General features: G+C 44.7%; 6 protein-coding genes and 1 long non-coding RNA gene across 24 annotated transcripts; 5 read left to right on the top strand and 2 right to left on the bottom strand.

Annotated features, from left to right (window-relative positions):
• The first annotated feature begins 56403 nt into the window (after positions 1–56403).
• LOC136565732 (transmembrane protein 45B-like) lies at positions 56404–66780 on the top strand. The gene is made up of 6 exons (XM_066564488.1): positions 56404–56593; positions 62750–62951; positions 63461–63673; positions 64689–64873; positions 65848–65993; positions 66663–66780. The coding sequence occupies exons 2-6, from the start codon at positions 62768–62770 to the stop codon at positions 66778–66780; spliced, it is 846 nt and encodes a 281-aa protein (XP_066420585.1). The 5' UTR covers positions 56404–56593; positions 62750–62767.
• A 7846-nt stretch (positions 66781–74626) lies between these two features.
• On the top strand, positions 74627–78252 carry LOC136565730 (transmembrane protein 45B-like). The gene is made up of 6 exons (XM_066564485.1): positions 74627–74736; positions 75485–75683; positions 75938–76150; positions 76782–76966; positions 77594–77739; positions 77994–78252. The coding sequence occupies exons 2-6, from the start codon at positions 75494–75496 to the stop codon at positions 78121–78123; spliced, it is 864 nt and encodes a 287-aa protein (XP_066420582.1). The 5' UTR covers positions 74627–74736; positions 75485–75493; the 3' UTR covers positions 78124–78252.
• Positions 78253–93522: 15270 nt separating this feature from the next.
• On the bottom strand, positions 93523–144094 carry APLP2 (amyloid beta precursor like protein 2). 7 transcript variants are annotated; one of them, XM_066564252.1, is made up of 18 exons: positions 143963–144094; positions 120674–120847; positions 119294–119423; positions 114428–114540; positions 112811–112980; positions 111724–111941; positions 109958–110125; positions 107915–108030; positions 107259–107333; positions 105937–106095; positions 105357–105485; positions 101493–101592; positions 100777–100947; positions 100164–100199; positions 97368–97450; positions 96453–96527; positions 95818–95973; positions 93523–95062 (listed from the first exon to the last, which is right to left on the bottom strand). In XM_066564252.1, exons 1-18 carry the CDS (start codon positions 144041–144043, stop codon positions 94961–94963), a joined length of 2256 nt encoding a protein of 751 aa, XP_066420349.1. In that variant the 5' UTR covers positions 144044–144094; the 3' UTR covers positions 93523–94960. The 7 variants fall into 7 exon arrangements, with proteins under 7 accessions (XP_066420349.1, XP_066420350.1, XP_066420354.1 ...); XM_066564253.1 differs by having other exon boundaries at positions 97371–97450; XM_066564257.1 differs by lacking the exon at positions 96453–96527.
• A 483-nt stretch (positions 144095–144577) lies between these two features.
• Positions 144578–161782, bottom strand: LOC136565593 (uncharacterized). Its single transcript, XR_010784888.1, has 4 exons — positions 161688–161782; positions 152014–152068; positions 146172–146301; positions 144578–144708 (listed from the first exon to the last, which is right to left on the bottom strand). It is a non-coding gene; the product is annotated as an uncharacterized lncRNA (long non-coding RNA).
• Positions 161783–161843: 61 nt separating this feature from the next.
• PRDM10 (PR/SET domain 10) lies at positions 161844–208154 on the top strand. 5 transcript variants are annotated; one of them, XM_066564248.1, is made up of 24 exons: positions 161930–161945; positions 167801–167880; positions 171215–171406; positions 173219–173386; positions 174955–175014; positions 177724–177843; positions 178804–179011; positions 179399–179640; positions 180662–180865; positions 182778–182850; positions 183458–183575; positions 184533–184662; positions 186821–187045; positions 192669–193016; positions 194773–194928; positions 195625–195804; positions 196683–196793; positions 197825–198025; positions 198579–198722; positions 199797–199967; positions 201780–201920; positions 202555–202723; positions 203318–203430; positions 204172–208154. In XM_066564248.1, exons 3-24 carry the CDS (start codon positions 171314–171316, stop codon positions 204406–204408), a joined length of 3612 nt encoding a protein of 1203 aa, XP_066420345.1. In that variant the 5' UTR covers positions 161930–161945; positions 167801–167880; positions 171215–171313; the 3' UTR covers positions 204409–208154. The 5 variants fall into 5 exon arrangements, with proteins under 5 accessions (XP_066420346.1, XP_066420345.1, XP_066420347.1 ...); XM_066564250.1 differs by lacking the exon at positions 161930–161945 and adding an exon at positions 163610–165745 and having other exon boundaries at positions 171215–171364; XM_066564247.1 differs by lacking the exon at positions 161930–161945 and adding an exon at positions 163610–165745.
• Positions 208155–208514: 360 nt separating this feature from the next.
• Positions 208515–226639, top strand: NFRKB (nuclear factor related to kappaB binding protein). Of its 4 annotated transcripts, XM_066564367.1 has the most exons (27): positions 208648–208825; positions 209025–209074; positions 209162–209302; positions 209704–209905; positions 209996–210123; positions 211211–211385; positions 211548–211649; positions 212194–212267; positions 212667–212751; positions 212982–213162; positions 213356–213464; positions 213898–214024; positions 215038–215103; positions 216079–216158; positions 216239–216279; positions 216704–216764; positions 217595–217769; positions 218085–218191; positions 218643–218766; positions 219150–219226; positions 219860–220080; positions 220584–220854; positions 221518–221736; positions 222168–222944; positions 223800–223906; positions 224647–224782; positions 225520–226639. In XM_066564367.1, exons 3-27 carry the CDS (start codon positions 209180–209182, stop codon positions 225643–225645), a joined length of 3894 nt encoding a protein of 1297 aa, XP_066420464.1. In that variant the 5' UTR covers positions 208648–208825; positions 209025–209074; positions 209162–209179; the 3' UTR covers positions 225646–226639. The 4 variants fall into 4 exon arrangements, with proteins under 4 accessions (XP_066420465.1, XP_066420464.1, XP_066420466.1 ...); XM_066564368.1 differs by lacking the exons at positions 208648–208825; positions 209025–209074 and adding an exon at positions 208515–208540; XM_066564369.1 differs by lacking the exon at positions 209025–209074 and having other exon boundaries at positions 216707–216764.
• Positions 226640–232086: 5447 nt separating this feature from the next.
• ST14 (ST14 transmembrane serine protease matriptase) lies at positions 232087–265734 on the top strand. 5 transcript variants are annotated; one of them, XM_066564492.1, is made up of 19 exons: positions 232087–232199; positions 242421–242580; positions 242803–242930; positions 243481–243551; positions 243966–244126; positions 244563–244598; positions 244873–245110; positions 245245–245384; positions 245779–245876; positions 246345–246454; positions 247791–247921; positions 248179–248283; positions 249302–249409; positions 249773–249886; positions 250070–250198; positions 250577–250763; positions 251410–251684; positions 251988–252124; positions 265381–265734. In XM_066564492.1, exons 1-19 carry the CDS (start codon positions 232194–232196, stop codon positions 265399–265401), a joined length of 2355 nt encoding a protein of 784 aa, XP_066420589.1. In that variant the 5' UTR covers positions 232087–232193; the 3' UTR covers positions 265402–265734. The 5 variants fall into 5 exon arrangements, with proteins under 5 accessions (XP_066420589.1, XP_066420588.1, XP_066420587.1 ...); XM_066564491.1 differs by lacking the exon at positions 265381–265734 and adding an exon at positions 264589–265002; XM_066564490.1 differs by lacking the exon at positions 265381–265734 and adding an exon at positions 252655–253900 and having other exon boundaries at positions 250073–250198.
• Positions 265735–279088: the final 13354 nt, after the last annotated feature.

Genomic DNA, 279088 nt, shown 5'->3' with positions numbered 1-279088 from the left:
CACACACAGTTCTCAAACGGTTTATCCAAGCAGTGTTGAGTGGGGAGAAAGGGATTCTTTTTCCCCCAGTTTCTTGCTCAGTGGTGTTTGGTAGTGTCTGATTCCAGCTCTGCATTAGCTCTGGGTAATCAGGTAAGATAAAATAGGTATTTGGTAAAGGATTTGTGCAGTTCATATCCATGGTTGAGTGTCTCAGCTTGGCAAGGCTTTTCCACGGCTGCCATGCATCCAACCCTTGCTGTTGTTTGTTCTCCATCCAGCCAGCACTGAAGATGTGCTTTAAAACTTGAAAACAGCTTTCAGAAAGGTAAAAATAAATAAGTCATATAAGCACAGTGGTGTTTGTGGGACATCCTGTCCTAGAACAGTGCTAATGTTAAAAAATGTGGGTTTCTTCTTTCCTTGAAGAAATGAATCTGTATAATCCTGCCTGGGGACTGACTTTTGAAATGGCTTAATAGAGAAATACTTTCCAGGTAATCCTCTTTGTGCTGCTCACTGTGTGTGTTTACAGTGTGTGAGACAGAGATTACACTTTCATGTGGTGAAACTCCAGCTTTAGCCAAGCCAGGGAGGGACATGCTCCACTCCCTGTGTGTCCAGTGCACAATAATCAGCTTGGAAAAGGCAGCCACTGGTGTAAGTGCATCGACAGGTTTGCACCTAAATCTAAGCCAAATTTACCAGAACTGGGCAACACTCATTTGCAAGGAGCTTAGAAAATACCTGGGGTTTGTTACCTTTTAGCTCCTTTTTTTCTGTGTCACAGTGAACTAGAAATGGGATGAAACATTTCCCTCTTGCCTGTTCTGTTGCAAACACAGGCTGTGAACTGCAAAGTGTTTCCTCTGCCATTAAATGCATCAAAATTTAGTTGTCTTTGAACATTTTTCTTTCACAGAGCCCAGACATGCTTGTGACAGCCCCAGTGAGAGGCAAAGGTGGTGAGGCAGGATTTTGCTGGAGCTATGATGCAATGTCTGAGTTGTTGCACATTCTTTATCTGTGGATGTCTTTTTATCCCTCTTCTTTCCAGAATTGTGCTGTAGTTCAACCGTATCTATTGGACTAGAAATAACATTTAATTTTAAAAGGCCTGTGGCCTGTTTATACAGGAATTAGATTACATGGTCTATGAAATCTGTAATCGGCCTCTATTGTTCTTGGATAGTGGCATCAGCACTCCTATCTCCACAGAAAATGTTTCCACAAGTCTCAAATGCCACAGTACTCAGGGAGAGTGAAGAGAGCAACTGAGTGGAAATCATTTGTCTAATAATGAGTTTCACCATCAAGTTGCAAAAAAACTCTGCAAGAGTTTCTACTCAGTTGATTTGTAAGCCTGAACAGCTGATTAAATTGAATTTTGCGTGGTTCTAGAAACAAAAAGCTGACTGTCAGGGAAGGCATCAAAGATATTTCAGCTTGTCTGAGTCAAAGTGAAATATTTTGTAATGAATCTGTTCTCTTCCAGGCCACACTGGACAGGGCTTGGAGCAACTTGGGATTGTGGAAGATGTTCCTTCTCATGGCAGGGGGTGAGACTGGATGAGGTCTAGGGCCCCTTCCAACCCAAACCATCCTGGGACTTTTTTAACTTAAAAAACCAACCCAATCAGAGATGTACTATAAACACAGAATTTGGAAACTGCAGTGTTTTCTTCAACCAAAAGGTTTTTTATAAAATGTATAATACATTTGCTGGGTTTTTGCAGTTGTTACCTACTGGATTTGTCCAATTTGAAGAATTCCGATAGATTTACATAACAGGGTGGGGAAATAAACGTAGAAACTGGAAAAAACATCACTTTCTTGCCCTGAGGTAGGAAACGGAGTGTGGGGTTTCTTTGCTGTTCCCTGAAACTGATAAATATGAGAATACAAAATTTATAAGAATTTTAATGATAAGTTTCGAAGTCCCAAGGAAATCAAAGTTGGCCATTTTCTAACAAAGTGTAAAGTAAGTTTTACATAATGGCATTTCCCACTTCCCAGATGAAAATAATTGTTTCTGACTCAGCCCCACTTTACAGTGGGAACAGTTCCAGTGATTTTTTAATTTTTTTCCCCCTCATTAATCCCATTCTAATAATTTATGAGTCAGTCTGGGTAAAAATGCAATTCTCTTGCTGTCTGGGCTAGTTTTTCATGAGTCCACAAGACACTGAAGATGTTTTTATTCCTCTTTTGGCTGAGTAGCAATCTTAACATCTTATTTTTCAACATGATTATTTAAGTCCAGAATTAGCTCTTGAAATGCTCGCTGCTGCTGCTCACACTGCATTACTTTCACTGATAATCCTTTGAGTGATCATGGAAAGCACATTCAGAATGTTTTGGATGGAGGGAGAGCAGCAGGGAAGAAATGGGGAAACCCATTTACAGCTCAACTGGAGTAAAATTACAAATTCTAGTAGACCTAAACATAGGGATCCCAGCTGCTGTTGGGAGGCAAGTGCTCCTTTTCCTCTTGCTTTAAGGTTTTTTCTACTTTGGGCTTATTTTTGGTCTTGTCACTGAAATGCCAAGAATTGAGTGACTCTTCCACTGACTTTGGGCTGAACTGGGTTGGGTTTGAAAGCTGGACTGGGATTTAACCCTTAAGAGGGGCTGTGGGCTGTTTGCCCACAGAGAGTTGTGTTTGCCTTCTGCAGAACCTGATTTTAGGCACCTGAGGAGAAACACAAGGAGCAGCTCCCTGGGGCAATCTGCTGAGTTTCATCCTCACCCCCAGTGACAGCCAAGGGCTGCCTGGGAGCCTTTGGGCCAGCTCTGGGGGTGATTTCATTCCTTTAAAAGCCTCTTGACTCTCAGGATCTGCTGCCCCTGGACTCCTGGTTGCTCATCCGAGAAATCTGACCTGAGACAAGAGCCCTTGGGATTGAGCCCTGATGATGTTCAGGGGTATTTGGCTTCCAGTCCTGACAGAAAGGAACAAGCCCCAATGCCAAAATCCCAACTCCCCTACAGGGATGGGAAGTGCTCATATCCGGAGTTCTGGCTGGGACCCACCTTTTATTGTACCCACTCCTGAGATAATATTGCAAAGCACTGAGCTCATCCTACTGGATGGTTTCCCCAGGTCCCAGCAAGGATAAATAAGGAAAGAAAAAAATCTTTATTCATTTAACTTCAGGCCAGGACAAAGAAATCTGGTGTTTGAGAGGGTTTTCAGTTTCCCCCCTCTCAATCATCTTTCCTCAGCAGCAAAGTGGAAAAGGCCAGTACACAAGAATGGACTGGAAAAAAGAGGAGAGAAGAAGTAGTTGAAAGAAAAAACAAAGGGAAAGAGCTTAACTGCATCAACCTACATGAAAAATAAAACTAGAAAGAAAAATAATCATGGTTAAAAAGTCAACCTCTATTTTTTGGACAGATGAAGCACTAGTTCTGTAGAGAGATATTTTTCTCTGGTTTAGCTCTATGTGTAAGGATGATTAATGTTTTTCATATTTCCTTTTATGCACTATAAATTAAAATATAGCTGGATAGAGAACAGTTCTTGGATTAGACTTCAGCTATGATACAGGATTTGGGCCCACATCTCAACAAGGCAGACGTTTGGTGTAGTCTGGATCATGTAGAATCTTAGATGTTGGGCATGAATATCCTGTAAGAACCTCACTCCTCTTTCTTCCCAAGGTCTGGTACTGCCAGGAAGGATTTATCAGGTTTTATTGTAAACTGAAGTGGTCTGGGGGCATCAATCTTTGGAGCACAGCAGCTTTCCATTATTATATTGTAGCTGCAATTTAAATTTCTTAAATTAGTGATATTTAGTTTAAATTACTGTCTAAAAACTGGCAAAAAACCCCTCAACTTGTCCCTTGTCTTGTGTCTAGGAATCCACAACTGGAAACAAGTTTACACCTTGAAGTTGTGGAGTTAAAGTCCATGAGGGTGATTTTCAATGCAGGTATTTGAACCCTGAAATCTAAATACATTTTTCCCTGGCAGAAATAGATTGTCTGGTTGTTGTTTTTGTTTAAACCAGACACCCTGTGGTTCCTAGGCTTTTCCCAGTAATACCAGTCCCTTCCTGTATTATAAACCTCCTTGAACAGAATGTCCCAGTGCAGTGGAATTGTAGTCACTGCTCAAAGGGAAGCCTCTGGATCTGCTGGGATCCGTGGGTAAAATGATCCTCTCCCAAAGGGAGAAGTGTAGGCAGCTGCCAATGGACAGGGAACTCCTCCAGGCTGTTCTGACAGGTCCCTTCACTGCTGGAAACACTGGAGTTCTTGTTTTGTCAAACTGAGGGTACTAGAAAGCGTTACTCACTAGGAGAAGTTCCTGAAATCATTGACAACCTGCCTTCCTGCATGCAGGTGGGAGTGGGGATTTTCCTTCCAGAGATTACTGAGGACAAAATTATCAAGGTAAAATTTCAGGAGCCAAAATTTCCTGGGGAAGAAGGTGACGAAGGCTGTCCAGCACTAACAAAAGCAGCGGAAGTGATGGTACCCCTTGGGCAAATGCTTCTAATATTTGCATAAACCAAAGGAACCAAACCCTTGTAGAGAAAACAACAGTGAAATATTTCAGGCCTTCTTTGCTTCCCACATGGACCATTAATGCCCTTCCCAAGCAGGAGCCAGCCTTGTCAGGTGGAGAAGATTCTGATTTCCTGGACACTGCAGACTTCACCCTTCTCACCACACCCAAAGACAGGTCTCGCTTAAGCTGAAGTAAAGTCTTCATTAGTTGTATCAGAGCTGCAATACCCAATTCTGATGCTGATCCTTGCAGACCATGATGAATTCAGGCAGGTTTGGTCGGGACAAAGAGTACAAGGGATCCTGAAGCCCTGGAAGGTGTCACAGAGGCTGTCTCAGAAAGGGGATTAAGTTAAAGCAGGTCTGACAACTGTCTGAAATCAGTCAGGCCCTGCTATTTCTGCTAGAAGGAGCTCACTGTGAGAAAGCTTTCAGCAGCATCCCTTCCTGTCCCAGCCTGGCTGTTCCAGCAGCGTCACCTTGTAATTACAGTTCTATAGTAGTGCTCTGACTTACTCTTATAAAAGTAATGGGAAAAAAGAGGAGTAAACTGCCATGAAAACAGCAGGGCTCCATCCTTGAGGCTGCTGGGTACAAACCATGCATATTTTTGTGGCTTTCAAAACTTTCTAGCAAGCCAACATGGAGGAAGGGGGGTTATTTGTAAAGCTAGGTCACATAGCTCCCTGAGTCGCTTTCCTGGTGCCTCTGGAAAAATTCACATTATCTTATAGGACTGGTAGCTCAGTGAGGGGCAAACAAGCTGGAAGTGGTGGATTAAAAGTGATAAATGCACAAGTAGATCACAGGCTGGGAGTTCTTGCTCACAGTGATTCTGCTGAGAGATGGTGGCATCAGATCAGTGTGGAGACACTTCTCCTCCATCATCCATCCCTGTCCTTGGCATGTCAGTATGTATAAAAGCCTTGGTGCTTTGGTGCTCAAGGTCCTGCCAGGAGGGATGGGAACTTCCAGCCTCTTATGGACCTTTGGATTGCCCATAATTCTGTCTCTCTTCCCAACCTTCCTACCCTGGACACTTCCTGATCAATGTTGCTCCCACAGGAGGTCCTTTGGGCTTTGGCAGCTGGGGAATTGCACCTCCTAGGACTCCCAGAGCTGTGGTCCACCGATGCTGCTGGGATTTTTAGCAGACACCCTAGTGTGCTCTCAAACCACAGGCTGCCACACCAGGGCTGTTTTCCACATCCAGAACAATTGTTTTCTTTTTCCTGCGCTGTGCCCATTCCTGGATTGGTGTTGGAGGATCGGAGGAATGTGCCTGCAGTCTCAGAGGATTGATCCCTGCCAAACAGGGGATGCAGAGCATCCTCTCTCTGCAAACCTGAAAATGAACAAAGCTCTAGAGTCTGGGCCACCTAAGGAGGGAGAGCAGCTTTCCGTGCTGGGATTTGCCCAAAGAAGCTGCTTCATGGTGAAAATTAACAGCAATTAATCCATAACGTCACCTGCTCCTCCACACGGAGATATTTCTATTATTTGGGTGGGGACCATGACTCAGAGAAACTATTTTCTCTCCTGTCCATTCTTTTCATTACTGGAAAGACAATGGCATTTTCCCCCCTGTGTTTCATTTTGTGTTATGTAGCATAATGATGCTGATAATAATCCCTGATAAAGGGATTAAAAGCCCAGACTGGGAGTTACCTGCCTTATTCTCCATGTGCCTCAGTGAATATTTACCCCTGAGGTAATAATTGGATCTGTTCCTGCAGTGAAAAGTCACCATCTTGCACAGTGAGATGAAGATGTCAGAGAGCAGAGGATGGCTTGGCATTTGCTCCAAGCTCTTGCCAGGAGAGAGGGAACAGCTCATTTCTGAAGCATCAGCCAGCCCTTTACCTGCTAAATCTGAGGTTCATTGTTCCCCTTCCCCAGGTCCTGCCCCTCTCCTTGTGCCATATCACCACCTTGGGATGAGCAAAAGTCCTGAACTTGATCCTCCCCTTGACAGGAACTGCCTGGAAGCTGTGGAACAGTCTCCCTGCACCCTTTCCCAAGGAATGCTCAGCTCCCTGGCGCCCAGCCCTGGCTGGATTAGGCCAAGTGTGCTGACCTTTGGGCACAGCACGGAGCCCATCTGCTCCGGCAGCAATCTGGAAGCCTGGGGCAGCAAAATGAGATTTTCATTATTTACTCAGCACCTGGGGTGCCTTATGTGGGACATGGGCCTGGTACAAGGGCCAAGATAAGGCTTTAAAGTCTGAATTGGAGACATTCTGGGAGAACCACTGATTTTGAAGCAGAAGATAATGCTCCCTCTGAAGGAACTGAGCTCCTTGGAGGGTGTCACACACTTCTCCTTGCAGCCATGGTCTCCCAAAACCAGGAATTACTGCACATCTAACCCCTGGCCTGCAAAGGCAGAATGCTTTTCTTTCTTTCAGAAACCCAAAGCTTTCTATATTTTAGCTCTTTTTCAAGATCTGCTCTTAGCAAAGAAACAGTTCTAGTTGGGCACAATAAATCTGGAGCATGTGAGCAGAGGATTATTGCCAAACCATTGATGCTCCCCAAGTGCTTCCCAGAGCCAGGTGTCCTCTTTGGAGGATTCTATTTTGATCAGCTTCATTTCCTGCCTGTTCTTCCTAACAGCTTACATTGATTAAACATGGTGTAGTTACAATAACAACAGAGCAGGAAATGGATGCTTGTGAAATAGAACACAAATATTCCCCTTTTACCTGTGCAGGTTCTGTGCAGGTAGCGCTGAGGGTGCCTTCTCAAGCTGGTATCATGGCAGGAAATAAAAGTCAGCATTAGCAGGATTGTTTGGGTTACAAGAACAGGTTGTTGCAATTCCTTGTTGTTCATACTTTCATAAATACTTCTGTCTCTGTTTAAAAACAAATGGAAGGGGTTTTAGTTTTCTACTCTTCTTGGAAAGCTGCTGCAGAGGCCAGTTCCTGTGGCAGCCCTCCATTAAATTTTCTGTCTAGGCCTCTGTGTGTCCCATTCCATGGCCTTTTATTTTTCCCTGGTATTGTCCACAAGCAGATCTCCCTCTCTACTGCTTTTCTCCTTGGGTATTTAAAGCTGAGGATCAGATCTCCATGCAATCTTCATCCTGTCAGGCTCTTGGAGGCTTGTCCTATGAGATAATCTCCTTCCCAGGATCACTCCCATATCCTTTTGCTGTTTCTGTTCCAGGCTGGATTTATCTTTCTTGAGCACAGGTGATGAAAACCATACACTCTGCTGTAGTGAAGGTCTTACAGCAGCACCTCCTCTACCCCAGATATCTCATCTGGCTCATTTTGGAGCTAAAATGGTGGGGTTTTTTAAGGTGGGCCACCTGATTTTGGTAGCCAGAGATCTCATTTAATCATTCAGTGATTACCACATGGTTTGCTTCTCCCATATCTCATTTCTCAATCTCCTGTTTCCATGCAGGTTGTACAATTCCTTTGGTAATGGCAATCTGACTCAGCTTTTTGTCATCAACCAACTTTGATGGCTCAACTCTGCTTTTACTGCCCAGAGTTTTAATTAAAGACTCATATAAAATTAATCTCAGTTGGAATCCTGAACAGCTATGTTAATAAACTTCCTTGAGCCCACTTGCCTCTCTCTCTCTCTTTTCCTTTTATCTCCAACCACCTCTGGACCCTCTCATAACAGCCCTGCTTTTGTTAGTGAAGATACTACTTCTCCTTGCAGAATTGGAGAATTCATACAAATTGCTGGTGGATGACATTTCCCTTGTCTAGAAAATCCATTACATTATTGAAAAGAAATTATCCACAGCAAAATCTTTTCACATTATCCTATTTCCCTGTATCTCTTCTGCTTTATTTTCCTAAGCTGTTAAAATCTATTTTATCAAATTTTCTTCCAAATTCTTAAATATAGGTGACAATTTTTCATGCTAAATTGATTTATTATAACCTTTGCTCTGGGGTTTCTGTGATAAATTATCTCATTTGTGACATGAGATTAATTTCTTACAGAATTGTCATTGTTCCAAATTTTCTGCCTGAATTTCCCTCCCTGAGTCCTGCTTTCAACAATTTGAGGATTTGCATTCATTTTTCCTATATGGAGTCACTCATTTCATAAATGCAAATCTTGCTTTCCATGAGTATGGAGATGTCCTTTGTCTTACCTAGGAGGTGCCAGTGGATGGGGCCACCTGCATGGAGAGATAGATCTGCACCATTCACAGCAAGTTTGTCTTACCAAATACAGAGTACCCAGACATCAGCCCAGCCCTGCTTCTTCTGAGAATTCAAAGGTCAGGCAAACAGGAGAGGGCAATGGGAGCAATGCTGCTCAATACCATTCCAAACAGTTTTAATGACAATGGCCTTTCATACATGCCAGTGGGGCTTTAATTTTTTTTTTTTCTTTTTAGCTCTCTGCCATTGTTAATTTTTTTCCCTCTCATCCGCTCTGTTTATTTTTGTTGCAGATTTATTAGGTACACGGTTAAGTGCCATTTAGCTTTGCAGAATTGTCATCGCCAGCACTTTATGAATGGGATCTTTCACTGACAAACTATTCAAACACTAAAAAGGGGGGAAATGTACTGCTCCAGGTCAATGAAGAAGCCAAGATCAACTGAAACTCAGCTGTGTTTCTCCTTGAATACAGGAATATGATGAAGGTGCTCAGAATTTTCTTTAATGTATTCTCATCCTTAATTTATCCTCACACGTCAAATGGACTGTCCCTCTGTTTTGCTGTGCTACTTTTCCTAAAATAATGCCTTTTTCATTCTGACAGCTTGCAAGAGCCCAGAGATCTAAAAATATAGCTAAACAGGCAGTCATACACCTGCTAATTTAGGCTATGGATAAGCTGTGACCAGTCATGCAGGCACTGACAACCAATTCCAGTCAGGGAAGTTTTTTCAATAAAAAGTGAGGAGAGTTCTGCAGATCAAATGCAATCTTGGATGTGGGAGCCTGGGAGTAGATCTCCCTTTATAATCCTGAAAAAAATTCTTGCTACATTTTAATATTTCTGATTCAGAGATGCCACAGGTGCAGAGTGCTGTGTTCTTTCTTCAGCCAGTAGATTCCCAAGAATTCCTCCCTGCCAGGGTGGGCAGGCCCTGGCACAGGGTGCCCAGAGCAGCTGTGGCTGCCCCTGGATCCCTGGCAGTGCCAAAGGCCAGGCTGGACAGGGCTCGAAGCCACCTGGGATAGTCCCTGCCCAGAGCAGGGGGGTGAAATGAGCTTTAATTCCTTTCCAAGACAAACCATTCTGGGATTCTGGGATTCTATATCAGAGCTGGACTTTTCCCTTGGTCACCTGTTCCACCCATGGAGCCTGGTATAAATTCTGTGTGTGAGTTACTAGTGGTTATCTGTGCCCTTCAGTCTCCTAGCCCAGGAAATCCTGCAGGAAGTTGTACTTGCTGCATTTTCTTCGTTCCTCCTGCAAAGGAATTGTATCCCTTTTTTTTTTTTTTAGCCTTGTAATGTATATAACCTTCAAACAATGGCGCAAGGTTGTTTGTTTGTTTATGTGATTTAATGTGTTTATCATGTCCTTCACATCCTAATCTTTTGGAGATGTCTGTAACTACTTGGAGTTTGAAATATATATTTATATGTGTGTATGTGTGACTATAGGTTTGCAGAGGGGCTGGCCAAGCTCCATGGGTGCACCCAGGGAGGACTGTGGGGTGTTGAGTGAGGGACCAAGGTGGCCTCAGGTCTCCCGACCCTCTGTATTCCACTGCTTTGTTCCCAAGTGAAATTTTCCTCTCCACCTGATCCCAGGATATTGCCAGGCTCACAGCTCGTTATACATAGGGGGATCAAGTTGTATTGTAAAGCTGACAAAAGTGACAATTTTATATATTTTTCTCTAGCAGTTCTACATTGCTGTGGAAGCTTTTTGACTAATCCACTCAGATTTGGAGTTAATCCTCCTGGACTTGGAATATTTGCATGTATGTATTTGAGAGATTTAAATGGACACCACTAACCCCTATGGGGTTTTGTTTCTTAACATACCTTAGAAACTCTATCTGTGGAGGAAGATGAGACACAAAGGCTTCTTTTTTTCTGGCAATCTGCTTTGATTTTATTCTCTTTACAGGGTGAAATCAAGAAAACAAGAACTCCATGCCTATGATTTTAATGATTTGACAACTTTAGTTAATGCAGAACTACTGTGTTAGGGGAAGTGCCCATTTTACAGATATGGAAACTAAAGGTACAAACAGACGAAACACAGTTCTCAAAATAACAAAGACAAAAATGGCAGGAGTGCAAACCCCAGGGGTCCTCTCTGGGAGCAGTAAGAGTATGGACATGAGTTCAGCTGCTCATAAGAAATGCATTTTAATTCCTTTGAGAGGCTTTGACTGGAGTTTCTCTTAAATTCTCCCATATTTATGTGCTGTTGGTGCACTGGGAAATATTTTAGCAGCCTTTATTTTTACCACCTGCAATTCAGCAAGTGCAGGATGGGAGCAAACTGAAGAATTCAGGTCTGGAGCTGGATCACGACACCCCACAGTAGAGTGGAGTTTGCTGTCAGGGGTGAGCTGGGGAAGGCACCCAAAGCTGAGTGTCAATAAGATCACCCAAGTGCTCCTGTGGGGCTGTTCTTCAGGGGTGGAGGGGTTCAGGTTGAAGCCACCAGCTCTTAATGGCTGAACCTGGATCCATCCCCAGGGAGGCCTTGATTGGCTTTGCTGTCCAGTATGGGTCTGAGCCACTTCAGACACCGCAGGTGCCACCACTGTGCTTGTGTAACTCACCTCCAGATCACCTTGTCAATCATGTTCTTGAGCCCAATGAGCCAATACCAGTGGATTTCACCAGGATTTAATGCCACAATTTCTTGATGGAAGTTGCTAATGATTTACACAATTTTGTTTCTCCTCCAGTTCTGGTTGGTAGTTGGTTCACTTTGTCAAAGTTTTGTTGTGTTTGTAGTATGCAAAAAATGAGCCTTTTCAGGACTGACAAATCAAAGGTGAGGAAATGCACTTTTTTCCCATTTTTATTTTTTTAAATTAGAGCAGATATTTTTATTATCATGTTGATAGTCTGTTGGGCAATGCTACACAACAGCAGCTTGAAACATTTCTTCCTTAGAATGGGCTTCATCCCACCTGACTTTGACCATCTTAAAGTTTGCTGTTAAGCCTGAGCTGACCATCTCCTTCCATCTGTGGCCAGTGTGAAAAATCAGACAATTTATGCTGTCTCCTGCAGAGGCGAGTCATTCTCTGGAAACGCCACTAACTGTACACAGAGAGATCCTTTCCCTAATCTCCTTCATGTTTCATGTTAACAGCTGAAGACACCAGACCTTGATTTGCATGGAAATTGATGATCACTGGGCATTTTTAGCAAAAGCAGATGTCTTAGAGGGTTTTTTAGCTGAAGACTAACACAAAATGGTCCAGGGGAAGGTGTCCCTGCCCATGACAGGGGATTCAATGAGAGGGTATTATGGTCCCTCCCAACCCAGACCATTCTGTGGAAATGGATAATATGGAGTAATATGGAGTAGTTTAGAAAAGTGGCTGTGTCCAGCCTGTGTCACACTGGCTGCCAAAGGGAATACGAGGAGCAGTTCAGACAGATGGAGAGCAATCTTTCCTCCTTCTCCTGACCTGCAGCAGCTGGCTTAACCCCGGGACATGACACTGTATCTGCCTTCCAAATGCTCCTTACTCCTGGCTGTGATGACCCTAGGTATCTTTATCCACAGAAATTACTTTGGTTCTTGGATTTCAGAAGCATCGTGTGGCAGGGAGTCCTGCAGCCTCATTAGGCTCTCAGTGCACCCTCCCTCCTCCCTCCTGTGCTGATCTTCTTCTTGCTCATCAAGGATGGGGACAAGGATGTGCCCTGGGCAACTCCTCATGTGCTTCCAGGTCACAATCCTGCCGTCCTTCCCTCACTTGATACTGTGTCCTTGTACTGCCAGTGGGTGAGAGCAGAATTGAACCCATCATCTCTGTAATTGCTAGGGTTTATAATTAATAAAAATAAATTTTTATCCAGTTTTTTTTTTCTTTTCAGGAGTTCTTAGTTATTAATAATACTTTATTGTATTGACATGTCACAGTAAAAATGTGTGATCTCACTGAGCAGGCTGTGAGTGGTGATGTTGTGCTCAGCCTTTGTTTTTCACTTGGGGAAAGAGCAGAGAAGTCGAGGTTACTTACTGAGGTAATAATCAGCTGCTGTTAGAGCCATTCCATTTGGAAATACTCCCCCATGCTCAGGCTCAGGGGGTGTGAAGGGAGGCAGCGTGAACATGATTGGGGCTGTACAAAACCTTTTATCACAGGGCTGGGCTGTGCCAAGTCCCCTCCAAGAAGGGCACTTGTTCTGTCAGGCAGTTTGTCAGCTCTTGGGCTCCAGTCAGAAAAAAAGAGCTGCAATTGCAGCCTCTGGAGAATTGTGACTGAGAACCTGAGAACTGGTTTTTTTTTCCTAATGAACATTATACTTTTTTTTTTTTTTTTTTTTTTGCATTAAAATCTAAAATGATATGTGTCTAATTTTTAAATCTACTGGATTTTCCCTAATGGAAAGGAGGGATAATAGAGACATCAGGGGAGATGTTTTAACAGCCTGGCTAATTGAGCATGGAGAATGTGTCTGGGGTATGTTTGAGTTTCCATTACTGGAAATATTGATATCCAGGGTAAACTTCTCTTCTTAAGAGACTTCCTTTAGTTAAAATTAATTCTGTACTTGTATTCTAAGGAAGATGAAAAGAGGGAATCACATTGGTTCCCCCTTATGGTGTTACATTGCCTCCCAGCCTGGCAGTGCTGGGATGAGAACAACTGTTTAGGAAAAGGATGGGATAACTCCCAGGAGCTGATGGATGGTCTCAGCTGGGTCTGTGCCCAGTCCCAAGCCCCTGGCTGCATGTGGTAGGGGATCCACAATTCCTTTTTCTGCAGAATAGCCTGGAATTCCTGCAATGAGAGAGGCTTAATCCTGTCTTGGCATTGCGTTGTTTCGGGCATGCCTCCCTGGCAATTTTGCTTTATACCTAGAGGCAGCAGGATTGCCAAAATCACGGGCAAGGAGCGTTTTGGGACTGTGACATGGTGCCACCATATGTGAATCTGCCAAGGATGAGGAATGGATGGCACAGAGCTCCTTTCATCTGCAGCCCCCAGCATGGCAAATCTCAATCAGGTTTTCAGGATCAACAGCAGGAGGAAAAGAGGTAATGGACAGATATCTGTAGGTAGGGCAGACTGGAATGATGGAAAATGCAGAGAAGGCAGCATTTATTATTATTGGGGTTTGTATCTACCATCCATCTATGCCCCATATTGAGGTTTCCAGAAAAAAAACAGATTAATTTGTCATTTCATTATCTTGCAACACCCAATTTCCAGCATTCCTAACACTCAAGGCCTCGAGTTTACAAGTGAAACACTGACAGATTTATGAAATTCATTAGCCTAGCTGATCAGAGAACAGTGCTAATAATGCCAAGGCTGAAGGTTCAATCCCAGTATGGGCTCTTTGCTTAAGAGTTGGATTTGATGATCCTTGTGGGCCCCCTTCCAACTCAGAATTTTCTGTGGTTCAAATTTCTTCAGGAACCAGGAATGCTTATCCAAGTCTAGGTCTGATAGGAAATGTTTATCTAGGGGTGGGGTTGTTGCTTTCTGCCTTGTTTGGGGTTTTGTAAATTAAGTTGGTAATCTTCATTCCATTGGGGCAGGAGAAGGGAACAGCCCCTCATTCTTTTCACCTGTTGTAGGAACTTGAAATTTTTGCTTAGCTAGAATTCTTGGGTTCGAGAGCAGCACAGCACAGGACTGTACAGGAACCAAGAGGTGTGGTCAAGCTGTATTTTCAGTTGACATAAAGCAGTGGGGAGACATTTATACTTTCTGAGCATCTGGCTCAGAAGAGATTACATGCCACCTTCTGTCCTCCCTGCAAGAGGCTCATGCCAAGGAACAAGGAATAGTCTTGACCTGGAGATGTTCCAAAGAAAGGTTAGGGTGACACACAGCAGCTCCTGAAGAGCCACTGAGGGTGGGAATTTGCAGCTTTTGATGCCACATCCATGGGAAGTTCTTTATCTTTCTGTTTTGGAGAGAGAGGGGGAGAAGAGAATGCTCCAGCAGTGGAGGCAGTGATGCCACAGGTTTCCCAGGCTGAGGGACAGGGCTGGAAATCATTGTGTGGAGAATGTAAACTACAAGAAAGTCTGGTGCTGGGGAACAATGGGACCTGTAATTGCAGATAAACACTGGGAAAACTCCATGAATCATGAGCCTGTGAATTGAATTGTTACAAATATTTTGAAGTGGAAAAAGAAGAGTCTTAACTGGTGAAGTGTGGCCTTGGCAGAAGAAGTTGTTCCCCTCTATTCTCTTTTGAGGCAGCCAAAGGATGAAAGAAAAACAGAAGAGAAGATAGAAACCACATATAAACATTAATTATTGCTCTCCAAACTTCTTCTTGGTCATGTTAAACCTTTAATCTCTGGGATTTAATAATACTGTGGCTTTTCATTCATCTCCAGATAATAAGTGTGTAAAGGGAGTGCCGGGAAAAGCCTTTGCATCCAACTCCTCCAGAGCGCCAGCCTTCATCCCACTGAAATGTTGGTTCCCCGGAGTCCCTCCACTTAAGCTCACCTTCCCTGTGCTTTAACCCCTTTCCTTTCCCTTTTGCAGCAGGTTAAGGGAGTGCCCACAGTCCATCACATCACCTCCATGGAAAGATACTAACTTTGGGGAATGTATGATATCCCCTTCATCCACACATCGAGAATCAGGGAATCATTAAGGTTGGAAAAGCTCACGGAGACCAACAATCCCGATACTGCTGACATCAGTGGTACTCCAGAGGTAGCACAGCTACCCGAGACAGGTGGCACAGGACCCCCAGACATGTCCCTGCCATGTGGGTGAAGCACTCTGTGGCTGCTGGCAGGGAGAGCTGGAATGGATTTCTTCTCCAACGATTACTGCTGCTCCTTGGCAAAGGGAAATGCTCCCTCACTTGAACCCTGGAGGTTAAGCCACATCATTCCTGAGTGTCATCCAGCACTTAAAGGTACTGTCAAGAAGATAACACAAGAATTTGTTAAGAAACTAATATTTCCCCTCATCCCCTGCTGTCCCTCAGGGCTTGTAGGCACCCAGGCTCAGGAAGTGGTAATGAGAGGGGAGGAATTAAATCACATTCCAGTTGCCCCAGAGCCAGCACTGGGGACGGGCTCCCACCTCTACCTGGGCTGTGTCTTCCATAGGGCAGAGGGGGAAGGCAAAAGCTCTGGGCACTTCTTCTGACTGTATCAAATTTTTTAACCCCAATTATTGTAATTGATGGGACCCCAAGAATCTCCAGTGTTTATTCCTTAACTCCATTTTGCAGATGAATGGCTGAGACTTGACCGCCCAGTGTTTCCCAAACTGACTCACTGTTGCAAGCAACAGATAATACCAAGATAATAACAGTTTTAAGAGATAGAAAATGGCACATTTCCACAGATATTTCTAAGAGCTGAGCATGCAAGAAGTGTTCATCCCAGCAACAAGAAGGAGAGAGCCCAGGGAGAACAGTTAGCCTGAAAGGGTCTCCTCTGTCAGAAGTTTTGCTCTTTTTTTCATGTGCAGAGCAAACCATACATTTTCTCCAGCAAATAATGATAGTTTGGAGTTAAGATTTATGGCATGGCTGTAAGTGTCTCGATGGTAGATACACAAGGCTCTTTAGCTATTGCCAAAGGTGGAAATTCATAAAGATGATGGAAGAGTTTTTCCCCAGACAGCACAAAAGGTCATTTGTTTTTTTACTGAAGATCTCGTCAAGCCAGTGATGCTGTCATTTTTTCTCTCCTCCCCTTTCCCTTGGCACATGTGGTGTACATGACTCTGCTTCTCTGGTTTTATGGGTTAACAACGGTACAGGAAAAGTACTTCTCATTTTTTTTCTCTCCCTCTCTATTTGTATTTCTCCCCTGACATCTCTCATTCAAGTTCAAAGTCTCCAGTCTAAGCATCTTTGTACCACCTTGCTCCCAGCTCCTTCCCTGGCTCCTTCCCTTCCAACTCCTTCACTTCACTCTGAAATTTTTAGGTGGTTTTTGCCCCATTGCTTGCTGAGTCCACAGGTTCTCCTCAAAAATAGACATAGTATTTCTGTTGGGAAAAAAATCCTGAAGTGGGTATTTCAGTGCAAGGTAACAACAGTATTAATAAAAGTAATATTAATACTAGTAGTAATGACAATAATGATAATAAAGCAACTTCACAGGAAATTGGATGTTTCGGCTGAATTTTTCCCACCATCTGGGGTCTCAGGTGGGGTCTTGAGAAGCAGTGCCACATCTTGCCTGTCCAGAACTCCCCACTCACAAGCCTGTCCCCAGATGCTTGGGAGCAGAGATGAACATGGGAATGAGCAATAAGCAGAGGTGACCCAGCCAAGCAAAATGAAGGAAGAAAAAACCCTGATAATAATTTTTGTTTTGGAAAAAACTATTTGAAAACACACACTGAAGAGCAAGAATGTGGGATGGAGCTGATGGGGGCTCCTGGGGGCAGACACGGCCTCAGGGCTACAGCAAGCTCCCTGCATGTCAGCAGGAATTTTTCTGCTTGTATTTTTCATCACTGAGGATGCACATTGGCTTCCCAAAAAAATGATCTCCTGAAAGATAGGCGGCCTTTAGGAAAGGGGCTTGTCTCAACCGGACCCTGCATCCACTTTCAGGAAAAGTGAGACTCACTGGAGCACAATCAAAAAATCAGAAGTTCCCCTCTTTCCAACCTTCTTCCACTCCAGCAGAAGAGAAGTAGAGGGATGGCACAGCCAACCCTGGATGCTGGTGATGCCCCTCTGCCAAAATCTGACCCACCAAATACCTCCAGCTGTGAAGTAATGTCCCCTCTCCTTTCACAGGGGCTCCTTGTGGCTTTCAGGCTCATTTAATCCATTAAATAATTGGAATTGCTTCATGAATAGGCAAGAGAGAGCAAATTAGGGTTTTTTTAACCTTTTACCACAGGCATTGGGTGTATATTGGCTTATCTGAGTAGAAACCACATCAGTTTGAGAGGGCTGGAAAGTGGGGCCATGTCAAGTGTGTACTCTGGCACAGAGCAGTTGGTGTTATCACTTCATCACCTGGGCAAGGCCAGCTGGGAATTACAAAAATACAATGGATGGATCCTTCTTGCACAGTTTCTTGGAAATTGCAGCCAGAATGTGCCATGGAAAATGGGAGAGGTGGAGAAGACATGCAGCCACCCAATAACAATCTCAGGTTGTTATTTCAGGTTCTGGTCCCAGTGCTTCAAGTCTCATGTTAGAATTATCTTTAAAGAAAAATGGAAGAATTATGCACTCAAAGAGGAGGGGAAAAAAAAAAAGATTGATGGGTAAAACTTCATTTTGCTTCAGATCCATGAGCAACTGATTTGACCTTCCATGAAGTATATTCCATAGAATTTTCTGTGCAGTGTCTGTGTCAGAAGGTGCCATGATGGCACTAACAGTACCAGGAGTGATGGACCACTGCAGATTTCTTGTCCTAGGGAACTCATGGTCTCAGTAGATAAAGCAGGAGGAGAGAAGGAAGCATTGAAAAATGTCTCCTGCAAAGCCATGCTCCAAAGGAAGGCTCCAAGACATGACCACTCCCAGTTTTGGTCAGGTGCCTGGAGCATGGGATCAGGAGGAGAGGACACAGCTCTTTGCTGTGTGGGTGGTCACCACATGGACAAGGAATAAGGTGAATACAGCATCAGCATGTCTTTCTTGATCGCAGCTCTCCTGCCAAGGAGAAAGGATGGGAAGAAGCTGTTGAAGGATCCTTCCTTTGCCTCACCACCTCCCTCTCTGGTGTGATGGACATTCATTTTCCTAACAAACTTTTGGGACAACCATGTCTTTCTGTCTCATTCCCCAAACCTGCACACCAAACCTCTGTTCTTCAGAGGCCATGTGAGAGCCAGGAAGAGCTTCCCTGAGGCATGGAAACCCTGAGTGGAGCACTAGCCCTGCCCACTCCCGGATGCTTTTTGATAACAATGTTTTAATAAAAGATCTGTCACTCAAATATTATCATTAAAGAAAAAAGGAATGAAAAGTAATTAGAACCCTGAGCCCAAAGGGATAATGTAAAAAAAACCCCAAACCTACCACCCAACCAACAACACAGGGATTGAGAGACCCTAAGCTTGAAGCTGAGCTTCAGAATCCCTCTGGGAATTATTTTCTAGTCAAAAATCCAGAGGGGTCCATGATTAATAGCCTGATCCTGCTCTACAACAGCAGCTGGTAGGAGGTTGATACAGGTGTTAAATCCTTTCTCTGTCCTCCACTATTGGATTTGAGCTGGGAATGAAGCTGTGGGAGGAGAGCCAGGAATGAGTAAACCATCCCAAGCTGGAGCTGATCATAGCCCAGAGCTCTTGTTCCCACTCGGCAATGGTCCCACAACATGACATGAGGCCTCTGCCAGCTCTGGGATTCTTTTTGCTGTATGTTAAGAATAGGTGTTCATCCAGAAATCTCTGACTCTAAGAGTCATGGGATCTCCTGAGACCCCTGTTTCCTGGGAGAAGTGAAGAAGCAAATAAATCAGAATATTTCTACCTCTTGCAGAAGGTGGGAAAATCTGGAAAAGGCGCCATCTGTGAATGAAGAACTTAGGAGAGAACCTTCATTGTGTTCAAGTTCTGGTTGCTTTAAAGCTGATCTCATTCTCTGTGGCAATGAGTCACAGGGGGTTGAATTTGTGTGGGTGGCAATTTAAAAATTTCCTCTGAGTAAGGAGAGCAGGGTTTGGCAAGTGGGCTCTTGGTGCTTTCTCTTCTCCTCCTACACCAGGACAGCATTGCTCCCAGAGGTGGTGGAGTGAATAATTTCTCCTTTTAATGGCACTTCTGCATCTTCATAGTCCATCCCCAGCCAATTATTGCTTAAAATCCATTTGGCAGAACCCTTCAAAAATGATTTTTTGCGAAGGGTTTTCAAGTAGGAGAGGGGTTTGCAGGCTGGGGGGCAGGAGGAGGGTTCTTTCTCATCTTCCATCTTGGCCAGGAGCATCTCCTCCATCCAGTGCATGCAGTTAATTCAATGGCAAGAGAAAGAAAATTCTGCTGGGGTAATTAATCAAAACTCAGAGCTCATGTGGACTCTGTATCTGTCCTTACTGCACCTCGGGCAGTTCCACTGTCAGTTCATACTGTGCCTCATCCTGCAAAATACAAACTTGGGTGGAGCTTCCCTTTTCACCCCTTTGATGGCTCATCTGGAATCCCAGAGGACTGGAAGTGAAATGCGTTGGCTTAAAGTGATGTTCCCCAGATCAGCAACTGGATCCTGGGAGGATCGCCTGGGGCGCTTTTCCACCAGGTGGGAAGAGGGATGTGCCTCTCTGCTATGCTGACCCCTGTGAAGGCAAGCACATGCCTGAGTCACTCACTTACCTTTATTTGTGTGATTTAATGCAATAAATCATGCTTGTCTTTCCCAGGCTCCCCCATGCAATCTGGACACTTTTCCATCCCATTTTAAAGCCTGGAGCTGAGCTTCCATCAGCCTGCACTGCCTAGGGACTCATTTTACCTGTTGATAGACATCTGCATTGGCAGCACTCACCCCTGGCAGGTGAAGGTTCCACCTTCTGCCTCACTGAAAGGTGCAAAAGGGAAAGGACTTGTCCTTTGAGAAAAAAAAAAATAGACTCTACTCAGCTTCTTGTAAAGTAATTTCCATTGACAAATAGAAACATTAAAGCAGGTCATTTATTCCTTGAAGAAATAAGTATATTGGGTAAAATGTCCACTCTTGGTAGGAAGGTGTTTATGGTTAAAATGTTTTGGCTTTATCCGTCCAGCCCATTCTCTGTGAAAGAGAATTCAAATTAATCACTTCCATAATCATCTTCACAAATGTTATTTATGGTTCTGTCTGGCCCAGCTTGGTAGAAAACCACCATTTTAGGTGCTGGCAAAACAGCCAACAACATGCCTGGGAATCCCCAAAAATCATGAAACTCCATCCTTCCAGGACACAGAAGTTGTTTGTTCTGGTTATCTATCAGATTAGCTATTCCGGAATAATTACTTTGGTAGGAACATTTGCATTCTAAAAGAAGTGTCTTTTTCTCCTTTATCTTAACACAACCTGAAAGACAATTTCTCCCATACCAGCATTGGGCAACTCCTCACCAAGGTAGTTACACACCATCATGCATAGTAATATTTCCTTCTGGGGCTGGATCTTACGCTCTAAGATTTCCAGGTCTTTGACAGTTCACAGCACCTTCAGTGACATTATTAAGTTTTGTTTACTCTCCTTCATAGAGAGAGGGAAAAATTGGTGCAGCAGCCCAGCGGTTTGCTACAAGAGGACCCAAAAGCATAGAATCATGGAATTATTTAGTTGGAAAAATCCCTGGGATCATCAAGCTCAACCATTCCTCAGCTCTGCTAATCCCACCACTAAATGATGTCCCCCAAATGCTGCATCCACGCAGCTCTAATTCACTCCAAGGATGGTGAGTCCACCACTGCCCTGGCAGCTGTACCAGGGCAGGACAGCCCTTCTGGGAAGTAAATGTTTCCTAATATGTTAGAATATGTTTCCTAATATGTTAGAACCAGAACCTCTCCTGGCACAACTTGAGGCCGTTTCCTCTTGTCCTAAACCATCATGTTTGGTTTGTGTGACAGCAGCACCAGTCCATCTGTTCCTGCAGATGTGTCCATGGCCTGTTTGGGTCTCAGGGTGGGGGGTGAGTGAAGAGCAATGATTTCCCCACCCCTCTGAGTTCCTCTGGGCTGTGCCAGGTGATGTCTCGCCCGGTGCCTCATGTAAATACAGGCACAGAACAGATGGAGGAGGTTGCCTGCTCTGACTGAGCACAGAGCTTTGTTGTGGTGCCTGTTGCTATAAACACACTGGTGATTTGCACAAGTATGTGACATTGTAAAAGTTCCTGAAAGATTTTATCTGATTGGTTTTGGCTCAAAGCCTTTTATTCACACAGAAATGCCAGGTAGAAAGACAACACGTGTGTATCCATGTGTATATTTTCAACTTCCTAAAGGCCATCAAACTGGAAAGCGATTAGGTCTGCTTTACTCAAGAGTTGAAGAGAAGGTAACCCAGGAAAAGTCTTTCCTCTTAAAAAAATACAAATTATAAATGTTGCTTCTCCCTGTATAGATTGTCTGAGAGATCTGTAACAATCTCTTGTACCTGTGAATTATTTTGACTTTAAAATATTAGTTCATAACAAATCTTGAGTTGTCAGAACTAAAGGATTGTACGAAATAGCTTCAAGGTTGCATAAACAGAGTACTGGGAAACAAGTGGGTAACACGTATTCATCTGGACATCAAAGATGTTTATTTTTTAAAGCAATTTTCCACCTGAATATTGGCCCTCTTTGTTTTGGGAAATGTTGATTTAATGGGTTTGAAATACTTCGTGTCATGAAAAGGAGGGTAAATGGCAGAGGAGGGAAGAGAGGAGCTGGGGCAGCAATTGCCAAAGGTGTGTTTAAGGAGGTTTTTAATGAGAAGGAGCTGGGGATAGGTGGGAGCTGGGAAGGACAAGGGATATAAATTAGGGTGTGCTTGGACTGGGGTGAAATAATTGGGAAAAATCAAGCAGAGAAGGTAAAGGTAAGGTGAGGAGCTGGAAAGGTCACCTAAAAGGAAAAACCAGGATATCTATGGGTCAAAAGAATGGAATATGAGAATAAATATGAGAGGGACAGGGAATGGGTTCTGGACTTTGTGCTGGAGGGGGGAATGGATCAGTTCAGTACTGTCCTTTGGAGACAGTGGGTGGAGGAGTGACAAGGAAGAGAAGATTCATCTGCAGTGGTGAGGGGAACCCATTCCCCTGTCCTGGCTGGATTTAGGACAGTACCTGTGTAAAAGAGAAGGATACAGGGTATCCCTGCAGCTGGATGTAGAAAGGACAGAGGTAGGAGGCTGGTTGTGTCTGACGAGCTCCCAGGGCTCCCAGGGAAGGAAAGTGGTGGGTGAAAATCAGAAGGAGCAAATTGCTATTTGCAGTGTGGGATGGAGGAGGCTACACTGGAAGGAGTAGTTGGAGTTTGGGGTGAGAGAGCTCTGCACTTAAAATTGCTGTGCTGGAAGGAGAGGACTGGACTGGAGGTGGAAATAGGAGCAAGAGAGAATGTAAGTGTGAGAACATAGAGCCTGTGATGGGGAAAGGGGGGAAAAGGGAAGGAGAGGGACAAAGAGGAGGACTGTGATGGGACAAAGCTGCTAAGCGGACACCTGGCAAAATTCTCCATCCTTCGAGGCCCTCTGCAGTAACCTTCTCTTCCTGGAATAGGAAATCTTAACTGCACCAGGGCATATGCCAGAGCAAGCTGCCCCTCTTCCCAAATGTGAATGTTAGCCTGCTAAAGTGACTGCCATTAAAAACAGGAGGTGCCTCTCACAGTGCCCCTTCTCAGCCAAGGCTCCAGCTGCTTTCGTTCTTCATTATTTTTTGGGACATTTTGTTCCTCAGCTGCAAATCTGCATTCATTAAATCAACATCAGCACAGCTTCCTAGATGCTTACAGGAGTTGTGTATTCACACTGACCCTAATTCAGCAAAACACTTAAGCACATGTCTGACTTTGAGCAACTGAACAGGGCCCTGTATAATTAAAGCTAAACATAACTTGGTGTCTTGATTATTGAGGGCCGACTCAACTAATTAGTTAAACCTTCCATGAAAAGTCACCAAGATCCTTAATGAAGCAATGCTCCATAAACAGCTGCTGTGGGACTCTGCCCAGGTCACATTATCTTGTTTGCAGTTTAGATGCCTGAAATATCTTTTTTTTTTCTTTCATGTGTCTGGAGTTTAGTGCTCATGAGTGCTCCCTCCTTTTCCAGCAAGGTACACTAAAGCCACCAAACATTAATTGATTTAAATCCACATGATACCTACCAGGTAGATGTGGTAAATCACAGCTGTCAGGTAATTAAACACAACCCATAAATCACATTGGAGCATGTGAACCAAGCATTCAGTGTCAATGCTTTTTAATTAATGTTGTAAAACAATATTTTGGGCTTAGATCGGGTGTACGGGGTGGGTAACATATCAAATTATGGCTAATGAAGCATGAGCAGTAGGAATGGCACTAGGAACCAGTAGCCTCTGTGATCCCAAATACCCTAGCTGCACCCCAACAAGTGGCCCTGCCTTGGCTGCCTTGGAAGGCGGAATGCAATGTTATTGCAGCGGGATTAAGACTGGGCATTAGACTCTCATTGCTCTTGTAATGCTGGATTAATTAAACAGAGAACAGAATTATCTGCCCCCAGATCCATCACCTGCTAAAACGCAGCAGCAGGTCATGAGAGATTAGTCTTGGGAGGGAGGGAGAGAGGAAGGAGGGAAGGAGGGACGGAAGGGGCGCTGGCTCTGCCCTTCCTCGCAGTGTCGATGTCTGTGTTGGTGGTGGGTTTCCTAGCCCTGGGAGTGGCAGGAGGGGCAGAATGGAAGAAAAAAGGTGATTTATAACATGTAAGGAAATGGGCAGATTTTGAAAGCAACATGAAGGAGTGGGGTGTTTGTGAGTGAGAGACTTCACGTGACCCCAGAAATCTGACCATGACTTGAACTCATCCCACAGCATGGGAAGCACATGACGGGGGGATTCTGCCCATTTGCTCTGGGGACACCCCTCCTGCAAAGCTGAATTCAGCTCTGCTGACCCCAAACAGGAGGGGGACGTGGAGCTGCTGGAGCAAGGATTGTCCAGCCTGGAGAAGAGAAAGCTCCAGGGAAAATTTAGAGAGCCGCTTCCAAGGCCTGAAGGGGATCCAAGAGGGATGAAGACAGTCTTTGGACAAGTGCCTGGAGGGACAGGACAAGGGGGAATGGTTTCACACTGACAGAGGACAGGGTTAGATGGGATATTTGGGAGAAATCCTTCCCTGTGAGGGTGGGCAGGCCCTGGCACAGGGTGCCCAGAGCAGCTGTGGCTGCCCCATCCCTGGCAGTGTCCAAGGCCAGGCTGGACAGAGCTTGGAGCAGCCTGGGACAGTGCAGGGTGTCCCTGACCATGGCAGGGGTGGGACTGGATGAGATTTAAGATCCCTTCCAGTACAAACTATTCCAGGATTTTGAGTGTGATACTGTGTTCAGAAGGCAAACTCTGGTGCTTTTGAAAATCCTGTGCTTATTTTCCTGACAGTGTCAGATGGGTCAGTGGCTTGGAGCAACTTTCCTGCAGAATGATGGGGTGACCAACCAGGTTCCGTGGCAGTGGAGATACTCCAGGGACCAGATGAGGGCCAGGGATGCCAAGGGTGAAAGTCAAATGTTGAGTGGCACATCCTAAATCCTGCAAACTCCTTTGTGATGTCCTGCCCAGGTTACAGTAAATCCCCTGCTGTGCAAAGGGACTTTGGGGTGGATTAATGAGTGGAAAACCTTTCCTTAGTGGGTGTTTGCTGGGGCAAACAGCCCATGACCTTTTATGGTCTAGACATCCCACTTGGTACAGGAATGCTGGGAATCTGGGATAATTGAATTATGTTGCATTTGAGAATTATTAAGCAATCAAGATAAAAAAAAATTGAAATGCCCTTTTAAAATAAAATGAATGTTCAATGTTAACAGGCCTGATTTTTCACCAAAAGCTTCCTTTTTCAAGCAGAAATCCTTATTGATAAGTCAGTGCTTTCTTGATAAAGCCCTTAGCTATAACTTTCTTAAAAGCCACTGATGTAGAAAAAACCTCAAATGTTGAAAAAGCATCACTCTGAGCTCTTCAAAATGCTTAGCTTTCATATAATGCTCTTCTTGTTTTCACCACAAAAGGAAAAAAAAAATCATCTCTAAGCCAGCTACTAGTTTCCTTCTGTCCACCTCCAAATTCTCCCATGCTTGAAAAACCTGTTCTCTTCCCACAGAGCATTTTAATTCCATCAGGCCCGCATTTCCCAAAATAATGAGCATTTCTAGGGGCTGTTAAACTGGTCTCCTATTAAAATTTACACCTAACTGATTTCCTCATCTCTTCTTTCCTCTTCTCACTCAGTCATTTAGTTATTAGAAGTGTCCAGATAGTCTTTATAACCCCTTACATACAAATTATCTGTAATTTATTAAGGATTAAGGTTTACCTAAACCCCACAACTTTAGTCACATATCCATTACATCACTCTGAATTTGTCTTAGAAATGCTTTTTGGCTTGCAGAGCTCCCCGTGGGAGGAAGCTTAAGATCAAACCAAATTTATCGTGTCCCAAATGCCTGGTGGGAAAGAACCAATGTCATCACTCAAGATTTCCTGCAGATCCCTGTGATTTAACTGGGCTTAAAGTCCACCACTAAAAATTCCCAGGAATTTGTTGTGCAAGTGAAATCCTGACCCGGTGATGTTTGTAGGTAAATTCCAGTTGGTGGCTCAGGAGTGGGTTTTGAGGCAATGCAGGTCCTTTGGAGTCAGGAGGGATGCAATGCTGTTCCAAATTAGAGTGGACTGTTTTGGAAGGGACATGTCCAGGAATCCTGGCTTTGGAACTCTCCTCTTCCCTCCTTCCTGCCCTGATCCTCACTCCTTTTCCTCTTCACTCTTTAAATAGCAGCTCTGGGTCGTTGGTTTTCACCCTCATTCCTCAGAGCTGCTCGACCAGTCCTCCCACCTGGGAGGCAAGTGGGAACAAAAAGGCTTTGTGTGTCTTCCAGAGGACTGTCAAAGTCCCATGGCACAAATATTATTTGCCTGAAAGGGAAAAGGACTCTAGAAAAAAAGGCAAATAAATATTTTCTCCTTCCTCTCTTACACTTTTTTTTGTTCCTTGATGTGTTTGTTGTACGAGCCTGGTGCTCACTTACTGCTTGTCTTACCAAGGGGTCTTGAAGCATTTCCCTCTTCCCATCACTTTTTTGTTTGCTTATTCTTTCAGTGTCCTTGGGTGGGGAAAAGGTGAACAATCCTCTGGCTTTTGAAATGCTTCTGCAGGCCAGGTGGGACAGATCTTGGAGTAACCTGGTGTAGTAGAAGGTGTCCCTGCCCATGGCAGGGGGTGGAACTGGATGGGCTTTAAGTCCCCTTTCAACCCAAACCACTCTCAGGGATGCTTGGAGAGGCTGGCAAAGAGTTTCAATGTTTGAAGAGCTTTTCTCTCAGGTTCACTGCTCACCTTGATTATGATGCTGCAGCTGGATGTTGTAATTAGGAGGTGTCGATTGAGACACATCCTAATATTGAGGAACAGACAATACAGGGTTTAGAGAAATAACTTTCAGGTTGTTTCCTGCATTTCCACTGGTCCTTGTGCTGTTTCATGTGCATTTTCTATTTTTTTTCCCATGAGCACGAAAAGAGTGGAAAACAATTGTGAGCAACAGCTGCTTTTTTCCTTTCATTCTCTCTCCTTCTTGCACATGTGAAGGCTGTCTGCTCCCTCTGTGCTCCTCCTCTGAAGAGGGATTTGCTTGTTTGGGTTTGTGTTGTCTTAGTGCTTGGCATAGAGAGTCTCTAAAGCTTTATGGGTTCCACAAGAAATACCATAACTCCTAGGGCTACTAATGCTCACATAGCTCCAAGAACTGGGGTATGAGGAGAACCCCTTTCTGCCACGAGCTGAGCAATGTTGTCACAAGTTATGGCAGCATCACTGCAGAAATGCAGATGATTCTGCAGCAGAAATATCATGCTGGAACCTTTACTGTCACTTGTGTTCTCCTCCATTTTTCTGCTCTTTCCTGTCTTTTTTTTTTTCTTGTTTGCTCCACATCCTCTGCCAGCAAACCAACAAAATAAATCAGACCTGGTGGCATTTCCTTTCTTCTCAAGAAGGGATGTTAAATCTCCTGCAAGCTGCCAGTTTGACTCAAAGGCAACAGGACTTGGGGCGTTGCATTTAAACTGCCAGAGGGCAGGGTTAGGTGGGATACAGGGGAGAAATTCTTCCCTGTGAGGGTGGGCAGGCCCTGGACTAGAGAAGCTGTGGCTGCCCTATCCCTGGAAGTGTCCAAGGCCAGGCTGGACAGGGCTTGGAGCAACCTGGGATAGTGGACGGTGTCCCTGCCCAGGGGAGGGGATGAAGCTGGATGGGCTTTAGTGTTTCTTCCAACCCAAACTATTCTGATTCTATGTACCCCTTAACTGAAGGAAATGCTCAACTACAGGTTGACACTAACCTCCTGTGCAAATCCTCAGGGTGTGTTCAATATTACAACAGACTTTTTTTTGTCCCATGAGACAAACGAGCAACTGGGGGCTGCTGGAGGTTGGGCACAACTCGTCCCCTGTGCCTGTCACAGCTCCTCTGTGCTTTCCAACTTCCATCTGCCACAGGGCTGGACTGAATACCTCACAGAACTTAATCATTCTTCCACAGTACGAAATAATTCACACCCCAGGGCTTCATTGTTCCTGTGCACCAGTTTCCCCATTGCCCTCCAGGGCTTCCTGTGGATTTTGTGGGCAACTGTTCATGGAAACTGAGGAGTGGGGACAGACAGGGCAGGAGGGAGTGACCTTCCCCCTCTCCCTTCCCACTTTCCAAGTCTATCTCTCTCCAGGCACACGTGTTGGGGCAGTTCACACTGATCTAGGTGAGGAGCTGGCAGAACAGAAGCTCAAATCTCAACTACCTTCCTCCTTGTCCGTTTGCACAGGATCCTTATCTCCCTCTGTGTAACTCTCTGTATTTAATTATACGTAGTAATAATACTTCACACACTAAGTGCATTATTAAGCAATTCCTAAGATAAGTAGCTTTCTGGATCCCAAATTGTGATTAGATATTGGCAATCAAGCTGTCTTCCACTCTTCCTCCTGGGGCTGGCCTGCCAAAGACAGGCTTGTTTGAGTAGGTGAGACGCAAGACCTGTGTGAGAAAGAGATAAGAGAGTGCTCATGGGTAAAACGCTTAGTTGGTCACACAGGGTTCCAGGAAACTTGTTCCACAAATCCATATCTGGATTTGGGGGTTGCGTTGCTGTTCCAGGCTGACCAGGTGCAGCTAAGTGTCTTCCACAAGTGACACATCTTACACATCCTAATCCTTCATTTGAGTTGAGGTGGCCATGCAGCTCTTGCAGCTCTTAGGTTTTGTGGTGTCCCATGCAACTGCTGCCATGGTGGAAGGATAGCAGAGACGTCTGGCAGCCAGCTTGTGGTGCTGGGTTTGTTGCAGCTTCACGCTCTAAACTGAGGATCAGTGGAAATTAGTTTCTTCCATTTCTTTGCATAGTTTTTGTTCCCTGGTCCTCTGACCATGTCAGTTGAGCTCCTATGCTCCCTCCCAGTATATAGAATCCTAGAACAATTTGGGTTGGAAGGAACCCTAAAGACCATCCTGTTCCAAGCCGCCTGCCATGGGCAGGGACTCCTTCCTCTAGAGCAGATTGTTCCAAGCCTCATCTTACCAGTGCTGGGAAGATGAACTGAAGGTTTTGCAACTTGGTAAAGGCTTTGGCAGCACAGAATACTTTAGTTTTTCCGGGGGAGGTTTGCCTTGCCTTCCTATTTTATCCTTCCCCAGTATAGCAGGGGAGGGATGAGGGCCAGCAGAGTGTGATCAGGCTGGCAGAGGAGTGCTCTGATACTCAGGGGTGTGACTAGGCTCCATGGTCAGCGTATATCTTCTGGCAGTCTTCCCTCTTTTGCCAACAACATTTCTTGTGCCATCTCGAGTTATCTCTGTGCAGTTCCCTTATTCAAGTGATCCCCTACCCTGCATGCAGGCATGGGATCTCTGTGCTGCAATGGCTAAGGGATTATGGAGACTGCTTCTAATTCTGTGAAAGAAAATGCTGCTTGTAAGCGTAATTGAGAGGGCGGCTTTAGAGTTGATGACTCTAAGCTCATGTTTTAGATGTATCGTGTTTCACCTCTTTCAAGGCATTTAAGAGCTTACCAGAAAAACAAATGTCATTGCTCAATCTGTGAAGTGTCTATAATGCAACTTGCTGTGTCAGTTCCTTCCCTCCAAGACACAGTGGAAACAGATTTATTTTGCTTTCCAGGCCCTCCAGGGGTCACAGCTGTCCCCACCTTCAGTGTTAATGCATATATGTGTGTATTTGTGTATGTGTGTAAGGTGCACGAATCCATGTACCTGCTAAGAGCACATTCATCCACTCCAGATTTCTGGTGAAAGAAGTATTTAGTCTTAGCTGTTTGTAGGAAATCTTAAGTCTTATTTTTGCTATATATGTGCCTCTGTGATTTGCACAAGGATAGATTGGCTCAGTGCAGCTGAACAGTCTATCGAGCAAGGTTTTCCCCTGATCTTGATATTCAGTCATGATTAGCTCAGTCCTGATACTTGCACTTGAACATGTGGGAGCAGCTTAAATAACCCCCAATGTCTAGAGCTTTCTGGCCTCTATTGAACCCTTGTCACATTTGACTGTAAAAAAAGGGTAGGAGATTCTGAAAGAGGGTGGGTCTAGTTAGATATTGGGAAGAAATTCTTCCCTGTGATGGGGGGAAGAAGCTCTGGCACAGAGAAGCTGTGCCTGTCCCATCCTTGGGGGTGTCCAAGACTAGGCTGGGCTTGGAGCAACCTGAGATGGTGGAAGGCGTCTCTGCCCATGACAGGGAGTGGGACTGGATGAGCTTTAAGATCTCTTCCAACCCACTCCAGGATTCTGTGTACTGAGGCTGTCCAAACTTTAGGGACCTATGTAAATCACTCACAGTGCCTGCAGCTTCAAGTATTAAACAGGGATTCAGGGACAAAAAAGCCAAAGCCCTAAAATTTGATGCTGAATTTGCTGCTTGAAGATGATTTACAGATTTGGAAGTGAAGATGTCTCTGGAAAAGATCAGCTATGTCCCTGGTAAGGCATTTCTTGCTATCTTGAGAATTAATTTTAAAGTGGGAGAGCCCTGGTCTGGCCATGTGTTTATCCCACAGTCAAGACCAGGTCCTGTCATGCACCTGAGCTCTGTGCACTCCATGCCCCAGCACCACCCTCTCTGCTCTGTGTCCTGGTGCAGCTTCTCATTACCTCCCTTAACGAAGGAGCAGTTTGCTGGCAAGCAGATCATGGGGTTTCACACCCCACTTCCCTTTGGGAGGATAATATTTGTGAAACAGCAGGGAAGGTGAGAAGACAGAGCTCAAAGAGCTGTGCTAATGTTCCCTGGAGTGCCAACAATAATACGCTTTCTGCCTTAATACCTTGCATTTTGCAAGTGCATTTTGTTGTGCCTCTCATAGCATTCTGCAAATGTTAATTAATTACAGTCTCATTACATTTCTGCTAGATCCATTTATTAATAGATGAAGAACTTTCCATCCCCAAGCACTCTGGAATCTTCCTGAAGGCAAACAGTAGACCTGGAGAGACAAGCTTTGCCATGAAAATGTTGGGAATAAACACAAAGCCGTTCTTGTGTGAGCAAGACTTGGGATTAGGAATTCAGTTGGGGTTTGATTCCTCCTTCTGCAAACCATGTCAATTGAATCCTGCCGTGGTGTAAATGGACATGCTTTTTTTGGGAGGATGATGATGGGTTGGGTACCATCCCCTGTCCAAAGTGCTGTGATGTGCTCTCCTAATGTGCTGTGGCACAAATTAAGAGATTCATTTAAACTGCAGCTGAGACAGCAACTTCCTGGACCACTGGTTCATGCCTGGCATGATAGTCTGTGTGAAAACATCCTTTTTCTCTCCATCTCTTGCTTTGCTCTTTGCACTGAAAGGTATTTGGGATAAGAAGAGGCCATTCTTGTGCTTGCACAATACAGCAAATTGTTTTGGGTTTGTTTCTCCATGGCACCATTTGCTGCTTTAATCTTCCAGCTTCGAGCAATGAAGGTGGGGAATACCAGTTGGAGAAATTTTGGTTGATGGTGAGCAGTGAGGCAGGCAGAGGTAAGAGCAGGATTACTTGGGCTGATTTCATGTCATCTCCTTGCCACATGAGTTTTAATTCCCACGTCAGCAGGGTTTGATAAATTCCACAGCACAGCTGCATCTGCAAAGTACCCCCCAACTGTCAGGCTGGGCATCACTGCTGAATTTGGGAAGGTTTATCATCCTTGGCTTTCCCACAGTACGCAGGTTGTGCTGGAATTTAGCTGACCTGGTATTACCCTGATCCCCTCACTGCCCAAAAGGTTGGATCATTACATGGACATATTTCCCCAGGCTCTGGAGAAGTCCCTGGAGAGAAAGCAAGCTGGGAGATGCTGAGATAAAGCCAGCAGCACACCTGGGAGCAGGCTTCCAGCCAGGCAGGGTAGTACCCAGGGCTGTCCCAAGAACTGGGCAGAGCTGAGGGTCTGGCCATGCCCTCACCACTCTCACATCCAGCCTGGTTCTTCTCCAGCACCAACAGGCCTCAATGCAGACACCCTGAGAGGCACCATAGAGGAGCAATTAGCTCCTGTGAAATTTTCCACCATTAGGAACAATGGCTGGCTTAGTTCTCATCTGATTGAATTAATGATATTCTAACAAGTGATGTTTTTTTCCTTTTAAATTCTCTCATTTGGAAGGAATTGCTTGTCGTAAATTACACTTATAAAAATTAGGCTAGTGTTTTGTATTGTTTACAACAAGCACTTCAGGGTTATGGATGTTACTCGTTGATTTATAATGTTTAATTCTTCCCCCTTTCTTCCCCCCTCCTTTGAGCTGTTCATAAATCAAGCAGCCCTGTCAAACCTGTGTCAACATTTCACTCAGCCTGCAAGTTGCAGGCAAGTTAGGACAGTGGATCTTACAGAGAAGGTTGACTCTTCTCCTTCACTGTCTTTCCCATTTTGATGAAACAATAAAAAGGTGAGGCTGGCACTTGTCAGCTATTTCTGAGTCACTTTTCATTAGGCCTTTTTCAAACACTCCAGAGAACAATGTTGGAGGCAAGTGATCCAAACAACTCATGTTCCCGCTTGTGCACTTGTGGGTTAGGGCAGCAGCTGCCGTGGAATTGCACTGGGAGGCTCAACAGGTGTCTGATGGTCCTGGACCAGATCCGGATGATGTCAGGCAGCCTTATCCTGGCAGCCTCCCTTCCCCACCAACCTGGGGTCATCATTTCAAAAGCCTAGGGAGGTGGTTGGATTTTTTGAAGGGTTCTCCAAGAACTGATGGGACTTCCAGGAGTGTCCAAAGTTGGGCAGAGTCCCTGGGGATTTGCGGGTGACCCAGAGCTGGTGCCTGGGTAAACCCCGAGAGAAAGAGAATTTAAGGGGTGTCAGTGACCAACACAGAATCCTAGGTTGCAATGAGCTGGAAGGGACTTCAGAGAGAATCTAATTCCAACCCCAGCACTGTGGCTCCAACATCAGGGTTTCAACATTGTGCAAGTCGTCTGTGGTGTATGGGACTGACATTTGAGGGAAATTAATAGGAATTAGGGGCCGAAGGTCCTCTGAGAGCCTCTGGCAGCAACTTGCTTAGTCATAGAATAAATTACCTTCCTTGGAAAACTGGGAAAAAATCCTTCTTTTCCCCAAACATAACATGCTGCTAAGGAACAGCAGAGGTCGGAAAAGAATATCTAAAGATGTGGGTGAATTGTAAAATTCCCTGCATTGGGTCAAAACTGAGCATTTTCAGCCCTTAGGTCAAATATCAGGGAGCTACTGCGCCCTCAACATTGAACTGTCATTGTGAGAATTCCTAGTGCCTGACCTCCAAAAGTCAAAAGGTTGGTAGTGATGCTTCACAAAATTCACCATACAGGACGAACACAGATGTTTCTACTGGGATTGAATGTAAAATGAACAACCACATCAGCAGGGATGGTTGTCCCCCGTTTCTCCTGCCCATCTGTTCTGTACCCATGTCATCATCCCTGCTTTGGGAGGAGCAAGGCATCACATCAAGCCTAAAGTGCCTGCTGGATGCTGGAGTGTGTGTGTGTGTGGATACCTGGGATAATTCCTGCCCACACAATGCCTACACCAGGCGATTTTACCAGCCAGCCCCTTTGCTAAGCAGTGGGACTCGCCCAGTTGTAATAACAAAAGTAAATAAATACATTTTAATGATCCAATGGCGGTAATTAACAATGCTGAAATACAGATGTCTCCCCGAAGAGCTCACGAGGCGGCTGATTGCATAAGCTGCCCCATTATGTGGATATGAGTTGATTATTAAAAGAAAACATTTAGCTAATGCAGAACAGGATATTCATCTGCTATTACATAATGGTAATAAGCAACTGGATCCAGGCAGAAATAGTCTTCAAGCCCTTACTGAATGCCGAGTGAAGTGCATTTATTGCTTCCACTGTGAAATAGTCCTCCTTGTTTTTCCAAGAAGAGGAGAGATCTTTCAAGAGATAATAAATAAAGTAGACTCTAGTTGCTTTAACATGAAGCAAGATGAGTCCTCAGGATTAGTTTGGATTAGTCTGTTGCCAGTGGCATGGAGGTTTGGCACTCAGCCATTTATTCACCTAGAAGACGTACAGCTAATTGGAAAAGCACCTGTGAGGAGATGTAGCTCACCACCTGCACTTTGCTGAAATAAAATAAGCCTACATAATTGACTACATTACCCATTAATGTTATGAAATCACCCCAAGGCATTATATTATTATTATTATTATTATTATTATTATTATTATTATTATTATTATTATTATTATTATTATTATTATTATTATATTTTAAATTTTATTATTTTTATTATCTCCTCTCCCCCCTCTTCTTCCTGAAGCTTTTACGAATCAAATTTTGGTCTCTTGCTGTTTCCTTGGAAGCCCCAGGATTGTGTCACTGTATCAAAACCAGGACTGCTCTGACTGAATTGCTTCTCTCTGCAGGGGAATCCTAGGAAATTAATCCTTCTTAACAGGGAGATGAAATAGTCTGACGTTTAATTCCTTTTTTTCATGGGACACAGCTTCCTTCTGGTCTCTACCTTTTTCCCCAAAAAAGAGTCTGGTGGGAGTGCTTTGTGTCCTACTGGTTACTGACATAACGCAGAGCCTCATGATGACAAAACAACTCCTTGTTGGTTTTTTTGTTGACCCTGACCAACAGCACAGGGTGGACTTTGCCCAGACACTGTTGGCAGAAGCTGTTGGGAGGTTGGTGTGGTTGGCTGGTTTTGGGGTGGGCCTCACAGTGAGCACATTGGAAAACAGATTGGTGACATACAGGAGAACCTGGTGCTATAAATTGCAAAATCTGTGCATAACAGAGGGTGATAGTCAGGTGGTCACAGGGACTCCCATGCTTAGGACAGCCCTGCTCCTGGCAGTGCATTTAAAAAACCACAGAGGAAAAGCTCTCTTGCTGCATAACTGCAAGGCAAGTGAAGACAGAGCTGGGAAGACTAATGGAGAAAAGCCATCAGAAATTCCTCCTGTTTATCTTTTCTACCTCCTAGAAACTTTTCCACAAAGTTGAACCAGGCTCAAATCAAACCATCTCAGTGTGTCTGCAAAAAAAAAAACCTAAAACAGATGAAGAGTTTCAGGGCATTTCCTTGGGTTTTGCACATCCTGATTGAACAGGAAGGAAAACTGAAGTTCCTGTGGTCAGAGACACCACGCCAAAATGTGGACCTGCTTTCCAAAAATTCAGAAGCCATGTTTGTTCTCAAGTTAGCCAAAGTGTTTAGCTTTGCTTTAATCATCCTCATGGGCTTCAATTTGACTGAGCAAACCTAGCTGTTCTTCGCCATTTCACATCAGAGGGAGGAAAGTGCCTAATTATTGTCCCTGATTGTTAATTACTGCAGTTCTGTATTGATAATTCTGTATTGATAATTACTGATGTTACTGCACAAATTATTGTGTTACTTTTGGCCAAAAATAACCAGTGTCAGTTGGAGGATTGGTTTAAGCCCTTTTAGGCAGTGAAAAGAGTAAGACAGAGAAGCCCATGGCATGGAGTGTATAGGCAGGCCTGAGGATGGTGAGTTTGGAATGTGAGAGAGGATGCAGAGTGGAATTTTAGGTTGAAAACGTAGCAAACAGGTCTCTGAAGACACCTGAGGTCTTTAAAGCACTGAACTTGAAGTGGCTACAGTGGGTGGCCAGAGAAGGAAATCTGATTTTTTTTCTCACTTGCATTAGGAAAAAAAAAAGTTTTTCTGTAAATAAATTATTTATCTATGATCAGATCAGCCATGGCTGTGGAACCCAGTTGATGTACTCTTGTCCCATGGGAAGGGATCAAAGTCCCACCTGTTGATTCACTGGCTGGACCAAGAGGTGACCTTAGCACAGCTCTTGAAAGCTCAGAGAAGATCTCCACTGGGGAAGAGGCTCCAAATCCCCCAGGCACCTGGATAAAAGGGTTATTGCCACATAGCCTGAGGAGTCCTAATGTGTGAGGGCTCCTCTGAGATCAATGGTGCTAGGGTGTGCTTGCTGGGAGTCTGCAGGGGATTGCTGTTCACTTCAGCCTCGTGCCCAGGCTGTGGCTTGGCTGTGCTGATTGCTGTCCTCTGGACAGGGCCATTCCTGGGAAATGCTTGGAGATGCCCTTCTCCCCAGGCATGTGTGCACGTGGCAAACTCCAGTTTGGACCTGGATTAAAGCATATGCTCCTTCTCATGTCCCTGCAAGTTTGCCTTTTGTGGATTGCACCTAGAGACAGTACACAAGGACACCAACAGGGGATTTGTCTCACACAGCTAATCCTATCCCAGATATGTGGGCAGGTCGCAGAACCACAGAAGGGTTTGGGTTGGAGGGGACCTTAAAGCCCATCTTGTTCCACCCCCTCCCCTGGGCAGGAACACCTTCCATTATCCCAGATTGCACCAATCCCTGTCCAACCTGGCTTAGGACACTTCCAGGGATAGGGCAGCCACAGCTTCTCTGGGCACCCTGTGAACCACAGCACGAGGTGCTCCACCAAGGTTCTGTAGAAGGCACCAGTGGCATCTCAAGGTACATCCAGGCAGGGAATCGAGGTGGTTAAGCCACAGCAGTGCTGAAGTTCCAAGGTTCAGTCTGAGGAAGACTTAGAGCCCCTTCCAGTGCCTGAAGGGGATCCAAGAGAGCTGGAGAGGGACTTGGGACAAGGACCTGGAATGCCAGGACAAGGGGGAATGGCTTCCCAGTGCCAGAGGGCAGGGATAGATGGGATATTGGGAAAGAATTCTTCCTTGTGAGGAAGGTGAGGCCTTGGCACAGGCTGCCCAGGGAAGCTGTGGCTGCTGCCCCTGGATCCCTGGAAATGTCCAAGGCCAGGTTGGATGGGGCTTGGAGCAACCTGGGATAGTGGAAGGTGTCCCTGACCATGACAGTGAGTTGAAACAAGACAATCTTTAAGGTCCCTTCCAACCTAAAGCACTCTGGGATTCCAAGATCACCAGCGGGAAAGTGGCTGCAGCAAATCCATTTGATCCAGTGTTTGCATCCCATCTCTGGGATAGTGAGGTGCCCATGGCCAGTGTCCACCTTGCAGCTGACTTGCTAAGTTGCCATGACTCTTCGCCATCTCTGATACTTGGATCTCACCTGCATCTTGGGGCAGATCCACAGCTACCAGGAACTGACTTACGCACACACAGAAGTTCAGCACTTCATACCAGGGAGACTAGAAGCAAGCACCATGGGCTAAATATTCCATAACTCAAGCCCCTGCCATTATTGTGCTAGTTTTTTTTCCTCCTGAGGCTCCTAAGTATTTTTGTTCTCATTATTTTAATTGACCTCTGAAAAAAGAACAGCATCAAAACAGGAGCTCAGATTACTGAAGTTATTACCTTGTTATGTGCAATGAGTGATTATTTTATATGTAGGGAGATATAGGTATGTATAAACTCTTTTTTTTTTTTCCTGCAAAGGGAGCAGTTCAATAAATAATTAATATTTCCCAATCCTGTAGCTGTTTTTCTTGCTGCAAAAAATTAATTGGTTTTCCATCATCTGTTTCCCTCTGACCTGGAGGTATCTGGCACGGCAGCCGTGCCCCTGCTTAAACATGCCCCTTGTAATCTTTGTCATGCCCATGGTGCAGAATCTGGGGCATAAACAAACTAATCAGAGATGTTCAGGGCACCTCCAGGAAGATTTAGTCATCGTAACATTTTGCATTTATGCAGCATCCATCTGTCTGGAATAATTAAGCCTCTCAACCCCTGATGAGGTAAATGCTGTGCTCACTGCTGTGGTGGCTGGTAAACAGAGTCACAGAGAGGTTACATGGTTTGCCCCAGACCACACAGAAAGGCAAAATGGTTCTGAGGTAGAAAATTCTTTTGCACCACCAGTTTACAAAAAGTAACAGAAATACAGAAGTGGATGAGGTGAAATGATTAAGAGATTCCAGACAAGCCTGCAATGAATTAAGGGCTAGCTTCTGCTCTCTTGGTTGGTCATGCCCCCATGACCTGACCCGCTGCCTCCTCTTCTTCACTGGGAAACAACCGGGGAGGATCCGTGGGCTCTGTGGGAGCGCAGGCCCTGACCCCCTCCCAGGGATTATCAGGGTCAGTGTGCTCATGGCACACAACAAATCCCCCTCACAAGCCCTTGCTTGAACCTGGGGCCTATTTGGGCTTCACATTTAGAGCCCATTGCTGCTGAATTCTCCCACTCTTAGCCGCAGTCCTGCATGACAGCAACTCTTGCCAGACCCAGCAGCAGCAAGGAACTGTGGCAGGAAGGTGGCATTTACTTATCAATAAGCACACTTCATTTAATTTTTTAGAGAAAAAAGGTATTTGGGGAGGAAAAAGGACTTGTTCTCACTGCCTGTCAACATTTTTTCAATGCTTCAGGGCTGCTTTGGTCCCAGTCTGATCCCCAAAGCATCTCTGGTCCCTGTTCTTCCTCTGTAAACACTGTCATCCTTTTGATCTTCTGTGCCCTTCAACTTTCAAACTTTTTAAACACAAATTTTGCAAGTTGTTGAGGGAAATGGAAAGCATTTGAGGTCTCTCAGTGCTGTCTCTGACAGCCCTCAGGTGTTCGCTGCAGGGTGACTTTGAGATGTGTTTTCTCTTACTTTTTCTCTCGGCCATGGGCAGATGCTGAGCATCCCCTTCATCAGGTGGCATTCATAAATCATCCTTGCCCCTCTCCCAGTAGCAATTCTTTGCTTGAAGCCTTTGTCTTCCCCTGGAGCATCCCCTGGATGCAGGTCCTGGGAAGGAGGAGGAGGAGAACTTGCTGTAGCAATGAGCTACTGCCCCCATTTAACAGGGAAAACCGTGGAATTGCAGGGAGGAACTAAGTGCTGGAAAGCTGGAAAATATGGCATTTGCACCTAATAGTTCATGTCCTGGCTGCTTTGCATCAGCTGCAGACAGTTAGTCTTGGGGTCCAGTGTCTCCATGTCATAGCCATCTCCATCTCCTGTGTCTTTAAGTGGTGACTGAAACTGCCATCTCTACTGTTGCTTTACCAGTGTCATGGAACTTAAAAATGGGATGAAAGGAGCTATTTCAGGCTCCTGTGGTCTTGCATTAGCTGGTGCTGTCACTCCCACTTCTTGTGAGAGACTGGAGGGCTGAGCTTGCTGTGGTGCCTGGGATGAGGAAAGCAGCTCACTGTGCTTTGCCAGGGGGATTCACTGGTTGCTTGTGCATGGATTGAGCCTGAAAGAGTTAATTGATGGGGAAACAAGAGCCAGATCAGCCTAGGGGAGCTAACAAGTACAAGCATTTTCCTAATAGGAAGCTTTGTTTAATTACATTTGATGAAGGTTTTGGTGGGAGCCACCGCTGCCATTGCTTTTCTGGAGCAAATTCCTTCCCTTTGATTTGTAATCTGCTCACATCCCTACCAGCCAGTCTTGTACAAACAGCCCCATGGGCTGTAAAATCAAGTGGAAAACGTGGGCTCACATGACACATGGCACAGCTCAAGTCTGAACTGAAAGAGCAAGACAGGGAGGGCAGGGAGGTTACAAGGTAAAGATTCATGCTCCAAGTTGTCTCTGTATGTGTCCAGACTGAACCCTCACAGAGATCAGGTCCAAAGCCCAGCACCCCTGAGACCCATAAATTCATCCAGATTGTCCCAGTGCTCCCCAGCCCCACAGGAATCACAGAGTGGCCCAGTGCAGGCACTAGGCATTGAAGATGCTTTGTGTCACCCCACACAGCAAACTTTCATCAGCCTCATCCCTAAAGCAGAGCTTCAGCCTGAAACATCTCTGTAAAGCTGAACCAGGAGGGGTTGAGGCTGGTTCAGGGCACAGATATGGTGGCAGAAACACAAATCATTTTGGGTTGGAAGGGATCTTAAAGCTCATCATATTCCAACCCTGCCATGGTCAGGGACACTTTCCATTATCCCAGGTTGCTCCAAGCCCCATCCAACCTGGCCTTGGACATTTCCAGGGATCCAGGGGCAGCAGCCACAGCTTCCCTGGGCAGCCTATGCCAAGGCCTCACCTTCCTCACAAGGAAGAATTCTTTCCCAATATCCCATCTATCCCTGCCCTCTGGCACTGGGAAGCCATTCCCCCTTGTCCTGGCATTCCAGGTCCTTGTCCCAAGTCCCTCTCCAGCTCTCTTGGATCCCTTCAGGCACTGGAACTAAGATCTCCCTGACACCTTCTCTTCTCCAGGTGAACACCCCCAGCTCTCCCAGCCTGACTCCAGAGCAGAGGGGCTCCAGGCCTTGGAGCATGTCCTTGGCCTCTCTGGACTCTCTCCAACAGGTAAAGGTCCTTTCCATGCTGGGACCCCAGAGCTGGAGGCAGCTCTGCAGGTGGGGTCTCATAAGGCCAGCAGAGTAGTGGGGGAGGCTCTGTCTCACAGGATGAATTCCAGCACAGCCCTCATCCTGCAGCAGGAATGTCAGGGAGATGGATGCCCTTTTACAGAGCAAAGAGGGCAAGAGCAGTAACAGCACTGGGCACCTGGGGTGGGCCACCTGCTACAAACAGGGCACTCAGACAACAGAGAATCAGGTTTGGGCCAGCAGGGTATAAATGATGGAGTTGCTTGGACCACCAGTTTTCTTGGTGGTATTTCTAAGTATTTCTTGGCCAGCACAAGTCAGACAAACTGAAAGTTTTTAACTCACAAGTGCCCAGATTATTTTTCCCTAAGTACATTGACCCTCCCCAAATCACAGATGATTTGCAATCCAGCGAGCAGAGAGTGGTTAATATGGGCACACTGGATCTACTGCCAGAAGCTGTACAAAGCTGAGTGATGCAGAGTCCCCATGCAGGTGCAAAGGAGAGCTGCTTTATTTCAAAACCCAGGCCTTTTAAAGCAGTTAGCCCATTATCAGTTACATTCAATTTAAGTATAACAAATGAAATTCAACCAAACACCATAATCCATGATGTGAGCACATAATGGTTATATAACTTGTTTTTCTACCTCCAGTTCTGCTGAGTCTCTTTCCCACAGTCCTTTTCTAATTAGCCGAAGTAGCAGGCCTGAGCCATGATTCTACAAGGGTAACAAGGCCCTTATTTTATAAGGTTTTACTACATGCAACAAGAAGCAAATGTGATTGGCATTGAGACCAGCTTCTTGCTTAGCTCAGACCAGCAAGAAAAAAATATTAATTCCTACATTAAGTCAAAAGCTTTGAATAATCTATAATAACACATTTGAAGAGAACATTTTTCTGGAAAGTGACAGAAGTACCTTGTGCTCCATGAACTTTTGATTACTGAATTACTTTGTGTTTTACCACTTACATCTTACTAGTACTCCTGCTTCAGTTGTTTGTCCTCAAGAGACTCAGATCATGATCCTGCATGTCACATAGCATGAAGACAGCAGCATTTGCTAGTAGGAGCTGAGATCACAGCATCATTCCTCATGGGAAAACATATCTAGGAAACTTTACCCAGACACAGAGTTCATAGGATCATCCCAGATATATGTTAAAACATAGCAGAAATGACATATGCTTGCACAAATAACCGCATTCTCTTATTACTCATACTTTGCCTTTGGATTTTTTAATCTTTTATTGCTGTTTTACAGTAGAAGCAGAGTAGTAGCAGTAAATCTACAGTGCCTCTTTCTAATTACATCTTGATTTAATCATTGTCCTTCTTTGTGTCTCCATCCTAATGAGGTCTTCAGGTTGGGACAGTTGATGACAAAGTGGCTGGAGAGGTGTTATCTGCTCTTCACCTGAACCAGAGCCATCCAAGCCAGAGAGCAGAGAGGGCCCTTGACAGGGCACAGCCTTGCTCTCTCTGCCTTGCCCACACAAAACAATCCACATTGTGAAATGCCTGTTGGAAAGGCAGATAAAAAATTTAAACAGCCACAGGGCACCCAGGTTGGTGGATGGGTTCCAGAAACATTAGCTAATAGATTAATTTTTTTCCCCTCTCTCCCAAAATACACTCCAGCACTTTTCCAGCAATTTTCAGAAGTCAATTTTAATAGCAAAGCTGTCTTCTACAGCACAGTCCTTCAGCTTCTCTTCCATTTGCTTTGTTCTCCTCAGATTTCAAAGCTTTTATTTATTTTTCTTTAAGGTGGAATGACTCTAGAGGCAGGGTCACTTATTTCCTTCCATATTCCCCCAGCCTAAGCCCAAAGACCCCTAAGATCAGTACATTTCTACCAGAACAAGTGTCCTTTCTGGAACTGGGTAGATACCTTGCTGTGCTTTCTGGGCTCATGCTTTGACCTCTGCCACTTGGGACTTGTTTTCTGTTGACATCCCAAAGGCTAAATAGCAAGTGAGGAGGAATTTGCTCCATTTAAGCAATTATTCCCTTGGTAAAGCCCAGACCCAACTAACAGTTTTGCAACAAAACTGTAGAATTCACCCACGGTGCGTTACCACACTGAGCAAAATCTGTTGCAAACGCAGAGCAATGAGATTCCTTTCAGCCCAAATGGTGTTGGTAAAATGCTGCCTGAACCAGGACTTATGCTGAGCTTTATAATGCACCTCTTCTCCCACTTCTGGGAAGTGGGAGAAGTCGTTTGACAAGGACTATGGGAATCAGTGGCAGAATTCAGGGGAAATCCACCAGTAACAGAGTTGGCAGTGATCTCAGAGTTCACTGTGGGTAGCATTGCAGAGTCAACAATCTTGTGCTGGTGTGTAGGAGCAACAGTCTCATTTGCGGCTGTTCATAACTTTTCTGTCCCTAGTGGCAGGGTGACATCATTCAGCTTGAGTAAGGAATCAAATTCACAGACCAAATACATCACTGGGTGTTTAGTTTCAGAACTTATTCTAAAGTCCAGTGAAGATTTGGGGTCAGAGGCAACACAAACATCCTAGTTCTTATTTCTCAGCAACATTCCTGCTGTGTTTGCCTATTTTAATGACAGATCAAAGGAAAGAGGAGGGCAGCTCTTATAATACCTGACATTGACTTTAGCTGTGCAAGATCTACAGACGAGTTAAGAACATGTCTACTTATAAATATCCACCTTAGTACCAATATTGACAGTGCTGTGGCCAAATGATTTATTGCCAATTTATGAAGCAGAGATGGAGAGCAGCCTTGAAATACCACCTACCTGCCCCATGTTTGACTCTTTTGTCTATCTTATCCTTAAAACCCATCACTTCGTCAAATTCCATATTTCTAAGTCTCTTCTGTTTTTTCATTATACTTAGAAGTTTCTCAAAGTTCAGTCTGAATCCTTTTGTTCCATTTTCACTTTATTTCTTACTCAACTTATTGAGACTCAATAGAGGTTATTTTACTACCTCACTTACATATTTTTGCATGGTTTTAGTTAGCCCTCCCTCTCCAGCTTCCCTTTTCTCAGCTGAGCAACACCATTTTACTCATTCTTCAGATGTCAGTTTTTCTAACTGCTCATCAATATTCTATTGCACAAAACACACAGATGATTGTCCTCAATCCACACACTGAAATTCATTTAAATCTAAGCAGATAATTGGGGCTTGTTGGATCAATATCAGGTAATGATCTAATATATTGACTAGAGATCTCTATCTGGGTAGTAATGGGTTAGTCATCAATACCTGCAGGAATGACAGGGCAGCTGTGGCCAGATCCAATCTGGGCTTACACCATTTTATCCATATCATCCACATCCATGATTTGGGTTCCCTCTGAGTCCACAAGGACTTGCACAGGGATGGAAGTAAAACAAAATCTGGTAGCTACCAAAAAAAGACTGCTGATGTCAAAGATGATCAGGGAAGTTTGAATTACCTCCTGTCCATCTACTGGCTACAAAGAGAGCCCAAGTCCTGAGGTTACGTAGGGTAGCAGGTACCTTCTCAGAAGCATGAGATTTGGGAGTGCTTTCTCACCTAGCAAAAATCTTACCCAAAAGTCACTGTTCCTTTCATCCTTTGCCTGGACTGAGGAAAGTTCATTAAGAACATTTCCAAAAAAGTTGTGTTGCATGCTTAAAACATCAAATCCAGGAGCTCAAAAGCCACAGGGTATCTTCTGCCACCTTAAGTAGTTGGTGAGACATGGGAATCTGAACACGACCCAAATAGCCTGAGATATACATGATGTGGATTTTAGAGAAGGAAAAAAAAATATATTAGCACACAAAATATTAAGTCATTCATACTTTCTGCAATTAATTTATCTGTCATCAATAGACTCATAAACTATTTGACTTTATGACAGCTTGGAAAGAGGAGGTGCCAACTTTTCCTGCAGGTGTGCATCTGTTTGGGAAGACACCAGCAATTGTACGTGCAGGGAGAGAGGATGATAGGAGAGAGACTGAGGGGTTGTGAAATAAGATGAGAGTGAAAGGCTTGGCAAAAATGCTTGCTTGCTGCATCTCATCCTTGGAGATGAGAAGAAAGGGTTTGCAAAGCCCTGGCTTTAAGCTGTGATACCAAAAGTAGGTTGAGACCCCCTTACTGTGCATTTTGTATTGATCTGGCTTCAGGAAATGAACACATAAAATAGCCCAGGGCACTATAGAAATGGTTCAGCACATTTCCTGTATTCAATGTGATACTTCAAATATTTATTGAGGGACAGATAGCAGGTGCTCACACACTGCTGTGACGGTAAATCTGACTAACTTCCTAGGATTTGAAACCTTTCTGGGTTTTGCATAATTGCTCTTCAGAGCTTCTCCCTTGGCACCTGTGGGGATTTCTCCATGCTGTCCCTGTTTAATGGCCATGAACTACAAGGCTTTGTGGCTTGGGAGGTTGGGAAAATTATCCAAGTCAAGGCAGATTTGATGTGTCCTTCTAAAAGTCAAGGAGGGATGGGTGAGAAGGGTGTTATAGAAACACTAGATAGTATTGTGACTGAACCCCTTGTCTCCTACTAGGCTGAAAATATGCAATAATCCCAGAATATCAGCTGTTTTAGTTGTTTTCCAGGGTTTTCTCTGAGTCAGGGCAGCATAGTTTCAAGGGGATGGGAGATGAACATGGTCAATGGCCTTGGTGTTTCCAAGTACCTGCAGGTGAAACCCCTCTGTGGCAGCAGCTAATAAAATGTGAGTCAGCTACAGGCTGCCTTTCCTGCAAGAGCTGAAAAAAACCTGGTAGGCAGGCAGTTTTCTCCCTTTCCAGAGTGAAAACTCCTCATACGTGATGGAGGAGACCTCTGGGGCTGGAAGGGGAACCTCAGTCTGCTCCTTTCCCTGTTTGTGCTTGGCTGGAATTTGTGTTTTCCATATCTCAGTAAACTGAAAGTACCTATAAAGGTAATTCAGTGGCTTTGTGGGATATCTTGGGCCAAAAGTTTCTTGACCCCCTTTTCTCCTTTTATTGAAGTTAATTAATTTTATTAATCAGAAAGGTTCTGGTCCCCATACTGGGTTCATGTACTTCCCTCATTCCCTGGAGAAAAATTGTGGGGTTTTGGCAATTTTTCCTTTCTGGCAATTTTGGTAGCACAAAGTTCCAGATGAACATCTGCTGAATTTTTTTCATACTTTTTTTCCCCAAAAAAAAAAGGTGTTTGGATGAAGCCAATGCTCAAAAAATTAAAACATTTTTGTTTTCAAATGGTGAAAAGCAGTTCTTTGCTCACTTGGTGCAAAAGGGGGAAAAAGGAAAGCTATTACAGCCACAGAAAGGAATAACTGGGGTGGAAAAGCCCTGATTTGAAAGCTCAGTCAAGAAGAAACGTGGATAATGAGTCTCAAGGGCCAAGGAAAAAGTAGTAGTGAGTAGAGCCCAGGCTGTCTTTTGGCAGAAGATGAAGGGGGAAGGTAAGAGGGAACCCTGCTGAGGTTTGGGTACCAGAATGGGGAGACAGGAAAAATCCATAGTGAGAAACAAAGAAATTAAGATTTGGGCTTATGAACTAATGAGGATGCTTCATTTCTACTGAAGCTCAAGCAAAGCTAAGGATGCTTTAAAGTGAAACCTTCAAATTATATCAATCTGTGTGGTCTTTTTACAAGGGTCTGGATTGACAGGACAAGGGGGAATGGTTTCAAACAAAAGAGCATAAGTTTATGTTGAATATGAGAAAGAAATCCTTCCCTGTGAGGGTGGTGAGGCCCTGGCACAGGGTGCCCAGAGAAGCTGTGGCTGCCCCTGGATCCCTGGGAGTGTCCAGGGCCAGGGCCTTGGTTGGATGGGGCTTGGAGCAGCCTGGGCTAGTGGAAGGTGTCCCTGCCCATGGTCACTTCCAACCCAAACCATTCCATAAACCTTTCTCATTTGTATTAGCCACAGAAATCTGCAGGGAACCACTGCTTCCTTCAGCACTCGCAGCACATCCCACCCTCACAAAGGAATTCAATAAAAATGTGGGGAAAAGGGGAAAAGTGAGGAACCAACACAAGGAATTTCGCTCCACAAATAGGGAAAGATCTTGAACATGCCACTGGCGTGTTGCTGCAGACAGCTTAAGCCGAGAGAAAATTCTTTGGCAGTGACATCAATTCAGCAGTAAGTAATGCATTTTCTAGGGCTGAGATTCAATTTAAGGTCTCTGCAGTGAATGGAATGATTGAATGGTACTTGGGAAAAAAAATCTAACAAATGAGACTTATCGTTAAGCTATTGTCAGCCCATAATTTAAAAGTGGAGGTTTTTACCCTCTTTTTCCACTTGAACTGTGGTTTATGTAATGCAGTCTGCTAGAACCGCCTTGAACTTGGCTTTCTCTAGAAATCACCCCCATTCACCAAATATAGAAGTTGACAAGAATGGGTTTAGTGCTGGGTGACATCCAAGGCTCTGAGGATCTTCAGACCCCCACACTCACCCCTTTGACTTACATGCTGAGACCCAGTGGAAACTGCAGATTCACTGAGCACCAAGAAAAGGGACAATTTTGGGCTGTGCATCTTTGAGAAGTATGGCACGAACAATGCTTTTTTTTCCTTTTTCTGGTAAACTGCAGTTTTCAGCAGTCAGTGTTTTACAGCTTCCCTAAACTGAAATCTGCCTGCAGAGCTCTGGGTTTAATAACCCCAAGCAAATCTCTTCTCCAGAATTTGTCACAATTTTTCCCTCTACAATAAAAAAATCAGAAATTGATGTAATTTTACAGGGAGCTCTCACTGCCTATGAATTAAAAACTAGCCTGAATAATGCTCTGGCAAAAAGGCAGTAAAAAATAGTTTTGTACTAGCAAGGCACAGGCTTGAAAGTTTATTTTCTCGCTGAGCAACTGGAGTTAGGCAAAGCCAATCCCCAAAGGTTTCCTTGCTGGTGATGCAGCTCTGAGGATTGCCAAGTACATACCCAACAGAGGACTACTTTTCTAAAAATAGTGCTTAGGTCATTAACTCTACCCCCGTGTCTTCATCCAAATGAGTCTGGAGTGGTGGGAAAGGATGAGGGGATGCCACTAAGCATTTCTCACAGTTCTGTCCTCCTGTCTCCTGCAGATGAGGGCTTGGAGGGAACCTGCTGTCACCTATTGACACCATCATATCCTCACCGTTAAATATGGTGTGGTTTAGGCAAAGGGAGGAAAGGGGGAGAACCTCAGATTTGGGTTGTTTTGGGATGAATGCATGTATATGATTTTGGCATTGGATTTGGAGAGTGTGCTGTGCCATGTGGGTGGCAAGAGTCTGCCTCTGGCTGGTAAATGAGGTTTCATCTCATTGCTGTTTGAAAATGAGTTCTTTAATCAAAACTGGTTGTCTTGACTGCAGCAAAGGGAGAGAGAGAGAGAGAGGTTAAGCCAGCAGCACATCCTGGGTCTGTGTGGCCATGGTGAGCTCATCCTTGGTGATGCTCTGTGGGTTTCACTCTCCTGGATGTCTGCTGGTGGATTGAGACAGGTTTGTAGTGGATCCAGATGTTTTGAGGTGGTCTTCAGGTGGATTGAGTGTAGGCACAAGGTGTGCTGGAGGCTTTCCCTGGGCAATTCCCAATTGTACAGTGACATCTCTGTCACTTGACCTCTGAGCAGTGCGAGACCTGGCTACTGAAGGCTTCTGACCTGGCAAACTGTGCCTGAAAAATCCATACTCCTGGTCCAAATCAGAACCAGAAGTCTTTCAGACGGGTTTAGGAGGGTCTGGTTCAGAGCCAATGAGGCCTCTGCCTTTGGAGAGGGTAATGTGAGGTACAGTTGGAATGATCTCTCCCAGACATGATCCTTCAGGTTGAGGTTGGAGCACTCCGTGGGACAGGACGTAGAAGCAGTTTCCATAGCTGAGCTGCAACCCACTCCCAACTCCCATTGTGCCTTATCTTCATCTCTCACTGTATCTATTCACATGCAATCAAAAGCAGAGGGGTTAGGGATTAAACCTGCTCTGACTTACCCTGGGGGAAGCAACAGCTGGGTGTAGAGTGTTTGTTTTGGATGTTTGTGCCATGGCAGAGAAAGAGAAGGCTTCAATGTGAAGTGGCTGTGAGGTAAAGCACAACCCAGCTTTATGTCAGGGTTCGCTTTGTTTGACAAATCATCTCACTTTGCTGGTGGCTGCTATGAACACTGTAAGTGGAAATTCTGGGCAAAAATTATAATGCTACTGCCAGGCTTAGATCAAAATAAAATAGGGAAACCGCATTTAGGAATCAACTACCACTTGTTAATTCATCTTGTTGCCATGGACCCCATTTTTCCTGCCTTGTGCTTCAACAACATAAATGTCCTGGTTTGCAGAATAGTTTGGGTAAAAAGGTGGTGGGATGAGGGAAGAAGTTAGTGTAAAAAGTAAGTCAAAGGCTCCAACATGTGTTCTTGGCTGGTTAAATTCAAGATGAGGGTTTTAGGCTTCCCATGGGACCTCTCTTTCACAGCTCCCCCCTAATCCTCTGGAAATCGCCTGTTACCTACAGCTGTTGGGTCACCAGATGAACTATTTGTTCAATTATTCTTGGTCGTGCTGGCCCAGGCTGCCTCAAAGCTGCCGGCTCCGGCCCTCGGCCCACTTCAATCGCGTCCGGAGGAGCCCCAGCCCGTTTGAAGCCCTCGGTCCCGCTCGCAGAGCGGCTCCGCTCCCGCCCCCGCGTCCCTTTTCATCTCGCCCCGCGCTGCTCCCGGCCTGCCGCGCTGCACGGGCGGCTCGGCTGTCGGAGCGCCGGAGTGAGAAAATAATTACGAATGAAAAAGAGAAGATTAGCAGAGGCTGTTGCGACAAATGCTGCCGAAATGATTTCTGGAGCGCCGGCGGTCCCTTCTCACAGGAGCGATCGGCGGCAGCTGCCGTCCCTACGGCGATGCGGAGAAATGAGGGTCCCGCCGGGATCCCGGAATGAAAGCCTAAAACCTGGCAAATCGCAGCTCACGGGGATGAGATGACGGACCGGGGCAGCTTCACGTCATACTAATGGACTGGTAATTAACACCATTTTTCCCCCACCTTTGTCTGCCCCCTCTGCCTCCTTCCCCCAGTCAGAAGTGTTCAAACCCACCTTATAAATGGATCACAGCTGCTGAAAGATGGCTCTTGACTGGCTCTGGGAATCCTCAGAGTTCACATTGCAGAGGATCTGAGTCTTCAGCCTGTCTGAGATATCATGAAGTTCCTAAGTGGTTTGTCCTGGCTTCAGGAAAAGCCCCATTTCAGTTTGCCAAACTTCTGCCTACTTAACCAGGACAGCTAATCACAGTTATCCAGAAATTCTGGATGTACAGGACATACAGAAAAAAAATGGTCTTCAGATGAGACCTGAAATAGTTGATTATTAATAAAAGGACAGGAGATGGCTTTGGGAAGCCATTCCTGGTGGGTACAAGGCTGAAGGCATCCCACACCTTTTCCCCATGCATGGCGTATTTGGAGGTACAAGAAGCACATGGACAAGAAGAGCTGTTCTACATTAGGCTGTTCAACTCCTGGGGTGGCTGACTTGGAGGGTAAATTCACCACAATGGCCAAAGCAGTGGTACCACATAGTAAATAGGAAGGTCACTGGGATGGATATGCTGCTGATGATCTCTGCAAAGCTAAATGTGGGAACCATGCAGGCAATGGGCTTTAGTGGCTTGCAGAGAAGTCATGGAAAATAGGGAGCTGGGTGATAGATCTGGAAGACTTGCCCCAGCTGAGCATCCCCTTTTTAGCTGGCTGATGCCCCTGGAAGCACCCAAGTTTGGATATGGCCTTGAGCAACCCAGTCTAGTGGAAGGTGTCTCTGTCCAGGGTGGGGAGGGGAATTAGATGATCTTTAAGGCCCCTTCTGAACCAAACCATTCTCTGGTTCTGTGATTGAGGTCTCAGTGACCATGCTGACCCTGGGAGGACAGTGCTGCTCACATGAAGGCAGAGCAGCAGAACAAGAAGAGGCCAAGGTGACAACAGAAGCCTTGTCTTCACAGCCATAAAGCCCTTCACTAACCAGATGGAATGGCAGGTTGGCTCTGATAATACTCTAACGATCAGCTCTTACATTTGAGGCAACATCAAAGTTTTATCTCTTCTCCTGGAGCTATGGGGAAGCTCTGCCTGGATGGCCATGGCAAGGCCAAAGCTTGGTTATCACATGGGACTGTGAGTTGTTAATGTTCCTCTCTTCTTCCAGACTCTGAGCTCTGCCCTGGTGAGCAGAGGTGTCACCTGTGTCACTGTCAGAAGTGGTACAGGACAAAAAGTAATATTTTGATGAGATGTGCTTCCCTTTGGGTTCTACAATAGAATCCATAAAAAAGGAATAGTTTGGGTTGGAAGGGACCTTAGAGATCATGTTCCAACTGCCTCCCCTGGACAGTGACACCTTCCACCAGCAGGGACACCTGCATCCTTCCACCAGCATCCCAGGATGCTCCAAGCCCTGTCCAACCTAGCCTTGGATAATTCCAGGGATGGAGTAGCTCCTCTGGGCAACCTGTGCCATGGCCTCACCACCCTCATAGGGAAAAAATTCTTCCTAATAGCCAATCTAACCTTCTCTCTTACAATTTGAAACCTGTATTTCTCTGTTTCCCCCATTTGGGACTTGCAGCACCAGAGCTCAGGCACTGCAGCACTCCCTGCTTTGCTTTTTCCCCACCCCAGTTTCTGAAGTCAAAAGAAATGTACAACCTCTCCACGTCTGCATCCCCCTACCCACTCCCCTCTTGCCTCCCCCACTTCCCACCCCTTCTCCCTCCATCATCCCCAGGTCTCTCCCAGCTGCTCCCCACATCTCCCGAATCCCAGCAATTGCTCTTGAAACATGTCAAAACACCATTAGCCAGTCCCGGGCCAGCTTGGCTCCTTTCCCCGGCCGGGTGGCCAGGACAGGCTGGCGCTGACACATCCCGCCTGGCACTTTGAAGTCCCCGCCCGCGCTCGGCGGGGACAGCTGGGCCGTGCCACAATCCCCTCGGCCCTTTGGGCTAAGCCGGGCGTTTTAAAATAGTCCCCCCTCCCCTGCCCGGCTGTGACAACTGCACAATTATTTCAGACGCTGTTTATGGACCCGCGGCGTAACCGGAACCCGCGGAGGAGGAACGGAGGTGAAGGGGGAGAAGGCGGCAGCCCTAAGTGGGTTTCACCCTAATTAACAGCGCCCTTGTTTCTCACCGTGCGCTTGAAAACTCATCTATGCACAGAAAATCTGCAGCTGCAAAGAGATCCGTGGTGAAAACTGGTACTTTGTCACAATCCTTAAATTTTAAAGGATGGTATGAACCCTTTATGTTTGTTTCAGGGCTCCCCAAAAGGCAATTCTACCTCCTGTCTGGAAAAGAGATGCCGCCGGGTGGGTTGGGAATCGCCTTGGGTAATGCCTCTCCTTTTGCCTCAGTTTTCCCAATGGCAAACCAGGGATGTGATGTCGAGTATAACCCCGGGAAAGAGGGAGAAGGAACTGGGACAGAGCTGGTTTTCCTGAAACCAGGGCAGCTGTCCAGCTGCTGGCCAAGTGCCTTTGGAGAGGGAAGAATGTGACAAAGTGACACAAGGAACTTCTCACACCTGGGCTCCCAGCCAACCCCCAAATGGGGCTGCAGCCCCTGCCCCCTCCCCCCCAGGCCTTCACCCTCGCACCCCGGAGCATCCCTCTGTGAGAGAACGGGATCCTTTCCGTGAGCCCTCAGCACCACCTAGTGTTCCCAAATATTCCCGGGGTTCCGTTCTGCACATCCGGGACATGTCTGGCCGCCGTGCGGTAGCCGGTCCCCGAGGCTGGGGAGGCATCCCACATCCCTCCATCCCTCCATCCTCAAGGAACCCTTCCAGCCCCCAGTTCCCACCTCTCTTCAGCCGTTTAACAATACAAATCCCCAATGCAAGCTCTCGGGTGTGAAGGCTGCTCCCAAAAACTTCAGCAACTGCTTCCCAAAGCATCCTCCTCTATGGGGATGAATTTACAGGGAAGGCTAGATTGCTTTGACATCCAAAGTTGTTTCTGCAGAGAGTGGGGGAGATGCTGGTTTGCACCCTGTCAGAGTTGTGTTTCCATTGCTTAAAGGTCAATAAATGCTGGGGTTTGAACTTGCTTTTCCTCCCTGACCCTAGGTATAGTTTTCCATGGTATCTTTTTATGGTAGTTCAACTTTTAAGATTGAAAATTAAATGAAATGTAGCAGAAATTATAAATGTTTACTTGGGAAATATAGTTGGAGCAGGAGTGCTGGAGAGAAGGATAAGAGGGGGAAGATTGTAAAGACGATGACTACAAGAAAGAAAAACAATGAAATATCAGTGTGAATGACACTTCCCAATTCTAATTTCAAAAGCAAAGGGCTCAGTGTTAACATGTCAAAATGATGAACTGATTTTCTCTCTTTTCAGATGAAATTACCTACCACATCTGAACCTTCTGGCTCCTCACAGCTTTATATCCCCAGTAATCTCACTGTCACTCAGAGACATTTCTTCCAGCTCCAGGTGTTGAAGATGAACGAATTCCTCTGCCCAAATTCCTCTTGCTTTATTAAGTGATCTGGCTACGAGTAGCAAGGCCGAGCCTGGCTGGGGAGGTGATATTCCTCCCTCTGCCACCGAGATGTGCCCTTGCTCCATCATTGCTGAATGGCAGCTGGATGGAGGGGAAAAATCCCCAAATCAAACCTCCCAGGATGTGAAGATTTTTGTCTGGCTCCCAGGGACAATGTTGATGGAACAGCCCTGAGGGTTGCCCAGCTCCCCTGCACCTCTCCTAGATGGGTCACTCTCCATCTGAGGTGTTTTAAGGGCACATTTCCTTGTGTTCCCATTTATTTTTTTTAACTGCTCATCAGCTGTGAGTTATTTTTTTATTCTGTTAAAATTTCCCACAGGTTGGCCACTTTGTGCTTCCTTTTAGGTGCCGTTGTTTTCATCTTTAACCTTCACCACCTCTCCCTGAACCTTCCTCACTGTTGCCTGTCACTGTTGTCTCATGCTCGGCCTTCTCTTTCTCATCCTCTTCTTTCAGCTGGCTACACAAATTTCCTTTCCTGTCCCTTATTAATGCTTTTGCCATGTCCAAGCATGCTTCAATTCTGGCATCCAGCTGGGACTGATGCAGTTAGAATCAGATCAGGGCTGAGCCCTCTCTGCTTTTATTTCATTCTCGCCTGTTCTTACCTAGCTGGGCTCTCATCACAGGGCTGTAACAGAGACATTTCTGGGAGTTGTCTTTGCTTACATCACCTTTCCTGCCCCATTCTGCCCCTTTTCCTCCTGGCTGTGCACGGATGCTGTTTGCTCTCCACAGCTGCAGTTGTGCCATATTGGATTTATTCACCTCCTCCTTTTGTAATCTGGAAAACTCCTTCCTCAACCTCCTTGCATGAGAACAGGGCATTTGCAAGAATTAGGTCACATTTTGGGGAGAGTCTGGTGGGTCCCTTGTCATCTCCCGGGGCACTTTACATTCCACATCTTTCTCTACATATGGACTGAAGTGGCCCATGGAGAGGAATAAATTTAGGTGATGGTACTATGGAGTAGCTGCAGGTCTCTGCCCCTTCCCCTGCTCCAAGGTACTTCAGCACCACTGGAAATCTGGGTTGCACACGATGGGTGAGCATTCAGGTGACAAACCACACTGAGATGGAAGGGTGCTGTGAGGGATCATTCCCTGGGTACCAGGAAGGCTTAGGGAGGTGCCACAAGAGGTGGCTCACTTAGAAATGGGAGCATCTAAGTACAAAACCTTTTGCCTTCATTACACAGGCAAGCTTTGTGGGTGCAGGAGGAGGAGAAGGAAAACGAGACATCATCATTTTGATTGGAAAATACATTGTTGTTCCAGCAAGGGATCAGACAAATATCTGTGTGTGGCCAGTGTGCCAGCTTTAAGAGGCAGGAAAATGCTCTCCCATTTTCCTGCCTCTTAAAATTGCAGGCAGCCTATGCAGCTCCTCTCTCCGGATATGTGGCCACATGGCAAATGACTCTTTCACCCGACCCCTCTGCCAACACAGGAAAATGCAGTAACTAATTTCCTGGCTCTGACACTCCATCATTTCCCCCATTTCTCTGAGCTGTTAGTTCTGAGCTCTCTCTGAGCATCACTCCCATGGCACGCACCAGCCTGAATCCCAAGCTGCATCCATGGAGACTGCAGGTATTGTCTAACCAGACAGCATACTGAGATGACTCCCAAAGAAGCAAACTCCTGTTTTCTTGGTCATTCCTAGCTTTGCATGTTGATGTGAAGAGATGTTCACATCAGGGTGAGCACCAGGGTGTTCTTAGCTGCCATATCTCCTGTGAATATGTTTAGGAGCTGCAGCTCTGTGTGAGATAAGCAGAGAGAAAACAGACATCAGGAGGTGGAAAATTAGAGATTGGCAGGACACAGAAGAGCTTTTTTGAGGCCTCAAAAATTCCTAAAATAGGAATTCTGAAATTTTTTCAGGACTGATTTCATGGGAAGGCAAGATTGAGAAAAGTTGCTGATCAGGACTGGTTTTTTAGGCTGGATGCGCTGTGCTGGCCAGGATGCTCACCTCCAGTGGTAGCCCAGTGCCTGTGGATAGAGAGCCTGAACTGGACACATGTCTGAAGAATTTACAGCGTTTACATGTGGTTTCAAAGCTGTCTAAGGAACTGGGAAGGTTTTAAGAGTGGCTGAGCTCTAGGAAGGAATAAGAATAAAGAATAAAGAATAAGGTGGAGATGACATCAGGTTTTGATGTGTCTTCTCAGGAAATGACTCTTCAGAACCACTTGGAAATGAGGCGTTCTGCATAACCCCAGATCAGGGAGGGTCTTTTCTACAATAAATGCTCCCAGAGAAGTTATTTGTTTCCTTAGAGTAAGATCCACCCCCCTACACACCCATGATTTTGTTCTGCAAATATTTGAAGGTGCAAATTTCCTGGTAGCCAAGAAACACCAACATGACTCAGCAGAGCTTTGGGTGGGAACAAGCTCCCATTTCAGAATCAAGTTTAACTAAAAGTTTTGTTTTTAGCTAAATTCAGTCTTATGTAACAGCTACAGCAACTTCATCACTCATGACTAAGACTTTTCCATGGCATTTTTTTGGGTCTCATTGGCATTTTTGGACATCTCTTGGGGTTTTTTCATGAACTTGTAGCAACTTGAACCACTTGTAGCAATAATTTTTCATTTTTCCCAGGCCCTCCATCTCAACAGTTGTTTTCCTTCCTTTTATTCCTCAGCCTCAGTTTTGGGGGTAGTTTTCTGGGTAAATCTGGTAAATTTCTGGTAAATCCTTCTATGTGCCTGGAGCAGGGTGTAAACCCCTCAATCAATTCTGATTTATTCCAGGGTTTGTGGGATGCAAAACATCATCAGGCTCCTGGGACATTTGTGAAACAATTTAATGAAGAGATAAAAAATACCTGCAGCTTGGCTTTTGCCTCTAAAAAATTTAAATTCTCCCACCTGAAAAACACAGAGGGTTTGGGCATCCAACCCCATCACTGATAAAGGAGAGGATGACTGTGGGATGCTTCCTCCCTTCCAGCAGCACTTAGCTCTCTGAGTGGTGAGAGAGATGGATTAATTGATTATTATTTATTATTTAAGAACTCATCTGTTTAAACAACACTGTGGGACAAGGAGAGGGAATAGATTTTATGTCAATGAATCAAAATAGTAATATAATAATAAAAGAAAAAGACAGGGTTGGCAGACAGCTCTTCTATACCTCAAGTAATTTATAAATCAGGGTGGATATATTTAAAAAATTAAAATCCAGCTTTCTTACTACAAATTCCCTGTGGCAGGTGTAGTTGCTCTCAGTGCTGTAAGTAGCTGCACTGCTCCCTAAAAGTGAGTAAAACCCAGGGCTGGAGCACAGAAGGCCCTGTCAGAGCTTCCTTTACAAATAGCCATAATAACACTTCTCTCCCTCCCAAGGGTGTCATGAGAGTTAATTATTTAACATTTGTAAAGCACTTGCAGGACTGGAGATGAAAGTGGAAAGTATTATTAAGGATAAACTCAGCTTTATAGGAGGCTTGGTCAGAAAATTGCATTTGGAGTTGAAATATGGGTTAGGAGTGGGTATCCAGGAGGGGCATCCATCAAACCTGGGAAGCATGGAAAATGGAAAATGAAGTGCTTTGAAGGAGTTAATCCAGTTAATAATTAATGCAGTGTTTTAGGGATGAGGGGTGCAGGCACCTGGGAGTGGTGGGGGGGGGGGGTAATGCCCCACACAGCTCCCCTGTATCCCATCCTGCATGAGGTGGGTAATGGGGAACTCTGACTGAAGGAAATTTTATCATTGTACAAAATCTGAGAAAATTAAGATCTGGAGAAGAAAGGCCTTGAGACAGCCAGAATTCAGCAAATCATGGATTACCTTTGTGGGAGAAAACTGCAAATTAAAGCACCTGGTGTGCCCAGGAGTGGGGGATCTCTGTGTCCAGGGTCACCTTTCCCTCCCAGCTGGGGTTTGGGAGGCAGGGAGGAGGCAGGTGAGGCGGGTGCCACAGGCAGGGGAGGAGCACAGATCACCTGGGAGCAGGTGCAGCACCAGGATCACCACGGCAGGTAAGGCTCTGTTGGCAAGGGCTGGCACGGGGAGGGGGGAGGTCACCCCACACCGTGGGATGGGAAGGGATCCCCTGGATCCCCTGCCTGCCCTTTATGGACCCTTTAATTTGGCATCCAAACTCCATGGGGAGGAAAGAGAGGGGTCAGGGTGGGTGAACCACTGCTTCCCTTAGGAAAGTAAATTTGGGAGGGATTGAAGTGTTCTCAGCCCACCGGGGAATTGCCCTGCCCTGAGGTCCCCGTGGAGGGGCTCATAGGGGACTGGCTGCTGTCCCTGCTGGGCTGGGAGGCGATGGGACAGCCCAGCAAACCTGCAGCAACTTTTTCCAAGGAGGAAGTTGAAAAATAAACATGATATGTGAGGCCCCAAAGCAGGCAGAGGTGAGAGCAGGGCAGCCTGGGGCCAGCAGGGCCCCAAAACCCCCTCGCCACTCTGCAAGGAGCCCTTGCTGGCTCCCTGCTCCACTCCCAGCCAAATTAAATGCAAAGCCTCTGCCTCACAGCCAAACTGAAATTGCTGCTGTGTGCACTGAACCAAAAACTCCCCCCTCATTCCCTCCCCACCAAAAACTCCTCTACCCACAGCAATGCCCAGAAAAGTCACTTCCAGTGCCTAAAACCTCACATTTTGGACTTGTAGAGTTCCAGAATGGTTTGGGTTGGAAGGGATCGTAAAGCTCATCTCATGCCATCTCCCTTGCTATGGGCAGGGCCACCTTTGCTGGAGGGAAAGTTTTTTTCCTTCCTTTTTCCATTCTTCCTACCAGCTTATCATTAAAAAATTACCAACCCTTCACCTTGGCAGGACAGGGTGTGACAGCCGAGGCTCAAGGTGCTTGTGGAGGGGGATGTTGGGGACCACAGCTCTGGGGTAGCCACAGACAAACTGTGGTACTTAGCAGGCTTAGGGTTATGTGTTTTATGGGTATTTTGGGTATATATTGCAATGGAAATGGTTTTAATCCTTTGTTTTGGATATTTTTCCTTGAGGGATGTTGAAGACACACAATGCTTAACACAGTGCTTAAAAGTGTCACATTCTGGGGCAATTGGAACAATTTGAGGACAAATATTCATCTCCTCTTTGGAAAATGCCCAGAGAAGTTGTGGAGTCCTGCAAAATTGTGGTTCTCCCACCCCTGGCAGAGTTCAAGGCCAGGTTGGATGGAACTTGGAGCAACCTCGGCTAGTAGAAAGTCCCCCTGACCATGGCAGGGGATGGAACTGTATTATCTTGAAACTCCCCCCAACCTAAACTGTTCTGTGATTCTAGGATTCTATAAATACTGATTTTTGTCACACTTTTGATGGTGATAATGCTGGGTTTGAGCTTATTTTGGCTTGGTACCTGTGAGGGGTTATTGGAGTCAGGGCTGCCCCATCACACATCATGGAGCAAGGGAGGCAGTTCAGGGCACAGATGGCATCCACTCCTTTAGAAAGCATTTTAATATCTTTACTATCACGTAGAGGCAAAGAAAAATGGCTTTGGAGATGGTAAAGTGCATTTCCCCCAACAGGTAATTTTTAAAGTCAGACCTCACTGTCTTAAAATCACAAATAAACAAATGCAGGTCACAAAGGAATGACAGTGCCTGTTCTGAGCCTCTGTAATTAGGCCTTGACTAATTTATTTTATTTCTCAACTTTCTTTGCTGGGATGTAGCTTCTTGCTGCTTCCCTGATGATGGGGCTCAGAGCAAGGATAGGGGTGGAGAATCCAAACCAGGGACTTATGAAACAGGAGACAAATGGAGGCAGCATAAGGAAGAGGAAGCAGAGAGCTGTATAACCTCTCCATCATCAGTTTTTGTATCTCCCTCCCTCAGCGTCTCTTTCCAGGTGGATCCATTATGTCTATTAAATAGACCTCTAGTCTAACATCCTGAATTTAAAGCTTTCATCCCTGTTTGAACTTTCATGTTGAACTTTCTCATTTCAGGAGGATGGATTATCTCAGTTTATGTTCTCTGTCTGCAGCCACTGCATAAGCCACTGCATAAGCCACTGCAGTACCTGATGGTCCTTCAGATACTTCCTGGCAATTGAGCCTAATAGTGTCCAATGATGATGATGAATTTTTAACCTAAGTCCAAACACCTTAAGGATCCTTTAGAGGCAGAAATGTTGCTTTCCTGCTTTTCCAGCAGCAGCTGAGCTTACCAGTATGAGGAAGATGATTGTTCAGTGTCACTGTTAACACTCCCTGGTGAGGACAGAGACAGAGGGAAAAGAGAGCCTGACGATAATGAGATTAAATGGTTCAGAGAGGGGTTTTAGCCGGACATTAATGCATTAGAGATCCAGCTCCTGTGGGAGCTAATGGAAGTGCTGCTATGATTATAAGTGCCTCTGCAGACAAATAAGACAGTGCTTGTAATGAGTGAGGCAGCACAGGGTACAGGAGAGCTTATCACAGTCAGTGATGCCTCTCCTGATACCTTTCGGGTGTCTCCTGCCATCTCTCTGTCCTCAGAGGCAGAGATAGCTCACTCCTGGGTCAGAGATAGCTCGCTCACTGCCATCCCCATTAGGTTTGGGCAGTGGGTATGTTGTATTCAGGGAGACACACAGAGGACATGCAGGATAGGGAAGGGTCTGACTGAGGATGGTTTTGTGAGCACAGCACCTCAGCTGCTGTCAGTCTGTAGGTCTGGATTTGATGCACTCCTGCAGCTGCAGATTCAACACAAGAGCCCCTCTGGAAGGCTGGAACTAGCTTTATTATTTCCAGATACACATCTCAGTGGCATTCCTCACCTCAGGGTGGTTTTTCCACAAGTCAAGACATTTCTCCTCTTCCCTGAGTCAGCCTTTCCCTGGGGACCATCCCTGTCACCCACAGATGCTCTGACAGCCAAGCACAGGTACAGTAAGCAAACCAGCTCTGGTGTGTTCAAACTGCCTGATTCACACAGGTTGAAGGGCAAAGTTAATTGTAGGGGTGATGGCTGTCAGCTCTGCCCACTGGTGAACTTTAGACTGTGATTTCCTAGCTGGGGAAAATGGAAATGATGCCTTGACTGAGACATTATCAATGGACTAAAAAAAAAAATCAAAAAAACCAAACCAAACCAAAGCAAAAAAAAATCCCTCAGGAAACTGAATGAGATATTTGGAATAGTAAAATGGCCCAGGTTGTGACTAAAAAGAGAGCTTGTGGCTACCAGAGTAGTGTGAGAAGAAGGAGGTGAAAGCCTAATCGGGTTCTCAGACTCCTTACCATCCACCAGATGCCTCTCCTGGTGGTTGGGTGCATTAGCTATAAACCAAGAAAAACCAGCTCCTCTGGGATGTGATAAGAGCAGATGAAACAGTAAATCATTAAGCAGACACAGTGCAGGGCACCATAATAAGCAGGGGGCAAAGAGCAGGAATGACAAGCCAGCAAGGACACGGGGGTGTTGCAAAACATGGCTGGCTGATGAGGGAAGGGACAAAGTCACATTCTGCAGGGATGCCCTGGTATGGTGGCTGTGGCCACAAACACCAGCAACCACTGGACCTTCAGCTTGTTCTTTTCCCTGCTGATTGTAAGCATGTCTCACTTCCTTTGGAGATACAGGGATAAACAAGAGCTGTTTGCCTCAGGGCACAACATAACTGTGGTTGGTTTTTCCCCTGTGCTTACCCATTGCATGTTTTCCAGAGGAGGAAGAGAAGCAGGAGAAATAGTTTTGTGGGTCACGTGTCCCAGCTGAGCCATGTGCTCCCTGCTATAAGGCAGGAATGGAGACCAGCAACCACAAAAGAGTCCCCATGACCCCCTGAGCTCAGCCCAGATCACATAAACACTGTAAGGTGGCTGTGCATACCCCACTTAGCTGATCTTTTAATTGTGATTGATTGGTGTATCCTTCAGGTCATCTCAGTTTGACTGCATTGATCTCAGCTGGAAAACCATCAGGCCCCACATTATATCAGCCTTTAATATGTAACTGCAAGAGCTACATCAGTTAAATATTTGAGTATATATTGCTATGGTCATGTTATAACTGTAGCATTAATACAGCAGGATATGGTAGCAATCCTTCTTGTTGTGGTATTCTGGGATGGGTTTGGTTCTGCTTCCAGGTATTACCCCGTTATTTCACCATCCCTCCTTGTTACTGACCTAAATTTCCCCTCTTTCATTTTAAACCCATTACCCCCATTTCATGTATATGATGAGATTCTCTACTTACCCAGAAAATAAGATTTTTTCAGCCCTCTCCATGCCTTGGGAATGCTGCTCCCTTAATCACAGGGAAACAGTTGGATGCTCCCATTTCCCAATCGCCCCTTTCAAAGGACTGCAGAAATGATTGTATTAACCCACTGGACTGTGCTAGCCCTGCTGGTAAACAGCATCTTGGTTTGATTTTCTGTTTAATTACCCAATGCACCCTTTGTCAATAAATCTTTCCTTTCAAGTAATGAAATAAGGCAGAACCCTGCAGTGCTAATAGTGACCTGCAAAGCTGCCAGCTCTTTCCATGCACAGCTTTTCCATTCTTGGATTAAATCCCCCCTAAATTCATCTTCATGAACCCACTGGGATAGCTCAGAGGTGCTTGGTGAAGACAGGATGGAAACCAGCCTGGTGGCACTGCAGGAACATCAGCCCCATGTGCTGCCCTGTGTGGCTGCATCTACCAGGGTGATGGTTGCACATGGAGCTAATATTTGCTTTGCTCAACCTGTTGGATTAGCTGTTTGGTTAAACCATCTTGGATCAGGCAGATTGGTTGCAGGGATTTAGGAGATTAGTTTTAACCCTGTGGATTTTCCTGCATGGGGACAGACTCCTCTGGGAGATGGTATCTGCACCAGGCATGGACTTCCAGAGATGAAACAAGGTGTCCCTGGGAGAAACCAACCTGAAATCAGATAGTAATAAAGCCAAAGAAACAACTCCCTTTCTCCAAGGCTGACAGCAACAACTCATGTTTTACCCCACACACAAATTATCCCTTGTGCAACAGCAGAATAAGAATATTTTTGGTTTATATTTTCAGCAAGTGGGGACTGAAGCCCAAAATGCTGCTGGGGAAGGCAGTTTCAGGATAACCAGGATGTCTGGGATGGGGAGGTCAGATCTAGCTCCAAACCATGCAACATCTGCTATGTGGAGGAAGAGCATCCACTCCACAAGGGATCCACTCCACAGTTTCTGCCCACGGTTAAGTGTGGATTGTTACAGAGAAGCTACTAAACAGAGAAGGAAGTCCTGGGCACCAGCAGCACAGCCTTGTTATCAATTAAAACATTCCTAATTGCCCAGTCTGACACTACCTCACACCAAGGCAGCCCTCAAACATGTGGTTGAGCCCACATGAAAGAGCTGATCATTTCTCAACCTAATTGAGCAAAGCGCAAACAGGAGCTGGCTGGGTTTAATTGCTGTAATTCTCCCAGGAAATGGGTCCCCCAACATCCTGCAAACCATGTGTGTGCGCACTCTGGCACAGAGGCTCCAGCAGCTTGGTGCAAGTCCTGGTTTAGGGATGCTCAGGAGAGGGAAGAAGGAGTGTGAGAAGGTCAGGATGCAGGGAGCAACTTGATTTGTTTGCCCAAACCCACAATGTTTTGTTTCCAGCAGCTTTTGGGGTATTTTTGAAGGTATATTTTTAACAAAGTGCTTTGGTTTGTGGAATAGATGCAGGATTTTTTCATCTCTTCCATGGCCTGAAATAATTCCAGAGATTTAAAAAATTTTGGACTTAGCACACCACTTCTGTGGCTGTTCATGAAGTTAAAGAAAAACTCTGCTGTTTACTCCTAGACATTCCTGTATTCCCTATGTATTATTTCTCCTACCTGGTCCTGAAAAGCCCTGGTCAGCAGCAGATCCTTACGTTAATACTTTCAGAAGAGCAAGAAAAGCAGGACCTACTGCTGAGAGAGATCCTTGGAATTAAAGGCTGGGATGTGTCAGATATTGCAGAACATTTGGGGCTTTTTTGAAACAACTGTGGCTTTTTTTGACCTTTCCTAATCTTGGGGCAAGGACCTCAGAGAGGTCCCAGGGGTTCCCTGTGCTCCTTCCTATTCCCATGTGGTTAGTCAAGCCTACTCCAGTCCTCCCTGAAAGGGAAATCCTATTTTTTCCCAGTGTTATGCCAAATAACTTGTGTAAATTGAATAATTACATTGTTTTTCTTTGCCTTGTAGTCAGAAGAGGTTGGCAGGATGGCAAATTTTAAGGGTCATGCACTTCCAGGCAGCTTCTTCCTGCTCTTTGGACTCTGGTGGTCTGTGAAATACCCACTGCAGTATCTCAGCCAGAAGGTAAATAAAAAATCCCACAGGGCTTACTGTTTCCAGCGTGTGGATGCCATTGAAGGGGGAATCAAAATCTTCTTTTCTCTAACAGGTAAGGGTTATATTTCACTTGCTATGTCAGTATTCACCTAGCCTGCACCGTTGACTGTACAGGAGCCCTGACTCCATAGAAACTGGTCCAGATGTGGAAGGATCAGAGAGTTTCTAAGGCTGGAAAAAACTTCTTAGATCATTAAGTCCAACCACTAACCACTGCCACATCCACTATTAAACCATGAACTATTAAACCTGAGCACCCTCTTCACATATTTTTGAATACTTTCAAGTATTCAAGGTGATTCCAGCACTCTCCTGGGCAGCCTGGATGCATCCTTGACATCCATCTTGACGTGATCTCTGGTATAGTTTGATGTGGAAAAGCAATTCTCATACCGCTTCCCAAGGCTGAGCTGCCGTTAAACACAGGCCTGATTTTTCCATCCAGTCTTTTCTCCCTAATGCAAACTCACCAGTTCCTGCTTCAGAACCCCCAGCAGCAAGGAACAGTCTCGACCATTGCAAATGAACCCCCAGAAACTGCATGCTCTTGGTGTCTTGCAGGGATGCTGGCGGAGCAGTTTGTCCCCGATGGTCCCCACTTGTACCTGTATAGCGGGGAGAAGCACGACTGGGTGAAGCTGATGAACTGGCAGCACACCACCATGTACCTCTTCTACGGCCTCTCCGGGGTGGTAGATGTCTTCACCTTCATCTCCCAGGTGGTGCCGCAGGGTCTGGATCGCCTTATGTTGGCCATGGCCGTGTTCGTTGAAGGTTTGTAGAAGGTGGTGCTTAATTAGGGGAAGGATATTGGGCACCAAGTCAGAGAAGAGCTAAAATTTGCCTGACTGAGATATGGTTCCAGATGCCTCTGGAGATAGGACACATTGTAGGGGATATATTATGGCAGGCTGGGATGGAATGAGATGAGAAATACAGTCATGGATAGGTTCTGGTCTGGTATTTCTGAAGCTACTGCAGTGCAAAGCAGCAGAATGAGGTTCCTTGTTATGATAAATGACTGGTGAACTCTGCATTCCTCTGACATCCACAGGCTGTTCCCCTGCCCCATGTTCCCCTGAGAGCCATTAATTGCACTGCAGGCATCATTAGCCTCATCTCCTTACATGGCACGTGGCAATTTGAACTGATTTATTTCAGCTTCAGTGCATCACAAATATCATTCTGTCCTCAGGCTGCCTTGCAAGTTGTCAGCTGTGATTCCAGACCCCTTTTGGATCATAGAATCATATAAAGACTTGGTTTGGAAGGAAGCTTAAGGATCATCTAGTTCCAACACTCTCCTATGGGAAAAGAAGGTCTTGTTTATATAGAATCCTCCTTAATGAAGGCACAGCTCCTGTTAATTTTCCTTTCCTGATCACAGCAGTTTTTGAGGCAGCAGCAGCAGGGGCAGCTCCACATGCACCGTTTGGCATGTATGACCAGGAAATCTATCATTTACAGCTCCCAAAAAATGATGAAATTTAGCAATAAGAAGGAAAGACAGAGCAGAAGCCTGGCTAGAAGGGAAGGGTCATCTGAAAAAGGGGACAGCTGTGAGAAGAAAACTACCCTGTCCTTGGTCATTGTATTGTTCAGATCCTCCTGCCCCTGGTTGCCCCCAGGATCCTGGGATGCCAGGAGGCCTAGGGGACAGTGCTATGTGGAGTCCCCTCTTTCCATGATGGCCTGTCTCAATTTGCCACCCAGGCAGGTGATTTACTCAGCTCGGTGGCCATGGCTGTTGTTGTTAATGCTGCTCCAAGCAGGGTTCGTGTTTTGGCAGGTTGTCTCTTCTATTACCACATCCTTCATCGCCCCATGTTGGATCAGCACATCCACTCCCTGCTGCTCATCACCATCTTTGCTGGGGCTGGAAGCATCCTGCTGGAGGTTTTCCTGCGTGACAACATTGTCCTGGAGATGTTCCGAGCCCACATCACCATTGTCCAGGGAACGTGGTTCTGGCAGGTCCGTTCTGCCTTCCCAGAGCAATGAAGCAAAGAGAAAAGAGGGGAACAAGTTATACATCACATATCAATCACACATCTCCCAAGGATTATTTTGCCAGGCTCACTTCATAAATAGCTCATAACCCAGAATGAAAATTTACTTATCACAGGTCATCTCTGATGGCTGCTCCTGCTGCAAGAGCTGTTTGTTTTGGCTTACTGCTTCTCCAGGGGGAAGAGAAAAAGCAAGTGAGCAACATTTTACAGTACCTAACAACCAAGTACTAATTGCTTAATGTGTCTAATGCTCCCTACAGCCCTCCCTCTGGTTTAGTGAAAAGATACAAACCCTGCCAGCAATAAAACAGAGTTAAAATACAGCCAGCTGCTTACTTTGGTAGGAGTTGGAAAAGCAAAGAAATCAGATGGAGATAATTGCTCTCAAAACTAAGCTATCAAAAAAACCCCCACACAAATAAAAAAAGAAACAAAACCAAACCAACCAACCAACCAACCAACCAAAAATAAACAAAAAAAAAAAAAAAACCAGCCAAAATAACCACCCCAAAACCAAACCACTTTCCCTTCTCTTTTTCAAGGCTGTGCTTGCTCAAATCAGCCTTTGTTCAGAGGTAAGAAACTGGGCTGAGCTTGTAAAGTACAAAATCTGGAGTTTTTAAAGGATGGTTTGGAGTTTGGAATGTTGAGGGACAATTGTTCTGGATATTGAACAGAAAAAGAGGTATCTTGGGCACAGACTTACTTTGTGTGGCCTCTCATTACAAGGATGAACTTCACTCTCAGCAAAAATGTCTATCCTGGTCAGGGCTCAAGTTCCTCGGTCACCACATGAATAAAGGTAACTCTGTGAGGGTGATGAGGCTCTGGCACAGGTTATTTAAGGTCCCTTCCAACCCAAACAATTCTGGCATTCTGGGATTCGATAATTTTTTTCCCAATGTAGTTGTTCCACCTACTTCTTGTTCCACCCAGATCGGTGTTGTGCTGTTCCAGCCATGGGGAGGTCCTGTGTGGGATGAGAATGACCACAGCAACATCATGTTCCTCACGATGTGCTTCTTCTGGCACTGGGCAGCTGCTGTGGCCATCCTGGCTGTGAACTACAGCCTCACTTACTGGTACAGCTGGGACAGGGGCTGGGACAGGGGCTGGGACAGGGGCTGGGACAGGTCTGGGGTAGGCAGGCAGGGTGGGATGTCTGTAGTGAGACAGATGTAACCCAGCCCTTCCTGCAGTACAAAATCACAGCTGAACAAGCAGTCCCAGACTACTGCAGGTTTTAGGGCACGCTATTTGTTGAATGTACAGAATGCAAAATAGTGTCAGCAAGAGAGAGGCATGGGCAGTAAATGGGAAGTCAAACAACTGAGTCCCTAGAGGTGCTCCTGAAAGTCACACTGCTTATTTTCCTCTGCAATGAGTGCTGAGGTTAAACTTTAGTTTGACAGAGGCATCAAAGCATTACCAGGACCCCCTGACACTTCATCCTCTGCCTTGCAAGGACTTCAAAGTGGTTGAAGGTCACTGAATTCTTAGAGGTACAAAAACTAAGACATTACCAGCCCCCAGTTTGGCTTTTCCAAGGGGATGAGAAGATTATCCCACTTTAAGGGATGCTCTGAGGGATGCTGTGTAAGCTACAGAATGGATACTTCAGTCCATGCCATCAAATAGACTTTATTCAGAACAAAACCCACTCAATCCCCCATCAATAGCAATTTAGGTTCTGGTGAGTGGCATTAGGTTGGAGTTTTTTCTAATAATGATTTATTGCTCCTGTGCTGCAGCTGTCTCCAGAGGCTCCGGAGAGGCAGTGGAGAGCCCTACATCAGCCTGGGGGTCCGGCAGCACAAGTGTGACAGCAGCTCCCAGGCTCCCTTCTTGAATGGCTCTGATGAAGAGTGAAGAGGGTGCAAAACTCCTGCTCCAAATACATGAACAGTCCCTTTTTCGGAAGAAACAAATCAAATTAAATATTTTTGGTTTGGATGAGAGGTACCCCCATGGAGCTTCTGGGAGGAAAGCTGAGCACACAGGGGTGGCTGCCCTCCATCCATACCCAAATATCTCTGGCTCAGACATGGGCAGAGCTTGAAGTGATTTTTAGCAGCAAAACAAAGCATAGAAATTCAGCATGACAAGATTACTTCATCCTGTGGGCTCCCCTGTATGCTCCCATAGGGATGGAAGGCATCTTTTGACCAGCTAACTTTTCCAAGAGCCTGAAGGCTTTGACCTACTGTGATTGAAGTCAGGGGAATATCCAGGCTGAGGTCATGCATCTCTGGAGCAAGGCATCACCCCAAGGAGGATGAGTAAGAGAGTGCTGAATGTGAGATTATGGCAATTTTTGCAACACCAGGGCTTGATTGCACACACTACAAATGTTATTACTGAAGCTTTGAACTAAAGAGGGATTTTGTTAATAATTTTCATGTTCACTTAAAGGCTAAGAGAGTAAATAAATGTGAAATAAAAATCCTCACTGAGCTGATATCCTTAAATTTAAGACTGATAAATTATAGAGTGTATAATAATAGCTTAGAAAAATCCATCTCTCAGACCTGCAAAGCCTAAAGGACTGTAAGATACATGGGCATGCAGCAGGGATTCATGAAATGTCCCAGTTTTCCACTGAAAATAAACCCCCTCAACTTGGAAAGCAAGATGATACAAGCACATGGTTTGTTTTAGGCTGCCTTTACTAGCTAATTTCTTGCAAAAAGTGATTGGAAATGTCATCTCCTAGACAGGAGGAAAATATGCTAGTACAGGGATTTAAAAAAAATTATATATATAAATTTATATATATAAATAAATAAAATAACCACCAGCACAAGGTAAATTACCATTTTTATGTCTCAAACCCCATGGCTGGAAGGATGCTCTGCACTGAGATCTTCTCCCTTCTGTGTAGTGGGGGTTTTGCAAGAGATTTTTGTGCTCATGTTCATGACTACACAGGTCCAAGGGAAGGCAAAGTTTGTCCTTTAACCCTTTTCCCCTTGTGCAAAGAGACTATCACAGACTATAGAGACTGCAGCCTGGATTGTATTGCTTATTAACTATGCCAAAAAGAGTAGCTTTCCTTGAATGCTAGCATTCCTGTATATCCACTTCTAAGCTGGTTTGTTTTGCAGGCCTGGATACTGGGAGGTGCAAACTGACTGGGCATGATGAGACTGAAGAAGCAGAGCTACATCTTCATAAATACATCTCATAAACTCATGAGTCGTAACCACTGAACATGAGGAGCATTTTGTAGATATCTTTTTTTCTGCCAAGGCAGAATATTTTTCCAAACATCACAAATTCCTCTGGCTGCTACGAGGAGACGCAAACCATTCTGCAGTTGCCACCTGTGAATGGCAGAGACCCCCTCACCCCCATGAGGAAGGGGACAAACCAAGTTAATGGGAGTGCTGCAGGACAGGCACGGGTTCACTGAAGAGCAGAAAGGCCTTCTGTGATGCTCTGAATTATTTCTGGTCTTTTGTGAATCATTTTCTTTTAGGAAACAGCCCAAGCATTGCTATTCCCATTAAACAGCCAGGGGAGGGCAGCAGCTGCTGTTCGACTAGGAATGCATCCGAGCTGGATGCAGTCATGTTCCTCCTACCCACCCTCGAAAGCCAGAGGTTTTTTCCATTCCAGAGCACAATGAAAGCACAGGGCACAAATGAAGGCTGACTTTGGTTTTAAAAGCACTCTTTGCTTTTGGAATTGGGATAAGGTTTATTTAATTCTTCACAGCTCTTAATCAAGTTGTTGTCTCCTTTCCCCCCTCCTTTCTTTGGCCCCTGTCACTGTATGGCAACAAAACACCTTTTTCCTCCACAGCCCCAGTGTCTGGAATAGTTTCTGTTTGCCTCATTAACTCCCTGCTCCCACAAACATCCCAGGACAGTCAGCAAAGCGCTCACTAATTTGTTTTCCAGCTCTGGAGCACATTCTTTTCCAAAGTATGAAGGTCAGGAAAGGAGGAGAGATCCAGCCTATGATTAAGGAAGGAAATAGAGTTTGATTTCATTTCTGCATGAGAATTAATGATTTTCATTTCAACTAAAACCAGTTTGTAAATAGTTAAGGTACCCAAACAAAGTATGAAGGTGTCTGGATCAGAGGTACAGAGATGATTTATTATATAGAAGTGCAACCTTAAGCCGTCCTCACAATTATTTCATGAGTGATGGATATTTTAGGACAGTTCTAGATGGAGACTTGCTTTTAATACAACATTAATATCAATCAGCTGTTCTGGATCATGTCTTTCAGCATATAATATTTGGACTTGATGATCTTGGAGCTTTTCTCCACCTAAACCGTTCTATGATTCTATAAATTGAGTTAAAGTTTCTCTGTACTGGACCCATTGGCCATACAGCTGGTGTGGGCTGGGAGTGTGCTTGGATCCATATCCACACTGATTTAAAAAAGAGTGGGATCCCGAGGTGGTATCTCAGGGATGTTTTTTTCTTACAATGTAACTGTAGTCTGATGTTTGATTTTGTCACTCAGGTGTCCTGCTCATCCTTGGCCGGAAGAAGCTGCTGATCCTGCCCTTCTCTTACAAAGGAGCACAGACAACACTCCAAAGCAGTCAAAGGTCCTGGCAGCTGTTCTTCCTACAGCTGGAAAGACAAACCCTTCATCAGGAGCCAGAACAGCCCATCCACGAGCCACTCATTCCTGGGGCAGAGATAGGATCTCTTGCTGCCACCCACACAGCCACTTTTATGTGAGGCTGAAATGAAGGTGTAGCAGCAGAACAAGCCCTCCCTCTGCTTTTACCACCTGCTTTACCTCCTGTTGCCTGTTTATGAAAGCTGGTGTTAGCATTCGTCATAATAACAATTATAATACCTTGCACTTCCCAAACAACCATCCATCTGCAGCACTCGAGCTGCTGGCAAACCTTTAATTAGATTGTGCCTCCCACCACCCCCAGGAAGGAGACAAACATTATCACATTTTTTCATTAGCACTGAGGCTGATGATGAACCTTCAGGGAGATGTTGCAGTTACAGCTGAGAGAAAAAGAACAAGAAAAAACCAAAAATACAAAATCAAATTCAATTCAGGATTTAGCTTGAGGAGCTGGAGGGAGTTGCACACACTTCAGTCTTTTCCTAGGAGTAAGAAGGGGTATATTCCTAAAGAATTGAAATGGAATCACATCCATTTGTGCCCACAATGATTTTAGCATGCATGGAGTTTCAGTGACCTGCTAGGGGATTTTGGGGGATTTGTTATCTTTTCTCCCAACTACCCGTCAGAGTTAAATCCTCATTTTTCTCATGGGGATGGTTTAAAAGAAACCTCCTTTCCACAACTGTTTAAGGCACTGAAAACTTCCTTCACTGTCTGCAACTTAACTTGCCCTTTTCAAAGAGGCTTTCTCTTTGGTCTTTACTCTTTACTGGCCCTTTATGGAAAAAGGCACGTTGATCCTCTGTGTAGATACTTTCCAGCTGGGTCTTGTTCTTCCCATCACTCTCCAGCTGCTGGACTCCCACTTCATCTTTCCCCACCTTCTCCAAGGTCTTGACTCCTACTGCTTGGGAAGCAGGTTCTTGCTCTTTGTGGTAGTGGTTTGTAAAGGTAGGTGGTTGCAGAAAGGAAAACTGAGCTGAAAGAGGTCTTCTTCAGCAGATGGTGCTGCTGCAAAAAGGTATGGTTCTCATCCTGCATTATTTTCAGAGGTAGGTCTGTAAGGAAGAACTCCCATGAGTGCTGTGTTTCTCCCTATGCTTGGATTTAATATTGTAAAAAGTTCCTAAGCTTAGGCTTGGGTGAAACTGCCATTTGTGGAAGCCCCTTTGCTACTGTGAGCTTCCCAGGACCCTTTTGCAGGTGTACTCATCCCTGTTCCACCCATCCTGCTTCTCAGGCACTGCTAGAAGTGAGCAGTGATGGGTGTACGGCACAGCCTCTTGTTTTCCTTCCTTCCTTCCTTCCTTCCTTCCTTCCTTCCTTCCTTCCTTCCTTCCTTCCTTCCTTCCTTCCTTCCTTCCTTCCTTCCTTCCTTCCTTCCTTCCTTCCTTCCTTCCTTCCTTCCTTCCTTCCTTCCTTCCTTCCTTCCTCCCTCCCTTCCTCCCTCCCTTCCTCCCTCCCTCCCTTCCTCCCTCTTGATATGAAGATAATCGGAATAAAAGGCTCCTGGCTATGGCTTGGTGGTTTTTCTGGCTGTGCTGGACCACAGCCCATCACTGTGGGGAGGCTGCTTTGCTTCTGTACTGCTCCAGCCTTGGGTTTCTGTGGGTCGCTGGCTCTGGTCAAGGCTGGTTCTGCAAGCTTGCTTGGGGTGGATTTGGCAACACAAGTGAGAGAAATATACAACTTCCTAGGAGAACTGCTGGTTTGGGAATGTGGCTGTGCCAGGGTCGGGGGCTTGAGCAGGCCTCTGGGGTGATGCTGAATGTTTCTGCACCATCACCTCAATGTTTTGGAAGGACATGTGGCCTGAGGTATTTATTTGCCTGAAGCACTTGCACTGCTCATCTCTGCAATCATCAGTGGGATGGGCAGCAGCTTCAAGGTGGCTTGTGCCTGTCGTTGCGTGGTGAAGGGCAGCGTTGTTGTATTAGAGAGGAAAAGGAGTGGAAACAGGCTGCTGTGTCCTGTCTGCCCATCTTTTGGGGGAGAGAGGGCCATGGCCCACATTTCTCAGCTGCTGTGGGCTGGGAGGTGAAGCTCACAAAGGCTCTGCTCTGGTTTGTGAGCTTCTGGCCCAAAATCTCCTGTCCTCAGGCAACTTTTATAAGATTGGACTCCCTAAAAGGTTATCATGTCCCTGGCAGCCCAGTTCACAGACTTCCAGCAGAGCCCTGTCAGACCTTACTGCTGCCTTCTCTCTGCTTGGCTCTTTCCCCAGTCATCCCCAGCCCCATCCTAACAACTGAATACACATGGTTGCCATGGGAACAGGAATTGGCTGCTTATTCTGATTTTTGTGGCAAACTCCAGGAGAGTTGTTGGCTGTTTTTTTAATAGCAGACAGGAGGTGGCCCAGGTTGTGAAAGGTGGTTGACTCAGGGTGCTTTGAACTGGCCCACGGAATGTTCAGCTCCAAACATCCTGTCTGAGGGGCACCTCCCCGTGGTGGCTTCTCCCTTTATCTGCCTCTTCTGAGTAATAACCTCCTTGCTGACACATCTGGAGAGGGAGAAGGACAGGCAGGAGTCACAGGTAAACTCTCCCATCTGTACATTGGTGAGCAGCTGTGCCATGGCTGCTGGAACTTGAAAAGAAGGAACATGGGGAGAACATCCATGAGAGACCATGAGGGTTCATTGTGATGACAGCTGGGGGTGAGGCTGGTGGAAGTGGTGCTGATGGTGCCAGAAATCTCTGGCTTTAGCCATTTTTGGGGGGGATTATTGTGTTTTGGAGCTGCATGATAGCAGAGGATGGAAGTTTGTTCAGCCTGAAGAGGAGACAGCTCTGGGGAGCCCTTAGAGCCCCTTCCAGTGCCTAGAGGAGCCCCAAGAAGCTGGAGAGGGACTCCTGGAGTGTCAGGACAGGGAGAATGGCTTCCCACTGCCAGAGGGCAGGGATAGATGGGATATTGGGAAGGAATTCTTCCTTGTGAGGAAGGTGAGGCCCTGGCACAGGGTGCCCAGGGAAGCTGTGGCTGCCCCTGGATCCCTGGAAATGTCCAAGGATGGAGGAGGAGTCGCAAAGAGAAGACCCTCCCAAATGTTTGTGGCCAGGTGCTGAGCTTGTCCTCTGCACACAAGCTGGCTGTCCTGAAATGCTGATGGGTGCTTGTAGGGAATGCTGGCGCATCCAGAGGGACAGCAGCAATCCCCTCCACTAGAGCAGGTGGGGTCAAAATCATGGATGGTGATGGATCTGGAGCTGCAATGGCTCCAGGGGAGAGCCTGGAAGCTGGGCAGGAATGCAGTCCTTCCCAAGCCAAGCCTGAGGAGGCTGTGAGCAGTCAGGCATGGCTCTGGAAGGACAGCAGGCAGTTCCCAGGGGCAATTGAGCAGGAGCATCACAGCCTGGAAGCTGTGGAGGGAGAAGGGCAGCTCAGGTAATAACTTCTATCTGCAGTCATATTTCAAGTGCTCTGACAGACAGAGCAGTTTCCAGGAGGAATAAATAACCTGGTGTCTCTGCTCTTTGCTGGCTGCCACTTCCTTGGAGCTAAATGAGCTTTTATGTGAGTGTGGGCTCCAAAGCTGGAGTGGGGAAAGCCACTGGGTCAGGGGTGTCAGAGGTTGGGCTTGTTGGGCTGGTGGAGGGGCTCTTGAATGTGGGGGTTGTTTTTCTATGCTTCAAATATGTGAGCTGTGCAAGTGGACTGCTGCTTGGAAACGTCTGGTTTTGCTATAGAATAGTGGCTGTTTTATAAAAGGAGGTGGGATTTTTTTTTTTTTTTTTTTTTTTTGGTGAGTGAGTGAGCTACATGCAAACTTCTGCTTGTCTGATGGCGGTTTGGGCCATCTCTGCTACAAGAGGGATGCCCCCAAGACATGACTGGATTCTTAGAAGTGTTAGAAGTGTTCAAGGCCAGGTTGGAAGGGGCTTGGAACAACCTGGTCTAGTAGGACATGTCCCTGCCCATGGCAGGGAGTTGTAAAGAGAGGATCTCTGGGATCTGTGGTGGCTGTTGAAGGGCTATTTCCAGTTGCTGGGAAGCAAAGGAGACTCGTGACAACTCCCCAAAGCCTTGCTGGATTGGGCTGCAGAGGGGTTGTGAAACAAGGGGGTCCCTGCTGCTGCAAGGAAGAGCGAGGCTGCTCTGCTGTGGAGAGGGATGGTCAGGGTAGGAGATTCCAGGGACATCTCTGAAACAGCAAGTTGGGTCTGCTGGTAACTCAGACCAAGGGGGACATGGCAGGTGGATGTGGGGTGACAGATGCCCAGGTTAATCCTGGATGCTGGTGTGGCTTGGAGCAGCCTCTGGGGCTGCAGGTGGGACACATTTGTCATTTCTGGACTCTGGGATGTCTCTGCTCTCCTTCTCTCCTCCACTTCATCATGCCAAATTAATGTTCCTCACATGTCTCTCAATCAAGGTGTGCTCCAATTTCAGGCTGTTGCCCTTGCAGTCACAAGTAGGACAATGGTAAAATTTGGTTATGCATCATGCAGTTGTGCTATGCTTAAATGTGCTTTGTTGTTAGACACTTCAGATGTAGATGTCTGTGCAAGGATGAGAAGTGTCCTGGCTGGAGTGCCCAGGGTATAATCAAGAAAGATGTGGGTTCTCCTGGGGCATCAACCACCTCACCCTAATGCAAGCACCCCAAATAGAGCAGAGAGCCATCTGTGATTTCCAGCTCCTGGATGGGTCATTTCTCACCTACCTGAAAGGCTGTTTAATAATTTCCATCCTGAAAGGAAACCTTAGCATAGATTTGAGCCTTTCCCAGATTGCCTGTGTCCCAGAGATGCAAAGGATGACAATGGTTTCTACATTCCAATCCTGTGTTTGCCACACAGAGCTGAGCCAGTCTGACCCATGCCAGCTTTGCAGCCATAACCTGACCTGGAACTTGCAGAGCTCTCCCTCACCTCAGGCACTTGCCATGCCACATCCTACCCTTGTTTTGCAGTGCCTAATTACTTTCTAGTGTGGGAGGACTTGGAGAACGTGCTGGAGTTGTTCATCCAGCCTTTGTGATTTGCTTTGGTATTTATAAACACAGTGAGGATGTGATCTGTGATGCAAGGGCAGGTCGGTGTGGAAGCATTGGAATGAGTAATGCCTTCCTCTGTGCACATCCGAGCTACAGAAAAGGACCAGAAAGCCCATGAGGAGGAGAAAAGTGAGTCCTCCTTAGGTGGTAGAAGCTTACAGAGAGCAAGGAGCTCGAGAGGTCTTTCTGGAGGGAACAAGACCATCCCCAGGTAAAACAATGCTAGAAACACTTTGATCATTATTTATTCCTTTCTATACTCGCTACACTGGGATTTTTCTAAGGAATCTTGTTATGGCTGAAATACTTTGCAGGATATAAATTTGCTGTACCTTTGCTCCTCTCCATCCTACTTGGTTGGTACTCTGGCATTGGTCTGACTTAGTCAAGGCTTTCTTTATGCTTATTCCTATGGAGAGGAAATCTCTTATGTCAAATCACCACTTGTGTGCCACACAAAGGTTGTGTGGAATATGCATAAGGCTCTTTTTCCAAATGTTAATGGTTCCTGGGTTGCTTCCTCCTGCACAGCCCGGAAAAGCCTTCACCGGCTGGAGCTCCTAATCCAGTACTGGATTCACACCCTGGTAATTGCCTAGTTTGGAGCAAGTTTATGGTCTAAGGAAATAATTGTCATGTTGTTTTTTATTGGTAAAAACTTTGTTGTGCTTCCTCTTCTAATTGCTGTTACGCTTTCTTGGGCACTACTGTATTGTTTTCTGGCATGAAGTTCTGTTGATTTTATACGCAGCCACATAAATACATACATACACACATATACACAGTGGTGCACAGTGACAGTTTCCCTGTGCTGATATCCCATTTCTGGTATTCCCTGTTTGCACCTGAGCCATGTGCACCTGCTCTGTCGTGATGTGGATCCCTGGGGATGCTGAGCAGCCCAACAACTCCCTTGGGGATGCTTTTGGTTGGTCCTCAGGCACTGTTTGTCCTTGCAGGTCCAGAGAATGAGCCCGATGCCAACAACTTTTTTGGGCAGTGCCCTCCGGGGCACTTTCTTCTTCGCCTTTGGCCTGTGGTGGTCGGTGAGGTACCCCCTGAAGTACCTCAGGAGGAAAGGGGGTGCTGAGGGCCAGCCGGGCCGTGGGCACACGGAGGTCTTCGAAGGCGCGGTCAAAGCTTTCTTTGCTCTAGTAGGTAAGAGAGGGTGATGATGAGTCTGTGCCCCAATATCTACTAGCACAGCATCTACTCTTCCACAACACTGGGCCTGTTTTAGTGGGACTTACGGACATGCTTGTGGCATACCCTGGGACAAGGAGCTTGCTGTCATTCTCCTGGGCAAACACCAGCTAAGGAATTTTACAACTCCACACCTGCAAAGAAACATTGCATCAGGCTTGTAATTTCTCCATGTATAAGGAAAAGTGACCTTTTCTGTCTTTGTCCAGGGATACTGGTGGAGCAGTTTGTCCCCACTGGTCCCCACCTGCAGCTGTACAGCCCCAAGACGCACAGCTGGACTGACCTCACCCACTGGCACTACTCCACCATCTACCTCTTCTTCCTCCTCTCTGGCATCACAGACGTGGTCTCTCACTCCCCACTCAAGCTACCCCCTGGCTTGGACCGGCTCTCGCTGTCCCTGGCTCTACTTGTGGAAGGTGAATTGTACCTGGTGCTAGGGGAAGACACAGAATAAGGAATTGCTGCAGTGCTCATGGGTCTGACAGCTCCTGGTCAGTCTGGGGCCAAAAAGGCAGACCTGGAGGGGGTGTGGATGGACGATGACACTGGCTTTGTGACAGTCACCCCCCCTCCCTGCTCCTCCTAAATGTGGATCCAATCATAGCTGGATGCCACAGGGGATGCTTGAGGGATCTGTGCTTCTCCTGGTGGCCAGCAGCTCTCTCACTCTGAAGTTACAAAAAGGTGTCATCCCCCCACCTTGTTTGGATGCAGAGGGACAGATACAAAGCTCCCCACCATCTTTTGAGCTCAAGGTGCCCATCCCTGTGCTCCTCCTGCAGCCCTGGCTGGGACATAGGGATCTCCCCAGGTAAAGGGGCTCAGAGACTTCCACAGCTACAGGGGTTCCTCAGGAGCAGAACTGAGACAGTGCTGGGGCTGCCTAGTGATAGCAGAGGGAAGGTGGTGACAGCAGCTGGTGGCTCTCTGGTTCTTTTCCCCAAGGTAGATCACGGCAAGGCCTGAAGCCTAAGAGTGAGTTTTCAGATGATTTTTAAGAGAAAAACCCCAGAGTGTCCTTTGCTAAGACAGGGTGGATTTTGGCAGGTTTGCTCTTCTGTTTCCGTGACTACAGCGATGCTGTGCTGGACCAGCACCTCCACTCCCTGCTGGCCATGGCTATCTTTGCTGGAGCCCTCTGTGCTCTCCTGGAGGTGTTCCACCGAGACCATATCATCCTGGAGACATTCAGGACCTGCTCCTTCCTTCTCCAGGGCTCTTGGCTTTGGCAGGTCAGTGTCTACCCAGCATTCTCCTCAGATCTTTGCACCCAGGAAGGCGCGTGGAGTGGGGTTGCCCCTGTGGGCACATCTGTTGCGGTTAAACTTCTAGGCTGTTCAAATAGCTTTGTAAATAAGAAGAGGAAATGAGGCTCAGTGCCAGAGCTGCCATCGTGAAGTGCATGTGTAATGTAGCAGCATGGACAGACCTGGAAATGAATGGAAAATGGAAATTGGAGCCCACAGGGGAAGGAAACTACAATCATGGATTTTTATTAATTTTATTAGGTCCATTTTCTTCCTCTGTTTGTTCCAAGTAACTGGAAACATCTGGAAATCTCTCATGTAATCTCCCATCTTTTGGTCCAGGGGGAAATGCACAGACTGGCAATGTCACTTTTTGGATGGCACCCTTTTCCTGGACGCTGGGCTTGCACTGCAAGCCCTAAGGATTATCTGCAGAGAATCCATCCCCTCCTGACACCCTTGTGTCAGTGGTTGGGGAAGCTAAGGGCAGTGTCTCAGGTGTTACTTGGGGTTACAGTGCTAGTCCACAGTCAGCTGCAGCAGGTAGGCTAAAATCAGGAGGAAAACAGGAAGGATGTGCTAAAGTCTGACTTCTCTTTCATCTGTGACCAGATTGGGTTTGTGTTGTCCCCTCCGTGGGGAGGACCAGGCTGGGACCAGAGCGACTCCAGCAACCTCTTGTTCCTCACCATGTGTTTCTGCTGGCACTACTTGGGTGCTCTCGCCATTGTGGCCGCCAACGCTGCTGCATCCCGCTGGTATGAGGGGTCCTGGCACAGTGCATGGGCTGGGTGGCCAAGAGCAGTACCCAGATCCAACAGTGGGCTGGGAAATCCATGCAGCAGTGTGTCATGGGATAAGGAGTGTGGGTGTCTATATGTATACAAGCATGGCTTGGCTGGAAAGGGTGGGCTCTGTGCTACCACAGAGCAGCCTTCCCAAGCAGGGTAGGGTAAGCCAGTAGGTCTCACTACCCACAAGTCCTTGACCATTGTCACTGTCTCTCCTGCAGCTGCAATGAGTCCTGCCAGCTGAAATTTGGGGACATTGACGTGGAGTTGGACTGTGGCTTGTGCCTCCACAGAGGGAAGAAGAGCTCCGGTGGCGCCTTGCTGCCAGAGAGCAGCTTGGATGACAAATGAGGCAGTGGTGGGCATGGAAATTTCTTCCCTGATGGTTTAGAGCTCTTGAGATGAAATTTTTAATTAGTCTTGATAAATTACAGCAGCACTTGACAATGGAGCATCAGAAGTAGGAGGCAGGACCCTGAGGCAGAGCATGACAGGAGATGCCAAATCTTTCCTTGTGCATCCCTTTGGTAGCCACGAGTTCTTAATTCTCTGAGCTGCAGCTCAGGCTGCAGACTGCAGGACTAGTTTGCTGTTGGAGTCCAACTGGAGTGGCAAATCAGACTATTTTTCCTAACATTTCCTTTCTGCTTCCTCAGAAGGGAGCCAAGCCAGAATTCAAAGCTCCTGGTGGCTGTCGTTCACTCTGGTGTTAATGGAGAGGGTTTTGTACTAAGCTGAATGTACAGACTATCTGTGATCACCAATAAAGTGCTTTAACACATCTCCTCCATGGATCTCTTGAACACCTTGCTGCAGGCTAAGGCAATGTTGGCTTCAAAATGGTTTAGGCAGTGGAGGAAATATCTGAGGGGTGGGACTGTGTTTGATTTAATGTGGATAAATCTGCCCAGGGAAGGAGGGGTGGCCAGTGGATGGAAAGGATGGAGGGTAGCTGCTCTCCTTCTTGTTTATCATCAGAAGCTGAGTTAGGCACATGAGCCAGGGGTTTGGTGTTCCTGGGAGATGGGATGTTTGCTGGGCAGGGGGCTCGGCTGAGAGACCCTTGAAGCAAAATGATGGTTTCAGCTGGCTGGGGGTGGGTGTATGGATGGTCTTGGGAAGTGTCTGAGACCCCTGCAGTGATTTCAATTTTTCTCCAACACCTTTATTCCATCCTTGGAGCTAGTCACTTCCAAAGAAAATCTTCCACTTAGGGGGTGTCTGCCTTGCTGTTGGAGTCTCCTTTTGTTTGCAGCAGAACAGTGTGGGGAGATCCTTCCTGAGGGGAGATGGAGAACAAAACTGAATGTAAAAGATATCATTAGGAGGATTAGTGAAAGAACATCACTAATCATCATCCAAAAGTTAATAATCAACATCTAAAATGTTTGTGCCATGGCTGAGGGCTGGGCTGGGTGAACAGGGGAGCACCAGCAGCATTGATTTTATTATCTTCCAACACCTTTACTGTATTCCCCTAAGAAATGCAAGAGCCAGTTTAGTCTGAACACATCCCTGATGTGCTGCACAGTCTGGGAGGAAAGAAAAATTCCTCCTGCCTCAGACCAATTGCAATTCCCAGCCCCATGGGAACTCCCTGGAAGAGTGAGTACTGCCTATTTAATTTTTAATTTTGCATTTTATTTTTATTTTTATTTTTGTATTTTATTTTTGGGTTTTTGTTTTGTTTTGGGGTTTTGGAGTTTTTTTTGTATTTTATTCTTATATTTTCTCCTTTTGGAGCAGGGCTGGAAGAAGACCAATGCTTTGTGTCCAGAAAAAAGCCTTGAGGAGCAGAGAAAACCAAGTTAGTGCAGTACTTTGGGCTCCCACGTTTGGCAACCACACACCGAGGATGAAGCAGGCTGCCCTCCTGAGCAATGGTCTCTCCAGAACCTGGTTGCCTTTAAGTTGGACTGGTGTGGATCTCCAGTACTGTAGTGAGAGCTTGCATTGTGCTCCATGGAGGTGATGTGCTCCCATTGTTAATAATCCTCCTGGGACTAGAAGTGGGGTCATTTTGTCAAGTTGTTATAGACTGGCTGCCACTAATGGGAAGCTCATTGCAGAGGTTGCAACCTGGTGTACTGCGCTTGGATTGAAAAGAAGGGGATAAACAATCTCTTTCCCCTTTGATCAACTGATGTTACTTTTTTCCTGGGATTTTTTTCTGCCCAAATGTTATCTTTGCAGTGCTGAATCTCTTACTGAGTGTTTTGCTGCATAAAATGTTGGGGGTTTTTGGTGATGTTTCTTCTTTCTTTGAATAAATATAAGTAAGAGCAAATAGTAATCATCGTGCTGTCTGTTTTGATGGGTTCAGTGGGATCACACTCCAAGCCCAAGAAGATTTCTTTGAGCAGAGCAGCCAAAATTACCTGTTACCATGTTAGGTGATAGAGCTACCCCATATTTGATACGTGACTAATGTTCATTATGTCAATAAAGTAGAAAGAAGACATGAGGTTGTTGAGGCTGTGGATGTGTTTGTTGTACAGTTCCCAGCTAGCCTGGGTATGGGATTCATATTTCCTGTAACATCTCTCCCAGTGAAGCCTGAAGGGAATAAAACTCATTGAATAGAGAGTCAGCCCATGGCAGGGGGCTGGAATGAGATGACCTTTCAACCCAAACCATTCTGGAATTCTATGACTAGACAAGATTCAAGTGATCAGTAAAGACCCCATTGTCCACCCAAAGTGTTGCTAGTCATGTGCTGTGGACACAGGCGACCCTGAAATAGGTGGGAGGTGGACACATGTTTCATTGCAGTCCCTGCCTCTCCAAGGCCGGTTAGGATGTGTGCCTATGGGAGTTTAATTACAGGGGATCTCATTATTTATCATACACAGACCTGGCAGATGCTGTTCCTGTTATTTTTCGTCAGAACATTCAATTCCTTGTGTAGGTCCTGGTCTGTCTGCACTGTTAGTCCCCAGGGAGATGTAGAGATGTGGATGATTTTCTTTTTCCATGGTCTGTGGGCTGTGATTTCCTGAAAAATACCTTGGCCAGAAAGCAATGCTGTGTGTCTTTGTTGTTTCACACATTGTTAAGCTTTAAATGATGCTACTCAAGCCAGGATTTAAGGTAATTCTTACCTGCATTTTACCCTTTTTTTTGCCTATTGGCACACAGAAGCACCAAGACTGGTGGTTTTGATGACAAATATTCCCTGCTACATAGTTAAATTTGGAGAATTTTTTGAGGTATCCAGAACACACATGCTGAAGTGTTTGGAAGGAACAGGACCTTTGCACTTCCAGATTGAATTCACAAGTTTTCTCACAGCAAGGGTTGGGAGAATGTCATAGTAAGTTTTCCCATTTCCACAAATCCTCTGCTGCTGGTAAATGTCAGGAACAGGATTTTGCCCCGGAGGAACTGGCCATAGAAGCCTTTGGGGGATGGCTGGGTGTAATTTGGGTATCCTCTTGCCTCAGCCAGAGAGAAGAGAAACTTCTTGAGACCGTATGGAAAAGTGCTGCTGGACGAGCTGAGGTGCTTTACAAGCCCTCAGTACTCAGATCTGTATGCAAAACCTTTTATTGTTATTGCTGAGAGATTTGCTGGAGGTTCATGGCTTTAGGAGGAGTTGAAATTAGCTCTTTAAGTGCCACTAAAATCTATTCTTCCAGCTTAATTATTACACTTAGCTTCCAAACTTAATGCAATTGCTGTTCAGAGAACAATCGGATTTTCTAGGTCGCTTATCTCTTCCAGAACTTAAAATTTTCCATTACTTTTGTCCTTTTTTTTAAATCTTAATGTGTTTCTTGCCTATTAACACAAGTGATTTAAGAAACAACAGTCAGCAGTACATGGTTATTTTCCTCTGAGGATGCACAACCTGGATCTCATCCAAGGTTGTGGTGAGGCTGCATCTCGAATAGTGTTCAGGTTTGGGTCCCTCCCTACAAGGAAGACATCATGGTGCTGGAGCTTGGAGAAGGGAACAGAACTGGAGAAGTGCTGCCAAGGAGGGGGAAGTGTTCCAGCTCTGGCTGGAGTAGTTTTCTTGGGAGGCTGGAGGTTCTTGAATGTGTCTGGGTGGTGATCATGAAGTGTTAGGTGGAGAGGAGGCTGCTCCTGCTTCAAGGATGCTCTGGGTTCCAGCAAGAGTTACACAGTGTTACAGGGGTGATAAACCCATTGTTAATTGTTAATGTGTTTCCACTGTACTTCATGAAACTTCAGACCAGCACACAGTTTGATGAATGCATGTGTATAAAGAGATGCTCAAATATAATGAATCTTAAGTGTTAGAGTGGCCTTATTAAAAAATATACAGTTTTTCCCTGGGTGTAACATCTCTGGAGTCTCATAGTGCTCACATCACTCACCTCTTTCCTGACATGTCTATGAATTCCTGGGAGGTGGTTCTTTTCCCAGCACTGCTTTGAAGATAGATACCAGTGACTGTGTTTTGTGGCGGGAAACAAAATTTAAAAATCCAGGTGTACCAATGTGTTTCACCAAAAAAATTGCCCTGTTTATTAACCTTAATAATATTTATTTTCCCTGCAGGCTATGGGAAGGTTCATGAATTGTGTGAGTTCTGAGGCTGGTGGTAGGATGCCTCATTGTGCCCCATTTCTACTGGTTCTGTGAGGTGTTTGGAGTTCACTAGGAGCATCCTTTTCAGCACAGTGGATTCTGGTGAGATGGTTATTACACATCCTACTGATTTTCAGAAAGCAACATGGAAACACCTTTGAGGCAACTATTTAAATCTGGTGAACCTTTTGTCCTCAGGACACCTCAGCAAACCTGAGCTCTTCTCTGGGCTCTTCAACTGCAACAGCAGCCAGGCTTCTCTCTGCCTTCTTGCCTCAGTTTAAAGTTTGATCTAAAGATAAAGAAAGGTTTTTCTAATGCTTAATATCATAACCCAATACTTTCCTTTGGTTTGATTGTGTGTGCTGGGTAGAGATACCCACATATGGTGATATTGTGGTGGGGGTGTGAGTAACCTGGATTAAAAGATTAATTACCTGGATTTGAACCATGAGCTGCCAGAACTACTTGAAAACCTAGCTGAAGCCATCAGTAGTGCAGCAAAACCTGGAAAAGCTGCTCTCCAGAGTTGATGTTGGGATTCTGAAAGAACAGCAGTTGCCTCTTGGTCACCTTCCCATACTGATTAGTTCAATTGGCCCTTGTTTCTTTTTCATAACAGGGTTATGCTGTTGGGAAATAAAGTATGTAGCTCTTGCACTGATGTGTGAGTGTAGTAGAGAGGTGTTATTTTAGTCTATCAAATAACATAATTTTTATTTGATTTGCAGCATATTTTTGAATCATCTGTTCTGCTGACCTGATGTGTTTCCCTACAATGTGTTATGAGTGCTCCATCAGTTGCTCCATCACCTGCTGAGTGCTGCCACTGCCATGAAAGGGTGGAAAAAATGTCCTTTCTTGTTGGGTTTAGCTGGCTCTTTTTTCCCCCTGTGGGCTGCTGGCATCTGATGAACATGGTGCAGCTCTTGTTTCCTCCTTTGTTTCTTCCTCACTAGGAGGCTCTATTGTCACAATGGACAAAACCTAACTAATTCTGCAATTTATCAGAATAAAAATTCTACCTGCCCAAGCTGTGGCACAGCTCCTGTGAGAGCTGGGTCTTAACTATACCTTGGGCCCCAGCAGTGTCACAGAAAGGAGAAATTTTTATTCCTAAACTATATCAGTTTCACTTATCCTGAAATTCAAAGTATTTGTTTTAGATTGTGTAATGTTCTACACAGGGTCAGGAGTTTGAGTTTGTTTGGCTTTAAAGAGAGTTTTAGTTGGGTTTAAAAGAGGAGATTTGGGGTTTAAAAGAGGGGGCTCGGGGTTTAAAAGAGAGAGTTTTTTAGGTTTAAGAAGTTTTTGTATTGTGCTGTAGTTCTGCTTTAACCTAATCTTGTATCAAACATTTTTGTTACCGAAGCCTTTGGAAGTTGGGACCAGAAAAGAGGAGTTGGCCCAAAATCCTTGTATTTCCTAGGGATCCAATAAAGAATGGAAAATGCTCAGCTGCTGGTTTTAATTACTGACTTAAGGAAAACTAAGTTACTGTGTACAATACTGTGTACAGTCTGAGTTTCCTGATGTTCTGTACCAAATTCCAGGTAAAATTTGGATTTAAATGGCAAAATAAGAACTGGAGATGCAGTTCCCAGCTTCACTCGTGAAGGCAAAGCTGTAGAGTTTAATTAACCAATTGGTTAATTAAATTATCAGTTCAGCACATGGATTACTTGACTGAGCTTCTGCAGAAACCAGTTTCATATTTTAGACCAGCTTTAACAGTAGAGCTGGAGCCGCAGAGCTCAGACAGCACTGGATGTGTAAACATGACTGTAAAGCTGTTTTGTGGGCAAAGAAATTCCTGTTCTTCTTTGGGTAGAGAATGTTTGTTCTGTGTTTTGTGTTTAAATGGAAGAGGAGAAGCTTCACAATAAAAGATAATTTAGACCAAGTGCATGGGATCTTTGTTCAAGCAAAACGCAACACCCTTAAAATAATTTAAAAATTAAATGTAAAACTAAAGTAATTTTTGATTTACTTTTAGTTTTTATTTTAAGCTTTGCTTACTTTTGTTTTCACTTATTGTCCTGGTTTGAAAAGGAAGTGAGTTTTTTGGGATGCCATGGTCAAACCAATAGGTGCTCAGATTCAAATATTGGCACCTGGTGTGGCCACTGAGGACATGGATACGCCTCTGAGAACACAGGGGGTTAAAAGCAGAGAACTCCGAGGGGGAGCTCTCTTGGGTTCTGTCTGTGAAAGAGGTCAGGGCTGCCCTGCCCGGCTGCGGGCCGGCAGGGGAGGGGAAGCCATGCGGCCGCGTGAGGTGAGCCAGGCCTGGGACAGAGAGGGGAGGTGAAGGCCCCTGCAGGATCGAAGGGTGGAGGAGCCCTGAGAGGCATCGGGCAGTTCCCTGCCCCCTCCCCCCAGGAGAGAGAGAGAGAGAGAGAGAGAGAGTGCCAGTGCCTGTGCCTGTGCTTGTGCTTGTGCACCTTGAAATTTGATAGCACGGCTGGCCAAGAAGGAGAAGGGGTTGGGGGGGCGGGGCAGGGGGGAGTGCAGCGAGAAGGTGCCCGGCAGGGCAGCCATGGGAGTTCTGGACAGGCAGAGCCTGAGATTTTTAACCCTTTTCTTGGATGATGGAAACCTTTCAAATACTAATCCTCCTGGAGTTGAATGAGAATAGAGATAGAGATAAGAGGAAATGGGCCACGAGAGAAGTTGAGAAGAATCTTAGGTGGGAGGAGATGATGGAGGGACCTTTGACTGGACTTTTCTTGTATAGCCATGGACAGAACCATTTTTCCTGTGACACAGAGACTGCATTTAGGGGGAGGCAATGGCTTGGAGCCAAGAGAGTGCAGTGATGTTATGTGAAGGAGCAGCTTGAACAGAGATGATGGGTGAGGAGGGTGGTGGTGACCTCCGTCTTCAGAGAAGAAGAAGATCTCTGTTCTTGAGACCCGTCGGCCCCAGGGGGTGAATCTGGGGGGCACAGGTGTCCCAAAAGTGAGAGACTGTGCTTTTTTTGGAACTGGGGAAAGCATCCTTAAAATGGGAACTCTAGAAGCAGCCCTGGTCCATGCAGAGTGGTGAGAGCATTGGGCATGGAAGGAAGATGTCATGATGGCAAATGATCTCCAGCCAGTGCCACATGTGATACAGAAACACAACAGGTCTCAACTGTGTTTCCAGGGGGAAGCCTATGGTACAAGAGGGACTCCTCTCTTCTTGATGAACTGAGAGTTGATTATCTAAAGGGTGGTGATGGACTGAGAGTCGGTGATCTGAGGGGTGGTAACTGGATTGAGAATCTAAGGTTCTATTTCGTGTGGTGCTGGAAATTGGGAGGAGGAATGTTTTTGGAAGGTTTTCATTCTGAGTTCTGTGTGTTTCTTTTATATATTGTAAGTTAATAAAGTTTTTTTTTCCTTTATTTTTAAGTTGGAGCCTGCTTTGCCCTATTTCTGGTCACATCTCACAGCAGACACTAGGGAGAATGTATTTTCATGGGGGCACTGGCATTGTGCCAGCGTCAAATCAAGACAGTTATTTACTTTAATTTTCACCTTTTTATTTTTGGGGTTTTTTTCAGTTATTTTTGTATTCACTTCTACTTTTTATTTTTAAAATTTTTCATTTAAAAATATATTTAAATATTATTATATTTGTATAATAAATAATAATATATTCATATAATAAATAATAATAAATATTATTTAATTAAATAATATTATTTTTATATAATAAATATATAAATAATAATTATATAATAAATAATAAAAATATATTTAAGTATTAAAGAAAAAAATCCTAACACCACCAGGTCCCCCCCGACTTGTTTCACCCCAGCCAAAATCCAAAGCACTGAGAAAGATTCTGCCCTGGTGTTTACTACTGTAAAAATGAAAATTGCAGCTCCCCCATCCCCTAGAGTTTATACATTCAAAAAAAAGGTCCCCCCCCAGGAGAAGAAGTAACACACCAACTACCTGGAAGTGTGGTCCTCTAGTTTATTAGACATCCAAAAACACAGAATATCAAAAATTCTTTCAAATGAGCCAAAATCTGGGTCCTTAATTGCAGAGATCCTGGGGGGCATTCCCTTGGTTAGGGAGACATAAGAAGCTTCCCTCAAAAATCTGTTAAGACCCCATTGGCTCCTTCCCCTGTTCCTATGTCCCTGAGCCACTCCCTCCCTATTCCCTCATTGTTCCTTGGCTTTGTTCTGCCCCAATGCCGCTGTCCAGCCCCTGCCTCTGGGCAGAGAGAAAGCTGGAGAGCCCCCAGGAGAGTGCCTGGGACCCTGAACATCTTACCAGGTGGCTGAATTAAACATCTGTGGATACCGTGCAAAGGCCCTTTTTGCTTCCTTACCCTGGACTTTATTAGCAGCAATTCAGGCTGCAACACTTAATCAGAAAAAATCACCATGACTTCCATGCTGAAGCTCCTTTTTTCAGCAAGATATTCCAAATATACCAGTAAAGTGTTGTGGTGGATGTATATATATAAACTATATACATCTCAGGCTGTATATAGTTTATATATGTATATATACACATATATGTATAGTCTGTAAAAGTAAAGAACACTTGAACATCATCAAATACCCAGTGTCTTGAAAAAATATGAACTGACAGCACAGGAATAAATGCACCTCCTAAACCCAGAGTGTAATTCAGAGCACAAACTGGGCTGTTGGAAATTCAAGTGTTCTCTGCTTTTTTAAAAATAAACTTGGGCAAATAGGCCTGGAATTATATTACAAGGGCTTTTCTCATCTGTTGCTTGTAGTTCTTAATGCATCATCCTGAAAAACAAAGGATGCTTCTACCCAAAAAGCTGGTTTTGGTGTTCGCTCTTCAAAGCAAGGAGAAAGCAATTAGCAAAAGGCAATACAGACAACATTCCGAGAACTACGAGCAGAGAAAGGCACTAAACACATAATCTGTACAAAAAGGATTATTAATGAAGTAACTGCAATAGCTGAAGGCTGGATCTGTGACCAAGCCTTGGCATAGTCCCAGTCTAGTTCTTGATTCTCAGTAGCTGGAGTGAGCTCCAGTAGTTTACTTGTGTCACCAGCAAGGGGTAAATCCAAAATTCAGCTCTTAAAAAACCTCAAACCACTGGGAATTCATCCCAGTAGAGAATGGCTGGATCATTACTTTACCTGCAGTTTATTTCTTTTCTAGTATCCAAATACTCACGTGGCCATAAGGAATGTTTCTTTCCTCGTGCCTGCTGAAAACTCATGTACATAATTGCATCTTCACAGGATAACACAAAATCTAAAACAGATGATCCTGTTGCATCCAAAAAAGTGATACCAAAAGGTGCACAGCAAGGGCTGAGCCCCAGATAAAGGTGTAAAGGTGTCATGGTTTGACACTGGCACAATGCCAGTGCCTCCATGAGAATACCCTCTCCCTGGTTTCTGCTGTGAGATGTGACCAGGAATAAGCAAAGCAGGCTCCCACTTAGGGAAAAAAAAAATATTAACTAAACTATAAGGAAAAGGGAGGAAAAAAAAAGAAACACACAAGGAAAATGAAAACTTCACAAATACATCTCCTCCTCCTCCCCACCAAATTCCCAATACAATACATCCCCCAAATCATCGACTCCCGGTCCAGCACCACCCTTCAGAATACTCAATCCTCAGTTCATCAAGAGGACAAGGAGTCCTTCTTGTGCCAGTGGTGACCTATTCCTTTCATGTCCAGTGCTCTCACCACTGAACACAGACCAGAGCTGCTTCTAGGGTCGACTTTTAAGGATGCTTCATCCCACTGCAAAAAGGCACAGTCTCAACTTCGGGACATCTGTCCCCCCATATTTTTCACCCCCTGGGGCCGAGGGACCCCACACCGAACCCTCTTGGTCCTGAGGCATTGCCTCCCCCTAGAATGCAGTCTCTGTATCACAAGGAACATGGTTCTGTCCATGGCTGTACAAAGAGTCCAGCAAAAGCCACTCCATCATCTCTTCCCACTAAGATTCTTCTCTATTCTTCCAACGTCTCTCACTTGCCCAGACCTCTCTCACACTTGCCCATTTCCTTCTTCATCTTCCAATCTATCTCTCTTCTAGGAAAGGTCAATGTTCTGTAAAGTTCTCATTCTCCGAAAAGGTGTTAGAAGCTCCTGAAGCTCCTACAAGCGGCCGGCTGCACCCCCCCTTCTTCTCCTTCTCAGCCGTGCTGCCGGCACAGGCACGCGTTTATCCAGTTTCAAGGTTACAGTCTCAGGCACAAGCTCTCTCTCTCTCTCTCTCTGTCTCCCGGGGGGGGGGGGGGGGGGGGGCACTTTCCCGATGGCTCCCGGTCTCTCTCTCTCTCTCTTCCACCCTTCCACCCCCGGGCTCAGGCCTACCTCTCCCGGCCACATGGCTTTTCCCCTCCGCCCACCCAGCCAGCAGCTGGGCCGGGGCAGAGACCCGAACTCTTTCCCACCGGAAACCCAAGAGAATTTCCCCCGCGAGTGCTCTGCTTTTAACCCCTGTGTTCTCAGAGGCGGATGCAATGTCCCAGTGGCCACATTAGGTGCCAATATTAAAATCTGAGCACTAATTGGCCTGACCACAACATCCCAGAAAACATATTTCCTGTCAAACCAACACAAAAGGGCTGCACACAAATAAGTTTGCCTGGAGTAGGAAAAAAGGATGATATTTCTCTGTGACCTGCTCTCAATGTAAAGATCTCCCTTTAGATTTCCCTGGCCTCAGATAATCACATAGTTTTTCCTGCCCCAAAACCCATGGATACGGGCAGGAGAGCTGCCTCTGAAAAAGGCAGTGTTATATTTGACCACCCAGAGACCTGCTCTGACCCAAGCTGGGAATTCAGTGAGATACCCTCCAGAAGTTCCTTCCAGCCTTCATTTCTGCATGAGCCTGCTCCAGCTGCAGGATTATTCCCTGCTGGAGCACCACACGGAGAAAACAATTATTCCTCACTCTGCATTCGGTGAGGCAGTAGAGAACCAGCCCCACTCTGTTCTCCACTGCAGGAAGCAGAGGTTCTGGTGAGTCCACAGGAGAACGGTCCATCCTCCCCCTTTCACACATGCACCCTGCAAACCCAGGCAGCAACACCAAAAGCCCAATCTGTAGGACCTCTATAAGGTTGCTCTAAGAACAGGTCCTCTGCCAGATGTTTGCAAACACACCCTGGGAGCACCAAGCCCAGCTCCAGGATGGCAGTCCCCAAGTCCCCATTCTAGCAGCCACCCAGGGAGCAGCTGAGGGAGCCAGTCCCTCTGCTCAGAAGCCTTTACACCACTTTCTCCCTGCAGGTGTTTTCTCTGAAGTGCCTGTGCTTTCAGCTAAAAAAATAAATCCACCCTGGCACCATCCAAGAGACCAGAGTTTCCCTCTTTCTTGAGCTTGCCATAGACAGAGTCCTTCCTCTCAGAGACCTTGCAGGAGGATACACCAAACAGCTGCTATGATAGCATCCAGAAGGGATATTAAATCCCAATCAACCATCTGCATCTCCCTTACCCCTCACTGACGCTTTCTAGAGCACCAGAACAGAAGTACCCTCAGCCTCTTCAACATCAGAGCAATATGTATTACAGGGAGAGTTTCTTCACAGCCACACACACGTGGGATGGGATGAGCAGAAAGTTCAAAGCCAGGAGTGAACACATTCTCAGGGATTTCACTTCCTGCTGCACAGTCAGGCCGAGAAAAGCCCCTGGTGTGCAGGCAGGGACACAGAGGAGAGAATTGATGTTCTCCCTGACAGGGAATGTTCCCAGGGAGCAGGTGAGGAGGAGGAAGGAGATCCCTGCTCTCACGTGGAACAGGTGAGACACTCCTGAGAAGTTCCTGCCTCCAGAGTGGCCTCCAGCCCAGGTCCAGAGGACCGATGTTGCTGTGGAGACTGTAAGGATATTGAGGATGTCAGGAGAATCATTCGCAGGTAAACTGACTCCGCTTGCTCTTTCTGCTCTCACATTCAGGGCTTATATGGGGGAATCTAAGGTATGGAAACAGAACTTTGGCTAAGGCTCCTACCTTTCCACAGCACAGCCAGGCTGTGGGACCCAGAGCTCCATGAAGCTTTAACATGGGAGGATGAGGGAGCATTCAGAAAACTGTGATATCCCCAAGCTGTTTCACAGCAGACACAGCAATTCATGTATTAAGTTCCACAGACTCTGTCCCATCACCTCACCCCCTTAAGGGTCTTTACCTCCTCCCACTGACACACATCATGGCAAGGTTTTGGGGAGATGGGACCACTTCCCTCAGGCCCAGTCCCTCCCACCACCTTCAGCCCCACACTCCAAGCACCAGAGTCTGTTCAGATTCTGAACCTCCCTGATGCCATCCAGAGACTGATGGTATTAAACAACCAGCTTGTTCAGCCCACAGCCTGTTCTCAAATTGCTCTCAGGAACCCAGTGCTGCTGGAAATAAATTTTTTTATTAACTCATCCTGGCAGCACACACAGAAAGCCTCCGGTCCAGGGGTTAAGTGCTCCTGCTACAAAGCACAGTCTCCACACAGGTCACTGGTAAACATAGCAAAATGCTCCTGAGTTTAACCCACTCGCTCCTGCGGAACCACATATACATGAATTAAACCCTCACCTCTATGAGGTGCTGTGCTCAGCAGAATCTTCTCCCCACCTCTGCAGCAAAGCTACCAGTGCCTGCTGAGATCAAACTGAATTTATGGAGAGGCACCCAGAAGGTTAAGAATGCTCTGACTTCTGCACTAGAGAAACAGCTTTTGAGCCTGCTGCTTTCCAATTCCTTGAGACTTCCATCCCACAGTGCTGCTAAGGATCACAGCCAGGTGATCTGCATGTGGTCCCACTGAGACCTGAAAGCAGGAGCAGCTCACTCACCCTTGCTTTCCCTACCTTACTCTACTATGTCCTATAAAAACTGTCTTTTTCTGGCTCATCACTGTTGCCCCTCGCTGTGCGTATCTGGCAGCCTTTTTCACCACAACAAAGCCACTGATGCCACTGACTGAGTTGCACCTGCTCTGGAGACCACCCAAATTCCTGTGTGGTGGCACCAACTTTAAGCACCACTCAGGCTGGACCAAAAGGACACCTCACCTTGAGACTTGCAGCTCTCAAACATCTACCTGACACACCCCAGGTCACAGGATTAGGAGGGTTTATGTGCTCCATCAGATGAACGTCACCTTTTGATGGGGCAACAGGGAAAGGCTCCAGGCACTGCATCACCACCTGCTTGAGCTCATCATGGGCACCTTTTAATCTCTTCTGTGGGCCAGGGCTGAATGATCAAAACCACACTTCACACAAGCGTTGCACTGCACATCAGAGACAAGTAAGGCTGATAAAATCAATCCACCCACGTTCCATCCACTTGTTCCTATGCACATCACAGTCCCAATGCACTGACATTCATCACTCTACCCTTGCAGGAATGCTACAAACAGCTTCAGGAGAAGGGAGACAAACTGACCCAGCACTTCCTCTGCTCAGCATTCCCAAAGACCCTTCTCAAACATCCTGTTTCCTCACCAGAGAGTGAGGGGAAAAAAGTGCTTCCTCTTGAAGCACTTTTTCTTTAAAATCAGTTTTTCTATTGAAATGCAGCTCTCCACATGCTACAAGTCTTCCCCCAGCCAACTGCTCCACTGTGCTCTGAATAATTTAAGCATCTCATTGCCATGAAACTGCTGATATTTTCCCAAACTACCTCATTGCCTCTTTGTTGGGATCAGCCCCTCTTCTTGCACAGCTTATACCAGGAACACTTGGGACATGCCTTAGCACCCATCTTCAAGCAGCTAAGTTTCAGCATGACTTTTCAGAAACTGTGGTCAAAATTCATCCTAAAGAATTGATCCCAAGTGCTTGGCAGTCTGTGCCAAAGCATGGAACTAACAGACTTTGATTCCAGCCTGATGTATTTATTTTGCAGGACTAATAGTATTTATCAAAGGAAAAATCTGATACCCAAATTCAATTCTGGAACTCAGTCTGCAGCCTCTGTAAATTGTTTCACTTGCAGGTCAGCCTACCTGAGGGTGCAGTTCAAGAATGGCACTGGGCTGCAGATATGCTTTGGCATCATTTAAATTAAATTTAGTTTAAAATCAAAACTCTTTCCCAAGTAGTTGTGACAAGCCAACAGAAGGCATTTTCTAGGACAGCATCTGCTCTTTCCTTGGTGTCTGAATAATTTAACCAGAATATGGAGGTTTCAGTGGAACCAAGGAGCCCATGTTTAAGGAGAAACAGGACAAGCAAGTGCTTCCTGTTCAAAATTGTTAAAACTTCTTGTTTCCTCCTCTCCCTCTCTTCCTCCCGACCTATTGGCAACTGCATCAATCAATATGGAGGAAAATTAATTCTGTCTATTGACCTCTAAAATGACATTCAAGTGACAGTGACTCTTAGAACATTTCACTGAGATGAGAGAGTAAGAATATGTGCTTGAGGTCACACCTCAAAGGAGAATAGAGAGGAATGACACATGGGACCAGAAATAGCTTTGAGCTTTACAGGCTGTTAGATTTAGGTGTCCTGGAAGAGAGACTTAAATCAAACAGTTATTCCCCCTCATAAAACAGCAGCAGCAATTCAGTAAGTGCTAACCTTAATTAGCTGATTCCTGCCCTGGGCTCTATGACTTCAATTATTTCAGATCTGGCCATCCACCAGAAGCAACCACACAAACAGTGTCACTGTGAGGTCTTTATCCATGCCCTCATATCTAGGAATTCTAAGGTTTCCTGCTGTCCTTCTCCCCAGTCCCATACCTGAGGCCTATGGATGTCACAGGCTTTGAGCACACAGCCAGCACAGAGTCCCTGTGGCTCTCAAGGAAGTGCAGGTGGATGGCCAGGGACAGAACAGCTTGTCACCGCAGAGAGCCTTGGCTCTGCTTGCTCCCACAGAGTGTGCCAGCAGCCACCTGCATCCTGGGAATGGGGAGAACCATCCACAAGATCTTCCAAAAGCAGCCAGAGGAAGCCCCAGCCCAGCTCTCCCCAACCTGCACTCCAGCAGCTGCTTTAACGCTACTCAGGATCCAGCTGTTTGTTTAGCAGCCTACCTCCTCCACTCCACAAAGGTTATCAGGATCTGGAAATACCACAAAAGACTCCAGGCATGGTTATACATCAGAATCTGTACAGTCTTTCTCCCCGTCAGGGAAAGGTTTTGTGAGTTTGGCAGGACAGGGTGGGAGGACAGGGAATTAGAGCGAGCCCATGAATAAAGAGAAGAAGCAATCTGGAAGTTAAAGTGTTTATTGATGTGTTTAAACTTTGTACATTCCCCACAGACCACACTAAGGAGTTTGCAGGTAAATCTGTGCATAGTGGGAAGAAACACGGGAAGGGGAAGAAAAAATAAAGTCACAGGAAAAATAGAAAAAATACACCACAGGTTACCAGAACCCCCAGATTAAAAAAAGCCGTGAGCATTAACATCAACTATACAAGCATTACAAAGACATGATGATGGTGAGTGGAACAATGCCCCTTTTGTTCTTCTTGGGGCCTATGTATCCTATTTCCCTTAAAGTAGGCAGCATCCCTTTCCCAACATGTCACTCTCTTCCATCCCCAGCTAAGAGACCTCTCTGTGTTTGTCAGCTCCCAAGGTCCCAGTTATTGCAGTGATTTGTCATTTCTGGCCCAACATCACCCAGGGAGATGCAAAGGCTCAAAAACCTGTGGCTCTTAACTACTTACCATGTTGGTGAGGCAGGAGAGCTGGGGAAATTAGAAAGTAGTAGCAAGAGGGGGCTGTTAATGCCAGGTGAGTACTGAAGGAAACTGGCTGAGAACAGAGATTTCAATTCAATACCAGAACTTCCAACTCTAGAGCAGAACTGAATCTCGAATGAGAATGTGCAGACCCAAGTATGCACAAACCATGTTCTAACATTCTACTCGAATAACTATAAACAGAGATGCCAGAAGCCTTTTAACTCCTTGCCTCCATGGAGTCTTGATTCCTAGAGCCCAAGCTGCTAAGCAGCAGGGTGCACACCACTGGCATATGAAGATGGGGTTCTTTTTCCTTTTTTTTTTCTCTTTTTCTTTTTTTTTTGTCTCATTATAGGGAATTTTGTTAGTTACTGTTCCCAATTGCTTCTTTGCTTATGCTGTAATAGCTTCTATCCCTAAATTAATCTCTTTGCAAGTCCCAGTGAAATTCACTTAAAAAAAAAAAAGGAAAAGAATAATGGTTTATATACAAAAGCCAAAATGACCAAAGAGCCACAACTGTCTCCTTTTTTGAAGGTGGGCTGGTACAAACGACCCTCAATATACAGGTGGTCTATCAGAAATAAAAATCAACATTTCCCATTTTTATATATATAGAGCTTCTATCAGACAACAGTACAACAGAACTGGTATTTTTCAGATTATTAAAAAAAAAAAGAAAACTACATCTCATTCAAATATCTGCAATAGATCAATTTTTCCCATTTAAGGAGATTTATATATCATATTGTTATATTATCATTTCTTCACCCATTTTAAAGAATGGAAATTGCAACTCTACAGTAGTAATTATAGTCTTAATGATCCAGGAGTTCTGAATGTAAGATGAAGTCCTCTTGAAGCAACTGTTGGTCAGTAGTTGATCCAAAACACTGGACCACTTTGGCCCTTCGCCCCGCACCTTTTCCCATTGGGGCTATTCCATCTTCATCTCTTTTATATCTGCATCTGCTCCAGGTATTTGTAAGTGGGATTCTCATAGCCATGGTTTTGCATCTTGCTCAGATGCCGCTCCTCAGGGGTGAGCATCGGGTCAACCTTTGAAAAAACACATGATACTGGTCAAGGAGACACTTCTAGGATTGATTTCACAAAACAAGAGGCAACAGACAAACACTGAGTGAATACCATGGTGAGCAGTAAATGGAAAAAAAGGTAAATTGCAAAAGGTAATTTGAATAGAATTGCTTGTTCAAGAGCTGACGCCTCCTGCCCACCCAATCCCCTGTGGGGATGTTCTCTCAAATCTGTCATTGCTCAGTCAACACTGCAAATCAGGGACCCACTTGTCTCATTGAAGAGGTTGTTATGATCTCCTGCATGGGTGGGGCAAAGGGAAAAGCAGCTTTCTCTGGGCTCCATTAAGTTGTCATAGAAATGTGCAAGGAAGAAGGAGCTGCTTTTCAGCATTTCGCCAATCACAACATCTTAATTGTCAATTAGCCAGGAGGACAAATTGCTGTGGATTGACTGGCTGACTGCCCTGCTAAAGATATTGCCTGAAAAGCTCATTTACTGATAAATCCTACCCTGAGCCAGCCAGGAAAGCCTAAGTAAATCCTAGTGATAAGCAAATGCAACTCTGGAGTGGCAGATGTCAGCACAGCATACCTGGGACTGGCACCTGCACACTGAGGAACGAGCAATGATGGTGTCAGCAGGGACAGAGTTAATTCCTACCCAGCCAGAAGCAGAACTCTCCATGGCTTGGCAGCTCCTGCCATTCTCTACCCCCACACACACGTGATTCAACACTGACTATTTTCTTCCTCAGTTATGGAGCTGTTTCTCACCTCCACAATTCCATGGCTGATGGTCCCATACTGCCTCTTCCTCAGCATCACCAAGCTGATGACTATAACAGTAGCTATAGCAACAGCAATCACCAACAGCCCAATAAGGGCACTGCTGCTGAAGCCAAAGTCATCACGGAGGGAGTTGTCATTATCCTGGAGGGAAGAAAACAGAGCAGATTGAGGAAGAGCAATAAGGCAGATGCACTGCTGAACACAAACCTAAACCATGGCCACTAGTAAGGTCTTTCACCATCTGTGGTATCGAGATATGACTGATTATACACTAGACAGTGTATATATATCACTCCTAAGTATTCCACCCCTATATATTTCACCTCTAAATATTCCATCAAAAGGATAACCAATGCAAATTTCTTTCCCCACTTAGTAGCTCTGGACAGACACTGGCCCACATCACTTCCCTATTCCACAAAACACTTTTGCAGTAGGAGTCAAGTTAATATCTAATGTGTGTTCACTGTTTACGTCCTTATGCAGAAGGGGTGTACTGTGTTTCACTCTGCATGAGCCCCTAGGCATCCAGGCACCAAATCCTGAATTCAGTAAAAATGGTCATCAAAATCCAGCATTAGGAATTTGCCAATCCCTGGATTCAGCAGCCACAAACGTACCGGCTCATCCACCAGCCCTCCGACACGCTCTGCGTTGAAAATCATCTCCTTCACATCAAGGGTTTCATCAATTACCTAAAAACGGCCACAAAAGTGTTTTATGGAAGGATTCACACAAAACAAGGAGGAGAAGGAAGAGGAAGACAAACAAGAGACCTTTAATGAACACTAGCAAAGGCTCAGGACCACTTACCATCTCCCCTTTGCTCTCAACAGCATGGAATGTTCTCCAACACTTATACAGCCACCAGAGACAGTCTTGAGATAGTATTACAGCTAGTTAGCTCCAGACTATCTCAAACTAAAGCCCCAATGAAAAAAAAGCAACTTTTATTGTTTTTTTAACTTTGGACCTAGCATTTCTGTTATGTAAGATCTAACCTATGGCTTTAAAACAGTATTGAAAGGAAATTCAAAAAGGTGACTTTTTAATCTTTTTAAACCCATGGAACTGAGGCAAAGGGCTGTCACTAGAACTTAGAGAATTCTTGACACTATAGAGACAACTCCTGCTGGGTTGCTCAGCTTCAGAGGAAGGCGAGGCCTCCCTTGCCATGAAAAAAAATGGGAGACACAGATGGAACACACCAGCATTCAGTGTGTTCAGACAGTGAACCTAGTGAAAATAAAGGGACATCAAAAGGTCTCTGCTTGGGAAAAGCATTCCTAAATCAGAGAGCTCTCAGAATCAGACTGCCAAAGATCTGAAGCTCTCTCCTTCCCTTCCCCTCCCACCCTTCTGATACTAATCAGTATTAAGAGCCTACAATAGTCACCAAACTGACTCCCCTTCACCATATGGATAATGAACACACTGACATTCTGTGAGCTGGAACAAGACATTGAAACAAGCCACTGCTATTAATTAGTGTCCACAGCAGGTTTAGCTTCACAAAATAAAGGTGGAGAGCTCACCACATTTTCATCCACCTTGTTCTTGCTATTAATCACTTTTTCTTCAGCACCAATCAGCCCATCCAGCTCAGTCATGCCAGAACCTGCAGCAAAAGAGCAAGGAGAGCCCATCAGCCCTTAGGAACATTTTGGAAGGGTCACCTACTCTGTATAGAGCTGCCTTGGATCGTGTGTTTAACTGCACAGACTGCTGAGTATTAACCTGTCCTCATGCTGCTGTGTCAGATGGCAGCTCACAAACTACAGTGACAAGTGATTAGGAGGGCTGTTAATGAGGGGAAATGAGGCGGCAATGAGAGGAGCAGACAGGACTCATCACCAAAATCAGGCTGAGGTGTCAATTCAGACAAACCATACAGTTAAGTGCTTCTGTTAGATAGCTCCAGACAAGACATAACACACAGTAAGTGCAGTAACGGCTGCAGGTGTCACCCCAGGTCACCAACACCCCTCTGTGACCCTGAACAGGAGTGGATACACATCCATCTGCCAAGAGCCAGCACACAGGGAATGCTTTCAGCATTGCCCATTCTGCTGGAATCAGGCACATCAGCAAGTGCCTCAGGAATGGGAATTTGAATTCCAAGGTCACCCAGCATGGCTCTGTAATGAGCTGCTGTCCCATACCTGGCACAAGCCCAAAAAAATTAAATCCCAGGACAAGGAAGGAGCAGAGAACTACACCAGCCTTTGTACCAGAACACTACTACCCCATTTCCAGGCTGGAACCAGCACTGGCTCAAGAGAAGAATATCAATTAACAGAAGGCTCTGCATAAACTGTTTTGATCCAAACCATTTATAAATAGATCAGATCAGTAAGAGAGTCTGATGCAAACTGCCCTGACATAACACAGCATGTTATGTTAGAACACCAGTGTTCCAGTCGTGGTGGGGACAATGTAATGACCTGTGACGCACTAGTGCAAGAGCAGGACAGTGAAGCCTCAAACCTGCAGTGGATCTTTCCAATGACATGGGGGAAATTCTACTACAGCACTTCAGGCTTTGTTGGTGGCTGCAAACCCCCCACTCTGCACAAATTGCTGAGCTTGCAAGGTGCCCAAGACATGTCAACTGCTGCTGGAATTGGCAACATTTTCTTTGCTGAGATGCAAGGACAGGCTACTTGGCTTCAAGGCAAGTTTTTACAGTGACAAGTTTGTATTGCCTGAAAATGCCACAGAAATAACATTTCACTATGAAGTTTTAGTGCATCACGTTTTTCTTTAGAGGCAGTAATCAGATTCCAAGCACGGCCAAGACTGCCAGTCTGACTTCCCTCAACTGTCAAAGCAGGTTATGTTATTATGGAATCAATGATTGGGATTTTCAGGAGAAACCAGCCATAAATAGTTTGTACAGAACTACTGTATCAGCTTTTGGCCTATGCTTGCTTTATTCCAGTTTCAGGAGCCAACCCAGCACAGTCTCCAGGGCTGAGAGTTCAGCTGCTGCAATGAGCTCTGCAATTTGTCTCAGTGTGCAGTACCAAGTAACAGACCCAGTACTATGTAGCTCAAAGGCACAGTTTATATTATATACCTTACAGGGAAAAAAATCCAAAAACACACACCTGCACAAAATCCCCCCCCTACCCCACCAACCCAATACTCCCTCAAAGCCCTTGAGCAATTCAGTGAAAAGGGAAGGGAGAGGAGAAACAAGTGTAGGACTTTGCTGTCCCCAGGTCATCAGAGACTCTTATATTTACCCAGACAGGGAGAACTAGTACAAATTTATCATCCTCAAGGCAACACAGCAATTGTCCAAAAATTTAATAAATAAAATATCTAACTAAAGTCTGTTCCAATTCCTGCCAGAGCAGTCAGCACACTGTACACTGTTCCACACCAGGGATGAAGGTGACTTACATTTGCAGAGAAATGTCAATAATGAGAAGAGTTTCAAGCTATTTGGTCTTCACTGAGTTACAAAACCACGTGTGCTCACATGAAATGGTTATTAGCAAAATCTTTTGCTCTCCTTTGAGATCTACACAATATATTTGGAACCAAAGGCAGATTAAAACACCGGGTTTACTCCACACAGAGCTCATGCAGCACTACTCTGCAAGAGCCTCCCTTTTCTACTAATCCTTCCCTGACTCCATATCACTAATAGAGACATTATTTAATGCTAATATTTCTATGCTGCTCTTAAACTGCTTTTTAGCCAGGCACTGAGCTACTGCAGAATTAATCCTGAGTTAAGGGAGAAATGTAAAACCACATACAGTTTGCTCGTATGGAGAGATGCTACGTGTGGGAAGGTGATGCCAAGGAAAGCACAAACATGGAGGAGGAATCTCCTGATTTATCTGTCCCATACTAGCTGCACTCCCATAAGGACATTTAGATTGGAAACAGCCTGTGTCCTGAAGTGTTTTGTGGTGTCATGGGGCATCAAGGACAGGTTCCACAGGAGGCAGAAGAGCCTCTGGACCTATTCCCCACCAGCACAGCAGGGTTTAATCTGAGAAGTGTCACAAATGGAGGGATGCAAAGCACCACTGCAGACACTGGCTAAGGCCACCTTCCCCAAGGGCTAAGAGCCACTCCAGGCACTCTGAGACCCTTGTGAGCGCATCAGGGAGGATCACACACACAACTGGATGTTCAGACTACCTGGCTTCTTTAACACTAGGCCTAAACAAGCAAAAGTGAACATGACTGATCTAAGTGAAAGCAAGGAAATGAAAATCAAGGTGAATATGGAACTAAAATGAAGCTATCAGACACATGGAGGAGGTAGGAGAGTGATCAAAAGCACTGTGAGGGAGCAGCTTAGAACCAACCTTTTTTCATTGGATGGTACAAATCCGGCTGAGGATCTAGCAGGAGGGAAAACAAAAACAAAAATAGCAGAGAAAGGAGATTAAGAGAGAAAGGAAAAAAGGTTTGTGCATGATTTCTGACTCAGACCCTGGGAAAAGCTTTTAGCCTACAGCTTTATGCTCAGGACTCTGTTCAAGCGTTTTTAAAATAAATACACGCACACACACCAGCTGTCAACATCCAATGATACAAAAAAATAGATATACATATTTAAAAAAAAGAATTCCTTCAGCCCTTCAACAGGTCACAGCACAAAGATTTAACATTACATGAGAACTCTTTTGTTAAAGACTGAAAATTAATTCCAGAGTCAAGTCAAAATGCACTGTAAAAACTTAACATTCACTGCAAAATGAAAAGAGAGGAGACAATTTTGCAAAGAGAAGAATAAGAAAATCATTAGAACAGCTCAGCAGACATGACTCGCAGCATTGCTTCTCCAGTGAATGAGGGGTCCTGTCAGGGTGACTGCTTTACCCTACATCACCCAAAGAGGTTAGAGCTTTTTCTGTTCCAGCTGAGCCTACTGTCTAAGGAAAACCACCAGCAAACCCAGTGTTCAGTTCCACATACCTTCACTTTCAGGCAAGGCTGGGAAGGTTTTCACCTGGAACGGGTGGAAAGGTTTGCCATCCAGGGGAATTTCTTCACTCTCCTCAGAGCTCACTCTGACATCCACCTGGGACTCAGAAATGGAGGATGTGAACTGATCCATGTCTGCACGCTGCTCCTGAAGCAGCTCATCTGAAAGGAATAAAAGGAATTATTACACAGACTGCATGAAACCTGGCAGTGACAGAGAGAGGCAGATGGTTTGAAGCAGGCTGAGGCAGGACTGCAGGGGAACACTGCTCTCAGGGCTGCCAGGTTATTTTATCTTGTGCATTTCATCTGGAATTCTCAGTAAAGGCATTGGTTAGAAATGCATTCAAATAAGGGCCAAGAGGTTTGATGTGGCAAGAGGATTTGGCAAGATGAGACTAACTAACCTATAAGGGGAGAACGCATTTGGGTTTTTTTAATGGATCTTTTAAATCTCCCTTAGAGAGACAGCTTTGCTATTCTGAACATTGTTGACTTTTTCTTAAACGGACAGTGAAAATTCTTGGAACAAGCTATTCTGACTGGCTATTTTGTAACATTCAGACAGTATCTTCCCTGAGCCTGAGCCCAAGCACTTGTTGTTGAGGGCACCCCCTCAAAGGAGAGAGCAATCTTTTGGGAGCTCATTGGATATAAAAACTTGGGAGTCTTAACACAGGAGCATAGGGGCTGGCATACACACTCACCAATCTCATCCTGGATTTCTTCAGCCACATATGGCACCTTGTAGAGCAGAGACAAGCTTTGATTCATCCGTTCCTCAATCACATGAAGATGTGTCATCACCTGCAGATGTAAAAAGAATGCGTTGGAGTAAGCAAAAACTGTCAGTCACTTCACAGAACCAGTTCTTTCCTTGCTCAATAAAATATCTATTACTGGTGGATCTGCCATGGCAGGCAATAGGGGACACAGATCCATCCAGTCCAATTCTGTGACCAATGCTCTCACACTTCACTGGAACTGGCCATCTGCAGACAGTGCTCTCAGGAGTTTGGCAAATGCTGGGAGTAAGAGAGGATTCAGCTGACTCTCACTGTAACCAACTCTCCACTGCAAACACTAAAATGCCACCGAAGCTGGTATTTCTCATATGCCCAACATAGTCATAATTCATCTCCTGTAGCAGCTTTATTAAATGGATTATCATTCCTGACTGCTAGAAAAGATATAGGCAAAAGGAGCAGACAGGATATTTTGTCAGCTCTTGTTTCAGAACAAAGGTGCCTTTCAAACCAACTGTGGCATTACATTTGTCCTACACCCACTCGTTGGCAGCAGTATTCTCCCTTCCTTTGAGCAATACATTCAAGCTCTGGGCAAGCTCAAATCACTCCTCCCAAGCACATTAAATCCAGTGGTGAGGTCAGGCCTGACCTGAAGAGGGTGCTGCATAATCGGGGATCAAGGAGAGCAAGGAAAACATTTATATAGATGGCCAAACATTGCAAAAAGCTAGAGTCAGATGGACCTGTTTCACAGTCTGATGTGTGCCTGACCTTTAAGAGCGAGGATGAAAATTTAATTTTGCATGTGGCAGCTTGTCAATCCAAGAAATCAACAGAGGAGCTTAAAAGTGCACGTGAAAAGTAAAGTGAATGGAAATTGAACTGTACCACCCACATCCCTCGCATGTCGATTTGTTGACACTGCAGCCTTCGGAATGAATTAAGAACTGTTTAGGGTTTAGCTTAAGAACACAGTTCACACACTCTCTCCTGGGCTGTGGCGGCAGCAGCAGAACAAAGCGCTGGGCTGGGCTGTGCTTGACATGTCTGAAAATGTAACCATGAATTCCACATGGAGAGCCAAGCACAATCATAACCACCACAGTTGCCACCACTCCTCCTGGATGTGCAGCTTAAGAAGAATCCCATAGGCAGTGGAAGACCAGGAGACACAAGGTGAATGTGCACTGCCAACACCCAGAAAACAAGGTGGAATCCATGGAATCTGCCACCTCCCAGTGTGAGGTTTGCTTCTGGAAAATCATTCTGACACCACTCTGCCCCTCACCAGAAGTGGCAGCAACAAGCTCCAGACTTTCTCCTACCCATAACCCAGGATATTTCCACATCCTGGTTATACAGTTTTATATGCATTTTTTCCTCAGTGCCTACTTCTTCCTCTTGGCAGCACTAAATGTGCTCCATTGTACTGTCTCCCTGCAGCTCTCCATTCTTTCTTCTTGTTTATCTTTTGTGCACTGCAGAATTCAAAGATACTCCAAAGCAGCATACCAGCCACAAACTGAGACTAGGAAAACATTCCTAAACCTGCAAAAGGACAGTGAGTTCTCTCTGAATCTAAGAAAGGGCACATGCTTCCAAACAGATCTTTCAGGGGTAACAGACCATTCTCGATCTGAATTTTGAACTGGCCTTCCAGCACATCTTCCACTATTTTAAAACAAGTGAAAACAAGTATCAACATAATTCCAAAGACTTATGGAGTATCTGCAAGTATTCGTACAAATAGAAAAGCCAGATTTGAAGTAACATATTCACATACACTACCCAGGAGAAGGAAAAGCATTTTCTGGTTGTTCAGAAGCAAAACACAGTGCAGTGGTGTAGTGGGTCTAGTGCAGGTCAAATGCCAGCACACCCACTAGAATTACTCATTTTCTGCTTTGAAAATAGGGATTAGGAGGAGAGCAAAGCAGGCTCAGAACTTTAAAAGAAACTTTATTAACAGAATTAAAAGAAAAAATAATAGAAAAATCAAAATAAACCTTCAGAACACTTCTCTGCCCCCACAACTTTTCTTTTCCCCACTGACAACATAAAGAGGTAAATTTGGTATTTTCAGTCAGTTTACCACTTTTAAAATCATCTTTCTTTAGTCTACTTAGGGAGAAGAGTCTCTCCTGTCATGCCATGGAGACTTTTCCACGAGAAACAGTTTTCTTGTGGTTTTAATTTTCACGATTAGCCCCTTCCCAGAAATCTGCAATCGTGAAGTCCCTACCACATTTTGGTAGTTTTCCCACAACTACCACCATGGGTCATTTCAGCTTGCTGGGGTGCAATTTTAGGCATGAGCTGTTCTAGTACAGAAACAAAAGTTCTCTTCTTTTATCTCTGGGAACAGAGGTTTTCTTCTTCCATCCCTGGGGCGAGGTTTTTCACCTCTCTCATTTCTCTCTGTTCAAGCTCCTCATTGGATCACAGCTACTTCAACATCTGCTTGCTTCAACACAGGTGCCTCTGCTCATAGTCGTGGTTAGAATGCTACCCAGAACGCCCCAGTGCATTCCATGAGTTACAGGGGGGAAAAAAACCCAAAAACCTCTGGTGTATCAATTATATCTTCACCATAGCCTTACAAGAGAATTTTAGCCCAAGACTAAGGCATCTCCTCATTCTCCTCCCATCTGGGATTTGACTCTTTCTTCACTGATCTTGGTGTCTCCATGTTGTTTCCTTTACGTGTCTTCACCCTTTCCTTTTCTCTCACTCAAGAGAGGATTGATGTCTGCAAGTTTCACCTGTGCACTACAAAGAGTTAATATCTCGTCCGGGCCTGTGGATGGCCATGTGATCTCTGTGGGGCAGCGGCCGCTCTGGCTGCACACCTGGTTTCTGGCCCCTACGCGGTCAATTCCAGCCACGGGGCTGCTTTCTGTGCGGGGCTGCAGGGCCGCCTCTGCTCTCAGCCGTGAGATTTTCCGCAGTGCCAGCGGAATGGCTCGGCAGCCACAGCCGGAGCCAAACGGAGCCAGCCTGGCCCGTCAGCCGTGGCTGAACTCAGCACGGCAGAATCTCAGCCGAGCCTCAGGCTGAGCCACCCAGGCTGCGCAGCAGAGCAAGCCCAGCTAGCATCTAGTTACCTGTTCAAAAGCCAGAAGCAAGAGTGTTTTTCCAGGGTTTGTTCATTTTTAAGTGTGATTTCACAGAGGTGTGTTTAGTTTTAAACTAAACACAGGTGCCTATATTCAAAATTAGCCAGTTGATTGGTTCTGTTGGGTCTGGAGGAAGCTGTTACCTCCACACAGAGAATCACTTCAATAACTAATGGATTTCCTCTTACAAATGGTACAACATAAACCCATCAAAACCAGACTTTCTGATAAAGCTAACAACATTGATCGAATACTTGGAAAGGGTTATGATTTATGTGTTGGAAACCAGGCAATAATGCTGCAGAGGCATGAGAGAATTCCCACAAACCCTAAACACAGTGAAGATCAAGCCTAAGGAAAGAAACACAGACACTTGGAAGAAGTGAGGAAGCCTGTTGAAGAAAACCAAGTCCCCAGCAAATACATTTCAGGGGCGCTTGATAAAAGGAAATATAAAACTGATACTGACCTAGGTCTAAACCCCTCAACTTGCCACTTTGACCAACAATGTATAAAACAGAGCTTCAATTTTTAACACTATCAGGCACCAAGGAAAACCATGCAGCGAGCACATCTGGTGACAGGAAGTAAGCACAGGAGAGAGGGAGAGCTCCACAAGGATGAAGTTGCAACACACAGCTTCCAGAGCCTCCGACAGCCCCAGGGCTGGACAATAATGGCTCCCTTGACAGAAACCCTCTCATACCTGGGATTTCATCTGCGCAGCCTTCTCCGGATCCACTGCCAGGACATGCTGGTAGTGGCGGATGGTGTGCAGCCTATCCTTGTTCTCAGCACGGACGTAGCGCTTCAGGGCCTGCAGGATGCGGTGGGGCTGCAGGACAGGAGCAGGGAATAGGTCAAACCACTGGTGCCAACTCCAAACCCACAGCTGAAAACAGCACTTCATGTGTGAGCCTACTTTGGTGCTGGACAGACCTATCACCTGCACTCACCCCCCGGATTTTCTATTTTCATTTTAATTAAGACGGTTTGATTCAGAACACTTAATTTTAAGTCAGTATGATTCAGAGCACCACATCTTATGAACTGTGCTTTATGGACACCAAACAAAGCAGAGGTTTTTCTCCCCAGGCAGGAAGGAGTGGGAGTCAATTACAGACCCACTGCTAAGTCTGCAGCACCAACTTCCACAATGAAGACGCTTTCCTAGGAACCAATTCCCAGTTTCTGCAAGTCACAGGCAATCTTCTCACCAAGACATTCCCACCTGCCATCCTACCCAATGCTATCCTACTGGAAAAATATGTAGGGAAGAAACTCACACGTGGTGGGTCAGCCTGCAGGGCAGCCAGGTAGTTCTCCAGGGCGATGCGACGGCGATCGTTCAGCATGGCTTCCACACGAGCCAGGTGAGTCTCCACCAGCTGCTGCTTCTCACTCGCTGCTTCTTTCTCCAGAGATTTTACCATGGCCTGGAAGTGCTAGAACAAAGAAAATAATCTGTGTGAAATGCACTGTGTGATCAACACCATCTGAAACTCCTCAGAACTAACAAAGACAGTAAAACTCCACATCCAACCCATTTACAGTTAGGAGAGAAAGGCATGGAAAAATGCTGATGCAGATTTCATCTCTGCAAATACAGTAGTGATAATTTGCCTTCCAAACTTCCTTCACAAGTCATTTCAAAGGTCTGAAGAGTGAAAAGGACCTTGCACATAAAGATTATGCTGGGGATGGGAGATCCAGGCTGTGCTGAAGAACTGACACAATATTAATTCTTTCCCCCAACCCTGCAATACAAAAACAGGATTGATCCCTTCAGCCTGAAGCCATTAATTTGAATTTGCAAAAGTTTACAAAGGTATTGCATAGCAAATTTTCCATCAGCATGCCTTCAGATCAAATCTCTCTGTATTCTTTTAGAAAGGTCATAACCCTCATTTCCAAACCAACCAGAATAGTCCACTAAGTGTTACGTTTCAACAGAGATAATGACAAACTTCTGCATTTGCGCATAGTTCCAAATAGTGACTTATATTAAAAATGCAGAGAGAAAACTGTGTTCCAAGATAAAATCCAAAGTGGGCTTAAAAGCTGGAGTCAACCACTTCATTGCATACTGGTTTGAGACAAATTCACGGAGTTGTCACTGCCAGAAGAGCCTTGCCCTAATGATCCCACACTGCAATCTCACATTAACTTCACAGTCCAACGGAACTCTCCTCGTAAGGCACAAGATTAGCATTTTGGCAGCAAATCAGCTTCATCTGCTGTCTAAGCTGTTTTCACTAAGTCTGGCCGAGCAGGAAATGTGTGCCCAGAGAGCCAGAGCTGATTTCGAACCAGGCTCTGAGGCCAGTGTTGGTGCAATACAGGCCAAAGGTCTGAAATTACAATTTGGCTCCACTGATGCTACGCCTGAGGTGTGAGATCACTTTCTACTAGTGTATGTAGGAAAGGACTTGGCATAGTATCAGATCATCTCCAGTTTAACGAACAAAGCAAACAATTGAATCAAACCTCCTCTAAAAGGCAGCTGTTGATAGAGCAGGAAGGCTGTTCTTGCATCTCAGTTATCTTTTAGCTCTGAATATTGCCCTCTCTCTCAGTAACTTTCCCCTTAGGATCCTTCCACTCTTACCTGGATCAGAGTCTGCCTTTCTGCCTTGGGGAGATTAACAGCCTGGTGCTCTGCTTCCTCCCACTCCTTTTTCACCTGGACAGGAAAAGGACAGAACACATCAACAAGACACAAATTTACATCTTATCTTTATGAGCTGCTTTGCCTTCACAGGCAGAGCTGGGTTTTGAAGGCACAAAAGAGCTGTTGTGGGGTTTAAGCCTAGCACTTAATCCCTCTGAGTAACAAGCCAAGCTTCACAGAATCCTGTGAGGGTTTAGGCTGGAAGGGACATCCAAGATGAGCTGGAAGGCTCATCTTGTTCCACCCCCTGCCATGGGCAGGGACATCTACTAGACTGGATGGCTCCAAGCTCTGTCCAACCTGGCCTTAAACACTTCCAGGTATGGGGAATCCACAACCTCTCCAGGCAACCTGTGCCAGGGCTTCAGCACCATCTGAATAAAGAATTTCTTCCCAGCATCAATGTAATTTCTCTCTCTCTCAACACTGGAGAAATAAAAATCTGACTCCCATGGTGTGGTCATACTGAAAGAAACACACAGAAGGCTGGAAACTGGAAAGCAAGTCACTTCACCACCAATTCTTCCAGTAAAACGGGCAGCAGCCAACACACAAAAAGCCACACAGCACAAAGCCTGAAGGCTGACACTCACCCGGTCCATGCGGTTGTGGTGCCTGACCTCCAGCTGCTCCTTGGCCTTCTGGAAGCGGGCATGCTCATTGTCATCAGCAGGGGTTTCAAAATAGACATCCACATCATCAGTTGGCACTGCATGAAGAGGGAAGGGTAAGCATGGTCAAAAACCCACAATCCTGGATTGTGGAGTGCAAGGAAAGGACTCTCCATGCCTGCCTAATTAATAGTCTGGCAAGCTGAGCCTACTGAACCACCAACTTCCAGAGTCCGTTTTAGAATCTTTACGGTGCCAATTTTCTGTCCAACATCAGCTCAAATGGCAGTGATGACCACAGCTCCCAGCACTGCTTGGCCTGTGCAGTGCTGAGGTGAGCAGCACTCAGCTCCAGAAACACAGTGCCTGGCATGACAGGATAAAGAACTACTTTTCCCTTCACTTCCACATTGGCCTTGGATGGTTTAAGTGACATTCTGTGCATTAGCTGTTCGTTAGGGAGTTTGACAATATATCTGCACAAAAGCAGTATTTTACACTTCAAACCTACCTTCCCCTACCAGATGCACCATGCAGGACTTACAGGCAACGATATTAGACAAGACAGCAACAGAAGGAGACTCAGTGTGACAAAGTGACTTGTCCAATATACTGGATGGTTTGTAACTTCAAGACATCCAAATTTGACAAGGGGAAAAACAAAGTTTCAGAACTGATAAACTTCAAGCATCTACAGAATCCACATCAGGGGTTCTGTATTTCTTATACTGCAGTTCAGGAAGTGCTGAAAGTGCTCCTGTGCTATGGTTTTAGGAACTACACATCCCAGAGCCTTTCTGAAAGATCTATGGCAAACATGATGCACTCTGTTGTTACCCTTCACCTGAGGGAAGGCACAAAGGGACAGTTAAGGCAACCTGTCATCCATATTAGTTATTTGGGTGGAAAAACCTCCAACATGTCATTAAAGACAGCATGCTTCAGAAAAAAATTACCTGGCACTTCAGCATGAGCACTGAATAAGAGTTCAGCATGCACTGCACCCTTCCCTCTAACTAGGGGGAAATAATGACAACATACATCACAGGCACTGTTGTTGCGTGCAAGGGACAATGTCATATCTGTCCCATATTCTGGCCCTGCTCCTGGCATTTCTGAACCAGGCTTGGACACAGAGAACTCTCTTCCCAGCCCCAAATCCTTCTTCCCAGCCCCAAATCCTTCTGTAACAGGACAATCTTTTGTACAAAAAGCTCCTGACATCTGCATCTTTTCTTTCACTGCCTCAGTTAGATCAGCCCAATCTAAAGCACTTGCATGAAGCACATTTTGTAAACAGGATTATGGCTGTATAGTCAGGCTGCCAAGCCCCAGATAACACAAAAAGCCTTTCAAAAGCTTTAATGGTAGCCGAAGTGGAAGTGCTGGAGTTCAATAATAAGATTAATAAAGAGGTTAAAATGTTTTTAGTAGTTTTATCATCTGACATAAAAGCCAGTTGAAACTGGTGCCAAAAACCTTAAGCACTCAAAACCACAGGCATTGAGATGTGATTTGTATTTCATACCAAGCTGAAAATGGGAATCTGAATTCTATACTACTGGTCTGATATTTTCCAAAATTAAAGTAGCAAGAAAATGCCTACTACCAGGAGAACAGTAGCCTGCTTTTCAGGACCTACTGTCAAACGTATGCACGGTAACACGACTGGGGAAAGCAAGGGCTTCCTTACATATATTTTGATTAAAAAGCCAGTTAAGCAAGAGGTCAGATACAGCCCCTGGTCCCTGTTACAGATCTGGAAGAGGACAGCTGAGCCCTCAGCAAGAGCTGCAAGTCACCAGGGAGCACAGACAGCATATGGTGAGGGGCACTTTCCCGAGGAACAATCACCCTACAGACCTAGGGAAGCAGAGACAGGAGGAGACTGCTGCAAAGGGACAGACACCAGAACCAAAGGAATAAGCTACAGACGGGTCCTCTATTGCCCAAGGGAAGGAGGAGACACCACACGCCAGACAGACAGTGGCCAGCTGCAAAAGGCCAGTGGGAGGCAGGACTTACTCATCTTTTTACACACAGCCATACAATACTCCTCTGACTCAAAATTGTTCCTGTTGCCTCCGCAGCCTCCATATATAAAGCGAATGCATTTTCTCTTGTTAGGATCGAAGTACCAACGAGGCATCACAGCCCGGCAGGGCCCTGTCATGGCCTCCTGGGAGCAGACAGCTGTGTGGAGATGGGTGAGAACATGAGCTAGCGAGGAGCACAGGCCTTGCCGAGCGATTTACATGATGCAGAGGTGGCTCTACTTCACCCCTTCCTCTGAGGCACTGGCCTCAACATTGCTGCTGCACCAACCCAAGGGCTTCTGTCAGTTTTGGGGGGCTTAACATTCCAATGGATCCATTACAAGCTGGTCAGGGAGATGCCTGCACGTGGTGCTTTGGAGATAGCCAAGCAGCTCATTCTGTCCCTAAATTGAGCTCTCATCTGTGAGAGATTTCTCCAGAGCCAGGGGCTGGGACAACAGGAGTCTGTTCTGCTGATGCCACAGAATTATGCCCCAGCTACCCCAATAGGAGACCCTCCACTCTATAAGACCAGAAGCATGAAAAGCCAGTCAATTAGTGCTGCTTTAAAGCATCAAAGGATGTTCAGTTCACTGCATTCTGCCGGACAGACACTCTACATCTTACAGGGCAAGTGTAGGAGTAAGTGAAAAAGCAGGCTAAACAAAGGGATTGATCTCCATGCCAGCCTCAGACACTGAGGTTTTAAGGTTGGAAACATCTATGCACCAAATATTAAAACTCCATGTAGCCATGGCATGTGGAATGCTTCATGGTGAGCCAGCAATAGCAGCTGGGCTGTTTTGAGGCAAGAGAGCAGATATAGTGTATAAATTAGTAACTGTTCATAGTACTTCAGGGAAAAAAAGACTGCATACCCCCAAAACAGACACCCCAATCATATTCCTCCAAGCCTCTTACAAAACCTGCAGATCTGCAACAGCCCTGTACACATATGAGCTAAGCCTTGTTTCAGCAAGGAAAATTATCTGCAGCATGCTGGCATTTTACCAAAAAGATGCGAGAACTGCTGGCAATGATTCAGTGATCTGTAGCTAATTGAATTTCTTTCCCTCTCCGCTCCTCCCTCCTCTGCAGACACTTCTACATGCAAAGTGTAAGACATCACATAATGCTAAGGCATCACACCATGAGCCCTCTGCAAAGGCACCTACCACTCAACAAAAGCTGCCACCAGCACAGTAGATTATACTATTGCAGAAAGTCTATCTTAACATATAATAAAGTTGGGGCAGTTGTGCTGGCTTTCTTTTGTGGAAGAGAAGTGTTTTGCAAAGGCAGCACCAAGGATGCTCCTCACCCTTAAATGACCAGATGGCACATCTGCAGAGTATGGCCCATCACTTTCAGCTTCCTCATTTTAAGCTGGTATAAACCACCAGATTTTAAATTTACAGTGTACCCCAAATGTCCCTTTAAGATTTTCCAAAATTTGCAGATATGGCTTTTCTGACTCAACACTGCACCTTCACAAGGTGCTCGTTCAACATGCCACACACTGGGCTTCCCGCCAGCAGAACTGCTGTTTATCTGGAAACATATGGCCCACGCTCTAGAGAGTTAATTTCAACACTTGAAACAAGCATCATCAGCTTTCCTCTGTTTGCTAACTTATCTGGCAAATAAAACTTCCAAGTGGCACTTATCGACTTGATCAAAACCCCATCACTAACAGACAGCCAACAGGAATGATCTCAAGGGAGCAGGAGGCCTGTGGACTGGAATGTGTCTTACATTTCATGTCACTGCTCACTTCTTTTTCAGACACAGCCTTGTCACTGCTGGGCTCTGTAGGTGTCTCTTCATTGTAGTCATCAACCTTGTAGCTGTCATAGTAGTAATCACGGTCTTCCACCACATCCTCCTCCTCTTCCCCTTCATCATCCTCATCCTCATCTTCCTCCACAGCTGTTCCTGTGAAGTCTTCTACACCTGCCTCTGTAGGGAACTCACTGGAGGGACACAGATAAATTAGGGAGTAAGGTTAAGGCTAATCACTTGGAGGTACCTGAACAATGATTCTTTCCATCTGCTCTAGAAACACTGGAAATGGGAAAAATAAGTGTACTAACTATTAATTAGCCCATCACTCACAGCAAGGGGACATCCCTTATTACGGACACCCCGGCTGCTGCAAGCAGAGATTCTCCATGGCTCTGCCTTCATGTGGCCTCTTTCCATTTTTCAGTAAGTGAAAGTCTAACCTTGTTGAGTCAGGCTCCTACTATAGAATCCCAGAATGGTTTGGGTTGGGAAAGACGTTTAAGCCCATCTTGGTCCACCCTCTCCCCTGGGCAGGGACACCTTCCACTATCCCAGGTTGCTCCAACACCCATCCAACCTGGCCTTGGACACCTCCAGGGATCCAGGGGCAGCCACAGCATCTCTAGGCAGCCTGTGCAAGGGCATCACCATCCTCACAGGGAAGAATTCCTTTCCAATATCCCATCTAACACTCCCTTCTGGCAGGGTGAACCCATGCCCCTGCAGGCCCTTGTCCAAAGACCCTCTCCAACTCTCTTGGAGATTGTTTAGGCATTGGAAGGGGCTCTAAGGTCTCCCTGGAGCCTTCTCTTCTCTTCTCGAGGCTGAATGACCCCAACTCTCCGCAGGTATGAAGGGAGAGGGGGTATTTAGCTCCTCCCGTAAAAGGGGGACTGCAAAGTCATTTGTCCTCTTCAGGCTTAGGACACTTCTTTTGGAAACTCAGAAGCACAGAAATTTGCTCAATCCTCACTACAAGGGAGTTGCTGTGTGAAATATTCCCAAGCAGCAGCTTCATGTGCCAAGCTTTCAATATCTACATCAGTAAGAACTCTACCTCTTGTAGAGGTCATAGTCTTCATCCTCATCCTCTTCCTCTTTGGACAGAGCCTCATCCACAACCTTAGTCTGAGGACAGCACACATATTCTGTTCCATGGAACTGGTCCACTCCGCAGGGCAGCAGCATCCCGTAGCTGTGCAGGATCATCCCTTCTGTCAGACAGGCCTGAAAGGAGAGCCCATTCACGTCAGTCCAGCATCAGGCTCTTCCTTTGGATAAAGCTCAAGTTTGCCTATCAGAGATCTCAAGAATGGTTTAAGTTTTACAGCAAAAACAACAGCAACACATGACCTAAATCTGAACATCAAAGCAGAGTGGAAACTTGTAGCGTTAAAAAAAAAAACAAACACAAATGTCCCAGATTCAGAAACACCCAGTACTTCCTGGTGCTAACATTTTACACCCTGGCCCCAACAACTGATGGTTTGTCAACCTGGCAAAGTTCAGGAAAAAAAACCTAAACATTTTGCACCAACTCAAGGGAGAACACTTGAAAGAGCCAGAAAGGGTGTTTTCTTTTCTGGGCTGGCCATTTCAGTAAACTTTATCTATTAAACTTTACATTGTAGCAAGTGAATAATTACTCAAATGGACTTTGTGTCAAGATTTTTTTACCAACTGTAAGATTAAAATCAATCAGATAATTCAAGAAAAAGTCAAATGTAAAGTACACTTAGACATTATGTCTATATACTTGTCTTAAGCAAAGGAAATACTTGGCTTAGAGGTGCCCAGAAAAGAATGAAGGAAAACTTTATTATGCCCATCAGAACCCTTTTGTGCTTTGCTTTGTTACAACACTGATTTTAAATGTGCCAAGTATTGCTGGAAAAGTTCTCCAACCACATTTAAAGTAAATGATTTTTCAATTTTCTAGACATTAACAAGTTTACCCTCAATTAAAAGACATTTCCTCTAGTACAGTTTTATTTAGACAGATTTTTGCTCACATGATTTTAAAGAACAAGGAATTTTAAGTGGAGCATCCTTAACTGGTCTTTGTGTTGCTGTTTCTACAATTGCTGCTTCTATAAAATGGAAAACAAGCACATACTGTCATGATCTTGTTTTTATTATCCCAGCTTCAAATGGGAGTGCAGAGTTTTTACAACAGTTTAGCTAGCCAGATAGAAAAAACACAAACCCACCCCCCCTCCAAAACCATGGGCTAGATTTATTTTGAGAATATAATCCACCCCTTATGTAAAACCTCTACTAATCAGTCCCAACAAAACTCAGATTGCTCCCAGGCAAGCCCTCCCAACCAAATCCCCAGCAGCAGAAGGTACATTAAAGCAAAATGTTCGAGTAAAACTAAAGAGGGATGAACCATTGGTTAAAGCAGTATTGCAGAGAGCTGATTTCAATTCCTATCTCTGTGATATGGATAAGCTATTTAGGAGAGTTTTTAATGAAGAATAAGTCAATTGCTAGACAGGTTTTTTAAGTCACTTGAGTACTTTTAAATTTTTATTTCCTTGCTGTCAACCTCAGTTCATTGACTAGAACACGGGAACAGCAATACGGAGAGAAACACTGCTGTGCTCCAACACTGCCAACATCGAAGTGGACAGATCCAGAATAAACACTCCTGTCCCAGTGGCTCCATTACCTCCTTTGCCACAGTGTGCCAGTGCTGGTGGCTTTCACAGACATCCATGCGCTCCTTGTGGAAGAACCGGCACTTCTCGGGCACCAACAGGACATCACTTACAAACTCACCCACTGTAAAACACAATGGTTACAGTTCACATGCGTCAGCAAATAAAGCCTCCCAGAACTCCCCCAAAGTGCACTCTGTGCATGTGTTAGCAGTTTCAGTTGAATCAGGCAGAAATACCAGTTTAAGTGAAGCCATTTTTGTTCGCCAAGCTGAGTTTCTTGGCCAATGCACCTTTTAATGGGGTCTAGTGCAGGTCAAATGCCAGCACACCCACTAGAATTACTCATTTTCTGCTTTGAAAATAGGGATTAGGAGGAGAGCAAAGCAGGCTCAGAACTTTAAAAGAAACTTTATTAACAGAATTAAAAGAAAAAATAATAAAAAAAATCAAAATAAACCTTCAGAACACTTCTCTGCCCCCACAACTTTTCTTTTCCCAACTGACAACATAAAGAGGTAAATTTGGTATTTTCAGTCAGTTTACCACTTTTAAAATCATCTTTCTTTAGTCTACTTAGGGAGAAGAGTCTCTCCTGTCATGCCATGGAGACTTTTCCACGAGAAACAGTTTTCTTGTGGTTTTAATTTTCACGATTAGCCCCTTCCCAGAAATCTGCAATCGTGAAGTCCCTACCACATTTTGGTAGTTTTCCCACAACTACCACCATGGGTCATTTCAGCTTGCTGGGGTGCAATTTTAGGCATGAGCTGTTCTAGTACAGAAACAAAAGTTCTCTTCTTTTATCTCTGGGAACAGAGGTTTTCTTCTTCCATCCCTGGGGCGAGGTTTTTCACCTCTCTCATTTCTCTCTGTTCAAACTCCTCATTGGATCACAGCTACTTCAACATCTGCTTGCTTCAACACAGGTGCCTCTGCTCATAGTCGTGGTTAGAATGCTACCCAGAACACCCCAGTGCATTCCATGAGTTACAGGGGGAAAAAAACCCCAAAAACCTCTGGTGTATCAATTATATCTTCACCATAGCCTTACAAGAGAATTTTAGCCCAAGACTAAGGCATCTCCTCATTCTCCTCCCATCTGGGATTTGACTCTTTCTTCACTGATCTTGGTGTCTCCATGTTGTTTCCTTTACGTGTCTTCACCCTTTCCTTTTCTCTCACTCAAGAGAGGATTGATGTCTGCAAGTTTCACCTGTGCACTACAAAGAGTTAATATCTCATCCGGGCCTGTGGATGGCCATGTGATCTCTGTGGGGCAGCGGCTGCTCTGGCTGCACACCTGGTTTCTGGCCCCTACGCGGTCAATTCCAGCCACGGGGCTGCTTTCTGTGCGGGGCTGCAGGGCCGCCTCTGCTCTCAGCCGTGAGATTTTCCGCAGTGCCAGCGGAATGGCTCGGCAGCCACAGCCGGAGCCAAACGGAGCCAGCCTGGCCCGTCAGCCGTGGCTGAACTCAGCACGGCAGAATCTCAGCCGAGCCTCAGGCTGAGCCACCCAGGCTGCGCAGCAGAGCAAGCCCGGCCAGCGCTGCAGCAGAGCAGGGTCAAGCCCGGCCCCACGGCGGGGCAGGACCTGGCCTGGTGCAGGTCCAGTTACCTGTTCAAAAGCCAGAAAAAAGAGTTTTTCCCAAGGTTTTTTAATTTTTAAATGTGATTTCGCAGAGGCACGTTTAGCTCTCTTAAGTGGTTTGACAGGGTGTCAATATTCAAAACCAGCCAGCTGACTGGTCCGTCAGGTCTGAAGGAAGCTGCCAAGATCTTTACAGGGAATCACTTCCATAGGTCATGGATTTTTCTTTAACTACGTTAAACCACAACAGTGTGCCTTGAGGGTTTGGTATATTCTTAAAGGAGACAAGTCACACCAGCTGTAAAAATTATTTCTGAGAATTTAAAGAAAAATAGAGCCTCAGAGAGTCCAATGTCAAACGATGAGCATGTCAAACGGTGATTCTGCTGACCCCAAAAGCTGAATGCAGAGTTTACAGTGCAACTTAATAAATAGTTGTTTTTCCATGAAAGGATTGACTGAAGAGATTTCACTCAAATCTTTGAGAAGACTGTGTCTGCACTAAGAAGTTTCAAACTACTGAATCACCTATTTTCAAATGAGCTGCATCATACCAAAGTTCCTTCATGCTGTCTGCTGCTGTAACAGCCTAGAAATTTTTATATGCTGAGAGTGTTATCTATGTTTTCAGTATTTGAGCAAGTCTTGTTTGGTTTTCGTTTTTTTTTTTCCAGATGGTTTAATTCAAGATCAACTGCAGCACATTCACTGCCCTAACCAAAACACAGAGAGCTGGAAAATAAAAACTATACTGCCTAAATATCAGAGTACAACCAGAGTCAGCAGATACACTGCATTCCAGTATCTAGATAACCTCAACCTCACTAGCATGAGGAAGCTTTGGTACAATCCTTGTGCCAAACCCAGAATTTTGCTTTTGGAGAAGATGGGAGAGAGAGAATCTCTCTGCTGTACAGACTCTACTTTTTGGACTTAAAAGCTATTTAGCCTAAATTTCTATCATTATTCAGCCTGGTACCAACACATATGAATTACAGATCAGAAGCAAATGAGGATCACGTCCAGTTCTTACCCAAGAAGTCCCAGCAAACACTGACACTGGAATCCAAACATGAAATTTTCTCCAAGCTAAGGTTTTTCTTTCTTGCAGATTCAAATGCTGCGTTCATTAATTTTAAAATAAGGAGAGAGCTAGATACTCTGAGAAGAACAGGAAAAGATCTTCAGCTCAAGTGTTTTAAAGCAGCATTCCCTGCACACGTGACCAGTAGCATTAGGAGCAGCAGCGTTTGTTAAAATTGGAGAAAAGCTTTTAAGTCAAAGACTTTTGCTCACAGGAAAAGACTTCTGGAGAAGACTTTTCCACAAAGCAGAATTCTTTGTCAAACCAATCTTTCACACCATCTTTTCAAAATACATTTTAAATATTGTTTGCATGACCAATTTTTTTGCAGCTCCTTACTGTTGATACTAAATGATCAGGGATACATCTACAAAGTACAGAGAAGTTGAATAGTTTAGAGTTAGATTACCTGATAAATGAAGACAGTGAAATCAAATGACCTTCACCATCCCTTTGCAATTACTTACATTTTAAACTAAAAGAGAGATTGTATTTTCCCCATTTTCTCACCTCAAAACAGGCCAGTTAGATTTTTTTAGTTAATAATCTTTCATCTTACTCTATCAGGAAAAGTTGAATTGCTTCTGGTAAGAAAAGTAAAACTGAGCAAACTTTAAAACCAAGGGACTCTGGTTCTGGGTTCTTCTCTTCACTTTTCAAATACAAAGGAGTTTTCCTTGTTGGGGTAGGGGCAGGGAAGATTAAACAGGGTATGGTGACAGGATCCTACCTCAAGGTCCCCTATGTATTAATGCATCAAGGAAAACACAACTAAAAGGGAACAAAATCCCACAGTTTGATTATAATCGCAGAGAAATGCATCATCCATTTACAAGAAGCAATTTGTGGAGTGCTGAAGACAGAGATTTTATAGACATATGGCCTCCAGACTTGCAACTCAGATCTGAAAACCAAGGCTGCCTCACAGGCTGGGGCCTGCAAATCATGAACACTGTGAAATATACTAATGAAAAACCTGAATAGTTTAATGCTAATCAAATTTTAGGGCAGTGTCAGTAAAATCAGCTTATTTTTTAGCTGGAGAATAGGCAAGGGGAATGATTATTTCTAAAAGAGATGACTCCTTATAAATCCAGGGATCTTGCTTTCATCTTTATTTCCATCAGAAATTCTCCTTATGAACAGGAGATGATCATAAGGAGATCCTCATGATCCAGTTGGGCTTGGTTGTTTCCCAAACCTGAATTTCCACATCTATAAAGGCAAGCACCTTTCTCCCAGGATGTGTCCACAATAAATTTTTTGTTTAATGAAGTGCTTTATGATTGTCTCATGGAAGGCATTACATAAAGGACAAAGCACACACATGGTTCTGCTGCTTTGCTGGTATTATCCCATGTCAAATCACATGGTAACCTGAGATACAGACACAAATTATGAAAACTGGTTCCTACTCAATGCTCCCAGCAATCAGTTGGGAGCATTCAGTAGGAGGTCTCTCCCAAGACCTCTTTCAAGTCTTTTCCAGTGGATAACTGAAAAGAAAGCCAGCTGAGACTAAGCTCACTCCTAAGAACATGCAGTGCAGTGGGGCAGCGCAGTGTCACCCACAACCCACAGGTCAAAAGTCACAGTTAACCAGTTAAAATATGCTGCCTGATTCCAGTGGGTGGGAACATTCTGGAAAGCACCATGAAATCCATCACAGTTTATCTCATATTCTTTCACAGTTCAAAATGGGGAAAGGAGATACAGCTGTAAGAAAAAGAGCCTCTTTGAAACAGCAAAGTTTAAATATAGCCATTGAAATAAAATAGAGATCTCTTGCCAAGACCAAGCAGGAAGCCTGAGCACACAGAGCATTTAAGTCTCCAAGGCAACAAAATATTAAAGCTTCACAAAAATAGGATCAAAGTATTAAATCCCAGTGTTTTTGTGGTACTCAGATACAATAGTCTTCAGGTTTTTATGGCATTTGCAGAGAGAATGGGGATTTGTTTCTCATGCCAGGCACCATTATTCTACCACAGCTGTTACCAAGCTGTCGATCTGCTCCAAAAAGGCAGAGTTCCATCTTGTGGAAAGAAAAACATGTCAAAGAAAAACAGTGAAAGTTGTCTTGTATCAGGTTGTCATTTCTACAAGTCTAACAAACTGAGCTGCTCTCTCTGTGAGAATCCAGGAGGCAACCCCTTGCTTCTCTCACAGGAACGCACAGCACACCCACAAGCACACACTCACCCAGGCACTTGTACGGCACAACGATGTGAGTATGGTCCTTGCACTGCTTCTTCCCACGCTTGCACCAGCTGTCAATGCTGACGGGCTGGTTGGCTTCTACCACGTTGGTGATCTGAAGGTCTGGGTACATCTGGGGAACAGCACAGACAGAGAGGTTTCTCTCTAGAAAGGACAGAGAATGTGCAGAGCAGCTCCTCCCAGAGTAGTAAGGCTGATTCTCTACACAAGAACAACTCCAACTTAGGAACAAGTTGGAGTTTGCACGTGGACACACAACTCTGCTCTGGATCAAGCTCAGGACAGCTAGAGACATAAAAAAGCTCCAGCTGTCTGGCACACAGGGCTTCAGAAATAGATATGCCACTGCCTTGAGGCAGGAGAAAGCCAGGTCAGGGCAAGAGCCCTCACTGGCACTAAGCTGAGAGGTCTGGATTGGCACAGCAGTGGAGGAGGAGCATTTGGGTATTTGGGTTTGGAGGAGATGTAGCTGTTTAATTCTTTCTGGAGCAGTACAATACCCCCGGAATAGCAATCACCAACAAATAAGGTTTAGTACCATCTTCAGACTCTCTCATCACTTGTCAAAATATGCACCCACCTCCTCAGGTTTCCTCATGCCTGGTCCATTTATGATGTATTAATTTGATCTTTACGCCCTGGTCAAATTCTCAAGTCCAGACACTGACTTATATATAGGCTTCTACCACATGAAAAAAAATGCAGCCCCAGTTGTATCAGCCTTGTAAAACAGTTTTAAAAGTTTTCCAGTCCAGACACCGTACAGTCTGTTGCTTTCCCATTAAAAAAAAATACATTCCTTGTGGTATTTTATGTGCCTGTCACCTCAGAGGAGCAATTAAAGACACTGGACAAGACCAATATGTTACAGTATATCTGGAACACACTAGAAGATGATTACATCTTTTTCAATAAAGTCTAAAGAGCTTAAAAATACTGACAAAATTTGATTAAAATATTTTTCTAACATTCTGCCTGATCTGAGCACGTCACTAAGAACAGCATAGCCGCATTCTAACTAAAATAGGTGTCGGGTTCCATTTTATGCAACAGAGAGCAGATACTGGTTAACCAGCTCAGGGGAAGAACACCAGGGTAAAGCCCTGCAAACACATGAAGATACCTCTGACTGACAGACCAAGGACCTTCTGTGGCAGTAGGAGCTGATGTGAGGTAGCTTCTAAATCCCACTGCAGTGTCCTCCCTGCTCTTTCTGGACAACAACACAGCAGGACAGTGCAGAGAATTGGACTAGCCAAAAGCAAGCACATCTCCTGCAGGGTTAATTTGCTACTGAGCAGCTAAATTGGAATCCAATTCCTTCACAGCAGTGAAGACTCAGGATTATACAGGAAGTCTCACCTCCTGGCAGTATTGCAGAATCTCCTCCTTTCTTCCAAAGCAGCTCTTGGTCCCAGAAGTGTCAGGTTCCCATTTCCCAGTCTGGATGTTCACATGCATATTTAGCTTCCCACAGTACATGGCAATTTGAGGTTCTGCCACTGCAAACCCCGTCCCAGCATTGGCTGCAAGGGCCTGTGAAGACAAACCAAAACAGAACACCTTGACTGCATTATCTGATCAACAACTCCAAGAACCAGAAACCCTCTTGCATCTTCTTAGACAGTTCCTACTTGATCCAGAATATCAGTGGAGTCTTGCAAGCTATTTTGTAACAACATTCCTTGAGATGGTGAGTACATCACAAGTTTTCACAAGCAAAGCCTTTGTTTCCCCAAAGCCTGTTTTTTATAATTGAAACAACAACTTACCAAAACAAAGAGTAATTCCCCCTAAAAGGCTGCAGCCACATGGACTAAAACAGATGTCTGAAAAACTTACCAAATAACTAATACTAATAATTTCTGGCAGAAGGACCTCTGTGAAGTTACACACAAGCAGGTATTACTACCATTAATAAAATAACTGCATCTCACTGCAAGAATCCTGCTTTTTTGATTTTTTGCTCAAACATACAAATAAAGATAATTTCTACTGAATCAGAAAAAACCAGCTGTGACAACCAGCTTCTCAAAACCTTGTATCCCATTCAGTGCACTTTTATGGGGAGCTGTTTCATATGTGTATTCTGTGCACTTCCCAGACTGCACCAACGGACATGAACCTTACAGTCCAGGCCCACATTTGGGTCAAACTGCAGACTGATAATGAAAACAAGGTCAGACGCCTTTCTCTGAAATCCTGCTGGCTGATTGAAAGAGGAGAAGAAGAGTAAATTAAATTGCAGACTTTTTCTTTTTTTCTGAGAAGACCAAGTGGATGCTGGGAGCTGAACATGCTCTCCTTAAATAACTACTAGCTGTTGTAAAACAGAAAGAGGCATAAGGCAAAAAAACAGATGAACTCCAAAGCTCTTTAAGGTGTTTAGAGGAATGGAATCCATTTCAACTTCTCCAGATAGAAACAGCAATGCACAGTCTGCTGGCCTTAAGCTGCTTTTCCTGGCAGGTAACACAACCCCAGGCTACCAGTCCTGCCTTCATATTGAACTTCTTGTGAACAGAAAAATGTATGAATTACTGTGGGCACTGTTCACTCCCTACAGCCTGCACACCTCCATCAACTCATTTTAATAGCTGTATGTTTAAAAGAAATAAAGGAGTAAAGAGTAGAATTCAACTGGACAACTTCTTTTTGCAGCTCTTAGTTACAGAATATTAGGAAAAAGAATAACTCTTTGTGGTGGTTTGACAGGAAATGTGTTTTTTGGGATGCTGTGTTTTGGGCCAATGGATATTCAGGCTTTAATATTGGCATTTAACCTGGCCATTGGGACATGGACACGCCTCTGAGAACAAGGGGTTAAAAGCAGAGCACTCGCGGGGGAAATTCTCTTGGGTTTCCGGCGGGAAAGAGTTCGGGTCTCTGCCCCGGCCCAGCTGCTGGCTGGGCAGGGGGAGGGGAAAAGCCATGTGGCCGGGAGAGGTAGGCCTGAGCCCGGGGGTGGAAGGGTGGAAGAGAGAGAGAGAGAGACCGGGAGCCATCGGGCAGCCCCCCCTGAGAGACACAGAGAGAGAGAGAAAGAGAGAAAGAGCCGCTGCCTGAGACTGTAAAGACTGTAACCTTGAAACTGGATAAACATGGGCCTGTGCCGGCAGCACGGCTGGGAAGGAGAAGAGGGGGGGGTTCAGCCGGCCGCTTGTAGGAGCTTTTAACCCCTTTTTGGAGAATGAGAACTTTACAGATCATTGACCTCTCCTGGAAGATAGAGTGGAAGATGAAGAAGGAAATGGGCCAGTGTGAGAGAGGTCTGGGCGAGCGAGAGATAGTAGAAGAGTAGAGAAGAATCCTAGTGGGAAGAGATGATGGAGTGGCTTTTGCTGGACTCTTTTTGTACAGCCATGGACAGACCCATGTTCCTTGTGATACAGAGACTGCATTCTAGGGGGAGGCAATGGCCTCAGAACCAAGAGGGTTCAGTGTTGATGCCCCTCGGCCCCAGGGGGTAAAAAAATATGGGGGGGACAGGTGTCCCAAAGGAGAGACTGTGCCTTTTTTGGATCGGGACAGAGCATCCTTAAAAGACAACCCTAGAAGCAGCTCTGGTCCGTGTTCAGTGGTGAGAGCACTGGACATGGAAAAGAAGAAGTCACGACGGCAGATGTACTCCGGGCAGTGCCACGAGTGACACAGAAACACACGAGGCTTCGACTGTGTTTCCAGGGGAAGCCCATGGTACAAGAAGGACTCCTCTCCTCTTGATGAACTGAGGATTGATTGTCTAAAAGGTGGTGCTGGACCGAGAGTTGGTGATTTGAGGAATAGATGTATTGTGTTGGAAATTTGGTGGGGGGAGGAGGAAATGCATTTGTGAGGTTTTCATTTTCCCTGTGTGTGTGTTCCTTTTTATCTGTAATTGTAGAGTAGTTAATAAAGTTCTGGTTCTTTTTTCCCTAAGTAGGAGCCTGCTTTGCTTATTCCTGGTCACATCTCACAGCAGAAACCAGGGAGAAGGTATCTTCATGGGGGCACTGGCATTGTGCCAGTGTCAAACCATGACACTCTTTTTATAACTATTATATTTTTTCCCCCTCCCCTTATCTCTCTGCCTAGAGATAAGACATTTCAACACTCAGAAAGTCAAGGATTGTTTAGTGCTGAACAGAAGATTAGTGCTTGGGGGAGAAAACCAATCTGAGGCACAAAAGCATAAATTCAAGTATTAACTGAAGAAAAATGACCCCCTGAGTTTTAAGTACTATTCACCCATGCCTCATCTAAGAGAAACAGTCTTATACAAGTGGTTTCTACTTACTCTGACCCTTCCAACCAACAGATGCTCATGACAGCATGTTTTAGCACAGACCACAAAGTAATAAAATACCAAACTACATGTAAGAGATAGCAGCATTGATGTCTCAGTATCAAAATGCTGCCAAATTCACATATATTTTCAAGTTTACTATGGGTACGTTTGTCATACTCTCTGTCCTAAAGAAAAAAAGAGTCACATAGGCCTGTACCTCCAGGTACAGGAGGAACTCTGAGGAATAGACTGAGGTTGGGAATATGGTGCAGTAACTTGGTTCTTGCAGAAATCAAGTCTTTAATAAACATCTTACAAGTGCACACACCAGAACCTGCAACAGGTCTTGCACCATCCTCCTCCCTGATGTCTTTTCAGAAGAAAGAAGCAAATGTAGAACGATCCTTCAGAACTCCCTAAACACACACAAATATTTTAAGAGGCCATTTTTATCTCTCTCCAAACAAACAACACTTTGGTACCAACAATCATTTTCCAGAGACCACAGGACCTAACATGCAGGAAACAATCCCCAAAACAATTTTGTTTGATGGCAACATCACAAGCACATCCAAGTTCCACCCCTGGAAAAAACTGAAAAGAAATGCAAGATCAAGAACCCAGGAAGCATTAACCCTTGTGAGAATACAGGGCATCAAAAGAGAATAAATGTATGTGCTGTGATGGCACTGCTGATGCCTGAAATCTGACTCCTTCAAAGCAAACTTAACAAGTCTGCAGCAATAAAGGAACTTTGTGAGCAGGAGAGGTGCAAGATCCATTGAGGCAGAAACAGTCCATAAGTAATCCACTCATCACACTTCTTGCATGAGCAAAATTCCTGTTCAAACACATACCAACCTCCTGAAATCATGACCACCCGCTATTTACATACTGATTCGAGCCAGTGTTTGTTTTTGCTGCCTCTCCAGCTCGCTCCCTGCAAAGGTATCATTCCTCCTTCTTGGATTGCTCACATAGCTTGCATATCAGTGGAGTGCTGTTGCCATAGCTACCAGAACATGCTAAGCCCCAATTCACAGCTGACCAAACTACACTAATTACTTGCTTGATTTCATCACTTTTAATCAACTGGCAGAAATCTTCTCTTGAATTGTGCTGTTGGGTGAGTTAATGAAGTTTGAGATACATGAGTTGATTTTTTAACCCCAGGACTTGCAAGGCAAGATTTTTGAGCAATGGGCTTCAATTTTTCCTCCACTGGCAATCCACTCCAGGCCTCAATCATATAAGTTTTTTAATTTAGTACTTTAATCTCATTTTAGCTGTAATGACAGAATACAGCACCTCCAAGCTTCACTGAGGCCACACCTTTAACACTGACACTTAAATAGGGAAAAAGATCACCTTTTGGAACCAAATAACTTTCTGATGTTTCCCACAATTGCCTTCAGTGTATGAAAACTGGATGCGGATCCCTCAGGTTACACTCAAGCATCACTCTGTAAAAGGAAGGCTGCAAAACATGTAAACAGGCATGGAGCTTGGGATAAAGCCATGTCCTTAGTTAAGCTCTTTAGTACTTCAGAGAATTCACCCATTCCACATTGCAAAGGGATGAACAAACCGACAGCACATTTTTCTCTGGGAATTTCCCAGCCATAAATGGAAGCAGCTGCTTCTTTTAGTGCGGGGAAGCAACTATTCAATCCTTTAAATAAGCAGCCTGACAGAGCAGGAGGGGCAACACACACATGATGGAAGAAAGTTCACCCAGTTGTATACGTCTTGCTGAGCATTATTTTAGTAGCTATTATCCTATTAATACATATACGTAACATGAGAGCAAGACAAATGTTACTTGGGAAAAGACTGTTCCATAAGCCATTACTTTCCTCACTGGAACTTGCATTTACAAGATGTTTTGGGAGAAATTGGGCTCTGCCTTTTGGCATAATTCTGTAATCCAGTTTGTTTTCCAAGACCAAATACGTTTTTCATTCCATAAACACATAAATCTCTGGCCAGTTAATGTCAGTTAAATTCCTCACCCTGCCAGCCAGTGCTCAATTTATGGCCCTGAAATACTGGAATTCAAGCCTCTAAATCTTCCTTTTCTCTGATGGAAGTGTCTGTCTGAGTATCCTGGCTTTTATTTACTAGTGGCCTCTTCAGCTTGTGACAACAGTTTGATGTGTGAGCTTACCCACCTGGAGGCCTGGGCTCCAGGTGCTAAAAAGGGTCATATCTGCTCTTCCTGCAAGTATCCCCCATCCCAAAGGAGGGACACAAGGTTAGAGACTTTAGTAAGATAATTTTACATCTACCCCTGAAACACAAGCAGGACATGGCAGTTCTGGTTTTTAAAGACAAACATGAAAACAACATCCATGTCCCTTGCCTTTTATTGCCAGGATCTGTTAAACATCATCACAACATAACTTATTTTCTATGCTGTCCATACAGCTGCCTATGGAATACTATTCTGGAAAACCTACTGGCATGCTGATGGGGACTTGAGGATTGAAGGGTGATTGGAACTTTTCTCGTGTGAAGAGAAGCTGATAATTATAATTCACAGAAATGAGTTCTGGAGAGCTTTCCTGAACAGCACAAAGCTATCTGCAAAATGTCATATTTAACTGAATTCTGCATTTTCAGTGGGGTCAAACATGACCAGAACCTCGTCCATCTGATCAGATTAGCCAGAATGAACCTTTATTCCAACAAAACCACAGTGGATGGGAGATTGAGAAGCATGGAGAGCCTGGGAGGAGAACCCACACGACACATGCTTTCCATCAGGCTACCTCTGCAGCAACACAAGAGTAGCTCTCTGCATAAAACTGTGGAAGATTAAGCTGTTTTAAGACTGAAATTCCAGCCGCTAGAATTTATGAGCTGCTGAAGAAAGCTCCAATAGAAAATTGCATTGACTTAGTGGGTAGGGAACAGATTACTGGCTGCTGAGGGCATACCCTGCCTTAACTGACAAGGCAGGGCCCTTTGTAGGATTCTCTACAGGTCAGATCAGAATTCCTGCTCCTGAGAGTTACATGTATTCCACAACCAGTTGTTGCTACACTGACAAAAAAAAAAAGCGGGGCAGCATTTGGAAAGATTACTTGCGCTGTTTATTTTTGATTAAGTTAAGGGCCTCAAAAGCAACACTGGTTATTAAATCATGGTCCACATGAACCACAACCCGAGAGACTTTGGAACACGAACACGGTGCTCAGCACTGTCCTTATTCAGATAAATCACGCTGCCCACCTTAAATTGAAGAAAGAGTTCTTTCTGTTGTTTTTTTTAATTTACATTTCCTACGCTATCTGAGCAACTCTGCAAATCTCCCTATATCAGTGCAATACTCACAGATATTGAGTATCTAAATTGAACACTTTCAAGACCACTGAGGAATTCTAACGGTTCCTTTGACACAAAAATGAGCCCTGTTACCTTACCAGCCTTGCTGTGAACAAAACCCTCCACAGCTGCTGCTTTTGAATGTGTGAGGATTCTAACGTTTTGCCTGACTGAAAAATTGGTGTGAATGTTTGTGCAGGGACTCAAACTGCTTCAATTGCATCCCCCATATTAGTGTTGCCTCCAGCTGATGTCCATAGGCCTTTTACTTTCCACAAGAAGAGGCCAGCCCTTGAAAATGAATTAAGAAGAGCCACAGTCACAAACTGAAGCTACTGGAAGGAGAACAGCTGGGCTGGCATTGTAAAGCCCAGCCCTCCTGGATTACAACGTGCCACAGAGTCCTTAAATCTAACATTCATTGCCATGAATCTCACCTGGGAATTAATGGTAAATCAGTATTCAGGAAACCAACACTTCAACTAAAAAGTGAGGGAAGTTGGCAGAACTTTACACATCAGAACTTCTGGACAGAATACTTAAAATTCCCCTGGTTTTGGATTCATAACTTGTAAATGCAAGCAGAGCTCTCAATTCATGCTTCAAATGGTGTTTCATGCATTGTTTTCCTTAGCTCCTCTTCCTGCTTTTATTCAGCAGATAGGTGGCTTGAACCCAGGAAGGCTAATGAATGCCTGACACAGCAGGCAGTAAATCTACAGACTAGCAGCTCATCCTAGCTTTATTGCTTTATTTTTTTTTTAATTGCTGATAATTACAATAATGCACATGGGCAGGGGTCCAAGACAGGAAGAATTACTGTCTGCAGGCAGATCTGGTGTGAGCTGATAATACCAGCCTGGGTTTGCTTTTGAATTTAAATGGCAGAAATCTCACTAAAGCAGTCTTTGGCTTGCTTTAACTTGCTGGAAAGGGTGGAGTTCTCATCTGCTTGTCCTTTATTGACACTTGGGGTGGAGGAGTCTGCACCAGCAGAGAACTGGGAGCCAAGGCAGGAGCTGCAGTGGTAGCTGGGGTGCAGTTTATATTTAGATGCCTGTGTTTAAGGCCGACATGAAGTTCAGTGACAATAATCCATCTACTTCCATGTGTGCCGACAGCAACTATAGGATTAAAAACCTACTGCAGCCTGAAGCATTCCTTACTGCTTTGCACATTTCACTGCCTTTCCACAAGGAAAATGGGAGATTTCCAAGTACCTTTAACTCATGGGCAGCCATTTTGCCCTTGGAATTTGTGATTAGGAGGTATCAGGTTATTTCCCCCTCCCCCTCTGGTTTATCATGCTCCATAAGGGCCTATATGAGTCAAAGAGCACATAATCTGCATGTGAGACATTTGCACTGTGAACCACTGTATTCAATAGGGAGTGCCACGCTGCAGGCAGTGCTAGGCTGGGGAAGAGGTGATCAAATCCAGGAAAGTCACAACTCAGCACTGCCTCAGCTTCCTGAAGTTACTTGTGTAACACAGTTGCCTTTGGCATCCTCTTTTCTATTCCTGGAGAGACAAAGTTCATAACAACTGCACTGGAACATTTCCTGAACAAATGTTACTGTACCTAGAACTGTGTCCTTTGAAAAAGATCAATTTCAGGGCCTCAAGCTTGAAAAGTACAGCTTGGGGGTAATGGCTGGGACTAGAACAGTTTAACACAAAGCCTCCATAAAAATAAGGGCAAGAGAACAGGAAAGAACAAACACTGATAATCCTCACACTGCTCACAGGTAGGTCCAAATAGCTTTAATCAGCCCAGGTCATCTTCCACGTGCCACAAGGATGTCAGGGACACTTTCCAAGCTGTGCCAGACAGACACACTCATGGCCACTTCCCTCCCCTCACAGCAGAACACTGCCACAGCACTATTTTGAAGTCCCCTTTTTATGGCACCACCCCAAGTCCTATCCCAGCACAGAGAGCCAGGCCTATTTATCACTGGGCTAAACTGAGGCACAAAGTCAAGTGACTTGCCTAAGGTCACCCAGCAGCAGGCTCAGCTCGGTTTAATGCTGTCTCCTAGCTCCAATCTGTGTCATCACTCTGTCATGCATGGCCCGACTAATTACTGCTTTCCCACATTAATTATTTGGGCATCTGAGGCACAGAGATTCAAGATGTCTTGTTTGTTAGTCAGTCAGCAAGCAAAAACTTGAGTGCAAGTTAATGTTTTCACATTCACTAATATTCTACCAAAAAAATGGCCACAGGGCAGTTTTGCCTTCCTGGACTATCAGAACAGAGATCCAAACTGAAGCCTAAGGACAGCAGCTATGGCTTAATAGTGTTTGAAAAGTTTAACTCTCAGGTCTTTCATTTCTGAACTGATTATTACTATGAACCATACTGCTGATACCACAAAGGCATCACTGAGAGCAGCACATGTGGAGGAGTACTGAGAGATGCTTTTTTGTAACTTCTCCATGGTTTGATAGGACAGTTTGAGCCATCTTAAGGTACTTGAGCTACGCAAGAGTTAGGGAATATAATCAATGTAGTTACCAGGATACAGATTCCGTAATGCACGCGAAAGTACATTCAGAAAATCTTTCATCACTTCAAAGCAACTTGTTCAAGGCAAAAGTAACTCCTGGACTAAAATTCATCACAAGTCACACACCCACACGAGTTCTCCACTAACTTCCCTAGTGGCCAAATCTGGCAGAAAGGAGACAAAATAATTTGTTAACATCAGGCAGAGAAAAATAAACCCTTTACTACTGACTCAAAGTGATTTAGCATTCCAGGAGGGAACAAACCAAAATTCCTTCCTCAAAACAGCACAAACATTTGTTTTACAGATCTTGTGAAGCTCACTGGGAGTTGTGCAAAAGAGCCACTGCATGAACCTGTGGCTTCTCATTCCATCTACTTATCTAACCACTCGGCTGATTCCAGATAAAAAGGCTGCACAGATTGCATTTCTGTCTTAAACACAATGATCCAAAAGGCAAGCAGGAAACTGAAGGGTGTATTTTAACAGAGAATTTGAAGTGGCAAGGAAAAATTCCTGAGGGGAAAAAAAAAGCAAAATAAAAGAAGGATAACAAGCAGGAATGCAGTTTGCAGTGCAGTCTGAGTTTGGTTCAAGTATCCACCCCCTAATAGATGTTTTTCAGCATCACAGATTGATTATTTATGTGCACAGACTGCATGTGGTTTTGAACATGATAAAATACTTTGAATTTTCAAGTCCTGCAATTAGGCTACAAAGCAACTTCCCAACAGCACACAGGAATGATTCAACAGGCCCTGCTCTGACCACGCTGGAGCTCCGCGGGTCATGCCTATTGCTTTCCACTTCTAAATTCACAATCTTCTGTTAAAAAAACCCAGAACTCAACACAATTAATTGGTAATTCTGTCCTCCAAACAATTCAGATGAAACTTCAAATCTGCAGAGGAAACCATGAGGTTTTTAAGTCTTGGCTTTCCAAACCATGCTAATGACCATCTTTTGAAAACTGGAAACCACTAAAATATACGGCTGCTTTTATCCTTGCTGCTGCTCCCTGAGCTCTGCCAAGCTTATGCTGATCCCAAACAAAATTAAGTTAGCAAAAAATTATGGAATACCCTTGTTGTTTCCAGAATAAAAACTTAGGATACTATTATACTTTAAACTTTAAGTCCACCCAAAAGTACAGGTTACTTCTACAAATTTCAAGCCTATGAAAACAGTCAGTAGTAAGTATCTGTTACTGAGAACAGGTAGCAACTCTGGCTCTTAGTAAATCTATTTAAAAATATTGGAAATCGGAATTTTAAACCAAAGCCATTTTCCCATACACCTCCTCCTGTTATTTATTCAGAGTTGTTATGGAGCATCTTTCAGGCAGCAGCTTACATGACTGCTCACATACAAAACAAAATATTTTAAGAACCTTTAATGTCTAGGTATGCAGAAATCAGTGCTTTAAAGAGATTCCTATATTGGTTCTGTAAGTTTGTTCAGGTCTGGTAAACAACATCTTTTTCCTTAAAGAAAACTTCAATGTGAACACTGTGCCAAGAAAGTTTAGTTTACAGTTAGCTGCTGATTAGGAACAGTTCCTAACACTCCACTAAAAAATATTAAAAAAAAAAGGCAAGAGAATTAATTTAGCAAAACCATCTCAAATTGTCACCAAAAGAGTCTTTCATTTTCCTCACTGCAGCTATTTCTTATCCCAGCAATAAGAGTGGTGAAAGGCTGCCAGCTGCCTTCCACTACTGCCAGCAAACTGAAGGTGAGGGAGCAAGCCCTCAAGCAAGGCTAGAATGAAGAATGGCAAGCACCACCCTGGTTAAGTAGGGAAGAGGCTGGAGTGCTGGAAGAAGGCTCAGAGCAACACTTCTTACTTCCAAGAGTCTGAGAGGAAAAGCTTTATTTGCTCATTTTTAAGCTTACACACACAGCCAACCAGTCCTCAAAAGATCCTGTGACTATCAGCAGAATTCAGGCTTGAATCTTCCAATTCACCTTCTTACAAAGCAGAGGATGAAAAGTAGACTTCCATCCCTTCTCTAGAACTCAGACACCTGGATTGAGCAGTCTGACAGGTGAGAAGTCAAATGACAAAAAGCTTTTTGAAGTACCCCCAAAATTTGTCAGGAGCAGGGTCACAGAAAGTAAAGGACCTCAGCAATGGCTTAATGTATTTCCATTTTTTCCACTCTTTAAAAGCAATCCTTAGTAATTTAGCAGCATTTTATTTCTAAAGTATTAATTCATCAGCTGGGGTTTAACAGTCACAGCACCACCCCACAGCTAACCTTGCACATAAGCTCTAATGGACATATTAACCAGCTCCTTCACAGGAAGCAGCAGAGCTCTACTTACAACAGCTGCCTAATGCTATTAGAAAATTAAGTGGTAATTTATAGAACAGACTCAAGCTGGCTGAAATGCCCATTACTGATTTTGTTGATCCAGAAAGTAAAACTAACTCCACAGAAGCAAGCCTAGAACCTCTAATATTTCACAGCTATCACTGCAGAATATTTACCTGGCTTTGCATGTTGAACACCTGAATTTCTTATGCTGAATTTTATACCTCTTCACCCTATTGAGCTGTATCAGATTGTATAGCATTGCATGGAAATAAACAAAATGGGAAAGGTGATTTTTATCTTTGATAAAATGAGATTTTACCTTGTTAATAATCTCTCCCAGGTTTCTGTGGGAAGCATGAACTCTCTGTACACTGATAATTATTTCCTTGAAGTTTCTTTATTCATTTTTTGAAAAATTTCAAGGTAGTGAAGAGAACATTATTCTTTTCTGTCGGCTTAGCTGAAATACAATTGACCATAAGATTAGTCAAAGAATTCACATGCTGCAGCTGCACCCACCTGATGGGCAGGTTCTTGATGAGTTTTAAGTAATTTGACACTTCACTGAGGGCTTCTAAGCACAAAACAATCAGGTGCTGAAAGCTTTACTCCAAAGGTGGAAGCAAAAACTGCCTGTTCTGCATCAGCAAGGGAAATCACTCCCTGAAAAAGAGCAGGCAGAACAGTTTTAGACCATCTTGTTAAAGAGGCACTATCCACCGACAATTTCCATTACTTCAACTGATATTCCTCTGCAGGGTCTCTGAATGTACTAGTATTTCTTATATTTCTTATTTTGTTTTTTAAACCCTTTTCCCAGGCTGTCCATCACAGCAGCCTTTTTTTTTTTTTTTTTTGTATAAGACCAGCTGGAGGAACTGTAAAGAAAACTGTCAAGATATTTTATTTTGAACAGATGCATTCCAAACAATTCTTTATCTTCCTGCTTGGAAAAGGCTATTAGGCAGGGAAAGAAGTGACTATTGACTTTTACTTAGAGATGCTTTTCTTTCCCCTGCTCAGATGCTCTTGGAAGACACGCTTGAATGAGAAAGAAAGGAATGGTCAGCCTTCTAAACAAGTTTTGCTTTCCTCGACCCCACAAGCAGATAAGGACAGTGATGGAAATGTTGACTTAGCATGCAAATCTGATCACGGTGGTTGGAGGGTAGATTGATCTGCCTATTGATGCAATTGGCCACTCACCATTTTCCTAGCCATGGGTGGAGTCATTTCAATTGCACTTTCTCAAAGTCAAAGGATGAAAATGTTGCATACAGTTCTAACCCTGGGGAATGGTGGTTTTATGTTTCACTGGTAGACTTCAGACATGGCCCACTAAGGTGTTTTTTAAATTCAGAAACCCAACTATGCACACATCTCAGCTGCAAATATTAACTCTGCCAGAATCTGGCAAATCCCTGATGTTGATTAGCCCCACAGAATCTACTCAGATGTCTCAAATCGTAAGAGAGCAGCACACAAGAAAGCTATACTAAAATTATAGCCTGATATGCAATAGCACGAGACAGCCAGAAGCATACCTCATTCTAATATTATTACTTTGGATATCTTACAAAAAAAAAAATCATTGAGAGCCCAAATAAGTTCCATGCTTTAATTATCTTGGAGGCTGCCTCTCCCTGCACAATTCCCAGCCAGCCTGGACAGCAGTGGGACCAGTACTACATGGATTTGTGTAATGAGGCTGGGAACATTCTGAGAATATTGCACTGAGAACTTTTGTATGTCACTGTAGTACCTGTTAGAGGGGGAAAACAGGTTTGGTAACCAGCACAAAATGAATTTGTGGGTGCCAAGGCTGCATGGAAACTCTACAGCCTGGACAACAAAGGCAAATAGATCAACTATTCAGTCACAGTCATACAATTGTGTTAGAGGCTGTCTGTATTTTCAAAGTTATACCTGTCAATTAAAGGCTCTGAATATTAACCCAGAGAGGTGGAAATAAATAACAGTCCTCTGCTTTGGGTTGTTCCCAAAGTTAATTCACTGCAGGAAGCATCCTAACAATAGTGCCAAGCACATCATTTTAAGTGGCACTCAGGAGTCAAGGTGGGGCAGACAGGACCAACTATCCACTTAAACACAGCAGAGAAAAATGAGAGCAAGAAAGTGTCTCTACAGAGAGCACTAGGCCAAGAGTTTCCATATGCAAACTAAGCCCTGGTTTCATCTTTCTGTGATATAAGCATTTCAAGTCTGGCTCAAGTTAAAGATGTTCCCATCCTGATGCATTCCAACAGACTGTATCACTCCAGCATGTTCACTATCTTTATTTTGTACTTAACAGGACATTTGGTGTATTCAGCAGCTTAATGACTATTTAATCCCCTTCACCAGTGAAGAGCATCATCCTGGACATGTTGTAGGTAGAGACTGTGAGATGGATGCTGCTCAGAGGCCTATCTGAAGAGCGACTTCAAGGCAGAGCAGTCATTCCAAGGCAAATACTATAAACCAAAAAGAAATCTCTACTTTGCTTGATCTGGTGTATCTAAAGCTTGCTGTTATAAACAGTAAAAATCAGCCCTCTTTTATGAACTGAGAAACAGCTTAGAGCAGGTCAGCAGCATCCTCTTAAAAAAAGACAAAGGACTTTCAGAGGCAATGCATCTCCAAGTCAACACCAGGGGAAGAGCTGCTGAAAGTTTAGCACATTAAACCTATCTTAGTTAATGTTGCTGCCAGCTGTGGCTAAATGTTTGTTATGCCCCCAGTTATAAGAAAAAAAATAAATGTAAGAATCATAGCCTAATAAATAAAACAACAGAAGATGAGTAATGCTATCAGCCACTTAGATAATGAGGAATAATGATTCAGATTTTTTGCAAAAATCTTTAAAGACAATGGCATAAAGTTCAAAAAGCCAAATTGAAATCAAGGACAGCAAAGCAAATGAAGTAAAATCATCTTTGCTTTTGCCTGGAGGAAAAGGCCATTTAGGGTCTTGGAAAACAGTGCTCCTCATGTCTCTGCTACACAGGAAGCATGCAGCCCAAAATTTTCCTGGGTGTCTCCATAATATTCTTCCTTGGAGTACCAGTTTTGCAGTTTGCACACACACCACTAAAAGTATGACAGTGGCCATTTTAGAACAGCACTGCTCCTGAAATCCATCAGCATCTATTACAAAAGGACCACAATGCTGCATTCTACTCAGGGCCCTGCAGTGAAAGAGGGAATTAACATGCTGTAGATGCTCTGTGGAAAGCCTCTCATAGTTATATTTTGAAAAATATTCTCCTCATCACGCTAAGTCCCATGTGAAGCAAGTTGCAAAAGCTTGCTCAGTAGAATTGTGTGCAACAAATCTATCCAAACCCAGAAATTTCAGTCTCAACTGCAAAATCCCTTTTGTCTGTACTGTGGATTTTACATTTTAGCAAATTTGAAAAAAGATTTCCTGCCATTTAAAAGCCCTACTATGTGAGGAATCCAGCTCTTCTAGTTCCTCTTCCTGGCAGCCAGGATGCAAAGGGAAGGACCTGTTGTGCAGGGAGAGATCAGCTGGTTTATGTTTATTTCTTGGTCTCCTAACCTGAGAAACAAAGATATACTCTGCAGCAAAACACAAGGATTTAAAATTAAGGATAATTTAAAAACACTATGCATAAAACATAGCACTATGGATTCAAACACAGGTAATAGGTTTCAGCTCTTGTGATTAGTGCAAGTTCTTATTCACAAACTCAAATGTGTATACCATGAAAAAAAGACAAAAAGTGCATAAGCACGTAGGCAGGAGGAGAGGGACAGAACAGGTGACAAGCTGTGATCCAGCCCACAAAGACAAGGCGGGCATAAAGCAGTGCAAATCCTTCCACCCCATCTAGCCTTTGCTCTGGGAGGTCATCCATCTCTGCCTCAGCTATTGGAAAATTGCTTCCGAGAAAGTGGTTATACCCTTAACAGGACATCCACATACTGACTGGCTTTGTTGCAGGGCAAGTATTGATGCAATTTGAACAAGACAGCATTTATCAGGAGTGACAGGGGCAGGAACATGTTTTTGTCCCCCCTTCTTTCCCCAGTGTCTCTTGCAGTGACACAATGCTCTGTCTCAAGCCCAAACTTCACACACTCAAAGGAGCACCACAACTTCATTTGTGACCCCCTCAAGAATTCCCTCAGCAACTCCTGGGATCTGGGTCTTGCCCAGATAAGCCACAGCATCATGTCCATCCATGCCCAAAGGCTGAGTTCTAATACATCAATACACTGCAAATGCAAAATCTCCATTTTTTTGGCAGGTTACCAAGGGAAAACCTTCTCCACTGCCTGACATTTCCAGCACTGAGGCTTTACTTAAAGCCTCTGGAAATTAGGTGGTTATTGAAACCCTGCAACTCAAACTACTTGGAGGCACTTAAATCTTATCCCAAGTCCAAATGGGAGTTGAGAGCATCCTGCTCCATTCAAGAGTAATAACTGGTTTCCACAATAACATGCACCCTCAACAATTTCTCAGTTTCCTTTTTTCCTGGCAGGCAGCACATTTCAGTTCATGCACAAGCACTGCTGTACCCTGTGTTCCAGAATTCATCTTTGACCAAGGCTGCTAAGGCAGGCTCCGTGCTCTGCTTGGATCCTGACACCATTTCATACTTCTTTAGCCTTTCTAAACATGTTTGTGATCTTGCAGCATAAAATAAAACACCTATCAAATTCAATTTCTTCAGTGAGGGCTTTGATAAATTATGCAGGGAAAGACACATGCAAATGCCAATACACTCTCGGGGAGCACTAACCACAGGTTTGAATCAACATTCTGCATCTAATCTTTGAGAAGAATACTTATGAGATTAAAGCAAATCTGCCCCTCTCTATTTCAGGCCACAATTACTGTAAGATGACCACTGTAAGAAGTCAACCAATGCTTGGTATTAGTGAATTATCCTAATTCACGCAGATTCCTCTAGGACCATTTCTGGCAAGTTACTAGGCCTGATATGAATGACAGAAGATTAAACACTGATAAAAAAACCAACTAAACTTAGACCTGGCAATGTGTCATGTCAAATCCAAAACCATATAGAGAATTTGGTGATTAAAGGCTTTATGCTAGAGGGTACCATACGTCTAAGCAGAGACCAGCTTCTCTTGTAAATATGCAGTCCAAATCCGCTTGGAATCTAACGGGACTGCATAATATTTACTGTAACAGATGGTATGGGTTAAGATTTTTCTTTTTGTTGCTGTCATTTCACACCATGCAATGACATCATAACTAGTGGGATTCATCAACACAAATCTAAAATAAAAGGAACAAAGCTTTTGGCAGGAAGCTGGAGCTAAAAATAACATAAGAGCCTTTAAAGAAACCCCCAAAGATCAAAAATGCAAATGTTTGGCTTTTGATTTAAGCATCTCAGTACTGAAGTTAGCATAAGGCAACTCCTGGAAAATACCAAGTAGTTTGCTAAACCTCTGTTTCATCTCTGCAACATCATCACCAGATGAAGATTTTTGAGTTCACCTCACTGGCTCCATTTAGAGGTTTGTAGTGATGGGTTCAAGAACCCAAACACAACATCTTCATGAGAAAACACAAGCTCTACTATAGTAGAGCATTAATAAAATAATAAAATTCTCACTAATGCAAGAATTGAAAGAAGCCAACCCCCTGACCCTCACCTCAGAACAGCTCACACGTTTGAAAACATAACATAACCAGAAAACATTTGTTGGAGGAAAAGAGACCTAAATGAGAACAGGAACTTTCAACGTTAAACACTGCATTTATTTAAACATGAAGTTATCCGTAAGGAGATGACAATTAGCTACTTTTAAATGGAACTTTCATTGAATATCAACCTGCTGTTATAGTCAAGTAAAGCATGGCCTCAGCCAGCTCGGTGTGCCTGTGAGTGTCTGCCTGTCCCTGTCCTTGACCTGGATCAAAATACACTTTGCACTGCTATAATTTTGTTAGAGAGAAGCTTACTGTATGAAATTACCTAAATGCATCCCTGTCACAGAGCCAGAGCCTGGGATCTGACTGCTGAGGCACGTTTATCATCTGCTGCACCTCGGCATGATACCACAGGTCGGTGACACTGCCAACAGCTGTAACACACCAATGACTCAGTGCCTTACCCCAAAGCTTCTCCAGCACAACTGGGAACCAAGGCACAGCTCCCACCTTCTGTGGATTTCATTGGGGTTTTTTCAGGCTGCATCTAAGTTATACTGACAATTTTAATGCCCTTCGTACTTGATAGTTTGAAAAACTTGAGCTCAAAGACATCATTTGATAATGATCTTCCGTTAGTCTCAAAGCACAGTGAAGCCATCCAAGCCAAACAATTATTGACTTGTCTCTTCCATGAGCTTCTCTGAAGTTCCCATACTGCATGGAAAAACTTCAGACCCTGCTTCATCAACTGAAGGCCTTTTCTAGCCACAGCATTCTACCCCACAGCTCACCTGTGCAGGAAATCCTAGCACTAGAAATAACCGGTGAGACTTTTGAAGGTCCAGAGGAGGAACCCCCCAAGAAAGCACTGGCAAAGAAGATTAGACTGAACTCTCTAAGCAGCCACTGATCTGCAGGTCGAGAACTAAGAATTCCCTCAAACCACTGCCAACAGATGTTACTGCACAGCCCAACAGAGTCATTTTGAGAAACAAATCATCAGGAAAAAACCAGCTCAAGCGGTTTCAAAACCACTGTCCTTGCAGTAAACACTCCAACATCATGATAGTCTAGCTGCACCAGTCCTCACAGACTACTGGGCCAGTCTCGCCAAGAAAAAGCTCTAAATCAGATGAAATGCACATGAACCAGGCTTGCCCATAGTCCAGAAAGCCTTTTGTTCTCTACTATGCCTCACCCAGCAGTGAGTTTCCCTCAGGAAACAGAGTGCCAACATGTGATTTGACTTACCATTATCATCAGCAAAAATGGAAAGTGAAATAAATCACCAAATGCCACAGAGATCAGCAGCATTTGACTGTGCACACTAGTTAAGAGTGACTAGGAGGCTATTGAAAAAATAAACTAAAATGAAGATCTGCAATACATTCATTTGTACAAGAGCATTACCACAGCAGGCAAACACGACAACATGGAGTTAGAACTCAATTTAGTACATCTACAGGTTGATCTTTCAAGAATAAGGAGTACATCCTTTTCCCCGCTGGCTGTATACAAAACATCCCTGTAATACCTCCAAATGAAAAGCTGGTAAGCAGCTTAGCCACATGTGCTCCTGATCAGGTGGACACCTGATTACATAAAGCCAAGCAGGCTAGGTTTGGCTGCCAGGGAGATTAATTTAACATCATTTGCAGAACATTGGTGTTTTGATCATTCATCTTAGGTTGTAACTTAAAGCTCCTACAAATGCACATAAAGACAGAATTTTGCATTTTAAACATCAATCCTTCAGAGCAAGCATTAGAACCAATGGACACTTAAAAGCCAGGCTAAAAGGTGGATTGTACTTCTGTATTCTTTGGTACGTAGGTTTTCCATGTCCTCCCATAAGATAGAATAGCTTAGAGAACACTCAATCACAAATATATATTTAACTCCAACTGAGAAACTGAGAAGACAGACGGAGGTGGAAGTAGTAAATCTAGTGCTGAACAAGTTAAAAAAAAAAGACTGTCATTCACAAGCTAGATCTCCATGTGAAATGTGTGTGTATGCATGTATATATATATCTCCCTGCTTACAGCTGCAGAAATTCATAAATTAAAAAAAGTCAAATCTCATGTTAAGAAACTAGTCTCAAAGAAAACCCCAGCCAAATTATGCGTCCCAAAATGCACTTTTCCCTGTGCACTGCCCCTCAGGAGCTAGAGTGCTGCTCCTACAGCACCAGCCACTTGCCCTATACAAGTAACAGTATTAACAGGCTAAAGTTACTTCTATCCTATTGTATCTGAGGAGGAGCCATCAACCCTTCCAAACCAGAAAAAACGTGTCATTTTGGATAATTCACAATAAAAAGAACCTGACAATTTACTGACATCTTTCTTCTTACTACTTTGTAACTCACACTAGTAAGCACATAATAAGTATATATCTACATATGGAAAAATTGTAAATTTTTATGCACAATGTTATCAACCCATTTCTCCCTACAAACCTGAGACTTATTGGCACCTATAGGAAAAAGGTAAAAAGGAAAATACCCAAAAGCAAATGATAACATTAATATACTTAATGCATAGTCACAAAGCCCTAAATACTCCATTTAAGATACCCAGCAAGTAAAACCTGTGGTAGGAGATGCCATTTCACTGTGATAAACACACTGTAAGTAGAGAAAGCAGAACATGCCCATAATGGGTGCAGACAACAGTTTGGAGGTAAAAAAAAAAAAGGGGGTCAATCTTACAATTTCAAGTACAATTCTGAATTAAGAGCCTCACCAGAAGGGTTTCTAGGCCATTGTGAATATTGAAAGGCTTCCAATTAAGAGCAAGTATCATCTTAAATTAACACCATGTTTCAGAGGTGCTGACTGCCTGAACTTAAAAACAATGACACCAAATTTTACTGCACAGCAGAAGCACAAGAGCAAGAGCCCGAGGGATTGCATCAATTTTGAAAGCCTGAGGAGTTAAAGAGCAGAGTGCAAAATGCCAAAGTGTAAAAAAAGAAAGGGAAAGGCTTTGCCTTCTAACAAGAAATAGATGGGGATGGTGTAATTCTCTTGAATTTTCAGCTGAGGAACAAGGCTTTGGTTTAGGTACATGTGTAGAAGCAGAGGCTGCAATCAAGTGACTTATTCTTCCAGGATTGAGCCCATACACCTCCAAGACACACACACAGGGAAAAGCAATGGCAGAAGTTTTACAAGGCACATCTAGAGAGAAGCACAACTGGAGCAGGGCACAGAGAACTGCACTAATCCTTCCCTGGACTCCCAGGAGCTGGAGGAGAAGCAGTGCATAATTATAATACAGCTAAAGCCACCTACAGAACAGTTTTTGAGTTACTGGCAGTGATGACACGACCACTTCAACAAAAAAGTCATTCAATCCCTGGTAGAGCTATTAATGCCTAAATAACATTTAATAGAGGTGATAATTATTTCACAGGTGAAACAAGGAAAGCTGAAGGCATCCTCCAAAAAGAAGCACTTATCATCACGTGCCATCCTACAATGCAGCAGAAAATCCAGAGCCTCCCCGCAGTATCAGATTTGCTTTATTTCCATATCTTTGTTTCAGAGGAGCTTTTACTGAAGCTTAGAAGAGGCACTGCATATTATCACCTTCATAGGAAGCTGTATTTCCTAACACCAGGAAGCAAAGTTTTACGAACTGAGACCAAACTAAAGGCCACAGGCTCAAGACTGGAATTTTCCGGAGCTGTTTCTGCTCAGGACTCAAACACCGAAGTGGAAATTTCCCTAGGTGGAGTTCTTTGTTCGATGCCGCAGGCAATTAGAAGTCCCCAAGGTCTGCAGAAATGGCACAAGGCTGATATTTTTGTCAGGGAGAATTTAAGCAATACGAGACAAAAATAATAGCATGAAATTCTGCTGCAAAACACACCCTTTTTTTCCCCTCTCCCCCAAATTCTGGTGACTTGAGCAGGCAGCTAAGAGATGCGAGCATACAAGAGAGCTTTGGAAAAATATCAAACATTATTAAAAATAAAGCTGTATCAAGTCTGCATTGCCTTCAATTTGATTACACAAAAAGGTCAAGTAATAAAAAAAAACTTTGCACCTTCAAAGGTCTTGAGGGCACAGCAGAAGTAGTTTATCATTGGAATACAGATCTAATTAGCATAGATTTATTTTCTTTTTCCAGTTGGCATCAGTGTCCTGTTTGAATTTCTTGGGGACTTCACAATCAAAACAAGCAAAATTCAGACACATACTGCTATGGAAAGAAACACATTAATTGCTGGGATCCATGATTTCTCTAAACTCTTCTATTCATATTCATTTGGAAGAGAGACTGTCAGAGGTTATCAGCCATCCCCACACTGTGATCTGAAAGGGAGAACGACTGTCACCAGCACCAACCCTTGGGAACGCCCTAGTCAAGAGTTCAGATACAATAATTTAAGAGAAAAAAATAAACTGTCACTCCCCTTGCTCTGTCCTGCACAGAAAGAAAAACAGATTGTAGTTCATAAGAAGATTACTGGGTGTTCCAGGGACAGGGAATGGGAGCTAAGATAATCAAGAGACAGAAAATCCACCTAATGGGACCATGCCAATCTAGCTGAACTAATAACTGCAGACATTGTTACATGTTCTCCATAACTTTCAAATGACATCTTGATTATTTAAAAAAACCAATTGCTTGCATATTTTTCATCACATTAGCTGGTAAAATCCAGTAATGACCTCAGGGTAAAACCCAGAACAAAACCATTTACTTCCTAAAGTAGGAAGTAAATCTCCACTCTCTCTGCATCGAGAGTGGTTCTTGAGCAAATCTGACAGCAATAAAGACTTGAGAGCTGCAGTCCCCCACCGACAAGACAATGGGAAAGAATGCAGCAAAAATAAGGATTAAAATGCCACAGTTGACATTTTATGCCAGCAGACGAAGGCGGCTATCATGCCTTCAGAGGAAGCAAATTGAATTGCAGGAAGATTTTCATTTTAATCCTTCTCTAAAAGGTCAGCGACCCCCTCTCTGGGGCCGCTGGCGCCTCCTGGCGTGTCAACACGTGACACAGCCACTCTCCCTCTCTGCCAGTCCTGGGACGGGCAAAACTTGGGATCTGTTTCATCACACAGACACCACCAGGCCTTGGAATAAAGTGACAGCTAGATTTGTTTTCCAAGCAGATTTTTCATGGCACATGTCCCTAAGCAGCAGATTCCAGAAGGGATATGCATAGCAGCCAAATTTGTCTCGGATGTAAGAGAGGAAGTGACCTACAGCTGGAGGAGTTGCCAAACAGGTGCAAGAGATTGGATGTAGCATCAGACAGTCCCCTGCCACCAAGGCAATGCCAAGGAACCTGATCTGGGCATTAGCTCCATGCCCTCAGAGCAGCTCCACCATCCTTCCTGCAAGATAACCTCCCCAGGAGTTGTTCCACAAATAGTTATCAACCACGTCCTATTGATTTACAGAAATTTAACAGAAAGATTGGTACAAAGTATGTAGAATAGTATTCCTCAATAGCAACCAAACAAGCAGAAATCACGGACCAGACCAATTTCATACAACATATATTAAAAATATCCAAGTTTACTGCCAGTTAGGAATTGCCACCAGCTTAGAGCAATAGATTTTTGCATCACACTGAGGTAGATATTCTGCTTAACCAAGCTTGCTAAAATTTACTGTAATCTCTCAAATCAAGCCATTAACAAACAGCCACCAGCCTTTTCTTTATCCAGCCCTAAATAACCCAGAACCTCCACAAGACTGATGCAGCTGTTTTGCATTTCCAAACAACATTCAGGCGTAGATTATTAAACTCTGTTTACGTGCCATTTCTCAAACTCAGCACATACTTAGCTCCTTGTTTTGCTCCTTCCCTCTAATAAGACAAGTTATAGTAACAAGTTTTTAAACTCACAAGATTTTCTCCTACTCATCTTGTTTGGAGAGCTAGATTACACTGAGCTTTTAGATTTAGGAAAAAGCTGGAATTTCCTCTGTCCACTTATTTTCATATATGCAAATACAATACGCGTTTCGTACATACAAAAGTAATATATACTCGTTTATGTGTGCGCACGTGTGTATTTATATACACACACACATACAAACACAGACTCCTACGGGCATCTAAGCCATTTCTATTTGAAATGCATAGCCTTTACACTTGGCTGAAGCATCTTCCCCGAATGCCGAGGTACCAGTTCCAACGCAAAGATTTATTTTGGATCCATCATCAACCAAATGGATTCGTTCAATCGAGATTCTTCTCTAGGGAATAGCCTTCTAACAGTCTTCAATGCTTCTGGACCCATCTGAAGCTGGCCGCTCCTGTTCCCGTGCCAAGAATGCCGAGGTCACGTCCCCAAAAAAACAGCCCCAAGCATCCCGGTGAGACGGAGCTTCCCGTCCAGATGAGCGGCCTGAGGGATACGGCTCTCGCGAAAACACCGGTATAATACGAACTCACCACCCCGGGAAGGTCTCAAAGACGCTGGACAATCTCCAGGCGGCTCCACACCAGCCGAGACACCCCGAATCCCGATTACCTCCCGCCTATGCGTCGGGTACCCCGGGGGAGCCCTCCCCCGCACCCCTCACACACCTCGATGTATCCGGCGAGCGCGGCCGCGGGCCCGAGAAGCGCCAGGAGGGGCAACATCGCGGAGCCCATCGCCGCCGCCATCACCCGCCGCCGCCCGAGCGCAACTGCGGCCGCAGCGCCCCTGCGGGGACCCGCCTCGCCAGGCCACGCCTCCGCCCAGAGTGACAGCCGCACGCGCCAATCGAGAGGCGGCAGCTAGCCGCACCTCCGCAACGCTAGCAGCCAATGGGACGAGGGGCACGGCGCGTGGAGCCGCCCCCCGGCGGAAAATGGCTGCCGGGGCTGACGGGAACCGTGGGGGGACAGTCAGGGTTGGGTGTGGCGTGGTCGGGCCTTGCCACATCAGGCTGCTACAGAAGCCAGTCCCGAGGAAAAACTCCGTATAGCGAGCACCGGAAAAGGCCGTGGCTGGTATGGCCATTTGTACGCTAAACGCTTCACCTCACCACTGCGGTGAGCAGGAACATTCTGGGGTAATAAAAGCCTAATGAGGCGTTTTCCTCATCTAAAAATAAAACAATGATGTTTCCCACTCAAAAAACCGTCTCTACATCTATCCCAAATTTCTCAAAGCTCTCGACCCATGTGCAAGCATCAAGTTCCCAGCCATTTGGGTTTCATAATAAAACTCAATACATAGGTCCTTCTTTATTTTTTTTTTCTTAAAATACAGCTGTTGAATGATAAGAACGATAATCTTGATGGCTTCATCCTGCTGCCAACACCAGGTGCTCACCAAACACTACCTGGAAGACATCACATGTGTTGCTACACAAGCTGCTCAGTAAACACAGCACAGCTCTCCATAAACTTTAAATAACATGCATGTGTTTAAGTAAAAAACAGACACATCACCATCACCACCTTCAGTTTGTGTTTCTTTTGAATCAGAGCACAGCAGCAGTTTCTTCCAGTGCAGATGTTCTGCCACTGCTAGTGCTGCTATTTCAGGACATATTTCTGGCTTTAAAACCAGGTTTTTGTGCCAAATTGCATCGAGGGTATTTTAATTTCACCATGTTACTTTAAAAATGGAAATTTAAAATAATTAGAATTTTCAAATAAGCAAAACCTTCAGGAAAAAAGCAGATCTACCAAGTGTAGTTGCTGATACCACAGACCTTCCATATGTGTGCAGAGCATTTATTAGCCCCTTTTTAGTACTTTCCTTGGTTTTCCCAATGGAAATGTGGGTCAGTCAGCTCAGGGATGACAAATGACCACCTTGAAGATGCAACCGCTAAAGATCCCACTTGTTTCAAGAACATAAGATCTTTAAAAATAGCAATATATTTTAGACTTGATGGATTTTTTTTCACACTGATGTGCAGTCAACCCATTGGCATTAAGTTAGAAAAGCAGTATCATGGAATCACAGAATGGTTTGGGTTGGAAAAGCTCATCTCGTTCCTGACCCCTGCCATGGGCAGGGACACCTTCCACTAGACGAGGATAGACTATCGTATAGATTCCATATATTTGCTTTCATTTTTGTGTGAAGATATGCAAGGTGCTTAAATGGGATGGAAAAAGATCTTCGCACAGAATGTCCCAGTTACAAAACATTTCCATTCTTAACTTCCATATTCTTTGCTGGCTCTTACAAGTGCTGTTTTCTGAAATAGGAACATTGCTGAAATGTTGCAGATGGGGTAAATCTGTATGACAGATCAATAAGCAGTCCTGTTTTAATTAAAATTGCTGACTGTTCCACTGGTCACTTACTACAGTCTCTTTCTTACACTATTTGAAAACCCTTAAATCTCTTTTACTGCAGTCCTCTGGCATATATAATTTTCCTTTTAGTCTGGCCAAGTTCAGTTGAAAAACAGAGTAACAAGTTGCTTTTGAAAACTGATACATTTTATGTAAGTATTTTAATGTGCAATATGAATACAGGAGTAAATAACAAGACAATTCTGAGTTAGGCTTTTCCCTTTACTTAAAAAGGAGGGATGGTTTTTTTTCCCCAGTCTAAAATGTACAAGTTCTTTATAAATCTTTGGGATGGGACTTTCATTCAAGGTTGAATTTATATAGTATTTAAAGTGCTATATAAAATTATTTACTTTTAATATTTACATAGTGCTTGGTGAGAATTTATGTTCACAGCACTGACTCCAACAGTGTGATCCTTGTTTTTCTGAAAAACTTTAAATCTGGTGACTCTTGGAGAAGTCTCTCTGATAAGTATGAGGTACAAACTTACCTGCATCCTCACCTGCTCCTAGTCCTGAACTGTAGATACACCAGGGTGTTAGAGCTGAAGTCCTGCAGTGAGGCTGCAACACAGGATATTCCTCTTCAAGAGCCAAGGCCATCAGTGCTCAGTTCACTGCCTAAAAAGCAAGTGAGAAATGAAAGTTTGAAGAATAACACATTTCCTTTCATACAGAGAGATCAGTCCTACCAGGACAAAAAGTCCCCAGAAAAAAAGGTTTTATCTCCAAGACCTTGGCCATTCCTTGGTGATGATCAGGAGCTCTACGTGCAACTAAATTCATATGACTGCAGGATGGCAGGGAGAGAGATTGAGATAAGAGCCTCCAGCAAGATGCAAATGGAATTCCATCAGTTGGAAAAAACACAAAGGCTTTTAGCATGGAAAGGATTTGGAGATGGCTTTTTTCAGCCACCTGTCCACACAGGTCACTGCAGGCATAGTGACATGATGGCCATGTTTAATTCAGCGCAGAGGTCTGTTTCACATGAGCACTGGTACTTGTCTGTTGCCTGTGACAATAGCACCAATTTGAATCAATGCTCCAAGGCTGCAGCATTCCCTAAGACACCTCTGCTGCTGTTAAACCTGTTAGGTAGGTGACAGCTTACATTTACTTCCAAGAATCCCGTTTTACCCAAGTTCTGGAGCTCTTAGTGCCTTTTCCAGGACATCTGGGCTAATGAAGCACTGAGAATCTCATCCTCACCTTTGGCTGCCAATGTTTATTCTGTAAGAAATGTTTCAAGTGATCATCTCTGCCCCTTTTCACTTGCAAGACCATGATCGTGTAAACAAAAAGAGCATATTTGTGATTGCAAAAATGCGCTCTGAAAGAGTAATGTTAAATTCATGATAAAAAGAGCAAACAGAAGTCATCAAGGAATGCACCTGGTACCATTAAATTCTCTCATTAAAGCAGCAACTTTACAAAACTTACGAATTGAGATCCTTTCAGTACCTGGAGAATGAGTTCAGGAGAAGTGAGGAAATCTTTGAAGATTCCCACCATTCTCTTGAATTCCTGAAATTAAAGTGTAATATTAGTCTAACCAGTGAATTGTAATCCTATACAGCTAAATTTGATTGAAGATTTAAAAGGGGGATCGCATCATTCGTACTAGTTCTGTGTGACAGGTATGTGCAAGGTAGAGCTTGCAGAGGTAGAATTGAGTCAATCTGCATTTTAGGAGGTAGAATGCAAACTGAAGTTAGAAACAACTTAAGAATGTGGTGGGATTAAGTAAAGAACTCCCTATTGCTTATTACTGGAGTATCATAATCATACTCCAATTGTACTACTGCTGAATACAATTCAGCAATATAAGAAATACTAAGCACTGCTTCTAGGAAAAATATAGTGCACAAATGATGCCCACCTAACTGCCCCAACTCATCTGGAGCCATCCTGCCCTTCAGGCAAGACCTCTACCTATCATCAAGGCTGTGTAACAGGCAGAAAGCAATGCAAAACTGTTACTAGCCAACTCAAACTTGATCCAACATCCAGCTATTTAAGTGCCTGTGGGACATAAAATTTCTCCAGACTCAAAAATAACATCAGAAGGTTGCCAGCCTCGTCTGGAATTGGACATCTGTATTTGGCTACAGCACTTCTGTATGGAAGTCCAGGGTTCTTGCAGCCTTGCAGCTCAGCCTTCCATTTGTGACTCAAAATGACACAGTGGGGACAAGATGTAGGAAGTCCAGCAGCAGTGAGATGAAGGAAACTGCTGAAGAAACTGGGCTTAAGATATACAGTGAGAACAAAGATGCTCCATAGAAAGATGGTAACAAAAAATGCAGAAACATTGAGAGGCAGACAGGAGCTTAAAAACAAAAAGGTGATTTCTAGAGGAATACAGTGAGGTTTAGAAGAGTGAAAGGATGGAGAATAACTAAGAACAGATGCATAGCAAGTGGGGTCATACCATAAAAACAGGGATAAATGGAAAAACTGCAGACGTGAGAAAACCAGCACAGAAATCTGTGAAAAGAAGTTACACAGTAAATAGTGGTGGACAGTAAGCCTTTGTTTCTGCTCAGAGACTTCTTTAAAAGGGATTGGCAAGGAAGGGAGAAAATCTACCCTTCATTATACCAATAAACCCTTAACTCTTGCTAGCCATTTTCCCACTGCTCTGGTCCATGCCTGAAACAGTGTCATTCATCTGGCTTCCACTGACATATCTGAAGTGGGCAGATCTGCACAGCAGTTTGTGCTGTATTCACCTCAAACAGCACAGTCCTTGCCTACAGCATATAACAGACTGTTGAGGAAACAAGCCTGGCATTAATACTCCTGTAACTGAAAACTTCAAAATAACCCTTCTGTTAGGTTTGGAGATATTACAGCTTTGCTGAAGCACCAGCACAGAAAGGTTCAATTGCATTGGAAAATGAAAAATGCTGCCCTTAAGCATTAATCCAGGATGCTTAAGGGTAGCACAAGAGAGTGGCTGCTAAGGAAAGCTGCTGCTCCTTCAACACTCTGCATATGAATCTCAGCATCCAGAAAATGTGCTAAATCTATGATCTCCTGTCATTTCTAGATGGGGGGCAAAACCATTGGTGAACTTAATCGGACAATTTGTTTTTCTGAAGACTATCCAAGGCAAAAGCAACATCTGAGAGACAGGAGGAATCCGTTTTGGAATAGATTTGCACGTATGTAGGATTCACTTCCAGGAAAAGAAATTACTTCTGATATATAATTCAATAGAGTAATGAGCCCACATTCAGACTGAGGATCCCAAAAACAGAAATAGCAGACACTAGCCACCTTTTTAGCTAATATACAAACTGGGAATTTATGCTGCTCATTTTCTCTCTACAGATGGATCCGAGGCTTTGAGCACTGGCAGGATCTCAAGGCAGAGCAATGCCTGATGTTTCTCCAAGGAACTGAACCCAAACATTGAACGTGACACTTCAAGAGAGAACTCAAAAGATTCAGGTTCTAGAGGTCTACAAGTAAAGGCACAGAGAAGACGCGGTGGGGAGAGAGGAAGGAGAGGCTGCTTTGCAGAAAATATTTAGTGAACTCTCATCCTCTTGCTTGATGAGACATATCATCCTGCAATGGCATCCTGTCTCCTTTATCTCTTCTAGTCCACCTGTGAAGACTGAAGCAATGCTTAACCTCTGAAGATGGCAGAGTCAGTCGTTCATGAATCAAAGCAACCAAACCATTCCAGCCTAAATAAGCTGAGTCCCACAGCTGTGGTAGAGAAGATGTCTGAAAGAGAAAAAGCCCACAATTAAAAAGAATCTATCAACAACTGATATTGGCTCATTACGGTGCTGAGATTTCTCCTGTTGTCCTTGGATGTTTCTTCCCTCACCCCTCCTCTGCTTTCCTGTCTCAGTCATTTCAGCAGTGTGAAAGGTTGTTCATTTTACAGAGGTCTTTAATGAAAGATGAAAATTCAAATATGTTATAATTAGCTGCAGTTCCACATAAGTCAGTATTATTGCAGCTTTTATATTAGATCCTCATTTGTCCCACAAATGATTGTGTCAAATATTACAGTAGAATGATTAATGACATCAGACATAATGGAAGGATTAAGCATTGATACAGGAGACTTGCTTGAGAAGAATAATTTTAACTTCTTTTCACTCATAATTTATTTCTGTCCTCTACTGTAAAAGAAACCTGAAATTGAAAATAAAAATGGCTTGTGTTACTGGCAAGTAACAGAAGAGATCTGATTCATGATTTAATTCTTCATTCAGTATTCATTGGTAGATTAAAAGCCAAATCATCGCAACAAATGGCACAGCAATGAACAACATGGAATATAAAAACCTCAGGACTTGTCCTGCTGAATAAATGTGGAATCATTTGCATCTTTGAAGATAAGTGTAATTCAACAGCAAAAAATTGATTCCTCCCTCTGCAATCAGGTCTGATTCAGCATCTGTTCCATCAGGCCTCATGGAATTGCCTGTGCTAACAAGCTGTTTCACGGCACACCAAAGTCACCTTTTATTTCACCCCCAATCACTTGTTTGAGCAGTTACTCAGTTTGCAAGAACAAGGTGTATGAGGAACTTATGACACAGGAACAGGCAATAAGGAATTTAAAATGTCTAGGAGACACATCATGTCTGATAATACAAATTACTGGAACTGTAGTTTTCCATCAGCTGCATGGTACCTTTGTTTTTTTTTTTTTTCCCCTGTTGCACTTAAAAGCAGAATAGCTTCAAAAATCCCCTCCTTACTTTAATTTGGTATCAGCACAGAAGGCTGCAGTTTGAATCATTCTATTTAAACAAATATTAAGACATTTCCTGTTACAATCATTGGGGCCTCACAGTTCTCAAACACCGAGTCATCCTTCTTATTTCAACACATGAATATTGATTTTAGGTGCTCGAAATGCACACCTGGAGACACAGGACCTGCAGCTTCGCCTCCAGCACTATTACCAGACCCGACATTGGGAAGGAGCTGTAGGGTCTTTTCTGAGCAGCAGCCTGGTCTTCCACTGATAGTCGGAGGAAAATCAGTAGGATACAGGAATTCCCAGTCACAGGAATTCATATTTGCAGACCTTGCTCTACAAGTTCTTTATTTCAATGCTCCAAATACACCCAGGGCTCTACAGCATTATTGACTTACAAACTCATTCAAGAGAAATGCTTCATATTGGCTCCAGGGTTTTTATAACCTTTGAAACAGAGTTCTTTGGAGGGCCACAAGAAGTGAGATGCAGCAGTGCTTTGGCAGGTTTTAAACTCCCAAAGCAGCAGGAAGTTTGAATATAGGTTCCCTTGGTGATAAGAAATACAGAAATACATGTATTTGAAGTCAGTGTCAGTTGAATAAAGGCAAAGAGCAGGACACAGCTGAAAAGAACTAGGACATGTAAGTAGAAGCTGAATCCCAGTGTCTCCAAGGGGCGGAGGGGGCCGCCTACACCTTTCACCCCAAACACTTGGCCTGAGGGGGAGAACAGCCTCTTTCTGAATCACATTTTCACAGAAGTTGAGTCAGCTCCTGAGAGATCTTTAACTAAGTCTCTGTTCTGCAACTTTCCAATAGTCTTTTCCCATATCTTGCAAAAGGCTGAATTTGAACTTGCTCCTTTTATTTTACCATGATTTTCCCTCATAGGAAGAGAGAACAGCCTGCATCTTTCGCCACTCAAAGCTTGCCAAGGCTTGAAGATCTCTTTTCTCCCCCAAAATTAAAGACATTTTGCCCCACAATAATGAAAAACACCATTTTGAAGGAGAGCTTCACACTGATATCAGTGTATTCAGTGTTTTTGGAAGCAAATTACTAGGCTTCCTCCAACTCTAGGCGTTCCTGCCTTGTCCCAGTCACTTGGTTGACTCCCCAAGATCTCCACCAAAATGTAGCTCACTGGCTAAGTTATAGAAAAGGAGTCTTAAGTAGAGCACTCTATTGAGGTTTGAGTTTTCACTTTAAAATGCAAACGGATGGTAGTTAATTCCCCTTTGGGATTTAAGAGCTTAATTTAAAATGGGAAATGATGATACAAAAATATCTATCGGAAAGCATTGCAGTGTGAGAATGAATCCTTTGCCACATGAATGCAGATTCTTAGGATCAGCAGATATCTTAATTTACCTGTATTTTAATAGTTTCCCTCAAAACTCCTTTTGGCTAAATTCTTCCTCAGTGTACTACTTGGTACAGTCTCAGTGGACAACAATAAAGGCAAAATTTGACCATGTTTTCTATTTTCTAAAATCTTATAGATCAGCATATTTAAACACATCAATATTTTGCTGGATATATAAATAACACCCTCATTTCTGTTAAGATGTCTAACAAGACCTTTTCCATACTTACTGAAAATACAGCTGGATGACAAGCCCATTTGCCAATTCTTTGTCAACTGAGAAGGCTAAAAAGCAATCAAAAAAAAAAAAGCTGCTTAGCAAAGATGTTAAATCAATGTTCGCTAATCAATTGCACAAGTCTTCCATCTCCCTTTCTTTTTCACAGCTACTATTTTACTTCTAACAGGGGAGAAAATAAGTATATATAATTATGTCTTGAGATCAATTTATGCTTAAACACATATACACACAGATACACCTCTGCAACCTTACAGGGGCCTGGTGATGCAAGTACTCTAATCTGTAGTTAAAATTCAGAGTGCTCCAATCCTTGCATGATCAGAACTTAAGTAACTCAACCAGATTCCTTCCATTTGTTCTGTCTTCTAGAACATATATCTGTACATAACCCTTCAAAAGAATCACTTGTATGCACACAGACACTGGCAAAAACACATCCACCAGTTTTCATAAACCTTATCCCAGCAAAGGATGGAAGTGCATCAGCATGAGATAAAAAATACAGATCACAGCAGGCAACTGCAAAGTTCCTTGTCTATGTTTAGAAAGGTGTAAACCTGGGATCAGGGTGATAATTTGTAGAAATAGAATAGAAATAGAAATTAGAAATAGAAATAGACTAGAATAGAATAGAAAATAGAAATAGAATAGAAATTATTTGTATTTGGATACACTTCCTTTGGCACATGGGTGCAGAGCTCTGGCCAGGAAGCACATGTGGGGTGGTAAAAGGGGAGCAGCCCCCAAGCCAGGTGTTCCCCTGGCCAGCACCATGTACTGATCCAGCATCAGCTGGATCATCTAGAAAAAGCACATGGGTAGATCTCTTGGCAGGGTCAGTAATTAAATATTTGTACCATCTCAAAACCTAAAAAACAATGACTTACACAAGACTTATTTCAAGCTTTCCCTCTGTCAGTACAAGAATGTATCAAAGAGTCAAACTTTCTGGTTTTGCCCTTCTTTTTGTTTCCATGTTTTTCTTGCATATTGCAAACCGTCCAATTTCTCCAGGCTCTGTTCTCTTTTTTTTGTTGTTGTTGTTGTTTTTGTTAGACTGACTTCAGTCAAACCCCAGATCTGAAAGTCCCCAAACAATCAACAAAGAACGTATTTCAGTGTGGTAAGTTTGAGAAGTCACAATAAGGACTGTGGTATGGTACTATGATATCACTCACAGAGGACTGTTACTTCATTGTGAATGGAAACAGCATCTGGCATGGGGCAGGAAATAATTTACCAAAGGAGAATCCAAGAAGTACAGCAATGAAAAATAAGATTCAAATGAGTTTATGGCTAGGTAAGTTGTTGTCTTTGTTGGGAAGATGTTTCTTTAAAGTCAGGGAAGGAAAAATATGGCACATTATGTCTTTTTGCCACCTTCAACTCCAATGTTTGTCAATAGCTTTTTAACAATTGCATGATTCACTATTGAGTGTTCCACGCCAAGAGAAGTCAGCATTCTGTACAGCAGAGGGCTCTTTCATTCCTTTTTATTTCATATTTCTGTTATCAACCAACATGTCAGCTGTGAAATAAAACCTGGAGAAAAACTTTGAAAGGAGATAAATTCCCAGTAGGTGTCACAAAAATATTGAATTGACATTTAGTCTTCATTACACCTTCTGTGTGGTTTTGCTATGTTACAGTTGCTCTATACTAAATTAAATAAGAGTTTTTAAATACTTTTTTCTACACTAAAAGAGAAAGTGAGCAGGTAAAAAATAAAACTAGGTAAGTGATGGGAAAAAAAGAGAAACAGCATCACCAGCACAGTTCCTAAAAGTTCTGTAGGGAATTAATGAGGAAAGAGCAGAAAAGGGGAGCCAGGATGTGGAATTCAGTGCAAAGAAGAATACAGGAAATCCCAGAATCCCAGAATGTTTTGGATTGAAAGGGGACCTCAAAGCCCATCTCATTCCACCCCTTCCATGGGCAGGGGAGACCTTCCACGAGACCAGGTTGCTCCAACATGGAGCATCCAACATGGCCATAAACACTTCCAGGGATGGGGCAGCCACAGCTTCTCTGTGCATTTACAACCTTTTGAGGTTGAGGAGAACCACTAAGATGTGAAGCAGCTCATTCAACTTTTAGGGTATTCTTGAGTGAAACAGAACTTGCCAGAGAGATTAATTCAGCCCATATTAAACTGATCCAAGTAGTGAAAAATGACCTTGTCATCTTAGGCCTATTCCTGTTCTTTGCCTTCCTGAATACCTCAGCAATTATAAGAATAACTTTCAAGATAATCTTACCACAGTGGCAACAACATTTCAGTGTAAAAATCAGCTTCTGAGGGACTGGGCCTGCAGCTGCCAAGTTTCTTGATTAAAAATACTCAACATTTGCCTTGAGAAGTGCCATTGCTATTACCATGCTCTATTATTCAGGCAAATGTACTAAGCAGCACATTTTGGAAATTAGGGATCAATGTCTGGGCTCTTTTGATAAACTTGAAGAGTCCAGATCCTACCTGAGCTCCCAGTGGGGTATACTGGCTTTAGAGACAGTCTTCCCAAGTAAACAGATTTAAGAGCCCTGTGAAATACCAGTTGTATTCTAACAGCAAAACTCTGGAAACAAGTCTCCAGGGGGATCCCTGCAAAATGAAGGCAGAGCAGGCAGAGCAAACCCAACATGATGCAGGACACACCGTGCTATCAGCTGGAACTGCAGCAAATCTTTTATTGTGAACTGCAGCCTCATGCTCAGGCAAGCAAATCTGGAATTTTTCCACTATGTGCAGGCTGGAGTTACAGGAATTCAAAGCAACAGTTTAACAATTCCATAATAACAGAGAAATGCAAAGTCCTGTCCTAACTTAACCATGTAAATCTGCTGCTTTGAAAAAAAGCACCTTTGTTTTGGGTCAGGCTTGCCAGGTGCCCGGGCACACCTGGAATACATAACATTTGGGTGCACCTGGATAACATCACCTGAACTTTGACAATGAAGATTATTTCCTGAAAAAAGACTAGCTCAAAAGGTTATGTTCTGTTCACTAAAAGATTTTGGGGAAGCAAATTTGTTATTTCTTCCCAGGCTACAGTATCTGCATCCTTCCTCCAGTGTTTGACTGAAGCACAGCAGAAGCCCTGACAGCATTCCCTGCTCTGGGCAGGCCTGTGCTTTCCCCCTGAACAGCACAATCTTATGTTTTTCCTGTCTGTGTGACTACAGAAGTTTCTTATTTGTAGCCATCTTCACCGAGGCAGAGGCCGCAGCTTCAATCTTAATGGCTGTCTGGAATGATATCATTTGGTTTTCATCAGCTTCAGAGATAAGGCAGCCTTAACTCCCTGAAAAATCCTGGCACTTGCTCCATTTGATTCCTCCTGTTCTCCTAAACCAGGTGTTTTCAAAGGTATTCATATACCTGTCTACAGTGTGGGTGGAATATACTTAACTTCCAACTCAGTTAAGTTGGAAAACATTCCCTCCTTTTAAACTAATCACTCACTAAACAAACATTTCTCTTCTACCCAGACAACTACCCTCTTGAAGGACACATCCGACTGCAAAGAACCATGCTGCAAAAATACTTTGAATGTAGTCCAAAATGACACCAGTCCTAGGATCTCTTCAGACAGCACCTGCTGCACGGTCAGAACTCACACAGGAAACCCCAGTCCCCAAGTGGTGACAACACAACCCCACCCACAGGCCGCCCATAAGGGGGGTTTCTTAAAATCTCAGAATGCTGTAAGATAATGTCAGCAGTGTTTTTCTTTCCAAAGACCTAATTTTTAAAATGTTATGATAAAAAATTAAAGAATAACCTAAGACCATGGTAAGTAAAGGCTTGAAATTAAGGGGAAAAAAAATCCAACCACAACTGTATTTTCTTTTTTGTGCACCAGTCCTATAAGCTGTTAACAAATAGGGTAATAATACAAATATTAGATTTAAGACCGACTCGATTTATACCTTTATGAAAAAAAAGCCAAAACCAACTTCTCCAAGAACCCATGGCTAAATCAGGCCTAAGATCTACCTTTAACACCTGAGCAGCAGTACACCACTAAGTAACACTTCAGAGGCCACCAATAAATCCTCCTGATCCTAAACAGCTTCACTTGGGACTATCCCCCCCGACCCAAGCCCAGGAGTCCTACTTAAGCCAAGTTTAGGGCCATTGCTTCTTGTCTGAGTAATTCTAGAGGAGTCTTGGGTTTTAGCTTAGTACCAACTGTAACTGGCTATGGATCTTAAATCTGTGCTATTGCTGTAGATTAGGTAAGTTACTAATGGATTTTGTCTTACTTTCATTACCAGCCTCCATCATGACATGCAAATTTGATTCTAATTTTGGACTCAGGTCTGCCTTGTCCTCTTGAACTTGCCTGCTGATCTGTATTTTTGAATGCTCTCTGGATGTCATCTCTAGATGAATCTTAGTTATCTTCTATAGGTGCTGAAGGATGGAATGGGAACTGGTGAGTATTTCCACAAGCTTGGACATCCAGACATTTAGATAAGAGCTGGAGCTATCCCAGGGGATGTTTTTTGCCCTTAAAAATCAATCACTTTCTAGAACTGCATCATCTGTAATGAAATCTTCTCTGTAAAAGCCCTGTTGCCCCACTAGAGCAGAAGGGCTCAGTAGACAGCTGGGAATGAGGAATGTGCTAGACAGCAGGAAACAAAAGAAACATGGTTTGTGTAGTCTGACAAAACAAACCTCAGTGAGGATGTGATTGCTGTCTATAAACACATCAGGAGAGTAAACACTGCGGGTAAGGATAAAGACCCTACTTAAAAGGCATGAAATAAGTAGAAATAGACTTTAGAAAAAAGAAGCAACTTGTCTTCAATGACGTTTTTAGTTTCTTGTTCAAAACTGCAAGAATAAACATCTCAGTTTCTCACCAGGGAAAGCCTGCTCAAGTTATGTACTGAGGTGTCTGTGACAGAGAGGATTTGGTAGCTTGGAAACCCTCTGCGAGCTCCTACATCCATCAGGTCAGACTTCTAATTTCTAACTTCTGCAGAAGGAGAAAGACTGACCATCTGACAGAAAAATATTTTTATCTTTATACATCCTGAAAAAGGACACACAGTTTTTCCAGCCAGGAGACTTACTTTTAGCTCTTCTATAAAAAGCCAAGATAAACAAGAGTCTAGAGTTAGTACATGTACTAAATTAAATCTCAAAATACAATTTTTTAAAAGAAAATGTGGCTGTTGTCTAAACATCTACCATAAGTTATCACTGAATGTGGTTTTATGTTGCCCCTTTTATTCATCTACCAAATGTATGCAGAAGCAGGAGGAAGATCTCTGAAGGTCCCTTCTTTCCTGACAGAGGTGGAGGAAAGCTGACTGTCATCACCACATTTTGAAAAAGGTTGTCAAAGGCTGGATCAAATCCTTTCCCAGTGCTGGAGACAAATCTTCTGGAAAAATTAGAAATCTTGTATAATGCGCTATAATTTTAATAATTTTATAATTTTAAATAGAGTAATAATTTTAATAGAGACTATTAAACCTTTATTTAGCTTTCTAGTGAACTCATAAATATCAAAAAGCATGGAGAGTTTCCTGAGTCATTCTGGCCTGATTAATGGAAAGGAAACCCAAACACCCTCTGTGTTTACTTTGCAGTTGATGCACAAATTATTTCCTACTAATGACAATGCTTCTACACAACCAGGGCTGGGTCATGGAGACATCTGAACTCCAGTGGGAAATCAGCCGGTAGTGTTGGGTGCTGGCAGTTTAGGGCTGTCAGGATCATGGTAGCTGAGATCCTTCCCAGAGAAGAAATGTGTGCACTAAATTAACAGTAATCCAGCTAAAGAAGTAGCTGACCTGGATTTGAAAGTGAACTACATCTGTCCAGCACAGATTTCTGGGAAATGCTCCAAGAATGAACAAGTCTGGCAATGCAGAGAAGAACTGGGTTGCACTGGAGTTACTGTTCTTGCCTAAACTGGACTGACTGGAACCACGACATGCTGCCTGAGGACAGGCTGGGGCTCCACAGGAGCAGCTGAGCACAAGAAGGAAAAATCCCTTTCTAACCCTGCAGAATCTTGCAAAGAGACAGTTTGCAGCCAAAGCTATGATATGCCAAGCTCCCAGTTGATTTGTCTCCTTAAAACCATGGGATGTCAAGGCATCATCAGGAGCAGCAGCTGCCTTTATAAATATTGTTCTAATGGAGTCAGGGAGATGTTGGTGTGTGAGGGGCAAAATATTTTCTCTGCAGGCATTTTGGCATCAGGACTTACTTTTCCTATCCCAACACTCCAGCAGAGCTTTGCTAAATAGATTTTCAGTGAACTGAAAAGCTGCCTTTTCCTAAAACTTGCTGTATCTTTTACCAAATGACCAGTGAATATAAGGGGGATTGGGGGGCGGGGTGATGATGCAAGTTGTTTCCTGACTTATTTTTGTGCCTCTTTGGAGGCACAATTTCTCATTGGAAGAGAAATGCCACTTGGTTGGGTACAAATCAGGCAAAAAGAGAGCCAATAGTGAATGCATGAGGTGAATGCTTCAGCTAATGGTATGTTTTTCATTTAAAATATAATTTAAATTTTTGAGTTGATGTAGATACTATTACAACACCCTCAAACTTGTTTTAGTCATTTTTTTTCTTGCAGTTAAAGGGGTTAATTCAGCATGTTTAAAAAAAACAGACTAATTTTTTGGGGGAGGAGTGATCCTGAGAACCAAAATAAAATACCTTTATTGTACTTGTATGTGTTTTACATGAGGCCATTTTAATTAAATTTATTGTGGCTTACTCTAAAGTAGTGAATTTATGTTTTGTATTCTCTGTGCAGGATGGAAAAGTAATTACATTTCAGTTGCATTATAATTTAGCAGGTTGTAACAGACACAGGGACAGAGCTAAAGTTCTTCCATCTTCTCAATTGGAGTTCTAAATCACAGCCAGCTGCTGACTTGCATGAGGGTGGGAAGTGGGCGCCACAAAGCATAGCCCAATTCCATGTGCAGTTTAATTTAGGAATCTAGACCTAAGTACCTACTTGTCATGCACAGAATGAGACTGGGAGGTCACCAGGACCAGGAAGGCAGTGGCTGCTTCTATAACTCAAATGAGTTTAGAGCACTTGAGCATTTTTCTTTGTCATATTTAATCTATATGTTCCTCAAAATGGGATTATGTCATGGAGAAAAATCCAATAACCCAAACAAAACCTGAAATGTCCATATGGATGGGAAAAACCAGAAAATCTGTCTAGGGGTCTGAGAGAGGCTTGGGGAGCAGCTTTAGGGAGTAGGTCCCAGGTATGGGAGGCTTCTTTTTATGGCAGAGACTTAGGAGTGGTTTTTCTGGGTGAAAGGAAGGGGTGAGGAGGTCCAAGGAAAAGAGGGCAGAAAGATACTCATGAGTAAATTAAATGGGGTGGAGTTCCAGTGTGCTTTTCTACCTGGAATCTGAAAAGGGGGGAGAAGCCAGTCAGTACACTTGCTTCCATCTGGGAACTAGTGGAGAAATTAACGTTCGAGTCACCAGAGGGAAGAGGCAGAACTGGTTTCTGTCAGATGAGAGAAATTGCTGCAGCAGCAGCATCCAAATGAGATGATGCAGGGATGGAGACATGGATCTGATGGCCTGGGAGCTGAGCAGGGAAAGGAGGATTTTCAGGAGGGTTACAGCACCTTCCAGACTGGAGGTGAAGAGGGGTATTTCATGTAGTACCCTTGAACTATGCAGATTAGAAATAAATAAATTAACCTCACGTGAAGGCCTCTCTCTCTGCCAGCACAAGGCTGTGGGGGAAACAAAGCCTGTGCTGGAACATCAGAAACAACACATCAAATGTGGGAATTACAATAGGCATTACATCAGATGCCGGATACTGCAGGGTATGAATCAGACCAGCATCTGGCAGCTTTGGTGCATCCACAGCAAACTTGCACTAATTTGACTACATAGGGAAAAAAAATTACCTGTGGAATGACTTTCAATGTGAGCCCTGTTTCAGGAAAGGGCACTGTTCTGTATTCCACCATGGGGCTACAGCTCTTGTGGTAGAGCCACCAAGTCTTCAAAAATGTTAGGGAGACTTTTGGAAAACGTAAATAAAAATACACTTTGATTTTTTTAAAAAAAGTAACACATGCAGGTTTTAAAATTTATAAGAAATAAAGCAGTTTTGATTGCTTTTATGTGTTTCCTTGCTGTCCTGAAGTTTCAGTACAGTATAATGAAATTGAAGCTGGTTCTATGGGACAGAGAAATAAACTGGCTCCATGACTCCCACAATTTAAATTAAGATAACTGCCCAGAGATGTAAAGAAGTATAGTTAGGGGGAAAAAAATGAACAAACTTCTAAATTAAACTATTTCTGCTGACTTGAGGTTTAAAACCCATATCTAACATTTTAATATCAAGTTCATAAACACAATTTAGAAAATTTGTATCTCTGGGCTGTTTTTGAAATTTTGACTGCTCATGGAAGGGGGTCATTACAACAGGGGATGATTTCAATTTACAACAGCAGCTTTTAATTTAAAAGACTAGTCCAGGCTTTAAAAAGACAGACCTAATGGAGAGTTACATTTAATGGCACCAAGATCTGACCCTCTCACTGGTCTCCCAGCACAGAGACTGAGCAAAACCAGTTCTGTAAAAGTAATGATTCATATTTAACCCAAATTTCCCCTATCTGTCCTCCTGGGCTTTGGTCAGTTGGCCACAATGGCCCATTGAGGGATCTGTAGCTGCCCACACTGCAGTGAACAGTGGTTTACACACAGTCCATGCAGCCATTTAGAATAAAACGAAAAGGCCCTAAACACAGGGATTGTCTGGCTTAAGTATCTATTGTGCTACTTGATTAAAGAGCTACCCGAGTGTGCGCTAATGGCAAATGAGTGATACGAAAGGGATGTTTTTCCTTGCCACCATAATACATATAGATAAATACTAAACACAAATATGGCAGTAACCACACTGGAATGACCAATTAGTTACATTTTTGAACAATAGTATTATCCTTCTTTGAGCAGACATTTAGGACTCACACACACGTACCATGAAAAAAATTGTTAGAGCACTATTTAGGGACGTTTTAGGCAGAAGGAGCCCTTTAGTGGGCATTTTCTCATGGGTTGACCTTCAACAGATATTAATAGCTCACGTTTCAGCTTTAAGTAAAATTCCAGTGGAATCCACTGGTTTTGACACAATTTTAGGTAATTATGCTCCAAGGGCCTGCCAGATAGCGCTGAAGGGGCTGCAGAGCATTGCGGATGGGATTTCACGGGAAGTTTGGGAGTCACCTCCTTATCCAGAAGGGAGCGGGGAATGGGCCCGGTTCTACCTGTCCGGGAAAATTCGGAGTGTGGGACGTCGGAGGTGTCGCCGCCCTGCCCCTTCCTGCCCCCAGGGGGCGCGCGGCGCCCCCCCGCCACCCCACAGCAGGGGGCACTGCTGGCGGCGCCCACACCCTCAGTGCGGGGGCGGAGCGCCGCGATGAAAAGCGCGCTCTGATTGGCGAAGATATCCCTGGCGGGGATGAGAGAGGGGCTCTGATTGGCGGCCAGCAGCCGAAGGTGACAGTAAAAACCTGGGCAGAGGACACCCCCCCCCCCCCCCCCCCCCCGCTCCCCTCCCCTCCTGCAGATCGGGGTGTGTGTCGTCCCAGCCCCCCCTCCCCCCGGCGCCTCAGCCCCCTGACCTGGGCGCTCTAAGCCTTTCCTTGGGGAATTCTGTGCCGCACCGTGGCTGGTGGAGGCGTTTCAGCCAATCAGCGCGCGACGCCGCGGCCTGTTGCCAGGCAGATTATGGTAATGAGGCCTGGGCCACCACCCACACCCCCCCCCCCCCTCCCGCTCTGCAGCTACCATTGTGAGGTGAGGACAGGTGGGGGGGTTCGGGGCCGCCGCAGGGCCGGCGGCAGCGGCCGGGGCTCGGCGCCCACACGGGACCCCCTCAGGTAACGCGATGGGACGGTCCGGGAGGGCAGCGCGGCCCGGGGACGCCGCGGGGACCCGCCGGGGGTTTTAGACTTGTTGTTTTAGTCGCATCCAAGATGGCGCCCAGAGCTGGCGGTGCAGGGCCGGGATAAACCGTTCGCTCCCGCCAGTGGGGGGGGGAAGAGGAAGTAGGGCGTACTCATTCCCTTCCCCCCACACCCCGCGGGAGAGGTACAGTCCGCTTTCCCCCCACCCTAGCCGGGATCCCCCACCCGCCCCGGACACGGGAAGAAGGGGGTGTCCCCACCCTTGTTCCCCCCTCCCTACGTAGTACGGTCCGGACCCCGGCACCTGAGCGGCGGGGGGGGGAGGGTGCCGGAGCCATGTTTTGCCTCCCCAGCACTGCCGGGGGGGGGGGGGGGGGTCTCATCTCTCCACCATAATTCTGGGCCGCTCGCACCGCGCTCTGCCCAGCTCCCCCTCCTTCAGCGACTGGCCCGGCCCGTCCCGTCCACTCAGCGACTGCCCTGGCGGCCCGCCCGTGTCCCTCGTCGACGCTCCGTGGTTGGGACCGGCTGGCCGCCGGGCGCTCTCACGAGGGGCTGATGGCACCGCTGCCCTTAGGCGGGGGAGGATGGGGGGGGGCGCGGCGGCGGGAAGCGGGCGGTATGAGGGAGGGGGGGCACTCACGCCTGCCGATTGGCCACATGCCTCGCGCCCCTGCCTCCTATTGGCCTAGTTAGGGGAGGGGGCGTCTCACCGCGTCTTCGGATTGGCTGTTGGTGGCCGTGGCGACTGTATCAGAGGGTGTGGGTGCAGGTACTCCAGTGTACCCTGTAAGGCGCAGTGGTGCGCTGTGTTCTGCGCGTTCCACCCTCATAAGGGTCCCTTGCCCCAGGGGGCCTGTTGGGCATTTGTGTGGCCCCAATAGGGCAAGGCTCCTGGCTGGGTAGCCCTGAGGCTTGGTGGCCCTGAGGCTTCGTGTTGAGGGAAGTTAGGCCCTTCCCCACTGCCCTGAGGTAGTTCCATTCATGAAGGTCCTGGGGCGAATAGCAGCAGTTGCGGCAGGTGGAAGCTGTGGGGTTCAAGGGTCTCCTGACAGTGGTCTTGGTGCCAAAAACCCTGTTCCTGTGGTCTTGGTATGGTTGTAGCAAGTGGATGCTTGATCTCGAGGCTCTCTAGCTTTGTGGGTGTTGGTGTTGAGTTGTCCTGTTTCCCCTCCTGTGCCCCAGTTCCATTAAAAGTGAGTTTATGTGAGTTTGTTAAATAGTTGAGTTGGAATGGAAGAACGAGGTCCTGATGCTGTGCATTTCAGAATTACTCATCCTAAAGGGATAATTCACATTTTTTAGGGTTATTTCCCTGTACAAGAGCTATGTGTGGTCACCTTTTACCTCTCAGCTGGACATTGCAGAGCCTCAGGAGAGCTCTTACAGGATCCCTAAATTATAATTTAAATTTGCTTTAGGCTACTGACAGTAGTCATAATCCTGACAGTGAAATGAAGGGTGCATTTGTGATGCACTTTTTGGTACCTCAGCATCCTGTCTAGTGTATCACTATATGGTTATATATTTATGGTTCTTACAGGCCTTTAAAGAATGATCAAGTGCAAAGCTGGGTATGTGAAATGCCTATCAATGTTTCCCCGTGAGTTTCAATGGGAATAGAGACTATACTGAACTTTTGCTTTCTTCTGTCAGATTTTTAATAATTTAGGTTTTTTTTTCTTATAGTTCAGTTAGAAGATGAGATGCTAATGAATCACCAACTGATTTTACAAGAGGATTCTTTGTATCTTTTGTGGACACAATAAAATAATTGGCAGTCTTGAGCCTTCTAATGCCTTCATTTATAGGAAAACTAATACAGAAGTGTGTATTGCTCTAGTCTGTCCTTAAATGGAAAGCTTCTCTCTGAAATTGTGATGGCTTTTGACATTTTGCTTCATGGATACTTCTCTTGTGCAAAAAGAGGCAGCTTTATTATCTTTTTTATAAGATAAAATATCGGAGTAGTTGTTATTATTGTTATCTGATAGAATAATTGACAAATTGATTTTAGAGAGAAATGGGTCTGTACTATTGTCTGCTTTCCTCTGGCACCCTTAGTCCTATCCTTTGCAGAAAATCTTTGGATGAGCACTCCTGGGGTGAATTGCTCTGCAGTGAGCAGCCGTTTCCAGTGTGTTCCTGGCCACCTGCAGCTGCTGGCAGCTGTGTACACTGAATTCTAATGGACTTCTAAGTGTATCTGATTAAGTGGGTTGGTTTTGTATGCTGAATTTTGTTTGAACCTGACTGTGAGATTGGGTCTGTTTGTCACTTTTATCTCCTGCTAGTAAAACGTGCGGTTGTTGTATTGTAGCCCTGAAATGGCTCTATATGTCAGTGCCCACCTGTTTGAAGGTGCAGATAGTCCGTAGGTTCTCTAGGGTAGTGCAGAGCAGCAGCTATTCTGAAGGAGCTATCTCAGGTATGTGTTTTTATGTACAGAAACAAGGTAGTTTTATTTTTTTGAATTTTATGACAGGTGATTTAAATTTAGAGGAGAGGTGCAGAGGGGTGGGAGAAGGAGAGAGGAAGCAGCACCCACTTGTAGGAAGGGAAAGAATCCCCTTCAACTGACAGGTCTTTTGGAAAGAGTTCACTGGAGGAGGAGAAGGGATGGGAGACAAAAAATTGTCAGGAAGAAGCTGGTAGGGAATGGTTTATTTTCTTTCAGTAACCCCTAATAGAGCCATCTTGAAGGTTGTGTGGGCAGAACTATAGAAGACACTGATACAGACATTTATCTTCCTTTTGTGTCGTCCTATACTTTAAATGTATGTATTCCCTGTTTCCTTGCTTTATCAGACTTCTCTCTTTGTGATTTATAATCCAAATCCTTTAGGAAGGCACAGTCATTGTCTCGAGCAGTTGGAGCCCAAAAACTGTAGTATGTGATTCAACAGCCATGATATCACAGGGACCTCAGAGGATGAAACACTGGGAAGACAAGAACATGAGGAACATGGCCAGAGATTCAGGAAGCTGAGGGTGGGAGGAAGAAATCGGTTGCTGGAGTGGCTATGTAGATGTTGAGCAAGTGGGAAGAGAGGTGACTAAAGAAGAGACTTGCATATGTAGAAAGTAATGAAGTTGAGTCTTTGCCCACTGAGAGAGAGGACAGTGTGAGAAATACTTTATTATACAAAAATTAGGACTCAAGAGAGATGTCCTTGGAGCATCTCTGAGTAGGTGTCTAAACACAGCCTGGGTAGTTCCCAGGGGGATATTAACCTGTGCTCAGACTGGATTCTCTCCTGTATTCTCTGTTAGAAATGGATCTTCAGCTACTTACCTGATAAGTTGTGAGAGAATAGTTACATCGGGCTGTTGTGCTGTCACCTTCAATGCCTGGGCACTGTCCCTTTAGGAAAAGGACTGTAACGTGTGATGTCTAGCAGAAGACTGGCCTTGGTCTAAGAGATCTTTTCCAGCTCATTGTTGCTTTGATGATGGATGTGCCATAAGGAGATAGATTCATTATGTACAATGGCAGCAAAGAGTAAGTTGGTGTTTGGCTGAGCTCTTCTATTTATTAAATGACAACATAAATTTAAGCCAGTTTTCCCTTTGTGGAGATAAATAATTCTTGCTGTCCCAGCCCTAGTATGATTTCCATTTTTAACTCACCAGTAAAACATAAATAATGTAGTTTTACGTGACCTGATTGATACCATTTACACAAAATGCACCAGGACCAGAGCTCCTTGAAACTGTATGTGCCTGTGATGGATGGGAATGCAGAAGAGGTGACAGCAGTCCTCCTCAATGAGGTTAGAAACCTTCTTGCAGCAGTGAAAGCATGTTCCTGCTAAAGAATCTCAGGAAATGCACTGGCTCTGCCTTCTAGGCAAACTAGGATAATTAAGTGTGGGTAAAGCTTTTTGCTGGCAAATGTGATGTTCCTTTTTAGCATAATAAATCATTTTCATATTAAAAGCTGGAGGAAGACTCAGAATCCTAAAGCTCCTTTTGAACCGATCTTGGTGCCCTTGCATATGGCTGGGGTGAGCTCACAGTTGTCAGTGAGCTCAGTCATGGGAGGATTAAGCCAATAGTTCCTGCTGTTATTGCTGCAGGGAACGTCAGGCTATGGCAAGGCTCTTTTACACTGGGGAGTAAATCACATTGGCTGGTTTATGCACCATTATTGTAAAGTGGATTCTCATTTGAGATACTGAGTGGCTTTATTCCTCCCTGAGCAGGGAGGTGGTCTTTTCCCCTTGCTCTGCTTTAATATTCCCCCTTTCTCATCCCAGAGAAGGGGCAAAAGTGAGTGTTTGGCAGCCACTGGCTTGGATTTTTCAGCAGAATGCCCTTAGTGAACTTCACAGAGGTTGCTGCAGATGAACTCCCCAGAGATTTTGTCTCTGTATATTCTTGTGTAGTCATAGCATTGAAAGAAATTGTCATTCTTTAATAGCAAGTTTCCTAAGAAAATACGGTTATTGTTGATTCTAATTTTTTTTGTGGTGTTTTTTTCTGGCTTTCAGAGCTTACATTTGAAGCCCTAGATGAGTTCACTGAGTTTAACTTGTGTTTAAAACACTTGGATACCAAACACAAACCAGCAGTGACTTTGGTGTTAGTGGTTTTCTCTTACAGCACTATTCACTCTTGAGTGTTTGTAGGGGGATCGTGCATGCACCTGTAAGGGGACACATGTGGGGCTGTGGTGGCTCAGGGTGTCTAATGCTGAGGCAGCAAAGCTAACAGAGGCATTGCTGTTGGATAGGCAAATGAGGTGCTTTGCCCCTCTGAGCAATGCTTTCCCATCCTCTGGAACTGAATGCAGTTCACAGGGAAGCTGCTGATTTAATAATACAGTACCAGAGAAAACACCGTCCCACAGGAGCAGGAGGGAGGAGTTGGAGAGTGTTGCCAAGGTCAAAAGGAGGTTTTAAGCATGATTTCCAAAAAAAATGAAGAACTGTCAGACAATGACACCAAGATGCTTTTGAGGCATCAGGAGCAGCAGAGGAGAAATTTTGTCATTAATGACATTTTCTGGATTGGATGTAAAGTGCAACACCTAAAGAGAGATGGCTGTAGGTCTGTGACAGCAACAGGTCCCAGAAGGTGTTGAGAAAAGAAAGGTAAATGTGAATGGTGTTCTGAGACAAACCTGTGTTGTCCTGAAGGGATGGTTAATTTACTTGAACACTCAGAATGAGCTAATGTTCCACTAGAGGAGATATTTCAAAGTCACAGGAGCTGTGCTGGTTCTTCAATCGTGTTGTGTCGTGATTCACACAATATATAGTGACACAGGACTGTCACTGCCTCACCACTGCCACACTGGAGTGGTACTGGACTATATTTGTACCCTTTAGTTATGCCTGTTACTGTTTCTGCTTGTGTCATCACCTCGCACAGACAGGGTGAGGCATGCCTGTTATTTGGGGAGGAAAATGCTGCATCTGCAGTTACTGCAAATGCTTTAACAGCTCCCACTGGCATTGCTTGTTGCTCATGTTTGTGATGCTCACTGGATTGTATGAAAACATTGAGGTGCTGGTGGAATTTTGGGTGATTATTGGGTGATGTTTCATAATTGACTAATCTTTCTACTTCCAGAAAAGTAAGAACTTACAAAAAAAAATTGAATTGTATTTGAGCCAGGCCTCTTATAGTGGAGAGAATATAGTTGTGACATACATAACATGTAAATTTAACATGAGTTTAAGCAAGCTGTTTGGATTACTGTTTTACTAAACTTCTGTATGGATTTTTATTACAAAATGTAGCCCACTTTCTGAATACTGAGAAAAAACTGAGTTTATCCTATTACAATGCCTTTGATCTTTAATTATCTTTTTTTCTTTTAGGATTTCTGCAATTGAGTTTCAATTTCTGTTACACAGATTCTTATGGTTATCCCTTTGACGCAGCAGAGCTTCCCATTGAGGTGCATGTCTTGGTGTTTATTTAGCTTGTCCAAAAATGTCTGATGTGTTCAATACAGTGAGAAAAATCAACAATTGCAAAAGATAATCCATGGGTGAACAGTGTGGAGAGCAAGCAGAGAGCGCTCCCTGCATGCCAGTGATTTGGCAATGCTTATGTCCAAAGTTTCACATTTATTTCTGCTAAAAAACTACCAAAGCTGAGAGAAGACCACAGGGAAATGGTTAACATTTCAAGACACTGTGGGCTATCAGTGTCAGGGCTGTAATGGGTATTGAGGGAATGTATCTAGGGTAGGAAATAAGATTGTGCAGGATTCATGAGGAGGAGCATCCTCTGAAAGATCAGTGAGCAAAGTTAGTTTGGTCTCTTCTTGTCATCGGTGTCAGAAAACTTGCTCAGGTGTTGGTGTTTTGTGGCAGTTCTATTGTCAGTGACTTTGGGTAAGATTTTTCCAGCTCCTGGCCTTGACTGCAGGGCTTGTTTCGCAGCTGAATTTCAACACTTGCTCCTGCCTCCTGCCCCTCTGGGTCCCTGTGACCTCTCTGGGACACAGCCTGTCTCTTCCTGCATTTTCTTCTTTCTCAGCACATCCATGTTTCCAGGGAAATGTGCTTTTCAGTGTGTTTTCATGATTACAGACATACTGAGGGAACGCATACCAGAGGTCAATCCTAGGATGTATTTGGAAGTACAGAAGTTGAAAGCATCAGCAAATCCTGCAGTTCCTACTATTGTTCTTTATTGCTGCACAATTGGCTGGGCTGAGCTGTTTATTATTTTCATTTCTGTCAAGAACAGCAATAACTGGACTGTTTATAGAATCTGCAGCACTGGGGCACTGAATTTGGTTCAGCCTTGCTTTATTTTCCCCCAAGATTATAAGTTAGTGCTAACTTTCAGAACCATGAAATGACTGTCTTCTGCTTTCCTTTGCAACTTTTTGGGTACTTCTTTTTTCAGAGATGATTCTTAATTCCGAGTTTTGTCTTTTAAAGACCCTGCCTGAGCCCTTCAGTCTCCTTTGTACTCAAGTTGTAAGTTATCTGTGCCAAAATGACTCTGCAGGAGTGAGTCAGCATCTTCCTTCAGACCTTCATTGTCTGCTGGTGGGGAAGGTCAGCCAAAAATTCTGCTACAGGTTGCACCATGTGGAATTAGCCAGAACTGAGCCTTTCTCTTAATTCAATTAGTAGGTGATGCAATTGCTTTCTTTTTAACAGGATAATTATATTTGTTTTAAAAAGTCAAACTACTCCGAATTGAAACCTCTAATGTTTGTTTTTTATTTTTAGTTTTCTAAGCAGTTAGGTAATTGATTAAACTACTGACTACTGTTAGTGCAATTACGTGAATTGGCTCTTGATTAATATCGGCCGTCTAGGAAAAGAGCTGTTGTGGATAAAGCAGCTGAAAAATATCAACAGCATAGGTGTTAAATTTTGCAAAGAAGTTGTTCACAGTGTGTTACTGACATAAATGCTGTCAGGTTTCGCATGGGAAGAGGCGATCATATACCTGATATATGTATATATTTATATATTCTGAATAAAGAACCTATACCTGATAAAATGAGTGAAGGAGATCAGTGAATGAGGTAGGATTAGATATGGGAAATTCCCAACTTTAATCCTTAATAACATAACAAGTAGCTAGGAGAAAGGTTCTGTGTAGGGATGGATGGTATTTATTTATAGATCAGAGCATGTGTGCACTTGGATATATAAATAAGTAATATTTATCTGTAAATTGCCCTGACCTTCCACACTTTGAAGACAAGGCTGGTCTTTATCACTCATGTTTGCTGCAGTTAATTTGTTTATACTAAGCTCAGGCATTGAATGCTGGTACATAGATTTTATTTTAATTTTTCTCCTGAGTACTTTTTGGTGATGTTTTGTATCAAGCAATATTAATGGAGATGAGGTTTCTGTCCCTGTATTCCCATAACTGGAGATGTTCAGATATAAGAGAAAGCCAGAACATTTCCTCACTGTCTGCTTTTGTGGGGCTCACATGTGCTGGGTTGCTCAGCGTGAGACAGCAAGTGTTAACTCCAGTCACCAGTAACAGCAAGACTTGGTGTCTAGCAGTGCCCAGAAATGCCTTTCCCACTGTTTTTCTTTGTGTATATGTAAGTAATATGACTTTTTTGCTCCACCGCACAGTTCAGTGACATTAGCCTGAGATTTCCCTGCCGTGATGATTTATCCATGCTGGCCAGGCCCAGTGGAACAGTCAGTGCTCAGGTCTGTACAGCTTAATCCTTGCTGGCAGAATTAGGAGGATTTATGAAGTGCCTGCTGCTTTTTTTACCTCTCCTTATCTATTTTTCAGTTTGTCAATGACAAGCCGAATGCTAGCATTTATGGGGATAAATTATGACTAAAATAATTTGCATTTAAAATGCAAATGAATGAAAGCATCAGCAAGGAGCCTTCTGCTTCCTTCCTGGTGCACAGATGGGTACTGGCGTTGGATCAGCCCAGCGAGGCACTGGATATAAAATAAAGTTAATTGGAGTAGCTGAGAAATGAAATGGGCTCAGCTTCATGCTAATTCCTGGCCTATGATTTAATACAACATTAGAGACGAAGGATTGGGAAGGTGCTGAACCACTGACTCAAACAATCACAAGAGTTGTAAACTACCCTTCTGGGATCACAGTGGCAGATTGGAAGGCCCCAGTAAAATTACAAGAAATGAAAAAACCAAGCTTGGAAGCAGTTTGTCGGGATCTTTGAGAGTTTAAGTTTCATTGTTCCCTTTTAGTAGTTGGCTATTGTAACACTCTGCTAACCTGGGACTGGGATTTTGTCCAAGGTCAAATCTGTCTGTTATTGGAAAACCAGTTGGTGATCAAACAAAACCTCATTCAGGCAAACTGAGGAACTGGTGATGCATCTCTGAACATAGTGTTTTCTTGTTGGAAGCCTCAGGTCCATTTCTTGCGTTATTTATTGATTTCTAGGCCTGTAGGTGCCAGAAGGACAAGGAGGAGAAGGTGGTGCGGATGGCCTGTGGCCAAGGAAAGAAATGAAAAAAGAATTCAGTGTAATCTTTCAGTGCAGTTGCTGCAATGGTTGATTTGTTTCCTCCTTAATGGGATATGGAAAGTGGCAAACAGTAGGACTTGACCATGCTCAGTGAGATCAGATTTCTGTTCCTTTGTTCCCATAACTTAAGGTATTTGGGTCTTATAGGAGGTGTTTATAAAGCCAAACCTGCTTTACTCTGTGTTACTGAAGTGTGGTAGTGGATAATAATAAATCCCTCATAGCTCCATGCCATGTGTCATGCTGGTTTTAATGTCTCTGTTCTCTGGTTTTTTACAGCCATGTTGCTGAAGATCACCCTGTCTTCTGGAAGCAGAAGCACAATGAACAGATGAATCCCTTCAGCCAGATATTACTCCAGTAGGTCTCCTTCTCCTCATGGAGCACACAGCCAGGGAGGAGATGGACTTGAAAGAGGAAAGTCCTCAGGTGTGGACTGAGTCTGTAGGACAGGAACAGAACACTGCTCAGGTGATTAGCCAGAGCTCCACCTCTGCTTGGGCTGAATTGGGATTAGTGGGGAGGGTTAGTTCCCATTCAGCCCTGATTTAGAGTCTAGAAGCTCAGCTTTCATTTGAGCAGAAATACAAACATTTCTGTGGTGATTTAGGGTTAAAGCTTCAGAAACTGAACTGTGTAAACCGCAGCAGTGAAGACACAGAGCTTTGAAATGAGCTGAACAGAACTAAGCAGTGGCTGTAGAAGTTTGTGTCCAAATACATTTATTACCATGTGGGAGAGTAAAGGGTGTTCAGAGTAATGAGCAAAATCTGTGCTCTATGGCAGCCGCTTTTGGTGGCATCATTTGAATCAGATGGAACTGTGGGTGGACCCTGGGGAAAGTAATATGAGTAATTTTTTCCAGACAGACATCTGGGTAGTGAGGAAGGGAGAAATATTAATTGTAAGTGACTAATGCAGTTTTAATTCTGCAGTTTTAATTTTTTCAGGTTCTGCGGTATACAGCTTGTCCCTCTGCCTCTGAGACAACACAGCTGGGAATTTCTAGAATTCTGTAAATTGATTTACTCTTTTAAGTATGGTAGGAAAAGGGTGCTGCATGGTATTTGACCCACAAGCTGAGAAATTTGGCCTCTCAGTAAATATCCAGCTTTGAAATTTGCAAAGAAAGGCAGTTTTCAATGGCCTGTGTTCCCTTCTCTCTGCAATGGGATAACCATGCTGCTGTTTGCACATGGCAGTTTTAAGGCTTAATGACTATTTGCAGAGGGCTTTCCAAATGTGAAATTACAGTGTTTGTGAGAAGATCTATTGTACACAATCCGCACTGAGCATCCACGGAGGAGTACTAGGTGTCTTCTGAAGCATAAGCTCAAAACTGAAACAAAATAAAATATGTAACTGTGGTATCATTTTATGTGAAAGAATTTTATGTGACTATGAATACCTGTATTCAAACTAGATTTCCTGCCCACTGTCCTGTTTTTCCCATGCACTGAAAATGCTTTTCAGCATGTAAATGATGGCAAGAGCCTGTTTTCACTGGAATCCAGTATTCTGGCTCATTATATATATATATATATATATATATATATATATATATATATATATATATATATAATTTTATATGATCATCAGTTATGATCATAATGTTCTGGTAAAATTGACTTGTTTAGATTTAAAGTTCAGCCCCAGACATAACTTGTTCTAGTAGTCCTTGGAATCTGTGCTTAATGTTTTTAGGTATAGGTTTGTCTGTTTAAATAGTTGAATTTTCTACTGATGCTGCACATACATACTACAGAGAAGCAGTTTAATATGCCCTACTGCTGAATCTGAGAACTGCAATACTATATCTTGAGGAGTATCAGAGTTAATAAATTCCGTTAGCCTCTCATCAGACAGCAAAAATTACCTCCAGCTACAGAACTAGCTGAATGAAATAATTATCATAAATCCTGAAAGGGATATGAGCATAAAGGGAAACAATAGCCCAATACATTTAATAGATACATTAGTTCAAATATGAACTTGTTCCCTTACAAATTTTTGAAGCATCATGCAAGAACTGAGTATGGGTGGGTGCCCTTTGTAGCAGTTATGTCTTGAGTTGCAATGTAAAGTAAAACTAGACACTGATGGGAGTTGTGTCCAGATTTCTACTGATAGAGTAATTGAGTGAGATTTGAAATATGTGTTTTTCACTGCATTCAGATTAGTTGGGACACAAGTTCTCTCTGCTTTCCAAGGCACCCCGTGACTCTGGTGCTGTGTCCCAACTGGCCTGTGTTGGTGCGAGTCCAGGATCTGTTTGTTCCCCAGGTGCACTTTGTCCCCGAGGGGGGGGCAGTGGCCCAGATCATGTACAGTGACGAGCAGGAGCGCGGCCCTGCACAGCAGGTGGTTTACACGGCTGATGGCACCTCCTACACCTCTGTGGACACCTCGGAGCACACCCTCGTTTACATCCACCCCGTGGAAGCTACGCAGGCACGTGTGGTTCTGAGCCCACCCTGGTTTTGGCACCTAGAAAACACAACAATCTTGTTTGGGATGAAGGCCAGTTACCAGCCAAGTGGTATGACTGGAAAATAGCAGGCAGTCACTCCCAGCAGTTTTCTCTGCCCACTGCTGAGCAGGGACTTCATGCTGTTCATTTGTCTGATGTGCAAATCTGCTTATCAAAGGATGGTGAGGCTATGAATAATGAAATGCTTCACTGAAGGTGGATGAGATTATAATTTACTCAAAGGTGTTTTCCAGAACAGAATCTCACCAGAAGTTCTGCCTCTTGTATCCAGTAAAAAGCTAAGAGCCATCTATATTCCTTCTGGAAGAGTCTTTGTTTTGTGTAGTACAGTTGTCATAATTGATAGTTACAATAACAGTCATGTCTTTTTGCAGAGCATCTCTGTTTATTCAACGTAATTTTGTGGTCTCTGCAGAGTTCCTGATTTTATAGACCTTTTATATTAATTTTCTTCTGCATAATCATATCAAATAGCCTTTATTCCTTGCAGCACATGTTTATATGGGGTCAATATGCTATGCATCTCTGCCTCTGTATGGACAGATTAAAAAGGAACAGGCTCACTTTGTCCAGAGTGTTTTATAATATCTTTGCTGACAGGGCAGATTAGCTGTGCTGCAAATGCATGTCCCTGGCACCCCCGTTGTGCTGGCAGGGCCTCATGTGGCACATTGTGTCTTGTGCACCTGTCAGCTGTCCCAGAAAACCAGCCTCTGTGTGAAGGGATGTCCTGAGAGGATATCTATCAGGAAGTTACTGGCCAACTAACTCCAAAACTCTAAATACAGCCATTGTCTCAAAAGATATGTAGTATTCAGACACTCTTCTGCATGTAAGATGAAATTATCACAATGCTAAAGGAATTCGTTTATTTTATTGCTGCTTTATTTTATTGTAGCCAGGCTGCTGCAAGTTCAGATATTTCAAGTTTTGGCTAAGTAAGGCTGGCCTCAGTCAATCCTTAGTCTTGCTTTTCCTGGGATTCTGTCAGGGCTGTTCTTGCAGAATACTGAAGTTGGCATGGCTTCTCTGAAATTAAACAGCATCCTGGCCATATCAAATTCCTATATAGGATGTGCATGATAGTTCCTCAAAAGAAAGCATGCAGCAGTCTTGTAAATTTTCAGGAAGAAAAAGCTGACAGTTACCTTCTATCCTGCTTTTAAGTGTTACACATTAAGGGCATAGATAGAGCTATTGAATTTCATCCTACGGATTTTATCAAATGAACAACTGACAAAGTGATTTTGGTAAATAAAAAAAATAAAATCCGTGAAACACTTTAGCTGTACAGATGCAAAGTGCCACATAAATATATTAACTCTTTATGGAGCATTACCTAATTTTTAATTTCCATGTATATAGGTCTACTTGGATAAGTTGACGTAGTTTGCGGTGGTAACAGGCAGGTTAGAAGCTGTTGACAAAGGCTCAAATGTGGGTTGTTTCATAATGACAGGGTAACTTGTGTGAGTTGGGAGTAAAAACCCCCATGGCAGGTTTGATAAGCCTTTTTCACTCTGTCTAGACTCTGTTTACAGATCCGTCCCAAGTGGCTTACGTCCAACAGGATGCTACCACCCAGCAGGTAAGGAAGAGATATTATTCATTTTGGGCCTAAAATTGTGAGGGAACAGTTAGGGAAGGTAAAGGGACATTCATGTGATGCAGTAGGGTAATGAGCTGTTTTTGAAGTTGTCCAGTGACAATCTTAGTCTTGTGCTTTTATCCTAATCAAGGCCAATGACCACCTTGAGCATGAATGACAGTAAAAGTTTAGAATTATTTTGAGTTTATTCTCTTTAATTCATATTCAGCAAAAATTCTAATTTACTGCCCCAGATAGCATGAAAAAATCTTTCAGCAGTGTCCCTGCAGCAGATGTGACTGATGTCATCTGAATGTGCCATTTTGGAAAGACGGGGTTTTCAGTTGTCCTCATACAGGTTCTGATCCAAATGCCTTGGAGTCCACAGAAGGCTTTTGAGGGATAGAAAAATTAGATTAAATTCTAGATTTACTAGAAATGTCACAGGAAATTAAGTGTGAAACCTGAAGAAGTTCAGTGACTGGCTCCCCTATCAGGTGTGCTGGGCTTGCCAGTGTGAGGTGGGCTGGGAAAAAAATAAAACTGCAGCCTGTGTTTATAAGGTTATAATGATTTTTCTTATTCTTTTTACATCCATCATGGATGAGGAAGTTGCTATTGACTCTTACTGTATCTTTGGGGACTGTGCTGTGATAATCAGCTGTAGACAGGTGCTTTCAGATCTCTGGTTGGAATTCTCTGCTTGTCATAGGCTTAAAATCATTACTGGTTGGTGGGTCTTTAATGACGTGTGTGAATGGATGTACTAGTTCTGAATCATCACCAAAGCCATCATTAAAATGTGTGTTTATTGACAGTCTTGGGGCAGAGTGAGGGATTGAATCTGTGCTGAAAACAAATTTTCTTGCTAAAAAACCTTCTAAATGGTTGAGGCACAGATGGGAAGCAATGACTAACACAATAAAGGTGTTGCCTGTCTTCTCATTCTTCTTATTCTCTGGAGTTTTGTTCTTGAATTTTTCACTCCATCAATTTCCCTGCATTAAAAAGCCAGAAATTCTTATTTAATTGTCTTAAAGCTCATTTAACAAATATATGATTAATTAGAGATTATTCGTACACAGTGCAGATGGGAGTTCCAACAGAGGTGATCTGCTGTTACTATTCCAGAAGCACTTGCCTTGTCCTCAGCCTGTCCTCCATTCCAACACAGTCTGATAGCAGTCCTAAGATAGATATTAATTTTTTGGTGTACGGTTAATCCCTCATTATATCAACTCCTGCCTGTGCAGCTGTTTTTACATCAGCATTTCATGTGGGACATCCCTGAACTGACAACTAATGATAAAATAATAATTAAAGCTCCTCTTGTCTTTCAGAAGAAACTTTATTGTAGAAAGAAAGTGAGAGGTTTATAAAAATAATGCCCATAATCCATGCAGTGCCTGACATGGAAGTGCAAGTAAGGGTATGTTTGGTGTGATTAGTAGTAGGCAATGCTAATAGGGGGTACAAATAGATCCAGATCTGTATGACCCTATCCTTGCTGGCACACTGGAGGAATAATGCCTCGTTGTTGCCACTTGGCTTCAGAAGTGTCAATACCAGACTGTCATGGTGGTTTCGTCCTCACCGTTGCACCATTCCCTGAAGTCTTTTTGCTGTTGTTTTTCAGGAGTTTCATAAATTACTCTTAATACCTCTTTAAACAAAGCATACTAGTTTGGAGTACTAGGACTGAGTGCTTACATTATGGATTTTGTTGTCTGCTCCCTTGCTACTGGCCCAATGCACTGTTCTCAGTTTTATCTGATATTTATTAAGCACTCTACAGAGAGCCAAGAGCTTGGATTTTAGCAAAAAAGCTGCTTAACAGTCAGAGACACAGACTAGAAGCCACATGATATCAGCTGTAGAGAAGGATGAAAAGTCACGTGAAATAATGGTGCAAATTCCTGTATAGATAAGCAGGAAACAAAAGGCAGGAAAGGTGATTCCTAGGGGTTCAGCAATAAAACAAAGCACAACTAAGGTGATTCCTTAGTTGTGCTTTGTTTTATTGCTGAATGGATGAGAACAATGTAATGTGCATTAATTTGGTTGTTACAGCACCAAAAAAAAGTATGTAAACAAAAATATATAGTGTGACCAAATGTAAAGAAAAATAATTGTTGGGTACCTCTTTTTTGAGAGGTCGGTCTTCTCATGAGGTCAATACACCATCTTGGTTTTTATGGATCCTGGATCATAGAATCACCGAATGATTTGGATTGGAAGGGATCTTAAAGCTTATCTACTTCTAAACCCCTCAGCCATTAGCAAGGTTTGGTTGAGGAAAGAAAAAGTCAAAAAATGAGGAAATGTTTTTTAGTCCTTCTTTACCTTTTCCCTTGAAAATGAAAGTAAATTTGGGTATAGAGGAAAAGAGACCCCAAATCACTGGTTTTACCAAGAGCTAAAGAGCTCCTAACATCTGTTTTTAGTGCAGTTGAACCCAGGACCTTAAAAATATGTAATAGGTAATTCAGAATTTGCAGAGTCTATAGATTTTAAGTCTTTCCCTTTGTCCCAGGAACTACAGGTTCTGTCCAAGCCCATTATCCCTATTTGAACCCCAAAAACCATGGGAATGCAGCAGTTTTTGAGTAGAGTGCAGGGCTCAAGGGAGCTGTGCATGCCGGGCCCTGCCCACATGTTAAGTGACTGATGGAAATGCTGCAGTGCTAAAATGAGTGCCTGTGATTTTAGGTAACGGTGCTCTTGCCTGCTGCTGCTCAGAGCATGAATCCCACCAACCTGTCTGTGCTCGGCAGCGTTGCTGACCCCCCCCAGCCAGTGGCTCTGGAGCAGGGGCCACAAGCAGATAGAGTAAGTTGCCAGGCACCCTTTCCTTTTCATGTACAAGCTCACTGATTCCATTGTTCCATCATCTCTGGGGATGAAATGTGGCTAAGTGATATGGGAGGAGATTTGAGAAAGGTGTAGTGCAGATTTTACTGTCTTCCCTTGTCTCACCATGGAATGCATGGGGGTTTAGGATATCATATATTTAATATACAGAGAAACCTGTTTCAATGATGGTTCTGTGAGCAGCCACTCTAAAAGTCTGTCAGTGCTGAAAAGTGAACTTAACAGAAGGTGTAGTGCTGACTGTCACAGTAACATCCACTGGCTTTCCTTGCCAGTGTTTTCAGGCAGCTCTGCTGCCTGTACTATTTCTTGTTCTCTACCTGAGAAACCTGTGTGGGTGATGAAATATGTGCCAAACTTCAAATGTTGCAGTTCTTTTAAGGAAGGAAAGGGCTAAACTTGAAAATTAGTGGAAGTATGCAATGGCCTCAACTGTTCTTCAAGTCCTGTGCTTTATATCCAGTCTCCACATTACCTCACCCTTTCTTGACCTCTACCTTTGTACTCTGGAGATTGGTTTTGTTGGATTGTCAAGAGAAGATTGTGTGCCAAAGTGCAGGATTCTCTCACTTGTACAGAAGAAATTAAAATACAGCTTTAGGCTCTAGGTAATATCCACAGAGCCTGGACTTGGTTTTAAACTTTCTGCAAGGATCAAGAACTTCTCTGAGTTCTATTTCTTCTGAGAACTGAGTCCTTGGCAGGGTATAGCCAGGGAGTAATACAGGTGTTTTCAGTGAGGCCATCAGCAGCAGCCAGCCATGCAAAACATCCCTTGGCAGTCATTTAGCACCTTCCCTTGTCCTCCTCTCCATTACCATAGGCAACAGGAAGGGTAGGCTAGCAAGGACCTTCATTACTTGTCCTTGTGGTTTGTTTATTGAATCAGCTTGAATTGTTTGTGAATTCTCTCCTCAGGCATCATTACCGGTGCATAACCAAGTGTTACCTCCTATGGAGGCTGTGGATGGTTCTGATTCTTTAGCACCTCTGCAGAATCAAATGGAAAGGATAGAAACAAAAGAGGAAGATGATGAGGATGAAGATGAGGATGAAGATGGGGAAGACACTGACATGGATGAGTGGGATCCAGATCCACCTCGACCCTTTGATCCCAATGATTTGTGTAAGCATGTGCAGTCATATGTAGTGTACTTCCTGCCCCCCCCCCCCTTTTCTTCCCTCTCCATTAGACCTTTAGTAAAGAGAGGCAAAAACCATTCCGATTTTAGCGGTAATGAGTAAATGTGAGTCTTGATTCACAGAGAAATGTGAATTCAAATTGGGCTGCTTGACTGAAAAGGCAAAATTCTGTCTCTAGTCAAGTCTCTGAGCTGATTTGTTCCTATTTTGCTGGACACTGGCCTGTCTAATATTTTGAAATATAGACAGATTATTGGCATAAGTGTTCCCACAGCTGAGCCAAAGAGGTTTAGAGAGAGATAAGGCTGTCTCTGAGCTGGTGTGTGAGTGTCTGCCTAAAAGTCATGTCCTCTCTGCCTTTGTGTTGCAGGGTGTGAAGAGTGTAATAACGCACATCCCTCAGTGTGTCCAAAACATGGACCTTTGCATCCCATCCCAAACCGGCCTGTGCTGACCAGGGCGAGGGCGAGCCTTCCCCTGGTGCTCTACATAGACAGGTTTTTGGGAGGTGTGTTCTCCAAAAGGCGCATCCCAAAGCGTACACAGTTTGGGCCTGTGGAAGGGCCTCTGGTCAGACAGACTGAGCTCAAAGACTGCTATATCCATTTGAAGGTAAGGGTGAGAAAAGGGGAAATCAATTTGTGCCTAAGCGTTGATTTTCATTAATTTGTCACTCTACTTTCATCAATTCACTAGAGATATTTTTTACTTCCATCTCTGAATGTAACTAAGAAATACCCAGATTGTTTTGGCTTCAAAATTGCTCTGTTATTCAGGGTGACACACTAATCCCTGTGAATGTTCTGGCATTATGGTGATAGGCTATATATATGTGTATATAGGGTGCATAACATGGAAGGCTGTGAATCACTCTCACATGAGCTGAAGCAGCATCTGAACATAAAAATAGCAGCCCCTTCTGAGGAAATTCTGCAGCCATTCTTTTATGTCATGTTGTAACCTCAGTTCAAAATATGTTTCTTACCTTTCTATTCATAAGATGTAGGGGTGAGGAGATATTTTTATGCCTTTCCTCTTGCCAAGTAATTGGTATGGGGTAAAATGTATTTGAGTGACTTTTATCCATTTATCCATACTGGTTTCACTAGGAAAAATTGGTCCTTTATTTGTTGGAGTTTAGATCCACAGTCTTAGGAGGGCTCTGATGGTCAGTGTCTGACAAGCAGAGGCAGATTCAGCAACCAAGAGAAATTCAGCTAAAAAATGCTGTTTCCTGCTTGAGGCAGTGTCATGACTCAAGAAATGAAAGGAAAAGTGGGTCTGCCAGTTCGAAACTTCTGACTGATGTTTCTGGAGCCTACTAAAGCTACAGCTACCTGTGTGTCATTTGTTATAGTCACTTGTTCATACTGTGCCTGACCCCTTTAATGAATGATTCTTGTCCCTGAAAACCTTGGAAGGATCCATTGTGCCTCCCTAGTTAATCTTTACCTGTTGCTAAGTATGTTTCTGCTTGTTTCTGGGTCTCTGTTGGTAAAGAGAAAATGAGCTATGTCTTCATTGCTCCCCTAATGTAACAGTTGCATGGGCGCTGTAGTTTTCTTAGTAAGTCAAATTCTTTTGAATGTGCTGCCAGGCAGTTACAGTCACATGTGATTGGATTTTGCTACAGGTTTCTCTTGATAAGGGTGACAGAAAAGACAGAGACTTGCAAGAGGACTTGTGGTTTGAGCTGTCCAGTGAGGCTTTGTGTAACTGGATGATGTTTGTGCGTCCAGCTCAAAATCACCTGGAGCAGAACCTAGTGGCCTATCAGTACGGCCACCACATTTATTACACCACCATTAAAAATGTGGAACCCAAGCAGGAACTCAAGGTATGGCATTGTTGTGTGTCAGGATTCTCTTTTTCTACTGGTTAAATAGTACTTTAAAAGTTGATGCCTATTAAGTGCCAAAAACTACTACTGATGTGAATAGTTTTAGAACTTTTTTCCTCTGAAAGAAGCCTGGCCTGAATTGAATATCACTGAAGTCAGTAAGTAGTTAGTCACCAACATATGCATTTTAATGAGCTTTGGTTCATGAAGAAGTTTAAAATAAAAATAGGTAAATTATTTGTCTCTCCCTGTCATGCTTTACACAGCATATATTTTGCTGATACAATCTAATTTTTATTGCAGCAATTGTATTTTTTAAATTCTGGATGCCCTTTCAGTTAGCCCTGTGTGTTCCTGGCTTGTTTTCTGATGCCTTAAGTGAATGTGGTCTCTCCTTCTACCTGCTTTCCTGAAGCTTTTGAAACTTTGCATGTGAAAAATGATAAAGGATATTGTGATTTCCCAGTAGTTTGCTTTTTGTTCCCTCTGAAAATTTATTGATTATGTTGAGCTCAAAGTAGTGTAGCTGGCTGAGATGGCCTTAATTTTCAACATTTTTTGGGCACTGGGGGGGAGACCAAAAAAATTTGCTATCAGGAAATTTTGTTGTTCTTCAAATCTCTTCTTGAATGTAGAATTCAACAATTTGTGAAAAAACAATTGTTTAGTAAGTGCACTTACTGAATCAGGGCAAAAGCCTACTTATACCCTTTAAGAGCAGGACTATCTGAAATCAGTCCTTAATGTTTTAAGCTGAATTACTAGAAATCTTACAAATCCATTTTAGGTGTATTCAAATACCATTTTCTCAACAGTTTTTAAAACAATTTGAAATAAGACTTTAAATCTGTACAGACCTCCATGTGGGAGCATAATTTTTCTTACTTTATGTGTTGGTAGTGTCTTTTGGGGTAAAATGGCTTGCTAACTGAAAGGCTTGGTGACCTGATTTCTTCCCCAGGTGGATGTAGGGCATTCATTCACATTTTGTCCAGAGATTAAAGTAGTTGAAGCTGGGAAGGTTTGACTTGCCTGCTAGGTGTGTAGTCCAGGAGCTCCAGGTTTTTGTCTTTGTCCAGCTAGTGAGATTCCGGCAGAGTGACGCACCTGCTGGAGAGTCCTTGAAATCCTGCTCACCTCTGCCTGTGGCCCACTGCAAGTTCAAACTTGTTTGAGTTTTTCCTGATGAAAATCTGTTGATGCCTTCTTTGAGAAATCTTTTCTAAAATCCACTCTTTTTCATCAAACAAATGAAATGATGGAAGAATTCTCATCTAAATGTGAGCATCTGCTTTTAGGCTTTTGTAAACTTTATCTTCCTGCCTCTTGTGGTTGCCTTTGCTGAAGGCTGAAATTCCTTGTATGACAAAAGTGCGTCCATCATGCTAGCCTGGCAGATCTTTGTTTTGGGAAGCAGGACCATGTTGCTCCAATCTTTCAGAAGCTCAGAAGCATTTTAAATGAGTCTATGTGGATGTTGCTGCCTATTGTCTAAGTAAGGAGAGCAGGAAAGAAATGGGAAATCCCCCAAGTTAATAACATTTCCATTCCTCTTGGTACAAGTATCAGTACTCTGATGACATCCATCCTTTACGGTCATATAGCTGGGTTTGAAGAGATAATAATCTTACTTCCTGAAGAACAACTGGAAGCCATGTGCGAGATAAACATTCGTGTTAGGAAGCTAGACCTTAAAATTAAATGGATGTACTTCCTGAGCAAAGCTCTAACATTCCTCAGTGGGGCCACATTGATCTTACCAGACTTTATTATTGAGGGTGGAAGGAGAAAGAAGAGTTAGTGGTTGAGGCAAGTGAAGTAAATGTGTTGCTTAAAACCCATTTTAAAATAAATTTCCATTAGTTTTGGCTCCACTTCAGTGTCCTGTTACCTTGTGCTCCTGCTGCAGGTGTGGTATGCTGCCTCCTATGCCGAGTTTGTGAACCAGAAGATCCATGACATAACTCAGGAGGAAAGGAAGGGTAACTTGAGATCTTCTTCTGCTTTCAGTGTGGTGGTGGTTGAGAGTTGCACTCCTTACTTTCAAGTATATGGCCTGTATAGTGCTCCCAAATTTCTGCTAGGTTAGGAAAAGTTAAGCCAGATCTTGATTGTGTTTTTGGGGCTTGTTTCCAATAACTATTCTCATGAGAATGTTACTTTAAGCCTTTGCTTCAGTTTCTGGGAAGCTTTAGGTTACTTCCTCCGAGGAAGAGGTCTGTTTCTGTACTCACTGTCTGCTGTGCAACTGCTTTAGATTTAGAAATTTCCCTTGATCTCCCTTAACTTACACCAGAGGCACAATCCTGTAGATGCTCTTCCACACAAGCATGAATTTCAGAATCCCGCTGAATATCTAACAGTGTTGATATGCCATGAGAATTGTCCCCAGAGATCTTTGTGTCTCTGTAATGAGCTATGGTCTTGGCACAGTGCAGAGGATATAAAAGCAAAGACCAGCAGAACAGGGCTGGGTATTCTGCAGCCTGTCTAACCTTCAGGGGAGAAATCTGACCCACAGAGGATAGAGAGGCTGGGGGCAAAAAAATTAGGTGATGAGTGAAATGGTGTTACTGACATTTCTGACAGTGCTCAGGGAGCAGGAAAAGAACTGGCCATGTTACGAGTGCAATCGGCGTTTTGTGAGCTCGGAGCAGCTCCAGCAGCACCTCAATTCCCACGACGAGAAGCTGGACTTCTTCAGCAGGTACTGACAGCCTTAGCTTTGCTTGTGGATCACTGTGGTGCTTCTCCAAACATGCAGAAAGGAGGGGCTTTGTCCTGCAAATCTTAGTGACCAACTCAGGAGAGATCAGCTCAGCACCAGAATGGAAAATCATGGCAGCAGGAGGCTGACTGGTCTAAGACTCGGTGAAACAAGTAGCTTGAGAGAAATAAGCTACTGTTGAAATTAATAAAGTTTTTTTGGTTTGTTTTTCTTTTGACAATGACTTTAAATATTTGTAATGTTTCATTATCACAGTATTGAAAAACTATGTTTCTCAGAGATACAGAAATAACAGAGCTTGGAAAACAAGGCTTCTGTAGTGTCTCATTGTGCCACTGGCAAGATAGTTTATCCTGACTTATTAAAAACTGAATCTACAAACACCTGTCACAGAGCAGAAGATATTGGTGCCTTCTTTCTCCTGAAATGTAGCAAATGACTCTGTTTTGTTTAGTTTTTTTGACGCAAAATTGTTCCCTTCTGTTTAGTGCCTGACATCAACAGCTGAGTGCTTTTTGGGGAGGAATGTTATGGCTTCAGATTTTAAATGGGTGTCCTTGTGAACTTGTTCCAGCATGCTGAAAATGCTTCTCAGCACAACATAAACTGGGGTGTTAGAAGAAGTCTGCCATGGCAGAGGGCTGGATGGAAGCAAGTAGTCCTCTTGGTCCCATGATTCCTGATAGAAATTTTAATGTGTTCTGAACATTGGCTTCTCATAAAGCACAAAAGAAATAGATACCAGGCAGAAACCCATTGTTTTTGCTGCCAGAATTTATTCTGTTTTTATTATTTACTGTATTTTATTATTTACTGCATCATTGTTGCTGAGTTGAATGAGTGAGTAGGAATGCTGAAAAAGAAAGCATAAAATCAGTGGAGAATCCAAATTAGTCTTTTTTTGTATCTAACCTGGAGCACTCCTGTATTCTGCAGAACCAGAGGCCGGGGTCGTGGGCGAGGAAAGAGGAGATTCGGACCAGGCAGACGCCCTGGGCGCCCTCCCAAATTTATGCGCATAGAAGTAACCAGTGAAAATGGTGAAAAGTGTGAAGAAGGAACACAGGTATATTTTTGGAAATGGAGGGAAAACAATAGACTAAATAGACTCTTGACTAAAAGAATTTGGGGCATCAGTGCAAACTGAAGGTGTGCTTTGGACTTACACATGAGTAATTCTTGGTTTCTAGCTGGAATTCTCTGCCAGGAGAGCCCACTACTTCCCTACTATAAAACCTGTAAAATCACTTGGATTTCTGCAGCAAGTTTCACTCCAAAGCACTCAGCAGTGAGGTTGGGTTATTGTGACAGTTTAGCAGCCTCACAGAAGTAATTTAGACAGTAAAACTGTAATAGGAGTTTAGGCTCCTATTTGTCCTTTCTGGAATGTGAGATCAGCCTGCTCTTAAAACTGTTGCTGGTAGAATTAAATCAGTTTGAGATATGATTCTCCATGATGTTTTAATAATAACAGAAGGGCCTCCTGTAGGCAGGCTTATTGCAAAACGTTCTTTTGCTTGTAGCTGTTGGTTGTATTCTGCAGAGATGTAATATGATGCATTTAAGTAAAAAACTAAATTCTCTGATGGTGACCGTGCTTAGGTTACCACTAAGTCCTTTTATGAGCAGTGACAGAAGGGATCAGTGCTCTGGTTTATCACTTAGCTGAAAGCTGATATTTGGAGTGGTAATTTTCCTCTGGCTCCTCACTGGGTCATGGCTCTGTGCTGACTCAGATGCATACAGTATACTCTGCCTGTGAATTCTGCTGCAATGCCCTAAATGCTGCATTAGGTGAAGGCAGTTATGAGCTCACCCTCTCTACAGGCTGACATGACACATGCCAGCCTCATTTAGACAAATAAACTTAATGCTGGTTCCAAACCCTTCACTCTGGGGAGATGGCACTTGCTGGGCACAGTCCAGTGTCTGGGTGGCCTCTGGACTGGAGGTAGCTTGTGTCCTGCCAGCTTGGAGCATGGCGCAGAGCTGGCTCACGCATGTCTGTGCAGTGGGATAGGATGATGCCCTAAGCCCTTGGAGGTCTGCTCACCTCGCTAAAGCTGGGCACGAGTTCTGCCTGGGAACTGGAGAGTCAGGATGCTGAGAACACAGCTGAGTGTCAGCAAGGTGGAAACTTGCCACCCAAGTTGGGCTGGACACTGAGATTGTGTATTGTTTACTAAGGGTCTCTTTCTGGTAAGCACTCACAGTCTTTAAGGGCCTCATTCCTTGGTTTTCTTCTCCCACACCCGCTTTTGTGTTTTGACAACATCAGCCTTCAACTGACAAAATTCAAAATTAATTCTGGTGTTCTGTTTCTTAGCTTGTGCTTTTAAGTTTCTTCAGTTGCATTATGGGGTGTCAAATAAGGATCTGTGTGGTTTTTTTTTATGTAATAGAAGATAATTCCACTCCAGAAGAGTTATTGGAACTCACAGGGAAAGAATGTAGACTTTTGGCATGTGCTTCCTGCTCACAACACCTCCCTATTATGCTAATGCAAAAGGGGAGGAAAAACCGCTTTGTGTGATACATGGAAGTGATGCGTGCAGAGCTTGAAACTGGATAAAAAAATCACATAGTGCCCAGCGTGATCACCTTGTTTGTCACTCTCCAGTCCAGTTTGGCACTCCAGATAGTTCTTTAGAAAGGAGAAGACACTGCAAAATGACACACCGTGTTTCAAAGTGACAACAGTTTCCATGAGACAGAAATTCTTTCCTGGGTCTGCACTAGTCGCCTTGGTTAAAGCAGAAATAGTCCTGAGTGCAGAACAGCCTTGTTGGCTATTATCCGGCTAATCAGCCAGATAATGCTGATTGGTTTTGCTGCCAGAATTTATTCTGTTTTTATTATTTATTGCATTTTATTATTTACTGCATCCTTGTTGCTGAGTTGAATGGGTGAGTAGGAATGATGAGAAAGAAAGCGTAATGACCGTGGCTGGTCAGAGAGAGGGATGGCCCATGGAGAGTCACCCACCTGCAGCACTGCCTCCCTGGTGCTCTGGGTGACACTGCTGTAGGTGAAAGTGATTATGCCAAAAGCAGCAGTGGACACAGTAGGAGAACTGTTGGAGTTAGTGTAGACACTACACTATGCTGTTTTGTTTATAGTTTCTGATTAAATATGTACAAATCTTGTTGTCTGCTAAGTACTATCAAAAGTGTTTTTCAGTGGGTGGGGGGAATAATCACTGGTTGTATGATTTGCGATTTCAGGACTTGCTGCATTTTTCCAGCAAGGGACAGTTTGATGATGCCGGACAAGCCCCACTGAATGGGCTGGAGCAGCAGGAACAGACTCCAGTGCCAACAGAGCCACAGGGAGCACTGGAGCAGCAGGAAAACCACGTGCTCCATGTACAGCCACAGCACGAGGGGAACACGGTGTCCACACAGAGCTCCGTGACAGCAGATGACATGAGGCGAGCAAAGCGCATCAGGGTAAGCACAGAGGATGAGGGATCACGTCCACTGTAACCCAGGGAATGCCAGGCCTGCCTGCCAGGGCCAGCTGGTCCTCCTTTCACTGTCAGATCCATTTCCAAATCCCAAATAAAGCATCTCATTCTTAGCAGTTTTCTTTGCACTGAGAGGAAGACAAAATAAAGGACCAGTATCTCATAGGTGTTAATGAGAACTGGTCAGGAGCTGGAGCTGATTGAATTCTATCACAGTAATTCTTGCATGGAAACACAGTCCATCCAAACTGGCAGGCAGGGGTGCTTCAAACTGACAGAATCCTGGTGCTGTGGCACATACTAATGACTTGCTCACAGCACCATCTGTGTCTCTCAGAACTCTCTTGCAAATAATTGCCGAAGAGGAACCACAACCTCAGTTTGGATCCACTTAGATGATGATGATACTTAGTGATAAAGTCCTTTTTTGGGGTAGAAAACCCTGCCTTTGAGACCAAAACCTGTGTTAAAAGCAAACACTTTGAGCCTGAGCTCTAAGTCAACTGGCTGAGCTGGTTTTTCTCTACTCTGTGTGGGTGGGAAATGATTCAAGCAGAAATTCAAATCCTTGAATATTTGTAACTGGGAGATCAGTTTATTTAGCTTAAAATCTTTTTCTTCCATGTGTTAGCTTTGGATTAAGGAAAGAAACAGCTGCAGTGGGGCAAGGGTTCATTTTTAGGGGATGTCATTTTTAGGGGATGAGGAAGGATTAGAAAAATGTTGAGTATTCTGTGTAGGAAGATGTTGAACCAAATTTTGCTTGCACTTTACAGTAATATATATGCAAGACTGATGGTGGTGTTACCCCAAAAATGTTGTGGCATGTCTTGAAGGAAGAGTTCGGCTTGGGCACATTAAGACTGCACAGTCTTTAACCACACAAAATGCTTGCAGTCTCTGAATGACAAGTTTCTACCAGTGATTTCATTTTCATATGTTAAAATCTTGTGGGATTTTTTTATTGAATGGATTTTGAAGGGTGTATAATAGAGTACAGAGAGAGATGCTGAAGTTTTGACAGAGCATGGGGATGTACTCCTTATAGTGTGCTACAGCATCCTCAAGAAAGAAAAGAAAGCATTGCCCATTTCCCTGAACTTTTGAACCCAAGATGTGAACTTAGGATCCTCTCAAATAATTAATGTAGGAAGAAAAGGACAGAAATTCTGAAGTTACTTCTTTGTCTTGTGACTTTGCTTTTGTTCTCTGTAAATTCATCACAAATGGATGAAAGCTTAGAGGAGTGCAGTGGTGGTTCAGTGATATGTTTGTATCTCAAGTCTTCCGAACTTTCCCTTTATCTGGCAGCTCATGTTCAGCAGAGTCCTGGAGATGTTTCAAGCCAGTAGCACTGGCAGAATGGCAGATGGATGGTTGCACAGATCTTTCCATATTGCATCAGACTGTGAGCAATGAGCACTTGAGATAAGACTAAACCAGCAAGTATAATAAAGCCTCGATCTTGGCCTTATCATCGAGCAATGCAAGGTAGTCTGGATAGCTCAATCCCTCTGGGGACAGAGTGCCCAAATACCCAGTCAGCTCGCAGCCGCCGCAGGCTACGCTAAGCAAGCTTGGTGATTGCCAGCTCTTTAGTGATTATCAGCTCTCTTAAGATTTCAGCTCTTTGCTTGCTCACTGGGGCACCCTTGGCTGAGGCAGAAGCAGACGCGAGAGCAGAGAAGGAGAGGTCCTGGTGTTCCACAGCGATGGTTTATTGGGGAGTCTGTGAAGGATTCCAGCAACAGCTCTTCTGTTGAATGGGCTAAAACAGCCCCTTTTTATAGGGCATAGGGGGATCCAAACTTGTCCAATAGTAAGGGTCAGGGAGAATGACCTATGAGGTTATAGAGATAAGGCTATGGGGCGGAGGGTCAGAGACAGGAGCTTATTTTGCTGTGTCATCGTGACTCAGCAGCTCCTACTGTTAAGTCTCAATCCTCCGTGGAGCTCTTGCCAGCTCCATGGGGTCTGCTACAAGCAAGCATCATGTTTTAAAAAATCATCCTTTGAACATTCACACAGCACCTGCCTACAATAACATGCACTTCATAATAAAAGCAAGCAAATATTTGGTTTTTAGATATGTGGTATTATTCACTTCCAAAGAACAGGTAAAAAGTCCTGACTTCTGATTATGATTCTGAAACCTGTGTATCTCTTATTCTTCCTTATTAATTAGATAGGATTTAGTTTTCAAAACCAGTCATTCTTTGTGAATTACTTCAGCTTTTCTAAGGCTTAAGACAGTGGTGCTCTGAGAGTGTTTTCATGCTAGGTGGAAGCACTGATTTGTCCTGCCCCAGGGTTCAAGTCCTGATAGGATCAGTTCACTTTTTAGCGTCTGCTTTAGAGTCTGTGGGGTTTCCTTGGAGATCAGACCTTAACTATGGCAGTTGGGGGGTTCCCTAGTATTGAAAAGAGATACACGCATCCTTGAAGAACTCTTGTAGAAAATTAGAAGAACACTGTGGTCCACAGTCAAAATGAATCTTTGTTTTTAGTTCAGTTCTGGGCAGTATGTAGGGTGTCTGTGTGCTAATGCCAGAAACAGGAGGGATAGGAATACGATTTGGAAAGCACAGTCACTTCCTTCATGGTGAAAGAAATGCAAGTAGTTGTGTAAAATGGAGCACGGCCAGTAAAATGAGGTTAGAAAAAGTCCCTTCTCCTTAACTTTTTTACTCTCCTTCTCCCTATCCTGTTGTCATCCTGACCTAATTATTCCCTTCTGCTGAAAGCATTCTGTTCTCACTATGGTTCTACAGTGCACATTGCATCCCTGTTAATGAGCCCTAGGAAAACAGGAAAGGTCACAAAACATCTTCAAGATTAACTGTGGTTTTTATCTTTGCCCTTTTAACTCCCCTTGAGCAGTTACTAACTACAGACTAAACCTGGAAGATCGGTTTAGTGTTCCCTGAGGCAAAAACCTCAAAGCAGTAAACTCTATTTGGGAGAGCCCTTGTAGTCACCTGCAGAAGTCAAGGCTTCTGTTTTCTCAAGTCCATTGCATAACATAAGTATTTTTTTTCTCTCTCAATGCTGCCTGCTCAGCTGGAGCTGCAGGTAGGTTTGGGTTTTTGTTTCATTGGGTTTCTCCTGTATCTAATCCAATGGTACGTATCAGCACTGCCTTCCATGTTGTTTGGTCCAACTCCTGTTTAGTGTTTTCCTGATTGACCCTGCACCATAAATCGTCACATTCATTCTTCTTTAGGTAACCAGTGTCCAGAACTAAGTGTTACCTGAATAACAATTTGCATTTTTCCAGTTCTTTTCATGCCAGTTCTTTGTAGATTTAAGGTGGATTTTATAGGAGTAAATTACTTGGATGAAGAGCCATAATATCAGTGTTAAAGTTTTGGAAGATTTGTTTGCACAATTGTTTGTGCCAGATCAATACTACAAGTTAATGAGACAACACTTAGTTCTTTGGTTCTGTTTTAATAGTTGATAGATTATCTAGGCAAAAAGCAGTGAAACATTTCACATTCTGTAGCCCTTGAGATAACAACAGGGCTATGTTGAGTCTGGCCTGCTGTATTAGCAGTCAGCTCCCTGCTAAGGTACCAGTGATCAAAATTCAATAGTGCAATTCAGGACTTGAAATACATCTTTTCACCTATGTTTTATTAGCATCTCCCTGTGGTTAAGGGGACAATTATATCTTTTGAACTCCAAGCAGCACATCAGATTTTGCACAGCGCATGGCTGTCTTTCCAATTCCCAGTATGACTTAGAGCAGATCCCTGTTTCCCATTGTCTCCACGTGTAAAATGGAGAATAGTGATGATGACAACTCCTGGGTAGCCCTGTTTGGAGCTCCTGTATTAAAGTGTTAATATTTTTTTTGGTAGCAAAACATTTGCTCTCTTGTTCTTTTCTGGAATGAAAGTCTAGGTTTCCCTCTGCATTTCAGATGGTGAAAAAGGATCTTTGAGGTTCATAAATTTAATTCTTAGCACAGCATTTCACAGTATTCCCAAGTTGTTCCCTCATTCCTGCAGAAGAGCTCATACCTTTACTTAATCAGTGTCAGCTGTTGGTGTGTACTTAAGAGACACAGCAAATGTCAGTTGTGTCACCTGCCACATTCCCACAAGCAAAGGAGACAGGAAACCAAGGAAATGTGTTTGCAGAAGTCATGAATGGGTCTCATGGAGAAGTGGGTCATATGGAACACCTGTGTGCAGAAGTGTCAGCAATATTCTAGTGGAATCTGAGTGGTTTGGGCTAGGAGGAACCTTAAAACTCATCCAGTCCCATGCCCCTGCTATAGGCAGGGACACCTTCCACTATGACAGGTTGCTCCAAGCCCCATCCAATCTGGCCTTGTGTGCTTCCAGGGATGGGGCAGCCACAGCTCCTCTGGGCAGCCAGTGAGAGGGCCTCGACACCCTCACAGCTGAAAATTTCTTACTAATATGCAACTTAAACTTATGCTCTTCCACATTATTTCTCTAACTATCATGATGTAGATTCTGTGTTTAATGTGAAAAAAGACATCAATAAATAATGGTTTATAGAAGTGTTTGAGAGAAGAGTGGATATTGCTTAGACTTCTTGCAGAGGAATGGAGCATTGCAGTATACTTGGAGTGCAGTATGGGTGACAATGTGCTGGGGGATTTCATAGGACTCAATTCCAGCTTTGCAACTATCCAACATGAAAGTTCTCATCCAATACTGAAATGCAGGTGCAGGACCTCCTTCCCCCTTTCTATAGGCAGTGCATCCAGCAGCATCTGTTCCTCCAGCAGAGAGTACTGGGTCAGGACTGGGATGGCTCTATAACATTTATCTGAAGGGTAAGGAGAGAAAACAGAGAACAATCATGAAATGTTACAGAAAAGGCAGAGTGAAGGCAAACGCACACCAAAAAAATAGGGGCTGAGAAGAGACATTGTGCACAGTAGAAGCGGAGAATTGCTCACAAGGTCTTATGTGCTGCTGATAAGGCTGCCATTCTGCCTTTGTCATCATATTTTGAAACTCTGTCCTTCTTTGTGGCAATAGTAAAAAAGTTCAGACCAGCATTTCTTGAATGTATGTTCCACTGGAAGTTCTCCAGACAATGCTAAACCACTGCTGCACATCTCTGTGGTGATCTTTGATGCAAAAGGTGATCTTGTAAAGGGCTGTGGAATTTCATAAGCCCTGCTTCTGAGGGAAACACACAGTGCTGGCTCACCATTCCTTTGTGTGGTGGCTGAACTTATGATGTGATGCCAAATAATCAGCTGGAATTGCAGCTTTTCTCAGGCTCGGGTCTGTGCTTCAGAGAGGACTTAGTTTTATTTTACAGAAAAATTGCATGCTTAAAGAAAGTCAGCTAAATCAGAAGAAATCAGGGATGTAGAGGAAACTCCTGTACTGCGTTCCACTAACTCAGGGTGTAGCTGCAGATGTCTCCCCTGACTTCTGTCTGTCACAGCCTCCCCTGCTGTAAATTGGAGGCCAAATATGATGGAAAATAATTTCTTGAAGTTTAGGTTCACTAATTATCTGGTATATTTAATCCTGAATATATATGGATGTGGAATCTATACATGGTAATGAAAGCTAATTAGCTAAAGCTAATCTCTTGGATGCTTCTTTCAGAATGCAGCTCTGCAACACCTGTTCATCCGGAAATCATTCCGCCCGTTCAAATGCCTGCAGTGTGGGAAGGCCTTCCGGGAGAAGGACAAGCTGGACCAGCACTTGCGGTTCCATGGGCGGGAAGGGAACTGCCCTTTGACCTGTGACATCTGCAACAAGGGCTTCATCAACAGCGGTGCCCTCGAGAGCCACATGAAGTTCCACATGGACCAGAAAACATACTCCTGCATTTTCTGCCCTGAGTCCTTTGACCGCTTGGATCTCCTTAAGGATCACGTGGCCATCCATGTCAATGATGGCTATTTCACCTGCCCCACCTGCAAGAAACGCTTCCCAGATTTTATCCAGGTGAGATGCTGTACTGATCTGAAGCACTGCTTTGGGGGTCTCTCAGAAAGGCTGTGGGTTTCTCAGTGCTCTCCATGTGTAACTGCACAGCAGTTCATTCTCACGAGGTGCAGGAGTCCACCTCAGAAGTTGAAAAGGAAGAGTGACCAACCACTGCTAGACACTGTCTTATGACACTGAAGTGCTCTGTCCACTAAGTCATCAGATGTGATGCTTCAATCTGTCATTAGAAGGCACTGTAGTGCAGAAGGGTGGGTGCCTTATTCCTAAGAAATTCCTGAAGCAGAGGTCCTGACTACTACATCTCCGTGGCACAAAAAGGAATTGTCTTTTGTTGTATTCAGCTTGTACTTGAACAGACCTTGCCCTTCTTCATTAAAACTCTGAACAAAAAATCGAGGGGTTTTACATCTTTAATCCCTTGCCTGCTTTCTGTCAGGATAATTCATTTGAACAGCTCGAAGAAAGGCCAGAACACATCAGGATACTCTGCTTCCTGACTTCCCCCCTGAGCTTCAGCTGGGCACTTTATTCTCCTTCCCTGCACACTGCACTGGAGCAGTGAGTAATGCAGCTACTCTGCACTATGCTGAGCACTTGGACAAGGTCATTAGTAGAATTTAAAGATTCTATTTCCATGTTCAGTAAGAAAAAACTGAGATGGACCGTGCACATATTCATTATCCTTCCTAGGGACAAAGAAATTGATGTGTCTTACTGAGCTGCCTGAGTGAAACTGAAATGTAGAAATCCAGTTTAGATCAGTAATAAGAACAGATAGACTACCCACTAGACTAAAGAGGAAAGGATGGGGGAAAGTGATTTCACTAATATAATTCCATCCTGGAAGAAGTCCTTTATCTTCTGTAAATCTTCAGCAAGAAAGAATGTCGATTCAGAAATGCTGTACTGCAACTTAATTCCCTGTAAACTTTCCCAATGCAAATGACTGAAAGTCCCATGGCTTTTTTTCCAGCTATTCGGTTGTATTTTTGACACTTAACAATAATTTTTTTCTCTTCTTGCTGTGTGGATAATTAAGACTAGTCAGCTGCTGCCTACTGAAATCCTTCTATGTGGAACAGGTAGAGATGCCAAGTTGTTCTGTGTATGATCACTATTAGAAGATGATAAGGATTTAATTAATGATCCATTTCTTGAACAGTGCTTTCATTTCAGATGTCAAACTTCATTAGTTCCTTTATTGGGGGGAGGAAAAAAATACCCCTCTAGATGTCTGAAGAGGTGAAGGATAGTCCCAGAGTATGGAGAAGTAATTGCCATTCAGTAATGGTGTGCAAATGCTGTTCTGAGTATTTTTTTTTTCTTTGCCAATTATAATTGCAAGCTCATTGTGTCTGATTGAAAGGAATTATTCCCTATGTTTTGGTTTCTTATAAATAAAAGGGAGATAATGAACCTCAGATGAATTTATTTACTCAAGGGCGATTCTGTGCAAATGGTACATTTTGGACTTTCACTGCCCATTAAGTTCAACTGTACAATAGCTGATGCCTTCAAGATTCAGTCTTGAGGAAATCAAATCACTCACCCAGATGAGTAATAAAGATGTTACAGCTTCATAGAAACTATTGCTGAGATATCAACTGTTCTGATCAAATACTTTTTAAACCAAAGTATATTACATACCTTCAAAACCTTTTCCTTCTCTTTCATATTGCGAAGAGTTTCCTACTGTGTTACAACTCGCTTCTCTCTTGAATAAACTTCATTTTTCTGTGATCTGCCATTTTAGGTCAAGAAACATGTGCGCAGTTTCCATTCTGAGAAGATTTACCAGTGTACAGAGTGTGACAAGGCTTTCTGCCGCCCTGACAAGCTGCGACTCCACATGCTGCGGCACTCAGACCGCAAAGACTTCCTGTGCTCCACCTGTGGCAAGCAGTTTAAGGTGAGGTGGCTCTTGGCTGGATCATTACTAGTATAAAAAAAATTATTGCTTATCCTCCTTCAAGGGAATAAGTTCACGTTCTCAAAGGTGAAAGAAAATAGCACGTGTAAACACACTAGACTTGCCTGTGAGTTGCATGCGTTGCTTAGTGTCCTGTGTGAGCTATGACATCCATTTCTGAAGGTCAAGGGGTAAAGTCACCTCAGCATCTTATTTCAAACAGATCTTATTCCTAATAATTTAATAGCAAAGGAACTTTCTATCTGCTCATTAAGAACTGGGACATCATACATCTCCATTGACAGGTGTTTGGGTTACATTGTTTATAACAGTTGAGTTAACTTGCTGGTGCCAGTGGCTTAATAATGTTCCTGGCCAAGATGCCTGTGTCCATGGCATCCATCTTGTCAGCACATGTCATCCAGATGCCTTTTCAAATCCCATTGGAACAGATAGAGCAGACTGTGAGCCAGGTAAACTGTGGTGGCAGCAGCCTGCTTCCTGTCACTGAGTTTGTGATGGGACACTGAGAGACTAGATACTTCTGGGTGAAGGAACACATTTTTCTGAGAGGAAAATTTTCCTCTCTGGAGAGAGATCCCTGAACAACTCAAACTGTGGCTCTTATGCATAACAGGCAGTATGGCAGTTTCTGTGATGTTGCTGACATTTTTCTCCTCAATTTCACCTTCCCAGAGGAAGGACAAACTGCGAGAGCACATGCAGAGGATGCACAACCCAGAGAGGGAGGCCAAGAAGGCTGATCGGATCAGCCGCTCCAAAACCTTCAAGCCCCGGATCGCGTCCACTGACTATGAGAGCTTCATGTTCAAGTGCCGCCTCTGTATGATGGGCTTCCGCCGCAGGGGCATGTTGGTGAGTGCCTGGGTGCTGTTACAGCCTCTCTACTCTATTCTGATGAATAGGTAAGGAATAAAGATGGAATTCCAGTGTTGGAACACAAGAATCATAAAACGGTTTGGGCTGGAAGGGACCTTAAAGCTCATCTCATTCCACCTACTGGCCACGGGCACGGACACTTTCCACTAGACCAGGATGCTCCAAGCCCCGTCCAATCTGGTCTTATCCAGCCAGGATGCTATGAAACAAATTTTGGCAAATTTTGTAGCTGAGTTGAGGTGATCAATCTTTTTTTAAACCTGTGTGTTTTACCTCTTCAGCAAATTTGCACATGTTTACTGCCTGCAGTGTACATCTGGTTGTCAGTACCATATTTCAACACTAAGTAATGCTGTCTGATGTGTACTGTATTTAACAGGACATGAGCTGAAAATACTGCCTTGTTCAGCCTTACTGCCTCTGTTTTCCTGGCGGTCTTTCTTGTTTTTTGTTTCTCCCCCTTCTCCAGGTCCTCTTCTGGCCATGTCTTGCCTCTGGATAAAGGCTGTTCTGCGGCAAGAGATTGTTTGCTAAGGTTTCATGAGGGTTCTGATTTGGGCAGAGGCCCTTCACACTACCTCACTCTCAGATATCACCTACAAGACAATTCTGGCAAACTATTTCACCCCTTCCTATCTAATTTTGGTTAGAGAAACTGTAAATGAGACCTAGCAAGACCGCATTTACCTTCAGCAGTTAAATATGAGTGCACAATAACCCTTGCAGCAGCAAATGCTTCCAGTGCTGCTGGCTTGCATCGTTCAGTTTTGGTTTGGCTGTTACCCATGTCTGGAAGAAGCACCAATCGTTTGGCTTTCAGCTGTAATATGTTCTTGTCCTCTGTTTCTCCTAAGGTGAATCATTTATCAAAGAGACATCCAGACATGAAAATAGAAGAGGTGCCAGAGCTCACGTTGCCCATCATAAAACCCAACAGAGATTACTTCTGTCAATACTGCGATAAGGTGTGTGGGAAGTCACCCATCGGAGGATAGCTCAGTCCCAGTCCTGGATGCAACCAATTTGTCTCTGCGTAGAAATCTCTGGCGGGGTTTGTAGCTTTTCTGAGGTGCTTGCCAGCAACATTCCTGCAGTACTGTAAAAAGAAAAAGACAATAAAATGCACTTAGGTCAAGGCAGTGGAATGCTAATTGAAAGCTGTAGTTTTCCCCTTTCTGCTGTGCTTGGCATTGGAAAACTTGAGTACTGTTATCCAGCAGACAGTCACTGACTCTTAGGCTTGTGTTAGCACAGGACTAAGTATGCTTCTGCGTATAATTCCTGGCCAGTAAGTACTCTTGCATTTCTAAAAGTTAGTCTTTAGCATCTTTTATTGTAAGCTGCTTACTAGGTCATGTTCCAGTGGTCAGTGGAGCCTGAAGCTGCTTCTGCAGTACCTTTGGGTTCTTGCTCTTATTCTCCTTTGCCTTTTATGCCTGGGGACCTTTATTTACTAGGGAGTGTATTTTTGACTGTCTTTATCCTCAATAAGTCTTTCTGTGATGCCTCTTTTCCTTTTGTTTGAGGGGAGAAAAAATAGTTTTAATTATTAGATAGTATTTGTTTGTTGATGTGCCTAAAAAGAACTAAATCAAAAAAAGAACTATATCAACTATGTTGATCACTAAACTAAAACAGTTTGATGCTCTGTGTCAAGTAGAGATATCAACTGTCATAACAAATTAACATTGGGCATATGATCTTCAAATATGGCAAGAAGAATTTTCTCTTACCTCCTTGTCCTGCTTTGGTGTTTGGTTATGGCATACAATACGTTCTCAAAAGGCTTCTCTGCTACACAAGGAGTCAGTTGCTTTTACAGGTTGGTGAAACACTGGAAGGTGTATGTTCATGCCTTTTTTTGTAATTGTTTGGGAATTTAACTAAATGTATTTTCTAAAGCAACATGCAGACCTTCCAGATCAAGATAACTGGGATCTGTTTCCTGTGCAGACACCAGGGTTGCACCATTTTAATCCAAATCTTTGCCCTGCAGGTGTACAAGAGTGCCAGCAAACGCAAAGCACACATCCTGAAAAACCATCCTGGTGCTGAGCTACCTCCAAGCATCCGGAAACTGCGTCCTGCAGGACCGGGAGAGCCAGATCCTATGCTAAGCACCCACACACAGCTGACAGGCACCATTGCCACCCCTCCAGTGTGCTGCCCTCACTGTTCCAAGCAATACAGCAGTAAGGTATGGGGGTTTCCGGCCTCAGACAGCCTCTCCCTGGGGATGCTGTTTCACCATGGTCTCCGTCACCTGTCTGTCCGCAAGCAGACCTCTCTTCTTCTCAGTCAAGGTGCTGTTTTGTCTGTGTGCTGACAGTGCAGGCACAGTCTGGTTGTTTTAGGGCCAAAAGATTCCATGAATAGAGGGTTTGTGCTGAAAAGCTACCAGAGCATGAGCATGAATGGAAGGGCTTGAAAACTGCTCTCTGATAGTTACAGGGGAGATGAGCAGGGAAACAAAACACAGAAAAGATGACCTTTGGAAAAAGTCATAAAACATTTGGCGATATTGGGGTAAAAACCTGCTGAGGACAATACTTCAGTGTCACCTCTAATCAGCAGTAGGTTTGTGTTCCTTGTTTTCAACTTTGTTGACCGGAGGATCTCATAGTATGAATCTTGAGGCTGTTTTGCTGAGAGAAACATAAAAGCTATGTTTGGCCAGGCTGTTGTATTTCACGTGGCCCTGAGCAGAGTTACTGACCATCCTTCCAACGCTCCTTTGCTTCTCTCTGCAGACAAAGATGGTGCAGCACATCCGCAAGAAGCACCCAGAGTTTGCTCAGCTCCCAAACACGATCCATGCGCCACTGGCGACGGCTGTCATCAGTTCCACGCCAGCTGTTCTCACCACTGACAACACAACTGGAGAAACTGTTGTGGTAAGGACTGGAGGCACACAAGGGCAGTGCAGGGAAACGCACAGAACGGGAGCCTTCTGGTATTAGTAACCCTGGTTTATTTGGCAGACACCACTTTTAAACCCGTATTAGGACATTATTTGAGATCACTTCTGGTTTTAAGCCTGTGTGGTCCAATTTTGCACTGTCAGGAGCTGTTCATTTCATTCCGGAGCTTTAGGGATTTGTCTTTTATCCCCAAATCCATTTTCTTCTTTCATTCAGACTTACTGACTCCACATAATGAACTCAGGGATACACATCTCCTGGATTTTCACTGGGAATTTTCTCCTGAAGTGAGAGGTGCAGTTCCTGGCATCAAGAGGACAAGCTTAACAGTGACTGGGGACTGGATCAAACTGTGTTCAGGGAGTCAGATCTTTTTGTAATCCTTTGGATAGCACAGCTCTGAGCACAATGAATCTCCAGTGGCTGATCTCTCCACTGTTAATACATCAGCTGCCACTGAAGTGAAAGCTGAGACTAGAAAATGTGCCCTTCAGTGCTGTGGGATACTGTGTAGTTTTAAAAGTCCTATTGATCACAGTTTAAAACTTCTTATCTAAAGACTGACTAGGTAAAAGACTGTTTTGCTTGAAAATTGAGAGATTTAATCAGGATGCTGTTGGCTTCATAAACCTGATTAAGTTATGTACTAAATGACTTTCACATTAGAAATACAGTTGTGACTCTGACAGGGGAGGAAGAAAGGTGGAATATATCAGCAAATTACTTTTTGACTTGGAAACCAAGTCAGCTCTTCACAAATACAGGACTTCCATTATTTAACAGAACACTGGTATGTCACAAGATGAAAATAATTATTTTTATTATGTATGACATGTTAAGTTAGCCATTACTGGTCCGGAGTAGGATTTAGACAGAAGACAGCAATTCTAGTTGATGATCCCTGGTGACTGCTTATGACCCCAACCTCTGGACATGAAGCTCTTGTGAAAAAATGACCAGATCCACCATAAGTGTAGATAAAAGAGCTACAGCCCTGAAGAAGTACATCAGTATGATGATGATCTGTATCTCTCTCTCCCTGCTCAGACAACAGATTTACTGACTCAAGCAATGACAGAGATATCGCAGACCCTCACTACGGATTACCGGACTCCCCAGGGAGATTACCAGCGCATCCAGTATATCCCTGTGTCTCAATCCACAACTGGCTTGCAGCAGCCTCAGCACATACAGCTGCAGGTTGTTCAAGTGGCCCAGGTGAGTAACCTGGTGGGGATCTTGCTGTGCTTTTGATCTCTTCCCTCCCAAGCCTGTGTGTTCCTGGGGCTCTAGCACACAAAAGTGTGGTAAGGAGTAGTTACAAAAAGTGCTGTAGCTACTTTTTACAGATAAATCCACTGATAAGGCATAGAGTTCCCTTCATAAGCACTTGCAATGGGCATAAATAGTCCTGCCAGCCTTGGTCAGCTTGCTGGAGACACATCAACGCTGTTCAGACGTAGTTCTACCTATCTGAGCAGCTTTGCTCAAGTCTGCTCTGGGAATGTTTTCCAGCTCCTGGAAAGGTGGGTCAGTGGGTGACCCATTTTCTGCAGTTCAAGAGTGATTTGTACTTCCTTGTCCTCAGTGAGTCAGAGCCAAAATTTGGGAGTACAGAGAGTGGTTGCTTGTTCCCTTCATAGCATCTATTAGTATATTCATTCTGTTAATGCTCATCAACCTCCTAAAAATGAAACCAGAGTGTAACTAGAGTAACTGGTGTCCTGGTTTAGGGCAAATTTGGTAGAGAATCTCCAAACCCACACGGCCCCTCCCCCCAACCAGTTCGGGAAGAATTCCTCAGAGAGAAGTGGAAAGAACCTGTTTATTTAACAGGCACAGCACCACCCAGCACACAGAATGAACAACACCAGATGACACCACTCTGAAAAAGATGACAAATTCAGAAAGTCTCTCTCAGGGGTGGTCGCTCTGTTCTCAGTCCCTCCAGTGCTGGGGCAGCTGCTGCAGGCCACAAGGTGCAAACTCTCGGTGTTCCAAGGTCCCAGTCTGGAGCAGGTTCGAGTTGGTCAAAAAAAAGGAAAGGAGAAACAGTCCAGGAAGAAATTTGGACTGTTTAGCTAAACTAACTAATGAGCAGAAGGAAAAGCAAGCAGAAGCAAGAGCCAGAGAGCAAAGTGAAAAGCAAAAGCCGCACTAGCTATGCCCTGTCTCTGTGTCTTGCCAGGCTGATAAGAAAACCCAAACAAAACTTTCACTCTTCAGAGCCAGTCTTAAAGGCACAGAACATAATATCCAGCATAAACTGAACACATGAATGGGGATACAAGCATCATAACATCACCTTAGGACAACTGGTCTGAGGAACATATCTCAGGCAGTTGTAAGAAATCTGTTACCCACTGGAGGAAGCCGAAACTACCATGTGTTTATATTTTAATCTGAAATTCCATGTTATCAAATCAGATTATGAATTTGGTTAATAAAGGCCTAAACAATGGCCCCAGTTGATAGTGACTGTGGCTGTTGTAACAATACAAGAGCATGACCACTGATTCCTGCAGGTAATATTAGCAAGATCTTAATTTTATAAATATCCAAAATTTGTAATTCAATTACTGCAATTGGTATCATTAGCAAGTGTTGTTCAGAAAAACCTTTAAAAACCTCTGAGCACTTGTCTTGATGCAGAGCTGTGTCAAACTACAGAATTGGATATGCAAATCTCGAGTAGGTATATGTTGTACAGAGAGATGATTACAGAGAAGGGGTTAATACTAATCCTGGCTTTTGAGCCCTTTGGTTTGGTCCAGCCACTGCCACAAACAGCTTGAATGATGTTAGGCAAGTCTTTTCCATTGGTATCACTGAGATAGAACATCTCTGTGCCATTACATCTATTAAATGTACCTTATCTCCCGGGGTGCAAAGAAACTCAACAAGGCTCAACAGGTGTGCTCCACTAAGGCTCCTGCTTCATTATTCCAGACTTTGTGTCCCAGAAGAGGTTTACGTGGCTGCTTTTGTAAAGAATTTGAGGTAAAGAACTCTGCTTAATTTTTTCCCCAGGCTACCTCACCTCACCAGTCCCAGCACTCCACAGTGGATGTTGGGCAGCTCCATGACCCCCAGACATACACCCAACATGCCATCCAGGTGCAGCACATCCAGGTCACAGAGCCATCACCAGCAACTCAGTCATCATCACAGGTATTTCCCTCTTCTCATCAGAAAATGCTTTCCCTACCAGCCTACTCAGCTGGCATATTGCATGTGCTGATGCAGGGCATAGTGTTTTCTTTTTCATTTAAAGGACCACACATGAAATTACTCTTGCATTGAGATCATCAAGCAATGCCCAGAGGTCTCAAGGTGTATGGGGGTGTTTTGTTGTGGGTTTGTTTTGGTATTTGTTGTATGGGTTTTTTGGTGTGGGGTGTTTTTTCCTCTCAACAATATGTACAAAGGAGAGATAAATGATTGGAAACAGACATGTTTGCAGCTAAATGAAGTTTGTCAGTTGGAAGATGTAAGTGGAAACTGGCATTCCTCAAAGATTTGAAGTGCAGCTCTTCATGCTCTTGGGTAGAATTTAGCCTCTAATCTCAGGTCTCTGCCACAGACTCACTTTGGCAAGCAACAATATCACTATTTCAGTTTCCTGGTCTGGGCTTATTTACCATAGAGTGAAGCAAGTTGGAGGAGAGAGAGTTCAGTTCTTGTGTTTGATATGCTCTGGAACCCATCCTGTGTTTTCCTTTAATGAGAAGGCCGTGTTTGTGACAGCATAGAGCTGTGCAATCCTCACTACAGCAAGAACACTTGCACTTTTTTTTCCATGTAGGCTGGGGGTCAGCCTTTGAGTCCCTCCTCGCAACAACCTCAGCAGGAGCTCAGCCCCTCACAGATACAGACAACTACATCAACACCAAACCAAGCCCTCCAGCAGCAGCAAGGCTCCTCAGTCCAGCACACATATCTCCCCAGCAACTGGAACTCATTTCGGAGCTACTGTAAGTGTCAGCAGTAGCTCTAACTACTTGTCTGGCAAGTGTGTCTGACTAACAAGTGCCCCATGTCTCCAGCTACCAAATGGGACAGTGTTTTCAGAGTTCATTCAGCTTTGTGGTTAATATTCATAGATATCAAGAAGATAACGCTTCAGACAAATGTAAATGGTTGTACCAGCTCTTCCACTATCATCCATACTGATCCAGTACATACTTTAGGCAGGCACACTGGGTTCCTTTATTCCAAGAAACTTGCATACAGCAAGAATCCATGTGTTGGATAGCTACTTGTTCAAATTTGGATGCATTATTGAAAGAATTGTGTGGAAAAGGAGCGTGACATGAAGATGATTTCTCATGCTCATGCAGTTCTGGATGGTAATTCTGTGATGATTTGAGTGAGAACAGGATGTGTTTTCTCTGCATGAATTGCCAAATCTCTATCTGGTATTAACTGGCAAAATTCTGCTGAGGCCTATCACCTGAATTCTATTCAATACCCACAGACTTTAAATCTTTCTGACATAAGACATGATCTTTGAAGGTTGTCTTTGAGTTTGACTAAAGGTCTTGATTATCCAATTTGCAACTTTTTAGCATCAGAGATTCAGATGATGACCATCCCCCAAGGGCAGTATGTGATCACAGAGACTGCTGTGGGTACCCCAGTCACCACTGTCAACACAGGGCAAGTAAAAGCAGTTACTCAGGTAAGGAAAATCATCATGGCCTTTTTTTCATCCAGAATATTACCAAGCATAAAGCTCTTCAGCTTGAAGGTTTAAAGAATGCCAAAATCATGACTGGGACACAGAGTGGAGGTACCTAAAGAGATGCAGACCGCACAGTATAGTCTGCATTGTAACCATTTACAAGGCTCATGCTATCTGGTTCTTGTATGTGTGACTCCTTTCAGTTTAACATCTTTACTTAATCACATTTGCAGAACAAAATTATTTAGTGGTACTGCTTAGTCTTAAAAATATTTATGATTAAGCTGTATCCATTAAACCAAATTTCAGAACAGCTTCTGGAAACACTTCAGTAGCTTTCTGTTATATGTAAGATTAGAAAATAGGAAGAGTTCCTGCATAAAGAGACAGGTCATTGGCTTGTGTTGATCTTAGTCACTGGGAATGCAACCTCTGCTAGAACATGTGGAATACAGGAAAAAAACCTTTCAGAATAGTGCAATTGAAAATTGCTATTATATTCTATAGTGAATGTCTAATTGGTAATGAGTTTAACCATTTGTAAATTAACCAAAAGCCAAGTAAGTCCAATGTCCTTAAAATCAAAAGACAGGCGTTATGTTGCTGTCAAATACATTTAAACGAAATAGAGCTTATTAAGTAAGTTCCTTGCTCACACCAAAATGTCTGGCAGCAGACCATTAGAGAAGTTACAAAAGATACAGTGTTTATTAGTTATTTTCTATATTCCCCATGCAGACTCACTACGTGATATCTGAAGGTCCGCCTGATCTGGATGGTAAACAAAGCTCTTCACTCTCCAGTGAGGTTCAGGTGGGCATTTCCCAGCCCACAGCCCATACAGATCCCTTGGAATCCCAGACGAGCAACCAGCAGCAAACCACCCAGTACATCATCACAACCACCACCAACGGGAGTGGCGGGAGTGAAGTGCACATCTCCAAACCCAGGACTTTCTCAGCAGAGCATGAGTGAAAGAGCCTCATGGTGCCATTTGCTTGTCCTTGTCACCTCCCTGACAGCCCAGATGTGGGGGTACCCTGGGGCTCTATATGTTTTAATGTATATGCTCACTTACCTTCTACTAAAATCTTGGAGCTCTTGTTAATGCTTTAAGAGGGTTTACTTCACCGTGACCACGAAATACCCTCAGAATCCTTCTGGGGTGCTTTTGATGCAGCTTTTAAGAAAAAGGACAAGAGAAGTGAAACCTCTGCTGGCCCTGGACTTTATTTTTGGCATGTCTGCTGACCCTTATTTTTCCTTTTTGGAAGTGTGTCCAGCAAACAATATTATTTCAGCTGTATGGCAAAAAGCCTGCCTAACTGAAGGCTTCCTGGCAGATTGTTGTATGTATATTTTAACAGGAGCCATTAAACAGGAGAGCATCATGTAAGTTGTTAGAATATGGCAGAACTGCTTCCTGTGGCTTCTAGCAGCCAAGGTGGTGGGGAATGTCCCTGGGCCACATGAGCAGACTGCCTGCAGAAAGGAGCAGCAGCAGCCAAGCGGTGGTTCGTGGTGTCCCTTTATGGGGACGGATTGAACAATGAAGCTGTGAAGATGTGCCGAAGCAGTCCATTAAATTATTATTTTTCCAGCCCTCCCAGAACTGTTTACGTGCTGTCTGCCCTGCCCTGTTTTACCCAGCAGTTTCAGAAAGCAAGAAAAAGCACAGTCTTAAACCCATGTTGTTTGGAACAAACTGACTGAAGTCCTAGGAGCACCTAAGGGTAGTACAGAGCCACTGTTACTTCTTTTCCCTCCAGTGTTTGCAGGGAAAATTGCTTTTTTGCCTATAAACAAAACAAAACAAAACAAAAAAAGCAGCTCAGCTAAACCTGCACAGTAGCTTCTGCTGTGATCTAAGATAGTTGTACGAGGAGAAAACGAGGATACAGAGCACTCCTCTGAAGGGACAGGGTTGCTATCTCTGTGGCCACCTCAAAGTAAATATATTTCTCCTCTTCAAGACTGGATGGAGAGTTGGTTTCTTTTTTTTTTTTTCCAAATAACCTTGTTAACAATGTACTGTAATTCCTTTCGACAGTTCCAGAATACAACCAACCATGGACTCGGGAAACATACAAGAAACATGCTAGTGGACCACTATTTATGGGACATGGAAAGCCATCCATGAGGGTTGCCAGATGTGATGGACCTGGTCTACATACAGAATTCATGTTGCATTTAGGGACCAGGAGAAAGGGAAAGAGAAGGTTTATCTTTAAGGCCATGTAATATGTTTTTCCTTACATAGTTCTTCACAGGTTGTCTTGGTTGTTTAAGGCATTCTGGTGGTTGCAAAAACATGACTAGAACTCCATTGACTCCTGGTGGGATATGCTGTGTATGTCTGAATTTCCATTCAATGCTGGAAAACTCATCTGTGCATATCAGGATACATTTATTTATAAAACAGACACAAAGAAGGATGCTGTGTCTTAGAGGTCCTTGAGACAGAAGAACTTGAGAAGTTTTTTTGATTTGTTTTCTCTTGTACTGCACTGAGTGTGATTATGGGACTCTTCCATAGATATTCCCATGGATTCAGATGTGCATTACCCATGTCAGTAAGCACTACACATTGTGGTATCAGGTTTTATGGAGGTAAAGCTCTTTGACATGAGGGAACTCCACACTCAGGCTGCACAAGAGCAAATCTGGTTCCTTGTAGGCAAAGCCTTGGAGCAGGCATGGCTTTGGTAATTAATATATCTGTTAATGTGGCATGGAAATAGTATTGAGATAAATCAGTTGGCCAATACTGGCCAGCTGAGAAGTGTTCTGAGGTAACTCTGAAGTGACTTGCCAAAATGTGGATTACTTTTTTTCCTAGGATTTCTCTTCTCTTGCTGTACCACCATACTGAGGCACTAATGAGCCGGGTAGAATTAACATGAACCAGAGCTCCCATTTGGTCAAGTGCAGTGATGAGTGAGTGACCTTACGTTCTGTGGATTTGGCAGCCCAGCCACTGTGGCAATGTGGAGAAACAACCACAATGCCCAGTAACTTGAATTCGTGTTGCTGAGGACTTTGGAATTACAATGTTGAGCCTTGCAATGTTGTTTATGTGGTAAGAGAGTAGGGAGAATTTCAGGCTGCTGCTAAATTAATAACAAGCCAGAAATGCTACAAGTAGTAGGAAAATAGCAGACTTGGAAATGGAGAACTGGGATACTAGAGGATTGCAGGAGCAATTTTAAGAATCTTAAAAGTTTGACAATAGATGAACATCAGGTATGTTGCCATTATTGATCTTGCACATGTGGGGTTTAAAAACTACTTTGCTCTATTCACCTTTGTTGGAACGGTCCATGAATGAGGACAGCTTTACCAGTTATTTAAAAGTGAAAACTATTTAAAACAGAAAACCATTTTAAAACAGCCTTTTTGAACTCAAATCTTTCCTCATCAAAGTTTCTCTGCCCTGCAGCAGCAGCAGCACCCTTGGGCTATTGGCCTGACTCCAGGTGAAGTAATTCCTAGTGTCACAAGTTGAATGAATTGCCTGTGAAAGAAGCAAGTCTGAAAATGGAAGTACCACAGAATTTCCTTCCAAAATAAGGAACTGCAGTGATTGCACAGATGGCAAAGGTTGCACGGATTTTTTTCTCCATTTCTGCAGTGCAGAAGGAATGGGATGTATTATTATTGTTTGTAAACCAGAGCAACCCAAAGATCTCTCTAAGTTGTATCCCACAGAAGTGTAAATCCAGAGTCCTCTCAGTTGCCTGGAAGGTCTGTGTTTTGTTTGGAGATGCTGTCCCTTGGAGGCATTCTGGGTCAGGTTCTATATTTTCCTGGAGGAAAAAGAAAACAATCCCAGCCTGCGCACCCTGATCTTGCACCTCTTGGACTGCTCAGGCCCCATCTCTTATTTAACTGTGTATGTTTATTGTACATTTGGTGACTGTTGTTGTGTTCAGAGTCTTGTGCAGCCTGGCAGGTGTAAAAAAAAACAAAACCAAACCAACCTGAAAATAATAAATCTGTTTCTCTTTTTTTTTTTTAAATTACTCGCGATGACTAATCTGTTCATTGGGCTAAGGTGTTCAGTGGAGGGTGAGTGAGGTGGAGTGTGGATAGATGGGATGATAACAGTATAGCGGTTACAGGGAAAAATACATTTGCTGCTCTCTGGATGGATCACAGAATTTCTGACCTCCCACAACACAGTCCAAGGGAGGATAAGTGGAGAGTGGACTGGAGTGGAGCCCCTGTGTCTCCATTGAAACCCTTGCAAAGTATGGAATTTTAAAAACTATTTTTAAATTTAAAAGGTAAAGTTTAAAAGTTCTTTCTAGCTGATCAGCTGCATAGCCTTTGAAAACTGAGGGAGTTGAGAATGATGTCCATTGAATCAGCAAACCATGACAAAATCCCTCTAGGAGCAACTCCTGTCCCCATCCCAGGGTGATTTCAGGTACTATCTTGACATATCCACTCCAATCACTCACTAAGATGTGACTCAGTCACTCAAGCTCCACCTAAATGTAAAGAAAGAACAAGTTAAAAACAGGGAGAAGTTAGGGAAGAGCCCATTGTAACTTCTGCACTGAATGTGTCTTTTGCTCATTGGGTAAGACCTGCACTCTGATTTCTCGTGTGCCAAGTTGTGGCACAGATTAGAGCTTGTCAGTACATTGCCTTACTGTCACCTGCAATCCTGCGCCTTAACCAGTCGAGATTTTATTAAATGAGTGTTATTCTGGAAACTGTTAATGTGCGTCCTTGGAGGGGGCTGGCAGTGGGTAAAGGCGCGGAGAGACAGGAAGAACCTCCGTTTGCTGTATGAAAATTGGCATTAAAATTCAAAATATTCAGCCTTTCAACACTTCATTGTAATATTACCACAGCATCTCAATGACTAATCCACTGCACAGGACTGCAGCCAAGCCGTATAAATCTGCAACTGATAGGTGGCTTCAGCATTCCACCGTATTTTTAGGGGAACTTACACATTTGTCCTCTTGTAGGCCACTGCACTATCGCCGCCTGTCGTGACTCCGGGGCCGCGCGCATGCGCACTTCGGCAGGGCGGGGCGTTTGCGCAGGCGCGGCAGCGCCGCCGCCTTCCGCCTTCAGCCGGGCCGCGTGAGGGGTATGAAATAAACCTGTTTTCCTGTTTTCTTCGCTGTCCCACCCGGTTTATTGCGTGTTTTTATTGCCCTTTTCTTTATTTCGCGTGTTTTATGCGTTTCTTCGCAGCTCAGAGCGGTCCGGCTGTGTCGCGCCGGAGGGGACGGGGCTCCTGGCCCTGTCACACCTTCAACCTGAGACAAACCCCACCTTAGACCTGACCTTCGCTTCTGCACCCTAAAACCGCCTTTTGGATTTAAATGTAGTCTGTCCTGGTGTTTAACAGTGTTGAAAAGAGTTCCTGCAGGTGGGAAGGAAAGTGTGATGGGTCAGCTGTACTTCCCAACCTACCTGTCTGGAAAAGCACTTCTCCATTGGCATGATCATGCTTCTCCATGTGTATTTTATATATATATGTGTGTGTGTGTATGTATGGGTTTGATATGTATGCATATATATGTGTGTGTATACATAATACACACACATATATATATATACACACACAGATATTGAAGGCCCACTCCGTAGCTACCATTTAAACAACCACCCATCAAAGGTGGGTCCTCCATCATTCCTCACATCAGGATGGATGTATCTGGGTTTGGGATTTTTGTTTTTTGAGGGTTTTGCTGTCGTTTTCCAGGAGCAGGAGGGCTTGAGGATGGATTCCCTGGATCACATGCTCACAGACCCCCTGGAGCTGGAGGGCAGTTGCACACGGATTATGGAGGACTGCATGCTGGGCACCACCCGGGTCAGTCTGCCTGAGGACCTCCTGGAGGATGTGAGTAGTGCTGAGACACTTCACCTTATCATAGTCTCTATATAAACAATGTGTTTAACTCCCTCTTTGGGGCTTACAGAGCAAACTGGAAAGGGAAGGTGTTTTTGACTGCCTTGGGAAAAGTGTCAAGTGTTTGATTAATCTCAGGACAACATCTTTTAAATCAATTCTGTTATGTTCTTATTATTTTAAAATTGCCTTTAAGAAGATTGTTGCAAGCTTTGAATTTGTTTTCTTGTTAGTAGTATCAATTTCTTGACCTTTCATTTTTATGCTCTATTGTTTCCTGTGTCTTATAAAACAGTGTCTCATGACTGGTGTTACTTAAAAAGCATCAAGGGCTGGAAAATTGTCAAAAACATGGTTGCATTTTCTTCAATGTTGTTTCTTGCTTTCTTTAGCCTGAGATCTTCTTTGAGGTTGTCAGCTTGTCAACATGGCAGGAGGTCCTGACAGATGAGCAGCAAGAACACCTAAAAAAATTCCTGCCTCACTTCCCTGAGAACAACCAAGAGCATCAGAACAAACTCATCTCAGCGCTGTTCAGTGGGGAGAACTTTCGGTTTGGGAATCCGCTGCACATCGCCCAGAAACTATTCCGGGGTCAGTCAGCCTCGTGAGCTTCCCTGCAGGTTTGGGGCAAGATCTCAGCTAGCAGTTGAAAACCCAGTTTGTGTTTTGTCTTTGTTACAGATGGACACTTCAATCCCGAGGTGGTGAAGTACCGGCAGCTCTGTTACAAGTCGCAGTACAAGCGCTACTTGAGTGCCCAGCAGCAGTACTTCTACAGGCTGCTCAAGCAGATCCTCGCTTCCCGCAATGTGAGTGTGTTCTGGGATGAATAACTTGTCTTTAAAAGTTATTAAAGTTATTAAAAGTGTCTTGGTGCAGTCACAGTTCTCTGAGGCCTTTCCTCTGATGAACTGAATGAGTAATGCTTCTGGATTTTCCAGTGGGCCAGATAGACCCGTTGCTATATTTCAGGCTGTGTAACTCTCATAGCTCTCACTTGTGTGACCTGTCTTCTTTTCATGCCCACCTTGTTCCCACTTCCTGCATTTGCACCTTTGCAACTTATTATTTTCTTAACAAGTCATTCTACCTTTGTTTGTTTACCATTTCTGAAGCAACTACAGTTAGAAAATATGTGGATCTAAACCTCTGATTCTCATTCCTCCAAATCCCTGGTAAAGTCTTCCTCTGTGGATACTTCTGTGAGCAAATTTTTACCAACTGAAATGTGTTTATTGCTCATTTATTTTCATTACACTTAGACATTGAAACATTTAGTATGTAGGGATGAAGAAGAAAGTCTGTCTTTGTAAAATGGCCTACAATGTTGTGAGAAATAGAGAATCCCAGAATGATTTGGGTTGGAAGAAACCTTAAAGCTCATCTCATTCCTATCCCCTGCCATGGGCAAGGACACCTTTCATTAGACCAGGTTGCTCCTGGCCTTGAACACTTCCAGGGATGGGGCATCCACAGCTTAATTGGGCAACAATATAGAATACATGGGAAGTTATTTCCTCTGTAGCCATGAGAAGTAAAATGTTTTTTTCAAAGGACACATTGTTACATATTTGTGTGGAAACAACACCTCACACCAATGATTTTAGTTCTTCTCAACAGTTCACATAAGCTGGCACATAGTGTTACGTGTGGAGAAGAAGGTGCAGAAATTTCACCTGGTTTTTTTCTCCCCTTTAAACGATGGTCTAAAATGCTAGGTTTAAAATCCTGTGTGTGGCAGATACTGATTCTTCCTAAGGTTCCCCTTGTACAGATCTGAGACGCTGATGGCACCTCATGGTAACCTTGCTGGAAGTTATCTGAGCTGGGCTTACCTCTCCTGGCTTACAGCACTGTAGCTGCCATAGCTAATGTCACATGAATCTCTCCTTTCAGCACTTGCTGGAATTAGCTAGGAAAGGAGGCCCTGACATGACCGTAAGGAGAAAGCACTTCCCACCAACATACGACTCAGAAGAACGAGACAAACGGACACATCGGCGCTACTTGAAGATCCTGAGGGAAGTGAAAGAAGAGTGTGGAGACACTGCTTTGTCTTCTGATGAAGAAGGTAATGCCCTGTGCTGAACTGAAGACTCCATGTGTGAATGGAAAAAGACACATTTTTGATTCTGGGCTCTACTTCCACTGGCTGGGATCTAATGAACACATGGTAATAGTTAAGCAGATTGGTGATGGGTCTTGCAGAAGTAAATTTATACCTCTGTTTTAGATCTAATCTCTTGGCCTCCACGTTCTCCAGCACGTTGTTCAAGTCCACCAGTTCCCCTGAGAGTGATCCCCACGTTGTCAACCTTGGACATGAAAACTGCAGGTGAGAACCAAACAAAAGGTCAGTATGGCTAGAGGAGGGAGGACTACCTTGAGACCTTGCAGGAAATCATCTGTAATATCTATTGCTTGATGGGAAATCATGTGATGCTTCATTTTTGCAGTCTTCAAAATAGTTGACTCTTTTCCCAGTTTAATCTTTTTCTTCTTGCAATGCTAGTATTTGAACACAAGAATCATAGTTCTGTAATATTACTGATTCCTCTGTTATATTTTAGTGGTTGACGCATTAGCATAGTCCAGGTTCAAAATACTTGAGAATTCCTCCTATGGTGACTGTAATAAATTTTGCAAACTCTTTAAGCTGGTTCTGGCTTCTTTTCCATGCTTGCATCAGCAGTGAAGTCTGATGACTGAATGAAGCACTGAAATGAATGGATGAATGAATGAAGGAAATTCATATATGGAGAAATTTGTTACTGAAATTTGGAGATTGCTGGAAGTGTAAATGGATAGAAAATGGCATTCTAAGAAGTGTGGAAGGTAACAATAGAGGAAAAATCTGCAAATAATTATTTTCATTGCAGACAAGATAGAACTTGGAGAAAGTGATTTAAAGATGATGTTGAAGAAGCACCACGAGAAACGAAAACGTCAGCCTGTAAGATGTCAAAAAGTCTTGGGGGGTGGGACCACATTTTAACTTTGATGTTTTTATCTCTTAGCCATAAAGATCAGGGTACTTCTGTGTGACTAAATGATTGCTCTTTTTTGTGTGCACTTACCCATTAGCTCATTATTGTAAGTTTGGTTCAATTGTCAGTGTATAGATGCAGCTTCTGGCCATGTTCATCTTGATAGAAGGATTTTATAATTTTAGTTATGTGTTTTGGAGGGACAAAATTTTGGCTTTCAGGGTTAGAAGACTTCCCAACTTTTATTGCAGTAAATAATTTAATAAGCTGATCCTGGTGTTGAGTTTTGGGTACTTCTTCACTTTGTGGCTGTCTTAAAACTTTGTCCTTTCTCAGTTTAATTTCTCTACTGTTTTCCTGTGTAGGATCACCCGGATCTAGTCACGACAGACCTGACCCTTGAGGACATCATGACTCGAGTGAATGCTGGCAGGAAAGGTTCCTTAGCAAGTCAGTGGATCCTTTGCTTTTTTATTTCATATATGTTGATTTAAAAACTAGAGGTTTTCTGTTGAGGGGAAAGTGAAGATTTATGACAGCAGCTGGAAAGGTGGAATGGTTGATGTGTGAACGAGTGCACACAACATACATTTCTAGATACAGACTTAAATAGTTTATGACTTTCATTAAGGTATAGTAAGAAGCTAAGTATTCTTTTTAACTTTTTATCATATCTGAAGCCTTATTTGACCTCGCAACCCTCAAGAAAAAGGTGAAGGACAAGGAAGATAAGAAAAAAAAGAAGCCAAAGATTATTAAATCTGAGGTGGAAGATTTGGCTGACTCTCTTGGCAATGCAGATGGACTCCCGTCAATGTCTCAGGATTTTTCCCCCCTCCCTCTGTCATCTGTCAAAGAGGAGTAAGTGTTCCAGAGGGCCCTGAACACCTAAAATGGATGGAAAAAGCAACATGTTTCAGCTCACGTTTTTGTGGGACTGTTGCAGGCTGCGTTTTCATGCAGTTTGGGATGTGTGAAATACGTGGTGTTCATCTTTGTATATGGAGGTGATATTTACTCAGTGGATTTACTCTGCGTTCTCTTTCTTTTGAAGACCTCTTGAAGATATGAAGCCATGCCTTGAAGTAAATGAAATATCATCCAGCTTCTTTTTCCTTCTTTTGGAGATACTGTTTCTGGAAGGACCTGCTATTCTCTCTGTGGTAAGGAACCACCCACTTACTAGGAAGCAAAGAATACAGGAGCTTACAGCTTTGTATAGTGACTTTTCTCCAGACTTACTTTGCTGTAAATTATAATAAGATTTAGATTACATATTAAAGAAATTAAACCTTGTGGGAGTGCTACCACATTCTGGTTTTAACATGTTTCATGAGTTTAGTCAGTTGAATCTGTGAGTTTTTCTATACCCATGCTATAGAACATGGTTAGATATATTTTCTATATTAAGGGCAGAGATCGGGAAGTGTTTTCCCCTTCTTTGGTGCTGAGTTACTTGAAAAAGTCAGGTGATTATTTCACGTACATAAAAACCTTTTTGTCCCCTGCATATGTTCAGCTGGTTTGTTTTCTGTGAAGACAGTCATAGTTTAAACTTGTGAGATCATTACTAAAATAATTATCTTTCCTTTTCAGCTTGAAGATAAAGTTCTCGATTGGCAATCTTCTCATGCCAGTGCACTAAATAACTGGTTCTCCTTTGCCCCTAATTGGTCTGAATTGGTTTTACCTGCCTTGCAGTATTTGGCAGGTGATAGCAGAGGTAAGAAGAGATGTTAAAAATACTAATTGTGCTTGCTCCTCTGTTCTAGTCAGTCCTGGTTTGCATTATAGCTCTAATCAACTTCTCATTCACCACTACAAGAAATCCTTGTATTGCTTGCAGTATTTCTGTGATAGGCTGTTTGGTTGACATGCCTTGGTTGTGGTCGACTTATTTTGCATGTGGATAGTAGATAAGACCCAGCATGATTCCCAAGTATGTGAAAATGTCTGTGAAATTGCCTCTAGACAGACAGTTTCTCATGTTCTGATCGTGGCTTCAGGCAGGGTATTTGAAGCAGGAAGGAATTAGTCTCTTCCCCCACAGTGTGAAGTTGTAGTTGTGTTTGGAGATAATAAAAATTAAACTAGATGATGCCCTGAGCAATCCACTGAAACATGAAGTTGGCCTATCTTGGGCTTGGGCCAGTTGAGTTTCAGCCATTCCTTTCAAACTGAATTATTCTGTGGTTCTGATTTGCTTAGTGAGAAGTTTTAAAGGCAGAGACAGAGTAGATTGTGGTGGCATTGCAGCATATTGTCCATAATGCTGGTGAATACTGTAAATCTCAAGTTCTCTTCCCATGAGCCCATGAATTTTCACTGTACAATAACAGTCCCTGGGGCCTCATATTTCTTTTTCCTCTTCAGCTTGAAGATAAAGTTCTCAGCTGGCATTTTCTCATCCCGGTGCACTAAATAACTGGTCTGAACATGGTGGACAGCAGGAAGAGGCTCTTAACTGACAGCCTGTTGTTGGAAGGCTCATTATCCTGTTCTGTTCTTTCCTTGTGCTTGCCCTTATACTCTTGAGATGCTCACCTTCCCAAGGTGATAAAGGGATCCTATACCCTTCCCAAGGGCAAGGATGAATTTAGAGATGCACTTACATAACCATTTAAAATGCTCTGTCTGTCAGTGTGAGTCTTTAACTTGACAGTTTGCATAACCACAGTATGATTTTGAGGTTGGATAATGGTATAATGTCCCTGACATGTACATTTGTCATTGTAGATGCTCCTTCCAGCTTCTCACCTTTTGTTGAATTCAAGGAGAAAACTCAGCAGTGGAAATTGCTTGGTGAGTACCTTGTGTTCTTCTATGATATGTACTATAGTAAAGGTTTGTTGTTTTCTCCAGGACTTTACTTTTCATCTTTCTGCAGCCTGGAGAGAAACACAAACAGAGCTGTTAATTTCATGGTTAGGCATTTTCTTTTCTTTTAGCTGAGCTAATACATGTTTTGGTTTTGAGGTGTTCACAAGACGTCAGTATCAGCAGCAGACAGAGCATAAATGAACAAAGGCACTGGGCTGTATTTCTTTCTGTTGCTGACTTAACCATGTTTGTCAGCCTTCAAATTTGTCTGAACACCTTCCTATTTTCCCTTCTGTAGAGCATACCTTCTGATGATTCAGAGTAATTAGTAATTATCACAACTGCAAAGGAATTAAGCTTCTCTGTAGAGCAAACTGCTACTATTCTCATTTTTAAAATTCGGAACCAAAGAGCAACTTAATGATCAGTATGCTCAGGCTCATACTGATTGAATTACGGATATTCTGTGTTTATGTTCATTCCTTTAGTTACTACACAGAATTTTTCATTCTTAACTATGGTGATTCTAGTGATCACATTTGCAGGCTTAAACTGGCAGAGATTTGGAGTCAGGAAGCTTTTCCTCTGATCCCTTTCGCAGTTTTTGGTGGAGGTTATGTAGGCCAGTGTTTCTGCTCATGGATTCAGTAACTGGGATTACTTTGGAGAGTGGGAACAGGGGACTGTGTCCCAAACTGCATCTTGCCTTCTGTGCTAGGAGTTGAAGCACCATCTTTTTTTGTACCAGCAGAATCACTGGGGACTTAGCATTTCCTGGGAATCACTGGGATTTAGCATTTCCTAAGCCTGGAGGTGCTCAAATATTGCAGTTTGAACATCTGTGACTGGTGATGCATTGAGGAGAGAAGGGAACAGGAGAGGACTGGGAATTACAAGCATCTGGCTTCCTAACAATTACAAGAGTACTATTTTTACATTTTCATTATTTCTTACTAGGTAGTTACCAAGATCATGAGAAGGAACTGGCAGCACTGTTTCATCTCTGGTTGGAGACCAAAGACCAGACTTTTTTCAAAGTGAGTGAGACAAAAATCACCTTCTAGGAGCATAAAACCTGACTGTGTTCTACCCAACACTAACATTTCTTTCTCAATAGGAAAATGAAGAAAGCTCAGATGCCATGCCACTGCCCAGAGTGTAAGTGTGCAACACTGCTTGAAAGCCTTTGTAGTGCTGCTGAATCTGTGAGATTTGGGCCTTGTGCCTCTGGATCTTAAAATAAAACAATTTTACATCATGGGGCAGGAGAAAATTTGATAGTTTGATTTTATAATTGCAGTAACTGGACTTCATGAAATCAACTGATTTTATCCAAGTTCACATATATTATCAGAGCAAAGCTGCAGTCTAGCTTAGGTTCTGCTAATGAGATAATTTATAGTCCTTGCTTGCCTTCAGGTACTGCACATAGCATACTTTAAGATTTCTGCAGGGCTTGCTTTTGTTACCATAAATATTTTCAGGATTTGTTCAGAAGAATTTGCAGAAGGATGAGGGAATTCATCGTTTGGGACTGTTGTGGGCTTCTTGTGCTCAGAACTGATGGTGCCCTTTGTTTCAGAAGGACTGACTATGTAGTCCGGCCTAGCACTGGAGAGGAGAAACGGGTGTTTCAAGAGCAAGTAAGAAGAGACTCTTTATTTTAAAGGCACTTGTTAAAACAGTTGGCCACTAAATCAGGAGAATTTGTGTAGGACCGCAGTTTTATACTCTACACAAATGTAGTTAATGTGAAGAATTGATATGTTGCTTCTGCCTTGAAGTCAGTATCTTGGCCTTGCATAAAACTTGCTAATGACATAGCCTTGTTTCAAAACCATCAGTATTTCCAGTGGAAAAAATTAATTTCGGAAAAACTAATTGGATAAAATTAACGGACTTGATAGTGTCAGTTGGTTGTGCCAACCCCGCTGTCTCCTTTGCCATCCCCCACCATTCCCCACTTACCTCTTTATTTTTTGGCCATGTATGTGTGCAAGCAAAAAATAAGTGTCAGTGAGTGCAACCATCCACTTAGTTATCTTATCTGTAGTAGATGCAAGTGGGAATTAGAGGGCAAACTCATGATAGGGATTCTTCTCCCTTCTCTCCATGTGCTGTCTACAGGACAGAATTTATAAGTTAAATTTTGGAAATCTCTCTTTAGCCAGATAAAGGGAGGAAGGGGAAGGGGACAGAAGGTGTATCTCTTGTATTTCTGGCACCTCTCTAGTCTGTGCAGCTGCTTGACAGTGAATGCGTTGCACCTGCACACCTTGCTGAGGTGGAGCATTGTACTTTGCATGGAATAGTTTGTGATTTTCTTGATCCAAAATAAGTCTATATAGCAGTATTTGAGCCTTTCGTTTAAAAAGGCTTTCTCTAGAGAATGATAACAACTCACTTGGTAATATGACATGAGGCTTTGCTGTATATTTCCTGGTAAAGTCAGTGCTCTTGTGTTCACCTCCAGGAGCGTTACCGTTACAGCCAGCCCCACAAAGCCTTCACCTTCCGGATGCATGGCTTTGAGTCGGTTGTTGGTCCTGTGAAGGGAGTGTTTGACAAGGAAACTTCCTTAAACAAAGCCCGGGAACATTCTCTCCTGCGCTCAGACAGACCAGCATATGTCACCATTTTATCTCTTGGTAAGGTCATGGCCAGAAAAACTTCTGTAAAGAAGAAAAACATTCCTCTGACCCCTAAAACAACGATTTCAGGAACCTACATTGGGGTTGAATGCTGGTACCCAAGTTCATCGCTATTAGCACAAAGTTGGCACAGTTGATGTACTTTAAAATGATCCTTTATAATCTCTCCTCGTATTTTTGAGGGATTTTTGGGGCTAGATTTTAGTAAGCAAGTAGACACTGTGAGAGCAGTCCCAAAATTTATCTCATGGAGTACCTGAGTACTGCTGTCCAGTTACAGCTGGAAGTTTAAGCTCTGGTTTTTTGTTTCAGTTCGTGATGCTGCTGCTCGCCTTCCTAATGGAGAGGGAACTCGAGCTGAAATCTGTGAGCTGCTCAAAGATTCCCAGTTCCTAGCCCCAGATGTTACAAGTGCTCAGGTAAGTTGGATGTCTTGTCTGGCCTCAGATTCTCATAAAAATACACTGCATGTTGCCAGGCAGTATTCAGTGGCAAAGGTCCAATAGTTTTTATGCTGCTGTGATGAGCAAAAGGGAGCTGTGTACTACTATGATGAGCTGCTGCAAATCTGCACCAACTTTGGATGATGAAAAACCAGCTAGAAAAGCCATAGAGTTAACACTGTGATGGAGCTGGTCACATTTTAGATTGAGGAACAGTCAATTTTCAGAGCTTTGGTGGAAGCTCCATGTAACCCAAGGTGGCAAATACCATCCTGTGATGCCATATCTGCCCTCAGTCACTTCTCCCTCAGATGGAGATTGCTCGCAGCTTACTCAGGTTTTATACCAAATAGTATCATATTGCTATTAATCAGTTTTGGCTAGTCCAGCAAAGGATATCTTGTAATCTCTGAATTCTGAACTTCAGGTTAACACTGTTGTTAGTGGTGCTCTGGACCGACTGCATTATGAGAAAGATCCCTGTGTGAAATACGATATTGGGCGGAAGTTGTGGATCTACCTGCACCGGGACAGGACCGAGGAAGAGTTTGGTAAGCCTGAGTTGGTGATCTTAAGAATTAAAAGTGTTTATAAAGATGGATAATGAACATTGATTTGTCAGTCTAGCTTTTTTCCCTAGTCAAATTGCTTATGTTAGTCCTTCAGCACTTAATCCCAGTCTTAAAGAGCAGTGTGTCACTTTGAAGCATTTGTTTGAAAAATACCATCCCATGTGCAATAACTGCAGGTACATGTTTTTGTGTGTCTTATTTTCAACCTTTTTGGCTAATTTTCTAGATGTTTTTCTTTGCACCGTTACATGACTGTGTGTTTAATTCCTTGTCTGAAGAAGAATCTGCACCTCTTACTTAGCCCCTTCCTTAAATCAGTCTGCTTGTGTTCAGGAGCTCTAACCATTAATTTGTCCTTGCAGAACGGATCCATCATGCTCAAGCTGCTGCAGCAAAGGCCAAGAAAGCTCTTCAGAAGCCAAAACCTCCAGCTAAAATGGTAGATTTCTTTGCTCAGGGTTGCACAGCTGCTTTTGGGATTGAGAAGGAGATTAGTCTTAATTTAATCCATAAATTCTGCATCCATAGCAGGTGATGAAAATTACCATGTTTGAGTTAGTAATTCATGATGTATATGAATGTCAGTGCACAAAATGAACAGGGAGAGAGGGAACTTTTCCTCCACACAGCTTCCACTGTTATCCTCTCATTTGTGCTCCCTATCAAAGGGATGGTCTTTCAGATCTAGTTTTGAGGTTAATTTTTAACAGAGTGCGTGGAACATGTCTGTTCTCCCCCTTGCTCTGCTGAAGCCCTCAGGGTTTGGATGTCTGATATTAAATATTTCTGAAGTACTTGTCTATTGGCACATTAACCAAGGTGGAAATCTGCATGTTCTGAACGTTTGTCACAACTGAGGTGCACTTTTCCTTGAGAGCAGGAGCAGCCAAACACACCAATTCATCCAAGGTTACAGCTGGGGAAAGGCAGACAGTCAGTCACGTTGGATTTCAGGATTTAACAGCAGAGCGTCATTCACCACCATATAGAACTCAGGTTGAAGTGCTCAGCCTACTGTAAGGTGCAGCAATTAACCCTAGATTTTGTGATGCTGAATGTGGTTTCTTTGTAGAAGTCGAGTAGTAAGGAGGGTACTGTGAAAGCCCTCCCCACCAGCACAGCAGATCCTAGTCAGCTGAGCCTCAGTGACTCCAGCATGCCACCAACTCCTGTGACTCCTGTGACACCAACTGCCCCTGCATTGCCAGCAACACCCATCTCACCCCCACCGGTGTCTGCAGTCAGCAAGAGTGTATCTGGTGCTGGGTCAGAGCCAGCAAAACCCAGCCAGAGGTACTGCTTCTGTCCCCTATGTCACTTGGGAATGCTGCTGGCTGTTTTTCAATAATTTGTATAACTCAGTAGTGAGGGAGTTGGGGTTATTTAGCCTGGAGAAGAGGAGGCTCAGGGGTGACCTTACCACTCTCTGCAACTCCCTGAAAGGGGGTTGGAGGCTGGTGAGAGTTGGACTCTTCACCCAGGAAACAGCAGCATGGCAAGAGGGCATAGTCTCAAGCTGTGCCAGGGGAAGTTCAGGTTGGGCATCAGGAGGAATTTCTTCACAAAGCATAATTAGACATTGAAAGAGGTTGCCCAGGGAGGTGGTAGAGTCTCCATCTCTGGAGGAGACCAAGGAACAAGTGGACATGGCACTCAGTGTTCTGGGCTTGGTGACAAGGTGGGGATCAGTCACAGGTTGACTCGATGATCTCAGAGGTCTTTTCCAACCTCAGTGATTCTGTGACTGTGTGAATTTCCTACATCTTTGCTGACCTATTGGCTCTGTCTTTCCGTAGTGTTCTCCTGGTGTCTTCTCCCACCACGCCCCAGCTGGGGACGTTGCTGTCCCCAGCTCAGAGCTCACAGGCACAGCCAGGGCCAGCGCCCACCCCACGTGTGGTCAGTCACAGCAGCTCCTCAGGCCTGCCACAGGTCCGTGTGGTCACTGCCCAATCCAGCCTCCCAGCTATGTCCCAGCAAGCCCCAGTGGTCACCCAGCAGCAGCCCACGTCAGTGCCTCAAATCCGTGTTCCAGCTACAGCCACACAAACCAAAGTGCTCCCTCAGGTGAGTTGGAAGGGGTAGAGTATCTGACATCTGATCTGACTTGCAGTGTTTTTGGGTGATGCACAGGCATTCTGTGCTCATTTGAAGCATGCGCTAACTGCAGTCAAGAGCACAGAAACAGTTTTATGTATGCAATACTGTTCAGTGCTCTGTTTTTTACATATTTACCTGGCATCATTAAATTGTGCATTACATAAAAAGTCCATAGAACTTAGAATCACAGAATCGTTAAGCTTAGAAAACTCTGTCAAGATCATCAATTCCAGCAAAGAACACAGCAGCAACACTGCCATGTTCACTACTAAACCATATCCTTAAGTGCATCATCCACACATTTTTTTGAATGCTTCCAGGGATGTTGACTCCACCACTGCCCTGGGCAGTCCATTCTCATGCTTTACAACCCTTTCTGTGAAAAGAAATTTCCTAATATCCAACTTAACCTCCCTGGTGCAACTCTGGGCCAATTCCTCTTGTCCTGTCATTTGTTACCTGGAAAAAGATACTGACACCCATGTCACTACAATTCCAAGTAGTTGGAATCCTTGCAAGGGAATTCTTGTGAACTTCCCTGAACTCGCAAGCTAACACAATACAAAGAAGAATCACTAGACCGTTCCTACTGTGGTAGTCTGCTCATAGTCTTCCTCCTCTCTTCTGTAGGCTGTGATGACTCTGCCTGTAAAAGCTCAGAGTAGCCCTGTGCAGGTGCCAAGAGCAGGAAGCTCCATGGCCAGCCAGGCAGGTATCACTGTGACGGGGCTGCCTGCAGTGCCCAGCCCTGCTGTGAAGCCAGTGACCAGCTCTCCAGGCAGTTCTGCTGCCAGCACCTCCTCCACCACTATCATTCAGAACGTGGCTGGCCAGAACATCATCAAGCAGGTGAGAGGGAGGGAGAGACTTGGAACTGGGCTCCACAACCTGATTGTTCCCTGTTGTGCAGATGTAAACATTTGAGAGCTGTAATGCTGTGTAAGTTGATGGACTGTGCAGGCTGACACAGTTGCTAGTTTTGTGTGTTTGAGCCCTGTTTTCATGTACAGGTGAAAGATGTGTTTGTGCAGGTTCTTTAGTGATCTCTCCTTCATTTTGTTTGGAAAAGAAACTAACCCCACAAGTATTTCCTATTTCAGATGGGATTGGGAATGCCATCTGATAAACAACCAGAACTATTTTCAGTAGTGTACTGAGTGCTAGTCTTATTCCACTTGCATTCTAGTGGGAGCAAACATCATCCTGTTGGGAAGTTCTGCTTTGAGTGTGCTTTGGACCTTGTCCCAGTTTGACAGAACCATTTCTCTGATCTCTCCCAGGTGGCTATTACAGGACAACTCGGCGTGAAGACCCAGGCTGGAAGTGGCATTCCACTCACAGCAACCAATTTTCGGATCCAAGGGAAGGATGTGTTGCGCCTGCCCCCATCCTCCATCACCACAGACGCGAAGGGACAAACAGTGCTGCGCATCACTCCAGATATGATGGCCACCCTGGCCAAGTCTCAAGTCACTACTGTCAAACTGACTCAGGACCTCTTCACAGCAGCTGCGGGAAGCAGTGCTGGTGGGAAAGGCATCTCTGCGACTTTGCACGTGACATCCAACCCTGTCCAGACTGCTGAGTCTCCAGCCAAGACAAGCACGGTGTCTCCTGCCTCTTCCAGCCCAGCCGGAGGCACCGTGGTTAAAGTGACTCCTGACTTAAAGACTGCAGAGCCAACAAGTTCTGCTTTCCGCCTGATGCCTGCCCTGGGCATGACTGTGGCAGATCAGAAGAGCAAAACCATAACCACAGTGGCATCCACGGAGGCCAAGCCAGCTGCCACTATCAGAATTGTGCAGGGGCTGGGGGTGATACCCCCCAAAGCTGGGCAGACCATAACGGTAGCCACTCATGCTAAGCAGGTGCCCTCGTCCTCGGCGGTGAGCATTGCTGGCACAGGCCACACCTCCTTACCCACCATGAGTGCCACAGTGTCCAAAGCAGTTGCCGTGGCCTCAGGAACTGCGGGAACCCCCATAACCATTGGTACAGGAGCCACAGCTGTGCGGCAGGTGCCCGTCAGCACCACAGTGGTATCAACATCCCAGGCAGTGAGTAATGCTGAGCTCTCACTGGGGGTGGGGAAAGAAGGGGGGTGCCAAATACACTGATGTTTTATGGCTGAAAACTGCTCTTTGCATCCACAGAGACTCAAATTACTGTGGCAGTCATGCAATGGTTGTATTTAGGTTCTAAATTTTAGGTTGTAAAGGACATTAAAGTTCATTCAGTCCCATCCCCTGCCATGGGCAGGGACACCTTCCACTAGATCAGGTTGCTCCAAGCCTCATCCAACCTGGCCTTAAACAGTTCCAAGGATGAGGAAGCCACAATGTATTCTGGGTATGGGTCTGCAACTCATTTCATGGTGTTCAAATTGCAGCTAAATGCCCCCAAAAAGTCAGATACTTCCCTTATGTCCTTTTGCAAGTGAATGAAATAAACTTTGCATATCTGAAGTCCTGCCTTATGCAGCTCTGTGTCTTGCCCCACACCTTGGCAATAATTTCCCTTGGAATGGTGTCATAGAACATTCAGAACTAGAAGTGCTTATTACTTGTACTAACTTTTTTACTGATTTCATCCTTGAATGCTATTTTAATGCCCTGATCTGAAGGCACCATAAACTGTATTGTGGTTACGTAAGCTAAATGACGTTATGGTGGTTTCCTAAGGATAAAAATCATGGATCCTGTGGTGCAAAGATGATGTGGATTTTCAGGGTTCACACAGTTGTGTAGTGAATGAGAGGGATGTGAATTTTAAGGAGCCTGAACTGGAGCACAAATTTCATCAGCAAAGCTGCTGCTGGTTTCTGCTCACAGGACTCTCACAAAGCGGGTGTTGTCAACCAGTTTCTCTGCTGAGCTCCCCATGGCTCCTCATGTGTTCTTCCCATTCCCCAGGGCAAACTTCCAGCACGGATCACAGTACCCCTGTCAGTGATCAGCCAGCCAGTGAAGGGCAAGAGCGTGGTCAGTGCCCCCATCATCAAGGGCAACATTGGCGCCAAGTGAGTGCTTTGCATCTCATAGTTCTGCTTTAGAAATTGGCTGAGGAAGGTCTGTGTTCGGTGGGTTTCTGGGGAGCAAGCAGACAGAGACTGGAATAGGATTGCAGTCTGTTAACAGGTCCATCAGCTGCAAGAAACTGAGTGGATATGGTGTCTGCAATGAGATTGTAACTTTTAGTTATTTATTTTGAGATGCAGGTTCTAGCAAATACACCAAAGAAAAAACATTCTGTGCCTTGAAACCAGCTGTTCAATTAGTTCTGTGTGTTTGAGCAAGAATTAACACACTGAAAAATATCTGTAATCTGAGGCTATCTCTCCATTCAAGAGAAGATAACTGCCTTAGTGAGAATTCTTCTGGCATTCAGATATTGAAGGCTTTTTGTTTATTCTTCCATAAATTCTGATAGTGTTTCCCTTAGTTAATATTTCAAGTGCTCAGCTGTTTTCTGCATTGTGAAGTGTTCAGGTCTGATCAGGCTAACCCAGTGTGTGCATGGTCCAGAGTTAATGGTGTGATTTGTGTGCTAAATTAATTCTCTGTCATATTTATAAATGCTGGCATAAACTTGTCACTAGTATATTTGCCTGTTCTATGGAGGGGAAAAAACCCCACTACTTAAAATGGTTAGTCCATGTGGTAGAACTATAATCTACTAGCAATTGAAGAATGGTTTGGAGTTGGAAAGATTGAACCTGCTGTGCTGTTTACTAACCTTTCAACAATTATTATTCCTTAGCATCAGTGGATTAGGCAGAAATATCATTCTGACTACAATGCCAGCAGGGACTAAACTGATTGCTGGGAACAAGCCTGTGAGTTTTCTGACTGCACAGCAACTACAGCAGCTGCAGCAGCAAGGCCAAGCCACACAGGTAAGGGCACCTGGAATGATCATTCTATTTGCTTTTTAATGACTTAACATCTCCATTAGGGCATTACACTGGATACATGGGATTGCGGAAAAAAAACCAGGCACACAGCTTGGTTGTAGTGTTTGCATTTAGCACATGGAATCCATCATCACCTTTATGTTCTCTCCATCCAAATAAAGTTTTTAAATGTTTTTGAAGCACTGCCAGTATAATGAATGTAAAACCAAAGGTCCTGTCAGGATTTTTCTATACATGCAGCAGTCTTTGTAGTGCTTTGTACTTTAGCTTTTGTGGGTCATTTTTTCTTGAAGAAATCACATAACTGATTTGCATATCCATCTTTCTGTCTGGAAATTTAGTGTTCCATAATTCCAAATCATTAATCTGCATCGACAGCTGATATTAACAAGTCTGTAGAAGTGAGGTATCCAGTGGATCCAAGTCCTTCTTCTGAAAATGTGTAAAAGCAGCTGACATACAGGTTTTTATTCAAACTAGTTTTCAGGCCGCCTTCTCTCATCTGGAAGTCTCCTGTCACCATCTCTCATGGGCAGTAGATGGAATGATCTTCTTATGACATATTCTGTTCTGGCAGTGTTTTTGGTGCTTGGTGTTGTTCTAATCACTGAGTTTTTGTTGGCAGCAGAAGCAGGTACTTCACCAGAGCACAGTGCAGGTGCAGTCATTGTGTCACCAGGTTGTTCTTGAGATGAGTTATTTCTTTCCATTTCACACAGGTGCGAATTCAAACAGTTCCAGCCTCCCATCTCCAGCAGGGAACAGTCTCTGGCTCAACTAAAGCAGTGTCCACTGTGGTTGTGACAACAGCTCCATCTCCAAAGCAGACTCAGGATCAGCTGTGACCACTGGTTTTAACATGGATCACTTTCTAAGAACTTCCCTGAGCCTGTTGTCATCCTCCATCCAACCAAACACCTGAGGCTGCCTAACGCCAGCCATGGCTTGGAATTGGACTGGGTTCTGCCCTTGCTTCTCCAGGGTCAGCACTGCCATGTCTGGGTAGAAATTCCACAGAAAAAACCATGCTGTACTGCAAAACAAAATGTTTCAATTCAGACGTGAAAATCCGGGTTCTGTTAAATTGTTGTTTTAAGAAACGTCTTGCTGTTTTTTGTTCTTTTTTCATCCAAAGGACTTTTTGCAAATACAGTTCCTGTGCATTTTCAGTTGTAGACAAAGCAGTTATCTGGATCTTCATTAAGCAGGGAAGGTTGCTTGGAAGGGGTTGTTGAGTGGCTTTTCAAAGTCATGGAGAAGATGTCTGCTTTTACTGGAGTCTGGCTGTCACTACTGTTACCTAGTGACTCAGGATGGTGTCTTTGACACCAGAGTTACTGTAACTTACATCCGTGTCATGTTACTGTCAAAGACAGGGTGAGAGTCAAAGTGGTTTTTTTGCTGTAACAGAGTGAGCATGGGGGAGAGGGAGATGAGATACAGAGATACTTGTTCACTGTGTGAACAAGTCTGTCAGCAAATTGGACTGTAGTGGAAAGGAAAAAATTGATGTTCACAAGAACAATCCTCTTTTAGTTTTCTTCAACATAGAAACCTTTTTATCAGTGGAAACAAACTGTACCTTGATTTAAAAGGTTGGAATATGTTTTCAACTACACCCAAACTGTTGTCTCTTGGGTTCTGAAGAAACACTTTAACCCGTGACCCTGGCCATTAGTTTTGGTTTTACTTTTGTAGTTTTATCTGTCTATGTAAATATTTTTGAATTTTGCACATACTGGAGATGAATTTGTGACTGTTCTGACATGACCTTGAAGCTGAATGAGGTCAAAAGATGTGCTGGACCAGGAGAAGAATAAAAGTGTAGAAAGCCTTATAGATCTCTGCCATATCCTTTTGGTTCTCTACAGTGTGTTTTGTGTACAGTCATTGTCCAGGGCTAATAACCTGGTCTTCTTGATAGGATGGTTCTTTTTAACCTGGTCTTTTTTTGTAGGCTTTTTTTTTTTTTAAGATGTGGTTTGCTCCAAGTTATATATTATAGAATATAATATGCTTAAAGAACCAAATTGTACAGTTCAGGACTGTTGTGGTTGGAGCTCTGTGTGTGTTACTGTTTTGCTGGGCTTCAGGCTGGGGCTGTGGATCTTTCACAACATCTGCTTTGTGAGAGTCCTGTGAGCAGAAACCAGTTAGTGCATCTAACCCACTTCCCACTTTGAAGGAAAACAGCTATTTCAGTAAGAAAAGAAGTAACTGGATATAAATGCTGAGTTAGCAGGACACATCAGTTCAGCATTTTAAAGCAAGTGCTTTAATTACGGTCTATATGCTTCACAGTTTGGAGTGATAAAGGTTTTCTGTCCTGCTTTGCCACGTTTGGTACATGTTTTGCACATTTATCAATCAGGAGCCAGCAGAAAGACTGTGGTGTGGGAGGGAGGTGAGACATTCCAAAGTCCTTTTAGTTGTGAAGTTAAAAGACTAAGCAGGCAACGAGCAAGTTCCTGCTATTGCTTATGTGAAAGAGCCTTTAAATTCAAAACATAATCAAGATAATCCTGCTATGTTCTGTTCATAATTAATAAATTATTAAATAACCTACAATCAAGTGCTGAAAGACGGTTACATTGTGAAGACCCTTTAATTTCTGTCAGTCCTCATGACTTTCTTGCTGGACATAGGAAGCTTTGGCCGTGTTAAGCTTAAGAAAACAAGAAACCTTCATCTAATCCCAGAAGTTTAGTGTGTCTCAGGTGGTTGCTGCTGGTTTTAAGTGTCTTGCTGTTAAACACCGTCCTACTTTTGAGCAACCTTTGCATCCCTGTTGCTTCTCTTAGATTCATGGTCTTTTATTTTGAAGTCTGGTTTTGGGGGAAAAGAGCATCAGACGCTGGATGAGCTTCTGATTTTGAATGGCCATGTGCTGGCTTGGGTAGGAAGTGTTTATCCTAGCTTTCACAAAGTACAGCCTGTTGTGATTCAGCTACCACCTGTCTGATGAGTTGCTCCACTCTGGTTGAAAATTAACCCCTAAGCTACTGCAAGTCAAGAGCCCTTGTTTTTAATAAATAACTTTGAACTAGATGAGGCAGAAGGGCTCCTGTGGTTTTGTGGGGCATGCTGGGACTGGGGGAGGGTATCTGTAAACTAGACTGTGTTCCAGGTGGTGTATGCTCCCACATCCTCTTGCTCTGCAGCCTGAAAGCTGTTCTGGGTGAGTCCTGCAGTAAGAGCTGCAAGGGCAGCATGTAGGGGAAGAGGACCTAGAGAAAGTATTTATACTGACATTACCCATTTTCCACCTGTCCTGCCTGGAACTAAAGGGCCATTCAGCCTGATGAATCTTTATCAATACCTTTTCTAGTTTAAAAACTAAGTTCAGCCTGTTTTTGTCACAGTGAGATGCTCACTAGTTATCAAAGAGCCTTGTTTATCTCCTAAAAGCTGTGGATTAGGAGTTTATTTCCACAAAGAGAATATTGTGTAAAACCTGCTTTAAAAAACTGAGCAGGCTACACAAACAGCCACTATCCATTTAAAACCTTTCTAAACTTTATTTTAACAACTGTTTTGTTTTATTTAAATCATGGGGGAAATCTGTATTTATATAACTCAGTAGGATGCCCTCATAACCCTGTGAGCTCACCTCAGGTGTTCCTTTCAAAAGAGCCAATAACTGGACATGTTTTAATAGTTGATCTTCATTTTGCCAATACCTTGGAAATCCTAGCATTGTTTTTAGTAAATGCAAAAACCTTGTTACTTGTTTGTCACATGGCAAACCTGAACCACCTCACAATAGACCCAATTCTTGTGCGTGCCACAAGTTGGGGATGCGGTGCCCGAACTCAGGACCTTTCTGACTGGGTGCTGTTCATCCTGTAGGATGGCATTCTGGAATTCAGACTTTGCCCCATAGCCTAAACACTAAACACAGCAGTTTCAGAGCTGTGGGGAAGGGAGAATGTGCTGCTGGGTCCATGCTGGAAACATGCTTTGATAGAAAAATTGTTTAATCCTGTACTTAACCCCTTTGCAATTGACTCATCTCAATCTGAGATTTATTGGACCCTAGTTATGTGGATAGACCAGATGTGTGTAGATCCAGAGGTGGAAGGCTGGAATCATCTTTCTTATGCTTTGAATTTCTCAATAAATAAATCTGAATTTCTCACCACAAGACTGCATTTGCAGCTGCTGATCCCTCCAGAGGGACAATTTATTTGACCTCTCTCCTGTTCCTGTACAGTGAATTACCCTCTGGATAGAGCCATTTGGTTTTGTGGGCTATTAAAGAAATTCTGCATGAGTAGTGCAAATTTGAGCTATTGATGATTTCATTTAGGGATGACACAAGTGATGACACAGGTTATGCCAAGTGACCCATTCAATGTGGATTAGTTCATTCGGGCCTGGATTAATCTTGTACACGGCATCCTGCATTGAGGCCTGAATACTGAAACTCAATCAGAGGTCAGTATTTTAAGAAGCAATTTGTTTCTTTATGTCTGGAAGTGTTCACCAAGCCAATTTGGTGAGCCTTGCACCCATACCTCCTAATGTTACTTTTTCTCACTGTCCTCCAGTTTGCACCTGGAGCAGAATAAGTCACCTGCCAAATGCAAGATCCTTGAAGCAGAAACAGGCTGGTCCTTCAGAGCTCCAGAACCACGTTGTTTTGCAATGACACTTAGAGAAGGTGCCAACCAAATCCCAGAGGAGCATCAGTAAGTGGCTGTGCTGACCCGCAGCAAGGCCGTCAGGGCCTGGAAAGTAGAGAGCAAAGAAAGAAAAGAAGAGCAAACCTGCTGCAGGTCAGGGTGCTCTCCCTGCATGCTGACACTGCTTGAAGAGTTAACAGGGACCTGCAAGGTGCTGGCATTTTTTGGAACGTGGTAAGTGGCTTTAATGTTTCTATTTGTTATTCTGAAGCAATTTATGGAAACAATGGAAAATTTTTTGGTTTGTGCTTGGGGAAGCAATGGCTGCTTGATATTTACAAGACGTGCATACAAAAATATGCTTCTATATATACAAAAATATGCTTGATTACTCAAAAAAAACCCCAAAAAACCAAAACAAAACCAAAGAGGAATTTGCACTGAGGGCTTTTAAAATGCCTAAGCAAAGTGCTTGTAAGTCAGCCTGTGGTGAGAATTATTCTTGTGTACTCAGTTACACAGTGAAATTATGGATATGAGACAGTCACAAGCCTTCTAGTCACTGCGGCTTTATGAATGACTGACCTCCCTTTGCACTCCCTTTGTTTGTGTAAGGAAGTAAGTTCTGTTTCACTGGCTAGGAATGTCCTGAGTACCTTAATGACAATCAGTAACTTGGTAAGCTGAGCTTTTGGGTCTGTCAGTGCTCCTGTACTGAGAGTGGCTTCCAAGTGGCTTCCAACTTAGGATGGCCCCTGAAATGGCTGTGAAGGTGCTGGTGCAAAGATTGTTATCTGTCCTGTCACTTTTATAATTGCAATGTCATATGCAGCCTCTGTACTTTACCAAAAATCCTAAACTTAGCTGGTCTGTTGTTCCAGCCTCTGCTAGGACAGCTGAGAGTAGGGAACGTGTTAATGTGCAAAGCTGAGTATTTCCCAAAAAGCCCCAAGTACTTTTTTGGCAGAAAATGAGCACCCTGTTCCTTTGAAGGGCAAGGGGAAAGTTTAGTCTGTTTTCAGGCAGTTGTGACCAGGAGAGCCCCCAGTCAGAGGGATGAGTCCTTTGTAATTATAATTACAAAGCTGAATTAGGCTGGTTGACAGGATTTATTGTATTCTTATTTTTCAACTTGTGTTGACGTGAGTCAAAGAGATCTGGGGAGGGTGAAAGGGCACCTCTCTGCTTTAAGCTAAGTCGTCAAGGCCTCAGTTTACACATTTGCAGCTCGTTAGAAGACAAACTTTACCTGACTTGGAGCCTTGGGCGTGCCCAGTGGTTTCAAAACACACGGTGCCAGAAACCAGGCGGTCAGGCCTGTCCACTCTTGCATTTACAGTTTGGCTGGCAAACACTGCTGCTGCTGATTCAGAGCTCACAAAAGAGGTTCTCTGCTTTCTAGCGTTGAAGAGCTCAAGGAGACCTGGCTCTCTTTATAGTCCCGGCAGCAAGGTTACATCCTAGTGTTTCCTAGTGCTTTGTATTCCTTTGGGAGCCCCATGATTGACAGGTGGCTGGCACCAGAAGCAGAAGCACGGGAAATTACCCTCCTGGATTTTGGAAGCGATTCTAGGAGCTGTCTGGGGTGTGTTGGTGGCTGCCCTTATGCCCATGACATCCCTGAGATGGAGCAGGGCACTAGACCCCTTAGTTCTGGCCAGCTTTCACGATCTCAGGAGGGCAAAGCTACTTCTGATCTCTGCCAAAATCATGTTTTGGGAGCAGGACTCTCATTCCCGAGCTCGTGAGAGAAGCATTTGAGATCAAAGGAGAAGTTCCCATCCTAATGACACAGTAATCCTTGAACAGCTTTGGGAAGGGGAGTGCCACCTCCCTGTTCTGCCCCAGAGCAGTATGTAGCTAGTTGAGGGCAACTCACTACACTTTTCCAGCTCCCATTCTCCACAGTCAGTAATTATTCCCTTGCGTTGCAGATAGAGAGGCTGGATTAGCCCAAGGTGGCTGTGCCCATCCCCAGCGGTACCCAGCCTTTGCTCTGGGGGCTGCCTGTTCAGCTGGAAAGCACAGCGCTGCTGGATGACGTTCTTCTCTCCTCCCACTGAATCAGCCTTTTATTTACTCTTTGGAATGCAAAGTAACAGGACACCTTGTGAGTTTTATCTCTCTCCCAGTCTTTTGTAATGCTTTAGAAGTTGCCGGACCGGATTGAGCTGTGAGATGGGGTGGTTTCAGGGTTGCCTGGCAGGAATCTGGGTGGGAGGGCACTGTCGCTGAAATTTGAATTTTGGAGTCGCGCTGAGAGTACAATCCTTGAGCCATACTACGGGAAGGAAAAGCCTTTGTCCCTGACTGAATCCGGCCCGTCGCTGGTGTGGATGGATGGTGCTCCTTTGCTAGAATTCCTGGCAACTGCCTTCACCAGAAGACTCCTCCCCCGCAGGCAGCCGGCCTTCATTCCTTCTGTAAGCAGTTCTTCCCTTCTTTCACGTGCATGGTATTCCCAGGGCTGGGAGCTGATGCAGAAGGATCCTGCCTGCCCCGACAGTGTTTGCTGCTCCTGCAGCTGATCCTTATCTGGGGTTCGAGCTCAGGGTGATTTAGCTCCTGCAACTCGCACAGATTCTGACCAAGCCGGACTTGGTTCTCAGATTTCAGGGCTCGCCTTCCTCCCAAAACTCGGCTCTGCTCTCAAGATGCTGTTGTGGCTACACTGAGACAACGCGAGGAGGAGGAGGTGACAGCTTTTATTGGATAAACTGGTTCTAGCGGGAGCAAACAGAAGCTTTGCGGGTGGCTGCTGCCATTGCATGCAGGTGAGTGCCTTGAACTTTATGCTTTATTGCGTTTTCACCGTGCTTCGGCTGGGCTCAGCATCTTTCAGTCAGACATGGAAGTCTCTCACCAAAAAAAGCACGTGGCAGACAGGTTGGGAATTGTTATTGTATGTTTTGGGGCTGTACACTGCCCAGGAGGGGACCTGCTCCCTCCACGGTGACTCGGTAATGGCTGCAGCACAGCCACGAAGGAAATCCCTGTGCTCCAGCAACAGAAAAACGGGAATCCTGGTATTGAGGCCTCGAACTAGCCACCTCCCAGCTATATAATATTTACATTTTGCACATATATTGCTTGCTGGCTTTCCTCACGGTGACTGTGTCCCCTTGTTCAAAGAGGGCTCGTGAATTAGTTTATAAAATGTCAGTGGCTTGAATGGCAGGAAACAGTGAGCATTCACAGCTCTGTGTCGAACCAGGGATTGCGGATCTTCACATTTTGCCCTCATCATCTACATCCCTGATGCACGGGTGTTTGCCTGCCATCAGCCTGGAGGAGATCAGTGGATGCGCCAAACAGGAAGAATGTGTAGAATGTAGGAGCAGTAGTTCAGCTGGGAGCAGCTGCTTTGTACCCAAAATATGCTGTTTCACGGGGGTGTTAAGACAGGCTGCAGCCAGGCAGGTAAGGGAGTGGCTGTAAAAACAGGGCTGGGCAGGGCTGGGCATCAGCGGGAGCGCTGAGAGCTCCTGACATCAGCAGCCTGACTAACACGGCACCTTTTCAAAAGGAGTACCTTAAATTCGGGGATGCTGCCTCCTGTGCCGTGTTCTGCGGCGGGTGGAATTCTGGCAGCTGCTGAGGGGGCAGGGAAGGCGGTGGTTTATGTGTTTCTACATCATAGCTGGCTCAGAGACCTCACTCCGTCTCTATTTTTTCCCAAAAAAAAAAAAAAAAAACACCTGCAAAAAGCCTGCAAAACTTCTCCTCTGCAAGAGACCATGTAGAGCAAGGGGAAACAAAAGAGACTCAGCAAGGTATTTTCTGCGTGTGATCAGCAACTCTTGTTGTACCAGAACAAGAGTTCTGGGCAGTTCCAAGTGTTCAAGTGTTTAAAAAATTCAGTTTCAGGGCAGGATGCAATTGGTGTAAAAAGGTGTGGCTCAGCAGTGGGGTGGCCAGTTCAACTTCGAATGGGCATATTGCATATTCATACGGATTGGCACACGTAAGATGGAGAAAGGAAGAACTTTTATGTGAAAGAGTGAGTTTGATCTAGCTGTTTTAATCCTGACTTGCTCTTGAATGTGAGAAACCTAAATATTGGAATGTGTGTGTATGAATCATCTTTTCAAGAAAGGGTAAATGGTGAAGTAAGACTGAATGCAGCTTTCAGTGTTACAAATTCTTTTAAACCTGCATTAGAGTGTTCTCAGAACCCCAGTTCCTCCCTTCTCTCTCTGTTTAATATTAAACCACACAGGCCCCAAGGGCTGTTGCTATGTGAGCATCCCCTGAGTACCACATTTGGGTGCACATGCAGTTTCTGCAGCACTGCTGTGTTGTTCCCGTTGCATCTGGTCTCTGTTAGCCAAGAGAAAGCTCATTCCTACAGTGATGTAGTCTTGCTGAGGGCAGATTTCAGGCTGAGGAAAGGTAATATTTTGCTTCTGAGTGTACCAAATGTTTTTGGGAGCATGAGGCTTGTCCCTGGGGTAAACTATCTGTTCGTGCTGAGTGCCCTCTTTGCAGCAGGGTTTCATAGCATGATAATGTTGTCACCTGAGGAGGGATGAGACCCTGGATACACAAAGCTTTTCTTTAGAAACTGTGCATCTCTGCATGCCAGCCAGCCCTCCTACCGAGTGCAGGGCAGTTCTCTTAGAAGACAAGATTTTTCTGGTTTCATTTGCTAAATCAAAGCTTGTAGCTGAAGGATCTCTTGGATGTTGCAGAGCTGATGGGGCTTTTGGGCACGGTGTTTTCCCGTATTTCTGTGGAAAGGAGAGGCGGGAGCGGCACAGCACCTGCGGGGTGTTTCCGGCTGCCCGCACCTGCCAGGAGCGCAGGGAGGAGGAGCTGGGCGCGGTGCCCAGGGCGGAGCCACCGCGCCGTGGCGGCCTGAGCCGCGCGGCACTGCCCTGGCCATGGAGCGAGGCCCCCCGGCCAACGGTGCCGGCGTGCGGTACAGCACCCAGCTGCAGGTGAGGGCACACCTGGGCAGGGGAGCTCCCAGAACACCTGCCAGCCTTTGGCCGAGATGCCTCGTCCTCTGCTCGTCTGGTTCCTTCGAGCCTGGTGGGTTCAGGGCTGCTCTGGATCCCTCAGGAAGGGGGGATTCCAGCTCACCCTTGGGTAAGGTCAGGAGAATTTGTTTGGGGAACGTTGCTGAGCTCAGCTGAGCAGAAAAAAAACAGCTTTGGGGGAGTGGAGATCGCCTGTCAGTGCCGGCTTTGGATCTCCTCGGTGTTGGTGCTGCCGTTGCTCCAGGGGTTTTGGTTTCAGCTTAAGCTAAGGGCAGTGGGGTTGTGAGTAAAGGTAAAGTCCATGCTAGCAAGCTATGTGCAGAGCCTGGCTCTGGGTTGTTTAGCAACAGATCCAACTAAACCTGTTCAAGCGTCGTAAAGGGAGGGCTGTGGGGCTTCATTAATTAACCACTGCATAATCCGTGTGTTCTGAGACCTGAGTGAGCTTCTTGTGTAGATCTTCCTGGCTGAGGGTCAGGCAGGGATGGCTGACTTTGGGTTGCACCTCCAGAGCCTGTTCTGTGCCACAGAGCTGTTCCAAACCCAGGGTTTTGGGTTAAAGCAGGACAGCAGCATTTCCCACCCTACCTGCAGGCTGTGTGGTGTCTGTCTCTGAGGCCTGGTTTTAGTAGTTATTATCTCACAGCAACATAGGAGCTGCTGGTTCTGGCACTGATCAAAAAGCTGGCCTGCAGCAAGAAATTTTCCCTTGCCTCCTATCCCACTGTCCAGTTGTGTGCCATGACTGGGAGTGGGAAGGAGATGCTCTCACTGAAGCAGTTCAGCTCAAGCTCCTTGTCCCTGGCCAGGCTGGGGTGGCACCTGTGGGACACGATCTTCCCTGCCTGTCTTGTTCTCCTGGCAGAAGGTACCTTTGTGCTCTGATTTGTCTTTATGCAGGACTGAGGGCTCAAGCGGGTCCCTTCCCTGGTTCTGGATCAGTTTTCCCCCTGTGTCAGTTTAAGAGGGACTGATCTGATCCAGAGCAGCTTCCCTGAAGACAGTACTTGCCCTCCTGGCAGGAAACAACCCAAGGATTTTGTCACACATGGACTGTTGTTGGACTTGGCCCCTTATAAACATGAGAGTGGAGGAAATTAGTGGTTTTGCAACATCTTGTGTCTCCTCCTGTGCTGGTAAAGGAGCTGCTGTAGTTCTTGGGCTGAGGAGAAGCTGCTGCTCTTCCTTGGAAAGGTGCAGAGTGTTTCCTTGGGGTAGTGGCTGGCAGGTGAGCTGCTGCTTGGGCCAGTTTGGCTGCTGTTGGTGCCAAAAGCAAACAGGGATAAGGAAGACACGGTGAGAAAAGGGCTGAGGCCAGACCTTTGCTCAGCAAACGAAAGATCACTCTGAGGGAGCAGCGTGAGTGTTTTTAGGGCCTGGCTGTGGGGAAGGTATCAGGACAAAGGTTCTCCCCTTGCCCAGGGTAGAATGTATCATTTCCATCCAAAGGCCGCTGAGGACAGACTGGGAAATAATATGCCCTGCAATATCTGGGTCATGGGCTGGGATGGGGAGGGAGCAGCCAACAGGGATGGGTTTGCCAGACAGAGAATTTCCTGGTTGGAGGTGCTCATGTTTTCCTTGCTGTTGGCTTCAAACATCGGAGACCCATGATCCTGATCCACCTCAGAACTTCAGGAATGAGTAAAGTGTCACAAGGATTGTGGAGGTTGAGGTCTGGGGTTCAGCTGCTTTGGTTAAGCTGCTGGAGGCAGTTCTGTTTTCCAGACAGTTCTGTCTGTACCAGGAAAGACATACAAGTGATTTAAATGAGCTGTTTGCATCTGTGGCATGTTTCTCTGCTGCTCTTGGGACATCAGTGTGTTGCAAGGAGGAATTTCATGGCCCCTAGGTACACAGATCAGGGCTGTAGAGTACCTTTATTCCCAGCTTCTCCCCAAGAGTTGCTAAGATTTAAGTGTAAAACCACAGAAAAACAGAAGCATGGTAGCTTTTACTGAGCTGCTGGGATGCAGGACAGAGCTGCACCGATCAGCCTGGATGGCACAGCAAGCCAAGCCTATGCTATCTCTGCAAACATTAACATTAGTTTCTTCTATAATAAACCTAAAGGAATTTGTTTTCTCATATGACTCAGGGTGGTGACAAGACAATCTGCTGTAGAGGGTTAAGCTCAAACTTGGTATGTGAAATAGGTGTGTGTGACTTTTATCTTTCACTATTGCACCTGCCCTCTGCGCCTGGAAGGTGCACAGTCTGGAGGACTCTGTCCTTGAGCTCTTGCCCCATATTCCCTTTCTAGTTTTGATGTCATAATTTTATAGCTTCATTGCCCTTAATACAGAACTGAAGACAAAAACTAATGCACTGGCAAAGTTTCTTCAGTGCTTTGCTGCCTGTGGTGGGGCAGCACAGCATGAATACACCTTATGTAAACTTCACTTCCCATGTGTGCTGTTTCCATATATTTCTTATCAAGAGTGAGAAGTGAGAAGATGATTCTTATCAGATCTTTTTCCAGAGGAGTTATTTGGGTTTGCAGCAAGAGTTGGTGCGGGAGTTGATTTAAGGATGGTGTAGCTGTACTTGAGCTACTTGGGAGAAGTGAGTTGCACATGCTGTTTACATTTGTTTTACTTTTTCCAATGGGTAACAGGCTGTTTTCCCTCATACCAGCCCCACAAAGCTGGTGTGAGCTTTCAACATGATCCAGGAATTCTCAGCTTTTGAAAATACAACTTTTCTGGCTCTTTTTGCTGCACAAGCCCACCGTGTTGGTCTCCTGAGCTCTGAACTGGCTTGCTGGCTATGTCCTGAGACTGTGGCCCAGTCGACAGGTTTCATTCCTCTGGTTTCTCATGTGGTATTTGTTTTAGTTTTTATTGAACACCACCCGAGGCAGGTGTGGCTAAAAAAGGGGAGGTGGGAATTGCCTCTTGGATACACAGGCTGGGATCTGCAAGTTGTAATTACCCTCAAGAGTCTAACCATGCTGTCCAATGACTCTGCTTCATCTCTGACCTCCCTATGCCTCCTCCAGCCTGGCATTTTATGGGTTCCTTTTCTTGGTTGTGTACATGGTGTCAGACAGTGATCTTTTTTTGCTGTGAGATTTTATTTGGTTGCACACCTGCTCTTCTTACCTTGTATGATCTGGGCAGATTTGGCCCTGAGCAGTCCTGTGGCAGACCTGCAGAGTCTTGAGTTGAGAGAAGTAGGTAAATCTCATGTCTGGTGCTGGATGAACAAATTATCTGGTGTTCATAAAGGACAGGTGAAACTAATGGCCAGGAGCCCAGTCCTTCTGTGGGTCAGAATCCTGTAAACAGGTGCAGAAACTCAGGGAGAGATTGAACAGCTGTTTATGAGGAGAGAGGAACAGTAAGGGGTTTGGTGCCTGGGACACATCACCATCTGGGAGTGCCAAAAAGGCAGAAACCAGCCTCTATGGGGGATGCTGATTCCAGTGGGACCCCTGCTTTGCACACATCATGCTGGAGAGCCATATTCCATGGCATATCCCAGCCTTTCCATGATCCCCCACTGCAGGAGAATCTCTCTGCTTTCCCGTAAGATCTCCAGTGCAGAGCTGGTTCCCACCACCCCCTTGTGCCTGCTGAATTTCCTGCTGACAGAATTAGTCACTTCTGCATCTGGTTTGTCCAGTTGGACAGAGCACAGTCACTGTCTAAAAATACATTGTGTGGCTTAGAGAAGGAGGAGTGGGAGGTCTGCTCTCCCCAGGACTGAGCTCAAACGCTGTGCAGAGGAGCAGGTGCCCTCCAAGCACTCTATAAATTCATCTATGTGCACTTCTTTTCAAAGTTTCTTCATGGAGTTGGTACTCCAGGGGAAACTGAGTCATGAGAGAGCTGGGGCAGTGCCTGTCTGAACTTTTCCCTGGATTGGTTTTGCTGCCACAGCTGATGCTGTGACCAGTGTGGGTCACACTCCCTGTGTGGGGAGCCTGGCCATACTGGCAAGGACTGAGTGAGGAGGAGCAGAAGGAAGTAACTGCTGCAGTGACTAAGGCAGAGAGAATATCAAGGGAGGTTTTCTGTTAATAATGTTTATTGGAGCAGTTTCCTTGAGAAGGGTGAGACAGTGAGACAGTCAGACCTTGAGTCACTTGGGGCTAGAGATGGTTTCTGGAGGAACCATGGACAAGGTGAGGCCAGTACGTGTTCAGCTCCTCTCTAGTCTACAGCTGCTGCTGTTCAGAGCACGCGAGGGAAATGTGCAGCAGCCATCAACTAAAGGAGATTAACATTGCAGTTGTCTTTTCTCAATTTAACCGCAATCTTTGAGCCTGTCTTGCATGTTATTTCATCTGGTTTCCGTCTAGCTTAGAGAGTGGGAACAGGGTATTTTTCCTCCCAAGTGTTGGGCGCAAAGGGGATGTGGAGCACAGGGAGTGAGAGGGGCAGAGGCTGAGCTGCACTTGTGGGACACAGGCTAGTCTCGTCCTCAGGTCAAACCAGTGGTTTTTGTGCAGAGTGTGGGCAAGGAGCTTTCAGCCTCTTAGAGTTCAGGACACAGGGCCTCATCTGAGACCTTCTGCATGCCCTGGCTCATCATTCCAATGCTTGGGGGAAGCTTCAGATTCTTCACTGGGTATTGGGAAGAGTTTGCAGGAATGGCTGTTCCTCACCCAGGCTGTGATGGGTGAGGGCTCTTCACACAAGTGTCTGTGTTGGCTGAGGAACATAATGGCATTCATAAGGTATGGGAATGCAAGAGGATTAGAGCTGGAATACAACACAGAGGGTGAGTAGGGAGGGAAACATCTTTGGATCATGCCTCCTATCTGCTTGTAGTCGCGGCATAACTTCTGGCGAGTAACAGTGTCAGTGGCTGCTTGTGCACCTTGTACTGGAGGAAAAACAAAAGTAACCTTCCCAGAAGTCCCTGCACTCCTATCACTTCTCCTGTGTTGCTGCTGGCTCAGCTTTGGCGCAAGAAAAAACGGACGAAGGCACACTGTAAACTCACAGGTTTAGCTTTTTCATACTATTTTTTTTCCAAGGAAAGCAGAGAAATTGCCTAAAGAAAGAGCGCATGGTGAGTTTTCCTGTCTAATTTCCTTGCTCCCAGGAGCAGTGCATTTGCCTGTGTATGCTGGAGGCAGAGGAGGGCTCTGTTTGCCTTCTGATTTAATCACAGCAATGATTTTCTCACTGAGAGAGTTTTCTGTCTGCAAGGACACAATCTTTAGCTTAAAGGGGATGTTAAAATGCATCAGCCACATTGTTGTGCAGTGTCATGCAACAGGAGCTTCTGCTTGCTGCTGATTCTTATTTTTTCCCGGCAGTTTGGTGAAACAGAAGTGTATGAATTCTGCAGAGGGCTGAAGGTCCCCGCAGCTGAAGAGTTTTCTTGTGGAAAATTGGTTTTCTTTGCAGTTCTTCCTCGCTGGCTCCAGGAAGTCTGCGGAAACTGATAGATCATTTAAGTGCCTGAGAATGTCTTCTTGCCATAGACTCCTGCAGATGTTAATAAAGAGTGAAATGCTTTGTTTCCTGCCAACAGCAGCAATGTCTTGAAGTCCTGAGAAGGCTCTGCATCGTGAGCAGCCCTGTGGAGGGAGAGAGGATGTGTTTGCAAGTTTTGTGGCCAGTTTCTTCTCTTTACCAGGTTTTGGGGGGATTTATTTCACGATTGGAAAACTGGTAGGAGCTAGTTTGGACGACAGTGTGTCAAATTCCAGGCAGTCTTGACTTTGAAGAATTTCTTGATTTAGGATGTCTCTATGTGTTTAAGCTTTATTTTGTGTGCCATCTGTTTCGAAGTTTCCTTGGGTTATATTTTCAAGCTTTTCCTTTATGATCAGAAGCTAAACAGAATTCAGAGCATTCCCCATGGGATTGTCCTCTGCAGCTCTGCTAGATCTCTTTATTTTGGAGGTGGGTGGATTTTGGGGATGGAAACAGTTCTTTCTGTCTTGCCTTAGGCAGTAAAACTCAAAAATGAACGAAGGCTCCTTCCCTGAACCGCCAAATGATAAACTGAGAGGATTCTGAGAGCAGGTGATATAAAAACTGGTGAGTTGCTCTGGTCTTGGTGGTCTTCTGGTGTTTGCAGAGGATTAAACTTACAGAGTCCTTGACAAAAACTCGGAGTAAGGTGCCTGCCACTTCCCTTTCTGTTCTGAAGGGCCCTGGGCAAATACCGCAAGGAGGAGAGGCTGCAGTGGGGTGTGGAGGGTGGGAGGAGAGCACAGGCATTGGGTGAAGAAAAGGGCAAAAGAAGTGGGGGAATGGTTCAAGTGGGAGCTGGGCTTTCCTGTCAGGCAAGGCTGAGGAAAGATAAGATGAAGTACCTACTGGAAGTTCAGTGAGGAAATGCAGTGAAGATGGCTTTTTCCTTTTGTCTGTACAGCAGGCTCAGAGATCCCTATGATAGCAGGATCCCCTTTGCTAGTTGTTTTTCATAGAATCCCAGAGTGGTTTGGATTGAAAGGGACCTTAAAGCCCATCCAGACCCACCCCCCTGCCATGGGCAGGGACACCTTCCACTAGACCAGGCTGCTCCAAGCCCTGTCCAGTCTGGCCTTGGACATTGCCAGGGATGAGGCAGCCACAGGTTCTCTGGGCAACCTATGCCAAGGCCTCACCACCCTCAGAGGGAAGAATTTTTTTTTCAGTATCCTGTCAAACCCTGCTATCTTTTAATTTCAAAGCCATTCCCTTGTGTTCTATCAAGCTATATCCCCCTTGTACATATTTTTCCTTAATTTAGGGGCTTGTGACATTTGCTTCAAATTAACCCAAGCTGTTGGAGTAGGTTTGTGTGAGCCCTGGGCTGAGAGAGGACAGTCAGAGTCTGACCCTGTGTTTGTGGAGACAGCTTTACCCTTCTGGAGCACGGGGCACGTGGAAATGCCGCGGATTTGTGTGAGTTGGCACTTTGTGCCGTGGTGTCCATGCTGAGGTTCCAGAGCCCAGGAAGCTGCTGAATGCCTACTAAGGAGAAAATGGGAAGGTGGTGAGCAGAAAGGTGAAGGATCCTCCTGTTTTGGGCCATTGCAGCACGTGCAGAGCCCTTCCTTCCCAAGGGAGGCACAGATCGGAAGCAGATGTGGTGAGCTCTGGCCACACCACTGCCAGTGCTGGCAGGAGAGGAGGTGCCAGGGTGGGCGTGGATCTGGGTCCCCACGATGTCCAACAATACCAAGGATGCTGTGTGGGATCCTTGGAAAAAATCTGAGTCTGCAGCTGTCCAAACCTTCCCCCCCCCTCCCCCCCACGTGAGAGGTGCAGAAGCAGGGCAAGGATGGAGGAACAGAACAGAAGGTGTGAGAAACTGAAACCTTAGGATACCAATGGTTTTACAGCTGATATAGAACTCGATGCTTCAACACATCTTCCACTTCCTCAGCCCATTATGATGACAGCAAGAGCTGTGTCATTCCTCGTTCCTCTCTTCCACGTCTTGTCCCAGGAGCATGGCTGCTCGTGGGTTGTGGGGATGTTTTGTGTGTTCTTTTAATTTTTTGGTTTATTTCTTTTAACAAGTATTTGTGCTGGATGAGAGATTCTAAGCAGAAACACAGGAGTGCTGCTGGCTCAGGAGGCATGACAGAGAGCTGTGAAAAAGCTGTAAAGGAAGGAAGCAGCTTGATTTCTTCTATTAGGGAAATGCTATTCATAGCATGCTGTGCCCCATGAGCTCTGGGTGACACACCTGCACACAGCGAGCACTTTGTGGGGGTGAATTTTTCTCTGCAGTTTCATCTGCTGAGGCAGATCTTGGAGCTTGTGGGCTTGTGACCTGCCATGGTCACAGGAGGGTGTGTGGACTTGCCCCTAAGTGTGCTTGAAGTCATGACCTTATATTAGGCCCAGAAAGGAATTAGGTGTGTGCAGAAAAGCAAAGAAAAAACCTTCAGGGTTTGTCCTGCCATGGCTGTGGAGCTGCCAACACTGAGGTTTGTCCTCAGTGCTGCTGCATTCCTTGTCTCCAAACCTGCTTCAGGCTGCTCTGTGGCTGGACCTCCCCAAGCCAGGCTTTGAGAACAGCTTTCTCACTGTCCTGCCTTCCCTCCTCTCCCAGGACATGAACAACCTGGATGAAGGGGTGGAGTTCCTCCCTGCCATGAACTCCAAGAAGATGGAAAAGCGCGGCCCAAGGCGGCAGGTGGTCATCACTGTCCTGATCATTGTTTTTCTGCTTGTCTCCCTCACCACTGGCCTCCTGTTTTGGCACTTCAAATGTGAGTGTGACGTCTGGTGGGTGGTGACATGTAGGGTAACACCCTGGGAACGTATCCGTCCGCATGGAAAAGCTTTGTTACCTGGTGTTGCTCACATGTGCCCTCTCAAGCTCTGGAGACACCATTTCCACCTCCCTGCCCCAATTGCTGTCACTAGGGATCTGCTGTGACACCAGTCCCAGCTCTGACTGCCCTTCCTGACCCTGAGCTGTTCTCTTCCAGATAGGAACACACCTGTCCAGAAGGTTTTCAATGGCCACTTGCGGGTTCTGAACTGGGAATTCCTGGATGCCTATGAGAACTCCAGCTCTCCGGAGTTCAGTATGCTGGCCAAGAAGGTGAAGAGCACGGTAAGAGATTTCTTGCCTCCCTCCTTCTACAAGCAAGGAATTTTCCTCTTGCCCCATGGCCATGGGGATATGCCATGTAAGATTCCTTGGAGCTTTACCTGCTCACTGTGTCACACTGGCTGGGAGCGGGGACCTTCTTTGGAGCTGGATCTTGACATCCCAGCTCCAGCCCAGTGCCATGGCATCTCCCAGTGCCATAGGAGCTGCCAGGGCACGTCCCAGAATCACTGGATGAGTCAGGGCCAGGAACTGAGGTAAAAGGGTGTCTAAAAGAGGCTGAAGCTCTGCCTCTTCCCTCAGACTTGGGGATTCATTTTCCTCAGGGAAGAGTGGGTGAGCTGAGTCAGAACAGGCTGTGATGGGCAGCTCCATGCTCTTCTGGGGCTCTCAACTCTCCTCCTTTCTTTCTTTGGCTCTGCAGATTCCTGCACACAGGGATGCCAGGTATGTGCCCTGGTTTTCCTTTGCAGGCTTGAAGCTCTGTCTATCTTCAGCCTTTCCCTTTTCCTCACTTCTAGACACGCTGAACACCTCTTTTTAACCCTTTCAGGTGGAGGAGATCTACAAGAATCATGCTGATATTGGTCCTTACCACAAGGAGACAGTAATCACTGCCTTCAGGTGAGTGTTAGGCACTGCCTGAGCCCCATCTAGGATGCCAGGATATCACATCAGCCATTTACCGTCCTTCCCAGGATGCTGGGATAGAAGTACCCCAGTAATCACCCTGAATTACCCAGGAAAGGGTGAGCAGTAAAAAGTGACCTGAAAATGCATTTTGTTTTCTGCCAGATGTCTTGGGAAAAATCAAGGCGTGGTGCAGTGAACTGCAGTGGGTGGTGCCTGGCAGCATTGAGAGAGACTGCTCAGGCTGGCAGGAGCCTTTGCTGTTTGCTTAACTTGTCATAAAACTCTCCCTTCCCTGTGGCCAGGCTCCAAAACTGGCTAATCAAGTAGTCTGGCCCCTTCTTCTAGTGGTATTTGAGTCCTCCCATGTCTGTCCTTGCCCTTATCCCACAATTACCCTTTCCACAGTGAAGGCAGTGTCATTGCCTACTACTGGTCAGAATTCCTTGTGCCCAAATACCGGGAAGAGAGCCTGGACAGGGCGATGGCTGACAAGCAGAGCCTGGTGCAGAGGTGGAACCCCCGCCTGAGAAACCCCATGCTGAAGGTGGAGTCAGTCATTGCTTTCCGTGAGTATTGGTCTCGCTGTCCCTGGGCCTCTGCATGGGATCAGGTGGGATATTTCTCTGGAAGGAGAAGGTGCTGGTCACAGCCCTCTCATGAGAAAGCCAGCCCTGAGGGTGGTGTAAGGACCTGGATGTCACAGCACAGCTTAACGGGATGTACAGCCTAAAGGGGGCTGCACGGACCTGTATCCCCTTTGCTGAAATGCTCTGTGTTCTCCTCTGAGCCCAGGGAAGAGAGACAAGGATGAGTTCTCCCTCTGCAGAGGGAAAGTTTGCTCCCTCAGCTCCCAGAGGCCAGGAAAGAGCTCTCCTGCCAGTTTGCAGGGAGAGGTTCCACAAGTGAGGCCAGATCAATGACAGTCTGAGGAACAACCTCGGCTTTGTGACCAGGGATTTCCCATAGCCCAAAGGGTGATGTCAGCTCTGTTTTTTCCTGCAGCTGTGGACCCCAGCATAGCTCACTCTGCCCGAGACAGTAAGTACAGTTCTTCCATCTAAGTGGTCTCTTTAGGGTGGTGTTTCTCTTGCAGGATGGGGAAGGGTCTGGAGAGAGGTTCTCTGCATGCAAGGCAGACCCCAGTGTGATTCTTAGAGCTGGTTTGGGGTTGGACAGACTGTGGCATAGGCCTTGCTGTTATCCAGGAAGAGCCATCTGCCCTGGGATAGCCTGCCGGAATTATTCTGTGCATCCCGGGAAAGGCAGGGCAAGGCTTCTTTGCCTTGTTAACTGTTCTCTACTCTCTGGGCAGACAGCTGCATGTTCTCCCTTCATGCCAAGGAAGGGGAGGTCACCAGTTTCACCACGCCAGGCTTCCCCAACAGCCCATACCCCAACAATGCCCTCTGCTACTGGGCATTGAGGGCAGATGCCAGTTCCAGTATCAGTCTCACCTTCAAGACTTTGGAGCTGGAGCCATGTAGAGATGACAGTGACTACATCAAGGTGTACGACTCTCTGAGCCCTGTGGAGCCCCACGCCTTGGTCAGGTGGGTGTTCCTGTATGGCACCAAGTCCAGGGTGATCCTGAGATCTCCTGCTCCTGCTCAGAGCTGAGATGTGCTGCTTGAGGCTCCCTGTGCAGTAGTGCCTTACAAATTCTGTCCTTTCCTTTGCTTCCTAGGCTTTGTGGGAATTATGCCCCATCCTACAACCTGACCTTCCTCTCCTCCCAGAACGTCATGCTAGTCACATTGGTTACCAACAAGGAGGGACGATTCCCTGGCTTTAAGGCTGAGTTCTTCCAGCTCCCAAAGATGAAAGGTGAGCAGAGGCCTTGGCCTGTTTCCCCATGTCTCCCTGCCATGGGCAGCTGAACAGGGAGGTGGCTGTGGCTGGGGTCAGTTTGTCAGGGATGTTTCCAGGGCTGGAGCACCTGGAAGCAGGTGCTTGCCTTGCCTATGGTGTTCTTGACTGCAGTAAGGATGTTCCCCAAGGAGGCAAAAATGAGAATTATATTGGATTAGACATGCAGATTGATGGAAGCACCTAATTGATCTCCTGGGTTCTCTCAAGCCTTGGAGCAAAGCTGCTCTCTCCAGAGAGTGACTTAACCATGTTAGAGACTGTTGCCACTGCCTCCAATGACAGCCAGCTCAGGCTTGGAAAAGCCACATCTAAATCTCTAATTTGTTATTACCTTCCTGTTTGTTTTTAGCCTGTGGTGAGACCCTGAAGGGAGACAGCGGCACCTTCACAACTCCCTATTACCCAGCACACTACCCCCCAGACATGGACTGTGTCTGGAACATTGAGGTGAGATGGGCCCTCTCTTTCCCTTAACAAGTCTGTCAAATGACCCTGGTCATACAGGACATGGTGCAAGGGAGCTCACAGTATCTGGGGCCCAGAGGCTCCAAGTCTGGCATGATTGAGGGAGCCTTTAGGAACTGGAGGCAAAGGCAGAAGAAGGTTGCAAGAGGCCTGAACCCCACAGAAGACCATGAAAAATCCTGTAACTTCACACAAGAAGTATGAGAATGTGGGCTTTGGGACATGCCAGTTACTGGCTGTTGACCACCCCTCTGTATGCCTGTTCCACTGGGGATTCTGGAGCCAGGGTGACTCTGACTTTTATGAAGCTGTTTCTTATCCTGCTGGAAAACTGACTTCCCCTTTTTAGTTATCTTCTGTCCTCCCCCAAGCACAACCCTCTTCCTGTGAAACTATTCCTTTTTTCTTGCTCCAGAAAGGAACATCCCAGTGATGTGCTTACTTTTGTAGGTTCCCTCTATAAAGAATGTGAAGGTGCGTTTCAACATGTTCTTTGTGCTGGAGCCTGGGATCCCAGTCACCTCCTGCACCAAAGACTATGTGCAGATCAACGGCACAAGGTGGGTGTTCGGTGGCTGAACCCATGGAGTGGCTTCATTTAGTTACACACTAACTTGTGCTTTCCTTAATCTGCTGTGGAAACAAGTGTGCTGGTGCTCTAAGGGCTGGGAGGAGGCAGGAGGGTGCCCAGTGTAGCAGGCACAGGACCTGCAAGGCCTCCCTGGCGGTCAGCAGCCTAAGATAGGAAATGCCTAGTCATGATGACTGGACCAAAAGAAGCCCCTCTTCCTCCTTCAGACCCTTGTTATCTCTCTGTAAGACTATAGGTCACTTTTGCCTCAACCCTTACTATTGTACTGTTTCCTAAAACTCCTGTACCCTATATAAACCCCTACTTTTGCCCAATTCGGCAGAAGAGCTGTCACTGAGACCCTTTGCAGAAGATGCCAACAAAGACATCTCTGTGGAACCTCACACAGAGCTTCTTCTCTCTCTCCCTGCATCTGCCAAAGGCACTTAGCAAGCAAAAGAGCTGAAAATCACCAATGAGCTGAAAATCACTAAAGAGCTGATCTCACTTAAGAGCTGAGCTTGCTAAGATTGCCTGCAGCCCTGGAGCCTGCCTGAGGGGCCCGGACAGGTTGTGCTTAACTGGACTTCTCTGTTTGGGACACCCACGGCAGTCATTTTCGGGGGAGACCCTGAAAACCCCACAGCCGCGTCAGCCCAGGACTGCCCCATGATGAGTGAGGAGTCCCACACTTGGTTCTGTGGTGTGCTGCAGCTGAACCACCCCTCAGATGCTGTGGAGCATCACAGCACATAGCTCATGTGTGGGAAGGCAGGAACATCTGGGGTGGGTTTGCTTGAACGAGCAGCTCTCCATTCTCAGGGCACTCATATCCTGTGATGCATTTCTAGATGCATTCCCCGGCCTGATATAAGCTGGGCCAGAGAGAAAACTTAGGATCTCAGAGGCAGGTGATTAATCTTGTTTCACAGTGTTTTGGACAAGAGAGCTGACCCTGCCTCAGAGAGAGGGTTTCAAAGTCAGCACTTGCCTCTGCAGTGCTGTTCACGTACGTGATCCATGGTGAGATGGGATCCTGCATGAGTCCAGTGTATCGAGATCAGACACATCATGGGGCAGGCTTGGAAGAACTTGTTCCCAGTCATTCCTAAAGTCATAAGTTGGTGTTTACAACTGGCCCAAACCTTCTGCCAGCAGCAGCAGAATTTGGATCCTGAGTCCCAGCAGTCTGTGCTGGGATCAGACCTGCTCCCTGCTCTCCTGCCCTCTCAGCTTCCCGAGTGTGGAGGGAGACCAGGGATAGAAGAAGGTTTCCTTGGTGCTGACCTCCACCCCTTTGACTCCTCTTTGCTCTCTCCCCGCAGGTACTGTGGGGAGCGCTCCCAGTTCGTGGTGGCCAGTACCACCAACAAAATCGAGCTCCGGTTCCACTCAGACCAATCCTACACAGACACAGGCTTCTCTGCAGAGTTCCTGTCTTACGACTCCAATGACCGTGAGTTGAAACCCTGGGGCTCGGGGTGGGAAGTGATTTGCCTGAGATGTGGAGCTATCCCTCCTCTGTGTTTACACTGCCCTGTAAACTGGGAAGTAGCCTTTTCCAGGGGCATAGCAGCATGCCTTGCTTTCCTGAAAATCTCCTGATCTTCCTGTTGTGTTCTGCTGTAAGCAGGCATAGGAAACTCTGCAGAAGGGATGTAGAGGGGACACCAAGAGGGCTCATGTGTGGTTTTGTCCCTTTCTCCCTCTCAGCCTGCCCTGGCAAGTTCACTTGCAATACTGGCCGCTGCATCGACAGGAGCATGCGCTGCGATGGGTGGCTCGACTGCGTGGACGGCAGTGATGAGAGGTCCTGCAGTAAGTCCAGCCTTTGGTTTCTCTTTGGCACAGCATGGAAAGGCCATGGTGCCCTGGGGTGGTTAGGCTTGTTCTGGGTAATGTGACTCAGTGCTGGCTGGAACCAGCACTGCCGCCCTCCTCCAGACTGGAGTGAGACTCGGTGCACAATTTGGGATCCCTTCTCAGCCTAAGAGCTGTGGGCTCCTGCTAATCCAGCCCTCTCCCAGTGGCATCGCCCTCTCTTTCCAGTTCCTTCCAGCTGGGAATGTGTTTTTCTCTGTAATCCTGCTGGTTGTGGGTTTGGCTGAGCTGAGTGGAGGGACACATTTCATTACCCAACCGTGCAGGCTTTGCAGAGCTCATCTGGAAAACCCATGGGACACACAGGAGTTGCTTTGTGTAACAGGTTTTCCTCTTGGATTAGCAGAGCTGTCCTATAGTTAATGTTATTGTCCAGGGTCTGCAGTATATTAGAGAGGATGGGGTGCCCTGATTTGGGAGGGGCAGTTTTGTGGGGAAGGATGTGCTGCTGGCCCATGATCCTGGTTTCTCAGGTGCTTTCCCACTGCTTGCAGCAATTGCTTTCCTTCAGTATTGCCTCTGGCTGTCCTGCTGTTGTGATGTCAGCTTCAGCCTCCACTACCTCCGACACAACAGCTCCAAATGGCTTTGTTCTTCAGAGAAGTGGAAATACTGTGATGTACTGAGTGTATAGTGTATTTATGTACACATGCACGGTCCCGAGCTGGTTTTTGGGGTTCCCAAGTGCTTGCACACCCACTGGGAGAGCTGCCATGGTGGGTGGGTTGCTGGTGACTCCACAGGTGCCTTTGCAGGCCTCTCCCCTAATTTCTAGCATTAGAACAGCCTTCCCAGGGGAGTCCCCATCCCTAGAGGTGTCCAGGGAATGACTGAACATGGCACTCAGTGCTCTGGTTTGGTTGACAAGGTGGTGATTGGTCTCAGGTAGGACTTGATGGTCTTGGAGGTCTTTTCCAACTTAAATGATCGTGTGATTCTTACTCTGCTCTTCCAGCCTGTACCGAGCAGCAGTTCAAGTGCCAGAATGGCTGGTGCAAGCCCAGGTTCTGGGTCTGTGACAATGTGAACGACTGTGGTGACAACAGCGATGAGCTACAGTGCAGTGAGTGACTCACCCTGCAGGCTGTTCCTGCAGGCACAAAGGGGGTGACTAGGGTAATGAAGGCTCGTGGGGTGGAGGGAAGTGCCGTGCTGGAAATTAGCAGGCAAAAAAGCCCAGGCATGATGAGTGCTCACCTGATAAAGGTGAATGAGAGCTCAGAGGAAAGAAGGATGAGCAGAGGTGTAGGAATAGAAAGGGCTGAATAACTGAGTGGTGGTGTGCAGTTTGGAGAAGAGATTGGAGACACAGTATTTTGGAGCTGCAGAGGCTTTACTTGTCTCGGGGAGGGGAGCTGGGCACAGCCGTGTGCTGAGGTGCTGCAGGATTCATGCCCAGCCCTCAGGAGCTGCTCTCTGTCCCCAGGCTGTTCAGCTGACAGCTTCAAGTGCGACAACGGGAAGTGTGTCCCCAGCACACAGAAATGTGATGGCAAGGACAACTGTGGGGACGGGAGCGATGAGGGCAGCTGCAGCACAGGTGAGGGTCGGCTGGAGGGTGACTGCCAGCAAACGCAGCCTCTGATGGAATTCCTTGGGGCTGGACACCCTCATGTGTGTGTTTGCATAGGGTGTAAATGCTCTGGGGTTGATCAGAAGAGGTGGACTTGATGTGACCTCCCCAGAACTGGGGCTAACCCCTGTGCCTCCATCCTGCCTGCAGCAGGCCAGACCACTGTCCCCTGCAAGGAGTACACGTACAAGTGCCGCAGTGGACACTGCATCAGCAAACAGAACCCCGAGTGCGACGGGGAGCAGGACTGTGAGGACCATTCTGATGAGGACAACTGCAGTGAGTGCCTCAGGAATGGGGGAGACATGGGACTCTGGGCTGGCTCTCTCAGAGAAACACCCCAGTGTGGCAGAGAGAGCCCCTGTGTGTTTCTGTGCAGGAGCTTGATCTGGAAATACCCAAGCCACATTCTTTAACGGCCTGTGGGGTGTCTGTGTTATTCAGGAAGGCTTAGATGGGTAATACAGGGGCTTATCTCCCCTTTACAGAGTTAGCCAGTAAAGGTTGTAGCTAATTTAGCATCTGTGCAGAGAACATCAGCCCTTCCTGACATGTGTAAACAGGGTATTTGTGCTGTCAGATGTCCTGGAGGAACAGAGGGGAAGCGTTGGATGGGAACAGGAGAAACCAAGAACCCGTTCTCCTTCTCTGCCCTAGACTGTGGTCTCCGCTCCTATGTCAGGAAGTCGCGGATCGTTGGTGGGCAGAATTCGGACGTGGGAGAGTGGCCGTGGCAGGTCAGCCTGCACGTCAAGAGCCAGGGCCACATCTGTGGGGCCTCGCTGGTGTCAGCAAGCTGGCTGGTGTCAGCAGCACACTGCTTCCTGCCACTGCAAGGCATCAGGTACCGGCCTCATATCCCTGTGCTTCCAGGTATTTCACAGAATCACAGAATAAGCTGAGTTAGAAGAAACCCTCAAGGATCACTGAGTCCAGCTCCTGTCCCTGCACAGCACCATCCCCAAGAATCACACCATGTGCCCGAGAGTATCATCCAAATGCTTCTTGAGCTCAGTCAGTCTTCATGCTGTGGCCACTGCTCTGGGGAGTCTGTTCCAGTACCTGACCACTCTCTGAAGAAAAGAGCCTTTTCCTGATACCCAACTTAAACCTCCCCTGACACAGTTTCAGGCTGTTCCCTCTGGTCCTGTCACTGGGCACCACAGAACAGATATCAGAGTTTACCCCTCTTCTCTCCCTCACACAGGAAGTTGTAACTGCAATGACATCTCCCGTCAGTCTCCTCCAGGCTGAACAGACCAAGTGCTCTCAGCTGCTCCTTATACGGCTTCCCCTCAAGGCCCTTCACCATCTTTGTTGCCCTTCTTTGGAAACTCTCTAATAGTTTAATATTCTTATATTGTGGCGACCAAAATCACAATATTCCAACACTGGCTCTGAGAGGCATTCCTCAAGGAAATTGTTTAAGGTAGTGAGCAGTGCTGTCTCCAAGATGAGGTCTCACCCTGTGTTTCATGGCCCCCGTGCAGGTATTCAGACCCCAGCCTATGGACAGCCTACCTGGGGCTGACTGACCAAGGTGACCGGAGTGGCCCCAATGTGCAAACCCGCAAAATCAAGCGCATCATCTCCCACCCCTTCTTCAATGACTACACCTACGACTATGACATTGCTGTGCTGGAGCTGCAGAGCCCTGTCACCTTCACGGCTGTCGTCCAGCCCATTTGCCTGCCTGATGCCACCCACAACTTCCCTGTGGGCAAGGACCTGTGGGTGACTGGATGGGGAGCAACTGCAGAAGGAGGTGAGCACTGGCATGTGATTTGGTGCTGCACTGATGTATTTTAAACAGGTTGCCAGGAGAAGCTGTGGCTGCCACATCCCTGGAAGCATTCCGGGCCATATTGGACAGGGCTTGGAGCAACCTGGTGTAGTGGAAAGTGTCCCTACCTGTGGCACAGGATGGAACAAGACAGGCTTTAGTTCTCTTCAAATTCAAACCATTCTGAGATTCTACAAGTCTATGATTTCTGTGTTTCTTGAGGGAAAAATGGGGAGCTGTTTAAAAATGGGTATTTTTACTTAGGATGCTCTTCCATCTTGGCAGGCACAGGAGCCTCCATCCTGCAGAAGGCAGAGATCCGGCTCATCAACCAGACTGTGTGTAACCAGCTCCTGACAGACCAGCTGACACCACGCATGATGTGCGTAGGGATCCTGACTGGTGGTGTGGATGCCTGCCAGGTAAGGCAGCACCTGGATTTAGTGCTGGTTATTGGTTATTAGGCAGGGAGACAGTCCTTTGCTCAGCCCTGCTCATCTGCTTCCACTTATATTTACATTTTTAACATAAAACAAATCTGTGGGAATTCTCCTGGATTCAGAAAATGAACAGATTACAATGGGCCCCAGCAGCAAGTTATGTCGATGCATGACTTACAACTCAAAAACTACAGCCCAAAACCACAGGATTTAGACTTCATCTCACCAGATACAATATATAGCCATACTCCAACTTCTGGCTTTTATTCAGAGTCTTAGTTAGCAAGCCAGGCTGCTTGACTGGTATTTTATAGCTCTTTGTTCTGGCACTGTGGCTCTTACTGCCATGCTTAAATATTTGTTTAAGGGAATGGCCAAAAAGTTGTAATGACAGCTGACTTAGACAGGGATTTACTGATCATTTCTTGCTTAGTTTTTGTGAGTGACTTTACCACTGTGCACGAGAGTGATCTATGGGGTTGGTGCTTATGCTCCTGTGTGGTTCTGTGCAGGGAGACTCTGGGGGGCCCCTGGTCAGTGTGGAGCCCAGTAGTCGGATGTTCCTGGCTGGTGTGGTGAGCTGGGGCGATGGCTGTGCCCAGAGGAACAAACCTGGGGTGTACAGCCGGCTCACGAGCCTGCGAGACTGGATCCAGGAGCACACAGGCCTCTAGGGATGGATCCATGCCTGGACACCTCTTGGACAGCGCTGGCTGAAGACACTTGGCAGTGCCAGCCATGCACAGCCTCTACTGTGAACTTCAACCCTCCCTCTACCTCGCTGTGAGCGCCTGGGACTCCATGTGCAACCAGAGCTGATGGTTGGGTTTAGCCCTTAGTCTGAGAAATCTGTGTTTGGAGAAGTTTCCCTTGAGGGGGTAAGCTAGTGCAGCTCCCATGAACAATCTGAATGAGCCATCAGTCAAGATTGCATATAGTAATAAATTTAAAAAAAAAATCTAATTAAAAAAAAGACAAACAGTTTGTGTTTAGAGGCAAACTTTATTGGACAAGTTCAAAAACAAGGTTTCAGCATATATTCTAAGTCGTGCATTTGTTTTCAAACAGCCGTCCATATCCTTTCTCTGGTGTTCAGCCATAATGGAGGTCTTACCATAGTTTTGGGGAGATTCCCTTTGGAATCCCTCCGTTGTCCTACACCATGGTCTCCTCCTTCTGTCCTCTGTCCAGCTCTGCTTCTGGCTTGGCCAAGTCCAGGACTGGGGGCCTGAAAGACAGATGTTGGGCTGAAACACCACTGCTCACCCTGAGAGAAGACACAGGCAGAGCTCAAAGCCATCACTCACCCCAAAGAAATCCATGGGCAGGGCTCAAACACTATCACTTGCTATGAGAGAAGCCACAAGCAGAGCTGCTGGCACATGTGGAGACCCAGAGCGATTGGCATCACTGCATTGTGCCTTAACATCATACTGAGCTGAGCTGATACAGCTTCTGCTGAGCCCCAGGTGCCTGGAATCACTGTGAAGAGCACAAGGGCTGCACTGAATTCTTCTTGGAGTGCTCCCTACAAGGACAACACCAGTCAGCTGTGCACACCAGCCTTACACCTATCTTACTTTTGTAAAGAAAAATGTGACTCGTGAATGTGCTGATTTTCTTCCTTTTTCCTCTGTAGTCTGTTCCTGCCCCAGCAAAGCACACTCCAGCTGAGTTAGTCCCTTCCTTACCTGTAAATACATTATTTTGTAAAACTCTCAGAACTGAGATGCTGCAATAAACTGGGATATTTTCTAATACTGTGGCCGTGTGGTTCTTCCTGAGTTTCTGTGCAAGTGTTCCTGAAACAGAAACCTACAGCACAGACCCCCAGCGCTAAGGGGGAAGCTGAGCCTCTCCCAGTAAAACACTTCACTACTGTTCTGCACAGCAGCGCCACTGTGTGGAGAGAGATGCCGAGTCTGGGGAGAAATCTTAAGAAACAGCTGTGAGGGCTCATAGGCGGATGGTTTGTGCCTCAGCCCTCCCTGCAGAGTTAAGGAACATTCTGAGATCTGTGCTTACACAATGCTACAGCAACACAAAAGGAAGCATTTATTGTGGTCATTCTCTTGCCCAGGGAGCATCAGCAGCACTTTTGCAGCACTGAGCAAATAAAAGTACAAATGTTTGCATTCCAGTGTCCCACAGTTTGCAGTTAAGCTCCCCAGACACATGGCCCACTAAAAGCTTCCCTAAACAGGAGTTGTTATGGATGATGGTCCCCCAGAAGATGCCTGGAATAACAGGATGCTAAAGGATGAAACAGTTAATGAGAAGAGCCCAGCAGCTGGGCCCCAGCACCTGCACCCACAGGAACTGCAGTGGGCTGTTCCATCCCTTGAACACCAGATCCAGTGTCTACTCTCTCTCCCTTGTGCCCACATGCAGTCTGGGGCTCCTGCCACGACCAGCAGGATCATGGCCAAGCAAGAAGAGAGCAGAAGATGATTTTCCAAGTCAAAGTTGGAACCTTGTGCAACCAAATCCACCGAGAAGTGTGTTCAGACAGGTTTTGTTTTACTGAGCACAGTGACACCTACCACAGCACCTTTCTTCCCATAAAAGCCCTATTCCACAGTCACTTCCCTATGTGCAAGTAAGAAGAGAGAAACAGCCCATGAACTGGCCACCAAAGGTCCACCTTGCCAGCATGCCACCAGGACCATGTAAAACCTCAGTTCCTGCTCCTTCATAATGATTACAAATTAATAAATAAAAATGCAAGAAATATTGACAAATCCCAGGTCCCTGAGCTCCAACCCCACTAGATGTCCCTCTTGGCTAAAGCACAAGGACTCCTGAAACAGCACTGCCAGGAAGGAGGTATGGGAAGTGGGAAGGGACAGGCTGCAAATCCCAGATCCCTCTGCTGAAGTCCAGAGGAAATGGAGCCAACGGGAGAAAGCAAGAATGAGAGGGAAGGGAAACAAGTGTAGGCAAGATGGAGAGCTTACCCAGGCAGCTCAGAGCAACTGGCCTTGCCTGCGAGGTGCCCAAGAGGGGTTCTGTGGGGGAAGAGCAGTTTTGAATCACCCTGAAAAGTTCTATCCCTTAGGAAAAGGTTCATGAGTTTGCTGAGAGCCACCAGTCCACTTGAGTTTTATTCCCTCATCAGTCTATCAGCAACTCCCTGGATTTCCCCCCTGTGCCTCAACATTCAGGCATCAGAGAAAACTTCTTGTTTCATGTGAAAAAAAACCCCTTAGACTCCAAAAACTGCATTTCATGTTGATGCAGCACATTTCTGACAGTTCAGGATTCTGGAAACACAAACCAGCCCCAATTTGTGCTCAGTTCTGGTCAGGGCAAAATACCACTGAACTGGGAATGGGAAACTCAAGAGTCCCATCAAATGATGGCAATGCCAGAGGTTTGTGTAGTCCAGCAACAGCTCAGGCTTATCCCCCTGCACAAAATACAAGGGGTTGACATTTTCATCTCATTGTACCCATCTCCTTAGAAACTGTGAGAAAAGTAAAGAGATCAGGGAGCCAAATAAATTCATCAGGGGAAACCTCAGCCTGGGAACATAAAGAACAAGGTCAGGGAAGAGAGAGCCCAGAGTGTTATGTGCACTGGAATACTTGGGTGAAAGGAAAGGCTGCATTCCTTGAAAAGGAACGCAGGCAAGGCTGCCCGGAGTTCAGCTCCTGAGTGGGAACAGCTGACTTATAGGAGGCAAGCCATGAGAAAAGCATGTCTCCAGGAGGAATTACAGATGATGAATCAAAGGAAAACATTTCACATGATTGCTTGGAGAGCCCTTCACAACCCCTAGCTGGGGCAGCCCAGATGCTTCCATGGGTGTGGGCAGTGACAAGTCCAGGCTGGGGGGTTGCCCCTGCACCCTGAGCTGCACAAAACGTCCTGCTTCACCCTTCTCTTTTGGATGCCACAGGCTACTCCTGGCAGCTCCACACCCACAGCGATCTTGGGTGCTTAGAAGGTCCTCTTGGCATCAAAGAGGATTGGCTCTCTTCCTGCTTAATTCCCATTTCCCTGCCTCCTGGCATTCTTGGCTGACCCCAAGCATCAATTCTCACTGTGAGTCCCTAGTTCCTCCATTCTCTTGCGGCCCTTACACCAGCAGATCTCCTTAGTGCTCCCAAGACCAGCACTCGCTACCATCCTGGATTGTGTTATCGTCACATCCATCAGCAGGTCTTCCTCACTCATGCAGCTGAGCACAGCAAGGTTTAGGGGAGCTTTCACTTCCTTATCCAGCACAGGCCTCCAGCCAGTCCAGTGGGGATGGGGAGCCTCCATGTTGCCTGAGAAATGCTAAAGAGGGGGGAAAAAAACCTCTACAGGCATTTTGGGACCTGTATTATCTGGGAGACCAGAGCCTTTTACACAGACACCTGTGCCTGCTCACGAGTACAGCAGCAGGTCACACCAGTAACAGCAGCCTGTCCCCTCTACTCATGAGTTCTGAAGAAATCAAGTACATAAAACCCAAACCAGCTGTACAGTATCCAACATCCCTCACAAACCAGCTGGCTCAGGTTCTCACCTCCTTCCTCCAAACGGTTTTAGGGCTTGCAAGCAAGAAAGCAACACATTACCTTTGGACTTTAAATCACCACAGGTGTTATTGCCCACAGTCCCACTCATGCCAGCAGAAGAATCACTTCACATGCTACTATCTGCTGCTGATTTGTTTTCCATGCATATTCCCCAGCTTGCTGATGGGGAGATGAGCAGGGAAAAAAAAAGGAAATGTTAAACCCAGAACAGCAGCCAGAACTGTAAGTGGACTGTCTCCATGCCATCCTTCAACAGCAATCACTAGGCAGACTCTGCCTCTCAGTTACTCAGATTCTTACCAGGGCTGAAGGCTCACTAATTGCTAAATGACTCAGCCCCGCTTCATTTTTCTGCCCAGTGACTCCAGTCTGCTTCTAAACTGGGGCTACACAGCCTGCAAGGGCAGGTCCCCCTAGGCCCAGATCCTGGAGTCACAGGGCAAACCTGCTGCCACCTCCCAAGTGCTACAGCATCACCCCAATAGTCAGTGGGAAACACATTTTCTCCCCTCCAGCCCTTGGGAAACATCAGCTAGCCACTATTTACAGCCATGGCAGCTGCCAGAGTTCCTGTAAAGCACCTGATCCAATACATGCCAGCAATTATCTGGTGCAGTTGACAGATAACTTGGCAGAAACCCAAGCCAGAGGGAGCAGAGGGGAGAGTCTACCCAGGTTTGGGAGCACAGACAAAATTGCAGCAAGAGAACTCCAGGGGAGCAAGTTTGCAGCAGCTTCCACTCAATGTGGAGCAGACAAACAGACCATTTCCATGATGAAGCTGAGTTTGCACCTAATACAGCACTTTCCCTCACAGGGCTCACAGCAAGGGATAGGTGTGACTGTAGCAACTCCTATAAATCAGCAGCACACTGTTACCCACAGGGTGTTGTGTTGTGAGGTTCCCAGGATGAGGTGAGAGATGAGAATTTGACTCCCAAGTTCTCAGAAGGCTGATTTATTATGATATTATACTAAAAGAAAATGATATACTAAAACTCTATTAAAGAAAGAGAAAGGGTACAGACAAAAGGCTGGAAAAAGAATGAATAATAAAACCCTGTGACTGACCAGAGTCCTGACACAGCTGGACTGGGATTGGTCATTAATTAAAAACAATTCACATGGAACCAATCAAAGATGCACCTGTTGGTAAGCAACCTCCAGACCACATTCCAAGCAATCAGATAATTATTGTTTACATTTCTTTTCTGAGGCTTCTCAGGAGAAAAATCCTGGTGAAGGGATTTTTCAGAAAATATCATGGTGACAACAGGGAACATTAAATGCTTGGGCTGAGACAGCTCTTACTATCACTCCAGCTGTCAGATGGCTCAGCTGTGCCAGAAGAGCAATTCTGGCTTTCTTCCAGGTGATGGGAGTCCCTCACTGTACATCAGTGACCCCACAATCAGGAATGTTCAGTAAATTCCTGTTTTCAAGCACACTTGTGTTCAAGTACACAAACCCTGTTAGGTTTTACCTGGTCTTAGGTCCAGGTAAAACCTAACAGGGGGTTCTTCTACATAAACAGCATAAAGAGTTTTCCTCTGACATTGCCCCAAAATACAACCACATTAGCAAGAAAATGCCAACTGCTCAAGAGAAGCCCACAGAAACATCTCTGGGGCACTGCTAAATTCTTTGCTCTGTGAGCATTTTAGTGCTACAAAGTGCTTCAGGGCTGGCAAGTACCTCCTCTGGAATTAATTCTTCCTGAATACCTCACCTCAGCAGAGATCTCCAGTGATCCCCCTGGCAGAACAGCTGGCTACAGACACGGCACACAGGGATAGGAACAAGCAGGAGAGGCTTTGTGACATGAGGAATGGACTGGCAGCATATCTTCAGCAGGAAATACAAGGAGCAGGCAGCACTGCTCCTTGGAGCAGCAGCCACCCAATCTAGAGCTCGTTAGCACAGATAAAGCCTTTCACACCTGCTGCATTTACATCAAGAAGGATGACAGCTTCTTTAGGAACACACAGAGCTTCCAAAGAGCAAAGAGAAATTGTTGCCTTGGAGACTATAGTGGGCGCAATGGTGCCAGATGTCTGGTCTCACACCACAGCAGACACTTGCCAGAAGGGTGATCTCAGCTGCGTGTGCTGCATTATTAAACATTCTTGGAAGACAGAGGGAAGCTGTGCAGGGATGGCGTGAGTCAGGCTGCAGAGGCTGGTTCTCTGTTACCCTTTGTTGCACTCTTGGGCTTTTCTCTCCCCCTGCCACAGCCAGTCAGAGCACTGAAAACTTCTCCCCAAGGAAGCAGCAGTTCCTCCTTGTGCACACAGCAGTTGGCAGGACAGGTGTGTGGTGTGAGGTTGTGAGGAAGCATCAAGTAACCTCCCTCCACTCCCCCGGCAGAGGTGCAAGGGCAACACCCTTCCCTGTGCCTGCTCAGTCCTTGTTCTCTACCCAAGTTTGAAGAGCCCACTGCTCATTTCATATAGTCCATGAACCAGCTTACCAAGCAATTAAAAAAAAACACCAGAGCTTCCCATCCCACGATGTATCACTGTTGGGGGTTGAGTTTTTTGGGTTTTTTTTTCCTTTTCTTTCCTTGTTACTTGTGGTATTTTTTTTCCCTCTGAGTTGCTAAGTGCTGATGGCTGGGTGCTGAGAGGGAGGGCGAACTCCTCTGGTTTTTTGGGAGTTTCTCTCGGGGGAGGACAGAGATACCATGAGAATGGGAGGCAGGTAAAAACGACGGGGTTGGGGGGGCAGCCTCGCTCTCCCTTGCTCTTTGGCATCGGAGGAGGACAGCCAGGCTGTCACATACTGTGAGGAGATTTCATCAGCACTGCTGGAGCTCAGCCCTGAGGGACTGATCACCATCTGCTCATGTGCCCTGGGAATCCTGAACTTTGCCCTCCCTGCCCTGCTCAGAGCCAGGCCCCCGCTGCCCCACCCCTGCTGTTTTGTTCGGTAGTGCTCTGGCTTTCTCCACGCTGTAACCCGCAGCCGGCTGCTTTGCTGGCATGTCCCCACAGTTCCAGCTACCGTGAAACTTCTGATACACCTTGCCCACGAGCCCGGGATTTTTGCTTATTCCTGCCAGCTGTGATGGTAACTGCACCAAAGGGGGAAGTGCCTGCAGCAAGAAGACTGTTACCGGGTCCCTGGTTCTGTTTGTTGTTAATGCCATAGTTGTTGTTGTTTCGTTTGCCTTGTTATACATACTAGTAAAGAACTGTAATTCCTATTCCATATCTTTGCCTGAGAGCCCCTTAATTTCAAACTTACAGTAATTTGGAGGGACGGGGTTTACATTCTCCATTCCAAGGGAGGCTTCTACCTTCCTTAGCAGACACCTGTCTTTCAAATTGAGACAATTACCCTACCACAGACTTCTTAACCTCTACCACCTTTCCATCCTGTCCTAAATATTTCCAGAATTCGCAGTGGTGTACATTGGATTTGCTTCTAGTTTTGTCCCCTGCATGGACACACTTTGGAATTTAATTCTCCCTTCTTGTCTTGAGTCATTAAAGCCAAAGATCATGGACAAAGATTATCTAACTAGTCTAAGTTAGAAAGTTTATTAACACCGGTGGGTGGCAGGGGAGTCATTCCAAAAGGCGTGACCACACTGTACAAGGTTCTTTGTCCTCTATTTATTTCCCAAGATCTTACATACAATACATATGCTTAACCCCAGCACCTCCCATCCTCTGTGTTAAAATGAGGTTATTAGTCCTTCAGGCATGTGCAATTCTTCTCTTGAATTGGGTCAGTGGTCTTGAATTGGGTTAGTGGTCCCAGGGATGAAGTCAACAACATCTTCGTCAGATCTCTGTGACCCTCTGGCATGATCCAAGGTCCCCTGCTGAAATTGAGGTTTTGGGGGTTCACTTAAGTTAGCAATATGAATTAAGCATTTAAATTTTAGCTTGTAGAATTGTGTATTGAATTTTAACCTTTTACTTAAGAAACCTCTGCCATGGTACAAAGGGCATAGGAAAATGCAAATTTCTGAAGCTTCCTGTGATAAAGAACAATACCGGGAGAAGACCAAGGAATGCAAGAATGCAGATAAAGGGGCTCCTCTGGCTCCAAGCTGATCAAAATCGACAGACATACTCAGATAAGCACCAAGGGACCAAAGCATATGCACAAAGGAGAAGAGTTCAAAAGGTCAGTCATGAGGAAGACCACAGCCTTCAGCCTCAGAGACCACTGAAAGACCCCTGTGCGACCACCACAGCACACAATGCATGTTCAGAAGGGCATGGATCTAATTACCATGCGAGGCGAGGACAGGAGGGGCCAGGGGTTGAATATGCATGGAAAGGTTGTGTGATGTAATGTATATGGAACACCTTTGTGAATAAAGATGTGGCTCAGACCAGGACTCAGGGCACAAGTTTTCCTGAGAGCTATCTCGCTTGTGCTGGGTGCTGACATACATACCCACTTCATAACTACATCAAATTGTGGGGTCCATTTATTCTGCATATCACTTCACTGCTTCATGATTGATTGACATCAAGCCCAGGTGCTAACTATTGTTCTCCTGGTTTCAATATGTTCTTATAACAGTTCGCTTACTCCACTTCCTTCTACAAACAAGTTCATAATAGCAAACAATATAACAATCAGCTCTAGCTTAAGCATCTAATAATCATTAACCTATCGTCTACCTATCTACCTTACATCCTGATCAGTATGAATTGCTTCTAATCCTCAGCTGAAATCTTAACTTTTTGAAATCATCCTTCAGTGCGGGATACATTTGAGAGTATCCAGGGTCTGATCCCACTCATCTTTCATGGAAAATGGCTTTATCCTGTCATGACTGATCTATTTTGCAGATGATATTTTAATAATTACTTCAGCATTACAGTCAAGCTACTGGTTATGCAGCATTGGCAGCACAGACAGGATAACAGAGAAAGCAATCCTTGGGAAAATCTTCAGCTTTTTAAGAAAAATCAAGCTTCTTGACTCAGTTCTAGGCACAAGCAAAACCTAAAATAAAACCAGCAAATGCCACATCTAGTTGCCCATGTAGTTCAGCATTTCAGCTGAAAAGGTCATCACTGAAGGAATGTTTATATTCTACAGGTTAAAACCTTCCCCTGTCCTTTAAGTCCTAGGACCTCAGTGCTCACACTTGTCAGCCTTCAAGTGACTATGACATTCTCCTTTCAAGCCTTTTTTATTCAGAACATGAACCAAAGTAACCCAGAAAGGGTTAACCAGTACTCAAGTACTTCATTTGATTAGCATTAACCCCCTGCAGCTTTTTGCTGACCATTCTTCCAGGTCTGTCTCTGTCTCTCTGGGAACCCCTCAGGAACCCCGGCCAGTCCTGACTTGGCAGACAGTGGGGAGACAGTCTCCCATGCCCCGAGGGTACTGAGGGCACCTAGACTGGTCGCCTTTGCAGCAGAAGAGACACCAGAGACGTCGGTAGAGGATAAAGGGCCGTCTCTTAGCAGGGATTAATCCAAGGTTTTATTCAGGGGCTCTGGGGAGCTCCTGCACCTTAGGGGGCCTCCTGCTGGAGCAGAACACATCAGGCAGAGGCTTAGGAAAGCATCTCATGGTGAGCAGTCTGACAGTCTCCCAAGAGAAACAATGAAAACCCTGTGCTTGAGTCACTGAATACTGGAGCCAGTATAGGAAAATTTAGTGAAGGGAGCAAGCTTTCCCCCAAAGGAGGGAAATGGAGAATTGGAAAGAGCTGAGGTCATCCCATCTCCAAATTTTGTTGTTCCAGAAGTTTGCAGAGCTGATTGCTTACACAGCACAGAACAGGTAAGACAGACAACTAACAGTTGCTATCAAACATGCCAGAGTGAGTCAACCCCACCAACACAGCTCATATAACAGCCTTTGGGCCCTGGGCTGAGGTGAGGTGAGAAGCAGCTTCCAACAAGAAAAGCATTATGAGTATCTTCAGGAAAACTCACAGCCCATGGAGCAGCCAGGACAGCACAGGACCACAAGGTTGCAACAGCCACCTTGGTGGCCTTTAGCCTTGGCTTGTTAAATCTCCAAACTCAAATACTTCAGACAGAAGTTATATGACAAGAAATTTACACTTCACATAATGAAAGTGTGATGTTTATGTGTTCTCAGGCAAGCTCTTCCAGTTATTTACTTAGTCTGAAACCTCAAAACCTCCTAATAGTATAGGAAACTGCCCCAGTACCTCTGTACTGGTGGTCTGGTTGTTGTTCGGGAGCCACTTTCTTTAGAAACACCCTTACCTGAGCTGGGATGAGGAAGAAAAGTTACAAAAACTCATTCCTTGAGTAATGTCAGCCTTGGTGCTTTCTCTAGGAGACAACTGCTGCTAATGCCTGTAAAAAGTCAGACAGATCATTAGTTTCCTCACAAATCCCAGTACACACAAGATAACTTGAACACACGGTTCATCCATTAGAGACCCACCCTGGCTGCTGCATTCTCCAGCATGCTGGAAGATAAACACAAAGCAAAACCAACCTTCTGAGCCCTTCTGGATGTCTGGAAGGCAGCAACTGTCCATGCACGGACACCTAGCCTGAATAGAGGCTTGGTAGATAAGACAGGAGGTCTGTTACTCTTGTCAGAAGAGAAGAGAGCCCACTTGCCTGTTAAAACAAGCTATTGGCATAATGAAGAATTCTCATTTCAAGAAAATTTACATCCTTTCTGGGGGTTTAAGATGTGGTTTAGGGGTGTGTATTCTATTTCCCATCTATTAGAGGTGGGGCAGTTATCTTCTTTTAATTGGGCAGTTTACCTCTTCCACAACCAATTCTCCCTCTGGGGAGATATCTTCTTTTAATGGGCCATTGAGTCTCACTGCATGACTGATAAAATTATAGCATCATATTGTGAAATGCTTCGCCCAGGGGGAGGAGCCAAGTATTCCTACCTGGATACACTCTGAGATTTGGAACACCAGAAGCAGCCTTTTCCCACTGGATTCCCAGAGGAAGACCAGGCCCATCTACACCACCACTGGATCTCCAGAGGAAAACTACACCCTTTTACAGGATCAATGCTTCAACAGAACCACATCTGTCACTCCAGAAGGACTGCAGCCACCATTTAATGAGACTGCTACCAACACCCTGACTCACAGGGTGTCAGGTCATATTCTGACTCTGTCGGTCTTTTGTATTACTGCATTTTTAAAATATTTTTATTTTCTTCCCTAATAAGTAACTGTTATTCCTACTCCCATACCTTTGCCTGAAAGCCCCTTAATTTCAAAATTATAATAATTTGTAGGGAGGGAGTTTACATTTCCCATTTCAGGGGATGCTTCTGCCTTCCCTAACAGACACCTGTCTTTTCAAACCAAGACACTGCCTTAGTAAATAAACAGGCTTAGGGCTGTTTGAACAGTCAAATATGACAGCTCTGTGTGGGAATCCATAAAATCAGAGGGTTTTGGGAAAGCTTCAAAAGGCTGGCCCTAGAGACAGCAGAACTGTGATTAGAGCTAAGCACTAGCCATAAAATAAGTCAGCAGAAAAATTATCTAAGAAGTAGAAAAGTAAGGACAACTAGAACAATGGTCTGTGTATTAATGCTTGGCTAGAATAACTCCCTAAGCTGCAGAAAAGTTTATCTAGCAAGATATTAGTAAGTTTTAAGCTTAATAATGGAGCTCTGTGCATTGTGTTTTAAGGCTTACAAGCAGGTATTGTATTCAAAATAAGGAAGCATTGTTTAAACTGAAGGTACGTGTGCTTATAGTGACTGGATGCAACTACTGTCAATGTGCTTTTGCTTTGTGTGATTGGTCAAAAAACTTATAAAGTAAGGTGTAACATTAAGTTCTTGGTCTGCTGCCTGGGATGTGAGCTGATGGCATCTTCCCATCGTTGTAACCATGTAATGAGACTGATGCTGGAAAATAAAACAGCTCAAGGCGCATTCCTAGCAGTCCCGTCCCGTTTGTTATTTGTACAGAGACCCCAGACCCCCCTGGGCAAGCACATCCGATCCCATAGAGGAGTGGGAACAGATAGGAGAAGACATCAAATACATTTCAAAAAACTTTCCATCAGTAATGGAGAAGTTATTCTACGGGAAGAGATCGGATGGAGTTGAGCTGCAGGCTATCGCATGACCAGAACGACCTTTTCTCACCTGCTTAGTGGGGGTACCTTTGAATGGCACACAAAGTATACACAAAGAAACACAAAATGTTGTCAAAATGCAACACTCTTCCCAGAACAATTGTAATACCACAACCCGCTGTATGGTACCATGGGATCTTTGAAATGATAATTTACCTGTTGCTTCATTTGAACCCCAAGACAGAGATTTTAGGGACATTATCAGCAGAAGGATGCGTCTTTTTTAATTATACACTGGGACATGATATGTGGGGCTGAATTGGAACAGGAAAGCAAAATGTTACCCCTGATAGTTTCTGAATTAAATAGATTGGCTTGCTTTGTAGTAAAAAGAGTAAATAACATTTCCGTAATTTTGAGTGCTTTAGCTATAGTTGTAGATAGTGTGCGGCATGCTACCTTGCAAAATCCTGCTGCCATTGATTTTCTTTTGTTAGCTCATGGACATCTTTGTGAAGAGTTTGATGGCATGTGTTGTATGGAGGATTTTCTGGGATAGATCACTGGCTGGAAGGGTTAGGTTTATCAAGCTGGGAGAAGAGCCTCATTCAAACTGGGCTTATTATTTTTTGTATTATAATTATTTCACTCATTGTACCATGTTTTTTATCCTATCTCCAAGGGGCCCTGCAGAGGAGGATAAAGGTTGCCTTTGTAGTTGAAAAACAAAAGGGTGCATCTGTGACAGCTAACAGCTGACCTGAAGGCATCACAGACACAAGTAACTTTGACTTAATCAGCCTGTACCCATGAGGAAAGGAAGTAAACATCTTTAAGGAAGAAAGCTTTGAGAAGCGGAAAGGCTTAACTGCAAGGAACAGATGCTGGCCAATTTTTGGCAAGCATGTACACAGGCAGCTATTGGACAGTGAACTGGGTGGCAACAAGTTACTAGCCAATTGGGATCAAACATGTGACTTTTGAAAACCACATAAATATGAGCTGTGAACAATAAAGATTGCTATTGCCGCTTGAACCCTTGAGTGTTATGTCTGTCTTTACTGCGACATTCTTCCACTCTAAAAAATTACACCTCATTCCAATCCCCCAAACAAAGCTCTCATTCACCCTTCTACCCACGTATCCATGCCAGAAATCCAGGACTTTGATATGAAAGGGTTATCACATCACCTTTCACCTCTCAATCCAACTTTCTGCAGATGAGTTCACTCCAATTTCACACCAATCTCACCCCAACTGTTAAAGTAAAAACTAATCGAGCCAGCTCTGGACCCAGAAGGACAGGAGAACAAACAGCAAATCCACTGCGGGTAAAGCTGCAATGGAACCAGAGAGTCTAAAATGAGGGGCACTAAATGGCTTATTTTTATGCATTTTCAGAACAATGTTTCCAGTATTGCAACATGGTTATTTGTGCCTAGATTTGTCAACCAGCACAGCAAGACCTTGCTACTAAGAGTCATAACAACAAGTATAGCTACAAGTGCCCAAGGGGTGAGTGGGCAAGAAGGGAAAGAGAGTGATGTCCTAACTGCCAGTGAGATGACACCCTTTGATATTAAACAGATAGCAAAGCTGCTTTGTACCCCAGTTCATGTATGATGTTCGAGTCCACCTGGTGGCAATATGCAGATGATCAAGGGCTACGCAACCTAGAAGTACTGCGGCAAGATCCATGCTTTGGGGCTGGGGTTTTTCATCTTATGGGACTGCATCCCACTGACAACCCACAGTTGCAGGCACGTTTGCATCCTTTAATTTTAAGGCAAGCAAGACACTTGGGAATGCAGGCCCTCCTTAAAGTGGCAGACATGGTAACACCAACCCAGAGATATTCCACAATCAAACAGGGTCCCAATGAGCCATAACTCCAGTTTATAGAATGATTATGAGATGCCATGGAAAAACAAATAGTAAACAATGATCCAAGAAATCAATATTGCAATTAGCTTGAGATAATACAAATGAGGACTGCAAAAGGGCTATAGATTTGTTACCAAAAGAAAATCCATCCTTAAATGAACTAATTGATGCATGTGCTAAAGTTAGGACCGAATCATATAGTATAGCTTTGTTACCTGATTCTTTTAAGTTAATGCTCTGGTGTTATCGCTGTGGGCAACAAGGTCATGCGAAAGCAAACTGTCCCCGTATGTCTAACCACAGAGGACATGTCAAAAGCAGAGAATTGGAGCTATAATGGGAAGCTGTAACCAATGTGGGAAGCCTGGTCACCTGGCCAAGCAGTGCAGGTCCAAGTTTCATCTTCATGGACAGCTTCTTGATGAGCAGGGAAACAGGAGCAGGAGAGCAATGGGGAAGCGCACGCAGACACAAGCATCTTCCCATCCCCTAGTGCAAGCCTATGCAGCCAGTTCACAGGAAGAACGAGAAAGGCAGCAGGTACGGATGTTTCCATCACCATCACAATAATCATAAGCTCATTGCAGGTGCATAAAGTTCCTCTCGAGACCTGTGGACCTATAGGGAGGGGATTAAGTACTCTGTTATTAGGAAGATCAAGTGCAACATTACAAGGTGTTTTTGTTCACCTCTGTGTTATAGACACTGATTACACAGGACAGATATGTGCTATGGTGTCAACACCTACTCCTCCTGTGACTATCCCACCTAAAACTTGTATCGCCCAGCTTATGCCTTTCAAGTCTTGTGTTCCCAAAACAGACCCAAGGACATGAGGAGACCGAGGCTTTGGATCAACTGGAGAACCTCAGGTATACTGGACTCAGGTCATCTTTGACCAAATATGGTTTGTACACTTACTCAGGAAAGTGAGTAACTTTGTACACTTACCTGGGGCAAGTACATCTCACATAAAGGTCAGTGGTATGGTAGATATTGGAGTAGACATTACCATAATTTCTGCAGACAGATGGCCTCAGTTGTGGCTGACCATGACCGTAGGACCTGTTGCTGCTGGCCTTGGAGGTACCACACAGAGTCATCTAAGCAGCAAACCTGGGCTGGTAAAGAATCCTGAAGGTCAGACAGCCACTATATGTCCTTATGTTACTGCTGCACCACTTAACTTATGGGGAACAGACATCTTATCAGCATGGGGCGTCTGGGTAGGAACAGATTTTTAACTGGGGACACTGTACTAAGAGGCATAAAGCAGCCTACACTAGCTCTGAAGTGGCTTACTGAGCAACCTGTGTGGGTTCAACAGTGGCCCCTTGAAAAAGAAAATTTAAATGCCCTTAAAGTTCTGGTTCAGGAACAATGGGCTTAAGGTCACATCAAGCCTTTGACAAGCCCATGGAACACCCCTGTGTTTGTAATAAAAAAGAAATCAGGTAAAAGAGGTTACTCCATTATTTAAGAAAAATTAATGCTATTATGGAGATTATGGGGGCTTTACAGCCTGGAATGCCATCACCAACTATTATACCCTCTACCTGGAACATTTTAATTGTTGATTTGAAATATTGTCTTTTCACCATTCCCTTATACCCAGATAATACCACAAAGTTTGCTTTTACAGTGCATTCCATCAATCATGCAGCACCAGTTGAACAATACCAATGGAAAGTGCTGCCACAAGGCATGAAAATAGCCCCACAATTTGCCAGTGGTATGTTACACAGGGACTCTTAATAGTGAGAGAAGAGTTTCCAGGGGCATATTGTTATCACTATATGGATGACATCCTAAAAGCAGCCCCAACCAAAGGAGGCCTTTTACAAATTCAGCCAGAATTAATGTGAGAACTGCAAGAATTTGCAGTTTTACAAATTGCACCAGAAAAGGTACAAAAACAAGAGGCTTACAAATTGCACCAGAAAATGTACAACAACAACCACCATGCAAATACCTGGGAGTTAAATATTAGATCAGACCATACAACCACAAACAATTCAATTCTCAACCAAAATTCAGACTTTAAATGGTGCAGAGAAGCTTTTGGATATGGCCTTATTTAGTATTAACCACCCCACAATTAGCACCCTTGTCTAACATCCTTAAAGATGACCCTGAGTTAACCTCCCCAAGGAAATTGACACTAGAAGCAAAAACCGCGCTGGAAACAGTAGAGCTGGCCATAACAAGCAGACAGGTCTACCAGATATGTCCTTAAGTTTGTGTTAGTATTTGTTGTTGTTGTTGATCTACATCTCACAGGTACATTGGTCAATGGGACACTCAGTGGTCCGATCCACTACACATTTTAGAATGGGTCTTTTAACTGTACCAACCTATAAAGACATTACCTACTGTCTTTGAATTGATTGCACAATTAATCATCAAATGCTGTTGTCTCAGTTTGGAAAGACAGGTGTCTTTCCAAAGACCTTTCTCCTGCTGAGAAAGGCAGGAGCGTCTCTTGAAATGGAGAATGTGAGCCCTCCCTACCCCTCCAATTACTATAAATTTTAAATTAAGGGGCTCTCAGGCAAAAAAATATGGGAGCAGGAAATAACAGTTCTTTAGAAGGGAAGAAAATAAAAGGATAAAATAAACAATGCAGTACACTAGAATAACACTGAGAGGGTCAGAACTCAACCTGACACTCTGTTGGTCAGGGTGCTGGTAGCAGTCTAATTGGAATTGTGGCTGCAGCCCTCCTGGAGTGTCAGGGGTGGTTCTGCCGGAGCAGGGATCCTGTTGAAAAAGGATGTAGTTTTCTTCTGAAGATCCAGTGGAAGAACAGCAGCTGCTGTTCCTCTGGGAAATCCAGTGGAGAAGCCATGGTGGTATTCTAGAATCTCCCGATTATATCTGGGTAGCAATGCTTGGCTCTTCTTTCTCAGCCCAGCATCTCACAATGGGATGCTATAGTTCTTTTGAGTCATGCAGTGACATGCAGCCTGTTATCAGCAGATGTCCCCTCCCGAGGGAGGAGTGATTGTGGAAGAGATAAGGAAAACTGCCTACTTGACAAAAGACAACTGCCATACAGATGGTAATACATCCTGCCTTGCAATCTGGAACAGCTGTAAAAGATGTTTACAATTAAAAGATCCTGCAAAAATCATTGTACTTGTTCAACAGGAATATTTTGAATGGTGCTTTGCAAATAGCACAACACTACAGCTTCATAAAATTTCACAGGACAAATCACCTACCACTTACCCAGTCATAAACTGCTGCAGTTAAGATGACCTGGCACATCAGAGCCACAAAAATATGAAGTATTAGTTAATACTGGTACACTGTGTACCCTAATGCCATCGGGACACGTGGGGGCAGAACCTGTTTCCACCACAGCAATTCACCCTGTTGGAAGCCGAGGTGACCCTGACTGGGAAGGAGTGGCAGAAACATCCCATTGTGACTGGCCCAGAGACCCTGTGTATTCTGGGCATAGACTTCCTCTGGAACAGCTATTACAAAGACCCAAAGGGACTCAGGTGAGCTTTTGGAATAGCTGCTGTAGAGACAGACGGTATTAATCAATTGAACACCTTGCCTGAACTAGCAGAAAACCCATCTGCAGTAGGACTCCTGAAGGTGGAAGAGCAATGAGTATCAATTGCCACCTCAACTGTGCATTGCTGGCAGTGTCAGAGGAATCGAGATGCCACGATCCCCATCTGTTGTAGTGGGTCCACAAGTAGCCTCTGTGGGCAACCTGCACTCCCAGAGCTCGGAGCACACTTGCTTAAACTGCTGATGAATGAGGAGAGAGATGGGTCTTTGTGTGGCACTCCAAACGCAGTTTATTGTGATGAAGAGGGTCCGGGGACAGAGATGAAATGGGGCTGAGCATATGGGGTTTTATATGGGGGGCAAAGGGGCAGAGCACTGCAGTAAGCCAGGACCTATATGGGACAAGAGAGGGGAGAACATTCTAGGGAGAGTATATATAAGGAAAAAATGACAGTTGAACTGGTGATAACAACAAAACCTGCTGCATCAACATGAGCCTGCAAATGTCCATGGGCGAGACCATTGCATTCAGAGGGGTGTCTCTCTTTGACCTTGGTCGTCTTTGCCCTGAGGTATTACAGTACCAATGCTAGGCCCCTGGGCCTCCACACCCATCCAAAAAATGATCCATGAGCTGGAGAGCCAAGGGGTGGTCAGCAAATTCACCTTTCAACAGTCCCATTTGGCCTGTGCGCAAGTCTGACAAAGAATGGAGATTGACTGTGGACTATTGTGGCTTGAATGACTCCACCACTGAGCACTCCTGTGCCGGACATGCTGGAACTCCAGTATGAGCTGGAGTCCAAGGCAGCAAAATAATCCACTGCTATTGACATTGCTAATGCGTTTTTCTCCATTCCTCTGGCAGCAGAATGCAGGCCTCAGTTTGCTTTCATCTGGATGGGCATGCAGTGCACCTGGAATCGACTGCCCCATGAGTGAAAGCGCAGCCCACCATCTGCCAAGGACTGATTCAGGCTGCACTACAAAAGAGTGAAGCTCCAGAACACTTGCAGTACATCAATGACATCATTGTGTGGGGAACATGGCAATGGAAGTATTTGAGAAAGGAGAGAGAATCATCCAGATTCTGCTGGAAGCCAGCTTTGCCATCAAAAAGAGAAAAGTCAAAGGACCTGCCCGAGAGATCCAGTTCCTCCGAGTAAAGTGGCAAGATGGACAGCATCAGATTCCCACTGAGGTCGTCAATAAAATCACCATGATGTCTCCACCTACCAACAAGAAGGAAACACAAGCTTTCCTAAGCGCCATAGGTTTTTGGAGAATGCACATTCCCGAGTACAGCCAGATTGTGAGCCCTCTCTACCTGGTCACCCACAAGAAGAATGATTTCCACCTTGGCCCTGAACAGCAACAAGTCTTTGACCAGATCAAGCACATTGCTCATGCAGTAGCCCTTGACCCAGTCAGGACAGGACCAAAGGTGAAGAATGTGCTTTACTCTGCAGCCTGGAACAATGGCTTGTCCTGGAGCCTTTGGCAGAAGGTGCCTGGGGAGACTTGAGGCCTACCACTGGGATTCCAGAACCAAAATTACAGAGGGTCCAAAAGCTACACTCCCACAGAGAAGGAAATCTTGGCCACCTATGAAGAAGTTCAAGCCGTCTCGGAGGTGACTAGCACAGAAGAACAACTCCTCCTGGCACCCCAACTACCGATGCTGGGGTAGATGTTTAAAGCAAAGGTTCCCTCTACCCACCCCTGCCACCAATGCCACATGGAGCAAATGGATTGCCCTCATCACACAGTGTGACCGTATTGGAAACCTGAATCACCTGGGATTTTGGAAATAACTGCAAACTAGCCAGTAGGTGAAAACTTTGGTCTCACTGACAAAGAGAAGCAGGAACAAGTGATAAGGGCTGAAGAAACTCCACTGTACAACCAACTACCAGCAGAAGAAACACACAATGCTCTTTTCACTGCTGGTTCCTGTCGCATCGTAGGGATGAACTGGAAATGGAAAGCAGCCATATGGAGAAACAGAAGCTACTGAAGGAGAAGGTGGATCAAGTCAACTTGCTGAACTTAAGACTGTTCAGTTGGCTCTGGATATTGCTTAAAGAGAGAAGTGGCCAAAACGATACTGATTCATGGATGGTAGCCAGTGTTCTGTGGGGTTGGCTGGAAAGGTGGAAAAAGGCTAACTGGCAGCATAGGGAAAAACCAATCTGGGCTGCTGATGAGTGGAAAGACATTGCTTCTCGGGTGGAGAAGCTACCTGTGAAAGTCCATCGTGTAGAGGCCCATGTTCCCAAGAGTCAGGCTAATGAGGAACACCAAAACAATAAGCAGGTAGATTAGGCTGCAAAGATAGAGGTGTCAAAGACAGACTTAGACTGGCAACACAAGGGACAGTTGTTCCTAGATCAATGGGTCCATGATGCCTCAGGTCATCAGGGCAGAGATGCCACCTGTAAGTGGGCATGAGACAGAGGGGTGGATCTAACCGTGGACAGTATTTCTTAGGTTATACATGACTGTGAGATGTCTGCTATGATCAAGCAAGCCAAGTGGTTAAAACCCCTATGGTATGATGGGTGGTGGTCCAAATATAAGTACCAGGGGAGCCTGGCAGATTGACTACATCACACTGTCTCAAACTTGCCAAGGCAAGTGCTACATGCTGATGATGATGGAAGCCACCACTGGATGGTTGGAAACCTACCCTGTGCCTCACACTACTGCTCAGAACACCATTTTGGGCCTTGAAAAACAAGTCCTTTGGAGGTGTAATATATGTTATAAAATAATTCATGTGTAAGGGGAGAATGTATACAATAAAAATTGTAAATCCAACGAGCCTCTGACCACGAGCAGCCCAGAGACGGACTACATTTGAATTACGAAACTCCTGGAGGCAGCAGGAGAACAATTCTTGGTTTACTACTGAAAGAACGTGGCCAGCATGGAGATGAGCTTCCTCCGGAGCTATCAGGGAACACCCAAGGGTGATCATTGCTTGGTAGATACCATCAATCAAGATAACCAAAGTTGCTAAGGAACATACATCTGAATATGCGACTTCCCCTGACATGATCAGAGCCTGCCACTACTCAGGAAACAGCAATTGTCCAGCCGTGCACAGTGAAAGAAACCTTCATACATATGTGGGGTTACAAAAGAAATCAGGGCACTTCTGCCTCAGGCATAAAAAACTGTTTAAAATAGCCTCACTGGAAACGGCATTCGTGAACAGAGGGAGATCTGATGCAATGGAGGTTGGATCTAGGTTCACCCAGCGCTGATCCCAGGCTTGACGCTGTCTCTTTGTCTGTGGTTTTTGAGGACAGTATTTTGGTCGTCAAAATAAAATCTTTCACATTTATTAATTTGGATTTCTGGCTGTTCATTTATAACAATTCTGGTGACACTGATGTGATCTGAATTTGGGGTCTGGGGACCCCCTCTCTGGTCAGAAGGCACCCTGCTGATTTCAGCAGCCTGGCAGGAATGGGAACCAGCAGAACCAATCAGATTCTGAACCAAAGCCAGAACCACAGCCAAAGAGAGGATAAAAACGGGCCCAGAGCTCTCAGGAACTCAGAGAGATCTGGAGAGGGATCTCCAGGGCCATGGTGCTTTCCACTTGGAAAAGTCTACGTGCATGAACAATCCACGCCGGAAAAGGAACCAGTGAGTACCGCGCGGTTGATTGGCGTGTGATCGAGGCTGTGTGGGAGATGTGATATTATCATGAAGTGAGTGTGGACCCCAAGACCACAGTTCCACTCTCCCTCGAGAGAAGTGGTCAGTTGTGGGGGAAGCAGACTCCTTGGCTCATCACACACCCGAAGCCTGAAACTCGGGGGGAGTTCAGGGGTTCGATCATGGGTTTGGATCAGGAGGGAAGGGACGTTCCCAAAGGGTTTGGGAGCTGGTAATCCTTATGGTCTGGAAATTCAGGTAAGAGAGCTCGTTACCAGCCAAAAAGCCCATGGAACGGTTCTCTGTGACACTAAGTAAGCTGGTAGATTTTTTTCTTCAGCAAACGTCAAAAACCCGTACAGGGTAGAGACCCAGGATTCTCTTCGAGAAGCCTAGCCAAAACAAACACAAGGTAAGAAAGTTTGGGAGAAGTCACTATAAAAGATGGGACAGAAAAAGAGCAAGGCTCAGGGAAAAACCCAGGAAAAGCCTTTGAAAGCCCCAGAAAAGGTCCTACCTGAAATCCCAAGGGATAGTCCGTTGGGATGGGTGTTAGAGCATTGGGAGGACAATCCTAGGAGGCAGGAAAAACCCAAGAGAGAATGATCCATTTTTGCCTTGAGAAATGGGGGGGGGGGGGGGGGGGAAGAGATCGGAAGGCATGTAGTCTGGCCTGTTTTCGGCACATTTGAAACTGGACATGCCAAACTCTATACGACCATGTGACCGACCAGTACCCTCAAGATTTGGAAGAATTAGAATATGCAGGAATGTGGAGAAATGCTTGTTTGGGATTATTCCTGATATGACCCCACAGGTGCGCGGCAACTCAGGGCAGGGAGTGGGAACCACTGGATAACCTCCCGAGTCCCTACCTGGTCCCTCTGCCCCAGCCCATGCAAGCCCAAGTCCCGGTGTCCGCAGCTGTGGGACCTCCACAAGCCCAGGTACTTCTGGTGCCTGTGTCACCTCCAGAAGCCTTGCTCCCAGAGGATCAGGCTTCAGCGTCTCTGCTCCCACAAGAACAGGCTTTGACGCCTGTGCTACCACAGGAGCGGCCCCAGCCCACGCCACCACCCAAGTTGGAAGAGAAGCAAGCCCTCCCCAAAGGAGGACCCAGCTCTCCCCCAGCCCATCGAACACGATGAAGAACTAGGAAGGTGAACACTGACGGTAGTGAGGATGAGGAAGAAAAGCCCATCCTCTTCCCTTTACAGGAAGTGCTGACTGCTCCAGGAATTATCGGCTTCATGAATGTGCCAATCAATACCAAGGATGTCAGGGCTTTCAAAAAGGAAATGGGGAAATTGATGGACAATCCATTGGGGGTTGCAGAAAGACTAGATGAGTTCCTAGGAACCAGCATTTACAGTTATGATGACCTTAATGCAATATTAAGGTTGTTGTTCAACAATGAGGAAAGGGAAATGATCAGATAAGCTTCAATCAGAGACTGGAAACACAGGAACCCACAAGGGGAGCAAGGGGACCAGAGATGGCCAGATCAGAACCCATCTTGGAGCGCTCAGATGGAAGAAGGCAGACAGAGGATGATAAACCTCAGAAACATGGTAATACAAGATATATGGGGGGCGGTGCCAAAAGGGCAGAACATGAGCAAAGTACTCAGGGAGTGCCAGAGAAAGGATGAGACACCCACCAAATGGCTGGAAAGGCTGAGAAAGAGCTTCCGAATGTATTTGGGAATGGACCCTGAGTCCCCAGTCAGGGCAGTCCTGTTGAAAACTCAATTTGTGGCAAAGTTGTGGGAAGATATCAGGAAGAAACTAGAAAAGATAGAGGGATAGAAAGATAGAGAATTACAGGATTTTCTTTGAGAAGCCCAGAAAGTCTATATGAGAAGAGATGAGGAAAAACAGAAAATTCAGGAAAAAGTACTAGTGGCCACAGTAAGGGAAGCACAGAAACAAGAACAGGTCCGGGGTTCGGCAAAGTCAGCACCACCAAGGAAGCAGAACTCTTCCCAAGGTAAGGACTTAAACAACCAGAAAAAGGATATTGAGTGCTTTTACTGCAAACAAGAGGGCCACATTCAAAGGAATTGTCCAAAGAAAGTCAAGGATGAAAAAAATGTTTCAGGAAGACTGGAGGTGTCAGGGGCTTTTTAATTTGAGGCCTGGGACATCCAAGGAGCCCTTGATGAAGTTGAGATTGGGACGCCACAAGCAAGAGGTGGTGTTTTTAGTAGATTCTGGAGCTGAGTGGACCACTGTACAGCAATTACCACTGGGATGCTCAATAAGTGATGATACTATGATGGTAATCAGGGCAAAAGGGGAACTTTTTAAGGTTCCAATTATTAAAAACGTGGAAATAGAATCAGAGAATAAGCGTTGCATTGGAAATATGTTACTGGTCAAGGAAGCAGAATACAATCTGCTGGGAAAGGATCTGAATGGTGACACTAGAAATCAGCCTAGTGGTGCAGAATTCCCAGCTCAAGGTGAGGTTGTACCAACTCAGTGCCGAAGATGAAGGGAGGATAGATCTGAAGGTTTGGTAAACTCAAGGGGAGGCTCGGAGGTTGGACATCGAACCGATTCACATTGAAATTGAGAGGCCAGAAGACCCTGTTAGGGTAAAACAGTACCCCATCCCCATGAAAGGGAGGAAGGGGCTGAAACCAGTGATCAAAGAATTAGTGAAGAAAGGAACGTTGGAGCTGTGCATGTCCAGACACAATACCCCTATACTGGCAGTACGGAAAACAGATGGTAGTTATAGGTTAGTGCAAGATTTAAGGGCTGTGAATCAAAGGACTAAGACACTGTTCCCCACAGTTTCAAATCCTTCCACTTTGTTGAATAATGTCTCTCCTGAGGACACGTGGTACAGCGTGATTGATCTAAAAGATGCCTTTTGGACCTGTCCTTTAGCTAGGGACAGCAGAGACTATTTTGTGTTTCAATGGGAAGACCTAGAAACCAACCAAAAACAGGAATTCAGGTGGACATCTTTGCCTCAGGGGATGGTGGACTCACCAAATTTGTTTGGGCAAGCACTCGAGCAAGTGCTGAGTCACTTTGTACCAGTGGAAGGAACAAAATTATTGCAGTACATAGACGATTTACTGATTGCTGGTCCAAGAGAAGAGGATGTAAGGATGAGCACTATAGCGCTCTTGAATTTCTTAGGGGACAAAGGATTGAAAGTGTCTAAGTTGAAACTGCAGTTTACAGAGCACGAAGTCAGGTATTTGGGCATTGGTTAACAAAAGGTAAGAACAAATTAGATCCCGGGTGGGTGGCAGGGATCATTGCCCTGCCTCCTCCATGGACAAAGAGAGAAGTGAGACAATTATTGGGGCTTTTGAGATATTGCTGGCAATGGATTGAAGGATATAGTGAGAAGGTAAAGTTTTTCAATGAAAAGCTCACCACTGACAAATTGAAATGGACAGAAAGTGACGAGGAGAAATTTAAGTAATAAAAGAAGCACTCATGGCAGCACCATGCTGAGCCTCCCTGACGTGAAATTGCCTTTCCAGTTGATTGTAGACGTCAGCAGTCACACTGCCCATGGTGTGTTGATGCAGGACTGGGCGGGGGCCAGGAAACCGATAGGTTACCTATCTAAGCTTCTGGACTCTGGGTTGGCCCTTTTGTTTGCAGGCAATTGTAGCTGTGGCATTGGTGGAAGGAGCTAAGAAGGTAACCTTTGGGGCTCCGTTGGTAGTATACACAGCGCATAATGTGCAGAGTATACTACAACAAAAGGCAGACAAATGGCTCACTGACGCTAGGTTGCTAAAGTATGAAGCCATTTTGATTCACTCACCCGACTTGGAGCTATGAACAATGACCGCACAAAATCTGGCCCAATTTTTGTTTGGGGAGGTCTCAGAGAAGTTTGTACATAACTGCGTGGAAGTGGTGGAGCTGCAGACGAAGATAAGACCGGATTTGGAGGAGGAATTAGAAGAGGGGGAAAAATGGTTTGTGGATGGATCAGTGAGAGTCATACAAGGCAAAAGGAAATCAGGATATGCAGTCGTGAATGACAGGACAGGAGAAGTGATAGAAGCAGATCCTCTGAATGCGGGATGGTCGGCTCAAGCATGTGAACTGTATACAGTCTTGAGAGCTTTGGAAAGGCTGAAAGGGAAAAAGGGGACAATTTTTACAGACTCCAAACATGCTTTTGGGGTGGTCCACACATTCGGGAAGATCTGGGAAGAGAGAAGGCTGATCAACACTTGAGGACAGGGACTGGTGCATGGAGAATTAATAAGGCAAATTTTGGAGGTGATAAAGGGAGCCAGAGGAAATTTCAATAGTACACATAAAAGGGCATCAGGCGGGAATGCAGTTTGGAATCTGGGGAAACAACCTGGCAGACAAAGAGGCCAAGAATGCGGCGTTACTGATGGTAAGTACCCTGAAGGTCAAAGGAACTGAGGCTCCAGAATATCCTCCATAGTCCTCCCAAAAAGAAATTGAAGGGTATGAGAAAATTAGGGGAAGATTGGAGGAAGGTAAATGGAAATTACCGGACGGGAGAGAATTAGTGTCAAAAGGTTATACCAGAAGAATCTTAAGGAGGTTGCACCAACAAACTCACTGAGGGGCACAGGCCCTTGCAGAACAGTTCTTGAAATTTTTCGAGTGCAGAGAAATTTATGAATTGGCCAAGCAGGAGATATAAGGATGCTTGATCTGCCAGAAAGTTAACCGAGCTAAGGCACGACAAGTAATCCTGGGGAGCAGACCCATAGCATACTGACCATTTGAAAGAATTCAAGTCGATTTTACTGAACTGCCCAAGGTGGGAAGGTACAAATTCTTGTTAGTAATAGTGGATAAACTGACCCATTGGGTGGAAGCCTTTCTGAGCTCGAGGGCAACAGCTCAAACAGTATCCAAAATACTGTTGGAGGAAATTGTACCGCAATATGGGGTAGTGAACTACATAGATTTGGACCAGGGAACTCACTTCACTCCAAAGATTATTAAGCAGTTGGCTGAGGCTCTAGGCATCTGGTGGGAATACCACACTCCATGGCATCCCCAGAGTTCAAGACAAGGGGAGAGGATGAATCAGATACTGAAAGCACAATTATCAAAATTAATATTAGAAACCCGGATGTCCTGGCTGAAGTGCCTCCCCCTTGCCTTGCTTAATATCAGGACTATGCCTCACTCAGAGATGGGGCTCTCACCATTTGAAATGTTATATGGAATGCCATATGAACATGGAATGATGGTGGGACACCCCAGGTTAGAGGATAGTCAAATTCAACCTTACTTGATAGCGATAAATAAGAATTTGCAGGAACTAAGGAAACATGG

Source organism: Molothrus aeneus, chromosome 22, assembly GCF_037042795.1.
Source record: "Molothrus aeneus isolate 106 chromosome 22, BPBGC_Maene_1.0, whole genome shotgun sequence".
NCBI lineage: Eukaryota > Metazoa > Chordata > Aves > Passeriformes > Icteridae > Molothrus > Molothrus aeneus.
The sequence above is the reverse complement of the archived record's forward strand: the minus strand, read 5'-3'. Positions and strand labels throughout refer to the sequence as shown.

Coding starts and splice junctions, on each gene's coding strand:
- NFRKB (XM_066564368.1), top strand. CDS start 209,180: ATGGATTCCCTGGATCACATGCTCACAGACCCCCTGGAGCTGGAGGGC. Junction 210,124..211,210: donor AGATCCTCGCTTCCCGCAAT/GTGAGTGTGTTC, acceptor CTCTCCTTTCAG/CACTTGCTGGAATTAGCTAG. Junction 219,227..219,859: donor CAAAACCTCCAGCTAAAATG/GTAGATTTCTTT, acceptor GTTTCTTTGTAG/AAGTCGAGTAGTAAGGAGGG.
- PRDM10 (XM_066564249.1), top strand. CDS start 171,314: ATGGAGCACACAGCCAGGGAGGAGATGGACTTGAAAGAGGAAAGTCCT. Junction 173,387..174,954: donor ACCCCGTGGAAGCTACGCAG/GCACGTGTGGTT, acceptor CACTCTGTCTAG/ACTCTGTTTACAGATCCGTC. Junction 198,723..199,796: donor CAACTGGAGAAACTGTTGTG/GTAAGGACTGGA, acceptor CTCCCTGCTCAG/ACAACAGATTTACTGACTCA.
- LOC136565730 (XM_066564485.1), top strand. CDS start 75,494: ATGAGCCCGATGCCAACAACTTTTTTGGGCAGTGCCCTCCGGGGCACT. Junction 76,151..76,781: donor CCTGGCTCTACTTGTGGAAG/GTGAATTGTACC, acceptor GGATTTTGGCAG/GTTTGCTCTTCTGTTTCCGT. Junction 77,740..77,993: donor AACGCTGCTGCATCCCGCTG/GTATGAGGGGTC, acceptor TCTCTCCTGCAG/CTGCAATGAGTCCTGCCAGC.
- ST14 (XM_066564489.1), top strand. Junction 243,552..243,965: donor ACAGTAATCACTGCCTTCAG/GTGAGTGTTAGG, acceptor CCCTTTCCACAG/TGAAGGCAGTGTCATTGCCT. Junction 245,111..245,244: donor GAGCCCCACGCCTTGGTCAG/GTGGGTGTTCCT, acceptor TTTGCTTCCTAG/GCTTTGTGGGAATTATGCCC.
- APLP2 (XM_066564252.1), bottom strand. CDS start 144,043: ATGGCGGCGGCGATGGGCTCCGCGATGTTGCCCCTCCTGGCGCTTCTC. Junction 119,424..120,673: donor TTCTGCAATACTGCCAGGAG/GTGAGACTTCCT, acceptor GCTGTTCCCCAG/ATGTACCCAGACCTTCAGAT. Junction 105,486..105,936: donor TGCAGGCTGACCCACCACGT/GTGAGTTTCTTC, acceptor CCTGTCCTGCAG/CCCCACCGCATCCTGCAGGC.
- LOC136565732 (XM_066564488.1), top strand. CDS start 62,768: ATGGCAAATTTTAAGGGTCATGCACTTCCAGGCAGCTTCTTCCTGCTC. Junction 63,674..64,688: donor CATGGCCGTGTTCGTTGAAG/GTTTGTAGAAGG, acceptor GTGTTTTGGCAG/GTTGTCTCTTCTATTACCAC. Junction 64,874..65,847: donor AGGGAACGTGGTTCTGGCAG/GTCCGTTCTGCC, acceptor TGTTCCACCCAG/ATCGGTGTTGTGCTGTTCCA.